At 44.5% G+C, this 243,793-nt stretch overlaps 1 protein-coding gene and 1 long non-coding RNA gene across 4 annotated transcripts; one reads left to right on the top strand and one right to left on the bottom strand.

The window, feature by feature from the left end:
- Window positions 1–314: 314 nt before the first annotated feature.
- LOC138657712 (uncharacterized) lies at window positions 315–84,050 on the bottom strand. The gene is made up of 3 exons (XR_011317151.1): window positions 83,933–84,050; window positions 20,500–20,650; window positions 315–1,734 (listed from the first exon to the last, which is right to left on the bottom strand). It is a non-coding gene; the product is annotated as an uncharacterized lncRNA (long non-coding RNA).
- Window positions 84,051–84,240: 190 nt separating this feature from the next.
- ATP2A2 (ATPase sarcoplasmic/endoplasmic reticulum Ca2+ transporting 2) lies at window positions 84,241–125,766 on the top strand. Of its 3 annotated transcripts, none has more exons than XR_011318586.1 (21): window positions 84,241–84,736; window positions 87,663–87,680; window positions 87,761–87,843; window positions 97,583–97,687; window positions 99,762–99,900; window positions 101,617–101,697; window positions 102,085–102,170; window positions 102,720–103,184; window positions 107,322–107,410; window positions 108,924–109,026; window positions 109,362–109,493; window positions 109,867–109,989; window positions 110,185–110,403; window positions 110,612–110,947; window positions 111,182–111,402; window positions 111,563–111,765; window positions 111,991–112,076; window positions 112,229–112,362; window positions 113,686–113,803; window positions 114,203–115,795; window positions 124,992–125,766. XR_011318586.1 is itself a non-coding variant. In XM_069755275.1 (21 exons), exons 1-21 carry the CDS (start codon window positions 84,619–84,621, stop codon window positions 125,003–125,005), a joined length of 2,994 nt encoding a protein of 997 aa, XP_069611376.1. In that variant the 5' UTR covers window positions 84,301–84,618; the 3' UTR covers window positions 125,006–125,766. The 3 variants fall into 3 exon arrangements, 2 of the variants coding, with proteins under 2 accessions (XP_069611364.1, XP_069611376.1); XM_069755275.1 differs by having other exon boundaries at window positions 84,301–84,736; window positions 114,203–114,323; XM_069755263.1 differs by lacking the exon at window positions 124,992–125,766 and having other exon boundaries at window positions 114,203–115,905.
- Window positions 125,767–243,793: the final 118,027 nt, after the last annotated feature.

Genomic DNA, 243,793 nt, shown 5'->3' with positions numbered 1-243,793 from the left:
GCAGTTTGTGTCAAGAACTACAGGAAACGTCTGACCTCTGTAATTGTGAAAAAGGTTTCTGTACCAAATATTAAGTTCTGTTTTTCTATTGTATCAAATACTTATTTCATATGATTATATACAAATTAATTATGTAAAAAGTATACAATGTGATTTTCTATTTTTTTTTAAGATTCTGTACAATTCAATTGTACCTACGATAAAAATTATAAACCTCTCCATTCTTTGTAAGTGGGAAATCTTTCAAAATTTGTAGTGTATCAAATACTTATTTTCCCTCCTATAGAAACAGGAGGTCAGATTTTTTTTCCCCTGTATGAGTCATGAATCACTGCAAAAGTCCATGGCAAGGGGAGGAGGTGGGTCAGGAGCTGAAGAGAGGAATGATTTCTGCAGGGTCAAAAGACTTCCTATTTCTACACAGAAAATTATTTAGAATTGAGAGTCCTCAGTGGTTGATACCTTTTAATGGCTAACTGTAAAGATGGTAACAAATTGCAAGCTTTCGAAACTACGCAGGTCCCTTAGACTAATACAAATTCTGAAAAAACACATACTGTATTTATGCACAATACAGCCCAGAAAAAATTCCATAAGACAAGACAGGTGACGTGAAGTAGAACTACCATTATGTGAGAGTGCTAAACTGTTTATGTCCATAAATGTTGTAACAGTTCAGAGATAAGGAGTGTGAATGTTTCATGGTCCTCTGAATGGGTCTGGTTATGTGTTATGATGACCCTACATAGGTCTGTAGAGCAAATTCCTTAAATGATGTAAAAAGACATAAATCCATGCAATACATTCCTTCCTGCACTGAGTGTGTCAAAGGTCATCATTAGCTTACATTCCCAGACTCTTCTGTCTCTCTGAGATTTGAAGTTACTTTTTAATACAACGTTTCTCCCTGTGGAGAATTACATACAAACTCTGGCTTGTCAAGGTAAGGAGGCTTATTCGCTGTGCAATGCTCCTCTGGGAAATATAATATTTGATTGTGACTTGTAGGATCGCTACTTCCAACAGGCGGCGCTATAGAGTTTTTAAGTCCTCTTTTTCTCTGAAGAGGCAATTTGCATTTTTTAATACAAGTAATTTCATGTCCATAATGCTGTGATCCGGGAGACAAAATGTATTGCCACAGGTATATCCATTCTTTTTTCTCTTATTGTGTGGCCATGAGAACTCATTCTTGTTCTAAGCTTTTGCCCTGTCTGCCCCACATACAGACCCCCAGTTGGACACTTAGTACAAATAATTAGGTACACCACATTAGAAGTGACACAGCTGAAAGTACCTGGGATCTTGTAGTCCTGATGTGAATTGGGGATCTTTATCTTGTCCGTGGTCATTATAACTGGACAGGTTTTACATTATTTCTGGTTGCAAGGAAAGGTACCTGCAGCTGTTTGAGAGGACAGGGAGCTTCTGACAATGATGCTTCTTAGATTTGGGAGCTGCCTAAAACACAGTAGTGGGGGGTCTGGAAAAATGGATTGTAATCGGGCATCTTTTGTAGTTAAGGTTGTAATTTCCATGCAGCTCCCCTTAGCACCTCCAGATTTGGATTGTAGGTAACTACTAGAGGCACCCGGTTGTTTTCTTCTTTAGCTTTGTAATGTAGCAGGTGATTCCTTGATATTCTATTTGCTCTTGTAATTTGGTTTTAAATTGTTCTTGGATGGTAGCCCTGATTCAAAAAGGTCTTTCTGAGAGCAGATAAAAGAGTATTATCTGGAAAGAAAGGCAAAATGAGCAATTGTAAGTACACAGTGACATGAAATAAGAAATATACTAAGAGGATAAAAACTTTGATGGGAGTGCTTCTTTAAGTTCACATGAACAATTTTCCTCACTGACTAACAGCATATGCAAAAAAAATGTGAAAAAATAATTGTAACATGGGCTAGTCTCATCCATTTTTTCTGATGAAAAACTGACTATTTTTTTATACGCTTGTGTGAAGTTAAAGAGGTTGTCCACTACTTTATTATTGACCTATCCTTAGGATAGGTCATCAGAGTCTGGTTGGTCTGGGTCCAACAACCGGCTCGCCCCCGATCAGCTGTGCCGCTGGCCGTAAATTTCTCAATTGCGGAGCTGCTCCTCATTTTGAAAGTGGCCGCGGCCGGGTAATGCACAAACACCTTCTATTCAAATCAATAGGAGGCGGATGCACAGTAATCGTCCGTGGCTACTATCAGAAGATGGAGCAGCTCCGGAATTGAGCGTTTCCGGTCTGCAGCAGCCGCCGACACTAAGAACAGTTGATTGGCGGTCATGCCGGGTGTTGGACCCTGAACAATCAGACATTGATGACCTATCCTAAGCACATGTAATGAATGATAAAGTAGTGGACAACCTCTTTAAGCTTAGACAAAGCATCAGCGCAAACTCTGGAGAAGACTGGATGGATGCCAAGTTCTTCACTAGAAACTATGACAGTAGTCCAGCTATGACATGATGGTGCATGGATGAGCATTTTGGCTGTTTCATGCCTGGGCTTAAAACTGAAAATATTTTGTTTGGAAAAGACAGAAGGTAGCAGAATATAGCAGATGGCAGAAGGTAACAGAATGTGCAGATGTGAGGTAGAATCCCTTACGGACCAAGTCATTTAGTTCATTAAAGGCACACAATATTTTTTTCTATCTCTGCATTCTGTAAGTTATAACTTTTTTATTATAATTATTATTGCATCAAAGCAACAATAAGGGGTCTTGCTATTTGCAGTAGAAATTGTAGTTTATATGCATACCCCAAAGTTTTATTCATTAAATTTTGGAGGGGGGACAAGCAAGATTAAAAAAGGATATATTTATAATGTTGTGAGAGTTAAATGTTGTGTGGGTTATTTACTGTTACATATATTTGTTTTTCCTCCTTTTTTAATTCCAAAGGAATACGGGTAGCTTGATTTGACGCATATTTTAATCCCTTTACCCTCGAGGGTTGTTTGCACGTTAATGACCGGGCAATTTTTACAATTCTGACCACTGTCATTTCATGAGGTAATAACTCTGGAATGCTTCAACGGATCCCAGAGATTCTGAGAATGATTTTTTGTGACATATTGTACTTTATGATAGTGGTAAAATTTCTTTGATATGGCTTGCATTTATTTGTTAAAAAAATGGAAACTTGGTGAAAATTTCGCCATTTTCTATCTATGAATTTGAATGCCCTTTAATCAGAGATAGGTCATACAAAATAATAAATAACATTTCCCACATGTCTACTTTACAGCAGCACATTTTGGAACTAAAGTTTGGTTTGTTAGGAAGTTATAAGGGTTAAAAGTTGACCAGCGATTTCTCATTTTTACAACAAAATTTACAGAACCATTTTTTTTTCGTTATCACATCTCATTTGAAGTGACTTTGAAGGGTCTATATGATAGAAGATACACAAAAGTAACACCATTCTAAAAACCGCACCCATCAAGGTGCTCAAAACCACATTCAAGAAGTTTATTAAACCTTCGGGTGCTTCACAGGAATTTTTGGAATGTGTTAAACAAAAGAACATTTAACTTTTTTTTCACAAAAAAATTACTTCAGATCCAATTTTTTTTTATTTTGACAAGTGTAACAGGAAACAATGGACCCAAAATTTGTTGGGTAATTTCTCTTGAGTATGCTGATACCCCATATGAGAGAGAAAACCACTGTTTGGGTGCAGGGCAGACCTCGGAAGGGAAAGAGCGCCATTTGACTTTTTGAATGCAAAATTTTCTGGAACAATTGGCAGACGCCATGTCGCGTTTGGAGAGCCCCTGATGTGCCTAAACAGTGAAAATCCACCAAAAGTGACACCATTATGGAAACTAGATCCCTCAGGGAACTGATCTAGATGTGTGGTGAGCACATTGAACCCTCAGGTGCTTCACAGAAGGTTATAACGTTGAGCCGTAAAAATAAAAAAAATCAAATTTTCCCCACAAATATGTATTTAGCACAAAATATTGCATTTTCATAAGGGTAACAGGAGTATGCTGACATATAAGGGAGAAAAATACTGTTTAGGCGCAAGTCAGGCCTCTGAAGGGAAGGCGCCTTATTTGACTTTTTGAAAGCAACATTTCCTGGAATCATTAGGGGATGTCATATCCCATTTGAAGAGCCCTTGATGTGCCTAAACAGTGGAACCCCCACAAATGACCCCATTTTGGAAACTAGACCCCTCAAGGAATGTATTTAGATGTGTGGTAAGCACCTTGAAACCCCAGGTGCTTCACAAAAGTTTATATCGTTAAGCTGTGAAAATAACAAAATCACTTTTTCCCCACAAAAATGTTATTTTGCCCCCAAATTTAGCATTTTCATAAGGGTAACAGGAAAAATTCCACCATTTGTTGTGCAATTTCTCCTGAGTATGCTGATACCCCATATGTAGGGGAATACTGCTTTTGAGGCACAGTGCAAAGCTCAGAAGGGACGTGCCATATTGGAGTTCAGATTTTGCTGGAATGGTTTGAGGGTGCAATGTCACATTAGCAGAGCCCCATAAGGTACCAGAACAACAGAAACCCCCTATATGTGAACTCATTTTTCAAACTACACTCCCCAATAAATTCATCTAATGATGCAGTGATCATATCGACACCACATGTGCCTCACAGAATTTTGTACCACTGAGCAGTGAAGAAAGAATAAATTAAATTTTTACTATTAAAATGTTGTTTTAGACCCAAGTTTTTAATTTTTTTAAGGGCTAATAGGAATTTTTTTACAACAAACTGAGGTCCATTTTTCCCTGAGTACGCCAATACCCTACATGTGATCGGGAAGTATTTTTCAGGTGCAGTGCAAAGCTCAGAAGGCAAGGAGCGCCAGATTTTACTTTTATGGTTTGCAGGTGCCATGACCCACTGGGAGAGCCCATGAGGTGCCAGAACAGCAGAACCCCCCATAAGTGACCCCATTTTACAAACTACACCTCTCAATGAATTCATCTAGGGGTGCAGTGATCATATTGACACTATGAGTGTGTCATAGAATTTTATACCATAGGGCAGTGAGGACAAAATAACTACATTTTTACGACCAAAATTTTATTTTAGCCAAAGATTTTACATTTTCACACAAGAAGTGGGTAAAAATGGCAACAAAATTTGTCCCACAATTTGTACTGAAAGTGGCAATACCCCATGTGTGACTGTACAGTACTACTTAGTCACACGGCGAGACTCGGGAGGAATGGAGCGCTATTTACCTCCTGGAGCGCAGATTTTCCTAGAACAGTTTGCGGACTTCATATACAGAACCCCTAATTGCAAAGCGATGGTCAGATACTGGCTGGAGCACAGCAAAACACGTGATGAGTAGGGCGGTGCTTTGAAGGTGTGCGAGTGGCTGGCGTAACACACTACAGGGGACCTGGAGGGAAGAGTCCATTCAGACCACTCGAATTTTAGAATATGTAAACTTCCATAGCTTCTCTTGCCTATTCTTCCCACTCAGGCTCTTCTTTGATCTGTAACAGATTACAGAGGTAATCCGCCAATGATAGAGCCATTAGGTTCAGCTGAACAGGTGTGATAACTGGCTCACGACTTTTCATCCTGTGTCTGTGTGTCAGAGTAAAAGTAGTCTGCAGACACAGCCAGGGAAAAGGAAACAAAAGAAAGACAGAAGTCAGATAAAGGGAACGTCAGCTTTTATTTAACGGGGTTGTCCAGATTTGGCACCAAAAGTCTGTAGGCATTCTATATGACTGCAGATTTGTGAATCCTTACAGCATGCACATTGTGCAATGTCAGGATTCTCCTGTGTTACTGGTGAGACTGGGCAGCCATGTGACTGCAACTATGCAATATAATATTCCAAATTCTGACTAGATGTGCGCAGCCTCACTCAATTTACTGAGAGAGGTCTCGCATTTCTAGTCAGGATGTGGCCAGAAGTATGAATAATGCATACTTGTGGTTCCCTGACCTTCCCCTCCCAACGCTGTGACTGGAGAATCCTAACAACTTGCAATGTGCATGCTGTAAGAATTCACAAGTCTGCAGTTATATGGAGCGTCTACAGACTTTTGTGCCAATTCCTCCATTACTCTAGACTACCAGGGATGTTAAAATGAACCCCTTCAATAATCTAGATTTTCAAGAATGTTAGCATTAACTTCTTCAATACCCTATATGGCCAGAAATGTGAAGCTAAACCCCATTTATAATTCTAAACCATCAGGAATTTCAGTATTAAATGGGGGTTATACAGTCTTTTAACACTTATGCATTATCCTTAGGTTAAGCCATCAATATTAGACAGGTGGGGGTCTGACAATTCGGACCTCATCCGATCAGCTATTTGAAGAGGCTATGGCACTCGTGCGTACGTCGTACTTGCCAGTGACCTATATTTTCTTTTTTTAGTGACCATGCAAGATATTGCAGCATTGTTATACTGAAGTTAGTAGGAGAAGGCTGATTTTAGAAACATGCTAATCAGAGGTGGTTTCGATAATCTGACTCCCACTGATCTAATAGTGATGGCTTAAAGGGAACCTGTCAGCAGGATTTTGCTCACTAAACTACAGACAATGTCAGGTTGACGCCGTTATACTGATTAAAATGATACCTGGGGTGAAGAAATCTGTCTTGTGACAATCAAGGTATCATCTTAATCAGTATAACGGCATCGACCTGACACTGTCTGTAGTTTACTGAGCACAATTCTGCGGACAGGTTCCCTTTAAGCCATACATTTATAAAAGGAGGATAACGCTGTAACTGATAACTGTAGTCTTCACAGCCATGGGGTCATGAGTACACATCCCACCAAGTACAACAACTGCATGGAGTTTGTATGTTCTCCCCGTGTTTACATGCGTTTCCTCCATATATAGTACGCAGGTTTCCTCCCACACTCCAAAGACACACTAATAAGGAATTTAGATTGTGAGCCCCATTGGGGACAGTGATGATGCTTTTGCTGCTGTCAAGAGGTTATCATTAAACTAGACTATCTAGACCACCATGATTAACCCTCTTCATAATCTAGACCAACAGGGTTGTTGGTTAACATTTACACTGCCTTAGACTGCCAGGGATGTTATAATTAATACTTTCATCCAAAAATTCATTTCTTTTAACCCCGTGATAAACTTAATATAAATAACCAGAATATCAAATCTAATAAGGCTGCTTTAGAAAACCCCTTTGTTACATGAGATCTTCCTTCCTTCAGTATCTCCTGCATCCCCTAATGGCTTATTACAGCGGGGGATGGTAATGGCAGTAATGCAGACACTCCACCATTCATCTTTCACACCAATTGAAGATGGTCAATCTAGACAGTGCTTTAGAAATAATATGCAAAGATTTCAATGTTTGTGTGTCTGATACCAGGCTGTCTCCATTGTGCTGCCAGGCCCAAGATCATGGCTACAGGGTAGAGCCAAAGCACTAAAAGGGTTAAATGCATGGATTATACTTTTCCTCAATCTTGGCAGTGACGCTCCTATCATCCAGCTATATATTACAGTGGTCCTCAGTGTACACTACACAGTGCCCAAGTGATTACCTTAACATAATAATCAAGTCAAATGTCGAGTCAAAGTGTCTTGAATCCCTGATGGCTTTGATGTTCTATCATGTCAAAGTGCAGGAACAGGTTAATGATTCCCCGCCCAAGATCCTGCTTCTTCCAAGGAAGGGCAGAGCATGGGTAGATCAATAGTCCAGCTCTCACAACATCCTCAGGACCTTAAAGTGCATGTACCTCCTGAGGAATGACAGCGCTTACCCAAGATCTCAGGCGAGGTAGCAGATCACTGAGAGAAGACTGACCTGTCAGTCAGCGACAGGAGGCTGGTGGCGGGTGGGAAAGAGAGAGAGCCCTGAAAGCTTTTTTTTTTTTTTAACCCTTGTCAGGCTGCATAATTTTACAACCTTAACAGGCTGCATAGGTACAATTGTACCTTCACATATACCTCCACTGTGGGAAGACTTTACTTGGTTTCAGAAACTAAAGTTCATTCAGCTACAAATGTTATGCTGATATCTATTGTTCAGTGTTGTTACTGGTCACTTATGTTGCTGTCAATTAAGTTAATTCAAACTGGGAGTGGCTTCTACTTGTCTTCCTGCCTCCCTCCTCTCATTAGCCATTTTGCTGTTCATCTCATTGCTGTGAGCACACATTTCTAGGCTTGTGAAGTCTTCAATTTCTTGGAAACGAAGGTAGGAAAGTCTCACAGCATCTAACAGCCAGTTATACCTTTATTCTCATTATGTGGGGACAGAACAGTCAAATTGTCTTTCAGCCTGGACTTGGCTTACATATATTTTGTATGAAACTTATCACTATAGGTATAATTTTTATACGAAAAATGGATAATAATTAGTATCTACATATTGTTTTACGATGTTTTATTTATATTCAGCACAAAATACGAAGCCAAAATTCATCTAGCAAGTCATCATGAGTGATAGTAATGCTGGATCTAGTTTCCGCCATAATCCAAGAAAACGTGTTTGCAGGTTAGTATAATTTTGTGAAAAGCCAATAATGTAGTATTTCGGAAAATTATTTATTTTACATTTTTTCATATTTACAGATTTACGTCTGACGAAATAATGCGAATGCTAGAAGAATCTGATTCTGAGCATGAGGATGAACCATATGTTCCATCTGATGATGAAAACTATGTACCACAAGTGGATGTTACTGTAGAAGATTCAGACATTGAACAAGAAATGGTCATAGAGCATGAAAATGAATACGAATCAGACGAAAGTGTTGAGGATGATTCTGTGCCTCAAAGTGCAGGCGACATTTGGACTGCTAAGGATGAAACTCAATGGTGCAGTAATCCACTGCCAAATGCACAAACAAAATCTCGTAATGTCCTACGACAAAGAGGTGGCCCTGCAGCAATCAGCAACCTATATACAGCAAAAGAGCTATTCAAGTCCATCATGACTCCCGAGATGTGTGACATCATATTACGGGAAACGAATCGAAAGGCCAAGAGAGTTTGTGATGCTTACAACAACGAACTGGTACAACGTTTTCCTGATTCTTCCAAACGGCCACCACAAAAAACATTCAAGCAATTTACTGAAACTGAACTTCATGCATTTTTGGGCATACTGATTGCTGCTGGTGTGCACAGAGCCAACAAAGAGAATCTGGAGGAAATGTGGAATGTTGCTGCTCTGCCTCTTATACGTGCAGCCATGTCTCGTGACCGCTTCAAGATGATACTCAGATTTATCAGGTTTGACAACGAAAATACACGTGCAGAACGTGTGCAAACAGATAAAGCTGCACCAATACGGGACATCTGGACAATGCTGAACAGTAATCTGGAGAGAGCCTACAAGCCATATCATTGTATCACCGTCGACGAGCAATTATTTCCATTTAGAGGTCATACTAAATTTACCCAGTATATACCTTCAAAACCAGCTAAATATGGCATAAAGATTTTCTGGGCTTGTGACTCATCAAATGCCTACCCTTTACAAGGTCAGCTCTACACTGGGAAACCAACTAATGGTCCTCGACAAGTAAACATTGGAGAACGAACAGTATTGGACCTAGTGAGCTCGTATAAAGGCTCTGGAAGAAATGTCACCACCGATAACTTCTTTACAACCATGGAACTAGCTAAGGTATTGAACTCCTGGAACATGACACTAGTTGGTACAGTGAGAAAAAACAAAAGGTTCCTACCTAACAACATGCAGCCTGCCAAAGAAAGGCCTGTATACTCGACAAATTTTGCCTACAATCATGATGCAACAGTCTGTTCATATGTACCAAAGAAGAACAAATCAGTCGTGCTTCTATCATCTATGCACATGACGGGAGAAGTTGAAGAGACACTAGCAGCCAAGCCAGAGATAATAAAATACTACAACATAACAAAAGGTGGCGTTGATGTTATGGATAAAATGTTGGGAGAGTACACTGTGAAACGACGAACATCACGTTGGACTTTGGCATTTTTCTACAATATGATTGATGTCAGTGGGTTAGCATCCTACATCATCTACAGAGAACACAATCCAAGCTTCAGGGCAAAGGATCAACGAAGAAAGTTCCTGAAAGATCTCGCAAATCAGCTGTGTATGATTGCAATTGAAGATCGTAGTACAAACAAAATGATAATGAGAAACCATTTTCTTCGAGGTGCAGTAGAAATGGTGCTTGGACGATGCATTGTGGTAGCATCGCAGCCAGCAGCTGGCCCCAAAATACCTCATGGTAGTCGTGGACCCTCCCCTGTTGTTGGTAGTTGCTATGTCTGCAGAGACCTGAGGCGAAAACAACGCAAGACTAGAAAGTCTTGTGTGGTTTGTGTGAAACCCATTTGCGATGAACACTCTGTAGCAAAGCCAACATGCATTACTTGCAAAGAAAATCAATAAAAAAAAGTTTCTTACATTTTCTTTTATAATGTAAATGAACAGTTTTTTACTTGTTTATAATAGTTAAATAGCATTATCATTAAAAAAAAATTTATGCTTTTTCCCTTGCATTATCTTCATTCAAAATATATGAGGTACATTTGTACCTATGCAGCTTGTTATGGATGCAAAAAGATCTCGACCCCTTATCTCGGAAGCGGGTGGAGATATTTTATTGAAATTTGGCCAATATATTCTGGACCAAAAATGTAGAGATGTCACGAAATCTCAGCCCTCTACGTCTTTTCAAAAAAAAGTTATTGCAATTTTAAAACGGAATAGTTACAATTGTACCTATTCAGCCGGATAAGGGTTAAATCAGATAATTTTTATTGAATATTTGATTTTATAAACAATTACATACATTATACATTATAGTACAAACACAATAAACTTAATAAACAAGTTTCACCCTTAAAGTTTATTTAGTCCTATACCTGCCAAGGTATTCCATGCCAAACAAAGTTATCAATTTTGTCCAAATGAAGATTTTCCCAAAGACGGGTGACACGTTATTAAATAAAAAAGATTATACCAAAACTAGTACTGGTGGTATGTTCACTAACAACATGTTTACAAACAGAAAATAATTGGTATCTAGATGTCCTCAACATACAATATTTAAAAAGCCGAAATAGCCAATCGGTCTAGTACAGTTATTCTGTGTAGGTCCACAGATGCCACCCCAGGGGTGACCAGCCATCGTTCCCATATATTTATAAACGTTTTTATTTATTCCTTTTAATGTAAGTACCTCTCTCCAGGCATATGGTATTAATTTTAGCCTTCAATTCCTCCAATGTTGGGGGATTACGGTCTAACCAGTGCAATGTTAACAATTTCCTCGCCAGAAACAGTATTCTCTAAATGGCGGTAGTCACAGGGGATCTTATATCTGGCCAGAAAGCTTAAGTGCAGGGTTATGCACCCTGCACTTGCAGCTACTGCGCTTAAAAATTCGATGGATTTCTCTGGAATGGAAACCTGGATTGTTAAAACAAAGGTATGGATTAAGTCAGCATTACACATATAGATTACGGTATATTAGTTTGGGGTACACAAACCTCCTAACAAGTTCCCTTTAAGGTCAGTTGAGGGTAAACTGGACAAGATTAGTTTTCGGTTGAATAAACATGGCCTACAGCAGAGGTCCACAACGTTTCTGACCTTGAGAGCCACATTCAGCTCTGACAGTCTCGCAAGCCACATCCAGCCTTGAGAGAGGGTCGCGAGCCACATTCAACTCCTGCCCCCTCACAATAGTGGCAACCAAAGCCCCCATTACAGGCATAATGGTAACCAAAGCTTTTCCACAAAAATTAATCACCCCAAAGCAGTATACTAAGATCCAGGGGTTCCTACAATACCCCCCATTCAGTATTCTCCTATAAAGCACTCCCAAGACACTGTCACATCCAGCTTCAAACATCTCATCTGACAGGTGGAGTCATCTTGTCTCCAGCGTACCATACTTAAATTATCTCAAAACCCCTAAGACCAGTATATGTGCATCCAGATCTGCTCTTCTGTGCAGGGCTGCTCACAAAATTCACCATTTTCAGATGTGCTCTTCATACCTGTTTGCTAGAACTGGAGCTAATGCACCAAGCTGACAGACAGCCGGAAGCCACAATTCATGGGACCGCGAGACACATGTGGCTCCCGAGCTATAGGTTGGGAACCCCTGGCCTACAGTATTCTTTTCTGAATGTCTCTCAATATTATTGCTTTTCAGGAATTGCCATGTTAATACTTTAAAACCATGAGAGTTATGTGTTTGCAGCTGTCTTTACAACTGTTTGGATAATAATTCATCTACCTGCTACAAATGCAGATCTCATCATATGATGCCTCCAAACCAGGTACGCAAAGTACAGGCGATTAGTAAATGAAAACTGACTGGAGACAAAATTGGCCTAGCGTGGTCTGCTTCCGGTTGGTGACAAAGCAGAGGGTACAGGGTTAATTTGCACATAGAATTGTTTGCATCCAAAAAGAGCTGGAATATTTGATGTTCACAGTGGGGTCAGGGGAGGCGGAAGGGACACACAAAGGACAAAGTGAACAGATGCACACAAGAAAAAAAATTTCAATGATAAAAGATTATGAGTGACTAGTAGACTGAACGACACAAAGCTTCGATGACCCAGGTTTTTTTTAAGAAAGGAGAAAAAAAATCATGACATCTGCTTTGCTCAGAGAACCAACATAAGGTATAGCATCAATTTAAGTATAACCTATAAATGTAATATGAGCATGATTCAGTAGGGCACATAGACATCATAGAGCTATAGAGGAGCAAGGTTCTATGCTTTAGACGTCTTTCTATTAACTAAAGGAGGTGCCGCGACTCTAATATAGTTTTATCCGCAGCACTTTCAACCCCCCAGTGATTGAATTTCTAAGGAGGACTCTGAAACCATCTACCAAGAAAAGGAGAGAGGAGTGCAGTGGATCCTGCTGATGCGGACAAAGGGTAATCCAGGTGATAAGTATTAAAAACTTCTAATGTATTGCAATAAATCGGACTTTTTTATACTTGCCGTCTGGATTAAATATTGTCAGCGGCAGCACCTGGGATCCACCACACTCCTCTCTATTTTACTTACTATATCCTCTCTCCATTTGGTGTGAGTACAGTGACTGGAACAACAGCCATGATTGGATTATACATCACTCTTTATGTAGTTGTGCCGTGCGCAACCTGATTAGGTGAGTGACCAAATCTCCAACTCACCTTCATCTGCTGCCCACGATGTTACACATGGGGCATCTCTTATTTTTTCTCTCTCCACCATCTACTAAGAGACATTAGTCAAGTTTATTGCTTTTTTAATAAGGAGTCATAGATAAAGGCTCATTATACAAGCCAATGAGGACCCAAAATAAGCAGAAGGGTAGCTTCTGGACCCAGCTGCCCGAGTTTCCTTAGGCCACATGTACAAGTTGAGTATTTGGTGGGTTTTTTACCTCAGTATTTGTAGGCCAAAACCAGTTGTGGAACAATCGGAGGAAAAGTATTATAGAAAGATGTGCACCACTTCTACATTTTTAGCCATTCCTGGTCTTGGTTTACAGACAGTTTGTAGACTATATACCAGGGTGGGCTACCAAGGATACAGCGAAAGTGTGCACAATGAAGACGGACAAACACCAAGCTTTTCAAAGGAACATTTTACTAATGAACTGGGATAAATACTATTCCAATAACTAGAGAAAGATCGCAACTGGATTCACATACACCCAGTCAATACTGACTAGGACAATCAGCCACACTCTTATGGTATATCTTTGCAAAAATGTGATGTATTTATTCACATGTGTTGAGACAAAAATTATATATATATATACACACACACACACAGCAGGGAGTATAAACGGAGTAGTAACGTTTCGACCCTGCCTCGGGTCTTTCTCAAACTGCGTCTTCTAGATAGTGTGCAAAATTAGAAGTGTGGTCCCTTTAAGGGCTCCAATTGTTGTGGTGTCAGGACATCCTGCCCACACAAGCAGGACGTCCTGACACCACAACAATTGGAGCCCTTAAAGGGACCACACTTCCGAGGCAGGGTCGAAACGTTACTACTCCGTTGATACTCCCTGCTGTGTGTGTGTGTATATATATATAATTTTTGTCTCAACACATGTGAATAAATACATCATATTTTTGCAAAGATATACCGTAAGAGTGCGGCTGATTTTTCTATATTGGACTTGTTGTTGGGTTTTCCCAAGTACAGCCAGCACCAACTTAAGATAGCTGAGTGCGCTCCTTTTTTCTTAAATATAATACTGACTAGGACCACTGTGCTGCACAACTCACTACTGTAGACTCAGGTGTAGTCAGCTGCTCCACCTGGCTGCAGGACCTCAGCCACACAGACACGGCCGCCTTCCCTTTTGGATCATGCTCCGGGTTCTGGACCTTTAGTGGGGGCTCCGCTAGGCCATCCATCTCCCTCAGTCCACCTGGCCTCACCTCTTCCTCTAGCTAGACCATCCACCTTTTCCACTCCAAACGTCCTGGGCCTATGAGGACTGCGATGCCATAAAACTGCCCTATTAAGTTTTGGGAGTGTTTCTCTGCTAAGGTACAGGACTACTTCACTGCTTCAATGGGAGAATGGATGGAGCCATAGGCCAGGAGGTTGCAGGAATGTCTGCAGGGTGTCTTGTAAGGTCTGATACTGCCCAGAACAATATGGACTAGTCCTTGCTTGACCTTGTCACTGTCACCAACTCACTATCTCTGACTCTATCTGCTCTACAATCAGGAAGCAATCTCCTTTTTCTAGCAGTAGCTCTCTCCCAATGTGGGGCAGGCCCAAACATTAAAGGTACCTTCACACTAAACAACTTCACAACGATATCGCTAGCGATCCGTGACGTTGCAGCGTCCTGGCTAGCGATATCGTTGTGTTTGACACGCAGCAGTGATCAGGATCCTGCTGTGATGTCGTTGGTCGCTGTAGAAAGTCCAGAACTTTATTTCGTCGCTGGACTCCCTGCAGACATCGCTGAATCGGCGTGTGTGACGCCGATTCAGCGATGTCTTCACTGGTAGCCAGGGTAAACATCGGGTTACTAAGCGCAGGGCCACGCTTAGTAACCCGATGTTTACCCTGGTTACCAGCGTAAAAGTAAAAAAAACTACATACTTACCTTCAGCTGTCTGTCCCCGGCGCTCTGCTTCTCTGCACTCCTCCTGCACTGGCTGTGAGCGCCGACCAGCCGGAAAGCAGAGCGGTGACGTCACCGCTCTGCTTTCCGGCTGCTGTGCTCACAGCCAGTGCAGGAGGAGTGCAGAGAAGAAGAGCGCCGGGGACAGACAGCGGAAGGTAAGTATGTAGTGTTTGTTTTTTCTACTTTTACGCTAGTAACCAGGGTAAACATCGGGTTACTAAGCGCGGCCCTGCGCTTAGTAACTCGATGTTTACCCTGGTTACCGGCATCGTTGGTCGCTGGAGAGCTGTCTGTGTGACAGCTCTCCAGCGACCAAACAGCGACGCTGCAGCGATCGACATCGTTGTCGGTATCGCTGCAGCGTCGCTTAGTGTGAAGGTACCTTAACTATAAAGGCACGGATGATTGACCTCGTGGAGACCAAAACATCCAACACCACGGAGACACCATCACGTGTTTCTCAACGCAGTGATCCAGAACACTGCCCCCAAATATGCAAATGCATGCAGAGGAGCTGCGGAGACACCATCACGTGTTTCTCAACGCAGGCAATGAATAGCCAGGCCTTTCCTCGGGAAGGAACAACCAAGGGAAGGGCAGCATCCAATAAAGGAAAACATCCAATAAAGGAAAACCAACTATGCCAAGCATGGTATCCATCCACAGACAGCTGTTTCGGGGTTTTTGCCCCTCAAGGAGTAGGAAACTGGCTATCAAGAGAAGTGCTTAGTAGAAAGTCTATAAAGGCACGGATGATTGACCTCGTGGAGACCAAAACATCCAACATCGCGGAGACACCATCACGTGTTTCTCAACGCAGTGATCCAGAACACTGCCCCCAAATATGCAAATGCTTTGGCCTCTACCCATCACGCTCATAGGGAAGCCTCATGTTCGAAGTGAAACAGCCATAGGTCAAAAGCTGTTTGTTACTATCCCCTATCCTATTTATGTGCTTCAAATATAAGAAGATTTATACATCTTTATTTGGTGAGTGCCACAACAGAATTTTTCTTTAGAAGTTATTTATAAGACTTTTCTATTACTACTGATCACCACCGAAGTTAACTAGTGAATTGCCTGGATATATACTATTGCTGCAAGGTTAAGCCAGTAAATTAGCAGTACCGACATTTTTCACTTTTGAACTGAATTCATATCTACAATATGGTTCTTCATGTGGCAAGAAATGTTCTGTTTGCTTAATTTCCTAATTTCATAAACTGATTCCTATTTTAGTGCATGATGAATCCTGTTTTTCTCTTTATCTTCTGTATATGATTAATAAACATAAACCCAAAAGTATTAAGAATGTGGGAAGAACACCAAGCTGAAGTGTGTGGATCCCACACATCAAGAGAGCATTCACTCCATACATGTTAGGAAGAAAACTGGGGGAAAATGAGTTTATTTGTTTGATTTATTTGTTCATACAAAACAACTGTGGTCATAGAAATATATTAACAATCAAGTAAGGCTAGTTTCACATTTGCGGTTAAGTCCGCAGCGTATCGTCCACAACCGCAAACACATGCAAAAACGCATGCAAACGTCTGATAACGCAGCGTTTTTTATCTGCATCAGCTTACGCATGATGGTAAAAAAACACAGCGTTTGCATGCGTTTTTACATATGATTGATATTCCCAGGAGGGTGTGTCTTTAATGGGCACAACTGAGGACACATCCAGGATCTCAAAAATCACAGAGGGTGCAGCAATATAATGGCAGTATCATAGAGGAGATGTATACTGTTGTGGCTCCAGGTGGCACTTGACACAGCCGATAATTTTTGGAGTAAGATGACACGCAACCACATATACCCAGTGGGAGGTCCAGAACCAAAAGATGCAAGGAAGATTAGACAATTGAAGGGTCAACCAAGGTACCACTTGACATCAATATTATAAGATTTTTTTTCTAAAAAGTGAGTAAGATTGATAAGAACATCATAAGATACAATACAATAAAAAGAAAAACATTAGAACTCTGCATATTAGAGATAGGAGCAGATATACTGTATAAGGCAACAGAAATACCATCTATATATATAATTGTCTAAGGGTTTTTCTGTCTGTCTGTCTGTCTGTCCTGGAAATCCCGCGTCTCTGATTGGTCGAGGCCGCCAGGCCTCGACCAATCAGCGACGGGCACAGCATGGCGACGATGATGTCATAAAGGTTGCCTCGACCAATCAGTGACGGGCACAGTCTGCCGCGAATTCGCCTCGACCAATCAGCGACGGGCACAGTATCGACGTAGATGTCATAATGGTTGCCATGGCGATGATGATGTCATAAAGGTTGCCTTGACCAATCAGCGACGGGCACAGTCTGCCGCGAATTCTGGGGTCATCATTGTCCATATACTACGGGGACATGCATATTCTAGAATACCCGATGCGTTAGAATAGGGCCACAATTTAGTCTACTATATAATTGTCTAAGGGTCACTTCTGTCTTTCTGTCTGTTCTTCTGTCTTTCTTTCTGTCTGTCACGGAAATCCCAAGTCGCTGATCTAATGTTAAAAAAAATAAAAAAAATAAAAAATGATCATATACTCACCTTCCGGTGCCTTTCCCGCTCCTCGCGACGCTCCGTTGACCGGTCCATGTATTGCGTTCTCGCGAGATGATGTAGCGGTCTCGCGAGACCGCTACGTCATCATCTCGCGAGACCGCAATGCACTCTTGGGACCAGAGCGTCGCGAGAAGCATCGGTAAACTCCTCGCCTGGATTCGGGGGGCCAACGGAGGGTGAGTATATAACTATTTTTGTTTTAATTATATTTTTAACAGGGATATGAAGCCTATATTGCTATATACTATGTGGGCTGTGTTATATACTACATCTCTGTGCCATATACTATGTGGGCTGTGCTATATACTACGTGGCTGTGCAATATATTATGTGGCTGGGCAATATACTACATCGCTGTGCTCTATACTGCATGGGCAGTGTTATATACTACGGCTCTGTGCTATATACTACATGGCTGTGCAATATACTACATGGCTGTGCAATACGTGGCTGTGCAATATATTACGTGGCTGGGCAATATTATGTGTCTGTGCTATATACTACGTGTCTGTGCTATATACTATGTGGCCTGTGTTATATACTGCATGGGTTGTGTTATATACTACGTCTCTGTGCTACATACTACGTGGCTGTGCAATATACTACGTGGCTGGGCAATATAATATGTGGCAATTTGAACCATGCTTCGCTAATTGCTCACAGCTGGCTGAATCCTGTGTGTAAATTGCATTATTCTGAAAACTTTGTAAATAAACTACATACAGATTCTAGAATACCCGATGCGTTAGAATCGGGCCACCATCTAGTAGATTATAAGAAAGACGAAAAGTTCAAGGACTCGTTTAGGCCATTTGGAGTCAAAGTGCCAAGAGTGAAAATCCACTTTGACTCATACTGGGCTAAAACTTTCTTAACATTAACCCCCGGATGCCAATGTGGATAGCATCAATCCCCCTAACATGAAGTGATTTAGGGTTGCACTCATGATGTCTTAAAGTGCTGGGGGATGGTTTTCAGTTCGGACAACTTGGCCACTGTCTTGGCTGCGCCAATATCCCGCACATGCTCCTGGACATGTATTCTGAGTTCCCTTGATGTAAGGTCAATATAGATTAGTGGGCAGCTAAAGGTGGCATAATATATTATGTTGGTGCTGTCACAAGAGATGCGATGTCTAATCTGATGCTCTTTGTGACCATCTGCCGGGTAAAACGTGGAGCTGCGAATGATATTGACGCAGGCGAGACAGTGGCCACACAGAAAGCATTCAGGGATATGACCCGTTAACCCAATTGGGTTGCTCTTGGCTAGTACATAATGACTTTTGACCAAAAAGTCTTTAACATTTTGTGCACTCCTACAGTAGAGGTCATTTGAGGGAAGGCACCCAAGGCAGGGCCCAGGGAGTGTTCCGTATCTAAAAATGCTCAATGTTTGGACATGATGTCCCGCATGTTCGTCCACTCATGATTATATATAGAAATGAAAAAAAAAAATCGTTACCACAAGCAGGGTGTTTCTTTTAATAAAGGAGTTTATCCCGTGAGGTATTGCAGGCCCAATTGCAACCATGTTTGACACATCTTCAACTATACCCCCGTTGGGCAAACCTGTTTTTCAAGTCAGAAGCCTGGTGCTCAAAACCATTGGTAGAGCAAATCCGCCTCATTCTCAGGAACTGTCCTACCGGGACGGCCATAATGGTGGCTGGATTGTGAGCTGATTGTGCGTGTATCAATGCATTGACCGATGTTGGCTTCCTATATACATCGGTCTGTATGGAGAAATTTTCATCTATCTCCAGAGTGATGTCTAGGAAGTGTTTTTTTTTTAGGTAGGTATAGGTCAATTTGATATTACACATATTTATTTTAAGTTTCTCCATAAATACATCCAGCTGCTGCACCCTCCCCCGCCACAACAAAAGGATATTGTCAATATATCTTAGTCAGCACAGCACATGGTCAGTGGCCGCCGCACCCTCATCGCCAAAAAGGAATCTCTCCCACGAGCTGAGGAAGAGATTAGGGTACGAGGGCACACAGGCCACACCCATGGCTGTGCCATGTCTCTGTAAAGAGAAACAATCCTTAAATACAAAGAAGTGGGCGAGGAGGAAATGCAGCAGTGCGAGGATCAGCTCACACAAAGGGTTATCCAGGTCAGAGATCCCCATGAAGAGGTGGATGACTTCCAGGCCTTGAGCATGGTCAATGCACGTGTAAAGGGTCTTAATATCAGCTGTAACAAGTAAAGTACCCTCATCCACAAACACAACGTTAACCTAAGTCAGGACGTCCGTTGTGTCTCTCACTTAAGATGGTAAAGTCACAACTAAAGGTTTTAAATAAAACTTGCAAATTGGGTCACATAACCCTTGTAATCCTGACACAATCGGACGCCCAGGCGGGTTGACGGTGTCCTTGTGGATCTCAAGTAAAAAGTTGGTATTTTAGGGTCCTTGAGAGAGACAATCAAGGACCTTTTTGTGATGGTGCCCTCTTCAAAAGTACTCGCCAGGATACCCTGAAGTCCAGCCAAGAAGAAGGCCACTGGGTTGTAGGTAAGCGTAGTGTAAGTCGTGGAGTACCTAAATAGACGAAGTGCTTCATATTCATTTATGTCATTAGACCATACGACGATATTCCCCTCTTATCAGACACTTTAAAAATGACATCCTTTAATGATTGTAGCTGTTTGATTGCGTCCCACTGTTGTGATGTAAGGCTGTCATGTCTTCGCCTTGTTAATAATTTTATAAAGTCGTCAGCTACTAGTTTAGTAAAGATATCAACAGCAGGACTCAGGGACAAGGGGGAACCTCTCATTTAGGCATAATTGACATTGGGACCTTACCATGGTGCTCCGTGGTTTACTCCCCCAGTAGTTCTTCTAAATTCCAGAGCCTCCCTCTCGGTTTCAGTCCAGGAGTCCATAGTGCTTATATGTTTACTGTACAATTTCCTAAGTATAAGTTTACATGAGAACAATTGCAGTTCCTTCAGGGCTGTAAAAAAATGAAATTATTATTTATTTATATACACCATTGATTCTATGGTGCTGTACATGAGAAGGGGTTACATACAAATTAGAGCTATCGCTTACAGTAAGCAAACTAACAATTACAGACTGATACAGAGGAGCGAGGACCCTGCCCTTGCGGGCTTACATTCTACGGGGTGGTGGGGAAGGAGACATTAGGTCGTGGGTTGAAGGAGCTCCGGTGTTGGTGAGGCGGTAGCTTCGGTAGTGGTGAGGAGGTAGCAGGGTCAGTGTAGGCTGTAGGTTTTCCTGAAGAGGTGGGTTTTCAGGTTCCGTCTGAAGGATCCGAATGTGGTTGATAGTCAGACGTGTTGGGGCAAAGAATTCCATAGGATGGGGGATATTCGGGAGAAGTCTTGGAGGCGGTTGGGTGAGGAGGGGATAAGTGTGGAGGAGAGAAGGAGGTCTTGGGAGGACCGGAGATTACGTGAGGGAAGATATCGGGAGATTAGTTCAGAGATATATGGAGAAGACAGGTAATGGATGGCTTTATAGGTCAGTATTAGCAATTTGAACTGGATACGCTGAGGGAATGGGAGTCAGTGATTCGCAGAGGGGGGAAGCAGAGGAGTAGCGAGGATAGACATGAATTAGTCTGGCAGCAGAGTTAATGATGGACTGGAGAGGTGCAAGGGTGTTAACAGGGAGGCCACAGAAAAGGATGTTGCAGTAGTTGAGGCAGATGATGAGGGCATGCACAAGCATTTTAGTAGATTGACGGTTGAGGAAAGGACAGATTCTGAAGATATTTTGGAGCTGGAGGTGAAAGGAGGTGGAAAGAGCTTGGATGTGCGGTTTGAAGGACATGGCAGAGTCAAGGGTTACTCCGAGGCAGGAGACTTCCGATACGGGGGAAAGTGCTATGTCGTTAATTGCGATAGATAGGTCAGGTAAGGAAGATCTATAAGATGGAGGAAAGATGATGAGTTCAGATTTGTCCACATTGAGTTTGAAGAAGCGAGAGGAGGAGGATATGGCTGATAGACACTCTGGGATTCTGGACAGCCGAGAGGCGACGTCTGGGCCAGAGAGGTAGATCTGAGAGTCATCAGCATAAAGGTGGTACTGGAATCCATGGGACTTTATGAGTTGTCCCTGGCCAAGTGCATAGATTAAGAAAAGTAAGGGTCCTAGGACAGAGCCTTGGGAGACTCCAACAGAGAGAGGATGGGATGAGGAGGTAGTGTGGGAGTGGGAGAAGCTGAATGTGCGGTTGGAAAGGTATGACGAGATGCAGGATAGGGCGAGGTCTTTGATGCCAAAGGAGGTGAGGATCTGTAGTGGGAGGCAGTGGTCAACTGTGTCGAAAGCAGAGGACAGGTCTAGAAGGAGGAGTACAGAGGATTGTCCGTTAGCTTTGGCTGTAAGTAGGTCGTTAGTAATTTTGGTCAGGGCTGTCTCAGCTGAGTGATGGAGGTGGAACCCAGATTGTAGATTGTCAAAGAGCAAGTTAGATGAGAGGTGGGAGGAAAGTTCAGCATGGACTATAAATGAATTAGTTGGAGAAAATGTAAGGCTCCTACTTAGTACTTGACATTGTACATCAGTCAGAACGTGAGTAGATTAATTACCTGGAGGCCCCCCTGGAGCACACCGCCTGGTTGCCTTCCCACAAATGCCTTGGTTTTAGTTGCTGTCGAGTCTTAGGCTACTTTCACACTTGCGACGTTTGGCCTCCGTCGCAATGCGTCGTTTTGGGAAAAAAATGCATTCTGCAAATGTGCCCGCAGGATGCGTTTTTTCCCCATAGACTTGTATTGTTGACGGATCGCGACTCAAGGCCATACGTCGCATCCGTCGTGCACTGGATCCGTCGTGTTTTGGTGGACCGTCGTCACAAAAAAACGTTCAAGGGAAAGCTTTTGCGTACGTCGCATCCTGCATTTCCTACTGCGCATGCGCGGCCGGAACTCCGCCCCCTCCTCCCCGGGACTTTAGAATGGGCAGCGGATGCTGTTAGGGTTGGCGGAACGCACCAAATATATAATTTATTAAATGGAATTGATGCGTTCGCAACCCGGGATCCACCGTGCAGGAAAGCACCTGCTGCTAAATAATGGCGGCTCTATATGGCGGTATATACCAACCCTGTTAGCTTCACAGAGTAACCGCGAGAGGAAAGCTCTGTGCCCTGTTAGACTTTCACAGAGGCACAGGCCAACTACCCAGATGTGAGCAGTGAGTGGTCATGCATGCATACAAAACTCCTCGCCGGAGATGCCAGCATTCTAGGGGCTTATTTCAGCCGGGTCCCTGAACACACTTAAACACAATCTCCTCGCCGGAGGTGCCAGCATTCTAGGGGCTTATTTCAGCCGGGTCCCTGAACACATTCAAACACATGACCACATTGGCGCAAAGCATATAGCATAAGACGATACTAGCGCATGGCCGTGCGGTCATGCGCAGTTTATATAGTTGCAGCACAGGAAGCTGCTACTGAAGTTTTTGCCCTTTCAGGACCTTCCAGAAGGACCAATGGAAAGTGCTGCAGTACCTGAGCATGTTTTGCCCTTTCAGGACCTTCCAGAATGACCAATGGAATGTACTGCAGCACCTGAGCATGTGACCGAACATGTGGCCCTCGACCTCCAATGGGAGACCCTGCCCTGGGCATGCTCAGTGTGAGTAAACAAGGACTTAGTCCCAGAGAGGCTCGCTCACCGCAGATCAGTGCAGGGTACCATAGGAAAGCCAGAAAAGGCAGTAGTGACCCTATGCACCGAATCAGCCCCAGCGAGACGCTGGGAGCGACGTCTCCGCTGAGCAGAGCCCACTGCGGCCGATACCGAATGGGAGACCGCAGCAGACACGGATCGAGATTCCCCCTGTGCAGCAGAGGAAACTCGACTCCTAACATTACCCCCCTCCTAGGGCCCCCCCCTCCTTGAGCCTCACTACGCTCAAAAGCTGCGATAAGCAGCAGAGCCCGAATGTGCTCCACAGGCTCCCAGGTTCTATCCTCTGGGCCGTGACCCTTCCAGTCCACCAGATAAAATTTCTTGCCACGTACCACCTTGCACCCCACAATAGCATTCACCTTAAACTCATCCGTGGATGAACCCGATGTCCCAGCAGATGACTCGGAAAACCGGGACAAATGAACGGGCTTTAAGAGGGAAACGTGGAAAGTATCGGTGATACCAAGGCGTGGAGGAATAGCCAAACGGTAGACCACAGGGTTGACCTGTTCCAGAACCTTAAACGGGCCAATGTAGCGAGGAGCAAACTTAGTGGACTCAACTCGCAGCCTGATGTTACGGGCGGAGAGCCACACTAAGTCGCCAGGAGCAAAGACCGGAGCGGGTCGCCGGTGTGTATCAGCCGAAACCCTCATTCTCTCCTTGGAAGCCCGGATGGCATCCTGTGTGCGGTCCCAGATGTCACGTGCCTCCACCGCCCAGTCTGCCACCCTAGAATCGGTGGATGACACGGGCATGGGCACAGAGACACGCGGATGCTGGCCGTAATTAAGGAGAAAAGGAGGTTGACCAGTGGAATCGGCTACGGCGTTGTTCAGGGCAAATTCCGCCCAAGGTAGCAACGATGCCCAGTCATCCTGCCTAGCAGAGATGAAATGTCGCAAATATGTCACCAGAGTCTGGTTGGTTCTCTCCACCAACCCATTCATCTCGGGATGGTATGCAGAGGAGAGGTTTAACTCTATGCTGAGTAAACGGCATAGCTCTCTCCAAAACCGAGATGCAAACTGGGGACCCCGATCGCTGACAATCTTATCAGGCATACCATGTAAACGGAAAACGTGTTTAATGAACAACACCGCCAAGGCCCGTGCTGAGGGTAACCGAGGAAGCGGCACCAAATGCACCATCTTGGAGAAATGGTCGGTGACAACCCAAATAATGGAGCAGCCACGCGACTTGGGTAGACCCACCACAAAGTCCATCCCGACCATCTCCCAGGGCCTGTCTGCCACCGGTAGAGGGTAAAGCAACCCAGCAGGCCATTGCCGAGGAGACCGATTCTGGGTGCAAGAAACGCACGCCTGAATATAGTCCTTAACATCTCGGGCCATATGCGGCCACCAGTATGTTCTCGCCAGAAGCTCAGATGTCCTCTTGGTCCCAAAATGCCCACCCACTCTGGAGGAGTGAGCCCAAGAGAGAACCTCCGGTCGCAAGTTAGCTGGTACGAAAGTCTTGCCCGGGGGCACAGACTCTAGCGAAACCGGAGCTACAGTTCTCAGGCTCTCAAAAGGGACAATAAGCCGAGGCTCCTCCTCCTCCAAGATAAATGGCTTATCAACATCGGGGCGATGTAGGATGGGAGCGCTAGCGAAGTGTGACTTGATCGAGAGAAAGGCTTTGGAGACCTCCTCTGACCACAACTTGGGATTTGCTCCCTTCTTGGTGAGGGCAACCAAGGGAGCTACCAAAGTTGAGAAGTGTGGAATGAACTGGCAATAGTAATTAATGAACCCCATAAAGCGCTGCACCGCTTTAAGAGAATGGGGTTCCTGCCAGTCCATTACATCCTGTAGCTTGGCAGGATCCATAGCCAAACCCTGGGCAGAGATGATATAACCAAGGAAAGGCAAGGACTCCTGATCAAACACACACTTCTCCAACTTGGCGTAGAGGGAGTTTGCCCGTAAGAGGTCGAAGACTTTGCGAACATCTCTCCGATGGGAGTCAATATCTGGAGAGAAGATGAGAATATCATCCAGATAGACTACGACCGAGGTGGTGAGCATATCCCGGAAGATGTCGTTCACAAAGTCTTGGAAAACGGCTGGGGCATTACAGAGCCCAAAGGGCATCACCAGATATTCATAGTGCCCATCCCTGGTGTTAAAAGCCGTCTTCCATTCATCCCCCTCACGGATGCGAATCAGGTTGTAAGCACCCCGCAGATCTAACTTTGTAAATACCCTCGCTCCCCGTAGCCTATCAAACAGCTCAGATATCAGGGGTAGTGGGTACTTGTTCTTAACGGTGATGGCGTTAAGACCCCTGTAGTCTATGCATGGACGTAAGTCTCCAGTCTTCTTCTGTACGAAGAAGAACCCTGCCCCTGCCGGTGACACTGACTTCCTAATGAATCCTCTTGCCAGATTCTCCTGGATGTACTGGGACATTGCCTCTGTCTCCGGGAGAGATAACGGATAGACTCGACCCCGGGGAGGCTCAGCACCAGGCAAGAGGTCAATAGGACAGTCATAGGGGCGGTGAGGCGGAAGGGTCTCCGCAGCTCTTTTGGAGAACACGTCTGCATAGGGCCAATAGTGCTTGGGGAGAGAGGAAAGATCTGCGGGTACCTGTGTAGTAGCAACCTGAACGCACTCCCTCAGACATCTACCCTCGCAAGATTTACTCCAACCCAAAATTCTCCCAGAGGACCACTCAATATGAGGAGAATGGTAGCGAAGCCATGGTATCCCCAACAGGACCTCATCAATTCCCTCAGGAATGACTAATAGGGAGATTATCTCCTGATGTGATGGAGACACAGATAGCGTGAAAGGAATGGTTTGGTGGGTAATCTGTGAAGGTAGTGTTGACCCATTTACCACTCGAACGGTTACCGGCTTGGCGAGCATCACCAAGGGTATTGCGTGACGCTGGGCAAAAGCGGAAGACATAAAGTTACCCTCTGCCCCAGAATCCACGCATAGCTCGACCATAAGAGTGGATGGGCCTATGGTAATTGTCCCCTTGAAGGACAACTTTGAGGCAAACGTCGCCGTGTCTAGTGTACCTCCTCCAACTGCCACTAGACGCTGACGTTTCCCCGACCGCTGAGGACCCTTGGAGGCAAGGTGTCCTGACTGCTGGCAAACATGACGGACCTTATGTGCACGGGCAGACTGAGACTTGGATCCCGCTCGTGTCACCTCTAAGGCCTCATGTGACTCGGATGCCTGGACTGGAGATTCCAAAGGTTTGGCGAAGGTGGGAGCCAGCCGAAACCTCTGTCTACACTGGGCTCGCTCCAACCTCCGCTCGTTAAAACGGAGGTCAATACGAGTAGATACGGCTATGAGCTCCTCCAGTGTGGCGGGAATCTCCCTAGTGGCCAAAGCGTCCTTCACATGGTCAGCAAGCCCCCTCCAAAATACGGGAATGAGGGTTTTATCTGGCCATTCCAACTCAGACGCTAATGTCCATAAGTGAACAGCAAAATGGCTGACCATGGTTGAACCCTGAGTCAAAGCCAGCAGTTGGAGCGCTGTATCATGGGTGACTTGAGGTCCTAAAAAGACCTGTTTCAGAGTGTCCAGAAACCTAGGAACACTCCGCACCACATGATCGTTGCGCTCCCACAGCGGCGTAGCCCACTCCAACGCTCTGTCCGACAGGAGAGAGATTATGAATCCCACTTTTGCCCGCTCAGTAGGGAAACGTGCAGCCAGAAGCTCGAGGTGTATACCACATTGGCTCACGAAACCCCTACAGGACTTACTGTCCCCAGAGTATCTCTCAGGCAAAGGTAGGTGAGATAGGGTCGGAACAGAGGTGGCAGTGGGTAAAGCTGCTGCAGCCACGCTAGCAGCCTGAACAGCTATTGCGGTAACATCCACCGCCGAGGTTGCACACTCAAGAGACGCCAACCGGCCCTCCAGCAGCTGGATGTACCCCTGCAATCGCTGTTCATCCACCATTACTTAGCCAGATCCTGGCGCTAGTATACTGTTAGGGTTGGCGGAACGCACCAAATATATAATTTATTAAATGGAATTGGTGCGTTCGCAACCCGTGATCCACCGTGCAGGAAAGCACCTGCTGCTAAATAATGGCGGCTCTATATGGCGGTATATACCAACCCTGTTAGCTTCACAGAGTAACCGCGAGAGGAAAGCTCTGTGCCCTGTTAGACTTTCACAGAGGCACAGGCCAACTACCCAGATGTGAGCAGTGAGTGGTCATGCATGCATACAAAACTCCTCGCCGGAGATGCCAGCATTCTAGGGGCTTATTTCAGCCGGGTCCCTGAACACACTTAAACACAATCTCCTCACCGGAGGTGCCAGCATTCTAGGGGCTTATTTCAGCCGGGTCCCTGAACACATTCAAACACATGACCACATTGGCGCAAAGCATATAGCATAAGACGATACTAGCGCATGGCCGTGCGGTCATGCGCAGTTTATATAGTTGCAGCACAGGAAGCTGCTACTGAAGTTTTTGCCCTTTCAGGACTTTCCAGATAGACCAATGGAAAGTGCTGCAGTACCTGAGCATGTTTTGCCCTTTCAGGACCTTCCAGAAGGACCAATGGAATGTACTGCAGCACCTGAGCATGTGACCGAACATGTGGCCCTCGACCTCCAATGGGAGACCCTGCCCTGGGCATGCTCAGTGTGAGTAAACAAGGACTTAGTCCCAGAGAGGCTCGCTCGCCGCAGATCAGTGCAGGGTACCATAGGAAAGCCAGAAAAGGCAGTAGTGACCCTATGCACCGAATCAGCCCCAGCGAGACGCTGGGAGCGACGTCTCCGCTGAGCAGAGCCCACTGTGGCTGATACCGAATGGGAGACCGCAGCAGACACGGATCGAGATTCCCCCTGTGCAGCAGAGGAAACTCGACTCCTAACAGATGCGTTGAAAAACTGCATCCGCTGCCCACGTTGTGCCGAATTTTCACAACGTCCGTCGGTACGTCGCGCCGATGCTTAGCGACGGCCACGTACCGACGCAAGTGTGAAAGTAGCCTTTATTCTATTGGGACTCCTGACCAGTTGGTCTGAAATGTAGTCATCACATGAGGAAATGTCGGACGTGGTCAAGGCAGACCTGGACCGTGAATTTTGTCTGTTACGGTATGTATATGATTAATATACAGTTAGGGCCAGAAATATTTGGACAGTGACACAATTTTCGCGAGTTGGGCTCTGCATGCCACCACATTGGATTTGAAATGAAACCTCTACAACAGAATTCAAGTGCAGATTGTAACGTTTAATTTGAAGGGTTGAACAAAAATATCTGATAGAAAATGTAGGAATTGTACACATTTCTTTACAAACACTCCACATTTTAGGAGGTCAAAAGTAATTGGACAAATAAACATAACCCAAACAAAATATTTTTATTTTCAATATTTTGTGGCAAATCCTTTGGAGGCAATCACTGCCTTAAGTCTGGAACCCATGGGCATCACCAAACGCTGGGTTTCCTCCTTCTTAATGCTTTGCCAGGCCTTTACAGCCGCAGCCTTCAGGTCTTGCTTGTTTGTGGGTCTTTCCGTCTTAAGTCTGGATTTGAGCAAGTGAAATGCATGCTCAATTGGGTTTAGATCTGGAGATTGACTTGGCCATTGCAGAATGTTCCACTTTTTGGCACTCATGAACTCCTGGGTAGCTTTGGCTGTATGCTTGGGGTCATTGTCCATCTGTACTATGAAGCGCCGTCCAATCAACTTTGCAGCATTTGGCTGAATCTGGGCTGAAAGTATATCCCGGTACACTTCAGAATTCATCCGGCTACTCTTGTCTGCTCTTATGTCATCAATAAACACAAGTGACCCAGTGCCATTGAAAGCCATGCATGCCCATGCCATCACGTTGCCTCCACCATGTTTTACAGAGGATGTGGTGTGCCTTGGATCATGTGCCGTTCCCTTTCTTCTCCAAACTTTTTTCTTCCCATCATTCTGGTACAGGTTGATCTTTGTCTCATCTGTCCATAGAATACTTTTCCAGAACTGAGCTGGCTTCTTGAGGTGTTTTTCTGCAAATTTAACTCTGGCCTGTCTATTTTTGGTATTGATGAATGGTTTGCATCTAGATGTGAACCCTTTGTATTTACTGTCATGGAGTCTTCTCTTTACTGTTGACTTAGAGACAGATACACCTACTACACTGAGAGTGTTCTGGACTTCAGTTGATGTTGTGAACGGGTTCTTCTTCCCCCAATTAAGTATGCGGCGATCATCCACCACTGTTGTCATCCGTGGACGCCCAGGCCTTTTTGAGTTCCCAAGCTCACCAGTCAATTCCTTTTTTCTCAGAATGTACCCAACTGTTGATTTTGCTACTCCAAGCATGTCTGCTATCTCTCTGATGGATTTTTTCTTTTTTTTCAGCCTCAGGATGTTCTGCTTCACCTCAATTGAGAGTTCCTTTGACCGCATGTTGTCTGCTCACAGCAACAGCTTCCAAATGCAAAACCACACACCTGGAATCCACCCCTGACCTTTTAACTACTTCATTGATTACAGGTTAACGAGGGAGACGCCTTCAGAGTTAATTGCAGCCCTTAGAGTCCATTGTCCAATTACTTTTGGTCCCTTGAAAAAGAGGACGCTATGCATTACAGAGCTATGATTCCTAAACCCTTTCTCCGATTTGGATGTGGAAACTATCATATTGCAGCTGGGAGTGTGCACTTTCAGCCCATATTATATATATAATTGTATTTCTGAACATGTTTTTGTAAACAGCTAAAATAACAAAACTTGTGTCACTGTCCAAATATTTCTGGCCCTAACTGTAGGTAATAATGAAGGCAATAACATTTCAGCATGCATGTGATGGGGTCTTTGTGATGTCAGACTGCACAGGATTGTAAAGCTATACCCAACCGACAGCTGTCAGCTGAACGATGCTTCAGTTGACAGATATCTCTCCAAATCTCCCCATACTAATGCGTGTATTGTATGTGTTGCATGGTTGACAACGGTTCAGAAATTCCTGGACAGTCCTTGAAAATAAGGCACTTTTTCCCTTATCCATAAAAATATTTGCTGCGGCCATGATTTTTTTAGAGCTTGAGAATCTTGTACAGATTATTATGACTGTACAGTAACTTTACAGCTCACAGTGAATGACTTCATATCAGAATTATGAGCTCTAGACATGTATCACTTATAATCTAATGATTTATTAAGGTTTTCTAATGTGTCCTTAATAAATTTAAACTGTGATTAGCTGTCCAGAACAAAATAAAAAATTACATTTTTAACCCTGATGTGTTCTCTGTGGGCCTAGATGGTGTCAGACATTTCTGGTGGCAAATTATCTCCTGAAACAACAAAAGGATTGTGTATTTAAAGGGGATATCTGGGACTTTCTGAAAAACAAAAAATGTGCCTATGTCAACAGAGTTCCAGCTTCTTTTCGAATCTGCTCTGTCGATGGGGCGTGACTCCTGACATCATTCTGATTGACAGTCGACCCAGTTAGGCAGCGGCAATGTCAGAAGTCTCATCCTGTCAACAAAGCGGAGTGTAAAAGAATCCGCAGCTCTGTTGACATGAAGTTAACAGGGGCAGCTGAATCGCCGCCAGGAGTGGTGTGTGACCCATCTATGCCAGCGAAGAACGCCACCGGGCACAACAGCAAGGTAAGTAGCAACTACCTGCCTGCTATTGCTTAGGCAATTTTTTTCCCCACAAAGTCCCAGATATAACTTTCAATTCCAAATGCCCAACTTGTCTTTCTTCCCACCTTATCTGTCAAGGAAGAATCAGAAGTCCTGCACACATATTAACTGATCGGCCCATCAAAATGAAATCTGTGGGTTCAGCTGACTTTTACTCTTATGTGTATAGACCATTTTATAGATAATGTTTATTCGCCACAAGGAAACAGATAAAAAAATGAATTGTATACAGGAATGAACACATTCGGGTCCTTTAGAGAGAAAATAAATACTGTAGGTAAACTGATCATTTATCCTGACACTGAGCATCCAAGTGTGTTTTCATCATTGTTTCATAATTAACCTCTTTACTGGCTCCCTCAAGTGTGACTGCTGGGAAATGGGTATGAAGAAAACAGTCAATTTGAGTCATTTATTGCTTTCTCCAATAGCAGGAGAGATGAGCTCTCATTTCACGTGAATATATTATCTTCTCCGTGGCATACTGAATAGCTGCCTCAATAGCAGACGCCATTTCTACAATTCTTTGCTGTCTCACTGTAATTCCACTTGATGGTATTTTCTTAATATTACTACTTCCATCCATCCATCTTATATGACGGATATTATGAATGGCTGAGCTGTTCAGCCTCACAGTGTATGATAAAATAGCATTGAGTAAGAGTTTGCCTTATCCTTTTTTGGTAAATCGACTGTGTTTTCTCCTTCTACAATCCACAAAGTAAAAGTAAGTGTTCTTCATGCCGCCCACATCTTATATATCCATATCCCTGGATAGTGTCTGTGCGTGTCAGCTATACTAAAAGTCACATAGTGAATGCACAGGGTTTTGAAAAGGATAAGACTTCTAGACGTATTATTTTTCCTCTGAAGGATTAGAGGAATATAACATTTTTACTACAATCCCAGCTAGTAAAATTTATATTATGTAATTCGGATGAGTGCCTCCAACATGGTCCCTTTGTGGGAACCTTTTACTATTTTGAGGCATTTATTTATTTAACCCCTTCATGACCCAGCCTATTTTGACCTTAAAGACCTGACCGTTTTTTGTAATTCTGACCAGTGTCCCTTTGCTAGTGGTAAATTTTGGTCGATAATTTTTGCGTTTATTTGTGAAAAAATGGAAATTTGGCTAAAATTTTGAAAATTTTGCAATTTTCAAATTTTTATTCTGTTAAAAGAGAGTTATGTGACACAAAATAGTTAATAAATAACATTACCCACATGTCTACTTTACATCAGCACAATTTTGGAACCAAAATTCTTTTTTGCTAGGAAGTTATAAGGTTTAAAATTTGACCAGCGATTTTTCATTTTTACAGCAAAATTTACAAAACCATTTTTTTTAGGGACCACCTCACATTTGAAGTCAGTTTGAGGGGTCTATATGGCTGAAAATACCCAAAAGTGACACCATTCTAAAAAATGCACCCCTCAAGGTGCTGAAAACCACATTCGAGAAGTTTATTAACCCTTCAGGTGCTTCACAGCAGCAGAAGCAACATGGAAGGAAAAAATGAACATTTAACTTTTTATTCACTTAAATGATGTTTTAGCAACAATTTTTTTATTTTCCCAAGGGTAAAAAGAGAAACTGGACACCAAAAGTTATTGTAAAATTTGTCCTGAGTACACCGATACCCCATATGTGGAGGGGAACCACTGTTTGGGCGCACGACAGGGCTCGGAAGCAAGGAAGGAGCGCCATTTGACTTTTTCAATTAAAAATTGGCTCCAATCTTTAGCGGACACCATGTCGCGTTTGGAGAGCCTCTGTGTGCCTAAACATTGGAGATCCCCCACAAATGACCCCATTTTGGAAACTAGACCCCCCAAGGAGCTTATCTAGATGCATAGTGAGCACGTTGAGCCCCCAGGTGCTTCACAAATTGATACGTAAAAATTAAAAAGTACTTTTTTTCACAAAAATTTTCTTTTAGCCTCAATTTTTTCCATTTTTTCATTTTCACATGGGTAACAGGATAAAATGGATCCTAAAATGTGTTGGGCAATTTCTCCTGAGTACACCGATACCTCATATGTGGTCACAAACCACTGTTTGTGCACACGGCAAGGCTCGAAAGGGAAGGAGCGCCATTTGACTTTTGAATGAAAAATTAGCTCCAATCATTAGCGGACACCATGTCGCGTTTGGAGAGCCCCTGTGTGCCTAAACATTGGAGCTTCCCCACATGTGACCCCATTTTGGAAACTAGACCCCCCCAAGGAGCTTATCTAGATGCATAGTGAGCACGTTGAACCCCTAGGTGCTTCACAAATTGATCCGTAAAAATGAAAAAGTACTTTTTTTTCACAAAAAAATTCTTTTAGCCTCAATTTTTTCATTTTCACATGGGTAACAGGATAAAATGGATCCTAAAATGTGTTGGGCATTTTCTCCTGAGTACACCGATACCTCATATGTGGTCACAAACCACTGTTTGTGCACACGGCAAGGCTCGGAAGGGAAGGAGCGCCATTTGACTTTTGAATGAAAAATTAGCTCCAATCATTAGCGGACACCATGTCGCATTTGGAGAGCCCCTGTGTGCCTAAACATTGGAGCTTCCCCACATGTGACCCCATTTTGGAAAATAGACCCCCCCAAGGAGCTTATCTAGATGCATAGTGAGCACGTTGAACCCCCAGGTGCTTCATAAATTGATCCGTAAAAATGAAAAAGTACTTTTTTTTTTACAAAAAATTTCTTTTAGCCTCAATTTTTTCATTTTCACATGGGTAACAGGAGAAATTGGACCCCAATAATTGTTGCCCAGTTTGTCCTGAGTATGCTGGTACCCCATATGTGGGGGTAAACCACTGTTTGGGTGCACGTCGGGGCTCGGAAGGGAGGGAGCACCATTTCACTTTTTGAATGCAAGATTGACTGGAATCAATGGTGGCGCCATGTTGCGTTTGGAGACCCCTGATGTGCCTAAACAGTGGAAACCCCTCAATTATAACTCCAACACTAACCCCAACACACTCCTAACCCTAATCCCAACTCTAGCCATAACCCTAATCACAACCCTAACCCCAACACACCCCTAACCACAACCCTAACCCCAACACACCCCTAACCCTAATACCAACCCTGACCCCAACACAACCCTAACCATAACCCTAACCACAGCCTAATCTTAACCCTATTTCCAACCCTAGCCCTAATTCCAACCCTAACCCTAAGGCTGTGTGCCCACGTTGCGGATTCGTGTGAGATTTTTCCGCACCATTTTTTAAAAATCCGCAGGTAAAAGGCACTGCATTTTACCTGCGGATTTACCGTGGATTTCCAGTGTTTTTTGTGCGGATTTCACCTGTGGATTCCTATTGAGGAACAGGTGTAAAATGCTGCAGAATCCGCACAAAGAATTGACATGCTACGGAAAATACAACACAGCGTTTCCGCGCGGTATTTTCCGCACCATGGGCACAGCGGATTTGGTTTTCCATAGGTTTTCATGGTACTGTAAACCTGATGGAAAACTGCTACGAATCCGCAGCGGCCAATCTGCTGCGGATCCGCAGCCAAATCTGCAGCAGATCCGCAGCCAAATCCGCACCGTGTGCACAAAGCCTAATTCTAACCCTAACCCTAGTTCTAACCCTAATTCTAGCCGTAACCCAAACCCTAACCCTAAGGTCAGGTTCACATTGCGCTAGCAGCAGCCCGTTCAGCACATACGCTAACGGGCTGCTGCTAGCGCAAGTGCCGACGTTTGCATCGCGCTAGTGCAGATAGAGCATCTGCTAGCTCTATCTGCGCTAGCAGTGACGGACCCGGAAACGCTGCAGCCCGCGTCTCCGGGTCCGTCACTCAATGACGGCACATCCCTAGCATACGCCCATTGTGGGCGTGCGCTAGTGATGCTTCCGACATTGCTGTCAATGGCGGCCATAACGGACTGCGTTACACCGCGTTTATGCCGTGGTGTAACGTAGTCCATCTAACGGACTGCTTAGACGCAGTGTGAACTAACCCTAACCCTAGTTGGGCAAAGAAAAAAAAAATTTTTTATTTTATTTTTGTCCCTACCTATGTGGGTGATAAAGGGGGGGTTTATTTATTATTTTTTTTTATTTTGATCGCTGTGATAGAACCTATTACAGCGATCAAAATGTACTTGTAAGGAATCTGCCGGCTGGCAGATTCCTCGGGCGCACTGCGCATGCGTCCGCCATTTTCCAAGATGGCGGCGCCCATGCAGCAGCCGGATGGACACCGGGAGGCACACGGGAGGTCGGTAAGTATGATGGGGGAGAATCGGACAGTGGGGGGGGGGACCGGACAGCGGGGGGCGAGCGGACAGGAGGACAGAGGGGAGCGGGGGACACTATTTGACCGGACAGAGGACCGGAGGGGGGGGTGATCGGTGGCGGTGGGGGGGTCAGATCACGATCTCCAGCCATGGCTGATGCTATTGCAGCATCGGCTATGGCTGGATTGTAATATTTCACCAATTTTCATTGGTGAAATATTACTATCACTCTGATTGAAAGTGAAACGTCACTTTCAACAGCCAATCAGAGCGATCGTAGCCACGGGGGGGAGAAGCCACCCCCCCCTGGGCTAAAGTACAACTCCTCCTGTCCCTGCAGGCCGGGTGAAATTACAATTAACCCTTTCACCCGGCCTGCAGGAGCCCAATCCGGCCATGACGCATATGCTGCGTCACAGGTCGGAATGGCACAGGTTTTCATGACGCATACGCTGCGTCAAAGGTCGGGAAGGGGTTAACTAGATGGTGGCCCGATTCTAACGCATCGGGTATTCTAGAATATGTATGTATGTATATAGCAGCCACATAGTATATACAATAGCACAGGCCACGTAGTATATAGGAGCCATGTAGTATATAGCAGACAAACACTACGTGGCCTGTGCTATATACTATGTGGCTGCTATATACAGTCATGGCCAAAAGTATTGACACCCCTGCAATTTTGTCAGATAATACTCATTTTCTTCCTGAAAATGATTGCAAACACAAATTCTTTGGTATTATTATCTTCATTTAATTTGTCTTAAATGAAAAAACACAAAAATAATTGTCCTAAAGCCATATTGGATATAATTCCACACCAAACATAAAAAAGGGGGTGGACAAAAGTATTGGCACTGTTCGAAAAATCATGTGATGCTCCTCTAATTTGTGTAATTAACAGCACCTGTAACTTACCTGTGGCACCTAACAGGTGTTGGCAATAACTAAATCATACTTGCAGCCAGTTGACATGGATTAAAGTTGACTCATCCTCTGTCCTGTGTCCTTGTGTGTACCACATTGAGCATGGAGAAAAGAAAGAAAACCAAAGAACTGTCTGAGGACTTGAGAAACCAAATTGTGAGGAAGCATGAGCAATCTCAAGGCTACAAGTTCATCTCCAAAGACCTGAATGTTCCTGTGTCTACCGTGCGCAGTGTCATCAAGAAGTTTAAAGCCCATGGCACTGTGGCTAACTTCCCTAGATGTGGACGGGTAGGAAAAATTGACAAGAGATTTCAATGCAAGATTGTGCGGATGTTGGATAAAGAACCTCGACTAACATCCAAACAAGTTCAAGCTGCCCTGCAGTCCGAGGGTACAACAGTGTCAACCCGTACTATCCGTCGGCGTCTGAATGAAAAGGGACTGTATGGTAGAAGACCCAGGAAGACCGCACTTCTTACCCCGAGACATAAAAAAGCCAGGCTGGAGTTTGCCAGAACTTACCTGAAAAAGCCTAAAACGTTTTGGAAGAATGTTCTCTGGTCAGATGAGACAAAAGTAGAGCTTTTTGGGCAAAGGCATCAACATAGAGTTTACAGGAGAAAAAAAGAGGCACTCAAAGAAAAGAACACGGTCCCTACAGTCCAACGTGGCGGAGGTTCCCTGATGTTTTGGGGTTGCTTTGCTGCCTCTGGCACTGGACTGCTTGACCGTGTGCATGGCATTATGAAGTCTGAAGACTACCAACAAATTTTGCAGCATAATGTAGGGCCAAGTGTGAGAAAGCTGGGTTTCCCTCAGGGTCATAGGTCTTTCAGCAGGACAATGACCCAAAACACACTTCAAAAAGCACTAGAAAATGGTTTGAAAGAAAGCACTGGAGACTTCAAAGGTGGCCAGCAATGAGTCCAGACCTGAATCCCATAGAACACCTGTGGAGAGATCTAAAAATGGCAGTTTGGAGAAGGCACCCTTCAAATATCAGGGACCTGGAGCAGTTTGCCAAAGAAGAATGGTCTAAAATTCCAGCAGAGCTTTGTAAGAAACTCATTGATTGTTACCGGAAGCGGTTGGTCGCAGTTATTTTGGCTAAAGATTGTGCAACCAAGTATTAGGCTGAGGGTGCCAATACTTTTGTCTGGCCCATTTTTGGAGTTTTGTGTGAAATGATCAATGTTTTGCTTTTTGCTTCATTCTCTATTGTGTTTTTTCATTTAAGACAAATTAAATGAAGATAATAATACCAAATAATTTGTGTTTGCAATCATTTTCAGGAAGAAAATGAGTATTATCTGACAGAATTCCAGGGGTGTCAATACTTTTGGCCATGACTGTACATACATACATATTGTAGAATACCCGATGTGTTAATACAGACCACGCAATATAGAACAGTGGCCACGCAGTATATAACACAGCCCAAATAGTATATAACACAGCCCATGCAGTATATAGCAGCCACGCAGTATATAACACAGGCTACGTAGTATATAACGCAGCCCACGCGCTATATAACACTGCCCACATAGTAGCATAGGCAGCATCAATAGTAAAAAGTTGGGGACACACAGGGTTAATAGCAGCGTTAACGGAGTGCGGTACCCGCGGCCCGTTACTGCTGGCATTAACCCTGTGTAATAGAGTGCAGGGTATGTCACCACGGAACAGACAGACCAACTGCTGAAGGGGATTTATTAACAGGAGTAAGATTCTCCTCGCAGGGAGAAAAGCAGGGAATTAGTAAAGATAAAGCAAGCAGTATAACAGTACACAACAAGTTAACTGAAGCTATGAAACAGTTAAGCAGAATAGAAATGGAAAAAAACGAGTGTTCTTGTAACTTATCAGTCTAGGGAGATACTGACTTTAGGGTCCTTATTCCAATGTGGGTACAGTCACCAGCAGCACTTGAAGATTCTGAAGTCTTTCCTGTCTTCTGAGAACTGGAGACTCCGGGGTTAAACCTTTGCAGACTTTTCTCCTCAAAGTGAAACTGAAATCAGGAAGTTGCACAGTCTCGTTCACTGCTGCAGGAGTCTCTGTATGGAAACAGGAACACATGGGCTACTTGCACAGTGAACAAGTCTGTATGATCATGTTCACACACCACCAAGAAACCTGAAGACACAAAAGAGAATAGTAAAACCAAAAACACTCAGTTTGAAAAAATGTTGCAGTAATCCGCAAGTGCTAGTAAAAGATGTAAAAAACAGGGTATTTGGTTGATACGTTTTTTGCAAAAAATGTATACTAAGCTGCTCTACCAATCTTCACGGTATACCCTTATAAGAGCAGTCCTAACTAATGTATGCAATCCCTATCTGATGTATTTAAAAACCTGATCATCTGTATATAACCTGTGTGAACAGGGTTCAGAGAGGAAAAATCCATGTGTGCATACAGGGTAGAACAGCTTTTGTGCAGATAGCCCAAGAGGAGTGGTGGAACTCCCCAGTCTTGTAGACACAAGAGAACAATTCTCTTGTGTCTACAAGACTGGGGAGTTCCACCACTCCTCTTGGGCTATCTGCACAAAAGCTGTTCTACCCTGTATGCACACATGGATTTTTCCTCTCTGAACCCTGTTCACACAGGTTATATACAGATGATCAGGTTTTTAAATACATCAGATAGGGATTGCATACATTAGTTAGGACTGCTCTGATAAGGGTATACCGTGAAGATTGGTAGAGCAGCTTAGTATACATTTTTTGCAAAAAACGTATCAACCAAATACCCTGTTTTTTACATCTTTTACTAGCACTTGCGGATTACTGCAACATTTTTTCAAACTGAGTGTTTTTGGTTTTACTATTCTCTTTTGTGTCTCTGTATGTAAGCCTGGCAGTTTCTCTGTAGTAACGATGTCACACACACACTGGGCAGTTACTTATCACACTCAGGGATCTTTGCTTGTCACTGCAGTCACCGGGGCTGCGCCCGGGTCACTGTCTCTGCACTGTCAGGGGAAGAGTCTTCTCTGATTCAGGAGGCTTCCGAGTCTACACCCTCACATACAGCCTTCACTATGGTGGGTATCTCAGCCTCAGTGCCCTCATGGGGAGCACTACCTTTAGGGGAGCACGGCGCTGCAGCCTGCCCTCTCTTTGGCGCGCTGCCCTCTCTCTGGTCTCCCGCTCTTTTCTGAACACACGCCTCTCTCTTCCTCTCTCCTCCCAGCAGTCACCTCGTCCCCTCTATCCAGGGCAGAAAGTCTTCCCCCCAACAACTCAGCTGTCTGACTAAGTGGTTCCAGGGGAGGGAAAGGAGCAGGGAAAGCAACCTCCTTACACCTGTATGAGCGGTGAGTGCATGGCAGTATGTGGGCGCCGGGCACTGACTGCAGGGGAGTAGGGAGGGACTAATCGGACTGTGCCCGTCGCTTATTGGTCGCGGCAGCCATGACAGGCAACTGGCGAGACCAATCAGCGACGCAGGATTTCCGTTACGGAAGTTGCAGACAGACGGAAGTACCCCTTAGAAAATTATATATATAGATGACCTGTTTTAACAAATATTTAAAGGGCCACTGTCACCCCCCTCCAGCCGTTATAAACTAAAAGAGCCACCTTGTGCAGCAGTAATGCTGCATTCTAACAAGGTGGCTCTTTTAGTTTAGTGTTCAGGTATTACTAAAATAAAGCGCTTTGAAACTTTGCAAAAATACCTATCTTTGTCCACGGAGGCGGGTCCTCAATCCCCAGCTTGAACGGTACTCTGCCGTCACTCACATCTTCAGGGGCTTTCGTCGGCGCCCCCTCTGCGCTGTTTTCTCTTCAAATCCGGCGCCTGCGCTGTGTAAATCTTTGTGGGGCAGGCGCAGTAAGCTGTTGTGAATTCTGCTCTTGGGCTCCCTCCGGTGGTTATGAGTGGTAGTGCTGCTGTCTTTGGATCGCAGCATTCATCAGGTGTGTCCACTTAGTGCTTTGGACTGGGCTATTTAGTCTTGCTTGTTTCTTTAGTCAGTGCCAGTTGTCTATTGTTTTTAGAGGATTCACATCCTGCCTGGTCTCTCCTGCATTTGCTGTTCATTTCAACAAAGATAAGTTCTGGCTTTGTTTTGCTGTCCACATGCTGTGGGCCTTATAGTTCAGTGCATTTATATGTTTTGCCTTGTCCAGCTTGGTCTGTGTAAGGATTTATTCAGCCAAGCTGTATCTCTGGAGATGCAGATATACCCTCCATGTCTTTAGTCAGATGTGGAGATTTGTATTTTCTGGGGTGGATATTTTCTAGTGTTTTAATACTGACCGCATAGTACTCTGTCCTATTCTTTCTTTTTAGCTAGAAAGGCCTCCTGTGCTAAATCCTGATTTCATTCTGCGTATGTCATTTCCCTCTCCTCTCACAGTCAATATTTGTGGGGGGCTGTCTATCCTTTGGGGATTTTCTCTGAGGTAAGACAGTTTTCCCGTTTCTATCTTTAGGGGTATTTAGTCCTCAGGCTGTGTTGAGGTGTCTAGGGAGAGTTAGGTACATCCCATGGCTGCTTCTAGTTGCGGTGCTAAGTTCAGAGTCTGCGGTCAGTACAGGTACCACCTTCTCCAGAGTATGCCTCATGCTGCTCCTAGGCCACCAGATCATAACAGTACAACTGGCAAACAATGAGTTAAACGCAACTAAGAAGAAGGGAAGAAAAGTGCTGAGCCATTTTTTTTCTGTAGTCTGTTGTGTCTTTCCTTTCCTCTTTTCCTCTGGGTGGCTCAGGAGTTGGGCGCTGGCATGGAGGTTCAGGAATTGGTTTCTCGTGTGGACCAACTTGCTGCTAGAGTACAGGGTATTTCCGATTATATCATTCAGACTCCTGTTTTGGAGCCTAGAATTCCTACTCCTGATTTGTTTTTTGGGGACAGTGTTGTGAATTCTGTGGCAGAGCTCCCTCCTGTGGTCACAAGTGGTACTTCGGCTGATTCTCTCTGGGAGCTTCCGTTTGTGGAGGAGAGTGATACTGCGGCTTCTGAGTTTCCTCCCTCAGGTGATCTTGTGAGGTCGTTAGGTGCTTCTCTACTTAACTCCACCTAATGCTTTGATCCTGGCTTCCTGTCAATGTTTCAGTGTTGGACTTGTTTTTCCCTGGATCATTCCTGTGGCCTGCTGCTCTGCATAGCTAAGTGCTTCTTTGCTATTTGTTTGCTATTTTTTCTGTCCAGCTTGTCTATTTGTTTTGCTGGAAGCTCTGGGACGCAAAGGGTGTACCTCCGTGCCGTTAGTTCGGTACGGAGGGTCTTTTTGCCCCCTTTTGCGTGGTTTTCTTTAGGGTTTTGTGTAGACCGCAAAGTTATCTTTCCTATCCTCGCTCTGTTTAGAAAGTCGGGCCTCACTTTGCTTAATCTATTTCATCCCTACGTTTGTCTTTTCATCTTACTCACAGTCATTATATGTGGGGGGCTGACTTTTCCTTTGGGGTATTTCTCTGAGGCAAGGTAGGCTTATTTTCTATCCTCAGGCTAGTTAGTTTCTCAGGCTGTGCCAAGTTGCACAGGTAGAGTTAGGCGCAATCCACGGCTGCCTCTAGTGTTGTTTGGAGAGGATTAGGGATTGCGGTCTGCAGAGTTCCCACGTCTCAGAGCTCGTTCTATGATTTTGGGTTATTGTCAGATCACTGTATGTGCTCTGACCGCTATGTCCATTGTGGTACTGAATTGCCTTTCATAACAGTACAGGAAGCCCAAAGTACTAATGATTCTCAATAGAGGGAAAAAAGAACTTCTGAGACCATTTTTTTTTTCTTTGCACTGTGTTTTGCCTTTTTTTCCCCCTAGACATTTGGGTGGTTCAGGACACAGGTGTGGACATGGAGATTCAGGATCTGTGCTCTTCAATGGATAATCTCGTTATAAATGTACAAAAGATTCAAGATTTGGTGGTTCAGAAGCCTATGTTTGAACCAAGAATTCCTATTCCTGATTTGTTTTATGGTGGTAGAGTCAAGTTTGTGAATTTCAAAAATAATTGCAAACTGTTTCTGGCCTTGAAACCTCACTCCTCTGGTGACCCAGCTCAACAAGTGAGAATTATTATTTATTTTCTGCGTGGCGACTCTCAAGACTGGGCATTTTCCCTTGCGCCAGGAGATCCTGCATTAAGTAATATTGATGAGTTTTTCCTGGCGCTCGGATTGCTGTACGATGAGCCTAATTCAGTGGATCAGGCTGAGAAAAATTTGCTGGCTTTGTGTCAGGGTCAGGATGAGATAGAGGTATATTGTCAGAAATTTAGAAAGTGGTCTGTACTCACTCAATGGAATGAAGCTGCGCTCGCAGCGATTTTCAGAATGGGTCTCTCTGAAGCCCTTAAAGATGTCATGGTGGGATTTCCTATGCCTGATGGTCTGAATGAATCTATGTCTTTGGCCATTCAGATCGGTCGACGCTTGCGTGAGCGTAAAGCTGTGCACCATTTGGCGGTATTACCTGAGATTAAACCTAAGCCTATGCAGTGCGATAGGACTTTGTCCAGAGTTGAACGGCAAGAACACAGACGTCTGAATGGTCTGTGTTTCTACTGTGGTGATTCCACTCATGCCATCTCTGATTGTCCTAAGCGCTCTAAGCGGTTCGCTAGGTCTGCCACCATTGGTACGGTACAGTCAAAATTTCTTCTGTCCGTTACCTTGATCTGCTCTTTGTTATCGTATTCTGTCATGGCATTTGTGGATTCAGGCGCTGCCCTGAATTTGATGGACTTGGAGTATGCTAAGCGTTGTGGGTTTTTCTTGGAGCCCTTGCAGTGTCCTATTCCATTGAGAGGAATTGATGCTACACCTTTGGCCAAGAATAAGCCTCAGTACTGGACCCAGCTGACCATGTGCATGGCTCCTGTACATCAGGAGGATATTCGCTTTCTGGTGTTGCATAATCTGCATGATGTGGTCGTGTTGGGGTTGCCATGGCTACAAGTCCATAATCCAGTATTAAATTGGAAATCCATGTCGGTGTCCAGCTGGGGTTGTCAGGGGGTACATGGTGATGTTCCATTTCTGTCAATTTCGTCATCCACCCCTTCTGAGGTCCCAGAGTTCTTGTCTGATTACCAGGATGTATTTGATGAGCCCAAGTCCGATACCCTACCTCCGCATAGGGATTGTGATTGTGCTATCAATTTGATTCCTGGTAGTAAATTCCCAAAAGGTCGATTGTTTAATTTATCCGTGCCTGAGCACACCGCTATGCGCAGTTATGTGAAGGAATCCCTGGAGAAGGGGCATATTCGCCCGTCATCGTCGCCATTAGGAGCAGGGTTCTTTTTTGTAGCCAAGAAGGATGGTTCGCTGAGACCTTGTATAGATTACAGCCTTCTTAATAAGATCACGGTTAAATTTCAGTACCCCTTGCCATTGTTATCTGATCTGTTTGCTCGGATTAAGGGGACTAGTTGGTTCACAAAGATAGATCTTCGTGGTGCGTATAATCTGGTGTGAATTAAGCAAGGCGATGAATGGAAAACTGCATTTAATACGCCCGAGGGTCATTTTGAGTATCTAGTGATGCCGTTCGGACTTGCCAATGCTCCATCAGTGTTTCAGTCCTTTATGCATGACATCTTCCGAGAGTACCTGGATAAATTCCTGATTGTGTACTTGGATGACATTTTGATCTTCTCGGATGATTGGGAGTCTCATGTGAAGCAGGTCAGAACGGTTTTTCAGGTCCTGCGTGCTAATTCTTTGTTTGTGAAGGGATCAAAGTGTCTCTTTGGTGTGCAGAAGGTTTCATTTTTGGGGTTCATCTTTTCCCCTTCTACTATCGAGATGGATCCTGTTAAGGTCCAAGCCATCCATGATTGGACTCAGCCGACATCTCTGAAAAGTCTGCAAAAGTTCCTGGGCTTTGCTAATTTTTATCGTCGCTTCATCTGCAATTTTTCTAGTATTGCTAAACCATTGACCGATTTGACCAAGAAGGGTGCTGATGTGGTCAATTGGTCTTCTGCTGCTGTGGAAGCCTTTCAAGAGTTGAAGCGTCGTTTTTCTTCTGCCCCTGTGTTGTGTCAACCAGATGTTTCTCTTCCGTTCCAGGTCGAGGTTGATGCTTCTGAGATTGGAGCAGGGGCTGTTTTGTCGCAGAGAGGTTCTGATTGCTCAGTGATGAAACCATGCGCTTTCTTTTCCAGGAAGTTTTCGCCTGCTGAGCGAAATTATGATGTGGGCAACCGAGAGTTGCTGGCCATGAAGTGGGCGTTCGAGGAGTGGCGTCATTGGCTTGAAGGAGCTAAGCATCGCGTGGTGGTATTGACTGATCATAAGAACTTGACTTATCTCGAGTCTGCCAAGCGGTTGAATCCTAGACAGGCTCGTTGGTCGCTGTTTTTTGCCCGTTTTGACTTTGTGATTTCGTACCTTCCGGGCTCTAAAAATGTGAAGGCGGATGCTCTGTCTAGGAGTTTTGTGCCCGACTCTCCGGGTTTGTCTGAGCCGGCGGGTATCCTCAAGGAAGGAGTAATTGTGTCTGCCATCTCCCCTGATTTGCGGCGGGTGTTGCAAAAATTTCAGGCTAATAAACCTGATCGTTGTCCAGCGGAGAGACTGTTTGTCCCTGATAGGTGGACGAATAAAGTTATCTCTGAGGTTCATTGTTCGGTGTTGGCTGGTCATCCTGGAATCTTTGGTACCAGAGAGTTAGTGGCTAGATCCTTTTGGTGGCCATCTCTGTCGCGGGATGTGCGTACTTTTGTGCAGTCCTGTGGGATTTGTGCTCGGGCTAAGCCCTGCTGTTCTCGTGCCAGTGGGTTGCTTTTGCCCTTGCCGGTCCCGAAGAGGCCTTGGACACATATCTCTATGGATTTTATTTCAGATCTTCCCGTTTCTCAAAAGATGTCATTCATTTGGGTGGTCTGTGATCGGTTTTCTAAGATGGTCCATCTGGTACCCTTGTCTAAATTGCCTTCCTCCTCTGATTTGGTGCCATTGTTCTTCCAGCATGTGGTTCGTTTACATGGCATTCCAGAGAATATCGTTTCTGACAGAGGTTCCCAGTTTGATTCGAGGTTTTGGCGAGCCTTTTGTGGTAGGATGGGCATTGACTTGTCTTTTTCCTCGGCTTTCCATCCTCAGACTAATGGCCAGACCGAACGAACCAATCAGACCTTGGAAACATATCTGAGATGTTTTGTTTCTGCTGATCAGGATGACTGGGTGTCCTTTTTGCCTTTGGCTGAGTTCGCCCTTAATAACCGGGCCAGCTCGGCTACCTTGGTTTCGCCATTTTTCTGCAACTCTGGGTTCCATCCTCGTTTCTCTTCAGGACAGGTTGAGTCTTCGGACTGTCCTGGTGTGGATACTGTGGTGGACAGGTTGCAGCAGATTTGGACTCATGTAGTGGACAATTTGACCTTGTCCCAGGAGAGGGCTCAACGTTTTGCTAATCGCAGACGCTGTGTGGGTCCCCGACTTCGTGTTGGGGATCTGGTTTGGTTATCTTCTCATCATATTCCTATGAAGGTGTCCTCTCCTAAGTTTAAACCTCGTTTCATTGGTCCGTATAGGATTTCTGAGGTTCTTAATCCTGTGTCTTTTCGTCTGACCCTTCCAGATTCTTTTTCCATACATAACGTATTCCATAGGTCATTGTTGCGGAGATATGTGGCACCTATGGTTCCATCTGTTGACCCTCCTGCCCCGGTTTTGGTGGAGGGGGAGTTGGAGTATATTGTGGAGAAGATTTTGGATTCTCGTGTTTCAAGACGGAAACTCCAGTATCTGGTTAAATGGAAGGGTTATGCTCAGGAAGATAATTCCTGGGTTTTTGCCTCTGATGTCCATGCTCCCGATCTTGTTCGTGCCTTTCATGTGGCTCATCCTGGTCGGCCTTGGGGCTCTGGTGAGGGTTCGGTGACCCCTCCTCAAGAGGGGGGTACTGTTGTGAATTCTGTGGCAGAGCTCCCTCCTGTGGTCACAAGTGGTACTTCGGCTGATTCTCTCTGGGAGCTTCCGTTTGTGGAGGAGAGTGGTACTGCGGCTTCTGAGTTTCCTCCCTCAGGTGATCTTGTGAGGTCGTTAGGTGCTTCTCTACTTAACTCCACCTAATGCTTTGATCCTGGCTTCCTGTCAATGTTCCAGTGTTGGACTTGTTTTTCCCTGGATCATTCCTGTGGCCTGCTGCTCTGCATAGCTAAGTGCTTCTTTGCTATTTGTTTGCTATTTTTTCTGTCCAGCTTGTCTATTTGTTTTGCTGGAAGCTCTGGGACGCAAAGGGTGTACCTCCGTGCCGTTAGTTCGGTACGGAGGGTCTTTTTGCCCCCTTTTGCGTGGTTTTCTTTAGGGTTTTGTGTAGACCGCAAAGTTATCTTTCCTATCCTCGCTCTGTTTAGAAAGTCGGGTGTTATGTTTGCTAATGACAGGTGTTATGAAGGCAATCCAGAAACACAGTGTGCTTAGCGATCAGAGCGCACACAGTGATCTGACAAATACCCAAAAATACAAGAACGAGCTCTGAGACGTGGAAACTCAGTAGACTGCACACCTGATCCTATCCTAAACACAACTAAAAGCGGCTGTGGATTGCGCCTAACAACTACCTAGGCAACTCGGCACAGCCTAAGAAACTAGCTAGCCTGAAGATAGAAAAATAGGCCTGACTTGCCCCAGAGAAATTCCCCAAAGGAAAAGGCAGCCCCCCACATATAATGACTGTGAGTAAGATGAAAAGACAAAACGTAGGGATGAAATAGATTCAGCAAAGTGGGGCCCGATATTCTAGGACAGAGCGAGGACAGTAAAGCGAACTTTGCAGTCTACAAAAAACCCTAAAGCAAAACCACGCAAAGGGGGCAAAAAAAACCCCACCGTGCCGAACTAACGGCACGGCGGTACACCCTTTGCGTCTCAGAGCTTCCAGCAAAACAAAAGACAAGCTGGACAGAAAAAAAACAACAAAAAAGCAAAAAGCACTTAGCTATACAGAGCAGCAGGTCACAGGAACAATCAGGAGAAGCTCAGATCCAACACTGAAACATTGACAAGGAGCAAGGATAGCAGCATCAGGCGGAGTTAAGTAATGAAGCAGTTAACGAGCTCACCAGAACACCTGAGGGAGGAAGCTCAGAAGCTGCAGTACCACTTGTGACCACAGGAGTGAATTCAGCCACAGAATTCACAACAGTACCCCCCCCCCCCCTTGAGGAGGGGTCACCGAACCCTCACCAGAGCCCCCAGGCCGACCAGGATGAGCCGCATGAAAGGCACGAACAAGATCGGAAGCATGAACATCAGAGGCAAAAACCCAGGAATTATCTTCCTGAGCATAACCCTTCCATTTAACCAGATACTGGAGTTTCCGTCTAGAAACACGAGAATCCAAAATCTTCTCCACAATATACTCCAATTCCCCCTCCACCAAAACCGGGGCAGGAGGCTCAACAGATGGAACCATAGGTGCCACGTATCTCCGCAACAACGACCTATGGAATACATTATGTATGGAAAAGGAGTCTGGGAGGGTCAAACGAAAAGACACAGGATTGAGAACCTCAGAAATCCTATACGGACCAATAAAACGAGGTTTAAATTTAGGAGAGGAAACCTTCATAGGAATATGACGAGAAGATAACCAAACCAGATCCCCAACACGAAGTCGGGGACCCACACGGCGTCTGCGATTAGCGAAAAGTTGAGCTTTCTCCTGGGACAAGATCAAATTGTCCACTACCTGAGTCCAGATCTGCTGCAACCTATCCACCACAGAATCCACACCAGGACAGTCCGAAGACTCAACCTGTCCTGAAGAGAAACGAGGATGGAACCCAGAATTGCAAAAAAATGGAGAAACCAAGGTAGCCGAGCTGGCCCGATTATTAAGGGCGAACTCAGCCAACGGCAAAAAGGACACCCAATCATCCTGGTCTGCAGAAACAAAACATCTCAGATATGTTTCCAAGGTCTGATTGGTTCGTTCGGTCTGGCCATTAGTCTGAGGATGGAAAGCCGAGGAAAAGGATAGGTCAATGCCCATCCTACCACAAAAGGCTCGCCAAAACCTTGAAACAAACTGGGAACCTCTGTCAGAAACAATATTCTTTTTTTTTTTATAGTAACATAGTTAGTAAGGCCGAAAAAAGACATTTGTCCATCCAGTTCAGCCTATATTCCATCATAATAAATCCCCAGATCTACGTCCTTCTACAGAACCTAATAATTGTATGATACAATATTGTTCTGCTCCAGGAAGACATCCAGGCCTCTCTTGAACCCCTCGACTGAGTTCGCCATCACCACCTCCTCAGGCAAGCAATTCCAGATTCTCACTGCCCTAACAGTAAAGAATCCTCTTCTATGTTGGTGGAAAAACCTTCTCTCCTCCAGACGCAAAGAATGCCCCCTTGTGCCCGTCACCTTCCTTGGTATAAACAGATCCTCAGCGAGATATTTGTATTGTCCCCTTATATACTTATACATGGTTATTAGATCGCCCCTCAGTCGTCTTTCTTCTAGACTAAATAATCCTAATTTCGCTAATCTATCTGGGTATTGTAGTTCTCCCATCCCCTTTATTAATTTTGTTGCCCTCCTTTGTACTCTCCTTTGTACTCTCTCTAGTTCCATTATATCCTTCCTATCCATTCTCAGGAATGCCATGCAACCGAACCACATGCTGAAAGAACAAAGGTACCAAATCAGAGGAGGAAGGCAATTTAGCCAAGGGCACCAGATGGACCATTTTAGAAAAGCGATCACAGACCACCCAAATGACTGACATCTTTTGAGAAACGGGAAGGTCAGAAATGAAATCCATCGAAATATGTGTCCAAGGCCTCTTTGGGACCGGCAAGGGCAAAAGCAACCCACTGGCACGAGAACAGCAGGGCTTAGCCCTAGCACAAATCCCACAGGACTGCACAAAAGTACGTACATCCCGTGACAGAGATGGCCACCAGAAGGATCTAGCCACTAATTCTCTGGTACCAAAGATTCCAGGATGACCAGCCAACACCGAACAATGAAGTTCAGAGATAAGTTTATTAGTCCACCTATCAGGGACGAACAGTTTCTCTGCTGGACAACGATCAGGTTTATTCGCCTGAAATTTTTGCAGCACCCGCCGCAAATCAGGGGAGATGGCAGACACAATGACTCCTTCCTTGAGGATACCCGCTGGCTCAGATAAACCCGGAGAGTCGGGCACAAAACTCCTAGACAGAGCATCCGCCTTCACATTTTTAGAGCCCGGAAGGTACGAAATCACAAAGTCGAAGCGGGCAAAAAATAACGACCAACGGGCCTGTCTAGGATTCAAGCGCTTGGCAGACTCGAGATAAGTCAAGTTCTTATGATCAGTCAATACCACCACGCGATGCTTAGCTCCTTCAAGCCAATGACGCCACTCCTCGAATGCCCACTTCATGGCCAGCAACTCTCGATTGCCCACATCATAATTACGCTCAGCGGGCGAAAACTTCCTGGAAAAGAAAGCACATGGTTTCATCACTGAGCAATCAGAACCTCTCTGTGACAAAACCGCCCCTGCTCCAATCTCAGAAGCATCAACCTCGACCTGGAACGGAAGAGAAACATCTGGCTGACACAACACAGGGGCAGAACAAAAACGACGCTTCAACTCCTGAAAAGCTTCCACAGCAGCAGAAGACCAATTAACCAAATCAGCACCCTTCTTGGTCAAATCGGTCAATGGTTTGGCAATGCTAGAAAAATTACAGATGAAGCGACGATAAAAATTAGCAAAGCCCAGGAACTTTTGCAGACTTTTCAGAGATGTCGGCTGAATCCAATCCTGGATGGCTTGGACCTTAACTGGATCCATCTCGATAGTAGAAGGGGTAAAGATGAACCCCAAAAATGAAACTTTCTGCACACCGAAGAGACACTTTGATCCCTTCACAAACAAAGAGTTAGCACGCAGGACCTGAAAAACCATTCTGACCTGCTTCACATGAGACTCCCAATCATCTGAGAAGATCAAAATGTCATCCAAGTAAACAATCAGGAATTTATCCAGATACTCACGGAAGATGTTATGCATAAAAGACTGAAACACAGATGGAACATTGGCAAGTCCGAACGGCATCACTAGATACTCAAAATGACCCTCGGGCGTATTGAATGCAGTTTTCCATTCATCTCCTTGCCTGATTCTCACCAGATTATACGCACCACGAAGATCTATCTTAGTGAACCAACTAGCCCCCTTAATCCGAGCAAACAGATCAGATAACAATGGCAAGGGATACTGAAATTTAACAGTGATCTTATTAAGAAGGCGGTAATCAATACACGGTCTCAACGAACCATCCTTCTTGGCTACAAAGAAGAACCCTGCTCCCAGTGGTGATGACGATGGGCGAATATGTCCCTTCTCCAGGGATTCCTTCACATAACTGCGCATAGCGGCGTGTTCGGGCATGGATAAATTAAATAATCGACCTTTAGGGAATTTACTACCAGGAATCAAATTGATAGCACAATCACAATCCCTATGCGGAGGTAGAGCATCGGACTTGGGCTCTTCAAATACATCCTGATAATCAGACAAGAACTCTGGGACCTCAGAAGGGGTGGATGACGAAATCGACAAAAATGGAACATCACCATGTACCCCCTGACAACCCCAGCTGGATACCGACATGGAATTCCAATCCAATACTGGATTATGGGTTTGTAGCCATGGCAACCCCAACATGACCACATCATGCAGATTATGCAACACCAGAAAGCGAATAACTTCCTGATGTGCAGGAGCCATGCACATGGTCAGCTGGGCCCAGTATTGAGGTTTATTCTTGGCCAAAGGTGTAGCATCAATTCCTCTCAATGGAATAGGACACTGCAAAGGCTCCAAGAAAAACCCACAACGTTTAGCATAATCCAAATCCATCAGATTCAGGGCAGCGCCCGAATCCACAAACGCCATGACAGAAAACGACGACAAAGAGCATATCAAGGTAATGGACAGAAGGAATTTGGACTGTACAGTACCAATGACGGCAGACCTAGCGGACCGCTTAGTGCGCTTAGGACAATCAGAAATAGCATGAGTGGAATCACCACAGTAGAAACACAGACCATTCAGACGTCTGTATTCCTGCCGTTCAACTCTAGTCATAGTCCTATCGCACTGCATAGGCTCAGGTTTAACCTCAGGCAGTACCGCCAAATGGTGCACAGATTTACGCTCGCGCAAGCGTCGACCGATCTGAATGGCCAAAGACAAAGACTCATTCAAACCAGCAGGCATAGGAAATCCCACCATGACATCCTTAAGAGCCTCAGAGAGACCCTTTCTGAACAAAGCTGCCAGCGCAGATTCATTCCACTGAGTGAGTACTGACCATTTCCTAAATTTCTGACAATATACTTCTATATCATCCTGACCCTGGCACAAAGCCAGCAAATTTTTCTCAGCCTGATCCACTGAATTAGGCTCATCGTACAGCAATCCGAGCGCCAGGAAAAACGCATCGACACTACTCAATGCAGGGTCTCCTGGCGCAAGAGAAAATGCCCAGTCTTGAGGGTCGCCGCGCAAAAAAGAAATAATAATCAAAACCTGTTGAATAGGATTACCAGAAGAATGAGGTTTCAAGGCCAGAAATAGCTTACAATTATTTTTGAAACTTAGAAACTTAGTTCTATCTCCAAAAAACAAATCAGGAATAGGAATTCTTGGTTCTAACATAGACTTCTGATCAATAGTATCTTGAATTTTTTGTACATTTATAACGAGATTATCCATTGAAGAGCACAGACCCTGAACATCCATGTCCACACCTGTGTCCAGAATCACCCAAATGTCTAGGGGAAAAAAAAAAAAAAGTGAACACAGAGCAGAAAAAAAAAAAAAAAATGATGTCAGAACTTTTTCTTTCCCTCTATTGAGAATCATTAGTTAGGCTCCTTGTACTGTTATGTTTGCTAATGACAGGTGTTATGAAGGCAATCCAGAAACACAGTGTGCTTAGCGATCAGAGCGCACACAGTGATCTGACAAATACCCAAAAATACAAGAACGAGCTCTGAGACGTGGAAACTCAGTAGACTGCACACCTGATCCTATCCTAAACACAACTAAAAGCGGCTGTGGATTGCGCCTAACAACTACCTAGGCAACTCGGCACAGCCTAAGAAACTAGCTAGCCTGAAGATAGAAAAATAGGCCTGACTTGCCCCAGAGAAATTCCCCAAAGGAAAAGGCAGCCCCCCACATATAATGACTGTGAGTAAGATGAAAAGACAAAACGTAGGGATGAAATAGATTCAGCAAAGTGGGGCCCGATATTCTAGGACAGAGCGAGGACAGTAAAGCGAACTTTGCAGTCTACAAAAAACCCTAAAACGAAAACCACGCAAAGGGGGCAAAAAAAAACCCACCGTGCCGAACTAACGGCACGGCGGTACACCCTTTGCGTCTCAGAGCTTCCAGCAAAACAAAAGACAAGCTGGACAGAAAAAAAACAACAAAAAAGCAAAAAGCACTTAGCTATACAGAGCAGCAGGTCACAGGAACAATCAGGAGAAGCTCAGATCCAACACTGAAACATTGACAAGGAGCAAGGATAGCAGCATCAGGCGGAGTTAAGTAATGAAGCAGTTAACGAGCTCACCAGAACACCTGAGGGAGGAAGCTCAGAAGCTGCAGTACCACTTGTGACCACAGGAGTGAATTCAGCCACAGAATTCACAACAGTCGGGCCTCACTTTGCTTAATCTATTTCATCCCTACGTTTGTCTTTTCATCTTACTCACAGTCATTATATGTGGGGGCCTGCCTTTTCCTTTGGGGTATTTCTCTGAGGCAAGGTAGGCTTATTTTCTATCCTCAGGCTAGTTAGTTTCTCAGGCTGTGCCGAGTTGCATAGGTAGAGTTAGGCGCAATCCACGGCTGCCTCTAGTGTTGTTTGGAGAGGATTAGGGATTGCGGTCTGCAGAGTTCCCACGTCTCAGAGCTCGTTCTATGATTTTGGGTTATTGTCAGATCACTGTATGTGCTCTGACCGCTATGTCCATTGTGGTACTGAATTGCCTTTCATAACAGGACAGGTCCAAATTTTTGAGCTTTAAAGGGACACTGTCACGTGAATTTGGAGGGAACAATCTTCAGCCATGGAGGCGGGGTTTTTGGGTGTTTGATTCACCCTTTCCTTACCCGCTGGCTGCATGCTGGCTGCAATATTGGATTGAAGTTCATTCTCTGTCCTCCATAGTACACGCCTGCGCAAGGCAAGATTGTCTTGTGCAGGCATGTACTACGGAGGACAGAGAATGAACTTCAATCCAATATTGCAGCCAGCATGCAGCCAGCGGGTAAGGAAACGGTGAATCAAAAACCCCAAAACCCCGCCTCCATGGCTGAAGATTGTTCCCTCCAAATTCAGGTGACAGTGTCCTTTTAAAAATAACTGTAAACTGTTTTTTGCTCTTAAACCCCGTTCTTCTGGTGATCCCATTCAGCAGGTTAAGATTGTTATTTCCCTGCTGCGTGGTGATCCTCACGATTGGGCATTTTCCCTGGAATCTGGGAATCCTGCTTTGCTTAATGTAGACACCTTTTTTCAGGCGCTAGGGTTATTGTATGATAAACCTAATTCAGTGGATCATGCTGAGAAGACCTTGTTGGCCCTGTGTCAGGGTCAGGAAGCGGCAGAATCGTATTGCCAGAAATGTAGAAAATGGCCTGTGTTGACTAATTTTCAGACAGGGCCTGTCTGAATCCGTTAAAGATGTTATGGTGGGGTTCCCCACACCTGCTGGTCTGAGTGATTCTATGTCTCTGGCCATTGAGATTGATCGGCGCTTGTGCGAGCGCAGAGTTGTGCACACTGTGGCGTTGTCCTCCGAGCGGAGTCCTGAGCCTATGCAGTGTGATAGGATTTTGTCTAGAGCTGAACGACAAGGATTCAGGCGTCAGAATAGGTTGTGTTTTTACTGCGGCGATTCTGCTCATGTTATTTCTGATTGCCCTAAGCGTACAAAGAGAATCGCAAGTTCTGTTACCATCAGTACTGTACAACCTAAATTTCTGTTATCTGTGACCTTGATCTGCTCATTATCGTCATTTTCTGTCATGGCATTTGTGGATTCAGGCGCCGCTTTGAACTTAATGGACTTAGAATTTGCCAGACATTGTGGTTTCCCCTTGCAGCCTTTGCAGAACCCTATTCCTTTATGGGGCATTGATGCTACACCCTTGGCTAAAAATAAGCCCCAGTTTTGGACACAGCTGACCATGTGCATGGCGCCAGCCCATCAGGAAGATTGTCGTTTTCTGGTGTTGCATAATTTGCATGATGCTATTGTGTTGGGTTTTCCATGGTTGCAGGTACATAATCAAGTGTTGGATTGGAAATCTATGTCTGTGACTAGTTGGGGTTGTCACGGGGTGCATGGTCACGTTCCTTTGATGTCAATTTCCTCTTCCCCCTCTTCTGAAATTCCTGAGTTTTTGTCAGATTTCCAGGATGTATTCGATGAGCCCAAATCCAGTTCCCTTCCACCGCACAGGGACTGCGATTCTGCTATTGACTTGATTCCATGCTGTAAGTTCCCTAAGGGCCGACTTTTCAACCTGTCTGTGCCAGAACATACCTGTTGTGAATTCCACTCTTGGGCTCCCTCCGGTGGTTGTAAGTGGCACTTTTGTGAGTTCTGCTCTTGGGCTCCCTCTTGTGGTTTCTAGTGGTATGGCTGCTCCTTGGAGTTAGCTGTCATCAGCTGCCTCCACTTATCGTCCGCTATTTAAGTCTGGCTCTTTCTTCAGCTTGTGCCACTTGTCAATGTTTCCTGGCTGGATTCACATCTCTGCTTGGATTCTCCTAGTTTCCTGACCAGTTCTGCAAAGATAAGTTCTGGCTTTGCTCATTTCAGTCCACATGTTGTGGACTTATTGTTCTGTGCATTCTATATTTGTCCAGCTTGTCAGTATGGATTTTTTCTGTTAGCTGGAAGCTCTGGGAAGCAGATTTACCCTCCACACCTTTAGTCAGGTGTGGAGATTTTGTAAACTCTGTGTGGATTGTTTTGTAGTTTTTATACTGACCGCACAGTATCCTTTCCTGTCCTATCTATCAAGCTAGACTGGCCTCCTATGCTAAAATCTGATTTCATTTCTGCGTATGTTATTTTCCCCTCCTCTCACCGTCAATATTTGTGGGGGGCTATCTTTCCTTTGGGGATTTTCTCTGAGGCAAGATAGGTTTCCTGTTTCCATCTTTAGGGGAAGTTAGATCTTAGGCTGTGCCGAGAGGTCTAGGGAGCGTCAGGTACCCTCCACGGCTATTTTTAGTTGCGCTGCTAGGTTTAGGGTTTGCGGTCAGTACAGATACCACCTGCTTCAGAGCTTGTCTCATGTTGTTCCTAAACCACCAGATCATAACAGTACAAGTAGCCAAAAATGAATTAAATGTATCTCAAAAGAAGGAAAAGAAAGTTCTGAACCATTTTTTTTTCTGTGCTTTGGTTTGTCTTTTTTTTTTTCCTCTTGATATCTGGGTGGTTCAGGATATGTTTTGGCATGGATGTTCAGGGTTTGTTTTCTCGTGTGGATCAACTTGCTGCAAGAGTACAGAGTATCCAGGACTATGTTGTCCAGACTCCGGCTTTAGAACCCAGAATTCCTACTCCTGATTTGTTTTTTGGGGACAGATCCAAGTTTTTGAACTTTAAAAATAACTGCAAATTGTTTTTTGCTTTGAAACCCTGTTCTTCTGGTGATCCCATTCAGCAGGTGAAAATCATCCTTGCTGCGTGGTGACCCTCAAGACTGGGCTTTTTCTCTTGAAACAGGGGATTCGGCATTATTGAATGTAGATGCATTTTTTCAAGCGCTTGGATTATTGTATGACGAACCTAATTCTGTAGATCATGCAGAAAAAACCCTGTTGGCCTGTGTCAAGGTCAGGAAGCGGCAGAGTTATACTGCCAGAAATTTAGAAAATAGTCTGTGCTCACTAAATGGAATGAAGAGGCTCTGGCTGCTATTTTCAGAAAAGGTCTTTCTGAAACCCTTAACCCCTTTACCCCCAAGGGTGGTTTGCACGTTAATGACCGGGCCAATTTTTACAATTCTGACCACTGTCCCTTTATGAGGTTATAACTCTGGAACGCTTCAACGGATCCCAGTGAATCTGACATTGTTTTCTCGTGACATATTGTACTTCATGACAATGGTAAAAATTCTTTGATAGTACCTGCGTTTATTTGTGAAAAAAACGGAAATTTGGCGAAAATTATGAAAATTTCGCAATTTTCCAACTTTGAATTTTTATGCAATTAAATCACAGAGATATGTCACACAAAATACTTAATAAGTAACATTTCCCACATGTCTACTTTACATCAGCACAATTTTGGAACCAAAATTTTTTTTTGTTAGGGAGTTATAAGGGTGAAAAGTTGACCAGCAATTTCTCATTTCTACAACACCATTTTTTTTTAGGGACCACATCTCATTTGAAGTCATTTTGAGGGGTCTATATGATAGAAAATACCCAAGTGTGACACCATTCTAAAAACTACACCCCTCAAGGTGCTTAAAACCACATTCAAGAAGTTTATTAACCCTTCTGGTGCTTCACAGGAATTTTTTGAATGTTTAAATAAAAATGAACATTTAACTTTTTTTCACAAAAAATTTAATTCAGCTCCAATTTGTTTTATTTTACCAAGGGTAACAGGAGAAAATGGACCGCAATCATTGTTGTACAATTTGTCCTGAGTACGCCAATACCCCACATGTGGGGGTAAACCACTGTTTGGGCGCATGGCACAGCTCGGAAGCGAAGGAGCGCCATTTGACTTTTCAATGCAAAATTGACTGGAATTGAGATGGGACGCCATGTTTCGTTTGGAGAGCCCCTGATGTGCCTAAACATTGAAACCCCCCACAAGTGACACCATTTTGGAAAGTAGACCCCCTAAGGAACTTATCTAGAGGTGTGGTGAGCTCTTTCACCCACCAAGTGCTTCACAGAAGTTTATAATGTAGAACCGTAAAAATAAAAAATCATATTTTTTCACAAAAATTATCTTTTCGCCCCCAATTTTTTATTTTTCCAAGGGTAAGAGAAGAAATTGGACCCCAAAAGTTGTTGTACAATTTGTCCTGAGTGCGCTGATACCCCATATGTGGGGGTAAACCACTGTTTGGGCGGATGGGAGAGCTCGGAAAGGAAGGAGCGCCGTTTGACTTTTCAATGCAAAATTGACAGGAATTGAGATGAGACGCCATGTTGCGTTTGCAGAGCCCCTAATGTACCTAAATAGTAGAAACCACTCACAAGTGACACCATTTTGGAAAGTAGACCCCCTAAGGAACTTATCTAGATGTGTGGTGAGCGCTTTGACCCACCAAGGGCTTCACAGAGGTTTATAATGGAGAGCCGTAAAAATAAAACAAAAATTTTTTCCCACAAAAATTATTTTTTAGCCCCCAGTTTTGTATTTTCCCGAGGGTAACAGGAGAAATTGGACCCAAAAATGTGTTGTCCAATTTGTCCTGAGTGCGCTGATACCCCATATGTGGGGGGAAACCACTGTTTGGGCGCATGGGAGGGCTCGGAAGGGAAGGAGTGCCATTTGAATGCAGACTTAGATGGAATGGTCTGCAGGCGTCACATTGCGTTTGCAGAGCCCCTAATGTACCTAAACAGTGGAAACCCCCCACAAGTGACACCATTTTGGAAAGTAGACCCCCTAAGGAACTTATCTAGATGTGTGGTGAGCGCTTTGACCCACCAAGGGCTTCACAGAGGTTTATAATGGAGAGCCGTAAAAATAAAACAAAATTTTTTTCCCACAAAAATTATTTTTTAGCCCCCAGTTTTGTATTTTCCCGAGGGTAACAGGAGAAATTGGACCCAAAAATGTGTTGTCCAATTTGTCCTGAGTGCGCTGATACCCCATATGTGGGGGGAAACCACTGTTTGGGCGCATGGGAGGGCTCGGAAGGGAAGGAGTGCCATTTGAATGCAGACTTAGATGGAATGGTCTGCAGGCGTCACATTGCGTTTGCAGAGCCCCTAATGTACCTAAACAGTAGAAACCCCCCACAAGTGACCCCATATTGGAAACTAGACCCCCCCGGGAACTTATCTAGATGTGTTGTGAGAACTTTGAACCCCAAGTGTTTCACTACAGTTTATAACGCAGAGCCGTAAAAATAAAAAATCTTTTTTTTCCCACAAAAATTATTTTTTAGCCCCCAGTTTTGTATTTTCCCAAGGGTAACAGGAGAAATTGGACCCCAACAGTTGTTGTCCTATTTGTCCTGAGTACGCTGATACCCCATATGTTGGGGTAAACCCCTGTTTGGGCACACGGGTGAGCTCGGAAGGAAAGAAGCACTGTTTTACTTTTTCAACGCAGAATTGGCTGGAATTGAGATCGGACGCCATGTCGCTTTTGGAGAGCCCCTGATGTGCCTAAACAGTGGAAACCCCCCAATTATAACTGAAACCCTAATTCAAACACTCCCCTAACCCTAATTCCAACGGTAACCCTAACCACACCTCTAACCCTGACACACCCCTAACCCTAATCCCAACCCTATTCCCAACTGTAAATGTAATCTAAACCCTAACTGTAACTTTAGCCCCAACCCTAACTGTAGCCCTAACCCTAGCCCTAACCCTAGCCCTAACCCTAACCCCAACCCTAACCCTAGCCCTAGCCCTAACCCTAGCCCTAACCCTAGCCCTAACCCTAGCCCTAACCCTAACCCTAGCCCTAACCCTAGCCCTAACCCTAACCCTAGCCCTAACCCTAACCCTAGCCCTAACCCTAGCGCTAGCCCTAACCCTAGCCCTAACCCTAGCCCTAACCCTAACACTAGCCCTAACCTTAGCCCTAACCCTAACACTAGCCCTAACCCTAGCCCTAACCCTAGCCCTAATGGGAAAATGGAAATAAATACATTTTTTTATTTTTCCCTAACTAAGGGGGTGATGAAGGGGGGTTTGATTTACTTTTATAGCGGGTTTTTTAGCGGATTTTTATGATTGGCAGCCGTCACACACTGAAAGACGCTTTTTATTGCAAAAAATATTTTTTGCGTTACCACATTTTGAGAGCTATAATTTTTCCATATTTTGGTCCACACAGTCATGTGAGGTCTTGTTTTTTGCACGACGAGTTGACGTTTTTATTGGTAACATTTTCGGGCACGTGACATTTTTTGATCGCTTTTTATTCCGATTTTTGTGAGACAGAATGACCAAAAACCAGCTATTCATGAATTTCTTTTGGGGGAGGCGTTTATACCGTTCCGCGTTTGGTAAAATTGATAAAGCAGTTTTATTCTTCGGGTCAGTACGATTACAGCGACATCTCATTTATATCATTTTTTTATGTTTTGGCGCTTTTATACGATAAAAACTATTTTATAGAAAAAATAATTATTTTGGCATCGCTTTATTCTCAGGACTATAACTTTTTCATTTTTTTGCTGATGATGCTGTATGGTGGCTCGTTTTTTGCGGGACAAGATGACGCTTTCAGCGGTACCATGGTTATTTATATCTGTCTTTTTGATCACGTGTTATTCCACTTTTTGTTCGGCGGTATGATAATAAAGCGTAGTTTTTTGCCTCGTTTTTTTTTTTTTTTTCTTACGGTGTTTACTGAAGGGGTTAACTAGTGTGCCAGTTTTATAGGGCGAGTCGATACGGACGCGGCGATACTAAATATGTGTACTTTTATTGTTTTTTTTTTTTTTTATTTAGATGAAGAAATGTATTTATGGGAATATTTTTTTTTTTTTTTCATTATTTAGGAATATTTTTTTTAAATTTTTTTTACACATTTGGAAATTTTTTTTTTTACTTTTTTACTTTGTCCCAGGGGGGGACATCACAGATCAGTGATCTGACAGTTTGCACAGCACTCTGTCAGATCACTGATCTGACATGCAGCAGTGCAGGCTTCACAGTGCCTGCTCTAAGCAAGCTCTGTGAAGCCACCTCCCTCCCTGCAGGACTCGGATCCGCGGCCATCTTGGATCCGGGACCTGGAGCAGGGAGGGAGGGCGGCAAGACCCTCGCAGCAACGCGATTACATCGTGAGCGCTGCCGATCGCATATGACGTACTATTGCGTCCTTGGGAAGTAGGGCCCACCCCCCATGGACGCAATAGTACGTCTGATGGCAGAAAGGGGTTAAAGATGTTATGGTGGGCTTTCCTACGCCTGCCGGTTTGAGCGAATCTATGTCTCTAGCCATTCAGATTGATCGGCGTCTGCGCGAGCGCAAAGCTGTGCACCATATGGCAGTATCCTCTGAGCATAGTCCTGAACCTATTGAATGTGATAGGATTTTGACTAGAATAGAACGGCAGGAATTCAGACGTCAGAATAGGCTGTGTTTTTACTGTGGTGATTCAGCTCATGTTATCTCTGATTGCCCTAAGCGTACTAAGAGAGTCGCTAGGTCTGTTACCATTAGTACTACACAGCCTAAATTTCTCTTATCTGTGACCCTGATTTGCTCATTGTCGTCCTTTTCTGTCATGGCATTTGTGGATTCAGGCGCTGCCCTGAACTTAATGGACTTAGAATTCGCCAGGCGCTGTGGTTTTTCCTTGCAGCCTTTGCAGAGCCCTATTCCTTTGAGGGGCATTGATGCTACACCCTTGGCCAAGGATAAACCTCTGTACTGGACACAGATGACTATGTACATGGCTCCTGCACATCAGGAAGATTGCCGTTTTCTGCTGTTGCATAACCTGCATGATGTTGTTGTGCTGGGATTTCCATGGTTACAGGAACATAATCCGGTGCTGGATTGGAAAACTATGTCGGTGACTAGTTGGGGTTGTCGAGGAGTACATAGTGACGTTCCTTGATGTCAATTTCCTCTTCCCCCTCTTCTGAGGTCCCTGAGTTTTTGTCGGATTTCCAGGATGTATTTGATGAGCCCAAGTCCAGTTCCCTTCCTCCACATAGGGACTGTGATTGTGCTATTAACTTGATTCCTGGTTGTAAGTTCCCTAAGGGCAGACTTTTCAATCTGTCTGTGCCAGAGCATGCCGCCATGCGGAGCTATGTTAAGGAATCTTTGGAGAAAGGGCATATTCGGCCCTCTTCGTCACCATTGGGAGCGGGTTTCTTTTTTGTTGCTAAGAAGGATGGCTCCTTGAGACCCTGTATTGATTATCGTCTTCTTAATAAGATCACGGTTAAATTCCAATACCCCTTGCCTCTGCTTACTGATTTGTTTGCTCAGATTAAGGGGGCTAGTTGGTTTACTAAGATTGACCTCCGAGGGGCATATAATCTTGTTCGTATTAAACAGGGTGACGAATGGAAAACTGCATTTAATACGCCCGAAGGCCATTTTGAATACCTTGTGATGCCATTTGGGCTCTCTAATGCTCCATCTGTGTTCCAGTCTTTCATGCATGATATTTTCCGGAATTATCTTGATAAATTCATGGTCGTATATTTGGATGATATTTTGATTTTTTCCAATGATTGGGAGTCTCATGTGAAGCAGGTCAGGATGGTGTTCCAGATCCTTCGTGATAATGCTTTATTTGTGAAGGGGTCTAAGTGCCTATTCGGAGTTCAGAAGGTCTCTTTTTTGGGTTTTATTTTTTCTCCCTTGTCTATAGAAATGGATCCTCTTAAAGGTCCAAGCTATTCATGACTGGATCCAACCCACATCTGTGAAGGGACTTCAAAAATTTTTGGGCTTTGCTAATTTCTATCGCCGTTTCATTGCCAACTTTTCCAGTGTGGTTAAGCCCCTTACTGATTTGACGAAGAAAGGCGCTGATGTGACGAATTGGTCCTCTGAGGCTGTTGAGGCCTTTCAGGAGCTTAAACGCCGATTTACTTCTGCCCCTGTGTTGCGTCAACCGTATGTTTCTCTTCCTTTTCAGGTTGAGGTCGACGCTTCTGAGATTGGGGCAGGGGCCGTTTTGTCTCAGAGGGAGTCTGATGGTTCTTTGATGAAACCGTGTGCTTTTTTTTCCAGAAAGTTTTCGCCTGCGGAACGCAATTATGATGTCGCCAATCGGGAGTTGTTGGCTATGAAGTGGGCGTTTGAGGAGTGGCGACATTGGCTTGAGGGAGCTAAACACCGTGTTGTGGTCCTGACCGATCATAAGAATCTGATTTACCTCGAGTCGGCCAAGCGGCTGAATCCTAGACAGGCTCGATGGTCCCTGTTTTTCTCCCGTTTTGATTTTGTGGTCTCGTATCTTCCGGGATCTAAGAATGTTAAGGCTGATGCCCTCTCTAGGAGTTCTTCGCCTGATTCTCCTGGAGTCCTGGAGCCGGTTGGCATTCTTAAGGAGGGGGTGATTCTTTCTGCTATTTCCCCTGATTTGCGGTGGGTGCTTCAGGAATTTCAGGCTGATAGGCCTGACCGCTGTCCAGTGGGGAAGCTGTTTGTTCCTGATAGATGGACAAGTAAGGTAATTTCTGAGGTTCATTGTTCAGTGTTGGCTGGTCATCCTGGGATTTTTGGTACCAGAGATTTGGTTGCTAGGTCCTTTTGGTGGCCTTCCTTGTCTCGCGATGTGCGTGCTTTTGTGCAGTCCTGTGGGACTTGCGCCCGGGCCAAGACTTGCTGTTCCTGCGCTAGTGGGTTGCTTTTGCCTTTGCCGGTCCCTGAGAGGCCCTGGACGCATATTTCCATGGATTTTAATTCGGATCTTCCTGTTTTCCAGAAGATGTCTGTTATCTGGGTTGTTTATGACCGGTTCTCTAAAATGGTCCATCTGGTACCTTTGCCTAAGTTGCCTTCCTCCTCAGATCTGGTTCCATTGTTTTTTCAGCATGTGGTTCGTTTGCATGGCATTCCGGAGAATATTGTGTCTGACAGAGGTTCTCAGTTTGTCTCTAGATTTTGGCGGTCCTTTTGTGCTAGGATGGGCATTGATTTATCTTTTTCTTCGGCGTTTCATCCTCAAACTAATGGCCAAACTGAGCGAACTAATCAGACCTTGGAGACCTATTTGAGATGCTTTGTGTCTGCTGATCAGGATGATTGGGTGGCTTTCTTGCCGTTGGCCGAGTTTGCCCTTAATAATCGGGCCAGTTCGGCTACTTTGGTTTCACCTTTCTTTTGTAATTTTGGTTTTCATCCTCGTTTTTCTTCTGGGCAGGTTGAGCCTTCTGATTGTCCTGGTGTTAATTCTGTGGTGGACAGGCTGCAGCAGATTTGGACTCATGTGGTGGACAATTTGACGTTGTCTCAGGAAAGGGCTCAACGTTTTGCTAACCGCCGTCGGCGTGTTGGTCCCCGGCTTCGTGTGGGGGATTTGGTTTGGTTGTCTTCTCGTCATGTTCCTATGAAGCTTTTTTCTCCTAAGTTTAAGCCTCGGTTTATTGGTCCTTATAAAATTTCTGAAATTATTAATCCGGTGTCTTTTCGTTTGGCTCTTCCTGCCTCTTTTGCCATTCATGATGTTTTCCATAGATCTTTGTTGCGGAGATATGTGGTGCCCGTTGTTCCCTCGGTTGACCCTCCTGCCCCGGTGTTGGTTGAGGGAGAGTTGGAATATGAGGTTGAGAAGATTTTGGATTCTCGTTTTTCGAGGCGGAGGCTTCAGTATCTTGTCAAGTGGAAGGGTTATGGCCAGGAAGATAATTCTTGGGTTGTTGCCTCCGATGTCCATGCTACCGATTTGGTTTGTGCTTTTCACTTGGCTCGTCCTGATCGGCCTGGGGGCTCTGGTGAGGGTTCGGTGACCCCTCCTCAAGGGGGGGGGTACTGTTGTGAATTCCGCTCTTGGGCTCCCTCCGGTGGTTGTAAGTGGCACTTTTGTGAGTTCTGCTCTTGGGCTCCCTCTTGTGGTTTCTAGTGGTATGGCTGCTCCTTGGAGTTAGCTGTCATCAGCTGCCTCCACTTATCGTCCGCTATTTAAGTCTGGCTCTTCAGCCTGTGCCACTTGTCAATGTTTCCTGGCTGGATTCACATCTCTGCTTGGATTCTCCTAGTTTCCTGACCAGTTCTGCAAAGATAAGTTCTGGCTTTGCTCATTTCAGTCCACATGTTGTGGACTTATTGTTCTGTGCATTCTATATTTGTCCAGCTTGTCAGTATGGATTTTTTCTGTTAGCTGGAAGCTCTGGGAAGCAGATTTACCCTCCACACCTTTAGTCAGGTGTGGAGATTTTGTAAACTCTGTGTGGATTGTTTTGTAGTTTTTATACTGACCGCACAGTATCCTTTCCTGTCCTATCTATCAAGCTAGACTGGCCTCCTATGCTAAAATCTGATTTCATTTCTGCGTATGTTATTTTCCCCTCCTCTCACAGTCAATATTTGTGGGGGGGCTATCTTTCCTTTGGGGATTTTCTCTGAGGCAAGATAGGTTTCCTGTTTCCATCTTTAGGGGAAGTTAGATCTTAGGCTGTGCCAAGAGGTCTAGGGAGCGTCAGGTACCCCCCACGGCTATTTTTAGTTGCGATGCTAGGTTCAGGGTTTGCGGTCAGTACAGATACCACCTCCTTCAGAGCTTGTCTCATGTTGTTCCTAAACCACCAGATCATAACACATACCGCCATGCGGAGCTATATTAAGTAGTATTTGGAGAAAGGGCATATTCGGCCATCTTCTTCACCATTGGGAGCGGTTTTTTTTTTGTTGCCAAGAAGGATGGCTCCCTGAGACCCTGTATTGATTATCGCCTCTTGAATAAGATCACGGTCAAATTTCAATACCCTTTGCCTTTGCTTTCTGATTTCTTTGCTAGGATTAAGGGGGCTAGTTGGTTTACTAAGATTGACCTTCGAGGGGCATATAATCTTGTTCGTATTAAGCAGGGTGACGAATGGAAAACTGCATTAAATACGCCCGAAGGCCATTTTGAATACCTTGTGATGCCATTCGGACTCTCTAATGCTCCATCTGTGTTCCAGTCCTTCATGCATTATATCTTTCGGAGTTATCTTGATAAATTCATGATTGTATATTTAGATGATATTTAGATTTTTTTCCGATGATTGGGAGTCTCATGTAAAACAGGTCAGGATGGTATTTCAGATCCTTCGTGATAATGCTTTATTTGTGAAGGGGTCCAAGTGTCTCTTTGGAGTGCAGAAGGTTTCTTTTTTTGGGCTTCATTTTTTCTCCTATAGAAATGGATCCGGTTAAGGTTCAGGCCATTCATGATTGGATTCAGCCCACATCTGTGAAGAGCCTTCAGAAATTTTTGGGCTTTGCTAATTTTTATTGCCGTTTCATTGCCAACTTCTCCAGTGTGGTTAAACCCCTGACCGATTTAACGAAGAAGGGCGCTGATGTGACGAATTGGTCCTCCGCGGCTGTTTCTGCCTTTCAGGAGCTTAAACGCCGATTTACTTCTGCCCCTGTGTTGCGTCAGCCGGATGTTTCTCTTCCATTTCAGGTTGAGGTTGACGCGTCTGAGATTGGGGCAGGGGCCGTTTTGTCTCAGAGGAATTCTGATGGGTCCTTGATGAAACCGTGCGCCTTCTTTTCTCGGAAGTTTTCGCCTGCGGAACGCAATTATGATGTCGGCAATCGGGAGTTGTTGGCTATGAAGTGGGCATTTGATGAGTGGCGACATTGGCTTGAGGGGGCCAAGCACCGTATTGTGGTCCTGACCGATCATAAGAATCTGATTTACCTCGAGTCTGCCTAACGGTTGAATCCTAGACAGGCTCGATGGTCCCTGTTTTTCTCCCGTTTTGATTTTGTGGTTTCGTATCTTCCGGGTTCTAAGAATGTTAAAGGGACACTGTCACCTGAATTTGGAGGGAACAATCTTCAGCCATGGAGGCGGGGTTTTTGGGTGTTTGATTCACCCTTTCCTTACCCGCTGGCTGCATGCTGGCTGCAATATTGGATTGAAGTCCATTCTCTGTCCTCCATAGTACACGCCTGCGCAAGGCAAGATTGCCTTGTGCAGGCATGTACTACGGAGGACAGAGAATGAACTTCAATCCAATATTGCAGCCAGCATGCAGCCAGCGGGTAAGGAAAGGGTGAATCAAAAACCCCAAAACCCCGCCTCCATGGCTGAAGATTGTTCCCTCCAAATTCAGGTGACAGTGTCCCTTTAAGGCTGATGCTCTCTCTAGGAGTTTTTTGCCTGATTCCCCGGGGGTCCTTGAGCCGGTCGGCATTCTGAAGGAGGGGGTGATTCTTTCTGCCATCTCCCCTGATTTACGACGGGTTCTTCAGGAATTTCAGGCTAATAAACCTGACCGCTGTCCAGTGGGGAAACTGTTTTTTCCTGATAGATGGACTAGTAAAGTGATTTCTGAGGTTCATTGTTCTGTGTTGGCTGGCCATCCTGGGATTTTTGGTACCAGAGATTTGGTTGGTAGATCCTTTTGGTGGCCTTCTTTGTTGCGGGATGTGCGTTCTTTTGTGCAGTCCTGTGGGACTTGTGCGCAGGCCAAGCCTTGCTGTTCCCACGCTAGTGGGTTGCTTTTGCCTTTGCCGGTCCCTGAGAGGCCTTGGACGCATATTTCTATGGATTTTATTTCGGATCTTCCGGTTTCCCAGAGGATGTCGGTTATCTGGGTGGTTTGTGACCGGTTTTCTAAGATGGTTCATTTGGTACCTTTGCCTAAATTGCTTTCCTCTTCTGATTTGGTTCCGTTGTTTTTTCAGCATGTGGTTCGTTTGCATGGCATTCCAGAGAATATTGTATCCGATAGAGGTTCCCAGTTTGTTTCTAGGTTTTGGCGGGCCTTTTGTGCTAGGCTGGGCATTGATTTGTCTTTTTCTTCCGCATTTCATCCTCAGACAAATGGTCAAACTGAGCGAACTAATCAGACTTTGGAAACTTATTTGAGATGCTTTTTGTCTGCTGATCAGGATGATTGGGTGACTTTCTTGCCATTGGCCGAGTTTGCCCTTAATAATCGAGCTAGTTCTGCTACCTTGGTTTCACCTTTTTTTTGTAATTTTGGTTTTCATCCTCGTTTTTCTTCAGGGCAGGTTGAGCCTTCTGATTGTCCTGGTGTGGATTCTGTGGTTGACAGGTTGCAGCAAATTTGGGCTCATGTGGTGGACAATTTGGTGTTGTCTCAGGAGGAAGCTCATCGATTTGCTAACCGTCGTCGGTGTATTGGTTCCCGGCTTCGGGTTGGGGATTTGGTCTGGTTGTCTTCCCGTCATGTTCCTATGAAGGTTTCTTCCCCTAAGTCCAAGCCTCGGTTTATTGGTCCTTATAGGATTTCTGAGATTATCAATCCTGTGTCTTCTCGTTTGGCCCTTCCAGCCTCTTTTTCCATCCATAATGTTTTCCATAGATCTTTGTTGCGGAAATATGTGATGCCCGTTGTCCCCTCTGTTGATCCTCCGGCCCCGGTGTTGATTGATGGGGAGTTGGAGTATGTGGTTGAGAAGATTTTGGATTCTCGTTTTTCGAGGCGGAAGCTTCAGTATCTTGTCAAATGGAAGGGTTATGGACAGGAAGATAATTCTTGGGTTGTTGCCTCCGATGTTCATGCTGACGATTTGGTTCGTGCCTTTCATTTGGCTCGTCCTGATCGGCCTGGGGGCTCTGGTGAGGGTTCGGTGACCCCTCCTCAAGGGGGGGGGTACTGTTGTGAATTCTGCTCTTGGGCTCCCTCCGGTGGTTATGAGTGGTAGTGCTGCTGTCTTTGGATCGCAGCATTCATCAGGTGTGTCCACTTAGTGCTTTGGACTGGGCTATTTCGTCTTGCTTATTTCTTTAGTCAGTGCCAGTTGTCCATTGTTTTTGGAGGATTCACATCCTGCCTGGTCTCTCCTGCTTTTGCTGTTCATTTCAACAAAGATAAGTTCTGGCTTTGTTTTTGCTGTCCACATGCTGTGGGCCTTATAGTTCAGTGCATTTATATGTTTTGCCTTGTCCAGCTTGGTCTGTGTAAGGATTTATTCAGCCAAGCTGTATCTCTGGAGATGCAGATATACCCTCCATGTCTTTAGTCAGATGTGGAGATTTGTATTTTCTGTGGTGGATATTTTCTAGTGTTTTAATACTGACCGCATAGTACTCTGTCCTATTCTTTCTTTTTAGCTAGAAAGGCCTCCTGTGCTAAATCCTGATTTCATTCTGCATATGTCATTTCCCTTTTCCTCTCACAGTCAATATTTGTGGGGGGCTGTCTATCCTTTGGGGATTTTCTCTGACGCAAGATAGTTTTCCCGTTTCTATCTTTAGGGGTATTTAGTCCTCAGGCTGTGTCGAGGTGTCTAGGGAGAGTTAGGTACATCCCACGGCTGCTTCTAGTTGCGGTGCTAAGTTCAGGGTCTGCGGTCAGTACAGGTACCACCTTCTCCAAAGTATGTCTCATGCTGCTCCTAGGCCACCAGATCATAACAGTAAGCTCTGGCAGTCTGACGTCCCAGCCAGGCTTGGAGACTGCGCCCGTGCTGGCAGTGCAGCCACCCACCTTGGTAATCCCTGCCCCGCACTGTGTTATGCATTATGCACAGTGCGGGGCTAGGATTCCTGGGCATGCGCACTGCGTGTGTCAGACTGTCACCCAGGTCCCCGCCTTACAGCCTCTGTCTATTCAGCTGATCGTCCCGGCGATTGCTATGAGGAGGAGGCACGATCAGCTGAATAGACAGAGGTTACTGCGCTTGCCCCACAAAGATTTACACAGCGCAGGCGCCGGATTTGAAGAGAAAACAGTGCGGAGGGGGCGGCGCCGAAAGCCCCTGAAGATGTGAGTGACGGCAGAGTACCGTTCAAGCTGGGGATTGAGGACCCGCCTCCGTGGACAAAGATAGGTATTTTTGCAAAGTTTCAAAGCGCTTTATTTTAGTAATACCTGAACACAAAACTAAAAGAGCCACCTTGTTAGAATGCATCATTACTGCTGCACAAGGTGGCTCTTTTAGTTTATAACGGCTGGAGGGGGGTGACAGTGGCCCTTTAAAAATATGCAAAGATTCTCCATCTCCAGTACCTAAATTCATGGTTCATGGATGTTAGTGGTTTTAGTCAAGCACATACATCCTATAATAAATAGAGCAAAGTACCCAAAAAGTTCTAAAAATATGAATCCTTTATTTATACAGAATAAAAAGCAGTTAAAAATGTATCACACAGTGAGGAAAAGGAGCAATATACAATCATATAACCAAATATTGCAACACTGGTGGTGTATGGAAAAATTAGAAACCACAATCAATAATTCTTTAACCCATTAGTGACCGGGCCAATTTTTTTTAAACTGACCAGTGTCAATTTATGCGGCAACAACTCTGGAAAGCTTCAACAAATTCCATTGATGTTGAGAATGTTTTTTAGTGACACATTGTACTTTATGATAATGGTAAAGTTAAGTTGATATGTTTTCCATTTATATATATAAATATCATACCACACAAAAACATTAATAAATAACATTTCCCTCATGTATGCTTTACATCCGCACCATTTGTAAAATGCTGTTTTATTTTGTTAGCATTTTAGGAGGTTTAAAAAATGTAGCAGTAGTTTTTCATTTTTTTAAGGAAATTTACAAAACTCATTTTTTATAATAATAATAATAATAATAATAATAATCTTTATTTATATAGCGCCAACATATTCCGCAGCGCTTTACAGTTTAACAGTTTCAAACACAAAAGTCATAAGTAACAACGTTAACAATACATTAATTAGAGCAAAATAAGACGACCCTGCTCGTGAGAGCTTACAATCTACAATGAGGTGGGGGAGATACAAAGTACAGGTGTGTATTTACAATGATGTATTTACAATCATGGTCCAGCCATCCTCAGGGGTTGGGGAATAGATGGGGATAGTGAATGGGCTACACACACACACACACAAACATAACATAACTTTGATTAGTGAACGTGATAGGCCGCTCTGAACAAATGTGTTTTGAGCGAGCTCCTAAAACTATGCAAATTATGGATGGTCCTAATATCTTGGGGTAGAGCATTCCAGAGGATTGGCGCAGCACGGGAGAAGTCTTGGAGTCGGGAGTGTGAGGTACGGATTAGAGTAGAGGTTAGCCGAAAGTCATTTGCAGAGTGCAGTGGTCTGTTAGGCTGATAGACAGAAATGAGGGAGGAGATGTAAGGGGGAGCCACACTGTGGAGAGCTTTGTGGGTGAGAACAAGTACTTTGAATTGTATCCTGTAATGAATGGGCAGCCAGTGTAACGACTGGCGAAGAGCGGACGCGTCCGAGTAACGATTAGCCAGATGGACGACCCTGGCTGCTGCATTAAGGATGGACTGGAGAGGGGAAAGTCGAGTGAGGGGGAGGCCAATTAATAGAGCGTTACAGTAGTCCAGGCGGGAGTGGATCAGGGCGACCGTGAGGGTTTTAGCTGTCTCCATGGTGAGAAAAGGGCTCCAAGAGTTTTTTATAGAGACCTGATCAGTTTTGAAGTGACTTTGAGGGTCCTATATATTGGAAACCACCAAAAATTATACCATTTTAAAAACTGAAACCCCTTAACGTATTAAAAATTGCTTTCTAGTATGTCGTTAACAGATGCTTTTCAGGAATTAATGCAAAGTGATATGACAGGAATGAAAAACCATCCACGTCTCAATAATGAACCAGGATAACCACCTCTATTGCCCAAAAAATCCTTAACCACTTTACCCAGTCAGTGCCCAGTCTATGAAACTTTATACAGGACTACCAGCATACCCCGGCAAACTTGATCCATCTTTTGAACGCCTGAAAACATCCCATTCTATTCTCCATCAAAGTCGTGACACCGACCTGCAGACCCATTTTGCCTGCTAAGAGGAAGTAACCAGTTCACCAATCCGAAACCCCCCATTAAAAAACGTTAATGCGAAAGCGTCCAAGAACAGTAGCACCAAATAATACAAAATAACCCAATTTTTAACAAGACAGTATCCTGTCCAACAAATTGAAGGAAGCCAGTCTATTATGACTATACGTCCCTCTACAAAAAGATTTCTCAATGCTTGTCCAACCAAAATTTCTTTGTTACATCCTCCAACCACAGTAACAAACAAAAGTACTAAGGCTGCCAGACCCTGGGTCAATACCAATGCTGATCTACCCCTAGCAAAATCATGACCAACTAAAGCCAATGTAAAAAAACAACCCATCCATCATATATGAGGAACCAACTCCTGCCCTCACACCTAAAACTTCTCACATTTCTCTGTACCGACACCAAGTAACTCTGATCGCCAATTGTTTTTTTCAATTCAAAACTACCTTTACCAGACTCTATAACCAACCAGGACATTTTGCTCCCACATAGTTCATCCACAGAACCAGACTCAGAAACCTGATGAACTGCAAACAGAACAACCCTCAGCTACCTTATTGGACACCCCCAGCCATGTCTAGCTATGATGCACACATTCCATTACAAACACTGCAAAACCAGATGTTACAAATAAGCTGCTACCAGGAGAGATTTTTTTGCCCTAAGAAAATAAATTACATGAACTACAAAAAAGTTATTACCTTGAAGACAAACCATCCTATTTTTGACTTCCGAACCCCAAAGTTCAAACACCACTAAAATTGCAAAAATTATCCAACAAACACCAGTCCTCACCAAAATCATATTGCACCAAGATACAAGTCATCACCAAAGGCCTTGGAAAATGCCCCAAAACCAACTGATCCCACAGCATCGGTACACACAGTTGCAAGCCACCGTTAGGCACAACCTTCTCGATCCGAAACAAATGAATCTCTGTTAAATTTTCAGAAAGAATCCCAAACTGCCACATCGGTCCTAACCTCCTGCTTGGTTTACATAAAGTGCACCGGAGATTTTATTCCTGCCATGGCACCTGACAAACCATGAAAGACAATACGACCCATAGGCATAATACAACATGCAAAATTGAGCTTACCCGATAATGACTGCACCCACTCAAGCGAACCTTCTTAGTCTGATTAAGTGCAGCCACTGCCCACTTCAACTCCGTTAACTTTTTATCTGGAAGCCTACTTTCCATTGCAACGGAATCGATCTCAATAACCAGAAAAAAACACATAACCATAGCTTGGCCTTCAGTCTTATCTGGAGACAAAGGAATCCCAAATGCTGAGGTGCCTTTCTTCAAAATAAGAAACCAGCTTGAACAGACCACCCAACCTTAAGGGCTTACACAGAAAACATCAGCCCAGTAATGAATTATATAGAGAATGCCAGAAATGTCCCGCACCCACTCAACAAATAAACTGAAGGCCTTGAAATATAAAAAAGAGATTGAACAACCCATTGGTAAACCACTATCAACATAAAAATCATCCTCCAACATGCAACACAACAAGTGAAAAAATGTCACGGTGGGCTGGAAGCAAACAGCTGCTTCGATGTCTGACTGCCATTAAAGCTCTACACTCATTTGAGTTAATTAAATACATCACTTTATCAAATGACACATGTGATACCGAGGACATTTTCAGAACAATGTTGTCCTTAACCAACGCACCAGCTGGATAATACAAATGATGAATAAACCTAAACTTATTAGGTTCACGTTTTGGAACCATGTCCAATGAAGACGGTCTCAAAATCGGCCAGGGAGCATCTGAAAATGATATACCAAAAAAAACACTTGAACCAAAATAACCACATATTCAACCATATTATATTCAAATGAAAATAATTTTATTAGAGACACCAGTCCAATTTTACATAAAAACATGATTAAAAAACATATAACAATCTAAAAACAAGGAGAGCAGAACACCACCCGTAATCCAATTTAATAAATAATTCAATATATAGTACTATGTACATCCAGCTTAGTCATAATCAATAGGGAAACATATAGTTCATGTTCACAATCTCATTGTATCAAAATGTAATCAATAAAGTGCTGTAAGTACGTATCCAATCCCAGTAGTACCAATATTAAATAAGGTGCATATATAGTAGGGTACATATAACCCCGAGGTATATCATAAAGTGCACAGTGTGCGCATTACATACAATGATATCTAACGAGAAAGTTGCGGAAGCATGATGTAAACATGCATATACTGACCAGGATTCATTTCCCACGTGGTGCTGCTGCTACCCCTCACTCCAACGTGCGTTTCACACGTTGCTTCGTCAGGGAGTCAGTGTCCATCACTCCCTGACGAAGCAACCGTTCCATGCTAGGGGCTTCCTGACCAACAATAGGCGCCCACACAACTGCCAATCCTGCACACAGCGGGGTATTCAACCTTCAACAGACAATTGCAAATTACCAGTCCCTAACTGTTCTTCTATCAAACCTTGCAACGCACCCAATAATTGACCCCACAAATCCAAAGTCCCAGCATTGGGATACTACTTATCCGTAACCGTTATCCGCCTAATAATCATAGCTCCACTGCAATTTAGAATAAAAATTTCCCCCTGCGCCCTGGACCTCGAACTACACAGTTCTCTTTGCAGCACGCCCGGAAGACTCTCCAGTAAGGGAAGCCCTGAAAGTCCCCGACTGGGCCCACTGCCACCTGGAATGCTGTGCACTCACCATGGTTCGTCCCCTGCTCTTGACCCCCCCACCAGCTGCTGGAGGGCCCCTCTTCTTCTCCATCAGTCTGGGTTCAACCCCCTGACTGGCACATTACCAGGGGCCACCCCAGGTCAGTTCTGGATCCCAGAAGGCTGCAGTCCAGAAGTAGGTCGCACCTTGGCCCCCGCCTTCTTCCGGAAGGCAGTGGCGTTGGTGTGGATTCCTCCTTGGGACCGAAAAAGCAGGATATACGCTTCTCTCCCCCTTTCCCAGAGGGTTCCCAAGGTGGCTCCTGGATCGCCACTGAGCTCCTTAACCACCCTCCGGTAAATAGCACTCTAACGGCAATGACCGCCGAGCACGTATTGGGGGGATGGAGGACGCAGGTACCGCTCCTGGAGGGGCTGTGCAGCCACACACCGATGCTCCAGCACAAACTGAGGGCCATGAACTGCTGATGGCATGGTTCCTGTCTGCTGTTGCTCAATGGCAATTGCTGGATCCAAGAGGAAGTACCTGCTCACCCCCCATGTTACATTGTCCTCTATAACCCGGCCCCCTTCCAACCACCTAACCAATCAAATCCCTGGCACGTCCACCACCAATGTATTTAATCCTGACCCTGACCCTTTAATAACTCCTTTAACCTTTTCACTCATACCCTCTGTCTTGTCATGTTGCCTCTCTGCCCTACTAGGGCTCCCTGGCTTTTCTTTATAGACTAAAAGAATGTGCATAAAGGTGCTGTGCTGCTGATTTAATATGTACCTTTATTGTAGAATTCCACAGTTTGGTTATTCTTTAATCACCATTTGAAGTTTTGGTGCAATAAGCTGTTGGTGCATCGGGGCTGGCCTGTGGGGTGGGACTGTGGGTAGGGTCTTCATCTCTGCCATTGCCCCTCAGCTGCCTCTGGTGTAAGGATCTTCATACTGTTTAAAATTCCGCACCAGCGCTGTCTTACCTCCGCAGATAGATCTTGTTGCAGGTTTCAGTATAATGGCGCTGGTGTCGGCATATGCACATATTAACCTTCCGAAAGGCTTCAGGAAAATGGCGCCGGTGGCAGAGCATGCACAGATTGAGATCTCAGCTTGTCATTGTTTGCCTCTGTTCCAAGTAACTCTACAGGATGTCAGCTTAGGACACCATGACCCCAGCAGGAAGAACACAGATCTGCTCCATAGACCAGCGCTGAACCATCAGAGACCTCTTGAAGAATCCAGGTTGGGACAATCAGGTCACCTGGCCACATACCTCACCTCTCTGGGATATCTTCCTAAGATTGTCGTTACCTCCTCTCTGTAGGTGCCCGCCAAAAGTGGGGTGCCACTGGTTGGGGAAGTCGGCCCTGGAAGCGGCTCTACTCCTGGCGAGTCAATGGAAGGGTGAGACTCTGTAATTTGCACCATTTGGGTATTTTGCTGGGTCTGTTCTATCTGCCTGCTTTGTGGTTCAATAAAATATTGCCACACTGTTTTACCTCTCACCCTGTGTTGTCTTAGTAGTATTATTCCCACGGTAAAAGGATAGCAGGCGTTCAGTGCGATGATCCCTGGTCCATGCGATCTCAAGTCAGCGGACTACAGCAACCGCTAACCCCCATATCGTCACACCCTCCATACACAACAGATGGCTGTTGACCAAAAGATGGTTTGGCTAATCATTCGGCCAACAGCTTTATCTCCAGACACACCCTATACACTTCTGGCAGCGACTTATCTCTGGGGGAACAAAAAGGATAGGAAGTCCGAAATAGGACATGCCGGATCGTTCTTCCCCCTCATATCTGTTAAGGGAGATTTGGGACACCGACACCCTCATATACAGTGGAGAAAAAAAGTATTTGATAGTAATTGCCGATTTTGCAAGTTTCCCACCTACAAAGATTAGAGAGCTCCGTAATTTTTTATCATAGGTACACTTCAACTGTGAGACAGAATCTTAAAAATTAAAACAAAATCCAGAAAATCACATTGTATGATTTTTACATAACAAAAACTGCATTTTATTGCATGAAATAAGTATTTGATCTCCTACCAACCAGCAAAAATTCTGTATCCCACAGACCTGTTAGTTTTTCTTTAAGAAGCTCTCCTACTCTGCACTCATTACCTGTATTAATTGCACCTATTTAAATTGCTACCTGTATAAAAGACACCTGTCCACACACTCAATCATACTCCAAAATCTACACCATGGCCAAGACCAAAGAGCTGTCTAAGGACACGAGGCACAAAATTGTAGACCTGCACAAGGATGGGATGGGGTACAGGACAATAGGCAAGCAGCTTAGTGAGAAGGCAACAACTGTTAGCACAATTATTAGAAAATGGAAGAAACACAAGATGATTGTCAATCTCCAACGGTCTGGAGCTCCATGCAAGATCTCGCTTCGTGGGGTAAGGATGATTCTGAGAAAGGTCTGAAATCAGCCCAGACCTACAAGGGAGGACCTGGTCAATGGCCTGATGAGAGCTGGAACCATAGTCTCAAACATTACAGTTAGTAACACACTACGCCGTCCTGGATTAAAATCCTGCAGGTGTCCCTACTCAATAAAGCACATGTCCAGGCCCATTTAAAGTTCACCAATGACCATCTGGATAATTCAGAGGAGGCATGGGAGAAGGTAATGTGGTCAGATAAGACCAAAATAGAACTGTTTAGTATCAACTCCACATGCCGTATTTAGAGGAAGAAAAAAGATGGGTAAAACCCCTAGAACACTGTTCCAACTGTGAAGCATGGTGGGGGAAACATCATACTTTGGGGGTGCTTTGATGCAAAGGGGATAGGATCACTGCATGTATTAAAGGAAGGATGGATGAGGTCATGTATCGCAATATTTTGGCCAACAACCTCCTTCCCTCAGTATAAGAGCATTGAAGATGAGTCATGACTGGATCTTTCAGCATGACAATGACCTGAAACACACAGCCAGGACAACTAAGGAGTGTCTCTGTAAGAAGCATTTCAAGATCCTGGAGGGGCCTAGCCAGTCTCCAGACCTGAACCCAATAGAAAATCTTTGGAAGGAGCTGATACTCAATGTTGTCCAGGGACAGCCCTGAAACCTGAAAGTTCTGGAGAAGATCTGTATGGAGGAGTGGGCCAAAATCCCTGCTGCAATGTGTGCAATCTTGGTCCAGAACTAGAGGACACGTCTGACCTCTGTAATTGCAAACAAAGGTTTCTCTACCAAATATTAAATTCTGTTTTTCTATTGTACCAAATACTTATTTCATGTAATAAAATGAAAATTATGTAAAAATCCTACAATGTGATTTTCTGCTTTTTGTTTTAATGACCTTGTAGGGGGCATACAGAGTAGAATTTCAGTATTTTCAGATAACACTAAACTTTGCAGGGTAATTAATACAGAGGAGGACAATTTTATACAGGAGGATTTATGTAAACTAGGAGCTTGGGCTGATAAATGGCAAATGAGCTTTAATAGGGATAAATGTAAGGTCATGCACTTGGGCAGAAGAAATAAGATGTATAACTATGTGCTTAATTATAAAACACTGGGCAAAACGGTCACTGAAAAAGACCTGGGTGTATGGGTGGACGACAAACTCACATTTAGTGGCCAGTGTCAGGCAGCTGCTACAAAGGCAAATAAAATAATGGGATGCATTAAAAGAGACATAGATGCTCATGAGGAGAACATAATTTTACCTCTATACAAGTCACTACACCGTATTCCAAATTATTATGCAAATTGGATTTAAGTGTCATAAAGATTTAATTGTTTTGTTTTTTAAATAAACTGATGGATGGTATTGTGTCTCAGGGCTCAATGGATCACTGAAATCAATCTTAAACACATGTGATAATTAGTTTTCCAGGTGATTCTAATTAAAGGAAAACTACTTAAGAATGATGTTCCACATTATTAAGCAGGCCACAGTTTTCAAGTAACATGGGAAAGAAAAAGGTTATAGCTGCTGCTGAAAAGCATCAAATAGTGCAATGCCTTGGTCAAGGGATGAAAACATTAGATATTTCCAGAAAACGTAAGCGTGATCATAATACTGTGAAGAGATTTGTGGCTGAATCTGAGCACAGACGTGTTTGTGCTGATAAAGGCATAATGAGGAAGGTTTCTGCCAGACAAGTTCATCGGATTAAGAGAGCAGCTGCTAAAAAAAGCCATTACAAACCATCAAACAGATATTTGAAGCTGCTGGTGCCTCTGGAGTCACTCAACCCTCAGGGTATGTGCACACGTCAGGATTGCATCAGGATTTTGTCAGGATTTTTCATCAGTATTTGTAGCCAAAACCAGGAGTGGGTGATAAATGCAGAAGTGGTGCATATGTTTCTATTATACTTTTCCTCTAATTGTTCCACTCCTGGTTTTGGCTACAAATACTGATGAAAAATCCTGACAAAATCCTGACGAAATCCTGATGCAATCCTGACGTGTGCACATACCCTCAAGGTGTAGGATCCTTCAAAGGCTTGCTGTGGTGCATTCAAACAAGCTACATTTGACTTCAAATTAGCCCTCACCTCCGCTAAACAGACCTATTTCACTAACCTTGTATCTTCACTATCCTACAACCCAAAACAACCATTCAGCACATTTACCTCCCTCCTCCATCCACCACTGCCACCTCCAACTCCCCTCATCTCTTCCGAGGTCTTTGCCACCTACTTCAAAAATAAGATCGACCAAACAAGGCAAACCCTAACTGTTCCACGACCCCAACCACTCCATATACCAGACCTCTGTCCTTCCCTAATAACCTCCCTCTCCAACATCACTGAAGGAGAGCTTACTCGCCTCTTTTCCAAATCGCACCTCACCACCTGTGCCCTTGACCCCATCCCCTCCCACCTGCTCCCCAACCTAACATGCTCATTCCAGCCCTAACCCATCTCTTCAACCCATCGCTATCTTCTGGTACCTTCCCCTCTGCCTTCAAACATGCCATCATCACACCCATCCTCAAAAAAACTAACCTTGACCCAACTGCTATGCCCAGCTACCGCCCCATATCACTGCCCCCGTTTGCTTCAAAACTCCTTGAGCAGCATGTCCATGCTCAAATTTCCTCCCACCTCTCATCTAACTCTCTCCTTGACAACCTCCAATCTGGTTTCTCGCCCCCAACACTCCACCGAAACTGCCCTGACAAAAATTACTATTGACTTACAGCCAAAGCTAACAGACAGTTCTCCATCCTCCTCCTTCTTGACCTGTCCTCTGCTTTCGACACAGTCGATCACTGCCTACTGCTACAGATTCTTTCTTCCCTTGGCATCAAAGACCTTGCCCTGTCCTGGATTGTCTCATACCTTTCCGACCGCACATTTAGCGTTTCCCACTCCCACACCACCTCCTCATCCCGCCCTCTCTCTGTTGGGAGTCCTCAGGGCTCTGTCCTAGGGCCCCTACTTTTTTCCATCTATACCCTTGGCCTAGGACAACTCATAAAGTCTCACGGCTTCCAGTACCTCTCTCTCGCTCTCTCCCGCACCTGAAATCCGTTGCCTCGGGGTAACTCTCAACTCTGCCCTGTCCTTCAAACCGCAAGTCCAAACTCTTGCCACCTCCTGTCGCCTCCAACACAAAAATGTAGCCAGAATCCGTTCCTTCCTCAGCCCACAATCTACCAAAACTCTTGTGCATGCCATCATCTCCCGCCTCGACTACTGCAACACCCTCCTCTGTGGCCTCCCCGCTAACTCTCTTGCACCACTCCAGTCTCTCCTCAACTCTGCTGCCTGGCTAATCAACCTCTCTTCTCGCTACTCCCCTGCTTCTCCCCTCTGCAAATCCCTCCACTGGCTCCCAATTCCCTAACAAATCCAGTTCAAACTACTAACACTGATCTACAAAGCCATCCACAACCTGTCCCCTCCCTAAATCTCTGAACTAATCTCCCAATATCTTCCCTCACGTAATCTCCGATCCTCACAAGACCACCTACTCTCCTCCACACTTATTCGTTCCTCACACAACCGCCTCCAAGATTTTTCCCCAATAGCCCCCATCCTCTGGAATTCCATGCCTCATCACGTCCGACTATCCACCACCCTCGGATCCTTCAGACGGAACCTGAAAACCCATCTCTTCAAGAAAGCACACAGCCTGCAATAACCATTCTGCCGCCTCTCCATCGCCAGAGCCGCCGCCTCTCCATCGCCAGAGCCGCCGCCTCGCCCCTACCTTGTGCCTCTTCCCCACTATCCCATAGATTGTAAGTCCGCAAGGACAGGGTCCTCTCCCCTCTGTACCAGTCTGTCACTGTAAACTTGTAGACTGTAAACGATATCTATAACTCTGTATGTAAACCCTTTCTCATGTACATCACCATGGAATTAATGGTGCTATATAAATAAATAATAATAATAAACCTACCATTCGGCCACCCCTAAACAGCATTCACAAGCAGAAATGGTTGCAGTGGGCCCAGACATACATGGAGACTAATTTTCAGTCTTGTTTACTGATGAATGTCGAGCAACCCTGGATGGTCCAGATGGATGAAGTAGTGGATGGTTGGTGGATGGCCACTATGTCCCAACAAGGCTGTGACGCCAGCAAGGAGGTGGAGGAGTCATGTTTTGGGCCGGAATCATGGGAAGACAGCTGGTAGGGCCCTTTATGGTTCCTGAAGGTGTGAAAATGACCTCTGCAAAGTATATAGAGTTTCTGATTGACAACTTTCTTCCATGGTATAAAAAGCAGAAACGTGCCTTCAGGAGCAAAATCATCTTCATGCATGACTGTAACAACCCTGCTGGCATCACTGCAAGGCCTCCCATCCCCCACCTGCATTACACTCAAACTCACTTACTTCTCTGGGCCTTGTGGTGACTTCTCTCTGCTGCCAGCTCCATGCTGTGTGCCTCATGTCTGCTCTGTGCATGCTCTGGCTGTGTGCATAGGGGGGCGGCGCCAGCAACTCCTGTTTCTTATAGAGGCTGTGTGCACCTTGCTAAGGTGTCCCTCGCCAATCGCCATGAGGCTTCCTGTATTTAAGACATCCCCACCCATTGGTGGGGGCCTGTGCAACTTACTCCTTCAGTCAATTCTTAGCTGCTGAAGTGCCAGGCTATGTCTCTATGACTCTTGTGTTCCGCCACCCAGGGGGGCGTTGTACCCTGGTCCGTGTCCTGTGTAGCCACCCAGTGGGGCTTAGTACCCTGCGCTATATCCTTGTGTAGCCACCCAGCGGGGTTTCGTACCCTGGCTTATGTCCGCCACCCAGAGGGGCGTCGCACCCTGGCTTGTGTCCATGTCTCTGTGCCTTGTCTCGTTCCTGACTCTGTCTTAGTCTAGTCCTGTTCCTGTGTTCGTTTATATCCGTCTAGATTTCCTTTCCCTGCTGTGTGTTCTCTGTGTCTTGCTCTGCACTCTGTGGCTTAGCTCTAGCTCTGCTCTCAGTGACTTTGCTCTGCACTCTGACCTTGCTCTGCACTCTGGCTTCGCTCTGACCTTGCTCTGCACTCTGTGGCTTCGCTCTGCGGCTCCGCTCCTTGTGGTTCTACCTGGCTCCGCTCTTTGCGGTTCTACTTCTCCTGCTCTTGGCTCCGCCTCCTGCGTTTCTGCACTTGGCTCCGCCTCCTGCGTTTCTGCACTTGGCTCCAGCTCTTTGCTCCGCCTCCTGCGTTTCTGCACTAGGCTCCGCCTCCAGCTCTTTGCTCCGCCTCCTGCATTTCTGCACTTGGCTCCGCCTACGGCATCTCTGTTATTGGCTCTAGCTCCTGTGCTTTCGCTCTGCATCCGCTCTTGCGATCTTCCTCTACCTTTTCTTAAGTCCTCCTGTTTGAACAGGTTCTTACCTGTTTTACATACCTGTCTGCAGACCAGTCCCTACCGGTTCTTCCAGTGTACCAGCCTTGTCCGCCTGTCCTGCCAGCCTACCAGAGAGCCAGCCGTGCCCGCCAGTGTCTCTGTTGTACCCGTCTGTCTGCCTGTGTCCCAGCCGTGCTCGCCTGTCTGCCAAAGTGCCTGCCGTGCCCGCTTGCCTGTCTATGTTCCGTTCCCCGGAGGGATCAGCAGCCACAGCCAGACACCACCCTGGAGTGGTACCTGGTAGCTTCCTATTGCACAAGTCTGACCTCACCATCAGAGGCTCCAGCGAACACCTAGGAAGCTACTTAGTTACGCCCCTTCCAGGGAAGTTTGGTCTGTGGTCCAGTGGGGTCACACCCCCGCACGCCCGCACCAACCAGTCTGGGCGCGAGCGTGACAGTGACAATGCACCATCTCATGCTGCAAAGAATACCTCTGAGTCATTGGCTGCTGTGGGCATAAAAGTAGATAAACTCATGGTGTGGCCACCATCTTCCCCTGACCTCAACCCTATAGAGAACCTTTGGAGTATCATCCAGCACAAGATCTCTGAGGGTGGGAGGCAGTTCACATCAAAACAGCGGCTCTGGAAGGCTATTCTGACTTCATGCAAAGAAATACAAGCAGAAACTCTCCAAAAACCCACAAGTTCAATGGATGCAAGAATCGTGAAGGTGATATCAAAGAAGGGTCCTATGTTAACATGTAACTTGGCCTGTTAGGAGGTTTTGGAGTTAAATAGCTTTCTTGTTCAGTGAATGTGACCTCCTAATGCTGCAAATTCCACAAATAAGTATTCTCAGTTCTTTAAAACATATCAAATGTATAGAAATTCTACTGTGCCTAATAATGTGGAACAGTGCATTTTGAGTTTTTATCCAGTTTGGAGATTATACTGTTATCATTGGGAGGTTTCTTCAATAAAATTCGATGTATAATCTTACGGGTGATGACTTTTATTAGACTGACTGTCATTTGCACCGACCATTTAGGAAAATCCGAGAAAAATGTCATTTGCATAATAATTTGGAACATGGGGTAGTGCGACCACACTTATAACAATCTTTATTTTTATATAGCGCTAACATATTCCGCAGCGCTTTACAGGTTGCACACATTATCGTTGCTGTCCCCGTTGGGGCTCACAATCTAAATTCCCTATCAGTATGTCTTTGGAATGTGGGAGGAAACCGGAGTACCCGGAGGAAACCCACGCAAACACGGAGAGAACATACAAACTCTTTGCAGATGTTGTCCTTAGTGGGGCTTGAACCCAGGACTCCAGCGCTGCTGTGCTAACCACTGCGCCACCGTGCTGTTACACGTAGAATACTGTGCACAGTTCTGGTCTCCGGTGTATAAGAAAGACATAGCTGAACTGGAGCGGGTGCAGAGAAGATGTGGCACAACGTGGGCAGCGGATGCAGTTTTTCAACGCATCCGCTGCCCATTCTATGTCCTGGGAGGAGGGGGCGGAGTTCTGGCCGCGCATGCGTGGTAGGAAATGGCGGACGCGACGTACGAAAAAAACGTTCCCTTGAACGTTTTTTCGTGCCGACGGTCCGCCAAAACACGACGGATCCAGTGCACGACGGACGCAACATATGGCCATCCGTCGCTAATACAAATCTATGGGAAAAAAAACCCATCCTGCGGGCACATTTGCAGGATCCGTTTTTTTCCCAAAATGACGGATTGAGACGGACGTCACACGACGCACGTGTGAAAGAAGCCTAAAGCTACTTTCACCCTAGCGTCGGATTCAGCCCGTCGCAGTGCGTCGGGCCGAGATTCCGACGCTAGCGTTTGATGCGCCGCACAACGGGTGCAGCGGATGCATTTCTCCGGCGCATCCGCTGCCCCATTGTGAGGTGCGGGGAAGTGGGGGCGGAGTTCCGGCCGGGCATGCGCAGTCGGAAAAAGCGGTCCGTCGGCAGCAAAAAAACGTTACATTTAACGTTTTTTGCTCCCGGCGGTCCGTCACACGACGGTTGCGACGTGTGTCAATACGTCGCAATGCGTCGGTAATGTAACTCTATGGGGCAAAAACGCATCCTGCAAACAACTTTGAGGATGTGTTTTTTCCCCTAAACGACGCATTGCGATGTATTAAAAAAAACGCCAGTGTGAAGTAACCTAAGGCTAGGTTCACACTAGCGTTGCGCCGCCCTGCGTCGGCGACGCACGTAAAAATGCACGCAAACGCGCGCAAAAACGCGCGCGTTTTGCGACGCGTGCGTCGTTTTTGACGAAAATCGGACGCACAGAAAATGCTACAATGTAGCGTTTTCTTGCGTCCGGAAACGACGCACGTGGCGAAAAACGCCACCAAAACAACGCACGCGTCCCCTATGTTAAACATAGGGGCGCGTCGCCGCTGCGTCGCCGCTGCGTCGCCGGCGCAACAGCGACGCACATTGGCGGAACGCCAATGTGAACGTAGCCTAAGCAGCCAGAGGTGACAACCCTGGAATCAGGGGCTCTGTCTCTACACTAGGAAGCTCTCAGACTCTGTGGCGGCAGATTCCCTGTCACTCACCCTCTGGTCCGCACAGTAGGGGCTCTGCACGGCGGTATTATTGCTCCGCAGGTCCTTATGGGACATTATCGGGGCGCCGGATCCTGGAGCGGGCACCATAGTACCCAGTGACCGTGCACACATGACGGTGGGCAGACACTGGAGGATGGTGACGAGCGCTCAGCGCTGGATGACGCGGCTCCCAGGCCCCGCCCCCACAACCTCGGCCGAGTGCAGGTCGCGCTCCCCCACCGGGACACTTCGTGCTACGTCATCATGATCCGGGATCCTGCTGAATGCTAAGGGCGTGGCTTGATGACGCGGGCCTCGACCAATCAGAGTCGTCCACATGCAGCGTTCGTGAGCCCGGAGCAGCCTCGGAATAAAATGCTATAGCGGCTGTTCGGCAGAGCCACTAGTAGCGGCGGCAGCACGGAGCGCTCAGGCCCAGCACACCGAAGGGAGACACCATAAAGGGAGGCCGCAGCTCCGGGACAAACACTAAGGGAACCGCCGCTGCTCCCCGGCTCGTCCTGGTCCGGTAACCCCCGACATCAGCGCGGCACCGGTCGCCCTGTGAGAAGCAGTCGTAACATCAAAAGGCAGCTGGGAACGACCGGGAGTGACCCGAGCCCAGACTCCGTGCCCGAGGCGGGGGGCTCGTATGTGAACACCGCCGGCCCAGAGAACAAGACAACGGGAGAACCATGGAGAACGCACACACCAAGACGGTGGAGGAGGTGCTGGCGCACTGCAACGTGAACGAGAGCACGGGGCTGGGCCTGGAGCAGGTCAAGAAGCAGAAGGAGCGGTGGGGGCCCAACGGTACGTGCCCGGGGCTCCAGGAGGCGCCATCATGTGGGCACTTCATCATGTGGGCACTTCCTGTCCGGGCCTAGCCCTGCCGGCATCACACGGAACATGGCTGCAGCCTCGTGCCTGCTCCCGGCCGGTCCCTCCGCCTCCCGGACACCTGCCGGTGTGTGCCCAGATGTGTGCCCGGGCGGCACCGCAGGGCGAGAGAGGCGGCTGGTGCGGGCGACATGGTTGTGGTGTATTAGATCTCTATCATTATTGGCGCAGTGTATAACAGTATTACTGATTATTGGCCCTGGGATTGCGGTATAGATGGTGGTTACATTATTTCTGGTTATTGGCCCTATGGTTGTGGTATAGGTGGTGGTTACGTTATTTCTGGTTATTTGCCCTATGGTTGTGGTATAGGTGGTGGTTACGTTATTTCTGATTATTGGCCCTATGGTTGCGGTATAGGTGGTGGTTACGTTATTTCTGGTTATTTGCCCTATGGTTGTGGTATAGGTGGTGGTTACGTTATTTCTGGTTATTGGCCTTAGGATTGTGGTATAGGTTGTGGTTACGTTATTTCTGGTTATTGGCCTTGGGATTGTGGTATAGGTGGTGGTTACGTTATTTCTGATTATTGGCCCTATGGTTGTGGTATAGGTTGTGGTTACGTTATTTCTGATTGGCCCTGAGATTGCGGTATAGGTGGTGGTTACGTTATTTCTGATTGGCCCTGGGATTGCGGTATAGGTGGTGGTTACGTTAATTCTGATTGGCCCTGGGATTGCGGTATAGGTGGTGGTTACGTTAATTCTGATTGGCCCTGTGATTGCGGTATAGGTGGTGGTTCGTTATTTCTGGTTATTGGCCCTGGGATTGCGGTATAGGTGGTGATTACGTTATTTCTGGTTATTGGCCCTATGGTTGTGGTATAGGTGGTGGTTACGTTATTTCTGATTATTGGCCCTATGGTTGCGGTATAGGTGGTGGTTACGTTATTTCTGGTTATTGGCCTTGGGATTGTGGTATAGGTTGTGGTTACGTTATTTCTGGTTATTGGCCTTGGGATTGTGGTATAGGTGGTGGTGGTTACGTTAATTCTGATTGGCCCTGGGATTGCGGTATCTTGTGTGCTGGTTACATTACATATACCCTGATCTAGACTTCAGTTGTGAGTTCTCGTATATCCAGTGTATATTGTCCTCTTCTTTTAGGGACCATCCATCTAAAAGACCGTTTTGGATTTTGCTGTAGGTTCCATTTATTTTTTTGCTCTGAATTTCTGTACGTTTGATGGCAGAGCCTTAGTGACTATTTTAACCATTGATATTTAAGGTAACAATAGATATGGGGGGGGGGGGGTGGCGCGCTAAAGCTGACTGCAGACACAGTGCCCCCCTTATTCATATAGTCTAAGTGAATTAGCTGCTGCCAGGCAACTCTAATCCTGAGAACAAAAGGATCAGGCATGTTGAAATCCAGCATGCCTGATCACCTTCCCACAGACATCTGCCATTGTTCAAATGTCAGAACTTTCCCATCACCTTAGATGGTTGGCTGAACTTGATGGCTCTAGGTTAAGGCTAGTAGCCATCAGTAGAATCCAAGCCTAAATGTGGCTGCCAAAGGAGTTGTAGCATGATACAGGAAGTATTGCCAGGCTATCCATATGGTCACTGCTCCTGGGGTGGGTATAGTACCAACTATGGAATAAGGCCTGGGATTATGTATCACCTGCAAGTAGCCTCTCTCACTCTCTTCTGCAAATACATGGAACCGGATAGAAAAATGCACCGTGCTGCCATTTTGGATCTGATGTGCATGGTGATGTGAATGGCCCCATAAGAAGGGACAGCCGGATAGGTGGAAACAAGTCTAAGGCTATGTGCACACGTTGCGGATTGCGGTGCAGAATTTTCCACACAAAATCCGCATCTCCTGGCAGAAAACGCAGGTGTGGATTTTCTGCGTTTTTTTACCCCTGCGGATTTCTATAATGAAAGGGGTCAGAAGCGCTGCAGTTTCGCACAAAAGTAGCATTCTACTTCTTTTGATCCGCAGCGGATTTCATGCGGATTTTTCCACACCAATAACACAGCTTTTTTTTTCCTCCAATTGATTTATATTGTACCGTAAATCACTGTGGAATTGCGTTTCTGAGCGGAAAAATCCGCTGCGGATCCGCACTAATTCCGCATCGTGTGCACACAGCCTAAGTATTGGATTGAGTCCATTCAGTGTAATAATGAAGATACCAGGCTATGTATGAGAACTTTGGCTGCTTGCAGCCCTCTGAGTTAGGCCTCTTTTCCACTTGCGAGAAAAACGGACGAGTGCAATCCGATAAAAAATTGGATTGCACTCGGACCAATGTTATTCAATAGGTGACATTCCATTTGCGAATTTTTTTTTTTTTTTAACTCAGCTGAAATCGGACTGAGAAAAAAATCGCAGCATGCTGCGAGTCTCGGACAAGACTCGCCAATGCAACTCAATGGGTGCGAGAGAAAAAAATGCATGGAATACGGACCATCCGTATTCCATCCGTTTACGGATACCTTACCATTCTGTGGCATAGAACACTGTAAATAGTCCTGTAAATGACTGTGTAAAAATAGTTGCAGAGAAAAAAGACAGATTGCATATGGATGTAAAACGGATGGTGCGATTTAAAAAATTGCATTGAACTCGCATGACAAACGCATACTTTTCATCCCTTTTTTTCGGTCCAGATTATGGACCGTTTTTTTTTTTTTTTTTCTCTCAAGTGGAAAAGAGGCCTAAGGTGAATAATGTCTTGGATGGTCGGACTATCTCCAGAGCAAGTGTTGTCTGTCTTGTATTATTTACTAAACTGTCCTGTTTTAGATAAACATTGGATACTAATGATTTCCTTTTCTTCACTCCTGCTCCTCCACATGTGCTCCCGGATCATCGGCCTCATCAGAATTACCTGCAGAAGAAGGTACGTGCCGCCTATACTGAATGGTGAGATCCCCCTACATTGTTCCAGTCCATGTGACAAGTGTTTTTCTCTTTCCTTAGGGAAAACACTATGGGAATTGGTGCTTGAGCAGTTTGAAGACTTACTAGTTAGAATCTTGTTACTTGCTGCCTGTATATCTTTTGTAAGTATTTGGAGAAGTTAAACATGCTTGTTTTTTTTTTTGTTTTTTTTTGTTTTTTTTTAAGAGTCTTGTATCTGCAGATTGAGTAAGCGAATATATATTCATATTCAGAGAGACTGGTGGCCATGGGGGATTTTTTGGTGCCTTCTGTCTGTAATCCTGTTAAATATTACTACCTGGCCTCTTTCCATCCTGAAATGCCTATAGTGCCCCAAGACTATATAGTTGGTACCGGGAATGAATGACGGCTAGTTGCAGTTCGCTCTCCTTTCCGGCATGTAGTAAGCGCTTTTTTTTTGTTCTCTAATGGCTACAAGTGAAAAGACAATCGGTGAATAATATTTCTCAATGATTTTTTGCAAAATTTAGCATCTTACCTTTTTTAAAGGTTTTTCCAGACATAGGATATTGATGACTTCTCTCACTGGGACCGGTGAACATTGTTAGTTCAGTGGGACTTCAACAACTGAGAATTGTCATCATCTATTTAAGCGGCTACTCCGCATTGATTATTATTATTATTACACCATTTAGTTCATGGTGCTGTACACGAGAAGGGTCTACGTACACATTACAGATATCACTTACAGTAAGCAAACTAACAATTACAGACTGATAGAGGGGCGACTCTGCCCTTGCGGGCTTACATTCTACAGGATGGTGGGGATGGAGACAGTAGGTTGAGGGTTGCAGGCGCTCAGGTGTTGTTGAGGCGGTAGCTCCGATAGTGGTGAGGAGGCAACAGGGTCAACGCAGGCTGTAGGCTTTCCTGAAGAGGTGGATTTTCAGGTTCCGTCTGAAGGATCCGAATGTGGTTGATAGTCAGACGTGTTGGGGCACAGAGTTTCAGAGGATGGGGGATATTCGGGAGAAGTCTTGGAGGCGGTTGGGTGAGGAGCAAATAAGTGTGGAGGAGAGAAGGTGGTCTTGGGAGGACCGGATTTTAAGTGAGGGAAGATAGCGGGAGATTAGTTCAGAGATATATGGAGGAGACAGGTTATTGATGGCTTTGTAGGTCAGTATTTAGTAATTTGAACTGGATACGCTGAGGGAATGGGAGCCAGTGAAGAGATTTGCAGAGGGGGGGGGAGTAGCGAGGAGAGAGATGAATTAGGCAGCAGAGTTAATGATGGACTGGAGAGGTGCAAGGGTGTTAGCAGGGAGGCCACAGAAACGGGTGTTGCAGTAGTCAAGACGGGAGATGATGAGGGCATACAGAAGCATTTTAGTAGATTGACGGTTGAGGAAAGGACGAATTCTATTTTTGAGCTGGAGGCGACAGGAGGTGGCAAGAGCATGGATGTGTGCTTTGAAAGACAGGGCAGAGTCAAGGGTTACTCCGAGGCAGCGGACTTCCGGTACGGGGGAAAGCGTGATGTCGTTAATTGCGATAGATAGGTCAGGTAAGGAAGATCTATGAGATGGAGAAAAGATGATGAGTTCAGATTTGTCCACATTGAGTTTGAGGAAATGAGAGGAGAAGGAGGATATGGCTGATAGACGCTCCGGGATTCTGGACTGCAGGGAGGTGACGTCTGGGCCAGAAAGGTAGATCTGAGTGTCATCAGCATAAAGGTGGTGCTGGAATCCATGAGACTTTGAGTTGTCCCAGGCCAAGTGTATAGATTGAGAAGAGTAGGGGTTCTAGGACAGAGCCTTGGGGGACTCCAACAGAGAGAGGGTGGGATGAGGAGGTAGTGTGGGAGACGCTGAATGTGCGTTTGGAAAGGTATGAGATCAGGATAGGACGAGGTCTTTGATGACAAAGGAAGAGAGGATCTGTAGTAGGAGGCAGTGGTCAACTGTGTTGAAAGCAGAGGACAGGTCTAGGAGGAGTACAGTCATGGCCAAAAGTTTTGAGAATGACACCAAAATTATATTTTCACATGATCTGCTGCCCTCTGGTTTTTATTAGTGTTTGTCTGATGTTTATATCACATACAGAAATATATTTGCAATCATATTATGAGTACCAATAGGTTATATTGACAGTTAGAATGAGTTAATGCAGCAAGTCAATATTTGCAGTGTTGACCCTTCTTCTTCAAGACCTCTGCAATTCTCCCTGGCATGCTCTCAATCAACTTCTGGACCAAATCGTGACTGATAGCAGTCCATTCTTGCATAATCAATGCTTGCATTTTGCCAGAATTTGTTGGTTTTTGTTTGTCCACCCGTCTCTTGATGATTGACCACAAGTTCTCAATGGGATTAAGATCTGGGGAGTTTCCAGGCCATGGACCCAAAATCTCTGTTTTGTTCCATGAGCCATTTAGTTATCACCTTTGCTTTATGGCAAGGTGCTCCATCATGCTGGAAAAGGCATTGTTGGGCGCCAAACTGCACTTGGACAATTGGGAGAAGTTGCTCTTGGAGGACATTCTGGTACCATTCTTTATTCATGGCTGTGTTTTTAGGCAAGACTGTGAGTGAGCCGATTCCCTTGGCTGAGAAGCAACCCCACACATGAATGGTTTCAGGATGCTTTACACTTGGCATGAGACAAGACTGGTGGTAGCGCTCACCTCTTCTTCTCCGAACAAGCTGTTTTCCAGATGTCCCAAACAATCGAAAAGGGGATTCATCAGAGAAAATGACTTTGCCCCAGTCCTCAGCAGTCCACTCACTGTACCTTTTGCAGAATATCAGTCGGTCCCTGATGTTTTTTCTGGAGAGAAGTGGCTTCTTTGCTGCCCTCCTTGAAACCAGGCCTTGCTCAGAGTCTCCGCCTCACAGTGCGTGCAGAAGCACTCACACCAGCCTGCTGCCATTCCTGAGCAAGCTCGGCACTGCTGGTAGTCCGATCCCGCAGCTGAAACAGTTTTAAGATACGGTTCTGGCGCTTGCTGGTCTTTCTTGGGCGCCCTGGAGCCTTTTTGACAACAATGGAAGCTCTCTCCTTGAAGTTCTTGATGATGCGATAGATTGTTGACTGAGGTGCAATCTTTGTAGCTGCGATACTCTTCCCTGTTAAGGTACCTTCACACATAACGATATTGTTAACGATATCGTGGCTTTTTGTGACGTAGCAACGATATCGTTAATGAAATCGCTATGGGTGACAGGCAGCAGCGATCAGGCCCCTGCTGTGCTGTCGTTGGTCGCTGAATAAAGTCCAGAACTTTATTTCGTCGCTGGACTCCTGCTGACATCGCTGGATCGGCGTGTGTGACACCGATCCAGCGATGTCTTCACTGGTAACCAGGGTAAACATCGGGTAACTAAGCGCAGGGCCGCGCTTAGTAACCCGATGTTTACCCTGGTTACCATCCTAAAAGTAAAAAAAACAAACACTACATACTTACCTACAGCCGTCTGTCCTCCAGCGCTGTGTTCTGCTGTCCTCCTGCTCTGGCTGTGAGCGTCGGTCAGCCGGAAAGCAGAGCGGTGACGTCTGGAGGACAGACAGCTGTAGGTAAGTATGTACTGTTTTTTTTTTTTTTTTTTTTTACTTTTAGGATGGTAACCAGGGTAAACATCGGGTTACTAAGCGCGGCCCTGCGCTTAGTTACCCGATGTTTACCCTGGTTACCGGCATCGTTCGTCGCTGGAGAGCTGTCTGTGTGACAGCTCTCCAGCGACCAAACAGCGACGCTGCAGCGATCCGGATCGTTGTCGGTATCGCTGCAGCGTCGCTTAATGTGAAGGGGCCTTTAGGCCATTTTTGTGCAGTGCAATGATGGCTGCACGTGTTTCTTTAGAGATAACCATGGTTAACTGAAGAGAAACAATGATACCAAGCACCAGCCTCCTTTTAAAGTGTCCAGTGATGTCATTCTTACTTAATCATGAATGATCGCCAGCCCTGTCCTCATCAACACCACACCTGTGTTAATGGATCAATCACTAAAATGATGTTAGCTGCTCCTTTTAAGGCAGGACTGCAATGATGTTGAAATGTGTTTTGGGGGTTAAAGTTCATTTTCTGGGCAAATATTGACTTTGCAAGTACAGTAATTGCTGTTAAGCTGATCACTCTGACATTCAGGAGTATATGCAAATTGCCATTAGAAAAAATGAAGCAGTAGACTTTGGAAAAATTAATATTTGTCTCATTCTCAATTTTTGTCCATGACTGTACAGAGTATTGTCCGTTAGCTTTGGCTGTGAGTAGGTCATTAGTGATTTTGGTCAGGGCTGTCTCAGCTAAGTGATGGTGGTGGAAACCAGATTGTAGATGGTCAAAGAGCAAGTTAGATGAAAGGTGGGAGGAAAGTTCAGCGTGGACGTGCTGCTCCAGGAGTTTGGAAGTGAATGGAAGCAGCGATATTGGGTGATAGTTGGACATAGCTGTTGGGTCGAGGGTTGGCTTTTTAAGGATAGGCGTGATTGTGGCATGTTTGAAAGCAGAAGGGAAGGTGCCAGAAGTTAGTGATAGGTTGAAGAGGTGGGTTAGGGATGGGAGATAAGTGTGGTGGTGAGGTTGGGGAGGAGATGGGATGGGGTCGAGCACACAGGTGGTGAGTTGCGATTTGTAGAGGAGACATTTAAGCCCCCCTTCAGTGATGTTGGATAGGGAGGTTATGGGGTTTGGGAATTGGTGTGGTGTACAAAGGGGTTGTGGTGGTTGAACAACGAAGACTTGTCTTTGTCTGGTCAATCTTATTTATTTATTTTTTTTTACTCAAATGTTTTTTATTATAAGAGTACAATAAAACATTTCACATTAAGGTATACCGTATATACTCGAGTATAAGCCGACCCGAGTATAAGCCGCCCCCCCCTAATTTTGCCACAAAAAACTGGGAAAACTTATTGACTCGAGTATAAGCCTAGGGTGGAAATGCAGCATTTACCAGTGAATTTCAATAATAAAAATAGATCATTATTTCCCCATAGCTGTACCATATAGTGCTCTGCACTGTTCATTATTGCCCTATAGCTGTGACCCATATAGTGCTTTGCGCCGTTCATTATTGCCCTATAGCTCTGCGCCGTTCATTATTGCCCTATAGCTGTGCCCCATATAGTGCTCTTGCATCGTTCATTATTGCCCTATAGCTGTGCCCCATATAGTGCTCTTGCACCGTTCATTATTGCCCTATAGCTCTGCCCCATATAGTGCTCTGCGCCGTTCATTATTGCCCTATAGCTCTGCCCCATATATGCTCTGCACCGTTCATTATTGCCCTATAGCTCTGCCCCATATATGCTCTGCACCGTTCATTATTGCCCTATAGCTCTGCCCCATATATGCTCTGCACCGTTCATTATTGCCCTATAGCTCTGCCCCATATAGTGCTCTGCGCCGTTCATTATTGCCCTATAGCTCTGCCCCATATATGCTCTGCACCGTTCATTATTGCCCTATAGCTCTGCCCCATATATGCTCTGCACCGTTCATTATTGCCCTGTAGCTCTGCCCCATATAGTGCTCTTGCACCGTTCATATTGCCCCATAGAAAGCTCTGCACCATATAGTGCTCTTGCACCGTTCATATTGCCCCATAGAAAGCTCTGCCATTGTCGCTGCTGCAGTAAAAAAAAAAAAAACACACTCACCTCTCTTGCTTGCAGCTCCCGGCGTCTCGTTCCGGCGTCCGGTCCCGGCGTCTCTCTGCTCTGACTGATCAGGCAGAGGGCGCCGCGCACACTATATGCGTCATCGCGCCCTCTGACCTGAACAGTCAGAGCGCAGAGACGCCGGGAAGATGGAGCGGCGCCCGGCGGCTGGAACGTGGACAGGTGAATATGCGTTACTTACCTGGTCCTGGCGTCCGGCTCCTTCTCCCGGACAGCTGTCTTCGGTGCCGCAGCTTCTTCCTCTATCAGCGGTCACCGTTACCGCTGATTAGAGAAATGAATAGGCGGCTCCACCCCTATGGGAGGTGGAGCCGCTTATTCATTTCTCTAATGAGCGGTCCCACGTGTCCGCTGATAGAGGAAGAACTGCAGCACCGAAGACCGTGGGACGGCAGGGGGAGCGTCAGGATCGCTGGGACTAGGTAAGTATGCCTCAGCGCCCTCACCCGCCGACCCTGCCGCCCACCGTGACTCGAGTATAAGCCGAGAGGGGCACTTTCAGCCCAAAAATTTGGGCTGAAAATCTCGGCTTATATTCGAGTATATACGGTACATTTCCATTTTTCCCACTCTTAACCCTCCCTTACCCATCCCGCCCCCCTCCTTCCCTTTTAGACAGGTTCGATCTTATTTTTAAAGTGTGTGGCAAAGTCCTCATCAGAGATGAGGGAGGTTGGAGGGGGCAGTGGGGGGCAGAGGAGGTCAGTTAAAAGTTTTGAATAACTGTTTGGGGTTGTAGGATAGGGAAGATACGAGGGTTGTGAAGTAGGCCTGTTTAGCAGAGGTGAGAGCAGATTTAAAAGCGAGTGTTGCCTGTTTGAATGCAGTGAAGTCATCTTGCGAATGTGTTTTCTTCTTATACCGCTCTGCAACCCTGGACAGTCGCCGGAGCTGTTTAGTGGTTATTGTGCCAGGGTTGTCTATTGATACTTCGCACTCTGCCATGAACGAGAGGGGCAACCGTGTCAATATCTGATGAGAGAGTGGCATTGTAGAAAGCAGTGGCACTGTCTGTCATGGAGTGAGGATATGGATGCTAGTGGTAGGATAGTCAGAAAGTGTGTGGGTGTCTAGGTGTGCAAGGTTTCAGCGGGGGGGTGTATGTTGCTGGACATGGGTGAGCGGTGAGGAGGACAGGGATGAGAAAGTGAGCAGATGGTGGTTGGATAGAGGGAGAGGGGAGGTGGTGAAGTTAGATAGGGAGCAGAGATGGGTGAAGACCAGGTCTAGTGTATGTCCATCTGTGTGGGTGGCTGCGGAGGACCACTGAGTAAGTCGAAAAGATGATGTAAGGGACAGAAGTTTGGAGGCTGTTGACTGAAGGTATCAGTGGGAATGTTGAAGTCACCCATGATGATGGTGGGAATGTCAGCAGAGAGAAAGTGAAGAAGCCAGGTGGAGAATTGGTCAATAAAGCCATTGGCCGGGCTGTTGCACATTGAGCGGAGCTGTTCTGCTCAGTTCAGTACATTTAGCCATATAGACTAAAGCTATCCAAACTCTCCAATATCTGTGATGAGCCGACAGACTAATGCATGTGGGGGCCTCCTGACTCTTCATAGACATTGTCTGGTTAGCCATGGTGATCATAATTGGGAAGTCGGGAGTGATGACTGAATGCCGAATGCGTGCTTGGTGGTCAGCTATCATTGTGCATGGCCAGCTTAATAGGTCAGGTATAAAATATTCACTGGAAACCTCTTTATCGAGGGAGTTTTGGTATCCGGGGTATAGTTACTGTGCTGCAATCATCAATACTTGCATTTCACCTCCACATAACGATCTGCAGGCTGCACTGACAGAGCGATCAGTATTGTAGTCAGAGCAGCCCGGGCACACTGGGCAGAGGCCTCTACTGTGCCTTATAATGTAAGCCATTAATAATGATACTGCCATGGCATGATAGTTGGCACCTGCATTGGAAAAGTTTTTATTCAAGCACTTGGCTTAACGACTTGCACAATTGCTCTAATCGGAGTTTGAACAGTTGTTCGTTTGTTCCATATTTCATGGATCGTTGGAATGTAGGATATGGTTTGTCTCGGCTGTATAGTCACTGTCTGGCTCTGCTTCCGCTATACATAGTAGTCGGGATAGAATATAATATACTGTGCAGCCCTTAAGGAGAAATACCAAGGCTAGAAAGCTGCTGGCCGTTGCAGGGGTGGCTTTGTAAGTGCGGAGGCTAGTTTTAACTGCCCAGTTGCATGTTACAATGAGGCTCGGCTGTAACTTATACTTTCATGAAAGGAAATAGTCTTGAGTTAATGACGCTGTGTCTACATTCAGGTGTATACTGTAATGCATATCCTAGATTATTGCATATAATAAAACATTACCTCCTTTGGCATCTAAAACCCAGCTCTTGGCCACAAGCAGCATCGTGTTCTTTCTCTAGGTATGGGCATAGAAGGGGTAAAGTAGCATCTGTTTAATGTGGACTTGTGCTTCTTCATAATCCCAGTTGTCTGTAAAAATGATGTATGACCCCAGTGGAGAAGTAGTATTATGTCTATATTCATAGGAGTCCAGTAAATGTTCGCCTTGTGTGGTTGTGGACTGAAGGACATGGAGATTTCGGTAGGATTCCTTCCGCTTTTCTTGCATCTGTAGTACTGAGGGGATCCAGCAGCATCTCGCTGGGAGTAGATGGGAACGTGATGGCAGCTCTAAGGCTATGTGCACACGATGCGGATTTGCTGCGAATCCGCAGTGGATTTTTCCGCGCAGAAACGCTGCAGATTCGCACTGTGATGTACAGTACAATGTTATTCAATGGGATTTCTCGATTCCTTTTCTAGGGCACCAACCTCCGCAGCCAGGATGGTGCTTATCAGTTGTGGTCAGTAGGGACAGAGCACCTTTCTGACACTATAATTTTTGTTAACCTTGTAGGCTATGTGCACACGCTGCAGATTTTGCTGTGGGTCCGCAGCAGCTTTCTATGTGTTTACAGTTCAGTGTAAACTTATGGGAAACGCAATCCGCAGTGCCCACGCTGCGGGAAAAAACGCCCGGAAACGCTGCGGTTTACATTCCGCAGCATGTCAGTTCTTTGTGCAGAATCCGCAGCGGTTTTACACCTGCTCCAATTGAAAACCGCAGATGTAAAACCGCAGTGGAATCCGCACAAAAACCGCGGTAAATCCGCAGGAAAAACGTGAATTTTTTTTTGCCCTGCAGATTTATCAAATCCGCTGCAGAAAAATCCGCAGTGGACCATTCTACGTGTGCACATAGCCTTAAACGTGCACTGTCTGTACCTTTTTCATTTCCCTTATTTTAAAGGGTCCTTTTTAGTACATAATTAATAAAGGTTATATTTTATTTAAAGATTTTTCCTTTGTGAAATATCTTCCCAGTAGTAACTTTTCTCTAAAGGAAAAAAAAAAAAGTAAAAAATCTATTACAAGTCATTGCCCATGTAAGTGAGTAGGGCTGGACTGCAATACCTGAGGCATTGTTTTGTGAGACATAAAGCTGTCCCTGTCTTATCCTGGCCGGTGGGTGCTCCTTTTTCCATGGCTTATTGTCCTGGAGCAGTACCAGTGGGGAATACTGTTTCCAATGTTTATTTTTCCCCTTTGGGACTCTTTAGCGGACTCGCTGAGCGGTGGGAACTTTAGGTTTTTGGACATGGGAAACCTAATTGGAGGAAGAGTCGTATGTGATATGTTTATTATATCCTTGTTATGTATTGACCTTAAACCTTGTTTTCCTCTCTAGGATGGTTTGTAATGTATTAATGCTAGTTCTTGCATGTGCTTGTATAATGGGGGACACACTCACCCTCACCCTGGCCCTAGGTGGCTGGCCATTGCATTGTGGTAAGCACAGTTAGTATATACTTGTGTGGCTTCTTGTTATGATCTTGGCTAAACAGAACGCTCACATTCCTAGTTTGTTAGGACTCCTAATATTTGGGACACTTCACTTTGGGAATTTGGAGCCCTATGCAGCTGTCTCTAACAGAAGGGCAGACAGATTGCAGGGAAACATTAATCATTTATTGACAAGCCCTGGCCCGATAACTACCGTATTTCCTCCCACGTTTGTCTTGGAGATTAGTTGTGCTGAAGGTCTCATGCAGTAGTCAGAGCGGGCACCACTCAAGTGTCTATTGTGAGTGCATGGTAATGTGGGAAATGCCAGCAGATTCCACATGAGGGCACGCAGGTCTTGCAATTGTTTTTGATAATTTCCTTCTTTATTTCAGGTATTGGCATGGTTCGAGGAAGGTGAAGAAACAATCACAGCCTTTGTAGAGCCTTTTGTAATTTTACTCATATTAGTAGCAAATGCCATTGTGGGTGTGTGGCAGGTAAGTAAATATCTGCGGTATGGCACGGACATCAGTCACCCTGTGTCTCCTGGTCCTATCTCAGACAGCTGCGAAATAACAAAATGATCCTTCCTCCAGTGTTGGTGTTCTGCCCCTGTCATGAGAAGTGTGAGCTGTACCTCTAAATAAAGATTTGTCTTAAGTAATCATCCAGGAAAACTGTACTGTTGGTTTTGGGCATGGGCCGCAATTTCCTGTTGCACAAGTTTTAGTTTTGCAATCTGCCAACATGTGTGTCCCCTGATGTCGTGTACAATATATATTTTTTTGTGTACTATGTGGAATTACATAAAGGATTTTTTTCTTGTTTTTCTTCCCAGAAGCTGTGACCGATTATCTATGGGGTTTGTCTGGTATCACATCTTATCCCCCATTTAAGTGAATAGGGCAGAACTACAATGTAGCATAAAAAGTATTATCCCACCTGGCTCTTCTTTTTGGGATTGCCTGTGTTCAGACATTGAAGTACGGGCAGTTATAAAACTCTCCCATAATACATTTTTAATGGCATATTCACCATAACCTACTGATAGAGTATTAGTTAGTGCTGAGACTTTCCTCAGGGTATCTAGTTATAATGGTGGCAAATGGCTGGGATAAGCTGTCACTTTTTTGGTGGAACCTCCGACTGATCTGAGAATGTATGGGTAACAATGCTGATACATTGCTGAGTCCCCATCACTATTCTCGCACAGCCAGTGGCCAAGAGCGCAGTTATCGGAAGAACCTCCTATGGATTGGTGGGACTCCAGCACCCCCCCCCCCCCCCCCCCCTCACCCCTTGATCATAAAATCGGGACATATCCCAGAGATTTGCCATTACTTAAGTGGGAATAACCCTTTAAGCTTGTCCTCTTTCATCCATTGAAGGGAGGCAGACAGTCTGTGTCTGAGCATCTCTTAGTGAAGGTTGGAGTGTGCTTACAAACAAGGAATTGCCATTTGTATAGATTTTTAATTGAAGGACTTCCTTTTTGAAAGAAAACCACATGAGTTGTGAACGGCCGTAGAGTTAATTATTCATAATCTGACTTCTTTTTCTTACCTTCCATCATACCATAATGTAGCGATGATGCTCCCTTATGCTGTCCTGCTTTGTGTAGTAGGTCTATCCTCCCTGACTTTTGTTGCAATATTTTTTTTTTTCTCTCTCCACTTTTGTACGTTAAATGTTGCTTTTGTCTATTGCCTGAAAAGAAACTTGCAAATAAGTTTTAAAAAATAAAATAAAATTGTCCACAAAGTTGGACAACCGTTCTTCAGGTGCCCATACACGTTGGAAAATTCTGAACATTTGGCAGATAGTAGCTTAACAGTGTTAGATAACAATGTAATTGGCCCTTATAACCAAGCAAAATAAAGGGCTTTAGAGTTGCACCGAATTCAAAGGTCGGGTCACGTTTTTAGATGTAGGCAGCAAAGTAAAGGTCCCTTACTGTCCTTTTTGACTTAATGTTTTTCCTGATCTCTAGTCTTCCTTTCTTTATGCAGTGTAATGTTTCTTCTTTGCTTCCTAGTGTACATGAATATGGGCTATTGGTGTCGGCTGAGAACTGTGTGGATCTGGTTGTGGAAATCTGCAGCATAAATTGACATGCCACCAGTTTCGTACTTGCAGTGCTGGTCAATTTGCCCTGCGGATTTATTATGCAATGTATTTACATCTGCAACGTGTGCATGCGTCCTATTCATTTCACTTTAAAATGTTGATTCTAGTGATGAGCGAACGGGCTCGGATAAGGTGTTAGCATGCTCGGGTGGTAAGAGTGATTTTGGTGTTCGCAGAAAATCTGTTCGCGTCCGTGCGTATTCATGTCTCGCTTCTGTTTGGCAGCCGCAGCACACTTATAGATTGGCAGCCTGTTAGGCAATTCCTGCATGTGTTGCAGCTGTCGAGCAGGCGTTTTGAACTCAAACATATTTTTTGAGCACACTGAAGTTAACTCGGTTAGCACCCGAGCATGCTCAGATAACACCTTATTCAGGCACGTTCGCTCATCACTAGTGGATTCCCATTCTTTGCTGCAATCATATTACTGTCTTCCCTTAACAGGAAAGAAATGCTGAAAATGCCATTGAGGCGCTCAAAGAGTATGAACCTGAAATGGGCAAAGTTTACCGACAAGACCGAAAGAGCGTCCAGAGGATTAAAGCCAGGGATATTGTCCCCGGGGACATAGTGGAAGTTGCTGGTGAGATTTGATTTGTGATCCGTTAGCAGTGACATGCTAGAAGCCAGTCTTGTGGTGATTAATACATCCCGTTCGTAAGCTTTATTTCTATAGGGAAGTTTAACCCTTTAGCTGGAATAGCTGGCTCGCAGTGTACGTTTTCCACTGATGGATTCGCGGTGTGCCGCTGAGCCCTGCATGTTACTTGCTTTATGCATCTGTTAATGTCAGATTGCTTTTAACGACCAGACGTCGGGACAATTTATTGCAGGCCTACAGCACTCACGTTAAGTAGCTGGTGTATGTGGAGCACGTTACTAATACCTTTTCTATTTAGTATTGTATGGACTTTGCCATAGAATTTGTAGAGAGATGTCCATGTAGGGACTTGCAGCATTTCACACAGGGATGCATATCTTGAGATGGAATTCTAGGCCGTATGCCAATGACAGTTTGCCTTCTGTGACAGCGGTGAAAGTGACTGACTGCGATAGATTTAGGGTGGTCCCGTGTCCTGTTCCCATTATACGCTGCTGTTTTCGGATTCAACCCTTAGTGTTGTGTGTGTAGTCTGGCACACGTGTAACTAGCAGAAGACCTCTCTAACCCTTTGGCATCACTGTAAGCTGGTGCGGGGCATGACGGATTACGTATAATGGCTATACGCAGCCGCTCACATTTGTTTTCTTGCTGACTATTTATATGACAGATCCATTATTTTATAGGCGCCTCTTAGGTGTTTTATTGAACTTGCTAAGGTTTCCTGCAGGTGTTATAAAAACGCAAAACAAACTATTACTTGTAATTGCATAAGGACACCCACCAGGGACTACTCGCACATGCCGCTCCCTGTGGCACCGAGGAGTACAATTCACCATGCCAGCCTCTCTGTATATACCTTGCAGACGATGATTGAGGCGCTAACCATGGCATTAAAAGTTCTGTGTAACATCGGTGATAACGCTTTTGCTCCATTTATCAGACCGCAGCCTCAATGGGGATAACTATAAATTCTGTCTCATCTTATTGACACTTTTTCTACCTTTATATGCATCTTGGTATACTAGGAATTGAGAGTAGCTTTTTAAGGCCTCCTGTAGTCATTCCTAGGAAATCTTTTATGCCTCAGCCCTATTCATCCCATCTGCATCAGTAAATTTGTAAGCGGAGGCCGCGCTCCAGCATTGTCTGTGCACATCGGCTGCAGGCGCTACAACTACCTGTTAGTAACGTTTTTGCAGTTTTATATGGTTGTTTTTGCATTAGTATAGGGGCCACTATTGTATCACATTCGTTTTGCTTCTCAACCTGTATTTTTAAAGGAATCCGTTACATAATGTAATATTAAAGGGGTTGTCTGGGATGTTAATACTAATGCCTCCCTCTGGTATAGGTCATCACTGTCTGAGCTGTGGGGTTGGGACATCCGGCACCCCCGCCGATCAGTTTTTGGTGTTTGCGATGCCCGGAGAGGCACATCACAGCTGCCTTGACTGTATAGCAGCTGGGTACAGCACATTTGCCTCCTATTCAAATCAATACGGGGTGGATGTGCGATACCTGGTGGCGGCCACTTTTGACAGTTCTGTGGGGTGCGTCTCCATGGCTGAGCAGTTCCAGCCAACACTTGGGAACAGCTGACTGGTGAGGGTGCTGAGTGTAGGTCTTCAATGTTAAAGTCCCGAACAACCTCTGTAGCACATGGCTTATATTTATTGTTTTTATTTTGTTTTCTAGTTGGAGATAAAGTCCCAGCAGACATACGGCTAACTTCAATAAAATCCACCACATTGAGAGTAGACCAGTCAATCCTTACAGGTACGTATAATACAACACACTTGTATGCACCATAATGAACAGGAATTAATATAAAAAGTCCCTGAAGTTTTATTATCGCATAAAATAACTTGATAGAGGTGCAAATTCTTGGCATGGTGATGAGGTCACTGTGGCTCAGGCATTTGCTTTTATTGTAGTTCTTCTGGATCATTTCCCCCCCATCTGAGCTAACTTTATATGATGGTGAAAACACTGACGACTCTGCATAGTAACGCCAAATGGTGCACTTGTATTGTTTGGAGCATTTAATATAATTTAAACCATTGGAAGAAAAATTTGCTGGATTGTGTCAAGATGTATAATGTCTAACGACCAATTGTATATGATGTGAATTATAAATGGCTTTTTTTTTCCCCCTCTCTCCAGGGGAGTCTGTCTCTGTAATAAAGCACACGGACCCAGTCCCTGATCCTCGAGCTGTAAATCAAGATAAGAAGAACATGCTGTTTTCTGTAAGTTGGTGCAGTAGGGTGAGCTCAATAACAAGGGTGCATGTCCACGGTCCGTAATGATGGCACTGTGGACGGAGCGGATAACACGCTCCACCCAGAGCGCCACCCCCTTCTATACATGTGGTGATTTCCAGATGTGTTCATTGCGCACATCCGGAATCTCTGCACCCCATAAATAGGGCCCTGTGATTTACCTTGTGGCGACGGAGCGTTGCCTCAAGGTAAGCAGATATGCTGCGTTCTAAAAAGACAAGCCGCATGTCTGGAAACACAGGACCGCCGGGTGCGTGTTCGCACGCATAGTGGAGACGGGATTTCTTAAAATCCCCTCCACTATTCTGTAACATCTGGACGCTGCGGTTGTACACAGCGTTCAATCCGCAGCTAATACAGATGTAATCTGGCACGTGGACACGTACCCTTATAATATTAATCTTTATTTTTATATAGCGCCAACATATTCCACAGCGCTTTACAGTTTTTTTGCACACATTCTTACGCCATGGATTAGTGTGGAATGATTTTCAAAATTGTTTTTTTCTTTATCAGGGTACAAATATTGCTGCGGGGAAAGCCATTGGTGTAGTTGTAGCCACTGGCGTCAACACTGAAATTGGCAAGATTCGTGATGAAATGGTGGCTACAGAACAAGAGCGGACTCCTCTGCAGCAGAAGCTGGATGAGTTTGGGGAGCAGCTTTCTAAAGTGATCTCCTTAATTTGCATTGCTGTGTGGATCATTAATATTGGACACTTTAATGATCCTGTCCACGGAGGCTCTTGGATAAGAGGAGCTATTTACTATTTCAAAATTGCTGTTGCCCTGGCTGTTGCTGCTATTCCCGAGGGTTTGCCTGCTGTGATCACCACTTGTTTGGCTTTGGGAACTAGAAGAATGGCAAAGAAAAATGCGATTGTCAGGAGCTTGCCATCCGTTGAAACACTGGGCTGTACATCGGTTATCTGCTCTGACAAGACCGGTACTCTAACCACTAACCAGATGTCGGTCTGTAGGGTAAGAAATCGCATCATTTTACTTCTTAAGAAATAGAAAAGTCATATGCAGTTTGATTTGCATACCACATTTATTGCCCCATTAGTTTCTTATGTCAGTTGGGCATGGTTTTAAGAGAAATATTGTTTGGTTGGCAGAAGCCCTTACTGATTTAAAATGGAAGGTCCTGGTCTCTTACAGTGGCGAAATCACAGGGGTAGGGGGTATTCTCAGGTTTGGACGGTATCCCTTATTAATGGGACGGGATAATTTCCGAATCATTGGGGGTACCGCGATGGTACTCCACTGTTACTGAGAAACGGTGCTCTGCAAAGCCCCATTGGAGTAGAGCCACTCCATTCATTCCTGTAGTATCGCTGGAAGTGGTCTACTTAGTTATCCCCTGTCCATTGCATGGTTCATTTCTGATCACTGGTGGTTACACATCTCACACCCTTAAGTGTCTCTCGGCGTGTGTGTGTGAGAATGGAGCAGAGGCTGATTATGGGAATGCCAAAGACAAGCCTAGCACATTGATTATCTCTGCCAGACCCATTAAGAATGAATGGAGCAGCAGTGCATGTGATCGACCACCATTCCATTCACAGTGGACTCTCCATAGCCCCAGTTCTTTGGATCAGTGGGGGTCCCAGCAATCGGACCCCAGTGATTGGGAAGCTATCCCCTGTCCCATGGATTTGTGGATAACTTCCAAACTTAAGAAACTTTTAATGTTGTAGATGGAAGTTTGAGTGAGATCCTTGTGGTTTGGTTGGAGCCTGCTGCACTATTGTCTCTAGGGCTGATCAGCTGTTTCATTATATAGCATGCAGGATGTTGTCCAACTACTGATCCACTCACTCCTCCTCACTATGGTCATGCAGTGATGAGGGGTGAGATTTGAGGTTCCTGCTCTAGTAATTAGCCATTACCCAGCCCCTGAAATCAGACATTGATTTACCCTGTGTATAGGGGATAATGTCTTGTGACATATTTGCAGTTGTCTTGTGTGTTGGTAGACCTTTTCTTTAGGCTTTTGATGGCTTGGTGACAGTAGCGTGTTGTCTGCTGTCAGTGTCACCTTGAATGTGAGCGAGGTGCAGCGCTCTTCGTGCAGCCGATTCCGCCTCATCATTCTGCTCGTCACTTGTGCCTGTGGTGCATTGCCTTGTTAAGTGAGTCACGGATGAATGGGCAATTTCTCCTTCCATCTCTTGCCGCATTCTAACTAGAAATGAGTGGAGTCTTTGTCAGAATTTTAAAAAGAAACCTAAAATCCGATTTTTCTGTGAGCTGCAGGGGTAAACTGATGGATAATGGAGCAAGCAGCAAAAATAGAAATCAGTCCATGTAATGCGTTGCTTTCATGTGGCAGTGCCGCATTGTAAATCTTACAATGAAGAACTCATTAGGCTTTTCTAGAATTCCTCTCCGGATCGGACTGGCCGACTGTCTTGACCTAATCTTGCTATGTAGATCTGTAAGCTCGCCAGGGAGCGGGCGCTGATCAGTATTCAGGAGGAGACCACTTGCAGTCTTTTTGCATAACTGCTGTAGTCAGGGCAAGGCTTTTTTTTTTCCTTCCCAAGAGTTTACAATATATTACCGTTAAAGGGGGTAGCGAATGCAGCCTGATTTTTGTATGGGGTGGCTCTGATCTATGAATGGGTGCAGCGAGCGTTTATTGCTAGTAATGTCTCCTTGTATATTCCTACAGCCCTGCGCAGGATGCTTTCCTGCATTTACCCTCTGCCAACTATTCATCATAGAGCTCCTTTGTACCCGGGCAAATGCAGCCAAGCTCTGAGATTAATTGCTATGTGCAGAGAGTGCGTAGCCTCTTACCAAAAAGTCACCGGACAGGAAAGTCATGCATGCGGCCTTCATTATGCCGTCTGTTTTCTTAAGGTCCTGTGTATAAGTACAGTCTGCCATGTAGAACAATTACTCATCCCAGCACTTTGAAGTTTTTACAAAGTCAGGAAGAAGCAAGTGAATATTGCTGGGTACACAATGATAGGAGCAGTGTAGATGGCTTACTATGGAGACGGCATGTAATGGGGTTGTCAAGGACTAGACTACTTCGTTACCCAGAAACACTACTTCTGTCCATCTCTATTCCAGCGAATGAGGCTGAAGGTGCAATACCAAAGATGGCCTGTGGACATGGATGGCACTGTTTTTGGCATCAAAGCAACTCTTTAATGACAAGGGAATTTTATTTTTATCTTTTCTGCTGCCCCATAGTGTGTGTGTGTGTGTGTGTGTGTGTGTGTGTGTGTGTGTTTTCCCAGGGAGATGCGATAACTGGAAAGTCATTTCTGGAAATCCTTCTTTTTGGGGAGAGGGGGCGTTCTTTGGCATTTAGCATGCGGTTTAAATAATTGTATATTTTGCTGTTAAAGAGAACTTTGAGAACTCTCGGTCCCCACAGTGCCAGGTATTTTTAATTTGTTTATATTTGAAGAAAGGGGAAAAAGGAAGGTGGGAGCTTAAGCTGTGTATAATATAACAAATATTGGCTGCCGTGGTAACCCATTGGTTCTTCACAGTAACATGGAAGCCAGTGCGTGTGACAGCAGTACTTAAATTGAGTCATTGCAGAAATTGGCACAGTATGTGAATGGTTAAACTACAGCGGTTACATGCAAGCTCTGGTCTCTGCAGTTAAAGGCAGATGCCGACTGTCACACAGCCGGCATCTGCCTGGTATGAAGCTCCACTCTTGAGCCAGGTTTGTTACTGATGACCAATAACAAAAATTGATATCTTTGTATTTGGCCTGTTAAAGGGGTTATCTGGGTGATTTTTTTTTATTTTTTTTTTATTTTAATAAGGACTGACTAGCTGTCACTTTTGCCCAGCGCTGGTCCGGAGTGATCAGACCGCTGCTGCTTCCTGCCTGCTATGTCGACTGGACATAACTGCCGATGTCATGCTGCTTGACAACTGGCTCCTCGCAGTTATGCAGCGGGGCTATCAATCTGCATGATATTGGCAGTGAAATTCCATCAGGAGAGCAGTAGAAAAGCAGCTGCTCCATCCACATGTCACCAGAAGCCGCACTGGTGGTCTGTGACCCCCTCCCCTGGGCACAATAGACTTGGCAACTACCTAAATTCTTAGACACATTGCACAAAGTAAAGTGATCCCGGATAACCCCTTTTAAGCAGGCTGTCTAATGACTGACTTATTTGTGGGTCGCAGAGTATACTGTGGGTATAAACACCGCTGCTGACAGAGTTAATGTGTTGGAAATGGTTTACATTTGGAATTTTATGACTCATAGAATCTTACTTTTTTATGTCTTTTAACATGAAGGTTTTTCTCTCTGTACCGGTACTGATGCTTTTAGTACATTATTTGGACCAGTGGTACACGACTACTTAAAGGGGTTGTTTACTACTAGGACAACCCCTTAAACTAAATGTTATGCCCCGATAAAATAATAAAGCTGATACCCCTCCTGTGCTGACGCCTTTCCTGCGCGGTGTCCGCACGCTCCCTACTCAGAGCTGCGATGTGGTGTTGTGACATTGGCGTCGCTGTCTCTGCCTTCTGACTAGTCGAACATGAAGATGACGCCAGGGATGAGCTACAGACTAGACTTCCTCTTCATGTTCAGTTTGTACAAAGGCGTAGATGATGACGCCAGCGATGATTGGGTGCCGGGCATCACGTGTCGCCACATCACAGCCCCGGGACCGCGAGTGCTGACATCACAGGAACAGCGCCGGCTCGGGAGGAGAGTATAGGCTTTATTATATTATCTCGGCATAAAACTGAAATGTTAAGAATGTGTTGTTTTAGTAGTGGACATCCCCTTTGATTGTTTCTACCGCTATTCCATACAGCAATAAAGTTAGAATAAATGAAGCTGGTGTCTGCCATCTAGATGGAGGCTGGAAGGGCCCTTAGTCTTTGGCCCCACTCACCCAACAGATGCTTTACCTTGACACTTGTGCTGGGAGCTTTCAAAGCACATAGTGAATGGACAGTGTAAATGTCTTTCTGGTATGGTCTTCAGTGGCTTTTCTCTAAACGTTTTCTGGTTATGTTGCGATTGTCGTCCCCGTGGGCTTGCTTTAAAGAACTGTAGATGAGTATACCATAAAATGCCCCGTACTAATCCCATTTTCTTTCCCCAACTTCTTCCAGATGTTTGTAGTTGATAGAGTTGAAGGCGATAATTGTTTTCTGAATGAGTTTTCGGTCACCGGCTCTACTTATGCCCCCATGGGAGAAGTGTAAGTCTTTCTTTTCATTTCCACTTTATGGCTTCAGTCCCACATAATTTTTGTCTTCCTCTGCTATTTTCAGAATACTTGTCATTCTTCTCTTTAGCTCTGTCCCTTTTCTAAGATGAATCTTTTTTCAGTGTCATTCCAACTTTTATTTGTTGTTGCTGATGTCTATAATGGGAAGCCCTCATTATTATAGAGTGAAAGCAATGTACTGATATACCCACATATGCCATACCTGTCTGATCACAAGAATATGGTTCCTATGAGCCCTCACTACTATAGAGGTGAAAAAAGAAGGGTCAGTAGTCTCCATTGAAGCCAAAGATTGAGAGGACTGCTGGGGCCGATTCATCCAAGCTTTTGTGTCAGAAAATTGTTGTAAAAGCTTTGAAAAGTCGGAAAATGTTTGTGCAAAAAAAGTAACTTTTTGCATTCTCACATCAGTTTTAATTGTCTCCACCGAAATGGGCAGAGCTGTGGAGTAGCCGGGAATGAAACGTGGTCTCTCCCGTCTACGCGCCACTTAATGAATTTGCCGCCTCTTAATGAAATGGGAATAATGATATATCTAGAAATTAAAGATTTGTAGAGTACGGTAACTGTGATTAAAAATCTATTTTCGTAAATAAATGGTACTTCTGAAAGCAGGAAACGTTGCAATCTACCTTAACATGTTGCTCATTCCTTTACAAAATCCTGAATTCACGGGGAAAGTCTGTGTTCAGTGAAGGCTCTTTCCCATTACTTAGAGATTACAGCTGGTGCTCATAAAGTTCTGTGGAAAACTAACTTTCAGCAAAGCCTGTCTGCTTTTACCCCCCCCCCCCCAATGGAACATTAAATGCACCGATTGTCCTCTTATCTCAGTAATGTCTTCACTGAATACAGATTTTTCCCGTGAATTGAGAATGAACAGTCCAAGAAAAGCAGATTTCTCTTATAAGATATATTATAAAGTTTCTTATGTTCATGTGTACTATTGATATTGTTCCTCCTTTAAGTTGTTCATAGAAGTATATTAGTGGAGTGGTTCCCCATTTATATATTTGATGGGGTTTTCCAGGCCAGGTATACAATTATGCAGGGAGTGTAATACGGGGAATCCGAACCGTTTGTAATATACAATATTCTGATTACCCTGTTTTCCAATGGTTGTCACTTGCTGAGCCGTCTCCCTGCCTACTTTTATACCTTCCTCAGAAAACCCTAAGGCCACCTTCACACGTTTAGTATCTGCAAGCCAAAAAAAATGAGTGGAACAATCTAGAGGAAAAGTATAATAGAAACACATCCACTTTTACATTCTTCACCCTCTCCTGGTTTTGGCTTTCAAATACTGATGTAAAATACCGAACGTGTGAACATGGCCCAATACAAGCAACCAGGTAGCCTAATCCTGCCATGCAATCCTATCCGAAGCCTAAAATGTGATGGGAAATGTATTCTCCCCCCTCCTATGCCTATATCCATGTGCTCCCAATAGACATTGTCTTATGTTTTCCATGTATTCTTTTAGGCTAAAAGACGACAAAATTGTGAAATGTCACCAGTTTGAAGGACTGGTGGAGCTTGCCACCATTTGTGCACTCTGCAATGATTCCTCCTTGGACTTTAATGAGGTTTGTATGACTGATATCTATTTAACACTGGTGTAATTCCATAGAAAGTATGAGAATTATTGAATGGCATGGTTGCGTCCAATGTTTCCACTATATACTAACTGGGCAATGAATGCATCAAACGGGTATACTAAAAGCATCAGAGGCCCAGACCACGGCAAATGATTCAAGACTTCCTCCAGTTTTTCCTTTTTGGTGCTACAGTTAGTTTCATGTAATATGCAAACATATCAGACTTTTTCTTTATTCCCAAAAATTCTAGCCACGCTGAATTATGGAATATTATATCCATATATTCACCTTTTTGTAATTTTTTTTCTTCCCTTGCAATATAGGCTAAAGGAGTTTATGAGAAAGTTGGAGAAGCTACGGAGACTGCTCTTACCTGCTTGGTTGAAAAAATGAATGTGTTTGACACCGATCTTAAAGGACTGTCCAAAATTGAGCGTGCTAATGCTTGTAACTCGGTAGGTTGCTCTGTTTTATGCTCGAGGACAGATGTTGCAGTAATTGTTCGTGTCTTATTAAAAAAATAATGAATGAATTCCTCACCTGTTACGACACTTAACAGGGTCACTTGTTTCAGAAATGTTGTGATGTCTAGAAGTGAACTAAATTGCTATAAGCAAATCTGTCTATTAAATGACTGATTGCGGTCAATATACTTATCATAGATGAAGCCATAATTCTTCATTACTACTGCTTGTCGTCTTACCTACTACTTCTGCCCTTTGCAGCCTCACACAATGTGGTGTACAGTGACTGGCACGACTGTTCCTAGAGGAGGGGAGTACATTTGATTCAGAATCCTACTAGTAATTCACAATTCCCTTTTTGCAGGTTATAAAACAACTCATGAAGAAGGAATTCACATTGGAGTTTTCAAGAGATCGAAAATCCATGTCGGTGTACTGTACGCCAAACAAGCCAAGTCGTACCAACATGAACAAAATGTTTGTAAAGGTAATATCTAACGCCTTGCCGGATCGGGAGTGATGTATAGGTGCGATTGTAGCAAATTGCTAATATTTAAGCCCATGTAAGAGGAGGTTATTATTGAAGATACGTACTAGTATTTTGTAGCAGGTATGAATGTTACTACAATGATAATTACTAACTTTTTTTTATCCACACTTTTTCTTCTTTTTTTTTTTTAAGGGCGCTCCTGAAGGCTTGATCGATCGCTGTACCCATATACGTGTTGGTAACGGGAAAGTACTTCTGACTGCAGGGATTAAACAGAAGATAATGAGTGTGATCAGAGAGTGGGGTACAGGCAGAGACACCCTGCGCTGCTTGGCATTGGCGACACACGACAGCCCTCCACGGAAAGAGGAGATGAATCTGGAAGAATCTTCCACTTTTATTAATTATGAGGTGAGACTTTTAGTATTAAAGTAACCTTGATTTCACCTAATTAACGTAACTCGTGGCTTGTTGGGGACTAGATGCAATGTCTGCACCACATGCGGCTACAGATGTTGCACTGACCGTGTATAATGTATGCTCTACCTATATAAAACGTGTAAATCCTATCTTCTGGCTCCGGTAAAATAACTTCATATTTTGGCATCTCCCTCTTCAGACAAATCTGACATTTGTTGGCTGTGTTGGAATGTTGGACCCTCCAAGAACAGAGGTGGCAGCATCAGTAAAAATGTGCAGGCAGGCTGGCATTCGTGTGATTATGATCACTGGTGACAACAAAGGAACGGCAGTAGCCATTTGCCGACGTATTGGTATCTTCCGTGAAGATGAGGATGTTACCGAGAGGGCTTTCACTGGCCGCGAGTTCGATGAGCTCTCGCCAGCCGCACAGAGGGACGCTTGCATGAATGCTCGGTGCTTCGCCCGTGTAGAGCCTTCACACAAATCAAAAATTGTGGAATTTCTGCAGTCTTTTGATGAAATTACAGCTATGGTAAGTTATTTATTTTTTTCTATTGAATGTGGTTTTTCTCTAATTCATTTGAGTTCACAGAATGGTATTAACATTGTTGCAATGGTTAGGAATAATTCTTATTTCTCTATCTTCACTCAAAACTCCATCTAGTTCCAAATCAACTTCTTTGTGCTAAATTCACACTGATTTTTTTTTTTTTTTTTTTTTTTTATAACGTTAACGTGTGAGTAACCAATCATTCTATCCTTTTAGACTGGTGATGGTGTAAATGATGCCCCTGCTCTTAAAAAAGCTGAAATTGGAATAGCTATGGGATCTGGCACTGCAGTTGCTAAAACTGCCTCTGAAATGGTTCTGGCTGACGACAACTTCTCCACTATTGTAGCTGCTGTTGAAGAAGGACGTGCAATTTACAACAACATGAAGCAATTCATCCGATACCTCATTTCTTCCAATGTTGGAGAAGTGGTTTGGTATGTACTCAGCTTTTAGTAAAAGGATATTTTGGTGGTTGACAAATTTTTGCTAAGTTTTTTTTTTTTTTTTTTTTTCCTTCAAAATTCCTTATTTGTTAGTGAGGACCTCTTACTATGTTCATATTTGTGTCATTAAAATGTTTTTCTGTTTCTTCAGCATTTTCCTGACTGCTGCTCTTGGATTCCCAGAGGCATTAATTCCAGTTCAGCTGCTGTGGGTAAATCTGGTTACAGATGGCCTCCCTGCCACTGCATTGGGCTTCAATCCCCCAGATCTGGACATCATGAACAAGCCGCCACGTAATCCCAAGGAACCACTGATCAGTGGCTGGCTATTCTTTCGTTACCTTACGATTGGATGTAAGTTTGCTCTGTCTCCATGATACAATTGGGAATTAAACGGCTTTGAACCAAATCTTGTGTGCTACGCCATAAGTGCTTGAAATATTCTGTTTTTTTGTTTTTGTTTTTTGCTGCTGGGACTGTGATAAAATAGGTCAAATTTCAAACGTGGCCCAAGATGTAAATAAATTGCTTGGATCTCATGGATGATTTTTTATTTTATTTTTTTAATCTGTCAAACAGGTTACGTTGGTGCTGCTACAGTTGGAGCCGCAGCCTGGTGGTTTGTTGCCGCAGACGATGGACCAAGAATTACTTTTTACCAACTGGTATACATCTCCACATTTTATTTATATGAAATTTGAAACCTTGCTGTTCAAGGATTACTGCACATGGTTCAAAGATTAAAATGGCAGTCTACATGATGTGAAGGGTGCTGCAGTATATGGTTATCCTTACATAAACTGATTTCTCATTTTAGAGCCACTTTCTTCAGTGCAAGGATGACAACCCAGAATTTGCAAACGTTGCATGCGAAGTGTTTGAATCTCCATATCCAATGACCATGGCGTTGTCTGTCCTAGTTACTATTGAAATGTGTAACGCTTTGAACAGGTAACCTCTTTAGACAAGTACTAGTTTCTAGATATACATTTGCTTTGTAAATACTTTTTTTATTCTAAGATGAAGTATAAATGCTAATGAGGTCATTCCTTTTTCAATCAAAACCTTTTTATTGAACAAACTTCTACAACTTACAAAACGGTTGATGGAGATAATCATACTATAAAATCCCAAGGAATAAAGTACAGTTTTTTATCATTGTTCATGACAAGAAAACAATGCTTCTCTCCCTCCCATACTACCTTCTCACCTATCTGAACTTGCATTTTAATATTATATCAAGTACAATATCCAGACGACTGACAGTCTTTTGCCAGTACCTCCGCCACTACCGTTGGGTATTTAATCCAGTACCCCAATGTTTACCAAATTTTGCAATGGCCCCCCTTTTGATGTATCATTTTTCCTTCAGAATGGTGGCATTTAAGCAGCTCACAACCTCTACCATTGACGTCGCAGTTCTTGCCAACCAGGGTTTAACCATGGACTTTGTGGTTTGATACAGTTGTAGTGGGGATAATTTCCAACGTCTCCCACATACCCCAACGTACACACTTTGGGGCTAAGAGATATTTGAATTTTAAAGACCACAAAAAAATCAATCTACCCAACTCGCGCTCCACAACACATACACCCCCCTCCCAAGTGTAAATAGGACATATGGACCCAAATCTGCACCATCTTCCCTGCAACAATCCTCTGTCCTGAGGCCAATCCTGTATAGTACTTTTGGAGTTATATACTGTGAATGAGAAATATTCGTCCGACGACTTTAAAATAATATGTCCCATATCACTCTCCTAACTGGAGGTAACTGCAGCCATAGGGTCTCCTAGGATTTTTAGTAATAAAGAATTTATACATGAAAGATATAGGGCCTTTAGTTTTTTTTGGCATTTAGCAGAGTCCAACAGAACTCTAATCACATGCCTTAATTGTAGTTACTTGAAAACCTGCCCCCTGTACCTCCTCCAAAGCCCATCTGAAATGTTAAAATTGAGAGGCTAGAAAATAACCCCAATATGTGGTAAGGCCAATCCCCCTATATTGTTAGACCGCTGTAGCTTCTCCAACTTTATTCTCATGAAGTCATATTAGCTAAAAGTAACTTGGTGAAATGGTACAAGAGCCTCTCTGTTCAGTGGTATGGACAGCAGCAGCATTCGGTGTTGGGTCTCTGGATTTCATGATTGTGCTTTAACCTGTTGCAAGCTGAATATTTTTAATATGTAATTGTTGTTCAGATGGGAAGAATGAGGGAAGACTGATAGTATTTCTCACAGCCGATTCTGTTTCATTTTCCCTTTCTCTTAGCTTATCTGAAAACCAATCCCTTCTGAGAATGCCACCATGGGAGAACGTTTGGCTTCTGGGCTCGATTTGCTTATCCATGTCTCTTCATTTTCTAATTCTCTATGTAGAACCATTACCGGTATGTTCAGATTTTCCAGACCTCAGAGTTGGTGTGAATTGATTCGCGCTTCCCGTTTCACCAGCCAAGATGGTAGTGTGAGGCTACTGGAATGGGAGAGGGGAGAACCGCCTCTTCCCTTAATCCATGGCTTTCCTTGATTGGCTGTTTTTGGGGTGATGTGGTTTGACGTCAACCATGCATCACAACGCAACAGTGTCATGGTGGCAGGCTGGCTGACCGAAAGAAGGGCCCCGGTGGGGTCAGGTGAGAGACGGTACGCCCTTTCGCATTCCAGCGGCCGCGGACCTTCGTTGGGGCAATAGAATAAATTCAGACCAACTCTAACAGACGGTAATAAATGAGGTCATTTGAGCGGACACCTTCCTTACTATTCTTTTTTTTTCCCCTTCTTTATAGCTTATTTTCCAGATTACTCCGTTGAACTTGATTCAGTGGTTGATGGTGCTGAAAATCTCATTACCCGTTATTCTTCTGGATGAGTCCCTTAAATATTTTGCCCGTAACTACTTGGAACCTGGTAAAGAGTGTGAAAAGCCTGCAGCCAAACCGTGCACTTTTTCCGCATGCACTGAGGGGATTTCTTGGCCGTTTGTGTTGATTACCTTGCCTTTGGTTATCTGGCTTTACAGCACCGACACTAACATTACTGAGATGTTTTGGTCTTGACTGACATTTTTACAGAATGGAAATGTTTAACTTAACCCATTATTTTTTTTATTATTTTTTTTTTTTTTTATTGTTTAAAGCAACTGTCTATTTCTGCTGAAATTTCACATGAACATAGTGCTGGTGAAGGCAAGTTTGTTTCTCATACTAGGTCTTATTTTCCCATTTTGGCTCCCATTTGACCCACCCAAGCCTCTTGACAGCAGTGCGGACAAGAGGCTTTTTTTTTTTTTCTCACGTAGTGTTCAATGATATGTACAGAGGACTAACACTATTTTATGCAAATATTTTTTGTAGATGGAAAAAGCATGTACAGTGTTCGGTTTCATAATCTCCATTCTCATTAAAATAAAAAAACAAAAAAAGGGAAGCGAAAAGGAATTCTAATTTGATCCAATGGACGTTATCTGCAGAAAATTGTTAGCAGATTTAGGGAACGTATACAATTAATTGACAGAAATTATGAAGCATGATCTGTTTCTGCATGGTCATCTGGATTTGGTTTGAGATCCTTATACTGTCTGTCTAATGGGCTTTATTTTATTTAGCCATAAGCCAGTTTTTCTTCTGCACTAAGCAGATAATTGCTACCTCAGTCAGTATTTTGTTTTCCCGTCTGTCATTTCATTTTTTTTTTTCCTTGTTTACACCCGTCTTCTTCTCTGTAAGAGGTATGCCTATTCTTGCTTGTGCAGATTTCCCCGATTTAAGTTCAAATCATGTTTTCCTTCCAAATATTTTTAAGGTTATTTATTTAAATGTCTATTGTATTTTTATTGTAGCCGACCTATTTTTTTTCCCCCCCATTGTCGCCCATTCTATGGGCTATGCATCACAGCCTAGTAAAAAATAATAATAATAATGAATAAAACCTTTTAATGGACAGAGAAACATGTCTTGTCTTACAAATGCTTTATCACCATAAGTTCCTTATTTTTCTTTTTCTACATAGAACATTTTGTTATGTACGCGTGTGATCAAAAAAATTGCACTGCAAAGATAAAGCTGGATTATATTTCACAGTTGTTGGCAAGCAACCATCCATCTGTTATCATTGCAAGTTCTTCTTCTAACCTGCATTAACCAGCGTTGGGGGAAATAACCTTGTATTTAACTTTGTTTTATTTTGTAAAACCTGTAAATAGCACATGACCAAATGAACATATTGTATAGATCTATTTTTATTTTAAAGTGACACTAATGACCATCGTTTAACTGTTAGAGCATGTTTTCAGGTTGACTTCCCTCAGCCACCAAAGTTTAGGTCATTAACCGTCCTAATTGTGGTGTTTTTCTCCAAATGCCTTCCAACACTCAACTAAAGTGAGTATTCATTGCCTTTTGAAACACTCCGTCGTAGCCGGTTCATGTAACGATGCAAGAAATTGCCGTCTGTATTGTTGCTAAAGAATAAAAGTGGTTAAGTTTCCCAATACTGTGCACTGAGTTTGTCCCTGTCCTACACTTACATTTCACAAGCGGGATAGAGGCCACCACTAGGGTTTAGCTTGACTTTCAGATCACCTACCCAGATTTATGGGTTCTAACCTGAGCTGCAATTATCACACACCTCCAAGATTGGTCATTAAGACCTATAAAGCCCAATCAATGGTTTCATTCTTGCGTTGACGACTTCAAACATATTAGGATTTTCCAGACAAGCATCTGTAGAAAGGTTTGATAATCCGTTTTGTTCAAAACAGTGTGGTAAGGGTGGATATTTAAAAAAAAAAAAAAAATAGTATTCTATTAGTAGACTGAAGATGCTGCTTTAGGCCAAGGTTTTAGGTCTACTTGCCTAAAGTTTCACTTACCTGACACCCTAGTGGCCACAGCACAGTAAAGGACCACAGTGGATCTCCGGACAGGTACTGATCAGGTAAGTGGAACTTTTTGGACATGTAGAGTACAAGAAGTGAAGTACTGTTAAGAAAATGCCAGCATGAGGGATGAGTTTGAGTAGAGGTCCTTTCTACTAGAAATTCATCAGAAATCTAACCTAAAACACTGATGGGTCGCAAAACTTTTTTGCATAACTTGAGGTTGCTCCAAAATTGTGCAACGTTTGTAGTTTTCATGTCACTTTTGCCCTGCTCTGTCAAAATGTTTGGAATGGACCCATGACTCCACATCTTGAATAAAAAAATGACGAGCTGTAGTGTAGCTTGTGCCAGAGAACTTACTCCAGTCATTGACTGGAATCAAATTTCTGGCACTCTGCAAGGCAACTCTTGGTGGATTAGGAGAGTCTGACTGCAGCACGGTTGGACGTTGTTCACACCGGTCTTGAATCCAGGCCTTCATCTCTTATGTTTTTATTTATCTTTTTGTTTTTTCATTTTATTTTATTTTTTTTACTCATCAGCTTGCTGGAGTTAGGCCGGGTTCACACTCGCGAGTGCAATGCGAGACACACTCATCAATACTCGGCACTGCTGCCGACACTTGGGACAGGAGCGTTCAGCTGCATAGAAATACATACAGCCAGAAACTCCAGTCCCAATTGCCGGCCGCAGTGCCGGGTATTGATGCGAGAGACTCTCATTGCACACGAAAGTGTGACCCCGGCCTTAATAAAATCAATAATAATAATAATCATCCGCTGTACTTTCCATCACCTTTTTAAGCCAATGATGGAAACGTTTAGATATCTGTCAGGGTCCTTTCCAAGTGATTTGCACATAAGCATGGAATAAGCATTGTTGCAAACAGGGCAGTTTTGGTTGATAATTCTATCACTTATTTTGCATAATAAAAAGGGAAAGATTCTGAGGGGTGTGATGGGGTGTAGTGTACTCCATTTTTTTCTGCGTATAAAGCTTTTTGCTTTCTACTGTTTGGTGATGGTGAGGGAGTACGTACTCTGTAATAAATGAGGTTGGTAGGGGAGGAGAAAAAATCCAACTACTCTCATGCCTACAACTTTCTTTTTGTAACCATTCATTAGTTTGACATGAGACTCGTATTCCATTTAGGGAACTAAAGCGTACTGTTCTAATTCTGTTCATTCAAATTAACAAAAAGGAGGATTGGTGCTAGATTGTGTTCAGCTGCTGAACATTATGTAAAAATGATGGACAGATTGGGTAGAATAGGCCTGACTTGTCTATGCAGTGAAGCTGCCGTTGTATTTCATCAGTGGCATTATTTTTAGCTGAAGCATTATTGCGGTTTTGTAATTATCGGGTTAGACTTGGCTGAAGATCCAGCTACCATCTTTAGCAGTTTGACTCTTAAGCGTTTTTGCTAGAAAGAGGTTGAAGCCTCCTATGTCCATAAATGGCGACATTATAGCGAGCATTCCTAGTGACCAAGCTGTGTGCAGTCTGAAACCTCAAAGCTGCCAGAAAGGCTTGTATTACTACTTTTTCCATTGCATTTCATCAATCTTTCACAGTATATTACTTTAATTATTCTCCAATTTAAGCATGAGAATTCCAGTTCTCTGTGCCTTGACTAATTTAGGGGATTTTAGGTTATTAGTTTTCATGTTTTGTTTTAACCTTCAAAACTTTCCTTCCTAAAACAGTAAATCTTAGTTGGCATACTATGACTGTATGTAGTGACAGGTTATTGGTTTCTTGCATTAGTTGGAGATTTTAAGGGAAAGATTTACTCTGGTAATGCTAGATTCTTACTGTGCACGATGTGCAACCTTAGTGTTTCACTAATGGAAAACAAGTTTATGGACCGCGTGGCAACAATGTTTACTAGAATACCAAATCCTTAGTTTTCCAGGCATATAATGAGATCCGTCTCTAATCCGTCATCGATATCTGCCTTGTCTGCTAAAAAGTATCATTTTAAAACTGAGCTAGTGCCTAATATGCAGCAGATTCCCAATCGATCATAGCAATTTGACCATTGGACCAGAAAATGTTGGGCAGCCATGTTTGAGAATGTTCTTGAAGTTTTTTATATTTTTTTTTTAAAGACTTGTTCTTTGTTTTTTCTTCATTTGACTTAACATTTTAATGTTCCTCATGGGCTAGGAATTGCTGATACTTTGATATACTGTCCTTTTTCCTAGCTGTTTGTTTTCTGTTTTTAATTTTTTTTTATTGATCATAAATAGGTTTATATTTTGATCCTGTCACCTTGTTTCTGAAGGTGCATTCAATTTATAGGTGAATTTGGCCACTATTACTAGCCTACACTGTTATAGGGCATAGTTATAGATTTATTAGGGATTTTATGAAACGCTCCCTGTTTGCAACAATGTCCATGCTTCATGTTTTTAAAGATGATCTGGTCCTGTCATAAACTGTTTGTCCGGTCAGAAGATATTGATCACCTATCCTCAGGAAGAACGCATTTTAAATCTTGCCACCGCAAGTGCAGCATATGCAAATACACATAGACCTCGTTCCCATTCAGTGAATGCTAATCTAATTAGACTTGACCCCTTTCCCGATATATGATGTAAATGTATGGCACATGGCTGGTGTGGCTGTAGGAAGAGGCTAATGCACTCCAGACTTTACTAGTCATGGCTCCTGTCACCGTCATGGTGGAACTCATATGTGGTCTCACCTGTGGCTTCAGAAGAGTTTAATTTGATAATATACTGCAAAGGTGATGTATTGTACTATACTGTAGATGTCGTCATAGGTTTTCAACATATTAAAGGGGAAAAAAAATTAAACCAAGTTGAAATTACTCAATTTTCTCAATCCATTCTTTCAAAGTATAAAAATTAACCTGTACTGTAAACTATGGTACGTAAAAAAAAAAAAAAAAGTGCCATTTGTCTGTCACCCCCCCCCCCCCCTTCAAGAATTAAAGTGAACCTGTCCGCAGGATTGTGCACAGTAACGTACAGACACTTGTCAGATCAGCGCCGTTATACTGATTAAAATGATACGTTGGTTGATTAAATCTGTCTTGTGGTTGTTGTTTAATCATTATTTTCAGTTTTGTGTTAATGATATGCTCGTTCTCTGGGACGGCCTGTGGGGGTCTTCATGTGGTGCTCTGATTTGATATTCATAATGCGACAGGTCACTGATCCCTCACTGACCTGCCCCCTAGTTTGTATAATATCTGTACATAAAGAAGAAAAAAAACAGCAGTTGGTACTGCGCAGGCGCAGCAGGTGCCATTTGCCAATTGATTTTTTTATTTTTTTTTTCTAGCTGAATAATATGAAGTACAGTTATTCACACATAAAGCAAGTGATTATGCTGCAGAGCAGGTGCCACTGTTGGCACCTGCTTGCAGAATTTTTTTTAATGTACAGATATGGATTATGTAAGCTAGGGGGCAGGTCAGTGAGGGATCAGTCTCCTGTCAGCAGTCTGCATTATGAATAGCTAATAAGGGCACCACATGAAGCCGCTCCGAGCATATCCTTAACTAAAAACTGAAGATAAAGATTAAAGAACAACCACAAGACGGATTTCATAAACCAAGGAATCATTTTAATCAGTATAACTGGGCTGACCTGACAGTGTGTGTAGGTCACTGTGCACAATCCTGCTGACAGGTTTCCTTTAAACAAAAAGCAGTCAGTTGTATAAACTTCATATTTGCAGCAATAGAAATTACAGCGTGCCCCTGAAATAACCTAGTTTCACAGGGGAAATAGTTATTGGTCTCAGAAAATGGGAACACAATACATTGAACTTTATTTATTTTATTTTTTTATAAGAAATAAAAGCAAAATTTATGAATAAAACAGTATGAATTTGGTATCACAATGTTACTGGTCTACCATAAAAAACTGGTTTCCTTTTTTGCTATCCCATTTTATTTATTATAGTGCCATTTATTCCATGGCACTTTACATGTGAAAAGGGGTATATATAAATATAATGAAAAAAACAATTCCGGTAATCTTAATAAAAGTAACAACTGGTACAGGAGAGAGGACCAACCCGCAAGGACTCGAAATCTACAAGGGATGGGTTACGGTAGCGCTGGTCATAGTGGTTTGGTGGATCAAGTGTTACTGCAGGTAGCAGGCTTGTCTGAACAGGTAGGTTTTGAAGGTTTCCACGGTAGGCGAGAGAATATGTTGTGGTAGAGAGTTCCAGAGTAGGGGGATGCGCAGGAAAAAATCTTGTATGCGATTGTGGGAAGAGGGGAGTAGAGAAGGAGATCTTGTGAGGATCGGAGGTTGCGTGCAGGTAAGTACCGGGAGACGAGGTCACAGATGTATGGAGGAGACAGGTTGTGGATGACGTTGTATGTCATGAGCCTCTGTGTGATGAGGAGCAGCCAGTGATGGGATTGACAGAGGCTGGGGAATAGCGGGGGGATAAATAGATTAGTCGGGCAGCAGAGTTTAGAATAGATTGGGGGGTGCGAGAGTGTTAAAAGGGAGGCCACAAAACGGGAGGTTGCAGAAGTCGAGGTGGGAGATGAGTAAAGTTTTTTTTGTGTTTTGTTTTTTCCCTGCAGATTCTTGGTTTAATGTATGTATGGATCTGTGAAATATTTTTGAGTTTGGGTCGGCAGGAAGTGGAAAGGGCTTGGATATGTGGTTTGAAGGAGAGATTGGAGTCAAGGGTTACCCCAAGGCAGCAAGCTTGTGGGGGCTGGGGAGCGTGAGCAGCCATTTACTTTAATGGGTAGGTCCTTTGGGAGGGTCAAGTGGGATGGGGGAAAGATGTATTCTGATTTGTACCCCTTCCAGCTTTTGTTTCATACATGATATGGTAAAGTCTGTTAAATCATTCACCTCTTGTGTAGTGTAAAAGAAAAAAAAAAGCCTTCATAACTATGACCACAGAAAAATAAAGCATTATGACATTTAATAAAGGGGATCCAACCACTAAGGTGAGAAAAGAATAGCTTTTATGCTTAGTTTGCCACTTCATGGTTAAAAAAAAAATATATATATATATATATATATGATTCTCACCCTGCCTACCATCTTAGAAGCAACATCTGATTCTCAAAGATTCCGTGAAGATCGGTTACATTGATACATTACGAATTGTTTTTTGTCTGCAATGTAAATGCATATTACTCAGTAATCCAGCCTCCTCAATGTTTTGTGGTCCATTTACATCTAATGTAGTCTTTTCCTCAAATTGTCATTTCCATTCTTGAGCTCACAAGTTGCCGTGACTTTGGATACACCGATGTTGGATCCCAGAGAATAAAATGATTGGGATCAGTCTCCATTTTTCTTTGCTCATGTTGAGCACGAGACAGTATAAGAACAGACAGGTCACTTAAATACACGGCTGGTTGTATTCTCATGTGTGAAGTCACTACTTTTAACCTTTCACCTCTACTACTTTCCCTGGGGGTAATTAACACACTTCTTCATCCACACACTAATGAACATGTTTGCCATTGATATTCACTGTGCACATGAATGCTGTTAACCACTGTGATCTCCAGTTGTGCAGGGTCAGACCCGATGATGTAGCCTTCCGATATGAAGCTGAGCACATTGCCAGTGTTTAGCCATTTACACTTGGCCTCCAAGTAAAGCTTTGACGTTTTCAACCATGTTGATGGCTAAATTAGTATTACATTACTTCTCCATGATATTCTGGATGTTAGTAATATGTTCTGGTTTTAGTATTATGGAGATTCAGTAACCTGAAACCTATTACTGTGCTCTCTAAAATGAGACATACAAAATATTTTCGTTTTTATTGTTCGAGCATCCAGTGAAACGTATATTCACAGCAACAGAAAAAAAGCTTCTATTTTAGGTCTAAATTATATAACTTTCACTACACAATTCATCATTTATATGTGCAAAATGTGGATCAGTGTTTCTGTAGAATATTGGTCCCGTCTGTGCATACATTCTGGATAGTCACTGCACAGCATGGTCCATGGACTCGTATATAATGGTTCCCTCACGTCATAGGAGAACTGATCCATACATTTACTTCCTACTGGAAATTATAAATCTCAATTTATTCTGCTTTATTACAAAAAAACAATTCATACCATTGACGAATCTACTATATGATCGACCCCAATTGTCTTTTGAAGCCCATTACTTTGCCAGAAAAAGACACATTGTTGTACTTTGTCCTGGGAAAATGCTAAATTGTGATGGAGGCTTTCAAAGCAAAAAAGGGCCAAAAAAAGTCTTGCTGCTGTAGAACCTCTTTTGAGAGGGGTCACGTCAGCCCTTGAACTGCTACACCTACATACATGTAGAATAAAACATGACCGTGTAGATCAAAGTACAAACGAGATCCCTTAAAGAGAACCTGTCGGCACAATTGTGTAATGTTACGCCATGGCTGTAATACCAATTACATTGATTATTTCTTTAACAAAAGTTCTTTGTTCTTCTTTAATCATAATTTGAAGTTTTCTGCTAATTAGATTTTAGGACAGAGGGGTCGGACTGTGTATGGGGGGTCTCTTCCTCCCTGTTTGATTCCCCGACCCTCTGCCTGCCTTCGGTCTGTAAATGAAGCCTCCCGTTTCAGAGCTCAGTAGTGACCGGAAGCAAGCAGAGGAGTTGGGGAATCACAGAATGGGAGGAGAAGACCCCCTTGTACAGCCCAGTCCTGCTGCACCAAAGTCTAATTCGCAGAATGCTTCAAATGCTGATTACAGAAGAACCACATTGTGGATTTCTTCACTGGTATTATTGTTATCACTGTTACAGCACCACTACAGCCATGTCTTTACATTACATGATTTTGTAATCAGGAATCTGTCACCCCAAAATTAGCCTATAAGCTAAGCCTACCAGCATCAGGGGCTTATCTACAGCATTCTGTAATGCTGCAGATAAGCCCCCCCAATGTAACCTGACAGATAAGAAAAACAAGTTAAGGTACCTTCACACTGAACTTAACAACGATATCGCTAGCGATCCGTGACGTTGCAGCGTCCTGGCTAGCGATATCGATGTGCTTGACACGCAGCAGCGATCAGGATCCTGCTGTGACATCGTTGGTCGGAGCAGAAAGGCCAGAACTTTATTTCATCGCTGGATCTCCCGCAGACATTGCTGAATCGGCGTGTGTGACGCCTATTCAGCGATGTCTTCACTGGTAACCAGGGTAAACATCGGGTTACTAAGCGCAGGGCCGCGCTTAGTAACCCGATGTTTACCCTGGTTACCATTGTAAATGTAAAAAAAAAAAAAACAGTACATACTTACATTCCGGTGTCTGTCCCCTCGCCGTCAGCTTCCTGCACTGACTGTGAGCGCCGGCCGTAAAGCACAGCAGTGATGTCACCGCTCTGCTTTACGGCCGGCCGGCGCTGACACAATGCAGGGAAGCTGACGCCGGGGGACAGACACCAGAATGTAAGTATGTACGTTTTTTTTTTTGTTTTTTTTTACACTTACAATGGTAACCAGGGTAAACATCGGATTACTAAGTGCGGCCCTGCGCTTAGTAACCCGATGTTTTACCCTGGTTACCAGGGGACTTCGGCATCGTTGGTCACTGGAGAGCTGTCTGTGTGACAGCTCTCCAGCGACCACACAGCGACGCTGCAGCGATCGGCATCGTTGCCTATATCGCTGCAGCGTCGCTTAATGTGACGGTACCTTTAGATTATACTTACCCAGGGGGTGGTCCTGGTCCAGTGCCTCCCATCTTCATAGGATGACGTCTTCTTCTTTGCCTCCTGCCGCGGCTCCTGCGCAAGCGTACTGATGTTCCCTGTTGATGGCAGAGCAAAGTACTGCAGTGTACAGGCGCAGGGAAAGGTCAGAGAAGCCCGGGGCCTGCGTAATGCAGTACTTTGCTCTGCCCTCAACAGGGAACATCAGTACGCCTGCGCAGGAGCCGCGGCAGGAAGCAAAGAGGACATCCTCGTGTGAAGATGAGGCGCCGGACCACTACGCCCATCAGACGGGACCGCCCCTGGGTGAGTATAATCTAACCTGCTTTTCTTATCTTTCAGGTTACATCGAGGGCTTACCTACAGCATTACAGAATGCTGTAGATAAGCCCCTGATGTTGGTGACCTTAGCTTATAGGCAAATTTTGTGGGTGACAGATTCCCTTTAAGGCGGTGGTCTGATCACCTCTTATTGATGACTTATCTATAGTATAGTCATCATCAGATCAGTGGGGGTCTGGAAATTGTCTCTAAAACTGCTCAGCTTCTATACGTTCCGGTGCCAGCCCGTTATAAACACATTGAACAGAGCTGCACTGCACATCTCCATTCAGTGTGTAAAAGCCGCTGCAGAGTACTGCAGAACAGCTTCTTGCCTACGGGTAGGTGGTCAATATGTGCTGACCAGATAACCCCTTTAATGAACAAAGGGTCGTTTTGTCAGTGTTTAACTTCAAAATGTATTTTGCACGTGTAAATGTAAGAGTACTATGAACAAGTAGAGCGAGCATCGCAAGATCCTACAGTAGACTTGTTTCTCCGTGTAGAGATTCGGTAAATCCTAGCAAGGACCATATGGGGTACCGCTTGTGTATAATCCTATACATGGGGGAAATGCTATATCCCTAGAGAGTAGTCTTGGGCTCATCAATATGTAGATTCAGGTGCAATGTATTCTGTTGTCCTGCAGACTTCTAAACCACTGATGTCTTATTTCTTCTTTCCTTTTCAGAACAACTGGAGTAATCCTCTTCTTAAACAATTGTGCAGCGATGTAAGGTTTTTTTGTTGCGTGCATGTGTGTGTTTAGAGGCAGCTTTCAAAGTAAATGGAGACAAGAAAAGGCATGCGCTTCAAATAGTGCTAAAATCCAAAATCCCCTTCACAATGAAATGTGTTGGAAGATTTCATGGAGGCGTCTGATTATTCAGTGCACAGTAAAGATTCTTTTGCTGCTAGAGGGTAAAACCGGAGCTGCGGTGTTGGAGGCCCCTCTAGCAACAAATGGAATGAGAAGATAATCTAAGCAGCCGAGCCAAGTTTCTGTGTTTCACCATGTAAGATGTCATCCATTCATGTACAATATCATTGTAGTGCATGCTTTCAGTTGTAAGTAGCCAGATATCTGTACTGTATAATTTCCTTTATAAACAGCTATGTACAATATGCACATGTCCTATTTATAAACTCATTCAGAACCTACAGATGTTGAATGTTGTAAATCTCTAGGTCACCATTTCATAAGTTTTTAGGATTTTTTTTTTTTAATCTTGTTTTCAAGTGTGCAAATGTAACTTTTGCACTGTAATAATGTAACTTATTAAATTCTAAAGCAGATAATCTTTTGGTGCAATACGATTTACTGTGATGCTTCTATTACGAGAAAACAATGTCAGTTGCTGCAAACGCATGTTTGGCCCCTAGACAATTGTAAATAAATTCAGTTGTTGCTGACATAAGCATCATTCAGACATGGTTTCCGATAAATAAAAGTTTGTTCTACTATAGACTGTGACTGACTTGTCGTTTTTCTTTTTGTTTTCCTTATGCTATAGATGAGCTGATGTTCGAAAATGGTAAAACTATTTAAAATAAACATGAAAAAAGAAAATAAATTCAGAATTACTTCAAATAAAGTTCAGGCGCTCTGTGCACCTTTGGGGGGCCAATCATTTAATTACACCTTCCCAACTACTCATTTTCCCTCTGATTTCCAGCTTAAGATTGTTAGAGCCAAAGAACTGCAAAGCCTGGAGGTTAAAGCAATGGAAATGATATGGGGCATGTCTTTAGAAGAGGGTTGTTTTTTTTTTTTTTTTTTTACAAACTGCATAAAATGCTAAATATTTTACCATGAATTAGGAAAAACACTATCGACAGCACCCACTATGACAGAGGGGATCCGTCGACCATCCGTACAGGAACCTACAGGTTAAAAAGGGGCGGTCCCCCTCGCTTCTCCAGTTTGGGTTCCTGTCCAGACGGCGGGAGCCTGCAGGATTTCTCTTACCCAGGTCCACCAGGCCTCTGCGTGGTGTCCACGGGAACGGCAGAATCGGGGACTCTGGAAGCAGTGTCGGGAGTGTACTGCATGCAGACCCCACCTTGTCTGGTCGCAATATTGCGATCCCAGGTATCTGGGAAAGGCCGCCCTGGGTCGCATAGGCGCTTCTGCGCAGATGCGGGCTGGAGTGCTTGTGACCCGGAAGTAGTTTTACTTCCGGGGAAGACCGGGAGGAGAAGCGCGGCATTCATTTAAAAAAAAAAAAGCCGCAGCAAGGGGTGAAGTGTCCTCTGTATTGGATGTTGAGCACCTGCAGTTGCCTGAGCAGCAGGAAAAGAGCCGCTCACGCAGCAGCGATGTGGATGCAGGAAGCAGAGTTCAAGCACCCCAGCATCACATGGCACTTCTCCGGAACCGGTACTCTTCCATCAGCCTTGGGTGAGTGTATGATTCTACACCTAGTAGCTGACAATTCCGTTTTCCTATGCTATATTAAAAGGTTGTGTCAGGCTTGTATTTGCTGTACGTTAGAAGAGGAAGCTCCCCTCCGTACATCAAGTTTAAGGGTGGTTATTAGGGAAGAAATCAGAAGTTCCCTTAAAACTAGACGGCAAGGGAAAATCAGTGTTGACATGTTGATTGATTCTAGCCCCTCTCTACAGGAGGATGAATGCTCAGACGCTTCTTTGCCATCTTCGGATGAGGAAGGAAGACTGCTTTGCTATGGAAACCTAAAGGTACTGTCACACTAGACGATATCGCTAGCGATCCGTGACGTTGCAGCGTCCTCGCTAGCGATATCGTCCAGTGTGACAGGCAGCAGCGATCAGGCCCCTGCTGTGATGTCGCTGGTCGGGGAAGAAAGTCCAGAACTTTATTTCGTCGCTGGACTCCCCGTAGACATCGCTGAATCGGCGTGTGTGACACCGATTCAGCGATGTCTTCGCTGGTAACCAGGGTAAACATCGGGTAACTAAGCGCAGGGCCGCGCTTAGTAACCCGATGTTTACCCTGGTTACCATCCTAAAAGTAAAAAAACAAACAGTACATACTTACCTACAGCCGTCTGTCCTCCAGCGCTGTGCTCTGCTCTCCTCCTGCTCTGGCTGTGAGCGTCGGTCAGCCGGAAAGCAGAGCGGTGACGTCACCGCTCTGCTTTCTGGCTGCCCGGCGCTCACAGCCAGACCAGAGAAGCAGAGCGCCGAGGACAGACGGCTGTAGGTAAGTATGTAGCGTTTGTTTTTTTACTTTTTAGGATGGTAACCAGGGTAAACATCGGGTTACTAAGCGCGGCCCTGCGCTTAGTTACCCGATGTTTACCCTGGTTACCGGGGACCTCGGGATCGTTGGTCGCTGGAGAGCGGTCTGTGTGACAGCTCTCCAGCGACCAAACAGCGACGCTGCAGCGATCCGGATCGTTGTCGGTATCGCTGCAGCGTCGCTATGTGTGACGGTACCTTTAGTTAAAGCGGTTCTGTCAACCATGGGTGTCACAGACAATAGAGAACCTAGATCCATCCAGGAGATCATGTTTGCTGGATTATGTCAGAAAAATCGGATACAGTCAAGGATCTGGTTAGAAGAGAATGGGATAAATAGGATTAGGGGTTTTTACCATCATCTGCAAAAAGATACCCCTTTGATGATGAGCTTTTGTCCCAGTGGGTTAAAGTCCCTAAAGTTGACGCAGCGGTGGCTTCCACCTTAAAATCTGCATCTTTAACACTTGAAGATGTAGGTCTGCTTAAAGACCCATTTGACAGGAAAGCAGACATGTTCCTAAAGAAAGTATGGGAGTCATCTTCAGGAGCCTTGGCTGTGTGCACACGCTGCGGTTTTTTCACGGTTTTTCCCAATAAAAACGCTATCAAACCGCAAAAAAAAGCATACAATAAGCATCCCATCATTTAGAATGAATTCCGCATGTTTTGTGCACATGATGCGTTTTTTCCGCGAAAAAACGCATCGCGGCAAAAACACGCAGCATGTTCATTAATTTTCCGTTTTTTTTGCGGATTTCCCACTCCAAAATGCATTGGGAAGTGTCCGGAAAAAACCGCGGCAAAAATGTGTCAAAACCGCGGCAAAAACGCATGCGGTTTTCTTGCGGATTTCTTGCAGAAAATGTCTAGAATTCTCAGGAATTTTCTGCAAGAAATCCTGAAGGTGTGCACATAGCCTTAAACCTGCGATCACCAGTACTTGTACGGCCAGATCTATAATGGTCTGGGTAAATCAGCTAGAGGACCAGCTTAAAGCAAAAGTTCCCAGAGACTAATTGTTAGACTCGCTGTGCCAGATTCGGGACGAAGTGCCTAATTAGCGGACGCGTCGGTGGACTCTTTGAAGTTGGCAGCAAGATCGGCTGGTCTTTCGAATGCTGCCCGTTGCGCACTTTGGCTTAAAACTTGGAAAGGGGATGCTGAGGCTAGAGCCAAGTTGTGCACTATTCCATGCAGGGGTGAGTACCTATTTGGCACTGTGCTGGATGATATCCTTGCGAAAGCAGAGTATAGGAAGAAAGGTTTTCCTAAGGTGTTTAATCCTAATTTTAGAAACGCCTTTAGAAGACTGATGCCTTTCCGAAGATTTCAGTCTGACCACCTGGGCTATAGCCGAGATTGGGAACCAGCGGAACAGAAGAAAAAGGTGCATACTTCGGGAGCTCCTCTTCATCATCAAGACGTAGGCGCAACTATAGATAGAACTGATCTTCCTGTAGGGAGTAGATTAAAATACTTCCTTAACCAATGGACCAAGATAACTTCTTTTAGCTGGATCCTGGGGGTAGTTGCATCAGGGTTGAAGTTGGAGTTTCAGAAGATGCCTCCGAATCAACTTAAGGTATATTGACTACTTGATTCTCCGGCTCAGCAACATGCCTTGGAGAAAGAAATCCAGCAATTAGTCAAAAAGCGGGTTATTGTAGAAGTTCCAAAGGATCAGTAGAAGAAAGGGTTTTATTCTCTACTAGATGGTGGCCCGATTCTAACGCATCGGGTATTCTAGAACAGAGGTCCCCAACTCCAGTCCTCAAGGCCCACCAACAGGTCATGTTTTCAGGATTTCCTTTGCATTGCACAGGTGATGCAATTATTACCTGGGCAAGACTAAGGAAATCCTGAAAACATGACATGTTGGTGGGCCTTGAGGACTGGAGTTGGGGACCTCTGTTCTAGAATATGCATGTCCACGCAGTATATTGCCCAGTGACGTAGTATACAGCACACAGCCACGTAGTATATTGCCCATTGACGTAGTATACAGCACAGAGCTACGTAGTATATTGCACAGCGACATAGTATACAGCACAGAGCCATGTAGTATATTGCCCAGTGACGTAGTATATTGCCTATATTGGTTAAAAAATAAACATACTCACCTAACGATCCGAGGGCCCTTTGTAGTTCTAACATACTATTCTCGTCGCTGCTCTTCAGCGTCCTGTCTCTCCGCCTCCTGGGATCCAACAGCGCTGTGCCGATGGGCGCGTGGCTGCTGCCATCTTGCGTTCGCAGGATGCATTGCGAAACTACCCAGATGACTTAGCGGTCTTGCGAGACCGCTAGGTCTTCTGGGTAATTTCGCTATACATCGCTGGGAAAGGAAGATGGCGGTAGGCGCAAGCGGCTCAGCGTATAACGGAGGGTGAGTATAGCAGGGTTTTTTTAAAATTATTTTTAACATTACTTTTTTTACTATTGATGCCGCATAGGCAGCATCAATAATAAAAGGTTGGGGACACACAGGGTTAATAGCGGCGGTAACTGAGTGCGTTACCCGCGGCATAACACGCTCCATTACCGCCAGCATTAACCCTGTGTTAGCGGTGACCGGAGGGGAGTATGCGGGCGACAGGCACTGACTGCGGGGAGTAAGGAGCAGCCATTTTCTTCCGGCTGTGCCCGTCGCTGATTGGTCGCGGCAGCCATGACAGGCAGCTGCCGAGACCAATCAGCGAATGAATAACCGTGACAGAAAGAAAGAAGGACAGATGGAAGTGACCCATAGACAATTATATAGTAGATTTTTGATTTTTAAACCTGATGGGTCCTTTAGGACTATCATAAATTTACGGAAATTGAATACATTTCTCCAATATCACTCTTTTAAAATGGAGTCCATTAAGTCGACAACTAAACTTTTGTTTCCCAGGTGTTACATGTTGGTACTGGATCTAAAGAATGCGTACTACCATCTACCAGTTAACAGGGACCACCAGCAGCTCCTCAGAATGGCGGTGCCATTAAAAGATCAGGTTAGGCATTTTCAGTTTGTAGCAATGCCCTTTGGCCTGTCCATGGCTCTAAGAATATTTACTAAGATTATTGCGGAAGTAATGGCCCATGTCAGGGAGAGGGATACCCTTGTGGTACCCTATTTGGATGATTTCTTAATAGTTGGGAATTCAATCTGCCAGTGTAAGGCCCGTGTAAACGCTCTAATATCGTCTCTGCAGGGCCTCGGTTGGATGATAAACATAAAGTCAAAACTAGAACCGTCCACGTGTCAAGTTTTCCTGGGTATTCTTCTAAACTCAGAAGAGCAGTCATGTTTTCTTCCAGAAGATAAGAAAGAAAGGATTATTCGCAAAGTCAGAGCAGTGAGGAAGAATCCGGATCTAACTTTGAGACGCAATGTCCCTACTAGGCTCTTTGACATCTTGTATACCAGCGGTACAATGGGCTCAAGCTCATGCTCGAATACTGCAGTCCGAGATTCTCAAAGCTGAAAGAAGGCTTCAAGGTTATCTAGATGGGAGACTCCGCTTATCACCAACCACTCTTTACAACCTAAGATGGTGACTAGACATTCTCCATCTATCAAAAGGAGTTCAGTGGAGCATCAGACCGGACAGAGTAGTCACGACGGATGCCAGTCCTTTTGGTTGGGGGGCCCATATGGGGAAGGTTCTGGCCCAGGGTCAATGGCCAGGTCTAGAATCCCAAAGCTCTTCAAATTTAAAAGAACTCTTAGCAGTCAGATATGCGCTCCTTCACTTCCTACCATCCCTGAAGGGTTCACATGTGCGGGTACAGACCGACAATATGACAGTAGTGGCCTACCTCAACCATCAAGGAGGAACAAGGTCGATATCTCTAATGTCCACCGCGGCTCAGATACTTCAGCCGAAGCTCACTTCCTTTCACTGTCAGCAGTTCACATAAGGGGGAACACAATGTAGAAGCGGACTATCTGTCAACATTCCCTTCGGCAGGGGGAATGGTCTCTGGTCCAAAAGGTGTTCAAACAGATAGTCAGGCTTTGGGGGGGTTACCAGTCATAGATCTGTTTGCTACGAGGAAAAACAGACAGGTCAGGGAGTTTGCATCACTCTGGGTAATAGATCGACCATGCATAGTAGATTCTCTTCAGGTCCGTTGGAGCTTTCCTCTAGCTTATGCGTTTCCTCGGATGTGCCTGATTCCTCTAGTTCTCCGGAAGATCAGGGAAGAGAGGGCAAGAATAATTCTAATTGCCCCCTTCTGGCCCAAGAGACCTTGGTTTTCTCTGCTCAGAGCAATGTCAGTGACCGATCCTTGGGTATTACCCGTAGTACCGGGGCTCCTTTCTCAAGGTCCATTTCATCATCCGAATACGGAGAGTCTTCATTTGACGGCATGGAACTTGAGAGAGAGTTACTAAGACAAAGAGGTTTTTCAGAATCCTTAATATCTACCTTGCTAAAAAGCCGGAAAGAGGTCACTACAAGAATTTATTCTAGGGTCTTGAAAAAGTTCCTTACATTCCATCATCAAACCCTGACGGACTATGTTCCAATTCCAGCCATTCTGGAGTTCCTGCAGAAAGGCCGTGACTTGGGTTTAGCAGTTAACACTCCTAGGGTTCAAGTTTCAGCTTTAGTAGCCCTATATAATACAATGTGGCAGGGACTAGATGGATATCTAGGTTTATTAAAGCAACCGAGCATAGTAACCCAGTTCATATTTCTAGATTGCCACCTTGGGACCTAAATTTAGTGTTGGATGCGTTAACACAACCCCCTTTTGACCCATTAGAATCTACTTCAATTAAAATTCTAAATTTAAAGACAGTGCTTCTCGTAGCATTAACATCTGCTAGGAGGGTTAGTGATATCCAAGCGTTATCAATTGATCCTACCTAATGATCCTTCAGGACAAAATCATTTTGAAACCAGATCCTGCATACTTGCCAAAGGTAGCGTCTAGGTTTCATAGGAGTCAGGAGACATATCTACCATCTTTTTATGATAATCCAGTCTCAGAAGAGGATAAAAGATATACTCTAGATGTTAAAAGGGCAGTAATAGAGTATTTAGATAGAACACAAAGCTGGAGGCAGAGTAGTGCTTTGTTTGTCTCTTTCCAGAATCGGAAGAAGGGTTCGAGTGTCACAAAAAATACTATCGCTAGATGGATCAGAGTTGCGATATGCCTTGCCTATTCTGCCAAAGGGGAGACACCACCAGATGGCATTAGAGCACATTCCACTCGGGCTATGGCTTCATCTTGGGCGGAGAAGGTGAATGTGCTCATTTATATGATATGTAAGGCTGCAACATGGTCATCACCTTCCACCTTTTATAGACACTATCGCCTTGATCTATCTGCTAATTCCACCCTACAATTTGGACGTTTAATATTTAGTGCTGTGGTCCCACCCAGATAAATAGTCTTTGAAAGTCTCTCGTACTGGGTGCTGTCGTGGCGATAGAAAAAACGTTTTTTACTTACCAGTAATAGGATTTTATGGAGTCCACGACAGCACCCGTACATTCCCCCCCATATTTAATCACTTATTCTTGCACTCTATTGGAAGGTGTGCTCTGGAGTTCACTCTATAGAGGTAATGGTATTTAGTATTGTTTAAAATATCATGTACTATTTGACTGGCGGTATTCCTTGTACTCTGGAACACTAACTGGAGAAGCGAGCGGGACAGCCCCTTTTTAACCTGTAGGTTTCTGTCCGGATGGTGGGCGGATCCCCTCTCTCGTAGTGGGTGCTGTCGTGGACTCCGTAAAATCCTATTACCGGTAAGTAAAAACCGGTTTTGCAACTTTTCACCAGAAAAAAAAAATTAATCCATAAAATCATGTTTGTGACAATTCATGGCAAAGCCACATCCATATTGTACAAAGTCAATTTCCCCTATAGCGGTTAACCTATTCACAACATAGGACATTATTATATGCCCTATGATAGACATAGACCCCCCATGTATGGAGCATGTTCAGAAGCTGAGTGAGCCTGCACCATACCGGCATCTTCCTGAGACTATTTTATATTTTTAGAGAATAGACTTTTACAGATCCAACAACACCAAATATATGCTTTTTGTTGTTTAAAATTAGAATCGCACCATTTTCCTAACTACAAGGGACCAGACAATCACAGCTTCAAGTAAAGGGTTTTAAAAGTATGAAAAATAGTCAAATTTCCCTTTTGCCAAATTATGAATGTAGAAAAAACACGTTTGGTATTGGTGGGTTTATATTTTGCTAGAGAAGCCTTTTACAAAGTAATTGGTTGGAAAATGGCATAACAAGTAAAAAATCAAAATGCCACAATTGACATAAGAGGTGATCAAAACCTGTATCTACCCTAAAATGCTATCACTAAAAATGTTGGGTCAGGGTGCAAATAATCCCAAAAAATCAAAACGTTACTGGTCATGGAAAATGGCGCCACAAGCAATATCCTTTTTTTTTTTTTTTTTTTAAGGGGTGGGGGTATTTCAAGGTGCTTTGAATTTCTCATGTTTTCCAGTACACACTATGGTAGAATTAATTTGTCCTAAACAAAACAAAAAAAAAAACTCATGGCTATGATGGAAAGATAAAGTTATGACTCTTGGAAGAAGGGAAGGAAAAAAAGTGTCATCGAGGTTAAAAAGCGATTCTAAAATATGTAGCTATAAAAAAAAAATAAAATAATTGGTATTGCCCCTCAAAAATAAGCCCTCAACCAACTGTTGTTGGAAAAATAAAAACTTCTCAGAAAATAGCAACACAACTTGTTTTGTTTTTTTTCTATTTCATACTTAATGTGGTGTCCTTTACCTATAAAGCCGTAACTGCTTTATAATTGGCTTTTAAGTTACGTACACCTCACCTTATGCTCTTTCCTATGCGTTTTTATTTTCCCTCCTTCAAATGGGACTTTAGTCCTGATTAAACAGGAAATTACAGTTTCTGTCCCGCCATTCCCTGCTGGCGTCTTGGTTCAGTAGATCGAGAAGTGACCACCCATTGACTTGCCGCCATTGGTCCCACCTAACATCACAGTGCTTTCTCTGAAGTGAGTAGTCATCAGGAAGTGGTGATAGAAGCAGCGTGAGTCACGCCAGGGCCGCCCTCTGACTATACTCACCTTTTTTGAAGGTGGCGATAAAAGCAGGGTGGGTGAGAACAGCACTGATCTACAGCTTCTAGCATCGCCCTCAAACAAATTGTCATCAAGGAAGGGGGCCACTGGTGTCACTGTCCTCTGATGATTAGTTTGTTAGAGACTTGTGGTCACTTCTGAATCACCTCTACTGAACCAAGACCACACCAGTGTAGAGTGGGGCCAGAAGTTGTGGTAAGTGATTGCGCTGCCCCTGACCTGGAAAATCCTGTTTACTGCACAGTGAAAAAACCCACAATTCCACCATTTAATTTTTTGTTGTTTTTACTATCTCCGCACATGGAATGTTGTTTAATATGATAACATAGCTGTATGAGGGTAAGTTGACTGAGAAAGAGAAAAAATGTGGAAGAAATCATGGGAAACATTTACAGCACAAAAATGGAAATTTGTTGAGATTCTTAAAAAAAAAAACTTCTTCCCCACCATCTTTTCAGTCATTTTGACAGCACTCCGCTGCGGTGCCATTATTGTATATTTTACAAGTATTGAAACCGATCGATGAGTGGATGTTACTTGTTTGGGGTTTTTTTCAACCACTTAACTGTTTCTGGACACTGGATAGGTAATAAGAAGTGACAACTCCTTTTTACTTTGCTGCTCATTGTTTATTTTTGTGTTGTGTACACATACCCTTATTGTATAATATGTAGAACCAGCCACATTTGAATACAAAAGATCACCAATATATTAACTCAAACTAAATATTGAAGAAATAGGAGAACTAGAGTTTTCACATATTAAAAAAAAATCTACTGTTTATGTCAAAAAAGTTTTTTTTTTAAGTACACATGATACAAAGATTATATACATAAATAAATAAAATGTTTAATTACATATCATATTCATAGAGATTGATCCTAAAAGATGATAACATAGAGCTGCTGCCAGCCAGGCCAAATGTAACACAGTGCTGAAAACTATGTCTACCTGAACCATATATCAAGTCATGGGCTCACAATCCTAATACAATAGGAAAAAAGTAATAGCAAAGTGCTAGTTAAGCCTTATCAAGCTTATTCATCTTAAGCAAAAAACGTCACAGTTCATTTCTCGTAATGCAGCGCTGTTTACAGAGAAACACACATTAACAAAATAAGGGGTTAATTACCCATGACGGTGTCTCTGGGTCCAGTACCGGGGGCGATGACTTACCCCGACGCGCGTTTCGCGAGCATGATTGTCGCTTCCTCAAGGGGGCGTGGCCTCAATGAGTTAAGGCCAGCATTAAATATATGGCAGCTCCTGTCACATGACCGGCAACAGACAATTGTATATTCCACCATCGCGCATGCACAAATCCCATACCCAGGCCACGCAGCGCTGAATCTCATCACCCATGCACAAGTCATCAGCAGCGGCAGGCGCCAAGCCGCATGTAATCTGACCAGGACAAGGTAACAAAAAAAGCACAGCGAAACCTAGGGCACGGCAGATGCACTGCCAAATCAATTAACTAGTAAGTGATTAGAAAAACCCAAAAATAAAAAGGGGGGGGATAGAAAAAGGGGAAAATTATAAGAATACTCCTATTTCAAGGGTACCCATAAGTCGATGGTGTATATAAAAAAAAAACACATATAGCATAACAAGTATTACACCATGGATATCCTAAGATACAAAAATTATCCCGCAGGGGGGTTGTAGAACCAGCAGCAGCCAGGCGATATCCTCAGATGGGGTCCTTTAAGCTATCGTCCATCTTCTGGCGGCAGCAGTTGGTCTCTGGTGCCTTCCACTGCACCCATAGTCCATAAGCACATGCGGCTGAAACAAACAAGGCCATGGCACTCTCAGAGTCAAACATGTATAGGCGGGAAGCAAGTGGCAGATTAGACTGCAAAAGTCTGTCCGGTACTCTGCCTTCTCTCCGCACGTGCGCGGTGCTCAGTCACTGAGCGCACTGCACTTCTGTCTGTGGCAGCTACTGAGCGCACAGCACTTCTCTGTGCAGCGGTCCCGCTGGAGGCGGCGGGGACCGAAACAACGCAGCCCATCGCGGTGTCGGTGGTCAAAGGACGGAGCACGCTGCTCACCCGACTGCGCGCTGCTGCTGATTTGCGCCAAACTGCTCTCAGCTGCATATGCTTTGCTTTTCAAGCTGCCCCTCCAACCCAGGTCATGAGGTTGGTCCGGCTTCTTATTCCTTCCCTCAGGTAGCAAAGGAGGCAGCCTCACCAGTTCCGAACCCGGCTCGGTACAGGTACCCGCGGCCCGGTCTTCCTCCTTACAGTACAAATTAGCAAAACTGTGAGTGGGGAAGAAACATGCTGTACTTAATAATAAATTGAAATAGTAAAAATCCCAAACTAAAATGCACCCTTATGTTTTTCTGCCCATTTTTCCAGCTTTCCAATATTGTGGTTCTGTGCCTAGGTTCAATTGGAACCTTTCTAGGATCTGTTTCTTTAAGTCCATGGCTGTTCCTAAGGCTATGTGCACACGAAGATAGTCAAATAGGACATATTTTCTAATGAAAACCATTTCAGGAAACAAATTTCTTCTTTGGAGCAGCTTTCAGTTTCTTGGAGCATTTTTTAAGAATTTGTGAGGTGTTTTGGAAGAGTTTTATTCCTGAATATTTTTTAAAAGTCTTTTGATTGGGCCTCCTTCACACGTCTGTTTCCTGTATGTGTGGTATCTGTTTTTTTTATCACAGATTCCATATGTACCCATTATGACCTATGCTCAGGGGCGGACTGGCCCAGGTGGAAAAGGGGCATTTGCCCCCTGGGCCGGTCACTAAGCAGCTGATTAAGGCCGCCAGGGGGCCGCCTTGTTTTAGCTGTGCAGGCAGCATCACAGTGGAGGAGACACAGACGCAGGCACAGCTCCCTGTGTGCGGCCGTCTGCTCTGCTGGAGTGGGGGAGCGCGGCTGTATATCTTCTTCCGGCCGGAGAGGAGCTTGTGGGCGGCTCAGACAGGAGACCTGCTGATGGTAAGTGCTGTAGAGCTTCTGTGTGGTGAGCAGGGGACGCTGATAAGTCCAGGGCCGCTCCTGTATATAGTCAGCGGCCGCTCTGCTGATCACTGAGATTTATTGCAGGAGAGTGAACTTTCAGGGTCGCCCTGTCAGTGACAGGTTATCAGCTCCAGGATCACCAGATCTGCAGGAAAGTTCAATCTCCTGCAATAAATCTCCATCCCTGTACCTCAGAGTGACCAGAGACACAATACTGAATCCTGCCCTGGACTGATCCAGCCTGAGCCTGGTACAAAGAATAATACAGAGATCAGAGGTTATACCGTGTACACACTATCCTAGATCTGTATTATACATACAAAAATGCATATACTGTATAAGGCTAAGTTCACATTAGCGTTTGAGTCCCCTGCGTGGTGCTGCGGACTTCTTTCCTTAAGTTCCACCTACTCTGCATGCGTCCTGCGTACCTATCTTTAACATTGTGTACGCAGGGACATGCATTGTATGTGGATGCATCCGCGTGCATCATTTTGACGTCCCCTTAGAACACAAGAAAATGCAACATGTTGCGTTCGGCAGGCACATCAAAACGTCGCACCGCATACAACACATGTCTCTGCGTACACAATGTTAAAGATAGGTAGACAGGACGCATGTGGAAGTAGGCAGAGCTTAAGGAAACAAGTCCACAGCACCACGCTGGGGACTCAAACGCTAATGTGAACCCGGCCTAACAGTATATCAAATGCCACTTATATGTTATGTTGTATGTGTTAGGGCCTGTGCACACGCTGCAGATTGTCGCAGATTTTTCTGCACAGATTTGTCACAAAACCTAAAGGGATTCCTAATGCCATCAAGTGACTGAGAATCCTGATGTCTCGTGCAAACATTCCTTATGTTTTTTCCTTGCAGATTTGGTAGAGATGTAAATCTTCAGCATATCACTTTTATCAGTGCTTTTGCTGCAGATTTCACGCAGACTAAAGGTACCTTCACACTGAGCAACTTTAGAATGATAACGATAGCGATCCGTGACGTTGCAGCGTCCTGGATAGCGATCTCGTTGTGTTTGACACGCAGCAGCGATCAGGATCCTGCTGTGACATCGCTGGTCGGAGCTAGAAGGCCAGAACTTTATTTTGTCGCTGGATCACCCGCTGACATCGCTGAATCGACATGTGTGACGCCGATCCAGCGATGTGTTCACTTGTAACCAGGGTAAATATCGGATTACTAAGCGCAGGGCCGCACTTAGTAACCCGATATTTACCCTGGTTACTATTGTATATGTAAAAAAAACCCCACTACATACTTACATTCCAGTGTCTGTCGCGTCCCCCGGCGTTAGCTTCCCTGCACTGTGTCAGCGCCGGCCGTAAAGCAGAGCACAGCGGTGACGTCACCGCTCTGCTTTACGGCCGGCGCTTACACAGTGCAGGGAAGGTGACGCCGGGGGACAGACAGATACCGGAATGTAAGTATGTAGTGTTTTTTTTTTACATTTACAATGGTAACCAGGGTAAACATCGGGTTACTAAGCGCAGGGCCGATATTTACCCTGGTTACAAGTGAGCACATCGCTGGATCGGCATCACACACAGGGTGGCGCAGGGCCGCGCTTAGTAACCCAATATTTACCCTGGTTACCATTGTAAATGTAAAAAGCTCTCCAGCGACCACACAACGACTAAACAGCGACGCTGCAGCGATTGGCATCGTTGTCTATATCGCTGCAGCGTCGCTTAATGTGACGGTACCTTAAGGCCGGAGTCACACTACAGTGAGATACGGCCGAGTCTCGCAGGTTAAAACCAAGCTCTGGCACCGACACTCCAGAGCGTGCGGCTCCATGTATTGCTGTGCGGCCGCATGCTCCGCTCTGGAGTGTCGGTGCCAGAGCTTGGTTTTAACCTGCGAGACTCGGCCATAGCGCACTGTGTGTGATCCCGGCCTAATAAGTGGGGACAAATCTGCAATAAAATTGCATGTAAAAAACACCTCAAAAACTACTATATGCAGCCTTTTTCCTGCAAAGAAAGACAGAAATGGGGCAGAAATATCTGTGGACATACCCTTGGGGAATGTGCACAAAGTAAAATTTCAGCCTTTCTTTGCAGGAAACACGCAGCTACAAAACCAGTATTTTTTATCCCTGCGCTTTTAACTGATTGTGAAATCAATGGTGAAAAACGCAGGGAAGAATGCACAGAGAATTGACATGCTGCAGATTATTCTCTGCACCAAATCTGAAAGGGTAAGTTCACACTATGCGGTTTTTCTGCAGCAAAACCTGATCTCTTGGCAGGAAATAAGCTGCAGAAAAACGTTTGTTTTTCCTGCGTTTTTTGCTGCGTTTTTAATGAGGTTTTTGCTGCGGTTTTGGCATCCTAGATTTGTCTCTTGTGCATGCTGATAAAGCTAAGTGTTGAAAAAAAAAGTCCTATTCTATAGAATCAGGGTTTTGGCACAAAAACGCAGCAAAACCTGATACCTGAGTTTTTGGTGTGTTTTGTCAGCATTTTTTCACCACCCATTCATTTCAGTGGGTAAACAAATGGTGAAAGTGACATGCTCCATTGTGCAAAAAAACATGCAAAGCACAAAATCCTGATGAAAAAAAAACAGTGTGCATGAGATTTCTGAAATCTCATAGACTTTGCTGGTTCTGTAAAATGCAGCTGAAAATTTGCATAAGAAAAGCATCAACAATAACATACATTGCAAAAACGCCCTGTGTGAACTAAGTCAAGAAATACTCAACATCTGCAGGACACTTCACGTTTCTCATTCACTTTGCTGGCATCAGGTTTTGTTAACAAATCTGCGCAGAAAAAAAACATGGCAAATATGCGCAAGTGTGAACATGGCCTTATACTTTGCGTACAGACATGAGATGTTATACAGTATGCACACTCTCATGTATACGTATCTACATACATACACATGTGTATACCGTACAACATCTGATGTTTGTATGACAATGTTTCATATGCAAGTAATATATTATCCTGTATGTGTAAGGGCATGTTTCCACGTGGCATAATACATCAGGATTTGCTGCGGATTGGACACTGTGTATATCCGCAGCGTCCAGATATTACAGCATAGTGGAGGAGATTTTATGAAATTCCATCTCCACTATGCGTGCAGGGACGCATCTGGCGGCCCTGCATTTACGCACATGCAGCGCGTCTTTCTAGATCGCAGCATGTCTATCTTGCGGAGAAGACGCTCCGTCTCCGCAAGATAAATAACCCACTCTATGTACAGGATGCAGTGATTCCGCATGCGCATGTGCTCAATGAACACAGGCGGAATCACCACGCGTACAAAGGGGGGCAGCACTTTGGGCGGAGCGGGGTATCCGCTGCATCCAAAGAGCTACGTTTCCTGACCATGGAAACATACCCTTATACTATGTGTACAGATATCAGATGTTATATAGTAGATAATATTGTATGTGATGGTCAAACACCTGATGTCTGTACTCGTAGTATTATATACAGTATACCAGTCACATACTATCCTGTATATGACATCTGATGTTTGTAGACATATCACCCACCAGTCACATATCCTGTATACTATATGTAATATACTACGTGCACAGACATCTGATGGTATATACTGGATATGTGACTGGTGTAATATCTGATGTCTGTAGTCATTGCGTAATATACACCACTTACATATTATCCTATATACATAGTGGGTATGGAAAGTATTCAGACCCCTTTAAATTTTTCACTTTTTGTTTTATTGCAGCAATTTGGTAAATTCAAAAATCTTCATTTTTTTCTCATTAATGTGCACTCTGCACCCCATCTTGACTGAAAAAAAACAGGAAGGTAGAAATTTTTGCTAATTTAATAAAACAGAAATACTGAAATATCACATGGTCATAAGTCTCAGACACTCATATTTAAGTCACATGCTGTCCATTTCCTAGTGATCCTCCTTGAGATGGTTCTACTCCTTCATTGGAGTCCAGCTGTGTTTAATTAAACTGATAGGACTTGATTTGGAAAGGCGCACACCTGTCTGTATAAGACCTCACAGTGCATGTCAGACCAAATGAGAATCATGAGGCCAAAGGAACTGGCTAAGGAGCTCAGAGACAAAATTGTGGTAAGGCACAGATCTGGCCAAGGTTACAGCAGAATTTCTGCAGTTCTCAAGGTTCCTTATAGAACAGACGCTTATAAATGGAAGAAGTTTGGGACCTCCGGAAGTCTTCCTAGACCTGGCCGTCCAGCCAAACTGAGCAATCGTGGGAGAAGAGCCTTGGTGAGAGAGGTAAAGAAGAACCCCAAGATCACTGTGGCTGAGCTCCAGAGATGCAGTAGGGAGATGGAGTCAACTATCACTGCAGCCCTCCACCAGTCGGGCCTTTATGGCAGAGTGGCCCGACAGAAGCCTCTCCTCAGTGCAAGACATAGGAAAGCCCCAATAGTTTACTAAAAAAACACATGAAGGACTCCCAGATTATGAGAAGTAAGATTCTCTGGTCTGATGAGATGAAGGTAGACCTTTTTGGTGATAATTCTAAGCGGTATGTGTGGAGAAAACCAGGCACTGCTCATCACCTGCCCAATACAATGCCAACAGCGAAATATGGTGGTGGCAGCATCATGCTATGGGGTGTTCTTCAGGTGCAAGGACAGGATGACTGGTTGTCATTGAAGGAAACATGAATGCGGCCAAGTGCAGAGATATCCTGGATAAAAACCTCTTCCAGAGTGCTGTGGGCCTCAGACTTGGCCGAAGGTTCACCTTCCAAAAAAACAATGACCCTAAGCACAAAGCAAAAATAACAAAGGAGCGACTTAAGAAAAACTGTGACCATTCTTGACTGGCCCAGCCAGAGCCCTGACCTAAACCCAATGGTCATCTTTGGAGAGACCTGAAAATGGCGTCCACCAATGTTCACCATCCAACCTGACGGAACTGGAGAGGATCTGCAAGGAAGAATGGCAGAGGATCCCCAAATTCAGGTGTGAAAAACTTGTTGCATCATTCCCAAGAAGGCTCAATACTGAGCAAAGGGTCTGAATACTTATGACCATGTGATATTTCAGTTTTTCCTTTTCAGTCAAGATGGGGTGCAGAGTGTACATTAATGTGAAAAAAATAAACTTTTTTGAATTTACCAAATGGCTGTAATGAAACAAAGAGTGAAAAATGTAAAGGGGTCTGAATACTTTCCGTACCCACTGTATACAGAGCTGGTTGGGAACCCAGAGGACATTATTTGTTATAAATAGGGAAATTAATAGTTTTCATAGGGGCACCTGAATCAGAAAAAAACGTCATCTGTAAGTTACTATATATGACTGTACTGTAATCACATGTATGTGCAGGGCTGGGATCTACCAATATACGGTTACTATAAGGTGGTATTATTGCTCTTTAGTAGCATTTTTGTTTTCTTTTTTTTATTTAGTAACAGCTTAATGTGTTTCAGTCATTATGTAGTAGAAGGTGTATAGTGGTGTCATTGGTATTTATATAAAGTGTTTTGTTATGTAGAGGTAATGGTAATATGATAATATTATGTATTCGCTGTGTAGTGGTTATGGTAGTTGACATTGTGTAGCCGTATTATTTGTCATTTTATAGCCGTAATTTTATAATATTGGTCATTGCATTGTGTGTTTTTGGTTAGCAACAGTATATACTGTAATTATACACGTATTGATGCTATTTTAAATAGCTAGAGGGGGGTCGTATGGGGAGACATGCACTTTGGGGCTTGGGCCCCTGATCTTTTATGACCCTAGCAACACCCCTGCCATACTGTGTGTTTTACATGTCCGTGTTTCTGGAGTTGTATGTATGTTTGTAAATCAGCTCAGTTATAGTACCATATGTAAGCAGTAAGCTTGGTTCTGGCACTGTATCAATGTAGTAATCTAGATTCTGGTACCATATGTATGCGGTAAGCTTGGTTCTGTTCCCATATCTACGTAGGAGTCTTGGTTTTATTGCTCTATCTATGTAGTAGACTTAGTTAGCGAAAGCTTGGCTCTGCTCCCTTATCTCTGTAGTAAGCTCCGTTCTTTTCCCATAGCTTTGTAGTAAGCTTGATTCTGCTCACATATCTTTTTTGTAAGCTCATTTCAGTTCAGGTATGTATGTAGTAATCTTGGTTCCATTCTCGTGTCTATGCAGTCAGCTTTCTTCTGTTGCAGTATCTATGTAGGTAGTAAGCTTGCTTGTATTCCCATATCTATTCAGCAAGCTCCGTTCTGTTCCCATATCTATATACCTTCCCATTTTTTAAAGCATGTTATTTCTGCTGCTTTAATGCAGGGACCAGAGATAAGGAGGGCAGGGGTGGTCCACCGCAACTGGTGGGCCACTGCCTTGTGATTGCCCCCCAGGCTGAAAAGTGCCAGCCAGCCCCTGCCTATGCTGCTATGCACATGTCTGTGTTTTTCACAGACAGAGTGTCCATGCAAAACACAAGGAGACATGTCTTTATTTCCAGCAGCGCGGATGAGAAGGGCCAATACAAGTCTATGAGTCTGGGGGGAAAACATGTACAGAGCACCAAGGGCATCCATGTGCCATCTATGTGCCATCCATGTGCTGTACATGTTTAACATTGCAAAGTATAACAGAAGCTTTGTCATTGAATTCTTTCTCTATACATATCGGAAAAATTCTGATGACACACTGATGGTAAAAACAGACACACATATCAAACACTGATAACACACTGATGGTAATGACTGAAGACACTGCTACTGTTTTTTTATGGATGTGTTAATGAGGCCTTAGGCCTCTTTCACATGTCAGTGTGTCTGGTGTCTTACACAGGTAGACCCATTCAAGTGAATGAGTCTGTGAACATGTCAGGGTGTTTCCACGGACCTTCTATTCGTGGGCAAAATATGCTGACATGTCTGTTTTATAATTGCAGTGTGGGCCGCAAAACATCCCACACACTGATGATACATGGATGACATCCCTATGTCATCAGTGTGACACGTAAAGGCGCTGGGGAATCAGTGGTAATGTTATCATTGTTCCCCGGCGGCGGGTGCTGAAGACAGCTCTCATCATTCTCCTCTGCTCTGCCGGCGATCAGCGCTACCAGGGGAGAATGTTAACTATATTCAACTGATAACAGCAAGAACAGGTGGCGGCTGATGGGACTACTACTCCCATCAGCCTACACCTGCTGCTGCTAATATCCGTGAGAGCAGGCGGTTGCTGATGGGAATAGTCATCAGCCTGCTCAATAAATAAATTAAAAAACGTTGGTTACCTTGTATTTTTGATAACCAGCCAGGCAAAACTGACAGCTGGGGACTGTAACCCTCAGCTGTCAGCTTCAGCAAGGCTGATTATCAAGAATATAGGGGTCTCCATACTGTTTGTTATAATTATTTAAACAAATAATGTAAAAAAACGGCATGGGGTCCCTCTAATTTTTTTTTTACAACCTGCCTTGCTAAGCTGACAGCTAGGGGCTGGTATTCGCAGGCTGGTAAGGGGCCATGGATATTGACCCCACAAGTATTACACACACATGAACACACTCGTACACACTCTTGTATACACACAGGTTTTTCAGGTACCAGAAATATCAGGACATGCGAAAGAGGCCTTAGGCCGGCCTCACACTAGCGAGTTTTACGGACGCATGAGAGGTGCAGAAAATACGGATTGCATACGGTACCATGATTCTCTAGGGCCCAGCTCCTATCTGCCGTATTTTACTGATCCGTATTATACGGTATTCTATGGCCATAGAAAATCGCAGCATGCTGCGTTTGTCACCGTATTGCGCAAGAAATACGCCAATTAAAGTCTATGGGGGCGAGAAAAATATGGATTACACACGGACCAACAGTTTGACTTGCGAGAAATACGCAGCGGTGTTCTAGAGAAAAGCCGGCAATTCAGTGCGGTGTACAGTAAAGTCACACTGACAGGTTAGAATAGAATAGCTAAAATAAATGTCTACACATAGTATAGGGAGATATATATATATATATATATATATATATATATATATATATGTCAGTGAGACACATATATGTATATATATATTAATATGTCATACAGCGCTAGATAGCTTAAAAGCCAGTAATTCAATTGCCGGCTTTTCCTATCTCCTTCTCAAACCCGACATGAGACCTGGTTTACATACAGTAAACCATCTCATATCCCTTTTTTTTGCATATTCCACACTACTAATGTTAGGAGTGTGTATGTGCAATATTTGGGCTCTCTAGCTATTAAATTAAAGGGTTAAACCGCGGAAAAATTTGGCGTGGGCTCCCGCACAATTTTCTCCGCCGGAATGGTAAAGCCAGTGACTGAGGGCAGATATTAATAGCCTGGAGAGGGTCCATGGTTATTGCCCCCCCAGCCACCCCAGAAAAGGCACATCTGGAAGATGCGCCTATTCCGGCACTTGGCACTCTCTTCCCATTCCCGTGTAGTGGTGGGATATGGGGTAATGAAGGGTTATTGTCACCTTGCTATTGTAAGGTGACATTAAGCCAGATTAATAATGGAGAGGCGTCAATTATGACACCTATCCATTATTAATCCAATAGTATGAAATGGTTAAACACACACACACACACACACACATTATTACAAAGTATTTTAATTAAATAAATACACAGGTTGTTGTAATATTTTATTATACTGGTAATCCACCTGAAGACCCTTGTCACCTGGAACAAATGTAAAAAAACAAACAACAATATTCCATACCTTCCGATGATCAGTCTCGTCCCACGCTGTAAATCTATCTGAAAGGGTTAACTAATTTTACAAGCAGAAGCCTGCTAATGCAGCTGTGCTCCTGCCTGTAAAACCCAGGAGAATGAATGGAATGTAGGTGAATGACCTGTAGTTACCTCGAGTTGCAGTGATGCGCCCTCTGCTGGATGTCCTCATATGAACTCGAGCGTGGGAAAATATTCAGAAAAGTTCCCATGTCGGTTTTGCAAGCCTGCAAGAAAATATCGCAGTACGGATGCCATACGGATTACATACGGAGGATGACATGCACAACATACGCTGACACACCCTGCCTACGGATGACATACGGATCACTATTTTGGGGACTTTTCTGCGTATTACGGCCGTAAATAACGGACCGTATTTTTGTACGCTGAGTGTGAGGCCGGCCTTAGACAGTGCTAGTTTGGAACCGATTACGTCAGGAGCTTTAAAGAAGTTACATTCACTTTCATTTTTCCAATCAAGCAGTTTTCTAAAACAGAAGTGGAAAACTATGTTCGAATTACTTAACTTATGAACAAAAAACAGGATTTTACAATAAAAATTAATAGGAAGGGTCTTTTGAGTGTTTTTGAACTGATTTTTCAGTTTTTGCTTTTTTTTTAATTGGACCTGTGCTTAGTTTGAAATGGTTTCCAGTAGGAGATGCTTCAAAGAAGTGGCATGCTATCTTTTCTCTCACACGGCATTTTAAAAGCCTGAATCTAAAGAAAAATGCACAAAAACACTGGAATATCATCAGCAAGTTATTTTACAATAGAAATAGTATTCAAGTGTTTTTTTTTTTGGGAGAAAACAAAAGTGTGTGCAGATACTTACCGTAAATATTCCCTGGCATTAGCAAAATCAAGCTTTTGCACTGTCTGAGGTTCCCGAGCCCCTGTATTTTCTGAATTCTGTATGGCTCCTCTCTGTTTCTTTCACCTTAGTCATAATATAACTTCAGCACCACAGCGGGTAATAAAATAAATGAGCGCAGCTCCCGGTCGAGGGGTTGAAAGCTTTTCAAAAATAGTAACTCCAGACTGAATTCCAAGACAAGTTTACATTTCTGTGAGGTGTGTGCTGATCTGTGTCCCCGACAACTATTAAATCACAGAGGCTCGGATTCCTTGCCAGGGTCATGCTGGTGGACGCCACACTTTGGCATACCAATCATTTGTATTAAGAATAGCAATGACTGAAACAAACACCTCCACACGATGCAGCCTTTGCACATAATAGTGTGCGGTGTCAGCGTTTTTTTTTTTTTCATTATTATTATTTGTGATCACTTACAGCATACAGCATCCTTCCTATATTTACCTTCACGGTTACATTTCTACAGAACTGCAGTGTTAAATTTTAATTTGCAGTGTTCTTTAATCTTTGAGTGATTTAAGAAAATAATACAATATTTAGTACATTTCCTATTTTATTACTGCGATTACTCGAACGTATGGCGCAGTAGCGTAGCTACCAGGGGGACAGAGGGTGCGGTGGCCCTGGGGCTCAGAGGGGGCCCACCCGGAGCTACGCTACTGTAACTGCATCGGAGCACGCAGTGCGCCGATACAGTTACATTCTGCGGAAGAGCAGGGAGAATCGATCTCCCTGCTCTGCCGCTTTGGGACCCCTGAGCAGGCGGGGGGGCCCGGTGCCAGCAGACTTACCTCTGCACTAATCCGTGCCTCCCACTCCCTACTCCAAGACTCCCCCACGCTACGCCAATCTTCTGGAATGCTCTACCCCAAGATATTAGGACCATCCACAGTTTGCATAGTTTTAGGCGCTCCCTCAAAACACATTTGTTTACTAATCAAAGTCATTTTATGTGTGTGTGTAGCCCATTCACTATCTCCATCAATCCCCCACCCCCTGAAGATGGCTGGACCATCATTGTAAATAGATCATTGTAAATACACACCTGTACTTTGTATCTCCCGCACCTCATTGTAGATTGTAAGCTCTCACGAGTAGGGTCGTCTTATTTTGCTTTAATTATTGTATCGTTAACGTCGTTATTTATGACTGTTGTGTTTGAAACTGTTGAACTGTAAAGTGCTGCGGAATATGTTGGCGCTATATAAATAAAGATTATTATTATTATACCATGACAGAAAAAAGCTAATTTAAAAAAATCTAAATGGTTCAGACTTTTTGTGAACTACTGCCTATGGAGCCCTCAGGGTCACAATCTGACCCCATCTATCTGTATTAGGCCTCTTTCACACGCCAGTGTCTCCGGTACGTGTACTGACAGTTTTCTCACGTACCGGAGACACTGACACACATAGACCCATTCAAATGAATGGGTCTATGCACATGTCTCCGTGTTTTCAAGGACCGTGTGTCCGTGTTGAAAACACAGAGACATGTCTGCTTTTTTCCGGCAGCACGGTCCGCAAAGCGTCCCGCACACGTGCACACGGAAAACAGTGTGCACTCTCCTCCGTGTGCACGTACCGCGGTAGGAGAGACAGCGCTACAGTAAGTGCTGTCCCCCCTGTGTGTGGTGCTGAAGGCGGCATTCATCTCTTCTCCACTGCAGGAGAGAAGAGATGAAAAATCAAGTTTTTTTTTGTTAAAAATAAAGTTTGGGGGTCACCTCCCGCCTCCCATCCCCCGTGCGCCCGCCCGCCGAGAAATACTCACCCAGCTTCTGCGATGTCTGCTCTCAGTGCCGGCAGCCTGTCTTGTGTGAGCGGTCACATGGTCCCGCTCATTAAAGTGATGAATATGCGCATATTCATCACTGTAATGAGCGGTACCACCTGACCGCTCATACAGGACAGGCTGCCGGCGCTGAGAGCAGACATCGCAGGAGCTGGGTGAGTATTTCTCGGCAAGCGGGCGGGCGCGCGCACGGGGGATGGGAGGCGGGAGGTGACCCCCAAACTTTATTTTAAACAAAAAAATTTAAAAAAAGCATAGATTTTTCATTCCTTCTCTCCAGCGAACGCTGCTGGGGATAAGGAATGAATGCCGGCTTCAGCACCAAAAGCAGGCGGCAGCGCTTAACTGCAGCGCTATCTCCTGCATGGTCCATGTGGTCCTCAGTCGGCACACGGGCGGCACACGGCTGACGCACGTGTGCCACACTGATGTGCCATGTGAGCACACGGACACGGATAACTCCGGTACCGATTTCTCCGGTACCTGAATTATCTGGACGTGTGAAACCGGCCTTACGCTGCAATGTAGCAGCAGCACAGAGCAATTTTTGGCAGTATCAGCTGTGCCGCGGACAAAGTTGCCATATAGCCCCGATATAGCTGTGTGTTTTGATTGTGGGAGAGTTTACAACACAGGTAAAAAAAAACCTCTTAATTACTATCACACTTTATTATTCTCCAACAAAAAATCTATTGTAACTGCTTACTAATCTGAAAATGCGATGATCCAAACAGTGTGAGGTCTCATTCAGATGTCCGATTCTCACGTACGAGTGCTGTCTGTGGTTTTCGGGGATAGCATTTGTACCTGTAACAGTCTATGGGGCCATTCACATGTCTGTGACTTTTTGGGGACTGAGCAAATTCGCGAAGAGATGTCTGATTTTACTCCGAGGGTCGGATCAGAATGGGCTATGCATGTCTAAGGGTCTGTGAAAAAAATCAGACCATACTCGGATGTCATCCAAATGCTGTCCGATTTTCACGGACTGTCAGTAGAATGTGCAGAAACTTTTTTTTTTCTTCTCCACGTAAGAGAAAAATGGATGACACTCGGACAACCCTCTGATAAAACTCTGATCAGAATAATCGGTCTAACTGAGTCTTAAGACTGAACTGCAGAAAATAAAAAATAGATATCGGAGAGATACTTCCCTACAATACAAAACGCTTTCCATTACATGAGGTGCACTGATGTTGGGAACAGACAAGGAAGGAATTTCAATAAATAGTTTGATATCCCTGCCATTGCGAATAATAGGAATATAAAAAAAATGCTCCTCCTGAATACGTTGTTATCTAAATGAACAAAACTTTATGTTGCCTGTACAGGTGTGCTGTTATACCCAACATATGCTTATGTCTATATGTACATATACTACTGTTTACATAAAACATTATATTTATAAGTAATTAAATAATGGGTGAATAGGTACAAATTATATGTAGCTGAAAAGTATAATTTTGTAGCCAAGTATTGTAGCTAAAATCAGCGTATCTTCATCAGAAACCTCATTACAATAGGCAGGATGATGTAATGGCTACAGACAGCCCCTTCTGAATCCCTATGTTTCCAACCTGTAAAATAATACAGTTGTGGCCAAAAGTATTGACACCCCTGCAATTCTGTCAGATAATACTCAGTTTCTTCCTGAAAATGATTGCAATCAAAAATTCTTTGGTATTATTATCTTCATTTAATTTGTCTTAAATTAAAAAAAACACAAAAGAGAATGAAGCAAAAAGCAAAACATTGATCATTTCACACAAAACTCCAAACATGGGCCAGACAAAAGTATTGGCACCCTCAGCCTAATACTTGGTTGCACAACCTTTAGTCAAAATAACTGCGATCAACCGCTTCCGGTAACCATCAATGAGTTTCTTACAATGCTCTGCTGGAATTTTAGACCATTCTTCTTTGGCAAACTGCTCCAGGTCCCTGATATTTGAAGGGTGCCTTCCCCAAACAGCCATTTTTAGATCTCTCCACAGGTGTTCTATGGCATTCAGGTCTTGACTCGTTGCTGGCCACCTTAGAAGTCTCCAGTGCTTTCTCTCAAACCATTTTCTAGTGCTTTTTGAAGTGTGTTTTGGGTCATTGTCCTGCTGGAAGACCTATGACCTCTGAGGGAGACCCAGCTTTCTCACACTGGGCCCTACATTATGCTGCAAAATTTGTTGGTAGTCTTCAGACTTCATAATGCCATACACACAGTCAAGTAGTCCAGTGCCAGAGGCAGCAAAGCAACCCCAAAACATCAGGGAACCTCCGCCATGTTTGATTGTAGGGACCGTGTTCTTTTCTTTGAATGCCTCTTTTTTTTCTCCTGTAAACTCTATGTTGATGCCTTTGCCCAAAAAGCTCTACTTTTGTCTCATCTGACCAGAGAACATTCTTCCAAAACGTTTTAGGCTTTTTCAGGTAAGTTTTGGCAAACACCAGCCTGGCTTTTTTATGTCTCGGGGTAAGAAGTGGGGTCTTCCTGGGTCTCCTACCATACAGTCCCTTTTCATTCAGACGCCGACGGATAGTACGGGTTGACACTGTTGTACCCTCAGACTGCAGGGCAGATTGAACATGTTTGGATGTTAGTCGAGGTTCTTTATCCAACATCCGCACAATCTTGCGTTGAAATCTCTTGTCAATTTTTCTTTTCCGTCCACATCTAGGGAGGTTAGCCACAGTGCCATGGGCTTTAAACTTCTTGATGACACTGCGCACGGTAGACACAGGAACATTCAGGTCTTTGGAGAAGGACTTGTAGCCTTGAGATTGCTCATGCTTCCTCACAATTTGGTTTCTCAAGTCCTCAGACAGTTCTTTGGTCTTCTTTCTTTTCTCCATGCTCAATGTGGTACACACAAGGACACAGGACAGAGGTTGAGTCAACTTTAAACCATGTCAACTGGCTGCAAGTGTGATTTAGTTATTGACAACACCTGTTAGGTGCCACAGGTAAGTTACAGGTGCTGTTAATTACACAAATTAGAGAAGCATCACATGATTTTTCGAACAGTGCCAATACTATTGTCCACCCCCTTTTTTATGTTTGGTGTGGAATTATATCCAATTTGGCTTTAGGACAATTATTTTTGTGTTTTTTTCATTTAAGACAAATTAAATGAAGATAATAATACCAAAGAATTTGTGTTTGCAATCATTTTCAGGAAGAAACTGAGTATTATCTGACAGAATTGCAGGAGTGTCAATACTTTTGGCCACAGCTGTACCTATAGTCACCTCCGGTGCCGTTCCAGCGGTGTCAACACTGGATCTCCTGGGGATTGTGTAGCATTATGTCACGCGATCCTTGTGGCCAATCAGCTCTGGCTTCATTGTTCCTGCCTTAAACATATTTTTTACAATTGGGTTCCATTAAAAATTTCCAGAGACTCCTTTTTACCTTCCACATTCAACTTTGATGTGGTCATAAATCAGCTGAGCAGAACTCAGAGAAAGATAAGTTCCAAACTCTCCATTCAGATGTCTGAACAAGCTCACTGATAGAGTATCAGTTGACTCACTCTTCATCCACAAAAAGAGGCTATAGAAGTCAGACATTGCACATTTTTTAAAGGAACACTTTTGCAAAAAGCTTTATATTACCCCCAAATACATGCACTTAAGGAAAAAAAAAACTCTCCAAGAGGTGAATAACCATTTTGACAATACATTTTGTGCCTTCCACTATATTTGCCCTACTGCTCTTCTATGCCTTATGGAGTTGCTGAGCTCTTTAGTGCACTCTTAAGAATGCTCCACATAGTTTTAAATCCATTGTACCAGTAAGCACATAGAGATTAAATTCTACAAATTCTGTCACTATCCAAATACTTTTGGACCCCACTGTAACTTTTCCTGTGTTTAAAAGGTAAAAATTAGAATCCAAGCTCAACCCATTTTAGATACTTATCACACTGGTGTATCTAAGTAAAAGAATAACTGATTCCTAGAATCTGAATCTACAATAATAAACATATCTAGATTATTTAATTTTGGGAAATATTGTCTTATTATTACCGAGAATGCTATAATGAAATGATTGACACCTCTTAGGATGTATCTTAGCTTTTTGTCTCTCACAGCAAAAACACAGAATTCCTTTCCTCTGTGTATGATCATTTGTAAGGCGAAGTTCACATGTCCAGTCCACAAATCATGCGTTAGAACGAATTCAGCAGCAATCCGTTAATAAAAAAAAGTTGTGCAGATACAACTTTTTTGAATAAAAACTGACTTGAAGTGGATCCTTTTTTTTTTTTTTTTTTTAAACATTGAAGTCTATGAAAAACAGACGTCCGTTTTCATCCATCTGAAAATGACCCAAACCAGAACTGGATGTCAGAATCTTGCAGAACTGTGGTGTATAAAATCCAATACAAGAAAATGAGACGTACACTATAAACAGAAAGCCGCCAGCCTATTATCAGCAGCCTTCAGGTTGACAGTAAATAGTTTTGTCAGACGAGTCATGTGTACAAAACAAAGCATAGATACAAAGGTTTGAACAGTATAGCAATAAAAAACAAAACAGCAATGCTTACTTGTCACATTCCTTTTTCTCATGTGCTGTTTGTTTGTTTTTTAAATTTTAAATACATAATACATTTTTAGGCAGCCGTAATGCTTGATCTGTTGCAACAAAATTTCCATTGATTTGCTTTTTAGTAGGTACATATTATCCTATTTCAGGCAGATTTAGCAATGATTTTTTAAAATCCCATTATTTCTTTATTCTTTCATTAAATGTGTATAAATGTGTGTAGTATGGGTATATTATTATACTCGCCTAGCGCTGTTCTCTTCGGGAGCTGCTCCAGTGTGCTTCTCAGTGACGCCACCACTCTGCACGCTGCTCTCTGTCTGACCCAGAAGTGGCTTTTATGGCTCATACTCACCTGCGAGAAACTCGGATGAGTCTCGCACGTCAATACCCGGCACTCAGGAGCGGAGCCTGCGGCTGCATGTATTCCTATGCGGCCGCACACTCCGATCTGAGTGCCGGCAGCAGCGCCGGTTATTAACATGCGATACTCATCCGAGTTTCTCGCAAGTAAGTGTGAGCCCTTACAATGTAAAGGTACCGTCACATTTAGCGACGCTGCAGCGATCTAGATAACGATGCCGATCGCTGCAGCGTCGCTGTGTGGTCGCTGGAGAGCTGTCACACAGACAGCTCTCCAGAGACCAACGATGCCGAAGTCCCCGGGTAACTAGGGTAAACATCGGGTTACTAAGCACAGGGCTGCGCTTAGTAACCCGATGTTTACCCTGGTTACCAGTGTAAATGTAAAAAAAACCAAACACTACATACTTACATTCCGGTGTCTGTCCCCCGGCGTTCTGCTTCCCTGCACTGTGTAAGCGCCAGCCGTAAAGCAGAGCGGTGACGTCACCGCTGTGCTTTACGGCCAGCCGGCGCTCAGTCAGTGCAGGGAAGCAGAACGCCGGGGGACAGACACCGGAATGTAAGTATGTAGTGTTTTTTTTTTTTTACATTTACACTGGTAACCAGGGTAAACATCGGGTTACTAAGCGCGGCCCTGCACTTAGTAACCCGATGTTTACCCTGGTTACCAGTTAAGACATCGCTGAATCGGCGTCACACACGCCGATTCAGCGATGTCTGCGGGAGATCCAGCGACGAAATAAAGTTCTGGCCTTTCTGCTCCGACCAACGATGTCACAGCAGGATCCAGATCGCTGCTGCGTGTCAAACACAACGATATCGCTAGCGAGGACGCTGCAACGTCACGGATCGCTAGCGATATCGCTGTTAAGTTGTTCAGTGTGAAGGTACCTTTAGTCTATGGAGTGTCAGAACGAGGCTCCTTGGGCTTATATTGTGAAAAAGACCTCCGGCACATACAGTGGGGCAAAAAAGTATTTAGTCAGTCAGCAATAGTGCAAGTTCCACCACTTAAAAAGATGAGAGGCGTCTGTAATTTACATCATAGGTAGACCTCAACTATGGGAGACAAACTGAGAAAAAAAAATCCAGAAAATCACATTGTCTGTTTTTTTAACATTTTATTTGCATATTATGGTGGAAAATAAGTATTTGGTCAGAAACAAACAATCAAGATTTCTGGCTCTCACAGACCTGTAACTTCTTCTTTAAGAGTCTCCTCTTTCCTCCACTCATTACCTGTAGTAATGGCACCTGTTTAAACTTGTTATCAGTATAAAAAGACACCTGTGCACACCCTCAAACAGTCTGACTCCAAACTCCACTATAGTGAAGACCAAAGAGCTGTCAAAGGACACCAGAAACAAAATTGTAGCCCTGCACCAGGCTGGGAAGACTGAATCTGCAATAGTCAACCAGCTTGGAGTGAAGAAATCAACAGTGGGAGCAATAATTAGAAAATGGAAGACATACAAGACCACTGATAATCTCCCTCGATCTGGGGCTCCACGCAAAATCCCACCCCGTGGGGTCAGAATGATCACAAGAACGGTGAGCAAAAATCCCAGAACCACGCGGGGGGACCTAGTGAATGAACTGCAGAGAGCTGGGACCAATGTAACAAGGCCTACCATAAGTAACACACTACGCCACCATGGACTCAGATCCTGCAGTGCCAGACGTGTCCCACTGCTTAAGCCAGTACATGTCCGGGCCCGACTGAAGTTTGCTAGAGAGCATTTGGATGATCCAGAGGAGTTTTGGGAGAATGTCCTATGGTCTGATGAAACCAAACTGGAACTGTTTGGTAGAAACACAACTTGTCGTGTTTGGAGGAAAAAGAATACTGAGTTGCATCCATCAAACACCATACATACTGTAAAGCAAGGTGGTGGAAACATCATGCTTTGGGGCTGTTTCTCTGCAAAGGGGCCAGGACGACTGATCCGGGTACATGAAAGAATGAATGGGGCCATGTATCGTGAGATTTTGAGTGCAAACCTCCTTCCATCAGCAAGGGCATTGAAGATGAAACGTGGCTGGGTCTTTCAACATGACAATGATCCAAAGCACACCGCCAGGGCAACGAAGGAGTGGCTTCGTAAGAAGCATTTCAAGGTCCTGGAGTGGCCTAGCCAGTCTCCAGATCTCAACCCTATAGAAAACCTTTGGAGGGAGTTGAAAGTCCGTGTTGCCAAGTGAAAAGCCAAAAACATCACTGCTATAGAGGAGATCTGCATGGAGGAATGGGCCAACATACCAACAACAGTGTGTGGCAACCTTGTGAAGACTTACAGAAAACGTTTGACCTCTGTCATTGCCAACAAAGGATATATTACAAAGTATTGAGATGAAATTTTGTTTCTGACCAAACACTTATTTTCCACCATAATATGCAAATAAAATGTTAAAAAAACAGACAATGTGATTTTCTGGATTTTTTTTTCTCAGTTTGTGTCCCATAGTTGAGGTCTACCTATGATGTAAATTACAGACGCCTCTCATCTTTTTAAGTGGTGGAACTTGCACTTTTGCTGACTGACTAAATACTTTTTTGCCCCACTGTACATGGAGCATAGACTGATCCTGAGAGTCTGAGAAGGAGAGACGTAAGTGAGAAGCAGAGCAGAATGGCGCAGGATCCCAGAGAGAGCAGAAGTAGGTGAGTAGAGAGAGAGAATCACATTGTATGACTCTTACATCACTAATTTGCATTTTATTGCATAAAATAAGTATTTAATACAATAGAAAAACAGAAGTTAATATTTGGTACAGAAACCTATCTTGGCAATTACAGAGGTCAGATGTTTCCTGCAACATAGTAACATAGTTAGTAAGGCCGAAAAAAAGACATTTGTCCATGCAGTTCAGCCTATATTTCGTCAGAATAAATCCCCAGATCTACGTCCTTCTAAAGAACCTAATAACTGTAAGATACAATATTGTTATGCTCCTGGAAGACCTCCAGGCCTCTCTTCAACCCCTCGCCTGAGTTGGCCATCACCACCTTCACAGGCAAGGAATTCCAGCTTCTCGCTGCTCTAACAGTAAAGAATTCTCTTCTATGTTGGTGGAAAAACCTTCTCTCCTCCAGATGCAGAGAAAGCCCCCTTGTGACTGTCACCTTCCTTGGTATAAACAGATCCTCGGAGAGAGATTTGTAGTGTCCCCTTATATACTTATACATGGTTATTAGATCGCCCCTCAGTCGTCTTTTTTTCTAGACTAAATAATCCTAATTTTGCTAATCTCTCTGGGTATTGTAGTTCCCCCATCCCCTATATTAATTTTATTGCCCTCCTTTGTACTCGCTGTAGTTCCATTATATCCTTCCTGAGCACCGGTGCCCAAAACTGTACACCGTACTCCATGTGCGGTCTAACCAGAGATTTGTACAGAGGCAGTATAATGTTCTCATCATGTGTATCCAGACCTCTTTTACTGCACCCCTTGATCCTGTTTGCCTAGGCACCGGATGGCTGGCACTGGCTGCTCCAGGTAAGTTTATCATTAACTCGGATCCCCAACTCCTTCCCTATGTCAGATTTACCCACTGGTTTCCCATTCAGTGTGTAATGGTGATATTGATTCCTTCTTCTCATGTGTATAACCTTATATTTATCATTGTTAAACCGCATCTGCCCCTCTCGGCCCAAGTTTCCAACTTATCCAGATCCATCTGTAGCAGAATACTATCTTCTCTTGTATTGACTGCTTTAGATAGTTTTGTATCATCTGCAAATATCGATATTTTACTGTGTAGACCTTCTATCAGATCGTTAATAAATATGTTGAAGAGAACAGGTCCCAACACTGACCCCTGCGGTACCCGACTGGTCACAGCGATCCAGTTAGAGAACATACCATTTATAACCACCCTCTGTTTTCTATCACTAAGGCAGGCTTATGCAAATTGCCTCTTCTGAGAAAAAGAGGACTTGAACTCTATAGCGCCACCTGTTGGAAGTAGCGATCCTACAAGTCACAATCAACTCTTTAACGAGTCGTGCAATATGACTTAGGATAAAAGCCAAATTAGTATCTCAATTCGCAGACACGGTGTTTCGGGCTGTTGGCCCTCGTCAGTGCGAAGCATGAGAACTAATTTGGCTAGGTGAGAGGCTCTGGACTGGGCTCTAAGGGGTATCGTTTCTCCTTATGGAGAGTGACATGCCATCTCTGGCTTGTCAAGGTAAGGCAGGCTTCACACTAGCATTCGGCAGGGTTGCAGCCTTCTTCCTCTGTGAAGCCCCACCCATTGCCACGCCTCTTCCTTCAGCTCTGCCTACATTTGCATACGTTCTGCATACCCTATCTTTAACATTGGGTACGAAGGTTACAAGCCAAAATGTGCGTCTGGTTGGCACGCCATCCACTGTGTGAGGGACTTTTGAATTTTGGCTCAGTCCCCTCTTTGTCCAAACCATACTACTTTTTGCACTTGGCACTTCTTATATTTTTTTTACATGGATATTTGGCACTTTTTGTTGCACTAGTTTTTTTTATTCATTATTTTCACCATCACACAGTATGCATTCTAAATTTGCACATTTTTAAGTCTTCACTCATCCTATAGCATTTTGGTTTTGGATCATTTGTACTTACTATATGTGGATGTGTGTCCTTGCGACTTTTTTCTACTCCTTTTTGACTATTTTCATGATATCTGGTGATTATGCTTGTGCATTTATGTCCCATTGTGTTTGTCCTGATTTTTAATTTTATGTAAGAAATAAAAAATATACTTTTTTGGACTTTTTAGTCGGTTTCTCTTTTCTTTTCCGCATGCGTCGTCTTGACGCTGTGCTGACCTGCGTCAAACGCAACATGTTAGGATTGTGTTGCGGTCGGCGCAGCTTCAAAACGATGCACATGGAGGCATCCGCATACATCCGCATGGCCTGTGTACCCAATGTTAAAGATAGGGTATGCAGAACACATGCAGACATAGGCGGAGCTGAAGGAAGAGGCGCGACAGTGGGCAGGGCTTCATGGAGGAAGAAGGCTGCCGTCTGCAGCCCTGCCGAACGCTAATGTGAAGCTAGCCTAAGCCAGTTACTTACCCATTTACACACATTTTCCCCCAGACCCAGCATTCTCATTTTGTGTACCAACCTCTTGTGTGGCACGGTATCAAATGCTTTGGAAAAATCAAGATACACCACATACAAGTTTGCACACACTGCAGCAGGGATTTTGGCATACTCCTTCATACAGATCTTCTCCAAATCTTTCAGGTTTCGGGGCTGTCGCTGGGCAACATTGAGTTTTGGCTCACTCCAAAGATTTTCAATTGAGTTCAGGTCTGGAGACTGGCTAAGCCACTCCAGGATAGAGATGGGCAAACCCAAACAGTAAAGTTCTCCAGAACATCTGTGTTACTATTTGGGTTTGGCACTCCGAACATCTAAAAAGGTTAACTAAATTCACTACTCCCATCCAGGGCCGTATTTGCCACTAGGCACTTGAGGGCACTTGCCTAGGGCACCAGGATGCGGGGCACGGCACCTGAGCAAGTTTTTTTTAATTAACCCCTTCATGACCCAGCCTATTTTGACCTTAATGACCTGGCCGTTTTTTGCAATTCTGAGCAGTGTCCCTTTATGAGGTAATAACTCGGGAACGCTTCAACAGATCCTAACGGTTCTGAGATTGTTTTTTCGTGACATATTGGGCTTCATGTTAGTGGTAAATTTGTCAATAATTTTTGCGCTTATTTGTGAAAAAAAATGGAAATTTGGCTAAAATTTTGAAAATTTCACAATTTTCAAATTTTGAATTTTTATTCTGTTAAACCAGAGACTTATGTGACACAAAATAGTTAATAAATAACATTTCTCACATGTCTACTTTACATCAGCACAATTTTGGAAACAACATTTTTTTTTGCTAGGAAGTTATAAGGGTTAAAATTTGACCAGCGATTTCTCATTTTCACAACGAAATTTACAAAACCATTTTTTTAGGGACCACCTCACATTTGAAGTCAGTTTAAGGGGTCTGTATCGCTGAAAATACCCAAAAGTGACACCATTCTAAAAACTGCACCCCTCAAGGTACTCAAAACCATATTCAAGAAGTTTGTTAACCCTTCAGGTACTTCACAGCAGCAGAAGCAACATGGAAGGAAAAAATTAACATTTAACTTTTTAGTCACAAAAATGATGTTTTAGCAACAATTTTTTTATTTTCCCAAGGGTAAAAGGAGAAACTGAACCCCAAAAGTTATTGTACAATTTGTTCTGAGTACGCCGATACCTCATATGTGGGGGGGAACCACTGTCTGGGCGCACGACAGGGCTCTGAAGGGAAGGAGCACCATTTGACTTTTTCAATGAAAAATTGTCTCCAATCTTTAGCGGACACCATGTCGCGTTCGGAGAGCCCCTGTGTGCCTAAACATTGGAGCTTCCCCACAAGTGACCCCATTTTGGAAACTAGACCCCCCCAAGGAGCTTATCTAGATGCATAGTGAGCACTTTGAACCCCCAGGTGCTTCGCAAATTGATCCGTAAAAATGAAAAAGTACTTTTTTTTCACAAAAAATTTATTTTAGCCTCAATTTTTTCATTTTCACATGGGCAACAGGATAAAATGGATCCTAAAATGTGTTGGGCAATTTCTCCTGAGTACACCGATACCTCATATGTGGTCACAATCTACTGTTTGTGCACACGGCAAGGCTCGGAAGGGAAGGAGTGCCATTTGACTTTTGAATGAAAAATTAGCTCCAATCGTTAGCGGACACCATGTCGCGTTTGGAGAGCCCCTGTGTGCCTAAACATTGGAGCTCCCCCACATGTGACCCCATTTTCGAAACTAGACCCCCCAAGGAACTTATCTAGATGCATAGTGCACACTTTGAACCCCCAAATGCTTCACAAATTGATCTGAAAAAAATGAAAAAGTACTTTTTTTTCACAAAAAATTTCATTTAGCCTCAATTTGTTCATTTCCACATGGGCAACAGGATAAAATGGATGCTAAAATTTATTGGACAATTTCTCCTGAGTACACTGATACCTCACATGTGGGGGTAAACCACTGTTTTGGCACACGGCAGGGCTCGGAAGGGAAGGAGTGCCATTTGACTTTTTGAATGAAAAATTAGCTCAAATCGTTAGCGGACACCATGTCGCGTTTGGAGAGCCCCTGTGTGCCTAAACATTGGAGCTTCCCCACAAGTGACCCCATTTTGGAAACTAGACCCCCCCAAGGAGCTTATCTAGATGCATAGTGAGCACTTTGAACCCCCAGGTGCTTCGCAAATTGATCCGTAAAAATGAAAAAGTACTTTTTTTTCACAAAAAAATTATTTTAGCATCAATTTTTTCATTTTCACATGGGCAACAGGATAAAATGGATCCTAAAATGTGTTGGGCAATTTCTCCTGAGTACACGACCTCATATGTGGTCACAAACTACTGTTTGTGCACATGGCAAGGCTCGGAAGGGAAGGAGCGCCATTTGACTTTTGAATGAAAAATTAGCTCCAATCATTAGCGGACACCATGTCGCGTTTGGAGAGCCCCTGTGTGCCTAAACATTGGAGCTCCCCCACATGTGACCCCATTTTCGAAACTAGACCCCCCAAGGAACTTATCTAGATGCATAGTGCACACTTTGAACCCCCAGGTGCTTCACAAATTGATCTGAAAAAAATGAAAAAGTACTTTTTTTCACAAAAAAATTCATTTAGCCTCAATTTGTTCATTTCCACATGGGCAACAGGATAAAATGGATGCTAAAATTTATTGGACAATTTCTCCTGAGTACACTGATACCTCACATGTGGGGGTAAACCACTGTTTTGGCACACGGCAGGGCTCGGAAGGGAAGGAGTGCCATTTGACTTTTTGAATGAAAAATTAGCTCAAATCGTTAGCGGACACCATGTCACGTTTGGAGAGCCCCTGTGTGCCTAAACATTGGAGCTCCCCCACATGTGACCCCATTTTGGAAACTAGACCTCCCATGGAACTAATCTAGATGTGCGGTGACCACTTTAAACCCCTAACTGCTTCATAGACACGCGTCGGGGCTCAGAAGGGAAGTAGTGACTTTTGAAATGCAGACTTTGATGGAATGGTCTGTGGGCGTCACGTTGCATTTGCAGAGCCCCTGATATGCCTAAACAGTAGAAACCCCCCACAAGTGACCCCATTTTGGAAACTAGACCCCCCAAGGAACTTATCTAGATATGTGGTGAGCACTTTGAACCCCCAAGTGCTTCACAGAAGTTTATAACGCAGAGCCGTAAAAATAAAAAATAATTTTTCTTTCCTCAAAAATTATGTTTTAGCAAGCAATTTTTTATTTTCGCAAGGGTAACAGGAGAAATTGGACCCCAATAGTTGTTGCCCAGTTTGTCCTGAGTATGCTGGTACCCCATATGTGGGGGTAAACCACTGTTTGGGCACACGTCGGGGCTCGGAAAGGAGGGAGCACCATTTGACTTTTTGAACGCAAGATTGGCTGGAATCAATGGTGGCGCCATGTTGCGTTTGGAGACCCCTGATGTGCCTAAACAGTGGAAACCCCTCAATTCTAACTTCAACACTAACCCCAACACACCCCTAACCCTAATCCCAACTGTAGCCATAACCCTAATCACAACCCTAACCCCAACACATCCCTAACCACAACCCTAACCCCAACACACCCGTAACCCTAATCCCAACCCTAACCCTAATCCCTAACCCTAATCCCAACCCTAACCACAACTTTAACCCCAACACACCCCTAACCATAACCCTAACCACAAGCCTAATCTTAACCCTATTTCCAACCCTAGCCCTAATTCCAACCCTAAATCTAATTCCAACACTAACCCTAAGGTTATGTGCCCACGTTGCGGATTCGTGTGAGATTTTTCCGCACGATTTTTGAAAAATCCGCAGGTAAAAGGCACTGTGTTTTACCTGCGGATTTACAGCGGATTTCCAGTGTTTTTTGTGTGGATTTCACCTGCGGATTCCTATTGAGGAACAGGTGTAAAACGCTGCGGAATCTGCACAAAATTGACATGCTGCGGAAAATACAACGCAGCATTTCCGCACAGTATTTTCCGCACCATGGGCACAGCGGATTTGGTTTTCCATAGGTTTACATGGTACTGTAAACCTGATGGAAAACTGCTACGAATTTGCAGCAGCCAATTCGCTGCGGATCTGCGGCCAATCCACTGCGGATCCGCACCGTGTGTAAATACCCTAACCCTAGTTCTAACTGTAGTGGAAAAAGAAAAAAAAAATTTATTTTATTATTGGCCCTACCTATGGGGGTGATAAAGGGGGGGATCATTTTCTTTTTTTTTAATTTTGATCACTGTGATAGGTTATATCACAGTGATTAAAATATACCTGGAACGAATCTGCCGGCCGGCAGATTCGGCTGGCGCACCGCATTTTGGAAGATGGCGGCGCCCATGGAGAAGATGGACGGACACCGGGAGGCCAGATAAGTATAAGGTGTGAGATTGGGGCACAGGGGGGGGCATCGGAGCACGGGGGTGGCATCGGAGCACGGGGGAGCGGGCAGGAGGACCAGGGAGTGGAGAACAGGACGGAGGGGAGCGGAGCACAGATCGGTGTACTGGGGGGGCGATCGGTGGTGGTGGGGGGCACACCAGTGTTTCCAGCCATGGCCGATGATATTGCAGCATCGACCATGGCTGAATTGTAATATTTCACCAGTTTTTTAGGTGAAATATTACAAATCGCTCTGATTGGCAGTTTCACTTTCAACAGCCAATCAGAGTGATCGTAGCCACGGTTAGGGGGGTGAAGCCACTCCCCCTGGGCTGAAGTACTACTCCCCCTGTCCCTGCAGATCGGGTGAATTTGGAGTTAACCCTTTCAGCCGATCTGCAGGGACGCGATCTTTCCATGACGCCACATGGGTCGGATTTGCACCGACTTTCATGACGCCTACGTGTCGTCATGGGTCGGGAAGGGGTTAAAGTCTGGGTTCACCGCCCGCCCATTTCGGGGGAGCAGAGCCATACATACAAGATGGGACGGGGGGGAGCAGAGCCATACATACAAGATGAGACCGGGGGAGCAGAACCATACATGCAAGATGGGATGGGGAAGCAGAGCCATACATACAAGATGAGACCGGGAGCAGAGCCATACATACAAGATGGGACAGGGGGGAGCAGAGCCATACACACAAGATGGGACAGGGGGGAGCAGAGCCATACATACAAGATGGGATGCGGGTGCAGAGCCATACATACAAGATGGGACAGGGGGGAGCAGAGCCATACATACAAGGATGGGATGGGGAGCGGAGCCATGCATACAAGATGGGACAGGGGGAGCAGAGCCATGCATACAAGATGGGAGGGGGAGCAGAGCTATGCATACAAGAAGGGACGGTGGTAGCAGAGCCATGCATACAAGATGGGAGGGGGAGCAGAGCCATGCATAGAAAATGGGCCTGGGGGAGCCGAGCCATGCATATAAGATGGGACAGAGGGAGCAGAGCCATGCATACAAGATGGGACAGGGGAGCAGAGCCATGCATACAAGATAGGAGGGGGGAGCAGAGCCATGCATATAAGATGGGATGGGGGAGCAGAGCCATGCATACAAAGTGGGATTGGGGAGCAGAGCCATGAATATAAGATGGGACGGGGGAAGCCGAGCCATACATGCAAGGATGGGATGGGGGGTGCAGAGCCATACATACAAGATGGGACCGGGGGAGCAGAGCCATACATACAAGCAGAGGTGTATCTAGGGTTTCCGTCAAGAATTCATTTTGGCGCCCCCCTCCAAGGATATATGTGATTTGCACACCTAGTCATGTTCCGATGAGCCGTTCTCCCAATGCTCTCAATGATCAGTGAAAAACTGGGAGAAGCAGAAAGAGAAGCTCGTTGTCACAGGACCACAAGTATGAAAATCGCATATGAGTGAAGTGTCCATGTGACAACTACTGGAACCTGCAGAGCTGAATCATGACATCACAGGCTTCTGAATTCTCACAACTAATGCACTGCACACTTTTAGGATTCTCCCTTGCCGATGGACAGTCATGTCAGCACAAGCATGTGATTTGTACACCTCTGACCACATTCCGACTAGACGTGCCTGGCCTCACTCAGTTCATTTTCATTGAGTGAGGCCACACATGTCTAGTCAGCACGTGACCACAAGTATGTAAATCGCCAGCATGAGAGAATCCTGACAGCGTGCAGTGCGCACTGTGAGAATTCAGAAGTCTGCAGTCACAAAGAATGACTGCAGACTCATCACAAACCTGGACATTCCCTTTAATGCTCCTAACATAAATAAAAACATGAGAATTAGTCAGTATCACAAATAACATTTACATCCAGGTACCTTATAGATGAATATTGTCTCTGGAGCTGTCCTCCTTCTTTTCTTCATCTTGTCCAGACCCCATGATTAGTTTTCTCATCCACAACTGTCTCTGCAGACTTCCATCTTCTCCGCTCTTTTGTAGAAAATTTCCATATGATGCCCTTAAAGATAGAAGTGTAATTAAAATGCTCCTGAATAAAAAATTCCCCTCACTATATTGTCTGCACAAAATATGACCCCCACATTGTCCCTCTTATGGTACATGCTCTTGACCTCTCCTTTCCCTACCAGCCCCCAGAAGTGTCATTAAAATGCTCCTGAATAAAAAATTGCCCCTCACTATATTGGCTGCACAAAATATGACCCCACATTGTCCCTCTTATGATACATGCTCTTGACCTCTCCTTTCTATACCAGCCCCCTCTTCACACTGTCCTCTCACACTGTATCCCCCTATAGGGCCTGGTATTTATACTGTACTCTCTCATCATACTCCCCCTCCTTGGTATACTGTCCCCTCCTGGCTGTACCCTTACACTGTCCCCCCATGCTACGCCCCCACTATTCAGTTTCTATTCTGTGCCCACTCACTTTTCTCCCCCATACTGTCTCCTCACACTATTCCCCTCCCTCCTCATACTGTCTCATCTCACATCACCCTGTTCACTACACTGTCTCATCATATATTTCCCCCCTCACTTTCTATACTGCCTGCTCACCTGACTCCCCATACTGTGTTTGCACACTCTGTCCACATACATTTTTCACATCGCTGTCATGATCCCAATGGCAGGGGATCACTAAAGGACAAGCACAGATACAAACAAGCTCTAGGGCGATGGAACCTGAGCTGACCGCGACCCTGAACCTAACACACAAATAAAAGTAGCCGGGGAACGTGCCTACGATGATCCTAGACGTCTCGCTCCAGCCGAAGATCTAACTTCCCCTATTAGAAGAAACACAGACCTCTCTTGCCTCCAGAGAAATCCCCCACAGAAATAGCAGCCCCCCACATATAATGACGGTGAAATGAGAGGAAAGCACATATGCAGTATGAAAACAGTTTCAGCAAAATGAGGCCCGCTAAAGCTAGATAGCAGAGGATACAAAAGTGAACTGCGCGGTCAGCGAAAAACCCTTCAAAAAACCATCCTGAAATTACTTGAACTCATGTGCCAACTCATGGTACATGAGGAGCAATTTCAGCCCACTAGAGCAACCAGCAGCAAGAATCACATATCTGCAGGCTGGACTAAAAACCAAATAAAGCAAAACACCAAAACAGGAAAATCCAAACTTAGCTTGACCAGAAGGTTCTAGGAGCAGGGAGCAGAGGTAACAAGACACACTGGATACATTGATAACCGGCGAGGAAATGCCAGCAAAGCCAGGTTAAATAGGAAACTCCCATATCCTGATGGAACAGGTGGAACCCAGAGACCCAGGAAAGACAAGTCACCCAGTACCATCAGTAACCACCAGAGGGAGCCCAAAAACAGAACTCACAACAGTACCCCCCCCTTGAGGAGGGGTCACCGAACCCTCACGAGAACCACCAGGGCGACCAGGATGAGCCCTATGAAAAGCGCGAACCAAATCATCAGCATGAACATCCGAGGCAACCACCCAAGAATTATCCTCCTGACCATAACCCTTCCACTTGACCAAATACTGGAGTTTCCGTCTGGAAACACGAGAATCCAAGATCTTCTCCACAACATACTCCAATTCTCCCTCCACCAGCACTGGAGCAGGAGGCTCAAGCGAAGGAACAACAGGTACCTCATACTTCCGCAACAACGACCGATGGAACACATTATGAATAGCAAACGATGCCGGGAGATCCAAACGAAACGACACAGGGTTAAGAATTTCCAAGATCCTATAGGGACCGATGAACCGAGGCTTGAACTTAGGAGAAGAGACCTTCATAGGAACAAAACGAGAAGACAACCACACCAAGTCACCAACAAGAAGTCGAGGACCCACGCGGCGACGGCGATTAGCAAACTGCTGAGCCTTCTCCTGGGACAACTTCAAATTGTCCACCACATGACTCCAAATCCGATGCAACCTATCCACCACCATGTCCACTCCAGGACAATCAGAAGGTTCCACCTGACCAGAGGAAAAACGAGGATGAAACCCCGAATTACAAAAGAAAGGAGAAACCAAGGTAGCAGAACTAGCCCGATTATTAAGGGCAAACTCGGCCAGCGGCAAAAAGGTAACCCAGTCATCCTGATCAGCAGAAACAAAACACCTTAAATAAGTTTCCAAGGTCTGATTAGTTCGTTCAGTCTGGCCATTCGTCTGAGGATGGAATGCAGACGAAAAGGACAAATCAATGCCCATCTTAGCACAGAACGTCCGCCAAAATCTAGACACAAACTGGGATCCCCTGTCAGAAACGATGTTCTCAGGAATCCCATGCAAACGAACCACATTCTGAAAAAACAGAGGGACCAACTCAGAGGAGGAAGGCAACTTAGGCAAGGGTACCAGATGAACCATTTTAGAAAAGCGATCACACACAACCCAGATGACGGACATTTTTTGAGAGACAGGGAGATCCGAAATAAAGTCCATGGAAATGTGCGTCCAAGGCCTCTTCGGGATAGGCAAAGGTGACAACAATCCACTGGCCCGAGAACAGCAAGGCTTAGCCCGAGCACAAACCTCACAAGACTGCACAAAAGAACGCACATCCCTCGACAAGGAAGGCCACCAAAAAGACCTGGCCACCAAGTCTCTAGTACCAAATATTCCAGGATGACCTGCCAACGCAGAAGAATGGACCTCGGAGATGACTCTACTGGTCCAATTATCCGGAACAAACAGTCTCTCAGGCGGACAACGATCAGGTTTACCCGCCTGAAACTCCTGCAAAGCACGTCGCAAGTCTGGGGAGACAGCAGACAAAATCACCCCATCCCTAAGGATACCAGAGGGCTCAGAATTTCCAAGGGAGTCAGGCACAAAACTCCTAGAAAGAGCATCCGCCTTCACATTCTTTGAACCTGGCAGGTATGAAACCACAAAATTGAAACGAGAGAAAAACAGTGACCAACGAGCCTGTCTAGGATTCAGACGCCTGGCAGACTCAAGGTAAATCAAATTTTTGTGATCAGTCAAGACCACCACACGATGTCTAGCACCCTCTAGCCAATGACGCCACTCCTCAAATGCCCACTTCATGGCCAAAAGTTCCCGATTACCAACATCATAATTCCGCTCAGCCGGCGAAAACTTTCTAGAAAAAAACGCGCATGGCTTCATCACTGAGCCATCGGAGCTTCTCTGTGACAAAACCGCCCCCGCTCCAATCTCGGAAGCATCAACCTCAACCTGAAAAGGGAGCGAAACATCTGGCTGACGCAACACAGGAGCAGAAGAAAACCGGCGCTTAAGTTCCTGAAAGGCCTCCACAGCCGCAGGAGACCAATTAGCAACATCAGCACCCTTCTTAGTCAAATCCGTCAAAGGCTTAACAACACTAGAAAAATTAGTTATAAAACGACGATAGAAAGTAGCAAAGCCCAAGAACTTCTGTAGACTCTTAAGAGATGTAGGCTGCGTCCAGTCACAAATAGCCTGAACCTTGACGGGATCCATCTCAATAGTAGAAGGGGAAAAAATATACCCCAAGAAAGAAATCTTCTGGACTCCAAAGAGACACTTTGAGCCTTTTACAAACAAGGAATTGGCCCGCAGGACCTGAAACACCTTCCTGACCTGCTGAACATGAGACTCCCAGTCATCAGAAAAAAACAAAATATCATCCAAATACACAATCATAAATTTATCCAGATATTCACGGAAAATATCGTGCATAAAGGACTGGAAGACTGAAGGAGCATTAGAAAGTCCAAAAGGCATTACCAAATACTCAAAATGGCCCTCAGGCGTATTAAATGCGGTTTTCCACTCATCACCTTGCTTTATTCGTATAAGATTATACGCACCCCGAAGATCAATCTTAGTGAACCATTTAGCCCCCTTAATGCGAGCAAACAAATCAGTCAACAATGGCAAAGGATACTGATATTTTACGGTAATCTTATTCAAAAGACGATAATCTATACAAGGCCTCAAGGAACCATCTTTTTTGGCCACGAAAAAAAAACCTGCTCCCAAAGGGGACAAAGATGGACGGATATGTCCCTTTTCCAAGGACTCCTTAACATAATCCCGCATAGCAGTATGCTCTGGCACTGACAGATTGAACAAACGACCTTTAGGAAATTTACTGCCTGGAATTAAATTTATAGCACAATCGCAATCCCTGTGAGGAGGAAGCGAACTGAGCTTAGGCTCCTCAAAAACATCCCGATAGTCAGACAAAAACACAGGAATCTCAGAAGGAGTAGATGAAGCGATAGAAATCGGAGGTGCATCATCATGAACCCCCTGACAACCCCAGCTTAACACAGACATTGATTTCCAGTCAAGGACTGGATTATGAGTTTGTAACCATGGCAGACCAAGTACTAGAACATCATGCAAATTATACAGTACCAGGAAGCGAATCACCTCCTGATGAACGGGAGTCATACGCATGGTCACTTGTGTCCAGTACTGAGGTTTATTCATAGCCAAAGGTGTAGAGTCAATTCCCTTCAAAGGAATAGGGACTTCCAGAGGCTCCAGACTAAACCCACAGCAATTGGCAAATGACCAATCCATAAGACTCAGGGCAGCGCCTGAATCCACATAGGCATCGACGGAAATGGATGATAATGAACAAATCAGAGTCACAGACAGAATGAACTTAGACTGTAAAGTACTAATGGCAACAGGCTTATCAACCTTTATTGTGCGTTTAGAGCATGCTGATATAACATGAGCTGAATCACCACAATAAAAGCACAACCCTTTTTTCCGCCTATACTTTTGCCGTTCACTTCTGGACTGAATTCTATCACATTGCATTATCTCAGGTGACGGTTCAGACGACACCGCCAAATGATGCACAGGTTTGCGCTCCCGTAAACGCCGATCAATCTGAACAGCCATAGTCATAGACTCATTCAGACCAGCAGGCGCAGGGAACCCCACCATAACATCTTTAATGGCCTCAGAAAGGCCATCTCTGAACTTTGCAGCCAGAGCGCACTCATTCCACTGAGTAAGCACCGACCACTTCCGAAATTTTTGACAATAAATTTCTGCTTCATCTTGCCCCTGAGAGAGGGCCAACAAAGCTTTTTCAGCCTGAATCTCTTGGTTAGGTTCCTCATAGAGCAAACCCAATGCCAGAAAAAACGCATCCGCATTAAGCAACGCAGGGTCCCCTGGTGCCAATGCAAATGCCCAATCCTGAGGGTCACCCCGCAGGAAAGATATAATTATCTTGACTTGCTGAGCAGGGTCTCCAGAGGAGCGAGATTTCAAAGAAAGAAACAACTTGCAATTGTTCCTAAAATTCAGAAAACGAGATCTATCTCCAGAAAAAAACTCTGGGACAGGAATTCTAGGTTCAGACATAGGAGCATGTACAACAAAATCCTGTATATTTTGAACCTTAGTGGCAAGATTATTCAGGCTGGAAGCCAAACTCTGGACGTCCATGATAAACAGCTGGGATCAGAGCCATTCAAAGATTAAGAGGAGGAGGAAGTAGCCAGGCTGCAATAAGGCTAGGCAGCGAACTCTGAGGGAAAGAGAAAGAAAAAAAAAAAACTTCCTCAGACTACTTATCCTCCTACTTCAGCCAATGCAATTAACACTTTGTGGGCCGGTTATACTGTCATGATCCCAATGGCAGGGGATCACTAAAGGACAAGCACAGATACAAACAAGCTCTAGGGCGATGGAACCTGAGCTGACCGCGACCCTGAACCTAACACACAAATAAAAGTAGCCGGGGAACGTGCCTACGATGATCCTAGACGTCTCGCTCCAGCCGAAGATCTAACTTCCCCTATTAGAAGAAACACAGACCTCTCTTGCCTCCAGAGAAATCCCCCACAGAAATAGCAGCCCCCCACATATAATGACGGTGAAATGAGAGGAAAGCACATACGCAGTATGAAAACAGTTTCAGCAAAATGAGGCCCGCTAAAGCTAGATAGCAGAGGATACAAAAGTGAACTGCGCGGTCAGCGAAAAACCCTTCAAAAAACCATCCTGAAATTACTTGAACACATGTGCCAACTCATGGTACATGAGGAGCAATTTCAGCCCACTAGAGCAACCAGCAGCAAGAATCACATATCTGCAGGCTGGACTAAAAACCAAATAAAGCAAAACACCAAAACAGGAAAATCCAAACTTAGCTTGACCAGAAGGTTCTAGGAGCAGGGAGCAGAGGTAACAAGACACACTGGATACATTGATAACCGGCGAGGAAATGCCAGCAAAGCCAGGTTAAATAGGAAACTCCCATATCCTGATGGAACAGGTGGAACCCAGAGACCCAGGAAAGACAAGTCACCCAGTACCATCAGTAACCACCAGAGGGAGCCCAAAAACAGAACTCACAACACATCGCTACCTAGTACTGTTTCCTCATACATGCCCCCAATTCCCTAGTACTGTTTCCTCATACATACCCCCCATTCCCCCGTACTGTTTCCTCATACATGCCCCCCATTCCCCCGTAGTTTCCTCACTCATACCCCCATTCCTCTGTACTGTTTCTTCATACATGCCCCCCATTCTCCCATACTGTTTCCTCATACATGCCCCCTATTCCCCCGTACTGTTTCATCATACATGCCCCCTAAACCCCCGTACTGTTTCCTCATATATACCCCTCATTCCCCTGCACTGTTTCCTCATACATTCCCATCTGCCCCTTTGCTCTTCATTTTCTGTCCTCAAATCTCCCCCACACATTAAATCCCCCCATCTCCACTCCAAATCTCGCCACACACATTAAATGCCCCATCTCCACTCCAAGTCTCACCCCACACATAATGTCCTGATTTCTGCCCCCCTAATGTCTTGATTTCTGCCGCCATAATATCCTGGTTTCTGCCCCCATAATGTCCTCACATTTCTGCCCCAATTATGTCCTCACATTTCTGCCCCATCCCCCCATATGTTGCTCAGATTTCTCCACCACATGCAACTGCACCCATCCAGCCCCCTGGCCTTGCTTCAGTCCTCACACACGGTCAATTTATTCCCCCTGCTCCCTCCCTATCCTTGTGTTTGTAGCCATATAGCATCCCCGACCCCAACCATCCCTTCCTAGCCCCCATAAATTTCCACCATTAATCTTCGGTGTCTTCAGCTCCATTACCCCACCGTCTGGAGCTGGAGCTCTTACCACCAACCGCAATTATGCCTGTGCCCTGGATCTTCACCTCTGAAGAGCCTGTGACTGACGTCTGCAGCGTGATCATGTGACTTGATCACGCTGCTGGCGCTTTACTGATGCGGAAGTGCCGGCGGTGGTCAGGGCTTAGATCAAGGGTACTAGCTTCGGAAGACGCTAGTACATCCTTGGGAATTGATGCACAGCACTTTCTCTGAGCCGGCTGTCAATTTGACAGCCGGCTCAGAGAACAGGAGAATCTCGGTGTGGGGGCGGCAGAATGCCGTCGACGAGGAGCCTCCTCCTTGGACTGCCGCATCAGGCGGCCTACTGGCGCCCCCCTGTTGGTTGTGCCCCGGCTGCCCCCCCTGGATACGCCACTGCATGCAAGATGGGACCGGGGGAGCAGAGCCATACATACAAGATGGGACCGAGGGAGCTGAGCCATACATAACAAGATGGAACGGGGGGAGCCGAGCCATACATACAAGATGGGACCAGGGGAGCAGAGCCATGCCTGCAAGATAGGATGGGGGGAGCAGAGCCATGCATACAAGATGAGACAGGGTGGAGCAGAGACATACCTACAAGGATAGGACAGGGGGTGCAGAGCCATACATACAAGATGGGACAGGGTGGAGCAGAGCCATACATACAAGGATAGGACAGGGGGTGCAGAGCCATACATACAAGATGGGACAGGGGAGCAGAGCCATACATACAAGATGGGATGGGGGAGCAGATCCATGCATACAAGATGGGAGGGGGAGCAGAGCCATGCATACAAGATGGGACCGGGGGAACTGAGCCATGCATACAAGATGGGACCGGGGGAACTGAGCCATGCATACAAGATGGGATCGGAGGAGCAGGGTCATGCATACAAGATGGGACGGGGGAGCAGAGCTAGGCATACAAGATGGGACCAGGGAGCAGAGCCAGGCATACAAAATGGGACAGGAGAAGCAGAGCCATGTATACAAGATGGGGCGGGGGAGCAGAGCCATGCATACAAGATGGGACCGGGGGAGCAGGGCCATGCATACAAGATGGGACGGGGGAGCAGAGCCATGCATACAAGATGGGACCGGGGGAGCCGAGCCATGCATGCAAGATGGGACCAGGGGAGCTGAGCCATGCATACAAGATGGGATGGGGAGCAGAGCCATGCATTCAAGATGGGATGGGGAGAGCAGAGCCATGCATGCAAGATGGGACCGGGGGAGCCGAGCCATGCATACAAGATGGGAGGTGGAGAGCAGAGCCATGAACACAAGATGGGAGGTGGGGAGCAGAGCCATGCATACAAGATGGGACAGGGGAGCTGAACCATGCATACAACAGGGGGAGCCACAGAGAGCAGGACAGGATGGGGGAACCACACATACTGGGATAGGAATGAGGGGACAATACATACCCGGATTATACTTGAGTCAATAAGCTTACCCAGTTTTTCGTGGCAAAATTAGGTGTCTCGGCTTATACTCGGGTCGGCTTATACTCGAGTATATACGTATGTAATATATACACATGTATGTGTGTCTGGCTATATATATATATATATATATATATATATATATATATATACAGTATATATATATAGTACAGACCAAAAGTTTGGACACACCTTCTCATTTAAAGATTTTTCTGTATTTTCATGACTATGGAAATTGTACATTCACACTGAAGGCATCAAAACTATGAATTAACACATGTGGAATTATATACTTAACAAAAAAGTGTGAAACAAATGAAATTATGTCTTATATTCTAAGTAGCCACCTTTTGCTTTGCACAACACAAAAGAAAAGAATATGCACACAGTGGGATCAACCTACTATAATAGATTTTATTTTAGAATAACCCCTCACCACACATAGAGGCAAAACAGGAAGAAACAAACATTTAAAAACATCTAAAAACTAAACAGACCTATCCTCAGCCCCCCACATATAATAGCAAGGGTCTATATATAAATATACAGTACAATTTATGCAGGGAACATAGCATATAGATTGGCAGACAAATAACAATACAGTATTTAGTTTTAATTTCCAATACAGCCAATTACGACAACGTCCCTACATAGACAAATATATATTAGAACCCAAAACATGAGCAATGTCTCCCAATCCTGTCACAGGCCTGTGGCCAATACAGAATATCATTCAACCAGGTTAATGCCTGGTATAGCCACAGCCTGTCCTAAATATAACGAACCATACTTTACCAAGCACAATGTAGCATCCCCTGCCACCAAAAAGGTGATGCCTCATAGAGATCCAACAGATCCAAGATACCTAAGGGGCAAGAATGCAGCAAGCTGGTAGAGGTATGTATACCTAGATACGGCTGGAATAAACAAAGCAGATCAAGACCGGATCCAAAGCAAATAGAGAAAGGGGGGGGGAAGGGGGATAAAGGCCCCACGCGTATCGACGCTGCTGGAGCGTCTTCGTCAGGGGAAGGTAGTGAAGGAGATCCCCCTGACCTGCTTTTTATGTGTGAGACGAAATAGAAACTAATTGTTGTCACCTGTTTGGCCGCTGACGGTACTTCAATTCACTCTAAGTGTGGAGCGCCGGGTAAGTAGTTCCGGACATGCGCATACACCACCTGCAATTAGCTGCAGATGTAATAGCCTATCGGCTCCCCTGTGCCACAGTCCGTTCACAGAGACCGGGTCCGATTGGTCCGGAGATCACATGGGGTCTGTGCACAGGTTGTAGGTGTGTTGGAAAAGGTAGGTCTTCAGGTTCCTTCTGAAGGTTTCCATGCTAGGTGAGTCTGATATGTTGGGGTAAAAAGTTCCAGAGTAGGGGGAGAAATCTTGTATGCAATTGTAGGCTGAGGAGATAAGAGGGGAGTAAAGAAGGAGATCTTGTGAGGATCGGATGTTGTGTTTAGATATGTACCGGGAGACTAAGTCACAGAAGTATGGAGGAGACTTGTGGATGGCTTTGTATGCCATTGTTAGGATTTTGAACTGGAATCTCTGGACAATGGGTAGCTAGTGAAGGGATTGACAGGGGGAAGAGGCTAGGGAATAGCAGGGGGGACAGGTGGATTAGTCGGGCAGCAAAGCTTATGATAGATTGGAGGGGTGTGAGAGTGTTAAAAGGGAGGCCGCAAAACAGGAGGTTGCAGTAGTCGAGGTGGGAGATGATGAGTGAATGGACTAGGGTTTTTGCAGATTCTTGATTAAGGAATGTACTGGTTCAGGAAATATTTTTGAGTTTGAGTCGGCATGAACTGGAAAGGGCTTGGATATGTGATTTAAAGGAGAGGTCAGAGTCCAGGTTTATCCTGAAGCAGCGAGCTTGCAGTACTGGGAAGAGTAAGCAGCCATTTGAAAATTAGGCTATATGCACACGTTGCGGTTTATACCGCGGAACCGCGGCGATTTTGATGCTGCGGGTCCGCAGCAGTTTCCATTGCGTTTACAGTTACCTGTAAACCCTATGGAAACCGCAAACCGCTGTGCACATGCTGCGGGAAAAAACGCGCAGAAACGCAGCGGTTCATAACCCGCAGCATGTCACTTTTTTGTGCAGAATCGCAGCGATTCTGCACCCATAGAAATGCATTGATCCGCTTACTTCCCGCATGGGGCTGTGCCCACCATGCGGGAAGTAAGCAGATAATGTGCGGGTTATACCCGGGGTGGAGGAGAGGAGACTCTCCTCCAGGCCCCGGGAACCATATTTGTGGTTAAAAAAATAATTAAAATAAAAAATAATGCTATACTCACCTCTCAGCGCTGCACGCGGCCGTCCGGTCTCAGGTTTGCTATGCGACCAGGACCTGCGGTGACGTCGCGGTCACATGACCGTGACGTCACGAAGGTCCTTCTCGCACAGCATCTTTGGAACCGGACCGCCGGCTGCAGCGCCGAAGAGATCGGGACGTCAGAGGGTGAGTATAACATTATTTTTTTATTTTTAACATTACTATTGATGCTGCATATTGCTGCATATGCAGCATCAATAGTAGGAGTAAAATCCCGCAGCGGAACCCGCAGGACAAAACGTGATAAATCTGCAGGGATAACCGCAGCGGGTTTGCCCTGCAGATTTATCAAATCCGCTGCGGGAAAACCCGCAGGGACCCGACGCAATGTGTGAACATGGCCTTAGCGTCCACATGTTTGGTATTTCTGTAGCGATGAGAGCCCACCTAATTTACAGGTGCATGACATGTGCACAATGTATGATCACTACAACAGACTGGTCACTACAACGTACTGGTCACTACGGCAGTTTGCAATTTTCACTGAGCAACATCCACTGCTGCTTGTTTCTGGAAAACTCCCATGTAGTCAAAATTGTCTCGACACCTGTAGATAAATTCCTAAAAGTGCATAATTTCCACAATGGGGTCACTTGAGGGTGATCCTGCTCTTCTAGTACTTGGGGCTCTATATATGGAGTCCGCAAACTATTCTAGGAAGATGCAAGATGGGACCGGGGGAGCCGAGCCATGCATACAAGATGGGACCGGGGGAGATGAGCCATGCATACAAGATGGGAGGTGGAGAGCAGAGCCATGAATACAAGATGGGAGGTGGGGAGCAGAGCCATGCATACAAGATGGGACAGGGGAGCTGAACCATGCATACAACAGGGGGAGCCACAGAGAGCAGGACAGGATGGGGGAACCACACATACTGGGATAGGAATGAGGGGACAATACATACCCGGATTATACTTGAGTCAATAAGCTTACCCAGTTTTTCGTGGCAAAATTAGGTGTCTCGGCTTATACTCGGGTCGGCTTATACTCGAGTATATACGTATGTAATATATACACATGTATGTGTGTCTGGCTATATATATATATATATATATACAGTATATATATATAGTACAGACCAAAAGTTTGGACACACCTTCTCATTTAAAGATTTTTCTGTATTTTCATGACTATGGAAATTGTACATTCACACTGAAGGCATCAAAACTATGAATTAACACATGTGGAATTATATACTTAACAAAAAAGTGTGAAACAACTGAAATTATGTCTTATATTCTAAGTAGCCACCTTTTGCTTTGCACAACACACGACCGGTCACATGACCGTGACGTCACGAAGGTCCTTCTCGCACAGCATCTTTGGAACCGGACCGCCGGCTGCAGCGCCGAAGAGATCGGGACGTCAGAGGGTGAGTATAACATTATTTTTTTATTTTTAACATTACTATTGATGCTGCATATTGCTGCATATGCAGCATCAATAGTAGGAGTAAAATCCCGCAGCGGAACCCGCAGGACAAAACGTGATAAATCTGCAGGGATAACCGCAGCGGGTTTGCCCTGCAGATTTATCAAATCCGCTGCGGGAAAACCCGCAGGGACCCGACGCAATGTGTGAACATGGCCTTAGCGTCCACATGTTTGGTATTTCTGTAGCGATGAGAGCCCACCTAATTTACAGGTGCATGACATGTGCACAATGTATGATCACTACAACAGACTGGTCACTACAACGTACTGGTCACTACGGCAGTTTGCAATTTTCACTGAGCAACATCCACTGCTGCTTGTTTCTGGAAAACTCCCATGTAGTCAAAATTGTCTCGACACCTGTAGATAAATTCCTAAAAGTGCATAATTTCCACAATGGGGTCACTTGAGGGTGATCCTGCTCTTCTAGTACTTGGGGCTCTATATATGGAGTCCGCAAACTATTCTAGGAAAATCTGCGCTCCAGGAGGCAAATAGCGCTCAGTCCTTCCCAAGTCTCCTTATGACTAGGCAGTACTGTACAGCCATATATAGGGTATTTCTACATTCAGCAGAAATTGTGGGACACAATTTGGTGCCATTTTTACCCATTTCTTAGTGATAAAATGTAAACCTGAGGCTGAAACAAAATTATGGTGGTAAAAATGTAATAATGTTTTTCTTCACTGCACAATGGTATAAAATTCTGTGACCCACCTATAGTGTCAATAAGATCACTGCACCCCTAGATGAATTAATTGAGAGGTGTAGTTTGTAAATGGTGTCTCTTATGCCCTTTATACTTTCCTGGCTCCTCAGAGGCTCTGCCATTGTGACATGGCACCCTTACCCAAACCAGTCCAGCAAAATCGGAACTCCAATATGGAGTGTCTTCACTTCTGAACTTTGCACTATGCCTCAAAAGTAGTTTTTGACTACATGTGGGGTATCAGCCTACTCAGGATAAATTGCGCAACAAATTGTATGGTGCAATTTATCCTGTTACCCTTATGAAAGTGCAACATTTTGAGCTAAATAACATATTTATTTTTTTTTCCAAATAATCTTTATTGGATTTTAACAATTAACTGGGCAGGAAGGGAAAAGGGAAAGAGGGGATGAGGGGAGAGGGGAGGGGGAGTGGAGGGGGGCTGGAAGGAGGGGGGGGAGAACATAGGAAGAAAAAGGGGAGAGAAGACACTTGAAGTAAGCGACAACAGGTAACCATATTTGTCAAATGATAGAACAACGTTTGGAAGGTGAATAATTAGAATACATTTGATCACGAAAGAAGGGTGGACTCACTGGCCAGTCCTGAATTACAGACACATTAGACCAAAGTCCGGTTCACTTTGTGACAATTTCGACTGAAAATTGCTACGGGAAAACTTCTTCCCAACTAGCCCATTTTTTTGAGCATTTTTTGAGGCTGTCATTATTTAGGGCGAATTTTTGCTCGTATGTTCTATTGAGGTCAATACGATCTTTGATCTCTTGGAATGATGGAGGTTTAGGCTTTTTCCAATTGTATGCGATGGCATTTTTGGTGACCAAAAGAATATGAATGACCAACGCTTTGAGAGGAAAGTGTGTGTCACTTAATCCTACAGAGAGCAATGCCATCTGAGGAGTCAAGATGAAATTTTTATTCAGAAGTACTCCAATCAAACCAGAGATTTTAGACCAAAGTGATTTAATTTTGGGACAGCTCCAGAAAATATGGAGCAAATTGCCCCTGTGACCGCAAGCCCTCCAACATTCTGGGGAGGTATGACCCCCTATCATGGACAGTCTTGCTGGGGTGAGGTACCAGCGCGTGACTAGTTTGAAATAGGACTCTTGTAATGACATAGAAATGGAAGCTGAGTATGAGTGGGAGCTAAATAACATTTTTAACCATAAACTGCTAAATAACATTTTTGTGAGAAAAATGTGATTTTTTTTTTTTATTTTCATGGCTCAATGTTATAAACTTCTGTGAAGCACCTGGGAGTTCAAGGTGCTCATTACACATCTAGATATGTTCCCTGAGGGGTCTAGTTTGAATAATCGTGTCACTTATGGGGGGGTTTCCGCTGTTTAAGCACATCAGGGGCTCTCCAAACGCGAAATGACATCCGCTAATTATTCCAGCAAATCTTGCATTCAAAAAGTCAAATGGCACTCCTTTCCTTCCAAGGCGTGCCATGCGGCCAAACAGTGGTTTCCCCCCACATATGGGGTATCGACATGCTCAGGGGAAATTGTAAAATATATTTTGGGGTCCATTTTTTTTCCCGTTACCCTTGTGAAAATAATAAAAAAAAAAATTGGGTCTACAGTAATTTATTGTGGAAAAAAAAAAAGTTAAATGCTCATTTTTCCTTCCACATTCTAAAAATTCCAGTGAAGTGTATTACTGCCCATGTGCAGCGCTTTCATTATTTTGCAAACGGTGTCCACTAGGCAGGCGACATCGCTATCCACCACTAATAGAGGCAAACACACTATTGGTCCGTTACATGGATCAGAGCAGTGCATAGGATAACACAGGGTCCCTATTTTTCACAGACATATGAAGTCAATTTGCCTGCAACAGACTAATATGGAAACGAATCCCCACATATTTTAGAGGATTTAGGCTACGTTTACATTTGCGTTGTGCAGTGCTGCGTCGGCGACGCAACGCACAACGCAAACAAAAACGCATGCAAAATGCATTGTTTTGTGACGCATGCGTCCTTTTTTGGCATGTTTTTGGACGCAAAAAAAATGAAACTTGCTGTGTCCTCTGCGCCCTGACGCTTGCGCCAAAAAAGACGCATGCGTCACAAAACGCAAGAAAATGCATGTCCATGCGCCCCATGTTAAATATAGGGGCGCATGACGCATGCGTAGCCGCGGCTGCGCCCAACACAGCCCCGCAAAACGCTAATGTGAACGTAGCCTTAGACAGGACCGACACGTTATTCTCTCATGATCAACGTTAAGCAATAGGATCCATCCTAGGACTTTCTACCATTTTGGCGTGAGCCACATATATATTTTTCCTGTACAGCAGTGATTGTACTGAGGAAGGTCAGTGATATTGACCGAAACGTTTAAATACCAGTGACTCCCAATAAAACCTTTTCATTCTAGAGTTGAGTGACAAAAATTTATTATATTCAGTGTATAATGGGTCCCATATACGATGTTCCAGTGTATAATGGGCCCCCATGTATGATGCTTAGGTGTATGATGGGCCCATATATTATGATCCAGTGTATGATGGGCTCATATATGATGTTCCAGTGTATAATGTGCCCCGTATATGATGCTCCAGTGCATGATGGGCCCATATATGATGCTCCAGTGCATAATGGGCCCCATATATGATGCTCCAGTGTATGATGGGCCTATATATGATGCTCCAGTGTATAATGGGCTCATACAGTATATAATGCTTCAGTTTATAATGGGCCCCATATACGATGCTCCAGTGTATAATGGGCCCATATATGATGCTCCAGTGTATAATGGGCTCATACATGATGCTCCAGTTTATAATGGGCCCCATATACGATGCTCTAGTGTATGATGGGCCCATATATGATGCTTCAGTGTATAATGGGCTCGATATACGATGCTACAGTGTATAATGGGCCCCATATATGATGCTCCAGTGTATAAAGGACCAATATATGATGCTCCAGTGTATATTGGGCCCATATATGATGCTCCAGTGTATAATGGGCCCCATATATAATGCTCCAGTATATGATGTGCCCCATAAGATGCTCCAAATATAAAAAAAAATGAAATACCTCTCCACGCTGGCCGCTGCTCTGCTTCGGACTCCTCAGCGCCGCCGTCTTCCAGCTCTCTGCACTGTGACTGTTCAGGCAGAGGTCGCATAAACGTGACGTCATGGTGCACTCTCAAGTAAATAAGGCAGCACACTGCAGCGCTAAAACATGCAAACATGAAACACAAAAATTGAACTGCATTACTGCACTAGAAATATGAAAAATGAGAGCATTTAGCTCATAAAAATGGCCAATTTTATGTGTACCTGGTAGCCACTTTACGGCATCTCTCTTATACCACGTCCTTCACTTGCCTTTCCTCGCTGAGAACAAACATCTCCATCTGAATGGGTACCTGTGAAACCTCTTCTTAGACTAAAATTCTCTCTCTCTGTGGAGGGGTATTGAACCTGCTGTAATTAAAACACCTGTGGCTAGGAGGCGGAGTGCTCGATCAGAAGGCTAAAGAATACATTTCAAAAAACTGACCGTCACATCCAAACATAGACTAAGTGTGAACAGGTGCTGAACCTAGAGTCGCCAACTCGTATATAGTCAAGTAAATAAGGCAGCACACTGCAGCGCTAAAACATGCAAACATGAAACACGAAAATTGAACTGCCTTACTGCACTGGAAATATGAAAAATGAGAGCGTTTAGCGCATAAAAATGGCCAATTTTATGTGTACCTGGTAGCGACTTTACGGCATCTCTCTTATACCAGGACCTACACTTGCCTTTCCTCGCTGAGAATAAATGTCTCCATCTGAATGGGTACCTGTGAAACCTCTTCTTAGACTAAAATTCTCTCTCTCTGTGGATTGGTATTGAACCTGCTGTAATTAAAACACCTGTGGCTAGGAGGCGGAGTGCTCGATCAGAAGGCTAAAGAATACATTTCAAAAAACTGACCGTCACATCCAAACATAGACTAAGTGTGAACAGGTGCTGAACCTAGAGACGCCAACTCGTATATAGTCAAGTAAATAAGGCAGCACACTGCAGCGCTAAAACATGCAAACATGAAACACGAAAATTGAACTGCCTTACTGCACTGGAAATATGAAAAATGAGAGCGTTTAGCGCATAAAAATGGCCAATTTTATGTGTACCTGGTAGCCACTTTACGGCATCTCTCTTATACCAGGTCCTACACTTGCCTTTCCTCGCTGAGAATAAATGTCTCCATCTGAATGGGTACCTGTGAAACCTCTTCTTAGACTAAAATTCTCTCTCTCTGTGGAGGGGTATTGAACCTGCTGTAATTAAAACACCTGTGGCTAGGAGGCGGAGTGCTCGATCAGAAGGCTAAAGAATACATTTCAAAAAACTGACCGTCACATCCAAACATAGACTAAGTGTGAACAGGTGCTGAACCTAGAGTCGCCAACTCGTATATAGTCAAGTAAATAAGGCAGCACACTGCAGCGCTAAAACATGCAAACATGAAACACGAAAATTGAACTGCCTTACTGCACTGGAAATATGAAAAATGAGAGCGTTTAGCGCATAAAAATGGCCAATTTTATGTGTACCTGGTAGCCACTTTACGGCATCTCTCTTATACCAGGTCCTACACTTGCCTTTCCTCGCTGAGAATAAATGTCTCCATCTGAATGGGTACCTGTGAAACCTCTTCTTAGACTAAAATTCTCTCTCTCTGTGGAGGGTTATTGGACCTGCTGTAATGAAAACACCTGTGGCTAGGAGGCGGAGTGCTCGATCAGAAGGCTAAAGAATACATTTCAAAAAACTGACCCTCACATCCAAACATAGACTAAGTGTGAACAGGTGCTGAACCCAGAGTCGCCAACTCGTATATAGTCAAGTAAATAAGGCAGCACACTGCAGCGCTAAAACATGCAAACATGAAACACGAAAATTGAACTGCATTACTGCACTATAAATATGAAAGAGATGCCGTAAAGTGTCTACCAGGTACACATAAAATTGGCCATTTTTATGCGCTAAACGCTCTCATTTTTCATATTTCTAGTGCAGTAATGCAGTTCAATTTTCGTGCCATCCGTTTACACTATGGGTAAGCTTTTTGGGAATGAGTGTGTGACTTACATGTTGGTAGCACTGATGATGTGCTAAAGTACTATATACTGGCATTTGTACCTTATACTCATTCATGATTCCCATGTGCTTCCCTGTGGATGCACTAGTTCCCCTGTAGGCTATCCAGCTTATCGGTGTGTTCCCTTCTTGATTTCCTCCTATATTTGCTATGACAGCAGTTTACTGGATTTATGTGTTTTATGTGTTTTTGTGGATATGATTTTCTGTGATAAAGTATTATTTAGTTTTATTATGTTTTGTGGGACTAGTTCACTCCTTTCTTTGGTTCTATATCATTTGTGGTCTAGTCTGGGCTTCTGTTGATGGGATGCACTTTTGTTTTTCGGCATGAGCATCAAGTATTCGCAAGAACTTCCACATCAATGACCCCAAAAATCCAACATGTCAGATTAATTTTAAACACATTTTTGTTTTCAATCAGCATCAGGCATACTTAGTCATGACATGCAAAGTGTTCCGTAGAAAAAAAACAGACTGATTTAAATCAGCTTTTCAGTTGTCTAAAATCTCTAGTGTTATGCTAGCTCCAGAGTATCTCTAAAGAGATGATGGTCATGGGGGCCGGAATTACAAGATTGTAACAATACTGTATTTAAAGCCCTGCAGAATGAGTAGTACATGTTCACACCGCAGTTTATGCCAGGTATGTAATCCCTCTGGAAGCATATAATAAATGCCATTGTATGCTGTTCATTAAATATCACTAAGTATTAAAAGAAAATCTATATGCAGTATTAATTTTTTAATGCATCTGTATTGAATATCAGTCATAAATTATTTTCACATGGCAACTACTTTCATATTTCATTCCTCTTTAAGGAAGGGAGTTGAACATTTCTGATCTAGACGGGGTAATCTACTGAACTTTTTCTCATACATAGGAGGGGAATGGATAGCAATAGAAGGAGTTATATTTATCATAGTTTTCTTTCTAGCACTGCCCAGCCAACATGTAAACCCCATTCTTTCAATCTTTCAATAGACAACGTAGTAGATTACGTATCTCGTCAGCCGCTTGTCTGAACCCCTTGGGCAGTATCTTAATTATTGCAGCAGCAGAGGCTGTAATGTATATTACGTATATAATAGATCAGTTCCATTATAGCCGACATGTTCCAACCTGCCTTGTTTGATGTACTTACATCTTCACATTTCCTAACATGAAATACATTGGCAACACCCATGTTTCTGTGCAGCATTCAGGTTATGTCCTGTATGAGTAGTGGTAGATCAGCCAATGCAGTCACCTCCACTTACAAGCACATGAAGATCAGTGAAATCCCTCTGTACCCCTCCAGTATGAAATCCTTTTTTCCCCAATCTCTTCTGGCGGTTTCACTTGACTCTGCAAATATTTAGTTTCTAACACGTTTACATCTCTGAAAGGCATCGGCAGCGAGAGTAAAACAAAAACCTAAGCAAATCTTCCTTATTTGGTGCGCTATAGCTTTGTAGATGTCCGTGCATGCTTCGGAGGATCACACCGACGAGAAGCGCATATAAACGGCCAGGAATTCATATACATTGCAGGGAGTAGGCTTCATTACACTACAAGCAGAGTCGGTGCTTACCACATTGGTGTAACAGCTCGTCATATCTACACTTATCGGGTAATGCTGGATACAGTTATACATCGTTCCTTACAAATGGATCTACAGTATTCTGATAGTAATTATCTACTTTTTCAGGTGTCATATATACTTGTATTTAAATATATCTTTCATAAGCCCTGCCTAAAATGTGCTAGTGACTTTGTGTTACAAATATTATTTATCAATGTTTTTCTACCCTAATTAATAATATGGCAATTAAAGGGAATCTGAAAGTAGGTTCAGCCCTCCTAAACCGTCTATATGGGCATGTAGGTCATAGGAAGCTGAATGAAATGATACCTTGATATCTGCGATCCGATGTCTTATTCCAGAAAAATCTACTTTTTTCTTAATCTGTAAATGAGCTGTTAAGATCTATGGGTGGGATATAGATCTTCTGAAAATCTGCCTCCAGAACTTATTTTAAATGGAAAAGAAAGTTACCAGTGTGAGACAAGTAGATCAGGAGACTTGACTGTCAGTCATTACATGTCTCACACTGGTAATCTCTCCTTCATTAAAGATAAGCTCTGCAGGGAGATTCTCAGGAAGATGTATGTCCTGCAAATGGATCATTTAAGATTAAAATTAAGTAAAACGTGGATTTCTACTGAATAAAACATTGGTTGACAGACATCAAGGTATCATGTTATTCAAATTGACAGCCGGCTAAGAGAAAGCGCTGCACATCAGTTCCCTAGGATGTATTAGCGTCTTCCGACGCTAGTACCCTTGATCTAAGCCCTGACCACCGCCGCCACTTCCGCATCAATGAAGCGCCAGCAGCGTGATCAGGTCACATGATCACGCCGCTGACGTCACTCGCAGGCTCTTCAGAGGCGAAGATCCAGGGCACAGGCAGCATTGCGGTTGATGGTAAGAGCTCCAGCTCCAGACGGTGGGGTATTGGAGCTGAAGACACTGAAGATTAATGGTGGAAATTTATGGGGGCTAGGAAGGGATGGTTGGGGTCGGGGATGCTATATGGCTACAAACACAAGGATAGGGAGGGAGCAGGGGGAGTAAATTGACTGTGTGTGAGGACTGAAGCAAGGCCAGGGGACTGGATGGGTGCAGTTGCATGTGGTGGAGAAATCTGAGCAACATATGGGGGGATGGGGGCAGAAATGTGAGGACATAATAGGGGCAGACATTATGGGGGCAGAAATCAGGATATTATGGGGGCAGAAATCAGGACATTAGGGGGGCAGAAATCAGGACATTATGTGTGGGGTGAGATTTGGAGTGGAGATGGGGCATTTAATGTGTGTGGCGAGATTTGGAGTGGAGATGGGGGATATAATGTGTGGGGGGAGATTTGAGGATAGAAAATGAAGAGCAAAGGGGCAGATGGGCATATATGAGGAAACAGTGCAGGGGAATGAGGGGTATGTATGAGGAAACAGTACGGGGGAATAGAGGGCATGTATGAGGAAACAATACGGGGGAATGAGGGGCATGTATGAGGAAACAGTACAGGGGAATGGGGGGTATGTATGAGGAAATAGTACGGGGAATGGGGGGCATGTATGAGGAAACAGTACTAGGGAATTGGGGGCATGTATGAGGAAACAGTATGGGAGAATGGGGGGCATGTATGAGGAAATAGTACGGGGGAATGGGGGGCATGTATGAAGAAACAGTACTGGGGAATTGGGGGCATGTATGAGGAAACAGTATGGGAGAATGGAGGGCATGTATGAGGAAACAGTACAGGGGAATGGGGGGTATGTATGAGGAAATAGTACGGGGGAATGGGGGGCATGTATGAGGAAACAGTACTGGGGAATTGGGGGAATGTATGAGGAAACAGTATGGGAGAATGGGGGGCATGTATGAGGAAACAGTACAGAGGAATGGGGGTATGTATGAGGAAACTACAGGGGAATGGGGGCATGTATGAGGAAACAGTACGGGGGAATGGGGGGCATGTATGAGGAATCAGTATGGGAGAATGGGGGCATATGTGAGGAAACAGTACTGGGTAATGGGGGCATGTCTGAGGAAACAGTATGGGGGATGGGTGTAGACAGTATGAGTAGCGAACGAGGGAATGTATGCAAACAAAGTATGAGTAGCGATGTGAAAAATGTATGTGGACAGAGTGTGCAGACACAGTATGGGGAGTCAGGTGAGCAGGCAGTATAGGAAGTGAGGGGGGGAAATACATGATGAGACAGTGTGGTGATCAGGGTGATGTGAGAGGAGACAGTATGAGGAGGGAGGGGAATAGTGTGAGGAGACAGTATGGGGGGAGAAAAGTGAATGGGCACAGAATAGAAACTGAGTATGGGGCGTAGCATGGGGGGACAGTGTAAGGGTTCAGCCAGGAGGGGACAGTATACCAAGGAGGGGGAGTATGATGAGAGAGTACAGTATAAATACCGGGCCCTATAGGGGGATACAGTGTGAGAGGACAGTGTGAAGAGGGGGCTGGTATGGAAAGGAGAGGTCAAGAGCATGTATCATAAGAGGGACAATGTGTGGGTCAAATTTTGTGCAGACAATATAGTGAGGGGCCATTTTTTATTCAGGAGCATTTTAATGACACTTCTGGGGGCTGGTAGGGAAAGGAGAGGTCAAGAGCATGTACCATAAGAGGGACAATGTGGGGGTCAAATTTTGTGCAGACAATATAGTGAGGGGCAATTTTTTATTCAGGAGCATTTTAATGACACTTCTATCTTTAAGGGCATCATATGGAAATTTTCTGCAAAAGAGCGGAGAAGATGGAAGTCTGCAGAGATGGCTGTGGATGAGAAAACTAATCATGGGGTCTGGACAAGATGAAGAAAAGAAGGAGGACGGCTCCAGAGACAATATTCATCTTTAAGGTACCTGGATGTAAATGTTATTTGTGATACTGACTAATTCTCATGTTTTTATTTATGTTAGGAGCATTAAAGGGAATGTCCAGGTTTGTGATGAGTCTGCAGTCATTCTTTGTGACTGCAGACTTCTGAATTCTCACAGTGCGCAATGCATGCTGTCAAGATTCTCTCATGCTGGCGATTTACATACATGCGGTCACGTGCTGACTAGACATGTGTGGCCTCACTCAATGAAATGACTGAGTGAGGCCGGGCACGTCTAGTCGGAATGTGGTCAGAGGTATACAAATCACATGCTTGTGCCGACATGACTGTCCATCGGCAAGGGAGAAGTGTGCAGTGCATTAGTTGTGAGAATTCAGAAGCCTGCGATGTCAGGATTCAGCTCTGCAGGTTCCAGTAGTTGTCACATGGACACTTCACTCATATGCGATTTTCATACTCTGGTCCTGTGACAACGAGCTTCTCTTTCTGCTTCTCTCAGTTTTTCACTGAACATTGAGAGCATTGGGAGAGTGGCTCATCGGTACATGACTAGGTGTGCAAATCACATATGTCCTTGGAGGGGGGGGGGGGCGCCAAAATGAATTCTTGCCCCGGGTGCTGGAAACCCTAGATACACCTCTGACTTCAGTACTTTGCGCTGCCCTCAACAGGGCAGACAAAGTACGCCTGCGCCAGAGCCGCAGCGTGAAGACAAGAAGAGGACATCATTCTATGAAGATGGGAGGCCCCGGACCGGACCACGACGCCCATCGGATCAGACCTCCCACCTAGGTGAGTATAATCTAACCTCTTTTTCTCATCTTTCAGGTTACATCGGGGGCTTATCTACAGCATTCCAGAATGCTGTAGATAAGCCCCTGATGCCGGTGGGCTTAGCTCACTTTCGATTTTGGGGGTGACAGGTTCCCTTTAAGTACTGGCAGCCGCAGACACAGAAATCTGCAATGCTACATTTTTCCGCTGCACAAATCACACACATGACCTATTTCTGATGATGCTCTTCTAACTTATTGTGTCCCCCTATTTCCTTATAGATTGTAACCTTGCAAACAGGGCCCTGACGCCTCCTGTAACTGTTATTCAGTAATGCCTATTTTCTCAGTATGTGATCCCGCTTAATTGTAAGGTGCTATGGAATATGTCGGCGCTATATGAATAAAATTATTATTATTAGGCATAGGTTGGCTTGGTAAATTGGAGTAACAAATAAAACAAAATCTGAATAAGCAGCACTCTTATCTTGCTAAATTATCCATTGCTAGTAAAAAACAGAATAGCGCCTTGGCAGTAAAGGTACCATCACATTAAGCAACGCTGCAGCGATATAGGCAACGATGCCGATCGCTGCAGCATCGCTGTTTCGTCGCTGTGTGGTCGCTGGAGAGCTGTCACACAGACAGCTCTCCAGCGACCAACGATGCCGAAGTCCCCGGGTAACCAGGGTAAACATCGGGTTACTAAGCGCAGGGCCACGCTTAGTAACCCGATGTTTACCCTGGTTATCATTGTAAATGTAAAAAACAAACAAACAGTACATACTTACATTCCGGTGTCTGTCCCCCGGCCTCAGCTTCCCGCACTGACTGTGAGCGCCGGCCGGCCGTAAAGCACAGCGGTGACGTCATCTTTACGGCATCTCTCTTATACCAGGTCCTACACTTGCCCTACCTCGCTGAGATTAAATTATGCGCTAAACGCTCTCATTTTTCATATTTCTAGTGCAGTAATGCAGTTCAAATTTCGTTTTTCAAGTTTGTATGTTCTAGCGCTGCAGTGTGCTGCCTTATTTACTTAACTATATACGAGTTGGCGACTCTAGGTTCAGCACCTGTTCACACTGAGTCTATGTTTGGATGTGCCGGTCAGGTTTTTGAAATGTATTCTCTAGCCTTCTGATCGTGCACTCCGCCTCCTAGCCACAGGTGTTTTAATTACAGCAGGTCCGATACCCCTCCACAGAGAGAGAGAATTTTAGTCTAGGAAGAGGTTTCACATGTACCCATTCAGATGGAGACGTTTATTCTCAGCGAGGTAGGGCAAGTGTAGGACCTGGTATAAGAGAGATGCCGTAAAGGGGCTACCAGGTACACATAAAATTGGCCATTTTTATGCGCTAAACGCTCTCATTTTTCATATTTCTAGTGCAGTAATGCAGTTCAAATTTCGTTTTTCAAGTTTGTATGTTCTAGCGCTGCAGTGTGCTGCCTTATTTACTTAACTATATACGAGTTGGCGACTCTAGGTTCAGCACCTGTTCACACTGAGTCTATGTTTGGATGTGGCGGTCAGGTTTTTGAAACAAATCAGGTGATTGTGACAGTCACTCCAAAATCTTCCAGGGCTTCTGACACCAAGCCTTGGTCAACAGTGAAGCATTATTTGGATCATTGTCTTGTTGGAACATCCAAGCTTCAGCCAAGCCACAGCCATGCTTCACATGCTTCTTCCTTCAGACAGACAGTTGAGCTATAGGCCTGAAAAGTGAAAGTTTTGTTTCATTGCTCCACAGGACAGAGTTACAAAACTTCCGTGACTTATTTATATGGATTTGAGAATATTGGAGTCAACTTTTCTCGTGCATTTGGGTCAGTAAAGGCATACATATTGGAGTTTGGGCTGGAGACTAGGCCCATAGTTTGCCAATCTTAGTGATGGGTGTGCAGGAATAAGATGCACCTAATTCATTAAGAAGCATTTGCCACTTAATGAATTAGGAGCATTTTATCAGTAGCATGCAACTCCAGAGACTGGAGTAACATTTCTGGCATAAGGCACGTTGCAAATGTTAATGAAATTGTTGCCACTCCCCATTTCAGCCCTTCCCATCTACATGGGCAGAGCCGCTGGGCCCAGTCATTGGCTTCAGCACTGTAGACGTGATGTTACCATTGACATCACACAATCACTGGAGCTGCAGTTGGAATACAGTGCTGGATTCGGGGAAGTTAATTAATTTATTATTTTCAACACTTGTGAAGAATTTGAATCGAATAGGAGCTGATTGGACGTTCTCAGCTACGGCCACTACACAGTGCGCGAAGCTGGGCTGTTCCATTTCCATTCACTGTTTACATCTGGCCATCCCCAGAGCTGAAAACAGCTGATAAGGGAAGGTGCCGAGGCTTGAACTCACATTGATCTAATACGACCTATCCTAGGGATTGGTCATCAGTAACATATGCCTGGACAAGCCCTGTAAACTTTTTTATGGCTAAACAATGAAATTCATTGAAGCACAGGGATTGTATAATTTTACTGTTCTTGAAGCTAAAGAGGTTATTAGGCTTAATTATCATTTTTTTTCCCATTATAATTAGAAATGCTTTTGGGACTGATATTAAAACTATTAATATAATTTCAAGGTTACCTACATTTTCAGTTACATGTTGTGATTTACTGATAGAAAACTTAGCGTGATCGTCTCTTGTAACACAAGATAGAAAGGAGAGTTGTAGAATTCTGTATTTCAAACTTATGTCTGTGGAGGTTTATTATGTTTCGATTGCACTTTTTACATATCTACATGCTGAATACATAAATACAATTTTACTTGAAAAATGTAGGATGTGAAATAAAATATTACAATGTATTATTTTAGTTTTGTGAATACACCATAATTGCTGAATATTTGAGCAGCACATCAGGGCAATTCTGACAACTGGTGTGATAAGCATCATGCTTTGGAAGATATGCAAATTTTTGTTTTTTGTTTTTTTTTTAAACTTCATTGAATATTTTTTTTTATTGTATGTAACACATCTTCAGTCTCATAGGCAGAACTTGTTCTTCTGTTTTAAAATTAAACAGCAATCAATGGGGCCCCGAAGCTTCAATTTGACCCAGGAATGCACAGGATGCTAAATGTGTTTATCTGTTCTAAATGGAGCAGACAAACAGAAAAAAATAAATGGACATGTAAACCAACTTGGGACAAAAATTGAATAAATGATCAATCCCAAGTATATTAGTCTCTCCACAGGCCATCCTATTGAATCTACCAATGGTAGTTTATGTGACATTCCCTGTTTTAATCTGCTACCCAAGGTGACGTGAGATCCAAACCCCTCATCCTCCAGGCTATTCTACTGTATCTAGCAATGCAAATTTATGTGATCTGCTTTGCGAGTATACTATTGATTGAATCACTGCCCCCTTTTTAAAAGATAGCAGTGATGTTTTAAATAAAGTGGACAACATTTAACTGGTAGAGGATATATGGTTAGCCAACATAGCTGTAGAGGCATTATCCGTACACTTTACTCAAATGTCTTGATAGCCTAGAATCAACAACAATATTTATATCTATGGGCATGTTTCTGATCAGATCTGATTATTTTTTCCTTTTCAAGGAGACCCGCTACTGAAAGCACCAAGGAACTGCTATGGGAGCCACTTTTGCAACCTCATATACCAATTTGTTCTTGGGGCTGTTGAAAATGGAATCCTTCTTTATCAACCAAACTGTTGAAAGTTTCCAGCTTTGGTCAAGATTTATTGACAACATTTTATTGATTTAGTAGGATACTGAGGATGATTTGAAGGAATTAGTCGATATGCTGAATTAAAATGACCATAATATCAAGCTGACTTGTACATACATTCAATGTTCCATCAAATTTTGGGATATCCAGACCTATAAACATAAGTTTAGCTTCCTACAAACAAATGTATTTTGAAATGGTAATGTGGCGAATTCCCTGTTTCATGCCTCCTCTGTACACCCCAAACCTCTAAAGGCAGGTATACCAAAGAGACACTTCCTCCGAAGGAGAATAAATTGTTCTAATTACCTGATTTTTGTTTAAGCGAGCTTGTGAATTGTCTACTAAATTCCAGGAGAGGAATCAGAAAAGGATTCGTAAGAGAAAAGGACACAAGAAGGGAAGAAATTCTTATGGCTAGAAGTAAATACACTTTGGAATACCAAATATAGTTCATTTCCCAATACGATAAGTATTGGGAAATGAGAGAGAGGTTACAGGGATGTACAGTAGGTCCATCCTACCTATTAGCCTTATATTGAATAAACGAGTCACAAAAGAAACCATAAAAAAAATAATAATTGTGACCAGCTCCTCCGAACAGAATAAAGCTAGTGTGAACAGGTGCAAGCTGTTATGTACAAACAAAAGAATTCAGAAGCACTCTGTAATTGCTAAGATGTATTCAAACACTGAATACATGAAATTTGGGCTTCATTACTGCTATATAGAATATATTTATAAACATAAAGGTACTTAGCACATAAATTGACCAATTCATGTGAGCCAACTACCCGCGACTAGGTGCACCTTTCCTCGATAGGACCCTAACCCATTATGTTGCACAGAGTAACTACTGTCAAGAAGGCAACTTCTTCCCAAGTGGCAACTATCGAGCCTGACTGAACATGCAAAAGTCTTGACATTCAAATCTAGCGATGGGCAAAGGGAATGAAAAATATCTAAAAATATTATATGCAATACAGAGGGTGTAATGTATTAAGCCAAATTTACATAAACTGATTAGCAAAATGGTAACAATGTTTTGAATTTTTGATGTTTAGACGTTATACCTTACCATCCACTACTGCTCCTGGTGGTGGAAAAAACTATTTCTTCCTGTATAGTAAAAATTACAACCTGTCACATGCCATAATTGCTCAGCGTGTTATTAGGTTGATTCTGAAGTAAAAGGCCACAGGTTCTAGTTGAGAAGCCACCATGAAGAAGATTTCCCAAGAAAAGAGAAACAGCACCATCCAGCTCATCGATATCGGTCGCTCGGCCAAGAAAATTGCCAAATTGAATAATTTGAGAGCCATGACAGTTGGATGAATACGAAATGTAACATAGTAACATGTAACATATTTTCCCCCAGACTAAGCATTCTCATTTTGTGTACCAACCTCTTGTGCGGCATGGTATCAAACGCTTTGGAAAAATCGAGATATACCACGTCCAATGACTCACCGTGGTCCAGCCTATAGCTTACCTCTTCATAAAAACTGATTAGATTGGTTTGACAGGAGCGATTTCTCATAAACCCATGCTGATATGGAGTTAAACAGTTATTCTCATTGAGATAATCCAGAATAACATCCCTCAGAAACCCTTCAAATATTTTACCAACAATAGAGGTTAGACTTACTGGCCTATAATTTCCAGGTTCACTTTTAGAGCCCTTTTTGAATATTGGCACCACATTTGCTATGCGCCAGTCCTGCGGAACAGACCCCGTCGCTATAGAGTCCCTAAAAATAAGAAATAATGGTTTATCTATTACATTACTTAGTTCTCTTAGTACTCGTGGGTGTATGCCATCCGGACTGTTGTGAATTCTGTTATCGAACTCCCTCCTGTGGTCATGAATGGTACTTCGGCGAGTTCTGTCCATGGACTCCCTCTGGTGGCTGTGAGTGGAGCTGCTGCTTCTGAGTTTCCTTCTACAGGTGACGTAGGTTATTCTTTGGCTGGCTGCTCTATTTAACTCCACTCAGATCGTTACTCCATGCCAGCTGTCAATGTTCTTGTACTGGTTCAGTTCGCTCTTGGATCTTTCTGGTGACCTGTCTACTCCAGCAGAAGCTAAGTTCCTGCTAGTTAATTATTTGTTCATTGTTTCCTTGTCCAGCTGGCTATCATGATTTTTCCTTGCTAGCTGGAAGCTCTGGGATGCAGAGTGGCACCTCCGCACCGTGAGTCGGTGCGGAGGTCTTTTTGCACACTCTGCGTGGTCTTTTGTAGTTTTTTGTGCTGACCGCAAAGATACCTTTCCTATCCTCAGTCTGTTTAGTAAGTCTGGCCTCCCTTTGCTGAAATCTGTTTCATTTCTGTGTTGGTGACTTTCATCTTAACTCACAGTCAATATATGTGGGGGGCTGCCTTTTCCTTTGGGGAATTTCTCTGAGGCAAGGTAGGCTTATTTTTCTATCTTTAGGGCTAGTTAGCTCTTAGGCTGTGAAGAGGCGTCTAGGTCGTGTTAGGTACGCTCAACGGCTATTTCTAGTTGTGTGATAGGATTAGGGGATGCGGTCAGCAGAGCTCCCACTTCCCAGAGCTTGTCCTGTGTGAGTTTAACCATCAGGTCGTTCTGGGTGCTCCTAACCACCAGGTCCATAACACCGGACCCAGAGATTTATCTATTTTAATCTTATTTAGCCGGTTTCGCACCTCTTCTTGGGTTACATTGGTGACCCTTAATATAGGGTTTTCATTGTTTCTTGGGATTTCACCTAGCATTTCATTTTCCACCGTCCTTCCATCCATTCAGAATCCAAGAGTTGGATGTCCATTCAAAATATCAAAGTCAACAAGTCGGTTCATCACAAGGTCTATCAGTTCTGGTGCAACAAACACGGCAGTGGAAGTGGCTTGTATGCTTTGTAATAGTGAGATCACAGATGTCTATGCAACCACTCTGAGATGTACGTCACACAAGTCTGGAATGGGGGCCTGAAAAAAGGTGAAGAAACCTTGACTTCAGTATCATTATAAGAAGCTTCAGCTCGAGTTTGCAAAAAAGTAGAAAAAGTGGACAGTAGTAGACTGGGTGATTTGGAGTGATGAGATGAAAGTCAATAGACTAGGCTCTGATGGGTGCAAATAAGTCTAGAAGAAACAAGGTAAAAAGGGGCTAACGGATTGTGCAATTTAAGGAACTGTAAAGTTCAGTGGAGGAAGCCTGATGATATGAGGTTGTTTCACAGCCAAAGGCGTTTAAGCCTCTGTGTGTTTTCTAGTACTCTGATAAATAAATAATTGGCATCAACCAATCTTTGATATTTCTAGGCCCCAAAAATATTTTTTTTGTGACTGATGTGTGTTTTTTAGTTGTCTGGGGAAAAAAAATTGGCATCAGAAATCTAGCTGCCATTTCTAGGCCCCAAAAATATTTTTTTTTGGACTCGTGTGTGTTTTTTATTCAATTTATCCAATGGTGTCCATATACAAAGCAAGCTATGGCACTTGATATGATTTTCTCTACATCAAAATCTTGGCCTGTCCGGATGGTCGCATACAAACGGACATCTTCAGGAAATCTACTGCTACCAATTCCTTCCTCAAAGCCGATTCATCTCATCCTAGTTCTACCATACGTGGAATCCCCATAGGCCAATTTCTTCGAGCCAAAATAATTTCCATTACGGAGAATTTTGACAATCAATCTATGGATTTAACCTGAAGATTTATACAAAGAGGATACCGAAAAAGCTCGATAAAATGGGGCTATCTCAGAGCGGAAAATACCACATGTAACCAATTGTTATATGGCCCACCTGCCTTTGACAACAAGAACAACACTAATCAGGTACCTTTTATCAACCAGTGCAAAGGTTTGACCAAAATCATTTGGAAACATTGGGAGGTCCACGTGGTCGACCCTATTTTACTGAGTTTACTACCAGCTCAGCCATCCTTTGTGGCTAAGAGATCAGCAAACCTTAAGGACATCCTGGTCCAGAGCCACTATGAGCCTGACAGATCTGGGAGCAGGAAGAATACTCAGGTGGGATCCATGGGTTTCTTTTCATGTGGTTTATGTAAGGGATGCCTTAGTCATGTCAAAATCCTCCAAATTCACTAACCCTGATGGTACTCGCACCTTTGACATCAGGATACATTTGAATTGTACATCCCAAGGTGTGATACAGCATATAATGCGCAGTGCCCCGTTGTAAAATACACATAGTCCTGATGACCAGGACAAGGGGACCAGGATGGATATATGGGGGGAGCCAGGATGGATATATGGAGGGTGCCAGAATGGATATATGGGGGGTGTCAGGACAAGGGACCAGGATGGACATATGGGGGAGCCAGGATGGATACACAGTCATGGCCAAAAGTATTGACACCCCTGCAATTCTGTCAGATAATACTCATTTTCTTCCTGAAAAAAAATTGCAAACAAATTATTTGGTATTATTATCTTCATTTAATTTGTCTTAAATGAAAAAAACACAAATAATGGTCCTAAAGCCAAATTGGATATAAAAAGCAAACATATAAAAGGGGGTGGACAAAAGTATTGGCACTGTTGGAAAAATCATGTGATGCTTCTCTAATTTGTGTAATTAACAGCACTTGTAACTTACCTGTGGCACCTAACAGGTGTTGGCAATAACTAAATCACACTTGCAGCCAGTTGACATGGATTAAAGTTGACTCAACCTCTGTCCTGTGTCCTTGTGTGTACTGATATGGAAATTTGGTTTGGATAAATTTATCCCTGTGTGTGCTGCGGCCGTTCCCAATAAGACTGAGTATTTTGAGCGCCCATCAAGAATGGACTGTACACCATTGTGACAGAAAAGCATTCCATCAATACTGACACTTTATTGTGTATACATAGTTTTATAATTGCATATAGAAAGGAGTGGCTAGGGGTGGTTACTTAATTACCATATTGTCTAGCTCCTCTGTTATTGGTTATCTGAATATATATGGAATATTGTGATTAATGCACATATGATTGCTGATTAAGCAACTAAAATGTAGCTCTCGGCATTTAGGACAAAGTTGAGACATCTCATCAGCACTTAAGACATCTGGAGTTCTTCCGCTTTTTTGGGTGGAAATCACCTAACAGTCTGTCTGGCTTATATCAGTTTATGTCAGCCATTTTAAGCAATTGATTATAGTGTATATAGATATATTTGCATTTATATGAGTACATATGATTATAGAGGAGTATACATGCAAGTGAGACCTACATGATATAAATATTTCTATCACAGTACCACATTGAGCATGGAGAAAAGAAAGAAGACCAAAGAACTGTCTGAGGACTTGAGAAACCAAATTGTGAGGAAGCATGAGCAATCTCAAGGCTGTTACAAGTCCATCTCCAAAGACCTGAATGTTCCTGTGTCTACCGTGCGCAGTGTCATCAAGAAGTTTAAAGCCCATGGCACTGTGGCTAACCTCCCTAGATGTGGACGGAAAAGAAAAATTGACAAGAGATTTCAACGCAAGATTGTGTGGATGCTGGATAAAGAACCTCGACTAACATCCAAACAAGTTCAAGCTGCCCTGCAGTCCGAGGGTACAACAGTGTCAACCCGTACTATCCGTCAGCGTCTGAATGAAAAGGGACTGTATGGTAGGAGACCCAGGAAGACCCCACTTCTTACCCGAGACATAAAAAAGCCAGGCTGGAGTTTGCCAAAACTTACCTGAAAAAGCCTAAAACGTTTTGGAAGAATGTTCTCTGGTCAGATGAGACAAAAGTAGAGCTTTTTGGGCAAAGGCATCAACATAGAGTTTGCAGGAGAAAAAAAAGAGGCATTCAAAGAAAAGAACACGGTCCCTACAGTCAAACATGGCGGAGGTTCCCTGATGTTTTGGGGTTGCTTTGCTGCCTCTGGCACTGGACTGCTTGACCGTGTGCATGGCATTATGAAGTCTGAAGGTCTGAAGACTACCAACAAATTTTGCAGCATAATGTAGGGCCCAGTGTGAGAAAGCTGGGTCTCCCTCAGAGGTCATGGGTCTTCCAGCAGGACAATGACCCAAAACACACTTCAAAAAGCAGTAGAAAATGGTTTGATAGAAAGCACTGGAGACTTCTAAGGTGGCCAGCAATGAGTCCAGACCTGAATCCCATAGAACACCTGTGAATGGTCTAAAATTCCAGCAGAGCATTGTAAGAAACTCATTGATGGTTACCGAAAGCAGTTGGTCGCAGTTATTTTGGCTAAAGGTTGTACAACCAAGTATTCGGCTGGGGGTGCCAATACTTTTGTCTGGCCCATTTTTGGAGTTTTGTGTGAAATGATCAATGTTTTGCTTTTTGCTTCATTCTCTTTTGTGTTTTTTTCATTTAAGACAAATTCAATGAAGATAATAATACCAAATAATTTGTGTATGCAATCATTTTCAGGAAGAAAATGAGTATTATCTGACAGAATTGCAGGGGTGTCAATACTTTTGGCCATGACTGTATGGGGGTGTCAGGACAAGGGACCAGGATGGATATATGGAGGGGCCAGGACGGATATATGGAGGGAGCCAGGATGGATATGGGGGGGAGCCAGGATGGACACATTAAGGATGTGTCACGAACGCGCCCAGACTGGTTGGCGCGGGCATACGGGGGTGTGGCCCCACTGGACCACAGACCAAACTTCCCTGGAAGGGGCGTAACTAAGTAGCTTCCTAGGTGTTCGCTGGAGCCTCTGATGGTGAGGTCAGACTTGTGCAATAGGAAGCTACCAGGTACCACTCCAGGGTGATGTCTGGCTGTGGCTGCTGATCCCACTAAGGAACGGAGCGGGCACGGCTGGCACTCTGGCTGACAGGCGGGCACGGCTGGGACACAGGCAGGCAGACGGGTACAACAGAGACACTGGCGGGCAGGCGGACACGGCTGGCTCTCTGGTAGGCAGGCGGGTACGGCTGGAACATAGGAAGAACCGGTAGGGACCGGTCTGCAGGCAGGTATGAGAAACAGGTTGGAACCTGTTCAGACAGGAGGACCAAGTAACAAGTAGAAGGTGGAACTAAGAGAAGAGAAGGAGAAGGCAGAGCCAAGGGCGGAGCCGCAAGAGGCGGAGCCAAGGGCGGAGATGCTGGAGGCGGAGCCAAGAGCGGAGACGCTGGAGGTGGAGCCAAGAGCGGAGATGCTGGAGGCGGAGCCAAGAGCGGAGACGCTGGAGGCGGAGCCAAGAGCGGAGACGCTGGAGGCAGAGCCAAGAGCGGATATGCTGGAGGCGGAGCCAAGAGCAGAGACACTGGAGGCGGAGCCAAGAGCGGAGACGCTGGAGGCGGAACCAAAAGCGGAGACACTGGAGGTAACGCCAAGAGCGGAGACGCTGGAGGCGGAGCCAAGAGCAGAGACGGAGCCAAGTGCAGAAACACAGGAGGCGGAGCCAGATAGTACCGCAAAGAGCGGAGCCAGATAGAACCGCAAAGAGCGGAGCCACAGAGCAAAGCCAGAGAGTGCGAAGCAAGGTCTGAGTGCAGAGCCGCAAGAGTGCGGAGTGTAAGCAGACAGAAAACACAAGGAAAGAAAGCAGGGAAGGAAGCTACAGACAAAGAGACCGAGAAAAGACAAAGTACAGACAAGGCAATAGAACAAGACACAGGGACAAAGACACAGGGACCAGGATATTCTGCCTCCTGGAGGGCGGACTACAAGATCAAGGCAATAGCACAGAGAAAAGCCTCCAGAGAGGGAGTAACTCAGAGCAAGGCCAGGCAAACTCAGCAGCTAAACACTAACTGAGCTAACACATTGCACAGGCCCAGACCACAGGGTGGTGCTGCACTATATACAGGAGGCCTCTTGGTAATTGGTCAGAAACTGATTAGACAGATGCACCTGATTCCTATAAGAACCAGAGAGTTCAGGCACCGGCCCCCTATACACATAGCCATGAGGCATGCAGAGAGCAGAGACACAGAACATGGAGCTGGCATTAAACAGAAACCACATCATGGCCTGGAGCAGTGGGTAAGATTGTGTGAGAGATGTGAGGCCATGCCGTGATGCCAGCAGAGTTGTTACAGTACCCCCCTTTACGGCCCCTCTTCTTCAAGCCCGCCAGAATAACTTGTAGAGGAAGGATAGGAGCACACATAGTCCAGGCCAACATGACATCTTCAGAGTAGAATAAGGCAGGCGGGTCACCAGGAATCTCATAAAACAAAGTCTCTTGGTGCTCAACAGGGTTAGCTTCCACAATGAGCTGGACCACCTCCTTCAGGTAGACAGGTAACAGGGAATTGAATGCTGCTGTCTTAACATCTTCACCAGCCGGACACATGGAAACTGGAAGCCTTCTCATAGGATTCAACTTTTGCCTGACAGGTAGCAGAGATGTTCTTAGGTATGGAACACAAGAAAAGTCATTAGAGATGAGAGTGGAGAACAACAGCTCCACCGGGTCAGAGAAAAATTGAGGTGAACAAACTTCTGTTTTGAAATCTTCACCAGCCGGCCACAAGGACGCTGAAGGTATCCACATAGGAACCATCTTCTGCCCGTTATCCAGAAGAAATCGTCCAAATGGCGGGGATGTTCCTAGGAACGGATTACAGGAATAGTCGCTGGAGATGTGTGGAGACATCGTCACCGTTTCCCCATCTTCGGTGACGTCAGCACACCTTGACTCGATGACTAGCAGACCAGCTGAAGAAGATGACACTGCTGAGTGTCTTTGACACATGGGAACCAGACACTTCTCAAGACTGGGAAAGTTCAAACGAAGCACTTTACTGGAACTCTTGACCAGAGCGGGTGGTAGAGTTCTTGGCTCAGAATGACCCATGGGCATAACAGACAGCATACGGAAAATAAACTTCTTCGTGTATAAGGCTCCAACTTGGAGCTGTAGTTGTCCTTGCAGGACTAGACTGCTCTTTAGCAGGGCTCGGCCATTATCAGGCAACGCCCACACCGGGTTCTGGAGCTGTAGAACGGAGACTATACACTGACTCCGAATGATAGGCGGCTTAAACACACCGAAGCTCCCAGAAAACAGAGACACAGTCTTTGATTTTAATGGAGAGGAAGAACTCTCACCTAGGGCAGCCTCTCCTGCTGACCCAGGGTTTTGGAGTTTTAGATCTACAGGGCAGAGACCGTCAGGATGTTCCTTGCAACCGCAGCGATACCGCGTTCCCTTCTTGCGGCTGGATTTGGGCTGCTGCTTTGCCAGACCACTTTTATCAGCCTTCTGGGGTTTTGCTTGTGTAGCTGCTGGGACAGGTAGAGGAACAGGTGGGTCTTGGACGGACTTGGTCAGACGTGACGATTTCTTCATGGGTTTCGCCCGTCTGGACCGCCTCTCAGATCTAGATGGGGAAGACTTCACAGGAGCAGCAGGACGAGGCTTGTCAAAGACTTTACGGAAGGCCACCAGGAAGGCCCCAAGACTCATGACGATAGGATCCCCTGCTTCCCAGAGGGGACAAATCCATAATAAAGCATCTCCTGCTAGGTAGGACATGATGTAGCCCACCTTAATCCGGTCAGAGGGAAAACAAGCTGCATTCTGCAGGATGTAGCGCAAGCACTGTTCCAGGAAGCTTTGGCATTCCTCTGGATTCCCATAGAACCTAGGTGGGTCTGCTGGGTTGTGCTCTTCCTCATAGGCCAGAAGTTGGTTGTAGAGAGCGTTCGAAATTATGATTGGGCCCGAGGTCTCCTCAATTCGAACGACACAGGGAGGAACAAATTCTTCAGCTTGCTCATACTGGTAGAGAGAAAGTTCATCATGCTCAGAGAGCAGTAGGACATGGGATACAGCGGAGGCCATGGCCTGTGCAAACTGTCACGCACGCGCCCAGACTGGTTGGCGCGGGCATACGGGGGTGTGGCCCCACTGGACCACAGACCAAACTTCCCTGGAAGGGGCGTAACTAAGTAGCTTCCTAGGTGTTCGCTGGAGCCTCTGATGGTGAGGTCAGACTTGTGCAATAGGAAGCTACCAGGTACCACTCCAGGGTGATGTCTGGCTGTGGCTGCTGATCCCACTAAGGAACGGAGCGGGCACGGCTGGCACTCTGGCTGACAGGCGGGCACGGCTGGGACACAGGCAGGCAGACGGGTACAACAGAGACACTGGCGGGCAGGCAGACACGGCTGGCTCTCTGGTAGGCAGGCGGGTACGGCTGGAACATAGGAAGAACCGGTAGGGACCGGTCTGCAGGCAGGTATGAGAAACAGGTTGGAACCTGTTCAGACAGGAGGACCAAGTAACAAGTAGAAGGTGGAACTAAGAGAAGAGAAGGAGAAGGCAGAGCCAAGGGCGGAGACGCTGGAGGCGGAGCCAAGAGCGGAGACGCTGGAGGCGGAGCCAAGAGCGGAGACGCTGGAGGCGGAGCCAAGAGCGGAGATGCTGGAGGCGGAGCCAAGAGCGGAGACGCTGGAGGCGGAGCCAAGAGCGGAGACGCTGGAGGCGGAGCCAAGAGCGGAGACGCTGGAGGCGGAGCCAAGAGCGGAGACGCTGGAGGCGGAGCCAAGAGCGGAGATGCTGGAGGCGGAGCCAAGAGCGGAGACGCTGGAGGCGGAACCAAAAGCGGAGACACTGGAGGTAACGCCAAGAGCGGAGACGCTGGAGGCGGAGCCAAGAGCAGAGACGGAGCCAAGTGCAGAAACACAGGAGGCGGAGCCAGATAGTACCGCAAAGAGCGGAGCCAGATAGAACCGCAAAGAGCGGAGCCACAGAGCAAAGCCAGAGAGTGCGAAGCAAGGTCTGAGTGCAGAGCCGCAAGAGTGCGGAGTGTAAGCAGACAGAAAACACAAGGAAAGAAAGCAGGGAAGGAAGCTACAGACAAAGAGACCGAGAAAAGACAAAGTACAGACAAGGCAATAGAACAAGACACAGGGACAAAGACACAGGAACCAGGATATTCTGCCTCCTGGAGGGCGGACTACAAGATCAAGGCAATAGCACAGAGAAAAGCCTCCAGAGAGGGAGTAACTCAGAGCAAGGCCAGGCAAACTCAGCAGCTAAACACTAACTGAGCTAACACATTGCACAGGCCCAGACCACAGGGTGGAGCTGCACTATATACAGGAGGCCTCTTGGTAATTGGTCAGAAACTGATTAGACAGATGCACCTGATTCCTATAAGAACCAGAGAGTTCAGGCACCGGCCCCCTATACACATAGCCATGAGGCATGCAGAGAGCAGAGACACAGAACATGGAGCTGGCATTAAACAGAAACCACATCATGGCCTGGAGCAGTGGATAAGATTGTGTGAGAGATGTGAGGCCATGCCGTGATGCCAGCAGAGTTGTTACAGGGGGAGTTACAGGATAAGGGACCAGGATGGTTATATGGGGGCCTGGATAGATATATGAGGGGGCAGGACAAGGGATATGTGGGGACCAGTATGGATAGCTGGGTGGGGGGGGAAGGATGAATATCGGGGGCCCAGGCTGGACAAGGGACATGGAGGGCAAGGCTGGGGCATTTTATAAAGTAAAATTAAGGGTGCCAAGCTGGGCAAGATTATTAAATAAAGAGGGCCAAGATGAGGGACTTAAATATTGTTTGGGGGCCAGAATGAGGACCATGATGTATTAGTTTATGGTGACAAGTGGGGAACATTATTTCTTTAGGGTCCAATTTGGTACATTATTACTACTGTAATATAATTAACATTTTAGGAAACGGTTTTCCATGGAGTGAACAAAAGGGGGTCCTGTTATTTGGCAGGGCGGCACTACATCATTCTTTTTTCCTCATCTGACGTAGTGTAGAAGTCAGGGAAAAAGTGGAGAAGGTCCTCTGGAAGCGATCAGCTATTGATGACTATGTTATTTTTTGCAGAGACGAGTCCTGGCTGGAAGAAGTGATGGTTGTCTGTGCTGGATGAAGACAAAAAAGCGAAGATCAAGGACTTCAACTACAGACGTCAGCTTATTACATGTACATGAACAATATATATTCTGTGTACACAGCTCCTGTGATCATTGTATTACCTGTACAATGACACTATATACAAAGCTCCTGTGTATGTTAGTGGTAATCAGTGTTACCTGTACACTGACACTATATACAGAACTCCTGTGTATAATATCACCAGTGATCACTATTACCTGTACACTGACACTATATACAGAGCTCCTATGTATAATGTCACTGGTGATCACTGTACACTATATGCAGAGCTCCTGTGTATAATGTCCCCGGTGATCACTGTATTACCTGTACACTGACACTATATACAGAGCTCCTGTGTATAATGTCACTGGTAATCACTGCATTACCTGTAAACTGACACTATATACAGAGATCCTGTGTACAACATCACCGGTGATCACTGTATTACCTGTACACTACACACTGTATATAGAGCTCCTGTGTATAATGTCACCGGTGATCACTGTATTACTTGTACACTGACACTATATACAGAGCTCATGTGTATAATTTCACCGGTGATCACAGTATTACCTGTACACTTACACTATATACAGAGCTCCTGTATATAAAGTCAATGGTGATCCCTGTACACTGAAACTATATACAAAGCTCCTGTATATATTGTCACTGGTGATCACTGTATTATCTGTACACTAACACTGTATACAGGCCCCAAAGAGAATTAATGGAGCTGCGGTCAGACATCTCACCTACCGCTACATTTTATAATGCCCCATCAGGTATAAAACTTCCTCATTCTTTCGATCGGTGCTATTTCTAATGGTCGGACTTAAGCGATCACCTATCCTGTAGAGCCCATGGATCGGTGACAACTTGTTTTAACAAAATAACCCCTTTAATGTAAACTACCATAATTGTACATCACAGTTATGGTGGTATATATGCAGGAGCCTCCTGTGTTTTACAGTCGATACTCTACTACAACGGGGATAACGGCTTACAGATATTTGCATATAGTTGTAGGGTGGGCCCATAGGTTCAATTCCCCCTGTGGGCCCCAGACACCCCAGTCTGACCCTGGAGAGGTGAGATAAAAGTGATATAGACCATTCATATAAAAGGTACCCTTACACTGAAAGCGCTAAGATGTATGCGAACAGTACATATAAGAAATTTGGACTGTAGCTTAGAGTTGGAAAATCTGCATAAAAATGAGTACCGTATATACTCGAGTATAAGCCGACCCGAGTATAAGCCGACCCCCCTAATTTTGCCACAAAAAACTGGGAAAACTTATTGACTCGAGTATAAGCCTAGGGTGGAAATGCAGTGTTTATACTGGCCCCATAGATGCCCCAATACAGTGCTCTGCAGTGTTTATACTGGCCCCATAGATGCCCCAATACAGTGCTCTGCAGTGTTTATACTGGCCCCATAGATGCCCCAATACAGTGCTCTGCAGTGTTTATAGTGGCCCCATAGATGCCCCAATACAGTGCTCTGCACTGTTTATATTGGCCCCATAGATGCCCCAATACAGTGCTCTGCACTGTTTATATTGGCCCCATAGATGCCCCAATACAGTGCTCTGCAGTGTTTATACTGGCCCCATAGATGCCCCAATACAGTGCTCTGCAGTGTTTATACTGGCCCCATAGATGCCCCAATACAGTGCTCTGCAGTGTTTATACTGGCCCCATAGATGCCCCAATACAGTGCTCTGCAGTGTTTATATTGGCCCCATAGATGCCCCAATACAGTGCTCTGCAGTGTTCATAGTGGCCCCATAGATGCCCCAATACAGTGCTCTGCAGTGTTCATAGTGGCCCCATAGATGTCCCAATACAGTGCTCTGCAGTGTTCATAGTGGCCTCATAGATGCCCCAATACAGTGCTCTGCAGTGTTCATAGTGGCCCCATAGATGCCCCAATACAGTGCTCTGCAGTGTTCATAGTGGCCCCATAGATGCCCCAATACAGTGCTCTGCAGTGTTCATAGTGGCCCCATAGATGCCCCAATACAGTGCTCTGCAGTGTTCATAGTGGCCCATAGATGCCCCACATTAATCTGTGCGATGGCCGCTGCTGCTGCAATAAAAAAAAAAAAAAAGCCATACTCACCTCGCTACTTGCAGCTCCCAGCGTCTGGTCCCGGCGTCTGTCTGCACTGACTGATCAGGCAGAGGGCGCCGCGCACACTAGTGCGTCATCGCGCCCTCTGACCTGAACAGTCAGAGCGCAGATAGACGCCGGGAAGATGGATCGGCGGCTGGAACGAGGACAGGTGAATATAACATACTCACCTAGTCCTGGCGATCCTCGCACTGTCCCCTCCTGTCACAGCTGTCTTCCGCGCTGCAGCTTCTTTCTCTGTCAGCGGTCACCGGCACCGCTGACAGAGAAATGAATACGCGGCTCCGCCCCTATGGGAGGTGGAGCCGCTTATTCATATCTCTAATGAGCGGTCCCACGTGACCGCTGAAGAGAGGAGGAAGCTGCAGCGCGGAAGCCCGTGGGACGGCAGGGACAGCGCGAGGATCGCTGGGACTAGGTAAGTATACCCCAGCGCCCTCAGCCCCTCACCCGCCGACCCTGCCACTACCGTGACTCGAGTATAAGCCGAGGGGGGCACTTTCAGCCCAAAAATTTGGGCTGAAAATCTCGGCTTATACTCGAGTATATACGGTATATGGTCAAAATATTCACGTCTACTAATTTTTGCACACAACATATGCCAATTTATATTTAAATAATGTCACAAAGAGCATTCATGAGTTTAGCTTTATGGATTTTTTTAAATTTTATTTATAATATACCACAATCAAGAGTCTAATTATTCCTTCTTGTGCTTTATTATATATGTATTTATTATTCTATTTTATATGATAGAAGTCATTTTACATATTTATTATTTTTATTTTAGCTTCTAAATTAATTCTTAAAATTAATTGGTGGTCATATACTGCACTGGGTTTACATTTTTTTAATCAGATACATTTTTTTATTAAGGAAACAATTATAACATAGGACATCAAGCTATCATTCACATATAATCATATATTTTATGAACAAAACTCCCCCCCTATCCTCCCTCCCTTCGAGACCCCCTTAGTGCCTTTCTCATTTCCCATCCAATATTTCTTCCCCAAGCCAAATACAATTGTATAGTATGAACATCATCTTCATCTATAATATTATGAATCCTCCCTACAAATCTAATTCTATTCTATCCATGGCTGCCATATCTTTTGAAATACATCGAGTTTATTTCTCTTAGTATATATACTTTTTTCCAATAATATTATATGATCCGCCTGCGTAAGAAAGTCTTGTCTAGTCGGGGGCTCCTCTCTAATCCAGAACCGAGCTATCAATTTCCTTGCAATGAATAACAATCTAACAATCGCCAGTTTAACCATAGATACCGCTGCTATTTCTTCCACATAACCTAATATACAGACCAAAGGGTCTCTGGGAATTATACACCTATATATCAATTCAATCCGATTCAATACAACTGTCCAGAAGGCAGACAAATCTAGGGCAGTGCCACAGCATGTGTAACATGTCTGTCTGTTCCTGCGAACATCGTGGACACTCGGAATCAGACCTCAAACCCATCTTGAACAGTCTATCGGGAGTTCTGTAAGCTCTATGAATTACATATAGTTGAGACATCCTCCCAGGTTCGCTCACAGAGATCTTAGGCACATATTCTAAAATAGATTCCCATCTATCATCATTTATCTCTCCCAATTCAGCTTCCCATTTCATTTTAGACTTGATGGGATGTTAAACTAGAAAGGTGAATAATAAATCTCTATACACTTCTGAAATTGCCCCCCTTGTCCCGCTGTTCTCCAAAATGGAAGCCAGCGTGATATCTATCTGGATCTCAATAAATTTTCTCTGACATTGCAACTGATGCGCATGGTGAATTCTTTTATAATGATATAAATTTAAATGTGATAACTGGAATTCTGTTTGTAACTCCACGAATGACTTAAGTCTCCCTTGACCTATTAGCTGACCCATACTTCTAATTCCTGCCTCTCTCCAGGGCCCAAATCCTTCCATTTGCTTAAATTCTTGTAAATTTATATTATCCCATATAGGAGAGTATTTAGTAAGGCCTGTGACACCCCTAATCTGTTTAACTTTTTCCCATACTTTATGAATTAGGAGAACAGTAGAAAACTGAGAGCCCAGTTTTAAAAATTGCCCCCCTTCCAAACTCTCACCCAGAGGCCATTTTCCAATCAAATAACTCAAACTACTTGGCGATTGCCCCTTTCCCATCTCCTCCCCCCATCCTCCAATATGCTGGCATTGTGCTGATAAAAAATATACCCAAGGGTTAGGGAGCGCTAAGCCTCCTTCCGCCTTTGGCCTCTGCAAAGTTTCTTGTTTAAACCTTGGGCTTCCCCCCCCCCCCCCCCATATTAGTTCACCAAACAGCGATTTAATTTTACGAAACCTACTCTGCGGAATCCAAATTGGGGAATTATGCAGTACATATAACAGCTGTGGCATCACAATCATCTTCAACAGGTTCACTCTTTCAATTACAGAGAGATGTAATTTGTTCCACACCGAAATTTTGGTACGTGTTTTTTGTAACAAAGGGCTTAGATTAAGTTCTTAAAACCTCGTCAGAGGAAGGGTGATTTGTATCCCCAAATATTTATATTTCGAAACTACCTTCAATTTTGCTGACATTTCCACCACCCCAGTACCCCTCTCTAGCTCGTCAATGGGCATAATGCACGATTTGTCCCAATTTATTTTTAGTCCCGAAAATTCCCCGAATTCCTCAATTAATGCCATCGCGTTATCCAGATTCTCCCGAGTCCCCCAAGAATAACAAAATATCGTCGGCATACAAAGACACCTTCTCCTCCTCAATTCCATAGACACTTTTATCTCTCGTCCATCCCTTGTTTTAGTGGCCAAGGGCTCCACGGCTAGGGCAAACAGCAATGGAGACAATGGGCACCTCTGCCTTGTACCCCTGTGCAATGAGAAACTATCAGATAATTTATTATTTACTCTAATTTTTGCCATTGGAGAGGAGTATAGTAACCCCACCCAAGATATAAACCTAGGCCCAAACCCAAGGCACAACAAAACCGACCACAAGAAATTCCATTCTACACAATCAAAGGCCTTATGGGCATCCAAAGACACTACTACTCTCTTTCCAGCATTTTCGGCTGGAATTTGCATATTTAAATATAATCTCCTTAAATTGATTGCTGTAGATTTTTTGGGCATAAATCCAGATTGATCTGGGTGGATTGCTTTATCAATCACATGGGTTAGTCTGTTGGCCAATGCCTTTGCCAAAATCTTTATATCCGCCATAAGAAGTGAGATTGGTCTGTAGGACTCCGGATTCAACAGATTCTTATCAGCTTTAGGAATGACCACAACAATGGCCTCTCTCATAGATGTAGGTAATATTCCCCTCTCCAACAACTCATTAAACACCTTCTCCAATTTAGTTATTATTTCTTCACTAAAGGTTTTATACACCTCTGCTGGAATGCCGTCCGCTCCCGGGGCCTTATTACCCGCCATATCCGCCAGTGCTACCCTCAGTTCTTACACTGCCAGCGGCCTATCCATCCATTCTCTGTCTTCATTACCTAATCTAGGAAGCTTAATCGCACTCATATACCTGTCCATCTCCTCTTGACCTTTCTGTATCTTAGAGTATAGCTCACTGTAAAATTGTTTAAATACATCCAAAATTTGATCCCCTTGTGTAACCACATTACCTTCCTTTGTTTTAATTGCGTACAAATGCGAGGATTCCCGTTGTGCCGAAGCTACCACTGAGAGCAGGTGCCCCATTTTTTCACCCTCCGCATAGAATGCCTCGTTCTGAAATGCCCGCAGTCTCTCTGCCTTGCGGATGTGAAGTTTATTAACCTCTGACTGAGCCACTCTCATGCGGGTCTGCGTAGCTTTTGAACACTGCGCACCCAATGCCTCCTCCGCTGCCCTTAATTCCTCCATCACTGCTTTGTCTAGATTATGAGACCTAGTCTTATATTGAGATACTTCTCTGAATAAAATCCCTCTCAAAAACGCCTTTGTAGTATCCCAAACTATATGACCCTCTGCACTACCTTCGTTTATCCTAAAGAATTCTCACAGTTCCTCTCCTATCTTTCCCATATCCAACAACCGTAACCAAAAGGGGTGAATTTTCCATCCCATACCTGCCAACCTCCCCTGTTCTCCCAATTGTAGAGATACCATCAGAGGACAATGATCCGATAGGACTCTGGGCAAATATTCCACTTCCTGCACCAAGTTATCCATCCCTTCATTTCCCAAAGCCACATCAATGCGAGACAAGGAACCATATGTCGCCAAGTAGCACGAGTAAGTGTAGTTCTCCATATTTCGAACTCTCCACAAGTCTATACATCCAATTTCCCTCATGTAGTTTTCAAAAGGTGTCACATTCCCTTCCTCTCTGTTCCCTGTATGTTTGCCCTTATCCCAATGATCATTTGCAATATTATTCACGTCGCCTATTACAAGCAACGGGACCCCAGTCCATTTCCCCGATATGTCTAGAATTTCCTGTATCTTTTTTCCAGAAAACGGTGGAGGGATATACAAAGACACAATACATAATAATCTATCTTACATACAATAAACACATATTGCCCATCCTTGTCTATTATAACCTCCACTTCTTCATATGGAGTAGAAGTGTGGATTAATACCGACACTCCCCTAGCATAGGCTGAATACGTTGAGTGATAAGCCTTCTTCACCCATCTTTTTTGTAACATAGCTACTTTGTCTTCTACCATGTGTGTTTCTTGAAGGCAAATCACTGAGGGCCTCAGCTTCAGCAGATATTGTAGAATTGCGGCCCGCTTTGAGACATTGGTGAGACCCCTAACGTTCCAGCTTAGAATTTTAATTCTACCCCCATGATAGGAATATAAAAAGGGTACTACATAATGTGACCTGTCAGGTCTCTGACAGGTCACATTATGTAGTACCCTTTTTATATTCCTCTTTGGGTGACACAATTTTTTGTACTTTGTTTTCTTTTTATATATACACATTAAAAGTTATGTTTTAATTCCTGCTTATGCTATGTTCCCAGATATTTGGTAGGATCATTTGATGTGTTCAAATTGTTGTTATATATTGCTTTTTTCATACCCCCATGATATGTCACAATGCCAAACATTTGACTCAATATAAATGAGGTCTCGGTTTTCCCCCCCGCCTTCCCGCCTCTACCCCCCGTCCCAACCTTCCAACTGAAATAACTCCCATCCTTCCCTTCCATCCCCCTCCCAAAAAATTGATTGTCTCCCACAACTTTAAAGCTGATAAGAATTCACTCTCCCTCTCTATTTGAGATCTAGGAGGGCGTTTTTACAGCCTAACAATACAAGCTCTGTACTCCAACTACTCTCCCGTCCACATTTATCAAACTGCAATATCCGTTGCGCCGCCGAACACAACCCACATATACCAACATGGCATTATGTCATATCAGAAATGACCCTTAACTTATCAAATTCAAACTAAATAACAGTTAATCGCTGTTTCAACATCACTCAGAGTTTGCTTCAACGGGACCGTTCCGCTCTGATATTTTTAGTGTTAGAATCAAGCCAGTGTGTCGCCTCCTCTGGATTTTGAAAAAAGTGCACCCGACCCAAGGCAGCGACTCTCAGCTTAGCTGGATAAATCATTGAATAGCGCAAATCCATGTCCCGTAGTCGCCTTTTGACTTCTCCAAACGCCATTCGGAGCTTTTGGACCGCTGCAGAATAATCTGGGTAGATGGAGATGCGATTGCCGTCTATGGTTAGATCCGCACAGTTCCTGGCTTTCCTCAGCAAAGTATCCCGTTCCCGATAATTCAGAACTTTAGCCAAGATGACTCTTGGGGCTGATCCTGGGGGCAGGGGTCTAGTGGGCACACAATGTGTCCTTTCGACGGAAAACATTTTAGTGAGACCATCCCCTCCTACCGTATTTTTCAGCCATGACTCAATGTACTCAGTGGGGTTATTTCCTTCCGCTTTTTCTGGCACCCCCACAATCCTCAGGTTGCTCCAGCAGTAGCGGTTCTCAAGATCATCGGTTTTAAATTCCAGTTCAGCTATACGCTGCACATACTTTTTTCCCTTTTCAATAGTTCATTAACCTGGTCTTCAGCGCTCCCCACACATTCTTCCACCACCTCCACTCTTTGTTCAACTTTGCGCACTGCAGGATTAAATCGCACCCATCTCTCCCTTTAATTCATCCACATGACTGTTCAGAGCTGCAAGGGCAGACTTGTTGTACATTACCACAGGGAATATATCTTTGAGCATCGGCTCTGCTATGTCTAATGTGTCCGGCTGTTCAAGCTGGTCAGCACGTGCAGCCACATCAGGGGATCTCTGCACCTCCCTGCTGCTCTGCGACTGGCCCCCTCCTTCTTATTGTTCCCCAGGGACATGTGTTGTTTCAGGTCTCTCACCTTCAGCCGCTGACCGCTCATTAGCAGCCTACTCTGACCTCGCAAAGCGTTCAAGCCGAGCGATCACCTCCATCTTCCTTTGATATGCCGCGCTCGCCCTTGCCGCCTCCTCTGCAGTCTCAGCGCCATCTTGGGCCTGAGAGCTTCCCGACGCTGCCGGCTCCTTCTGTCTCCTGCGCGTCATCCTCTTGCGGGACTCCTCTCCGCCCGACCGCACGCCACTCACTGCTGCTCCCCGGGTCCCTGCACACTCCTTAGAGTGATTTCAGCGTTCGGCGGCGCCTCGGGTAGCGATATTAAGGGAGATTGTGGCATGAGAGCTCAGCCACACATCTCACATCGCTCGCTAGGCCACGCCCCCACCTTTGGGTCTACATTTACTTAACCTTAGGCCACATCTACACGTTGAGTATTTGGTGAGGTTTTTACCTCAGTATTTGTAAGCCAAAACCAGGAGTGGGTGATAAATACAGAAGTGGTGACGTGTTTTTATTATACTTTTCCTGTTTCTTCCTCTCCTGGTTTTGGTTTACAAATACTGATGTAAAATACTGACCAAATATTGAAAGTGTGAACATGACTTTTCCCTTCTTGTATTGTTTGGTTTTCATCTGCTTCCATTAAATTGTTTGAAAACTTGTAAATACAAGTTATATTGATCTGTTTCTGTCTTTTACATATGTGCGGACTGATCATTGTTTAGCCAGCGGGACTAGAGTTTCTTTATCCCTTTTTCTCTTGTTGGGGCATATTCTGGATTATTATATACACAAAATGGAAGCTAAACGAACTGTGGAGATGCTTTTATTCACAAAAGTGCTCGAAAGAGGAATAAACAAAGTCAGCAGTACAGTTTACATGACATGCGTTGGTAATTTTTCAAATTATTCTTTTAAGATTTTTGTGCACTGCTTTCATCTGTGATTCTTTTTTTCTTATTATATATTGATTTTTTTGCACGGATCAGTGGTACTCTTTTCATATATTGTTATGACCACTACGTTTAGCTTCTCATCAATAGACTCCCTGACAGAAGGTATGTCACTTATCCATGTTATGTAAATTAAAGTTTATAACCTGACATTAAATTCATGCATTGGTTGTATAAATTATTCTTTTGAAAGCTGAAACCCTCCGAAATCTGGTTTAGGTTAAGAAAATAAATTGACATCAATGCAGAAATATTGATCAGTTAATGGACACAGAATGGTCAGATTTTGGCAAGACCAAGGTTTTGTTGCCCACAGAAAGTAATGCGATATTCAAACAAATAATTAACTTAAAATACAAATATAAGTTTCATAACATTGGTGAATTAAGTTGTGGTGCTATTAGAGTCATATTTAATATTTTGTGCGACTTCCATGAGCTTGAAGCACTGTATCCATGCGGTTCAACAATGATTCAATTTATTAACCCCTTTACCCCCAAGGGTGGTTTGCACGTTAATGACCGGGCCAATTTTTACAATTCTGACCACTGTCCCTTTATGAGGTTATAACTCTGGAACGCTTCAACGGATCGCAGTGATTCTGACAATGTTTTCTCGTGACATATTGTACTTCATGATAGTAGTAAAAATTCTTTGATAGTACCTGCGTTTATTTGTGAAAAAAATGGAAATTTGGTGAAAATTATGAAAATTTCGCAATTTTCCAACTTTGAATTTTTATGCAATTAAATCACAGAGATATGTCACACAAAATACTTAATAAGTAACATTTCCCACATGTCTACTTTACATCAGCACAATTTTGGAACCAAAATTTTTTTTGTTAGGGAGTTATAAGGGTTAAAAGTTGACCAGCAATTTCTCATTTTTACAACACCATTTTTTTTTTTTTAGGGACTACATCTCATTTGAAGTCATTTTGAGGGGTCTATATGATAGAATGGTGTCACACTTGGGTATTTTCTAAAAACTGCACCCCTCAAGGTGCTCAAAACCATATTCAAGAAGTTTATTAACCCTTCTGGTGCTTCACAGGAATTTTTGGAATGTTTAAATAAAAATGAACATTTAACTTTTTTTCACAAAAAATTTACTTTACTGGAGCAGTTTGTTTTATTTTACCAAGGGTAACAGGAGAAAATGGACCCCAAAAGTTGTTGTACAATTTGTCCTGAGTACACCGATACCCCATATGTGGGGGTAAACCACTGTTTGGGTGCATGACAGAGCTCGGAAGTGAAGGCGCGCCATTTGACTTTTCAATGCAAAATTGACTGGAAACGAGATGGGACACCATGTTGCGTTTGCAGAGCCCCTGATGTGCCTAAACATTGAAACCCCCCACAAGTGACACCATTTTGGAAAGTAGACCCCCTAAGGAACTTATCTAGAGGTGTAGTGAGCACTTTGACCCACCAAATGCTCCACAGAAGTTTATAATGCAGAACCGTAAAAATAAAAAATCATATTTTTTCACAAAAATTATCATTTCGCCCCCAATTTTTTATTTTCCCAAGGGTAAGAGGATAAATTTGACCCCAAAAGTTGTTGTCCAATTTGTCCTGAGTACGCTGATACCCCATATGTGGGGGGGGGAACCACCGTTTGGGCGCATGGGAGGGCTCAGAAAGGAAGGAGTGCCATTTGGAATGCAGACTTAGATGGAATGGTCTGCAGGCGTCACATTGCGTTTGCAGAGCCCCTAATGTACCTAAACAGTAGAAATCCCCCACAAGTGACCCCATATTGGAAACTAGACCCCCCAGGGAACTTATCTAGATGTGTTGTGAGAACTTTCACTACAGTTTATAACGCAGAGCCGTGAAAATAAAAAATATTTTTTTTTTCCACAAAAATTATTTTTTAGCCCCTAGTTTTGTATTTTCCCAAGGGTAACAGGAGAAATTGGACCCCAAAAATTGTTGTCATATTTGTCCTGAGTACGCTGATACCCCATATGTTGGGGTAAACCCCTGTTTGGGCACACGGGAGAGCTCAGAAGGGAAGAAGCACTGTTTTACTTTTTCAACGCAGAATTGGCTGGAATTGAGATCGGACGCCATGTCGCATTTGGAGAGCCCCTGATGTGCCTAAACAGTGGAAACCCCCCAATTATAACTGAAACCCTAATCCAAACACACCCCTAACCCTAATCCCAACAGTAACCCTAACCACACCTCTAACCCTGACACACCCCTAACCCTAATCCCAACTGTAACGGGGTCTACCAAGCTGGGGTACCTCTTTCAGTACCACCCCGTGTTTCAGGAGGTCCACTCTGTTTTGGCTGGAGTTTGAATGAAAGATGCTGGCAGGAATTTCTTGGTTACGTGAGAGCATATAAAAGCTGACTGCTACCCCACGTATTTCCAGTCTAAAAGAACTCACTTTATTTACAGCACACAGAATATATAACACAAATACACAGGGCAGGCCAATAGAAAAAATAGGCCAGACATACATTACAATAGCCGCAGGTGGCCGGAGCCTGCTGATATTTACTGGGGGAATTACAAAGGTGGGGGAGGACAGAAGGGGGATATCTTGTCCTCTCTACCCAGGGGCGCAGCCTGTGGACTGATGCATTTCACATGGAACCTATTATACATAATATATACTGCATAACATATTCTTGGTGCTGGGGGTTCTGTAACACGGCTCCCCTTTTCAGCGATGCGATCGGCATACACAGTCTGATCCTTAACGGATCGGTTTTGGGATGACCGAAGTTTATGGGGTTGGTACAAGTTCCGTTTGTCGACTTAGTCCATCGGCATTACCATTTTGTTTGCCGGGTCTGTAGTGGATGGTGAAGTCCAGAGGTTGTAGCGCTAAACTCCACCGCAGTAATCTGGCATTGTCTCCGGAGACCCGATTAAGCCAGACTAGGGGATTATGGTCTGTTAGGAGGGAAAACTGTTGTCCATACAAATATGGTTGTAACTTTTTGAGTTCCCATACTATTTGCAGGCACTCCTTCTCGATGGCCGCATAGCTCACTTCACGGGGCAGTAGTTTCCGACTCAGGTAAGCTACCGTGTGCTCTTGGCCGTCCGGCCCAACTTGGCTTAGTACTGCCCCCAATCCAAACATAAAAGCGTCTGTGTGAACAAGGAAACGTTTAATTGGATCGGGTGCGGCCAATACAGGGGTATTGGTGAGGGCGTCCTTTAGGTGGCGGAAGGCTTCCTCACACTCTGGGGTCCAGGTTACCTGGCGGGGTTGGTTCTTACGGGTCAGATCAGTGAGGGGCTTGGCTACGCTGCTGTAATTGGGAACAAATTTCCTGTAATACCCCGCTGTCCCTAGAAACGCCATGACCTGGGTTTTAGTGCGTGGGGTGGGCCATTTGGCTATGGCCTCAATCTTGGCTGGTTCTGGTCTCTGTTTCCCACTTCCCACCCAATGCCCTAAATACTGAACCTCTGCTTTGCCCACGTGACACTTGTTTGGGTTCAGGGTGATTCCGGCCTTGTGGATCCTGTCTAATACTGTCTCTAGGTGATTTAGATGCTCTTCCCATGTCGCGCTGTAGATGGCGATGTTATCCAGGTAGGTACACGCATAGTCCTGGAGACCATCCAGAAGCCGGTCAGCCAGCCTCTGGAAGGTCGCCGGGGCAGTCTTCATCCCGAATGGCATAACACGAAACTGGAATAAGCCAAACTGGGTGACAAATGCCGACTTGGGAATAGCATCAGGACTAAGGGGAATCTGCCAGTAGCCTTTGCATAGATCGATGGTGGTCAAATACTTTGCCCCTGCCAGCCGGTCTAACAAGTCATCCACACGCGGCATGGGATACGCATCTGTCACTGTTTTCTCATTGAGCTTACGATAGTCTACACAAAACCGTGTACTCCCATCCTTCTTGGGCACTAACACTACGGGGGATGCCCAGGGACTATCTGACTCTTCAATGACCACTAAACGCAACATCTCTTGTATCTCTTGTCGCATCCCTTCTCGTACAGACTCAGGGACGCGGAAGGGGGGTTGTCGCAGGGGGGTCTGATCCTGGGTCTCAACCTTGTGTTGTGCCAGGTGAGTGTACCCGGATTTCCCTGAAAACATCCTCTGTCGCTGCCTCAACAACTCCTCTTCCTGCTGTCTCTCCCAGGGACCTAAGTCTTCACCCCAGTGTACCTGGTCCCATGTTTTAGACTGAGTTCTCTCCCCTAAGACATCAGGCAAGGGAAGTCAGGCTAAATCCTCTGCTTCAGGTGCACAGATGGCCACTACCTCTTCAGGGCGCTCCCGATAGGGCTTCAGCATATTCACGTGGAACATGTGGATAACCCTGGGGTCGTCACAATCGGCGACATTATAGGTGGTGTCGGCTATTTTCCCCACTACCTGGTAGGGCCCCTGCCATGCAGCTTGGAACTTGTTCTGCCTAGTGGGCTCTAACCCCAGGACCTTCTGCCCTATTTCCAAGGTGCGCTCTCTGGCTCTCCGATCGTACCATATGCGCTGGCGCCACTGGGCCACCTGCATGTTCCCACGTACAGCCTGGGTCAGCTCCTGTAGGCGGTCCCGGAATTCCAGCACATAGGATACAATAGGTACCCCTTCTATGATGCCCTCCCCTTCCCAGTGTTCTAGCACTAAGTCTAGGGGTCCCCTTACCCATCTCCCGTATACCAGTTCGAATGGGGAGAACCCCGTGGATTCTTGGGGCACCTCTCGATAGGCAAACAGGAGGTGAGGCAAGAATTTCTCCCAGTCCCTGTAGGTCCTGGTAAAAGTCCCAATGAGTTGTTTTAACGTCCCGTTAAAGCGTTCACACAACCCATTGATTTGCGGGTGGTACGGGGCGCTTCTAATGGACTTTACGCCACACAGCTTCCACAGTTGGTTGGTCACCTCTGCTGTAAACTGGGTACCCTGGTCTGAGATAATCTCCCGGGAAAATCCAACCCCTGAGAAAACCTGGAGCAGGGCAGCCGGCACTGTCTCTGCCAGTATGTTAGGTAACGCAACCGCCTCTGGATACCTTGTGGCATAATCTACCACTGTCAATATATACCTTTTCCCTGACGGACTGGGTTTGGCTAACGGCCCTATCAGATCGACCGCTACTCGGCTAAATGGTTCCTCCACAATGGGGAGGGGGTGTAATTTGGCCTTGCATCGATCTCCCCTCTTGACAATGCGCTGGCAACTGTCACAGGTCTGGCAGTATTGACGAACATCATAAGTTACCCCCGGCCAAAAGAAGTTTTGTGTCAGACGATGCCTGGTGCGACTGACGCCGAAGTGCCCGGCCAAGGGTATGTCATGAGAGATTCACAGTAACTCCTGCCTATACTTCTTGGGAACTACCAGCTGTCGTTTTATAGTGGGGCTCGTCCCTGTGTGGTGCTGCTCTGTGATCCGGTAGAGGAGTCCCTGCTTCCATATAAACTGTTCCCCTTCCAGTACCCCTCTCCCCTCCTGTGCCTTCCCACGATATCCCTCCAATGAAGGATCCTCAAGTAACTCCCTCTTAAATTCATCTGGGGTGGCCCAAGAAATGTGTCTGGCTATGGGAATATGTGTAGGGCTGGGATTTCTTACCTGGGCCTCCTCTGAGTGTGATTCCGCCTCCGCAGCTCGAGCTTGTCTCCGGGTGGTCACAGGATATGTCTCAGCCAGAGGGGCAACCGAGAAGGCAGACAACATGGGCCCCAAGTCATTTCCCAGCAAAAGGTCTGCAGGCAAATCCTCCATCAAGCCGACCTCAACAAGGCCATCCCCAACTCCCCAGTTCAGGTGAATCCTGGCAGTGGGCAGTCGATGTATGGCTTCCCCTGCTACACAGACTGCCACTGTCCGGTCCGTCTTCTCTTGGTCCCGGATGAGATGAGGCTTCACAAGGGTCAAAGTTGCTCCAGAATCTCTTAGTCCCTGCATGCGTTTCCCATTAACCCACACGACCTGTCGATGCGGTTGTTGATTATCTGCCCTGGCTGCCTGCACGGGGTCTACTTCATGCAGCACTTCCTCCATGTCTTCCACTCCTTGGTTAGTTGTAGCCCCCAATGCCGGGTCAGCTTCGCCTTGGTAGCAGTGTACAGCGGCCCGGCGGAAGGTAGCTATTCCCGCCTTTGGCCACTGGGTATGCTGAGTCCAGTTGGGACATTGTCTTTGCAGGTGGCCCAGCTGACGGCAGGTGTGGCATCGCGCCCCAGGAGAACTGTGGTAGGCCGGGTTTCTAGCTGGTCCCCCTACAATCTTCGGTGGTTTGGGGCCCTCCAGGTCCATGGGCAGACCCCTAGTGACCATCTTTGATACTGACAACTGAGGCCTCCTGGCGTCATGATGTTCATCGGCCAGACGAGCGGCTTCTTCAAGAGTCATTGGCCGCCTGTCCCGAAGCCATTCCTGTGTCTTGGGGTTTAGTCCATTAAAGAATCGTTCTAACAAGAAGAGCTGGAGGACGTCCTCCTTAGTGGTTGCTTGGCTCCCTTGTACCCACTGTAGCAGTGACCGCCGTAATTTACAGGCCCATTCAGCGTGGGTATCGGTTACTCGTTTTATAAGTCCGCGGAACTTTTGGCGGTATGCCTCTGGTGTCAGCGCATACCGGGCCAAGATCACTTCTTTGATCCGCTCATAGTCCATACAGTCCTCATCAAGTACCGTGCGATAGGCGTCCGCTGCCCGGCCTGTCAGCTTGCTGGCCAGAATCTGAACCTGTTCCTCTGGCTTCACTTGATGAAGGGCACACTGCCTCTCAAAGTCCTGCAGAAAGCCATCAATGTCTTCCTCTGCCTCCCCCAACTGTCAGAAGGCATTATACTGGATCTTTTTGTGGCTTACTGTTGAAGGTACCTGGGCGGAAGCCAGAGCTCCCCCTGCTCGCTGACTCTCCTCTCTCCACTCTGCCATCTCCATCTTGGCCAGCTCCACTTTGGTCCGCTCTGCCATCTCCATCTTGGCTAGCTCTATCCTGGTCCGCTCGGCCATCTTTTCCTTCAGATCAGTACGCACATCAGCCATCACCTCTCGTATGATCTCTACTGCAGGGTTTGGGCCATAGAATGCCAGTCTGTTCTTTACCTCCCTCTGGAATTCAGTCTCCTCCACGTTCACATTGGGGGCGCTGCACTGTCGTGTTCCATGATGGCTGCTATCAAATCCGCTTTTGTTTTGTTGCTGGCGATTAACCCTCGGGCTTCCACCAGATCTTTTAATGTAGTCCTCTTTAACTTCTGGTAGTTGTCTTCCATTCATTCCTTTCCTCCTGTAGAAGGGGTATCCTGCTGTCTGCCACCAGTGTATCGGGGTCTACCAAGCTGGGGTACCTCTTTCAGTACCACCCCGTGTTTCAGGAGGTCCACTCTGTTTTGGCTGGAGTCTGAATGAAAGACGCTGGCAGGAATTTCTTATTTACGTGAGAGCACATAAAAGCTGACTGCTACCCCACGTATTTCCAGTCTAAAAGAACTCACTTTATTTACAGCACACAGAATATATAACACAGATACACAGGGCAGGCCAATAGAAAAAACAGGCCAGACATACATTACAATAGCCGCAGGTGGCCAGAGCCTGCTGATATTTACTGGGGGAATTACAAAGGTGGGGAGGACAGAAGGGGGATATCTTGTCCTCTCTGCCCAGGGGTGCAGCCTGTGGACTGATGCATTTCACATGGAACCTATTATACATAATATATACGGCATAACATATTCTTGGTGCTGGGGGTTCTGTAACACCAACCCTATTCCCAACTGTAAATGTAATCTAAACCCTAACCGTAACTTTAGCCCCAACCCTAACTTTAGCCCTAACCCTAGCCCTAACCCTAGCCCAAATGGGAAAATGGGGTGATGAAGGGGGATTTGATTTACTTTTATAGCAGGTTTTTTACAGGATTTTTATGATTGGCAGCCGTCACACACTGAAAGACGCTTTTTATTGCAAAAAATATTTTTTGCGTTACTACATTTTGAGAGCTAGAATTTTTCCATATTTTGGTCCACAGAGTCATGTGAGGTCTTGATTTTTGCGGGACAAGTTGACATTTTTATTGGTAACATTTTCGGGCACGTGACATTTTTTGATCGCTTTTTATTCCGATTTTTGTGAGGCAGAATGACCAAAAACCAGCTATTCATGAATTTCTTTTGGGGGAGGCGTTTATACCGTTCCGCGTTTGGTAAAATTGATAAAGCAGTTTTATTCTTCGGGTCAGTATGATTACAGCAACACCTCATTTATATCATTTTATGTTTTGGCGCTTTTATACGATAAAAACTATTTTATAGAAAAAATAATTATTTTTGCATCGCTTTATTCTCAGGACTATAACTTTTTTAGTTTTTTGCTGATGATGCTGTATGGGGGCTCGTTTTTTCCGGGACAAGATGACGTCTTCAGCGGTACCATGGTTGTTTATATCTGTCTTTTTGATCGCGTGTTATTCCACTTTTTGTTCGGCAGTATGATAATAAAGCGTTGTTTTTTGCCTCGTTTTTTTTTTTTCCTTACGGTGTTTACTGAAGGGGTTAACTAGTGGGCCAGTTTTATAGGTGGGGTCGTTACGGACGCAGCAACACTAAATATGTGTACTTTTATTGTTTGTTTTTTTTATTTAGATAAAGAAATGTATTTATGGGAATAATATTTTTTTTTTTTCATTATTTAGGAATATTTTTTTTATTTTTTATTTTTTTACACATTTGGAATTTTTTTTTTTTTTACTTTTTTACTTTGTCCCAAGGGGGGACATCACAGATCGGTGATCTGACAGTTTGCACAGCACTCTGTCAGATCACCGATCTGTCTCAGAGCACTGCAGGCTTCACAGTGCCTGCTCTGAGCAGGCTCTGTGAAGCCACCTCCCTCCCTGCAGGACCCGGATGCCGTGGCCATCTTGGATCCGGGCCTGCTACAGGGAGGGAGATAGGGAGACCATCACAGCAACGCGATCACATCGTGTTGCTGCGGAGGGCTCAGGGAAGCCCGCAGGGAGCCCCCCCCCCTGCGCGATGCTTCCCTGCACCGCTGGCACACCGCGATCATGTTTGATCCCGGTGTGCCGGGGGTTAATGTGCCGGGAGCAGTCCGTGACCGCTCCTGGCACATAGTGCCGGATGTCAGCTGCGATAGTCAGCTGACACCCGGCCGCGATCGGCCGCGCTCCCCCCGTGAGTGCGGCCGATCGCGTATGACATACTATCCCGTTGGTGGTCATAGGGGCCCACCCCACCTCGACGGGATAGTACGTCTAATGTCAGAAAGGGGTTAATGAAGTCATCAGGAATAGCAAAGAATGCAGTCTTACATGCCTCACAGAGTTCATCTAGATTCTTTGGTTTTGTCTTCCAAGCTTGCTCTTTCATCCTACCCTAAACATGCTCAATGATGGTCATGTCTGGTGACTGGGCTGGCCAGTCCTTGAGCACCTTGATCTTTTTTGCCTGGAGGAACTTTGTTGTAGAGATGGATGTATGAGATGGAGCACCATCCTACTGCAGAATTTGACCCCTTTTATGATTTGGAATATAAGAGGTAGCTAATACTTCTTGATATTTTAGGCTATTGATATTGCCTTCCACCTTGCAAATATTTTACACACCCCCATACTGAATGTAACCCTAGACCATGATCTTTCCACCACCAAATGTAACTGTTTTCTGGGTGTATTTTGGATCCATACGGACAGCAGTAGGTCTCCTGCAGTATTTGCGGTGGCTGTGGTGTAATTCTACTGAAGATTCATCAGAGAAATCCACCTTCTGTCACTTTTCCAGCATCCATCTGTTTAGCTGGCTGTGGGACTTTGCAAATGCCACACTTTTTTTTATTTGCCTTTTGTTTAGTGCTGGCTTCTGGGCACTTATTCGACCATGGAGGCCATTTCGAGACAGAATCCTACAAACTGTTCTAGTTGACACAGGGGCTTGAGGTGACCAGGCCTGTTGGAGCTCTGCTGAAGTGGAAGAGGCGTTTGCTTTGGATTTTGTAACCAACAAACGTTCCTCCTGAGCAGTTGTCTTGCGGGGTCTGCCGGACCTGGGCTTGTCAAACACATCTCCAGTCTCTTCAAATCTTTTTTAATTGTTTGTACTTGATGCTGAGACACATTAAAGGTGCCAGCCACCTCTGCAGTGGATCTGGTCTTCAGCCTCTTGATAATCCAGGCTTTGGTCACAGGGTGGATTTTGGCATGTTGTTCAGGGCTCAAGTTGCAGTTCGAGTGAAGGTCTGGCGTGCTGGGTTTCTTTTTATACACACATGCTAATTAATCGATCATTTACTGAGCACGGGTGAGAATGTAAACTAGGATTGGGTGCATTATATAACCAGGCAAAAAAACTTTTGTCTTGCCAAAATCTGACCATTCTGTGTCCATTAACTGATCAATATTTCTGCATTGATGCCAATTTATTTTCTTAACCTAAACCACATTTCGGAGGGTTTCAGCTTTCAAAAGAATAATTTGTACAACCAATGGATGAATTTGACGCCAGGTTATAAGCTTTAATTTACATAACATAGATAAGTGACATACCTTCTGTCAGGGAGTGTAGTAAGTGTCCCATAGGCTATTACACATATTTGATATACAGTGGGGCAAAAAAGTATTTAGTCAGTCAGCAATAGTGCAAGTTCCACCACTTAAAAAGATGAGAGGCGTCTGTAATTTACATCATAGGTAGACCTCAACTATGGGAGACAAACTGAGAAAAAAAAATCCAGAAAATCACATTGTCTGTTTTTTTAACATTTTATTTGCATATTATGGTGGAAAATAAGTATTTGGTCAGAAACAAAATTTCATCTCAATACTTTGTAATATATCCTTTGTTGGCAATGACAGAGGTCAAACGTTTTCTGTAAGTCTTCACAAGGTTGCCACACACAGTTGTTGGTATGTTGGCCCATTCCTCCATGCAGATCTCCTCTAGAGCAGTGATGTTTTTGGCTTTTCGCTTGGCAACACGGACTTTCAACTCCCTCCAAAGGTTTTCTATAGGGTTGAGATCTGGAGACTGGTTAGGCCACTCCAGGACCTTGAAATGCTTCTTACGAAGCCACTCCTTCGTTGCTCTGGCGGTGTGCTTTGGATCATTGTCATGTTGAAAGACCCAGCCACGTTTCATCTTCAATGCCCTTGCTGATGGAAGGAGGTTTGCACTCAAAATCTCACGATACATGGCCCCATTCATTCTTTCATGTACCCGGATCAGTCGTCCTGGCCCCTTTACAGAGAAACAGCCCCAAAGCATGATGTTTCCACCACCATGCTTTACAGTAGGTATGGTGTTTGATGGATGCAACTCAGTATTCTTTTTCCTCCAAACACGACAAGTTGTGTTTCTACCAAACAGTTCCAGTTTGGTTTCATCAGACCATAGGACATTCTCCCAAAACTCCTCTGGATCATCCAAATGCTCTCTAGCAAACTTCAGACGGGCCCGGACATGTACTGGCTTAAGCAGTGGGACACGTCTGGCACTGCAGGATCTGAGTCCATGGTGCGTAGTGTGTTACTTATGGTAGGCCTTGTTACATTGGTCCCAGCTCTCTGCAGTTCATTCACTAGGTCCCCCCGCGTGGTTCTGGGATTTTTGCTCACCGTTCTTGTGATCATTCTGACCCCACGGGGTGGGATTTTGCGTTGAGCCCCAGATCGAGGGAGATTATCAGTGGTCTTGTATGTCTTCCATTTTCTAATTATTGCTCCCACTGTTGATTTCTTCACTCCAAGCTGGTTGGCTATTGCAGATTCAGTCTTCCCAGCCTGGTGCAGGGCTACAATTTTGTTTCTGGTGTCCTTTGACAGCTCTTTGGTCTTCACCATAGTGGAGTTTGGAGTCAGGCTGTTTGAGGGTGTGCACAGGTGTCTTTTTATACTGATAAAAAGTTTAAACAGGTGCCATTACTACAGGTAATGAGTGGAGGAAAGAGGATACTCTTAAAGAAGAAGTTACAGGTCTGTGAGAGCCAGAAATCTTGATTGTTTGTTTCTGACCAAATACTTATTTTCCACCATAATATGCAAAAAAAATGTTAAAAAAACAGACAATGTGATTTTCTGGATTTTTTTTCTCAGTTTGTCTCCCATAGTTGAGGTCTACCTATGATGTAAATTACAGATGCCTCTCAACTTTTTAAGTGGTGGAACTTGCACTATTGCTGACTGACTAAATACTTTTTTGCCCCACTGTACATACACCAGTAAGCCCCTATGAAGAAGCTATACGCGAAACCCATGTTGAGGTGGTCAGATCTGTGTAAAATTCTCCTGGTATTATATCTTTATATGTTTCACTTTTTATGTTTTCTTTCGACATTCTTTATATTTGAAATTTTGCTTGAATTTTTGGATTTTCTTGCAAACATAGGTTATGGACTATATTTTGATTCAATATTTTTATAGTTATAATATTGTATTTGTATTTATTTAATGGAGTTATTCATAACCTTATACTTGGGCATATAATGCACTAGAACTTCCGTAATGCTGAATTTCCTTGTTTTCTAGTGTGCCAATGCATATTTATTCCTGTATCATGCAATCATTGTTTTAATTATGCATGGATTTTAGTGTGCTTTATGGCATAAAAAAGATTATTTAATACATTATATTGCAGTAAAACCTCTTTGATTTTGTAGGTTTTAGGACATGTGAACAGAGCCTTAACCGCAGAGTCAAGGCTCAGAGTCACCACCTATAAGACTTGCATATTCTTCCAGGACATGTTCCATTTTTTTTTTTTTTTTTGGGGGGTGGCATTAACAAGTATGTAAAATACACACCAACAGACTAGTGTGTGTCTCTGCTAATGGCGAAATAGATATGCCTGGAGCTGAACATCATATTTTTCCCTGTCTACTCATTTATCCAGTTTTAGTTAGGCTACGTTCACATTGGCGTTCCGCCAATGTGCGTCGCTGTTGCGCCGGCGACGCAGCGGCGACGCAGCGGCGACGCGCCCCTATGTTTAACATAGGGGACGCGTGCGTTGTTTTGGTGGCGTTTTTCGCCACGTGCGTCGTTTCCGACGCTAGCGTCGGACGCAATAAAACGCTACATGTAGCATTTTCTGTGCGTCCGATTTTCGTCAAAAACGACGCACGCGTCGCAAAACGCGCGCGTTTTTGCGCGCGTTTGCGCGCGTTTTTACGTGCGTCGCGCGTTGCGTCGCCGACGCAGGGCGGCGCAACGCTAGTGTGAACCTAGCCTTAATGTGTCCTATTTAAGGGTTACCCCTGACTCAGTCACAGTCAGTGATTTTTCTCTTCATACTTTGTTCCTTTTGTTTCTAGGAAAGGAGATAGGGTGTGCAATTTGTTGTGCTATCAGCAACTTTCAATGTCGCTTTTCTCTGAGCTGCCTGGCCAGATCTATCAAACAAGAAAGTTGATGTGACAACATGCCAAAAAAACAGTTTGTTATCTTAATGATGCTATTCTGGAAAAGCTCAGTAATTCTAAGTGCTAGTTTATCTTTATTTATGAGGCGATGGCATAAAACACAAGTTAATGTCTGCACTAAACTGAGATCAGGCACCACAATCAGGGAGGATGAGACAGTAAAATAAAGAAAATTTTATAGACTGACATAACGAATATACCGGTAATATTTAATCTGTTTATGCAATGGTTTTCCTTGTTTTTATTGGAATGGGTATATTGTAGATTCAGACTGAAGACCTCAAAACCACAAAAGAACACCTATGGAAATAAGGAGTAAGGAAACACGTGCAAAACAAACCAGAATATGTGTTAAACCTTAGGCCGGCGTCACACTCAGCATATGAAAATACGGTCCGTATATTACGGCCGTAATACGCTGAAAAGTCCCGAAAATATTGGTCCGTAGCTCCTCCGTAGGCAGGGTGTGTCACCGTTTTTTGCGCATGGCATCCTCCGTATGTAATCCGTATGGCATCCGTACTGCGTGTTTTTATCGCTGGCTTGCAAAACCAACAAACGGCTATACAAGGGATCCATGTGTTAAAAAAAAAAAACATATATACTGTCTATATATATATATATATATATATGTCAGTAGACACATATATGTATATATATTATTACTTCATACAGCGCGAGATAGCAGAAAGCCGGTAATTCAATTGCCGGCTTTTGCTTTCTCCTTCCTAAACCCGACATGATATGAGACCTGGTTTACATACAGTAAACCATCTCATATCACCATTTTTTTTGCATATTCCACACTACTAATGTTAGTAGTGTGTATATGCAAAATTTGGCCGTTCTAGCTATTAAAATAAAGGGTTAAATGGCGGAAAAAATTGGCGTGGGCTCCCGCACAATTTTCTCCGCCAGAGTAGTAAAGCCAGTGACTGAGGGCAGATATTAATAGCCTGGAGAGGGTCCATGGTTATTGCCCCCCCCCCCGGCTAAAAACATCTGCTCCCAGCCACCCCAGAAAAGGCACATCTGGAAGATGCGCCTATTCTGGCACTTGGCCACTCTCTTCCCATTCCCGTGTAGCGGTGGGATATGGGGTAATGAAGGGTTAATGTCACCTTGCTATTGTAAGGTGACATTAAGCCAAATTAATAATGGACAGGCGTCAATTATGACACCTATCCATTATTAATCCAATACTAGTAAAGGGTTAAAAAAAAAACACACACACATTATTAAAAATTAATTTATTGAAAAAATCACAAAGGTTGTTGTATTAATTTATTCTACTCTCAATCCACTCACTGAAGACCCTCGATCTGTAAATTAAAAAAAATAATAAACCAAGAATATACTTACCTTCCGAGGATCTGTAAGGTCCAACGATGTAGATCCATCTGAAGGGGTTAAAATATTTTGCAGACACAAGCTTTGCTAATGCAGGCTGCTCATGTCTGCAAAACCCCAGCGAATGAAGGTAAAGTAGGTCAATTACCTATATTTAGCTTCATTTGCGGTGAGGCGCCCTCTGCTGGCTGTTCCTAGATAGTGGGAACTTTCCTAGAAAGCTTCCTTGCTCGAGTTCATATGAGGACAACCAGCAGAGGGCGCCCTCTTATGATCTCGAGCAAGGGAGCTTTCTAGGAAAGTTCCAACGATCTAGGAACAGCCAGCAGAGGGCGCCTCACCGCAAATGAAGCTAAATATAGGTAATTGACCTACTTTACCTTCATTCGCTGGGGTTTTGCAGACATGAGCAGCCTGCATTGGCAAAGCTCGTGTCTGCAAAATATTTTAACCCCTTCAGATGGATCTACATCGTTGGACCTTACAGATCCTTGGAAGGTAAGTATATTGTTGGTTTATTATTTTTTTTTAATTTACAGATCGAGGGTCTTCAGTGAGAGGATTGAGAGTAGAATAAATTAATACAACAACCTTTGTGATTTTTTCAATAATAATGTGTGTGTGTTTTTTTTTAACCCTTTACTAGTATTGGATTAATAATGGATAGGTGTCATAATTGACGCCTCTCCATTATTAATTTGGCTTAATGTCACCTTACAATAGCAAGGTGGCATTAACCCTTCATTACCCCATATCCCACCGCTACACGGGAATGGGAAGAGAGCCTTTTCTGGGGTGGCTGGGGGCAGATGTTTTTAGCCAGGGGGGCCAATAACCTTGGACCCTCTCCAGGCTATTAATATCTGCCCTCAGTCACTGGCTTTACTACTCTGGCGGAGAAAATTGTGCGGGAGCCCACGCCAATTTTTTCCGCCATTTAACCCCTTAATTTACTAGCTAGAATGGCCAAATTTTGCATATACACACTACTAACATTAGTAGTGTGGAATATGCAAAAAAATGGGGATATGACATGGTTTACTGTATGTAAACCAGGTCTCATATCATGTCGGGTTTTAGGAAGGAGAAAGCAAAAGCCGGTAATTGAATTACCGGCTTTAAAGCTGTCTAGCGCTGTATGAAATATTAATATATATACATAAATGTGTCTCACTGACATATATATATATATATACCTATTCTATGTGTACACATTTATTCTACCTATTCTACTGTAAGCTGTCAGTGTGATTTTACTGCACATCGCACTGAATTGCCGGCTTTTCTCTCTAACACCGCTGCGTATTTCTCGCAAGTCACACTGCTGGTCCGTGTGTAATCCGTATTTTTGGGGCTTCCATAGACTTACATTGACGTTTTATTTGCGCAATACGGTGACAAACGCAGCATGCTGCGATTTTCTACGGCTGTAGAAAGCCGTATAATACTGATCAGTTTAATACGGCAGATAGGAGCAGGGGCATAGAGAATAATTGTGCCGTATTTTTTGCGAGTTTTACAGATGTAGTTTCTGCGCTCTTACGTCCGTAAAACTGGCAAGTGTGACGCCGGCCTTAGATTCTTCAAACTATCCCCCTTTTTACTCTGTAACAGTTTTACACATCCTTGGCATTCTCTCAAGCAGCTTTATTATGAAGTCGCTTGGAATATCTTCCATAGAACAGATACATCTCATCAAGAGTACACTTGTGGAATCCCCAGAAAGTGTTTGCTACCAACAGGTGTGTTTTGCAGAGTCTATGTTGGCATACAATTCCATACAATGCTGAGCCTTATTCTACAAATATTCTAAGTCAAAATATGGCAAGAACAACTGAACAAAAATGACAGTCCAGAATTACATCATTATATTATCAAGTCATGCAGGTCAGTCAACTGCTAGAATGTTGACATGAGGTCATGAAAAACATCAATCGCTATGATAAAACTGGCTCATGAGGACTGCCCCACACAAAGAATTACCTCTGCTGTAGAGGATAGGTTCATCAGATTTACCAGCCTCACAAACCACAAATTGACAGCACCTCAGATAACAGCTCTCATAAATTATATAAAGATATCACAGAGGATACACATCTCAACATTAACAGTTGAAGGGAGATTGAGCAGCAAGCCTTAATAATTGATTTGCAGCAAACAAGAAAAGACTTGTTTGGGTCAAGCAACCCAAGAACTTTAGATTATTGGAAATCCGTACTGTGGCCTGATGAGTTAAAATTTGAGATTTTTGGTACTAACCGCCATGCCTTTGTAAGATGATGAAAGGATTGGATGGTTTCTGCATGTGCTGTGCCTAACATGAAGCAGGAAGGGGAAGGTGTAATAGTGTGGGAGTGCTTGGCTGGTGACACTGCTGGTGAATTATTCCAAATTCAAGGCACACTTACCCAGCATGGCTACAACAGAAGTCTACAACAAGAAATCCCACCTAGTTTACGCTTTGTTGGATCAATATTTGTGTTGTGACAAGAAAATGAGCTAAAAGACATGGCTTCTGCAATCACACAATGTCACGAATCCACATTGCTGCCACCAATATGTCACGATTCACACCGTGAACGTCACCCCGTCACGGGTCGGGGTGACTTTAGGCCAACTGAAGGCTATCACATGTGCAGGTGGGCTTATCTTAGTTATCCCTCCATTCCACAATGTGATGAAAAAACACACACAAGGCTATTGACTTCTTAGTTTACAGCCGGGGCTTATTTTAGGTATCCCACTGCTCTTCAATATACCACGAACTGCAGGGATTTATGTATATCCCGCTTTACAATTCTGCTTGAACTTGCAGCTCTCTAGCACCCCCCTTACCCTCAGGTCAGACTAGGTACTGCACCTAGGGTAATCAGTCACCAGAAAGGCTGCCTGCTATGTAGTGGCTATTGGGCACGCTGCAGCGAGGTGATTTAACTACTCCCGCTCAGGCAGGAACAATAATTATCCACGCCGCAGTCGCTACAACACCCAAAAGCCCCGCACACGATATGCTGCCACCAGCTCCGATTAAACGGGTCCGAAGCTAACCCAAAACAGTAGCGTAATTCCCTTCAGAAGACTTAGGGTACGTTTTAGAGCAGAAGAACGAATCTAAACAGCTCCTTAAGTAAAACTCTGCTAACTCTGAAGGCTGGGCAAAGTGGGGTCACTTAAATAACCACAGCCTTGTGACATCACTAACAGGGCTGGTTTCCTTAGACCCTCCTACCTCTTCAGCCTTAGTAAATTTCACCCAAGTTTGTCTAATGCCTGTATCTCCGCTACAGAACATGTCAGAATCATAACACACCCAGCATTCATCTTGTATTAAGATTTGCTCTCTATAGATACTAAATTCGGGCCAGTGGGACACACAGTTCCAGAGAAATCCGTCCTTCTTTACCTGTTGGAATTAGAGGTTAGTGCTTCCAGTGATTGATAGATGCGCCAATGGACTTTAGCAATATGTACTTATTATTTTCCTTGCCCAAATCGTTGGCCCAGAATCTTACAAGATTAAGACAAAGAGCCTCATGTTTTAAAAGAACTTCTATACCAGTTTCAGCTGGTACAACTGCCCACTGAAGCTATGCGGTCGTAAAACTTCCTTTCTGGCTTGGGGGCAGGGCAGAGCATTGAAGAAAAGCTTCACTCACACATAGAAGCAAAGAGAGCCAGAGAGAAGGGGGGGGGGTTAGCCCACAGCATGGGCTAGCAAGAGAAACTAATAATTATATTATACATTTTCCTCACACACAACCTTTGTCCAACTGAAATGGCTTGGAAAGACTTGGACTGCATAATGAGGGCAAAATAGCCAACATGTGCTTAGCACCTCTGGCTACCTTTTTATGCTGTTGGAAAGCAATTCCACATGATGAAGCTGCTTGTAAGAATGCCTAAGGATGAACAAAAACTTTCTGACGTTTCAAGATGTTTTATGGCAGGTGTGAGTTATAAACACCTTGATGAATGGAGCCCATTTAGTTTTTGTTGTTGGTGGATCCCTCAAACATTTAAGTTACAAAATCCTGTTCTCCTTCTGTCTTTAGTTTCTCTTACCCATGAAATAGTAAAACACAGACATTATACAGATGACAGATTGACCGTTCTTTAACTTGCATTGGTGAGTTTGATTCAGTACAACCTATTTACGATCCTAATTAGCATAGCAATGCCAGGTAGGCTAGGATTAAATACTAGCTCTGCAGACTCTGATTAGGTGCAGCTGACTAGCTCTGCGTAGAAACAGGCTAGGTGTTCATCTAAGTCAGTCTGCTGGGGGAGCTGAGCAGACTGGGTGAGTGTTGAAGTTAAAGAGAGAAACAAGCTATGGACGGTAGCTGTTTTGTGTAACCAAAATGAGAGTAACTCTGCGGTGTCTGAAGTAATAAGGTTCTATACCGTTTAGTTAGCGCCTGGATAAGGCTAGGCGTTTAAGTTTATGAGTTTGTATTAGTGTTGCTTAACCTGTGGAAAGCAATAAAAACGGTACATGTTTGAACCAAAACTGCATTGCCTGTGTTAATAGTACCTAAAGACTAATACCTACCAGAGATTCAATCTGGTGACATGATTTCCAGCCGAGCCTCTATCTAAACATTATATTTTCTGGTTTTAGTTTTACCGATTTGTATTAAAAAAAGATTATTTTATTAGGACCAAAAATAATGTACAACACTACCTTTTAAATTAATAACAATTTACAAATTATAACATTTGGACAAATAATAAAATGTGGAAGGTCCTAATGTAGCTTTTTTTTTTTTTTTTTTTTATAGAAGGCAGAGATCTCCTTCATCTGACATTCACTGAAATTGCACACAAAACAGCAGGAAAGGAATCTTCGTGTTTGCTCAGCAGTTACGTGATGGCAATTTTCTTTATTCGGACAAGTAAACTTCTAAAAGATGCATTTAAAAAGGATTAGAGTCATCATCAGTTTCAGCAAAAGAGATGAAGGCTAGCAGTGCTTGACTATACTCAAACTGACATTTCAGTTTTGTAAGCGCTCTCTAAAATTAAGACTAAGAAATGGGTTTTAAAGAGGAATATGAGGTTGTCAGCTCTGCTTTTTTGCAATCATTAAGAAAAGCAGTGTAATTTTCTCCCTGCTGGTACTATTGCATTTCATTTTCTTAGAATATATGCTTAAAATGATCCTGGGTAATTATTGCAGAGACTTTAGAAGCACAGGAATTGTTGAAAAAGATTTGAGGAACATTGTGATCTCACAAACTACATAAGACAATGTGCATACATCCTAAAAATAGAATTATTCTTACTGTTAATTCGGTTTCTAGGAACCTTCCACGACAGCCACTTCGGAGGATGTCTTCCCCGCCCTAATAGGGGACAGGAACACAAGAGGTTAAATACCCCTCCCCTTCCTGCACCGCCAGTGTTTTCCTGGACACAGTAGCATGTATAGTTACCACAAAAGTGCAGGAATCATCCCATAAGAATATCAGGTAGGGAGGGAAATTAGTGCTGTCGTGGAAGGTTCCTAGAAACCGAATTAACGGTAAGAATAATTCTATTTTCTCTAGTCACCTTCCACGACAGCCACTTCGGAGTAGTACCAACAGCTAATTTCTCTAGGGAGGGACTACAGCCTGCAGAACACGTCTGCCAAACGTTAAATCCCTATTGAAATTTAGCCGGTTATGTCTGGTGAACGTATGGATGGACGACCAGGTGGCGGCTCTGCATATCTGCTCTGATGAGGCATTCCCCCTCTCTGCCCACGATGTTGCCATTGCTCGGGTAGAGTGTGCTTTCAGAGAGGCAGGTGGATCCAGTCCCTGCGATGAATAAGCCAAGCAAATAGACTGTTTGATCCAGTTTGCGATGGTGTTTTTTGCAGCCTTTTTTCCCTTGTTTCGTCCCGAGAACTGAATGAATAAATTTTGATCAATTCGCCAGGTTTCAGTTTGTTGTAAGTAAAATAGGACCACCCTGCAAACATCCAAGGTGTGGAAGGTCTGTTCTTTAGGGTTGGAGGGGTTTGGGCAAAAAGAAGGTAGTAGAATATCCTGATCTCTGTGGAAATTCGAGACCACTTTAGGTAAAAAGGACCGGTCTAGCTTTAGTACAATGCTATCCGCAGTGACCGTTAGATAGGGTTCCTGTATTGACAGGGCCTGTAATTCACCAATACGTCTAGCCGTCGTGATTGCGACTAGAAAGCCTGTTTTTAAAGTTAAGTTTTTTATGGTTATGGTATCCAGGGGTTCAAATGCATCCTGGGTTAGTGCGTTAAGTACAGTATTGAGGTCCCAGGAGGGTACCCTATTACGGAGTGTAGGACGAATTCTGGATGCGGCTGTCATAAATCGCTTGATCCAACGGTGATTGGCTAAATTCGAGTCAAAAAAGCTACTAAGGGCCGATACTTGCACTTTGAGTGTGCTAGGGGTAAGGCCTATATCCAAGCCCTTCTGTAAAAATTGTAAGATCCTCGCTATATCAGGATTGAAGGGGTCTGGAACTTCTGGGGAGCACCAGGACGAAATTTTTTTCCAGACCTTAGTGTAGATGGCATTGGTTACCGCCTTTCTGCTTTTTTGAAGGGTCTGGATTACGTCATCTGAGAGTCCTTTAGCTTTTAAGATTGTGGCTTCAGTAGCCATGCAGCCAAGTTCAATCTCCACTGGTGTGAAAAGGCATCTATTCCTTGTGCCTTGTCTTTGTGATGAAGGGAGAAAAATGTTTCTACCTTCGTATTTTGCCTGTTGGCGAATAAATCCACCTCTGGAGTACCCCATTTTTCGGTTAGGGACTGGAACACTGCTTGGTCTAGGGACCACTCTCCCGGATGAACGTCCTTCCTGCTGAGGAAATCCGCCTGAGTGTTGTCCAATCCCCTCAGATGTTCTGCTGTGACCGATAGAAGGTTTTTCTCTGCCCAGAAAAATATTCTTGCAGCCACTTCTTTTAGAGAGGCATACTTTGTCCCCCCCCTGGTGTCGTAGATAGGCTACTGTGGTCATATTTTCCGAGTAAATACGAACGTGATGATTTTTGATCAGTGCCGATGATGCCTTTAGGGCCTCCTCCACAGCTTTCAACTCTCTTAGATTCGAGGAGCTGCTGCTGATGTTCGATGTCCATTGTCCCTGAAAGTGGAAACCTTCTACCACCGCACCCCAGCCTCTTTTGCTGGCATCTGAGCGGAGTGTTTTTAGGGGAAGGTGGTCCCAGCTGACCCCTCTCTGGAGATTTTCGTAATCTAGCCACCATTTTAGAGCTGATTTCACATGGCCAGGGAGAAATATCTTCTGACTTAATGGAGTCTGTCATCTCCTGGAATGTAGGAGAACATAAGTTTGGAGAGTTCGTGTGTGAGCCTGGGCCCAGGAAACCGATTGTATACATGCGGTCAGGGACCCTAGTACAGACATCGATTCTCTGAGGGTCGGTGCACGCTGGCCTCTAAACTTGGTTACCTTGAGGACAAGGTTGATTTGATGATCTTTGGGTAGAAAAGATGTTCTTACATCCGAGTCCAGTAGCACCCCCAGAAATTTCCTTCTTGTGGAGGGATGGACCTCCGATTTCTCCAGATTTGGGATCCAACCCAGGGTTTGTAATATTTCTAGGGACTTTGATACATCTGTTTCCAGACCGGAGGCAGATGGAGCCATGATAAGCAGGTCGTCTAGATACGGGACTATGCATATTCCCTGTTGACGGATGAAGATTATCGCTTCCGCCATAATCTTTGTGAAAACCCGTGGGGCCGAAGAGATGCCGAAGGGAAGAACATTGAACTGAAAATGTTTGATTTGGTGACCCTTGGAGACTGCGAACCTGAGGAATTTCCTGTGCTCTGGATGGATTGGCACATGGTAATACGCATCCCTCAGGTCCACAGTCGCCATCATCCAATTTTGACCGATGAGGGGGATTACTGATTTGACTGTCTCCATTTTGAATCTCCTGTATCGGACTGATTCGTTTAAGGGTTTCAAATTTATGATAATTCTGTTTTTCCCCGACGGCTTGGTTATTAGAAAAAGGCGTGAATAATGACCACGTCCTTCCTCTAACTTCGGCACCTGAGAAATCACATTTGACTGCATTAGTTTTTGTAGATCTTGTAACAATGAGTTTTGGAGATCTGGGTTTTGAAGGGAGGTTATCTTTAAGCATTGTGGGGATGGTCTCACGAATTCTATTTGTAATCCCTCTTGAATGGTACGAAGGACCCACTGATTTGTGGAGATGTTTTGCCACTCGGTGAAAAATCGTGAGAGTCGACCCCCGACCGGAGTACAGTCATTGCTTATCTGGGGTTTGCTGGGCCTGAGGGGCCAGGATATTTTTTCCCCTGCCTTCCTTAGGATAACTCCACCTTCCCGTTTTGCCTTTTCCTCTCTGTGAGGATTGATCACGGGAGGGACGAAAAAAGCGTTTTTTGGGGATTTTCTGCTCAGGGAGAGATTTCTTTTTATCTGCCGCCTTATCCAAAATATCGTCCAGAACGGGTCCAAATACATTATGACCCTGAAAGGGTATGCTACATAATTTGGACTAGGAGATAAAATCGCCTCCCCAGGATTTTATCCAGAGTCCTCTCCTGGACGAGTTAGAGAGAACGGCAGCTTTCGCGGCTACTCAAACCGATTCAGCAGAAGCATCGGCTAGGAACCCCGTTGCTTTCTGTAGTAAGGGTAGGGAGTCTAAAATCTCCTCTCTTGGGGTGCCTTGAGTCAAGTGATCCTCAAGTTTGCGTAACCAGATAAATAGAGATCTGGCCACGCAAGTAGAGGCTATATTAGACTTCAGCAGATATGTGGAGGTGTCCCAGGACTTTTTTAATAAAGTCTCTATTTTACGATCCATCGGATCCTTGAGTTGCGAAGAGTCCTCAAAGGGGAGGGCAGTTTTTTTAGTTACCCTAGACACCTGAACATCCACTTTCGGGGTCTCCCATAAGGAGTTATCCCCATCCAATGGGTATCGGTTTTTTAGTTCCGATGGTAGTCAGACCTTTTTCAGGGAGGTCCCATTCATGCAGAATTAGATCTCGTAAATTCTTATGCACTGGAAACCCTTTTTGATCTTTGGGTTTCAGACCCTCAAACATCTCATCATGTACTGTGAGTGTAACCTCTTCATCCTCTACCCCCATGGTGCTTCTTACTAAACCGATTAGGTCACTCATGTCCTCAGAACTAAAATAATATTTTTTGCTTTCTGATTTACAAGTGGGGGTAGAAGTGGAGCCTTCGTTTTCCCAGTTATCCTCTGAACCTGAGGACTGGATCTCTCCCGAGTCCGGGTCGGATTCTACTGGGGCTTTTTTCCTCTTTTTTGGAGGGGGTGGCTGAGGCACCGACATCTGAGAGAAGGTAGCCATAGAAGAATGGACCTCATCTTTAATGAGGGATCTAATGCTATCCAACAGCGAGGGTTGTTCAGCGCGCAGGACCTCATCCGTACAGGATTGGCAGAGCTTTTTCCCGTATGTTGATGGGAGTCTGGCCGTACACACTTTACATTTGCGGCTTGACTTTTTAGGGTCGGAAACCTTTTCTCCCTATGAGAGAGAGAGAGGGTTTGCTAAGCCACTTAGAGGTATATATCTACATATACATATATACATGAATGCATATATGTATATAAGGGATAGCTGGGCCCGACACCTGCTACTTACTTTGGTAGGAGGGGGAACGCTGGCATCTGCAGATGCAGAGCAAGAGGGTCTGTCACCATCCATGTCCGTCAGTGTTAACAGTCAGACAGCTTACCTTGCTACCCGGATCTCTTTATAAAGGATCGGTGGTCCCAGCGTGTAGTGCTCCTCCCCCCACGTGTGGCCCTATTGGGGTAGGGTCCTGGAACGCCCCCGAAACGCTGTTTGTATGGCGTGCTTTTGCTGCTGGACGCCATTGCCGGCCGGCGTGCGCTCTATGGAGCACTTCCTTATTGAACCGGAAGTGACGCGCGTTAACCCGGAAGTCATCAGACCTCCAGCCACAGCCCGGGACGCGCGCCACCTCCAATGCTGCAGCCATGGGAGGAGGGAACCGGGGGGCTGCAGGAGGCCCCCGGCAAGCACGTCACCGCCCCGCATTACTCCCGAAGGGAGCGCCGGAGGGGCGGGAAGGTCCCGAGTCCCTCAGAAGAGAGGAGACGGGAGCGGCATATTCGAGGAGGGAAGCCCGACCTTCAAGCCGCCCGGCTTTCCCGGTAAGTGGAGCTCCGTCGCCGGCCATGGCAGCCCCTTCGGAATCTCTTCATGCCCCATAGGGGACAGGAAAACACTGGCGGTGCAGGAAGGGGAGGGGTATTTAACCTCTTGTGTTCCTGTCCCCTATTAGGGCGGGGAAGACATCCTCCGAAGTGGCTGTCGTGGAAGGTGACTAGAGAAATGAAGCATTTCTCAAAAGCAAACATGTCACACTATCACTATAAGCTGCCACTTTACCCCTTGCATTCTCAACAACCTTGAATTATGTGTAAAGGAAAAGTGGACCAAGACGGAAAATGCAGAGATGAAGATTATTTTATGTGGTCTTTCACAGAACATCAGAAAGACTCAAGTAACATCTTGTTTTTAAAAGGGTAATCCGGCGCTTAGAAAATACATTTTAACTATCTTTACACCCTAAATACCTTTGTAATTTCAGAATTTATTTCACAATTCCCTACCCTTCTCCCTATCTAACTAATCTATAATTTTTTTTTACTGTACTTCATCTGACTTCTTGTTTGGGAGGAGTCTCAAACATGACGTCACAGGAGGCTGGGGCTGCACTCACTGCCCGCTGCGTCCATCCCCCCTTTTGGCACAGAACATGAAGGGAGGTGGCACTAGAGTTATTCACTAGTTTTTTGCATTGCTACCCTCCCTCAAGATGTCCTCAATAATGGGTGATTGACGCTGTGGCAGATGTGAGCCCAGCTCTGGCTCTCTGCTTCTGTCTATTCAAAGTTATGAAAAATAAACTCAGGATGAAAACTCTTTTAAAAAGGTGTTTTCCCATCATCTGAAATACAAGTCCAATACTCTCTAGGATCCCTGTGTACATCCCAGAGCACTCCTGATTGAACGTTGGGACTGTCCAATGCAGCAACCAGAGTAAACTTTTTCTGTAGTGTTAGAGGAGTAGGAAAGAGAAGGAGATCCAGCTCAACGAAATAGTGAAAAATCCATAATTTATTTCACTCAAAATTAAGGGTGCTTAGTCACCGGAAACGCGTTGACCTTGTTTTTATAATTTTTTCTGTATGCTGATGTTTTGTCCTTTCACTGTATTTTGAGTGAAATAAATTATGGATTTTTCACTATTTCGTTGAGCTGGATCTCCTTCTCTTTCCTGTTCGTCCACGCCCTGACACAGCGGTTCCGTGCTCCGAGCTCCTGGGAATGTCGGTATGGTGAGCTGGATTTTGTTTTTCCAGTGTTAGAGGAGTGCAGTGGCACTGAAAATGGCCAGCTTGAGAGCCACACTTACAAGCTCTATAGCAAAGAGCTCGTAAGCACTGCTTGTTGAGGAGACCAGCCAATTTTGATAGACTGCAGAGGTGGCTTGCTGCCTAGGCAACCAGTGGTAAACAAAAAATAGCCCTGTTCTTAAAAACAAGGAAGATTTTTAATAGCAAGTAAATCGTGTCGCGGTAACCCCTTCCAAGAAGAGCTAATTTGGTTTGCGATGCAAATAGTCTCCAAATTTTGCCCAAATTAAATAAATATGATGCAATGGAGATAAGAAAATAACACACAGTGTCTGTCAGTGTACAATTCATGTCTGCCCTCAGATCCCAAGTAACAAGCATTTTATTACACACAGAGAAGATAAGGAAAAAGCCGGATTACTTACCGGTAATACCCTTTTAATGAGCCACGACAGCACCCACATTGAGAGGGACCCGCCCATAGGAACAGGAAACCTACAGAGATAAAAGGGAGGTCCTCCTCTCATCCTCAGTTGTTTTTCAGAGTACGAGAGGAACCGCCGTTGTTAAAATTAATGTATATGTCCGTAATTTGTTTGTACATTTTTTTTTTTCAACAATAAATTTTTATTGAAATTTTACGTTTACTTATGGTGCATTAGTAAGTAACATTACAAAGCTGTGAACATAACTTATGCACAAATGCTTGTAAATGAGTAATATGCGTTCCTATATACTAACAACAATAGGGGGTAGGGGGAGGAGGGAGTAAGGAAGGCAGGGGGAAAAGAGAAAAGTAGGGGAGGGGGTTGGGGGAGGAAGGGGGAAAAGGGGGACCCGGGGGTAAAATCACTATATACGCGATAATTGCGGAAAGTCATTCTGAGTCCGAAGGTTCAGCGTTAGTTAAATAAAATGCAGGTACGGCAAAGGGAGTGTGGCTAGTATATTCCGCCCAGGGGAGCCATACTTTCTCGAACTTGCCCACTTTGTCCATTAGAATAGCAGACAGCTTTTCATTAACCATGTACCAGGAGATTTGGGGTTACGGACTCCTAGCTCCTTCATGCCACCACGGTCCAATCCACCAGTGGAAACCTTCGTTTCCCTTGTCGAGAGGGACATGCACACATTGACTCGGGAGATGGACCGGGGGAAGTTCCAGTTTCACACCAATCTCACACACTCAGAGAGACTTTCATTGGAGCAACTTTCGTCGGATAAATCCTTGATAATCAAACCAGCAGATAAGGGCGGGGCGACGGTAGTTATGGATAGGTCTGACTATCTTGAGGAGGTGTTTAGACAACTGGGGGACACCACAGTGTACAAAATAATACCACATAACCCTCTGAACCAATTGGTCCAAAAAAATCGCACCCATCGTAGACTTCCACTTCCAAGCAGGCACCATTGATAGTAAAATGAGAGATTTTCTCATTAAAAGGGATCCTATTACCCCTATATTTTATGTTCTGCCTAAAATACACAAAAGACTAGTCAAACCACCTGGCCGGCCTATTGTATCCCTGACCGATTCGGTCTTGTCACCTTTATCAATGGTATTGGAAAAAATTCTCACGCCGCTAGTTAAAACTACCCGCTCTTTCTTATTGGATACTAATGATTTCATTCAGGTCATTAAGTCTTTGGGCCCCATATCCCCTTCTTCCCTCTTGATAACCTGGGATGTCAACAGCCTTTATACATCGATAGTCCACGAGAAAGGCTTAGCAGCTACCGATAGACTCTTAAATGACAACAAAGTAGACATCAAAATCCGTCATCTCTGTGCCGACCGATTGGGCCTGGTACTCAAAGAAAATTATTTCTTGTTCCAGGACACCTTTTATGCCCAGCAACAAGGCACCGCGATGGGCACGAACGTAGCGCCCCCTTACGCCATAGCGTACATGGCGATTTTCGAACAAGATTTCATGTATAATCATCCTCTATTCATGACTCACTGCAACGTTTGTCGACAATATATTTTGCATCTGGGACGGTCCAATTGAATCACTCCTGCCTTTTGACCAACATATCAATGGTATCTGGCCTGAACTAAAATTCTCCATACAACATGACACACACAGGATTAGCTTTTTGGATACTTTGATTTATAAGGAGAGGGGGGTCACTTGGCGATCGATTTATACACTAAACCAACAGATCGCAATGGCCTCCTATTCTTCACCAGTTGCCACCCACCCTCCATTAAGAATTCTATTCCAAAATCGCAGTTCCATAGGGTCGACAGGATAGTCTCCGATGAAAATTTTTAAAAAACCAGACTCATCGAGATGGAACACAAATTTGCTGACAGGGGGTACCCTCAGGGGATACTGACGGAGGCTAAACGCAACATGTCAAGTAGTAAACCCAAGGACAATCCCAAAAGAATCCCCTTTGTCTCTACTTTTCACCCTTTTTCTGGCCTAGTACAGTCGACCATTCGGAGGCACTGGAATATCCTAACCAAAAGTTATCCTAATATTGCAGAGTTCAAATTGCCATTCCTGTCATGTTTCAAGCGAGCTAGGAACCTCAAGGATAGGTTGGTAAAGGCAGATGTTGACCCAGGTACCCTGGTTCCCAAGCAGGTTTTCCTTCAAACTCAGAGACGAGGCACATTCCCCTGCCTAAATTGTCTACAGTGCAGTAATGTACAAAAGGGTCCCTCTGTTTTTCACCCACAAACGGGTAAGGCTATTCCCATTAAGGGCTTCTATACCTGCGAGTCTACATTTGTGGTCTATCTTATCAAATGCCCTTGTGGCTTGGTCTACGTGGGGGAGACCACACAAACGGTGAGGGATAGGGTGGCCCAACATAAGTCAACGATCCGATGTAATAAGACGCACCTCCCCCTTCCATTCCATTTTTCCGCGAAAAATCATAATATCGCCCAACTCCGGTTCCAGGTTCTTGAACAGGTAGACATCCCTAGAAGGGGCCAAAACCGCACTAAAATGCTCCAGAAAAGGGAAGCATATTGGATTTATACCTTACAAACCCTAGAACCAAAGGCATTGAATAGGGACTATGATGTTTCAGCTTTTTTGTAAAATACTGTGTACGTTTTTATTGTGTTTATATTGTACATTGACCTGTTTTTGTCTTGTTTTTAACTGTTTCATGTTTCTTCCTTTTCAGAACTGTTAATTGTACCCCACGCACTGAGCACTGGCCTTCCCTCACATGGTATAGTATTCCCTCACAATGCCATCTCTATGTAGAGTGTTAATCTTATCTCTATACAGTGCTCCGGTGTGACCACCGTCTTATGGACCTGTTTTCACTCTCCTTGACCATCTGTACCACTACGCAGTTTGCCTGTAGTACCTATCCTCAGCCGGGTCTAGCCCCAGCACTCTGCTACGATCCGGCGCCTTTCCTGATATCCCCTGGGCTGCGACCCTGGTGTTATACGGCCTTTTATCTTTTAGTCTCTTTTGTTTGGTACTTAATCCCTCTGCGCAGGCGCCGCCTCTCCCCGGCTTCCCTCCCCGGTCTTTCCCCCTGCTCCACGCATGCGCGGTCCCTCCGGTCATGTGACCTGGTGACGCGGCGCGTCAGCTGACCTTCAGGCGGCGGGCACTTAAACCCGGAAGTGCCGCTGCCAGTCAGCAGTCCCGGGAGTACGCGACCCCTGCTGTACGGCGCCGGTGCCCTTTGAGGATTCAGGTACATCAGCGCCCTCTCTTTGCGACGCTTGCCCATATTCTCTGCCCTCCCCTCCTTCTCCCTACCCCTTTGCCTTCTGGCACTCTCCTCGGCCCAGTTACCTATTTACTGCTTCCTTTGTCCACAGCGCTTTTGCCACTGCGAGCTTCTCGCCCTTCTACAG

Source organism: Ranitomeya imitator, chromosome 1 (genome assembly GCF_032444005.1).
Source record: "Ranitomeya imitator isolate aRanImi1 chromosome 1, aRanImi1.pri, whole genome shotgun sequence".
Classification (NCBI taxonomy): domain Eukaryota; kingdom Metazoa; phylum Chordata; class Amphibia; order Anura; family Dendrobatidae; genus Ranitomeya; species Ranitomeya imitator.
The sequence above is the reverse complement of the archived record's forward strand: the minus strand, read 5'-3'. Positions and strand labels throughout refer to the sequence as shown.

What these genes read in the sequence shown, in the direction of transcription:
- ATP2A2 (XM_069755263.1), top strand. Translation starts at nt 84,619, where the DNA reads ATGGAGAACGCACACACCAAGACGGTGGAGGAGGTGCTGGCGCACTGC. An exon ending in CCACTTTTATTAATTATGAG is followed by an intron (nt 110,404 to 110,611) that starts GTGAGACTTTTA and finishes CTCCCTCTTCAG; the next exon opens with ACAAATCTGACATTTGTTGG. An exon ending in ATGTGTAACGCTTTGAACAG is followed by an intron (nt 112,363 to 113,685) that starts GTAACCTCTTTA and finishes CCTTTCTCTTAG; the next exon opens with CTTATCTGAAAACCAATCCC.